The sequence below is a fragment of the Topomyia yanbarensis genome, chromosome 1 (genome assembly GCF_030247195.1).
Source record: "Topomyia yanbarensis strain Yona2022 chromosome 1, ASM3024719v1, whole genome shotgun sequence".
In the NCBI taxonomy this organism is placed as follows: Eukaryota; Metazoa; Arthropoda; class Insecta; order Diptera; family Culicidae; genus Topomyia; species Topomyia yanbarensis.
In genome coordinates this window covers 203,820,387-204,042,394 of record NC_080670.1, presented here as the reverse complement: position 1 = coordinate 204,042,394, position 222,008 = coordinate 203,820,387, and the positions used below count along the sequence as shown (strand labels likewise).

At 40.7% G+C, this 222,008-nt stretch overlaps 8 protein-coding genes across 12 annotated transcripts; 4 read left to right on the top strand and 4 right to left on the bottom strand.

Annotated features, from left to right (window-relative positions):
* Positions 1-6,624: 6,624 nt before the first annotated feature.
* LOC131688900 (homeotic protein female sterile) lies at positions 6,625-9,820 on the top strand. The gene is made up of 4 exons (XM_058973516.1): positions 6,625-7,585; positions 7,641-8,351; positions 8,408-8,879; positions 8,937-9,820. The coding sequence occupies exons 1-4, from the start codon at positions 6,896-6,898 to the stop codon at positions 9,362-9,364; spliced, it is 2,301 nt and encodes a 766-aa protein (XP_058829499.1). The 5' UTR covers positions 6,625-6,895; the 3' UTR covers positions 9,365-9,820.
* Positions 9,821-41,136: 31,316 nt separating this feature from the next.
* On the bottom strand, positions 41,137-142,576 carry LOC131688838 (RNA-binding protein MEX3B). 4 transcript variants are annotated; one of them, XM_058973404.1, is made up of 5 exons: positions 142,034-142,576; positions 94,532-94,561; positions 75,657-76,014; positions 75,009-75,545; positions 41,137-43,271 (listed from the first exon to the last, which is right to left on the bottom strand). In XM_058973404.1, the coding sequence occupies exon 5, from the start codon at positions 43,072-43,074 to the stop codon at positions 41,569-41,571; it is 1,506 nt and encodes a 501-aa protein (XP_058829387.1). In that variant the 5' UTR covers positions 43,075-43,271; positions 75,009-75,545; positions 75,657-76,014; positions 94,532-94,561; positions 142,034-142,576; the 3' UTR covers positions 41,137-41,568. The 4 variants fall into 4 exon arrangements, with proteins under 4 accessions (XP_058829387.1, XP_058829406.1, XP_058829398.1 ...); XM_058973423.1 differs by lacking the exon at positions 94,532-94,561; XM_058973415.1 differs by lacking the exons at positions 94,532-94,561; positions 142,034-142,576 and adding an exon at positions 92,568-93,317.
* An 18,357-nt stretch (positions 142,577-160,933) lies between these two features.
* On the top strand, positions 160,934-162,131 carry LOC131688877 (replication protein A 32 kDa subunit). Its single transcript, XM_058973473.1, has 3 exons — positions 160,934-161,088; positions 161,152-161,806; positions 161,874-162,131. Exons 1-3 carry the CDS (start codon positions 161,076-161,078, stop codon positions 161,953-161,955), a joined length of 750 nt encoding a protein of 249 aa, XP_058829456.1. The 5' UTR covers positions 160,934-161,075; the 3' UTR covers positions 161,956-162,131.
* A 6,396-nt stretch (positions 162,132-168,527) lies between these two features.
* On the bottom strand, positions 168,528-203,201 carry LOC131688819 (DDB1- and CUL4-associated factor 5). 2 transcript variants are annotated; one of them, XM_058973362.1, is made up of 5 exons: positions 203,068-203,201; positions 178,539-179,615; positions 172,488-172,668; positions 170,712-172,426; positions 168,528-170,275 (listed from the first exon to the last, which is right to left on the bottom strand). In XM_058973362.1, the coding sequence occupies exons 2-5, from the start codon at positions 178,756-178,758 to the stop codon at positions 169,359-169,361; spliced, it is 3,033 nt and encodes a 1,010-aa protein (XP_058829345.1). In that variant the 5' UTR covers positions 178,759-179,615; positions 203,068-203,201; the 3' UTR covers positions 168,528-169,358. The 2 variants fall into 2 exon arrangements, with proteins under 2 accessions (XP_058829345.1, XP_058829356.1); XM_058973373.1 differs by lacking the exon at positions 203,068-203,201 and adding an exon at positions 202,713-202,803.
* LOC131676180 (uncharacterized) lies at positions 184,375-189,675 on the bottom strand. Its single transcript, XM_058955300.1, has one exon. It carries the CDS (start codon positions 189,673-189,675, stop codon positions 184,375-184,377), a length of 5,301 nt encoding a protein of 1,766 aa, XP_058811283.1.
* Positions 192,329-195,199, top strand: LOC131676179 (uncharacterized). Its single transcript, XM_058955299.1, has one exon. The coding sequence runs from the start codon at positions 192,329-192,331 to the stop codon at positions 195,197-195,199; it is 2,871 nt and encodes a 956-aa protein (XP_058811282.1).
* Positions 195,374-198,157, top strand: LOC131676177 (uncharacterized). Its single transcript, XM_058955298.1, has one exon. It carries the CDS (start codon positions 195,374-195,376, stop codon positions 198,155-198,157), a length of 2,784 nt encoding a protein of 927 aa, XP_058811281.1.
* Positions 203,202-208,994: 5,793 nt separating the features above from the next.
* On the bottom strand, positions 208,995-219,010 carry LOC131688831 (riboflavin transporter 2). Its single transcript, XM_058973382.1, has 5 exons — positions 218,532-219,010; positions 218,325-218,478; positions 217,076-217,677; positions 209,647-210,832; positions 208,995-209,587 (listed from the first exon to the last, which is right to left on the bottom strand). Exons 3-5 carry the CDS (start codon positions 217,267-217,269, stop codon positions 209,393-209,395), a joined length of 1,575 nt encoding a protein of 524 aa, XP_058829365.1. The 5' UTR covers positions 217,270-217,677; positions 218,325-218,478; positions 218,532-219,010; the 3' UTR covers positions 208,995-209,392.
* Positions 219,011-222,008: the final 2,998 nt, after the last annotated feature.

Genomic DNA, 222,008 nt, shown 5'->3' with positions numbered 1-222,008 from the left:
TTCTGGTTGTTTACGTACGAAAATCCTAAATTTTGGTAGACACATGCTTACCGCCCTGTCATTTAGGGTCTGCCGGGTAGATAAAAGTAGAACCCAAGTGGTGGGCAGCAAACCTCTACTCACACACTGTAAGAAGGTTGGTCATAAGAAGACCTATTGTAAACTACTTTCAAAACAGATTAGGGAAGAAAAGGGGTAGTTTGAACACACCCAAAAGCGTTCAGCTAAACCGAAAGTGGAGTTTGCCCCAGAAGAACTGTGTTCTACCACTACGTTTCAACGAAAGAAGCGCGTTAGCCAAGCAATTATATGATTAAAACACAGACCTTTGCAGAAGCGATAGTTCATCCTGAACGGGTGCAGTAGAAAGCGATGGAGGAGGAGTTGAATTCTCTAGTCAACAACGGACTTGGTAACAGGTCTCATTGACATCAACAGAAAACATTAAGAAAACAATGATATAAGAATTCTCTGGTTTCACGCGGATAAATTGAACCTCGTATGGAACAGAATTGGAGGGAGTGTTTCTCTTATTGCAAAACAGCAGGTATTTCGGGTTCTTTTGAAAATTGCGGCGAAAAAGATGACGTCCCTTATGTAAAGGGTGTCCCACATAAAACTGCATCACGGAAAAAATGCTTTAGAAAATATGGGTTATTTTCTCTTGAAAATTTGGGTAGAAATAGTTTAGAGTGTATTGTTTACACTGTATTGACCATTGTATGAATCGACTTAACCTCACAAATTTGACAAGGGCTGGTCCTTTTGTTTACAGTTGGGACTTAACAAATTTGAATTCCATTGAAATAAGCTTAGTGCTAATAATTAATTACCAAGAAATTTAACCGCAAAACTACTTACCGATTCAGAGAACACTAGAAGTAATTGATAAACAAATAATTAGTTCACTTATTAGATCTTTCATATACATTTTCGCAAAATAGGGAATAACACCATTTAATTCTAAGGCGCTCTACAAAACATTTATACTTCTAAAAACATGATTTCCAATATATTTTAAATGCTTCATTTTGAGAATACGAATAATCTCTAGGTTCAAAATGTAATCAACAGGACCACTACCTGTCACATTTAATGCATGACGTCACTGTGCAGTGACCAATTTAACGACGCTGAATCCCTCTGGATAAAGATTCGACATGTCTATCGTTTGTTTACCATTTATCTGTCAGTGTCATTCCAATCGAGTACAAGACCTGTCAATGGGCCTCGTTCCAGAAGGATTCGAAGCGATTTTCTTCGGATTGAGGGATTTTGACAGGTCTCGTTCTCGATTGGAATGACACAGATGAATAATAAGAATACAGATGAATAATAAGATGGCGAGTTTTTATCCAAAGGGATTCAGCGTCTTTAACTGTATTTTTTTATCGCTGCAGTTTTTCGAAAATTGAAAAAAATGGCGTCACCTGAAAAGCAACGTTGCGAGTTGAATCTGGCAAATCTTCAACTCTTATCGGGACATCGGAAAACAACTCGGAATCGTGAGTCGTTTGATTAAACGTTACTTAAGAACTCCGAGCATCGAACGGAAGAAGGAAAGCGGCCAGAATGGATGTTATATTACTGTTCAGGATCACAAGCGTCTAGTGATAGCGTTTAAGTGGAATCCCGATGATCCAGTTAGGGATGGGGCCAAAAAGTTGAATCTGTCCAAGTGCTTCGTTCAGAGAGCCAAGGACCGGGAGGGACTGCATACGTACAAAGTACAGAAGATTCTAAATCGTGACGAACGGCAAAATACGGTGGGAAAGTTACTGGCCCGGAAACAATACACCCAGATGCTGACGAAGCCTCGTTGTCTCATGGATGATGAGAGTTGCGTCAAGGCGGTTTTCCGGCAGCATCCGGGGCTACTGCACTTCATCACCCAGCACAAGTTTGATGTTCCGGAGGAATATGGTAAACATGGTCGGCAGGGGATAGGGGAATTCCGACAACAACATTGTAATATTGAAAAAAGAGGCTAGCTGACCCAAATACGAAAAGCGATGTAAAGTGTATGAGGAAAGGAGAAAATTTGTGCAGATTTATAGCTCAACCGTCGTTACTTCCTCATTCCTTTTGCTGGGTCCAATGCTTGGCCAGAACACACATCTGCCACTTCCTCCTCCCGGGAACCTTCCGGAAGCTACTTAATGGTAGCGATGCGCCGCCGGCCGGAATTATCAAGTAACTTTTATCTGGGGACAATTTTAGATTATTAATTTACACTTGCTTATGGTCAACCCAGTCACGAATTGGACACTAAACCGATTGAAACTTCCAAATAGCACATCAGTCCAGCCCTTCGCTGACATGAACCGCACTTCACACGATATTCCGATAGACGACGCAAACAGCTGGAAGCAAGTGGCACTATTTACAACCACCCCCCAGTGAGCAAATTTTCTGGCAGAGACCGCTCTGCTAAATTTCTGTAAGTCTTGGTTTGGCAGCCCTGTCAGATTTCTGAGTGTGTCCTGTCGGGTTAGTTAGGCTAGGGCGAACTCGGTTTCGCTCGCGTTTTCTGGCAAATTTTGGCAGGAACCGAGCTAAACCCTGGCATAACTCGGACATAAACTGTGCAAAGATCCTGGCAATTCCTACATGGTAGAATTTAACACGAATCGAGCAAAACATCTGACAAAGATGTGGCAGGAAGCGTGCAGAGATCTTGGCCATACATATCTGGCTCGATTCTGGATAAAAGTGAGCAGCATCGGTTGGTTTAACCGCTTCTGTCAGAAACGGTTGTTGCATTTGAGCGAATTCGTTGCCAGAATTCTCGCACAAATCGCGCAAAATGATCGCAGAAACTCTGCCAGCATCAATTTCGCTTTGCTCAACTTTTGCTAACTTTCTGCTTGCCACGCTGACCGGGCCACCTTGTCTTAGCTGCAGTTCGAAGCGAAACTTTGAGAACTCCACTGTTTGTAATAGGCATCCGTTTCGTCGGTCGCAATTGTGTAGTTAGTGTGCGCGTACCACCACTCACGTTAAGGTTGGACAGAGAATGGGCAAAAATCGAAAACGAAAAAAGCAGTTTTTCTCCACATCGCGTGTTAGATCTTCATAAAAATCAATCAGCTTATGTAGAATGAAGATCTAACACACAATGTAGAAAAAACTGTTTTTTTTTCGTTATCGATTTTTGCGCTTTCTCTGTTCAACCTTAAGCACATCTGCACTCCGCCGGGTCAAAAAACTTCTCCGCACTTACATTTAGCAAACGATGGGTACGTCTACACATCTCCATCTCACACAACTTCTGACCCGCATGTGGTTCTTTCCTTGACAGCTCCAGTGCTGCCATCATCCCGCGACCGAACCCATCGCCCATAGCTAGAGAGGTGAGAGTTTGCCCCTTTGTTGCGACCTCTGGTGATGAATAACCGACACCACATAGTGCTTCCTACGTGTTGCTGCTGCCCTGCCTCCTTTGCTCACCTTTTCCTGTTAGTTGTGGAGGAGAGCAATGCTCGCTCGCCTTGTCCTCCACAGCAAAAGTAGCAGATGCTTTTGTATTCGTGGCACTTAGTCGGGGAAATTAAATACTACACCAGACAAAATTACAGCTTTACTTTAACATAGTATTAAAAAGCGATTAAAGTGCTCCAAAATGCCGAGCAATCATTTTGATTCCAATTTGTGTCTAGTTCCACTCAGAATACACCACCCCCCAGGTCAGTGAAAATCTCCGGGTCAAAGCCTCTCAAGAAGTGGCAACCCTAGATTCCAGCTCAATGGAAACAACCAAATCAGAATCTCCTACGTAGTCCAAACCATCAAAAAGTTTAACATTGGCATTGATTGGGGCTTCCAGCTGAAATCTTATTTATGAAAAGTATTTTTATAACCACCAAATTATATTTCGAAGAAATGTATAAGTCAAACAGTTTTAAATAATTGTAACTTCTGAATAATTGAAAATAAAACCAAATGACTTACTTGTTTCACTCATATTTTAGCACTAGTAAGATTTTTCCGAAAATAAAATTCAGTTTTTGTTGGAAACGACCTAGGATAGGATCCGCCAGCTGGCTTCTTCTTATATTTTACTAATCCCTGTTGAAAACGACATACCCCCACTCGACCAATGTTGCCAAAATATTTGTTTTGTTTCGGTCGTATATTTGTTCTGATTAAAATATTCTATATTATGTACCAATTTCATGGAAAAATCAAAGATTTAGTCTTTATATCCGCATTTAAACGATCATAACGTTTTTTCCATCGGAATACAGCAAAACAAAATAATATATATTCGTTGTTGGACATTACGAAAAATATCTTCACGCCTCTTCATTTTTGTAAGTTGCTTTCTGAGTCAAGCAACCTCTGTCACAAGAATAATTTTCTCTGCTCGGATTTATTTTAAATATTCTAAAACTACTTTTCTGCAAGGTTTAATTTTTGTTTTGGAGGAATGTATAGGTTTTTACATGTGATTGTTTCGGAGAAAACAGCAGTAGAAAATACACTCTCCTATTTACACCGATGATCGATTCAGTTGAAAACTGTACAATTCAACTGTATCGATAATACCAAAGGAAGAACAAGAAGCGACTTCCGGGATAACTTTCTCCCTGTTTGCTCAGTACTTCCAATTTACTCGGTACTGGAACAAAGACAATTTTTACATGATGTTCAAAATATTTTCATACTTACGCTACACAGCCTGTTGATTTCGAAAAGAGGCATTTCCGCATTACTCCGCACACAGAACAGAATCCACGATAACCGCGCTACCGGATCTCTCGGGAATTTCAGTTCTGGATAATATGTTTGATTTCGTCTGCCAAATAATGCCTGCACTTCATAATTACAGACGGATGTTATAGAAAGAAAGCGGTATCTCGAGAAAACAAAAAAATCAACACGGTTAACAATCGTCGTTTTATGTTTGATATCACAATATGACAACACTTCCAAGCAGCCCTTTGGTACTTTTAGTTTCCAAGCCGAAGGTTTGCCTATGTCACTTTCGTCCAATCACGAGCTGGTTCAGAATTGGTTCAAAAACAGAAGACAGAGCTGGCGGATCCTATCCTAGGAAACGACGATCGACGATCATTTGCGAGTGAAGAAAACAAAATGCATTTCTTAGATAGTTCATGAGCTGAATCGCAGGTGTCGCGTGATCAAATTTAGTTTCGCCGCAAAATGCCAATTCGCGATCTAACGCTGGATGTCGACCGTCAGATGGCACGAGAGTGCAATGATGATGTTTTTATTTCCATCTATCAAAACGCATCGAAAACAAAACTTTTAATTATAAAAACTTTTTCAACATTCTAATAATGTTAGTTCTTCTAATGAAAAGTAATTTCACATTCGTGGAGTACCCCATGGAGCGTAAGGGGTACAGATTCGTTGATCGAGAGACTGATACTATCACCATTAGTCGGGATGCCCGATTCATTGAACTCCAGAACAGCACGGGGTAAGAGAGAGACAAACAAAACAGTTCGAATCATCACTCGTGTAACTACCGCTACCGCGTTCAGACCACTCGCTTACTTGACAATAATAACGTGTAAAGTGATTAACCGCGTGTGTGCTTTCTTTATAACTGATCCGAATCCATACGCTGATTTCCCTGGCTGTGCAATCCTGCCGTCAGATAGTTGAGGCTATCCTAGCTACCAAATTTTCTGGCAGGAACCGTTCTGCCAGAATTCTGTCAGTCTTGGTTTAGCAGCATTGTCGGGGCAGCTGAACTAGGGCGAACGCGGTTTCGCTTGCGTTTTCTGACAGGAACCGAGCAAAACCCTGGCACAACTCGGAAATAAATCGTGCAAAGATCCTGGCAATTCCTACCTGGTACAATTTTAGCACGAATCGAGCAAAACATCTGACAAAGTTGTGGCAGAAAGCGTACAGAAATCCTGGCTGGATTCTGGCTGAAAATGTGCAGCATCGGTTAGTTTAACCGCTTCTGTCAGAAATGGTTGTTGTATTAAGGCGAATTCAATGCCAGAATTCTCGCACAAAATGCTGGCAGAAACTCTGTCAGAATCAATTTCGTTTTGCTCAACTTCTGCTAACTTTCTGCTTGGGCACGGTGACTGAGCAGGATTGAGTGGTAAGCTTTTGTTTTGTTTCTGCCGCAATCGGTTCAATTTTTAGTACTTTTCCTATTTTGAGTCACAATAAAAAATGAAAAACAATTAATTTTTAATAATCATATATGATGCAGCACTACCGGACGCAACTGTTATATGTTGGACACGTTTTTTTCGAACAGAACAGTAATGATCACCATGTTATTGAATGTTAGCAGAGGACTAAAATTTAAAAACTTGACACAATGCTGAGTGTGTTATCGGAAAGCCTTATTGATGCTTTTCAAGATCAAAAAACCCATCGTATAAAACTAAAAAAGATTTTTATTATTTTATTATTTTAATCGATAGATACATCATCTAACAAAAAATAGAAGGCATTTTTCAGCATTTTATAAACAATTCAATCTGAAACCTCGCAAGTTGATCATCTGTTTTCTTCACGTTCAATGTGCACATCCGCCTGCCATCTATAGTGGAGCACAGCGCACTCGCAATCGTCACTCGCGAGCGTCACAATCGTCTTTTGAATGAGAGGCGAATCTCACTCCACAGCTCTTCTCCTCTCAAACCTCACCCGAAAACCAGAAAACAGATTCAGCTGTCAAACAATCTCGCGCTGTCAAACACAACCAAAACTACGTTCTTTTTGTTTGTAGTCGGTCGCGGTTGGGACGAAAAATTACGAAAGTTATTTGCAATTTACACCCGTAAACAACCGCCGTTGTTGTGTACCGTACCGGCAAACGTTCGTGCCGGGTCCGTGACTAGATGTATCAGCAGTCGTGCAATCCGGAATCGATAGTAGCAGCAGCAGCACATCCGCGATGAATCCGGTTTCGCTGTACATCACAACCTCACGGCTAGTGTTCCAAAGCGGTTGCGGCGGTATTGGAGACGGTGGCACCGGAACCGATGCCGTTGGCACGGGAGGAAGTGGCACCATCAGCAACAGCAGTGCATTTGCCGATCTGAACCGACTACTGCCGTACCTGAGGAAGAGTCTGAGCTGTGCCGTCTGTTGCCGGTTGCTAATCGAACCGCACACACCGGCCGAGCTGAACTGTCAGCACCATGTCTGCCGGGGGTGCGTCGGTGAGCGAAAAAAACTTAAACCGTCCTGCGCTTCCTGTAAGGACTACAACCGGTATGTGGAGAACACGCAGCTGAGGATGCTGCTGCAGTGCTACAAAAGCATCTGCGAGTACATCAAGACGAAACCGTTTTTTGCGGAAATCCGGAGGCAAGCAACCGGAGTGAATGGAATTTCAGTAACGGTGGTTGGACAAAGCGCTAGCATGAGTGGGATGGGTGCAGGTGGTGGCCAACAGCAGCAGCAGCAGCAACAACATCAGGGCACAATTTCTGTACCCAGCAACCTTTGGGAACTGATCGAGGAAGGGGCTCTGTTTCAGGACAACTATCGGTGCAGTTCGGGACTGACCAAATCGGCTTACTCAATTCTTCCTTGCATTTATCCGGCACCTCCGGTTACAATGAACGTCCCTTCGACACCGGTAAGTGGTTTTTTGTGTTCGGTTTAGCTTGGACTAAATGATTTTCTTTTTTCAGCCCACCTCCGCGACAGGTCCACAGCAGATGATTATCACTTCCAACAGTGGAGGCATCCAGATGCAAGCGAAAATTATACCTGCCACCTCTGGTCTCGAAAGTCAACCGTACACGGTTAGTGCCTGTCCAATCTCCATCCTGGACAAGCAGCATTTGCACCAACAACAACAACCGAATCAGACGCAGATTCAACAGCATCAGCAACTGCACCATCAACAACACCAGCAGCAGCAGCAACAACAACAGCAGAAGGAGATTAAATTTCGCTCGGCACCGATCAAAACCGTCTCCAATGGTTCGACTATGTACTCCGTTCTGTACGCCGGCAATGGAAACAAAATCACTATCAAACGGAAGACAGATCCACCGCACGTCCAGCGACGAGCCACACTGCATACCCTGGACAAAGATGGGCAAATTAAGCTGGCAAAAACTCTGGCGGAGAATTCGGCCACCATTGCCAGCTTCAAGATGCCTCCGACGGCGACTGCCACCCCGATTCCAGTGATCACCACTAGCAATGCCAATGCCAGTAAACAGACCGCAAAGCAGTTGCTGAAAAGACGCGGCTGCCGTTGTGGCAATGCAACGGCCACCCCCGGTAAGCTGACCTGCTGTGGACAACGATGCCCTTGCTATGTGGAATCGAAATCATGCATCGACTGCAAGTGTCGTGGCTGCCGGAATCCGCATCGAGCTGATGGCATGAAGGTTAGCTTAGATACTAAGAGGAAGTTGTTTTCGTTTGCTAATCCCTACACTTTTAGGTTCGTCCCCACATTCCAGAACTGCAGAACATCGAAATCAACCTTCACAACGCAACCGCCAGTGAAAGTCTCAGCACAGCGACAACGACGGTTCTGGCTTCTCAGGTGACCGCTGGTGGAAGTGGAAGTGGGGGAGGTCTTGCCACAATCGCATCCATCAACTCACAGCCGCACGGGTCGGGTCTGAGTGGAGCAACAAGTCTGACACATTACGGTATTCCCGGGACGGCACCTGGTTCGACACTGAAAATCACTCCCACGTCGATAGCGAATGTGTTGACCGGCGGGGGTGATGGGATGGAGCTTGGACCGAGTGGTGGTCTGCTGGATTCTAATGGGTTCAGTTATCTAACACCGGCCGCGGCTAGTCTGGATTCGAGCTCGATGTTGTCGGGGCCAACCGTCAGCGGGGGTACAACGACGCAGTATACCGTTCCCGGTAGTAGTTTGACCAACGGAGGGACAATTCACGGTAAGGATGATGGGTGCATAAAATCATTTTAAAATCTTATCATTATCTTTTTCAAAGTGGTCGGAGTGTATACGACTCACCTCGGAGATGTCAGCTGTAGTCCCACGCTGTCCAATATGATCCGAACGGACAGCGGTCTCAGTAGTCTGCTGACTCACAAACCACCGGATGCGCTGCTGACGCAAACTTCCCTCAATACGCTCAACCTGGGCACACCGACAACGCTGCTGGGGCACTCGCTGTTTAATCCCACCACTACGACGACGATGACAGTGGCCAGCGGGTTGAGCGGGGTTAGTGGGGGTAGCGGTGGTGGTGGTGGTGGCGGTCTTGTTGATCACAGCACGGCCAACAGTAGCATGGATCTGACCGGGATGAGTGACGGCAGTGGAATCGATATCAGCGATCAGCTGGATCTTGGTGGAGCGAATCTAATCACCATCGATGGTCCGTTGGATGATCGGTTGCATGGGGATGATGTCTGAATTGTAGTATGTTGATGTATGTGCGTGTGTGTGTATTTCTGTATGTGTACGATGGTAGGTATGTGTGTATAGGAAAACAGGAATAATCCTACTTTTTCACATTTTAATACGGTATAATCGTATCTTTTTTATAACTACTTGTTTAGAAAGTTTAGTTCGTACCGTTTCTGTTCGGGAACGTCGCAATTGCATTAGGTTTCTCTGCTAATTTGTCGATATCTGTAGGCTAAGTGAAAGGTTATTTGATGTATTATGATTACTCTTATTGGTGTACATTACAGGCAAGGAAAAGTAAAAAAACGTACGATTTGCAGTGTAGTAGTGAGATGTTCGTTTTTAGGTCCCCCACTGAATTAAGTAACACACCGTCGCCTTTCCAAATGATTTAATAGAGGTCTCTCCCGATTGTTGGGAGTAAATATGCATAAATAAAAAGCAAGTCCAATTTTGATCATATGGCATTCCTTTTATTTTAGTGTAAGAATAGGAAAGTTGGTGAAATTCCATGAAGGTCTGGGTACAATCTGGCTCTTGTTCGTGTAGCAGCATTTCTGTCATATTACACAGTCCAAAAGTTTCTAATGTCGTTTTCGCTTGAAGCAGAAACTAACTCAGTTTCGGACCTAACTGCTGTCAAACCGTTTGTTTGAAGCCAGTTTCCAACCTAGGTTATGCGCCACTGAACTGAAAACCGGGTTGGGTTCCAACCTGAAATATATTTCGGGTTCGCTCACACCACCGCTGTTTGGCGAGAACCCAACTCAGTTTCATTAAAAACGTTCTTTTGAAGCAACTAACCTGGGTTAGTTTCTAGGTTCTCAATCGAAAACGACATAAGATAGAGTGTCTACGCCGAGAATAACAATGTTTAATGAGTTTGTTGTTCTTACCAGTCCATTCCACACGTGCTCGTCACTGTCAAAATGTCCACAACGCTGCATTTCATCGTTGACCAAAGCAAGCCTTGCTTGATAACCGTTTGACATTTTCCTAATCTTCAATATACATCGGCTTCCGTCAATGAAACAGCACTTCAGGGTCGACACGGTTCAATGCGTTAGCTTAACTGATCCGTGGATCTTTTAATACTTACAATGTATAAATAAAAGTAGATCGAGTTTAGTTATATTTTCATCAGATCTTTCATCGATTTGTTACTTTGCGTAAAGATCTTCTTTCTTGTGAAGACCCATTAGCTTTTGTGGACTATGTGGGTCAAGTGATCCCCAAGTCCACTTTTTCTCGCTGTTGGTGTTTTATAGGTTTTCACGACTAACTAAAGGGTGTTACGATCAAAAATTTACCAAACAAGAATGTGTGTAAATACAGAAGTTTTGCACAGCCTCCTAAGTCACCTTCCGCGCCACAACGCGTTTGCCAGTGCCGCACTGTGCACTGCTAAGCTTCGCTGATCTGTGTACTGCTACCACGGGCGGGAGGGCAGAGTTTATTCCGTCCACCTGGGACTACCACAGCCGCGTTCACCTTTGGTCGTTGGCTGCTACGGTAGCGGTCCTTAACAACTAACCAGGGAGGTGAGCTTTGCTCCTTTGCCGGCACCTCCCTTGGCCGGTGGTGACGAATCACTGGATTCTTTGCTCCCCGCAATCCCGGAATACACCGCAGTGTTCTTCCCAGGAGAAGCGGTTGCTCTACTTGCTTCCCTCTTCTTGTCTTTTAGCTGTAGAGGAGAGCAAGGCTCGTTCGACGTATCCTCTACAACGAGAGGGGTGGGTGATTTGGATGCTTTGCGGTTAGCCGGGGAAGCAGAACCTCCTTTATAATTAGCTTCCTCCGATGGCGATCCAGCAGCACAAATGCTATGAGTGGCTAAACCACGGGCCGGCACTTGACATCTTGTTTTTACCGTGACTGCGGCTTCTGATGAGAATACGAAAAAGTTGGAGTGAGACGGAAGGCGAGGCCAGTACCTATCCCCCGGACTCCCGCCCCAACTCGGTCGACTAGTTTGGACGCACCTGTGCAGATCTGGGTGTGGTTTGTGAACCGATCTCTCATTTGCTGGTAGGACTTAGCTCGGGCTAGCTATGGGAAGGGTCCAGCGCTAAGTGATCTAAATAAGTTGGTGTTCGTGCACGGGCGACTTTCGTACCAGGGGTGGTCTCGGGTTCTACGAAGACGTGCCAGTTGAGGAAGTTCCGTACCGGTATACTCCCGAGATATGTTTTGGGTGGACTGTAGTAAGGCACAGTCGTTGCCCGATGCCCTCTCCAGATATCTTAAGGCGTATCGGCCCACCGGAAGGGCAGCTGACCGGCCTCGACACAGGCGGACTCCGCTGGGGTGCTTGGGAGTAGATTGGAAGCCAGTCGTATCGTGCTTTTGTACAAAGGAGCCAATACAGTCATGAAACCGTCCCAGTTGTGGCTTGTAATCTCGATTCCATAGTAGATCTTGCTATGAATAAGAGCACCCCCAATGCTAAGGACGGTCTTCCTATTCCAAGTCGGATGCCGGTATCTGATGGTCCAGATTAACCGTTTCCTGCTTTTGCAATCGTTTGAGAGGTCGTAGAGATAGTCCTTTATGAAGTTGCCTTAGTTTTGGTAACTCCCCAGTTAGCAAGCTGTCGGAGAACTTCCTCTTGGCTAGCTTGTTTATATGCTTTGGCGATGTCTAAAATAGCGATGTTTGTGTGTTGGTCGTTGGCTAGGGCTCAACGAAGTATCTCTACAAAAGCACCAAAATGGGATCCGGTTCCCGCTCCTTTGCGGAAGGCAAATTAGCGCTGGTCAAGGTGGTAGTTCTCCTCCAAGAAGGTCATAAGGCGTTTATTGATCATCCGTTCCAGTATCTTCCCGAGGAAGTAGACTTTTGGGGTGGAAGTCGTTCAGGGTTTGGAGACCTCCCCCTTGGGGATAGGAATTATCGAGGCCATTTTCCAAGATGATGGAATATGTTGGCCATCCAAGATACGGTTCAGACATTCCAGTAAAACTTTTCCCGGCTGTTGGACTAAGGGGTATCCGACTTTATCGAGAAATTTTTCCCAGTGGCCGGTGGGAATAATCCCTGCGTTCTACCTCGTTTCTGAAGGCGTGTCAGAAGGGTCGGCGGGAGAACAGCGTCGGCAGACATAGTGCAGAAGTGTCTACCGAGTTCGTCAGCAATTTCCTGCGGTTCAGTCATAGTGTTCCCGTTGACAACGAGTGAGAAGCCATCTTGCCGCTGAGGGCATTGACTCTCCTCCACAGTTCGGATGAAGTCGATTCGGGTGAGATGCCTACTCGAGGTAAGGAGTTTCAGATCTTCTTTTTTGCTTCTATGTTGAACATTTCTGGCGATATAGAAGTTGATTGCTCTGTTCTCTTAGTGGGTGATCTAAAGGTGTCCTTATCAGTGATTTTAGTAGGGCTGTGCGGGGATAGCCACTTTGACCTCTGAATTCCACCAATGTATGGGTCGAGGAGAAGGCTTGCCACTAATTTGATGTACATTCGTGATTCGCTGGTTGGTCGCTTTTTAACTGGACCACTTTTTAGTTGGACATCCGCTAGTTGGACCATTGTCCAACTAAAAAGCATCTGAATGTCACAATTGTTGGAAACGGCAAACAGGTTATGTAGCGGACATCCCGACTAATAAGGTAACACCGGGACTGTCGGAAATCGCGTGATCGAAAGAAAAGAAGCACACGCAGACGATTTGAGAACACGTTTCTTACCGCGTATTATTTAATTCACACTGAAAAGTACTTCACTTCACTCTCAGGCTCGTACACACTAAAGTTAAACTAACAACAAAGTGTATACAGTGTACACTACAAAATCAATGCTGTTCAACAAAAATCTCGTGGCAAATTCGCTTTGACAATCAAACTGACAATAATTAGAGATGTCAGCAGACATTTTCGCTCCAACTAGCGAATCAAATGGATAGAGGGTGTGGCCCAACCAGCGAATCACGACTGTATATTATTTGCGGTCGCTACTGCGAAGATTTCCATTAACTGGTTGGGGTTGTATGGTGAGTCTTACTCTACGGCGTCGGAAACTGCGTCTTCGTATCCGTTCCAGTCTACGCGGTCGTATCCCTGTCAAAAAAATGCGGACGAACATGGTCAGGCGATTTAAACAGTTTGACGTTTGACTCAACTCACCCCCAGTCACCGTGGCAAGCAGAAAGTGAGCAAAAGTTGAGCAAACCGAATTTGATGCTGGCAGAGTTTCTGCGAGCATTTTGCGCGAGTATTCTGGCAAAGAATTCGCTCAAATGCAACAACCGTTTCTGACAGAAGCGGTTAAATCAACCGATGCTGCTCACTTTTATCCAGAATCCAGCCAGAAATGTACGGCCAAGATCTCTGCACGCTTCCTGCAACATCTTTGTCAGATGTTTTGCTCGATTCGTGCTAAATTCTACCCGGTAGGAATTGCCAAGATCTTTGCACGATTTATTTCCGAGTTATGCCAGGGTTTTGCTCGGTTCCTGTCAAAATTTGCCAGAAAACGCGAGCGAAACCGAGTTCGCCCTCCCGCTTGGAAGAAAAACGGGCAGCCAGCAAAAATCCGTCAGGATTCCGGCAGCTGTCAAAATTATCAAAATGGCGCTGCCAGAATTCAGCTATACTCCTTCCAGTTATGGCAGGCAGATTCGCCTCACCGGTTCTGTTTTGTTTATCGTTGTTTCGTTTTCGCCATATTTATATTTTTCCTAGAAGGATGGTTTTGGCAGACGAAAAAATAAGAAGAAACAAAAATTTTGGTTTCAAACAAGGTAAGTAATATGGATTTCATGTCTCCAGACATGTTTTATTATAAATTTACACAAAATTAAGAAAAAATGCAAGCAAAACCTGAAGCGGTACAAAACCGGTCCTGCCGGTGCATGCCTGGCAGAAATCCGGCAGAAAAAACCGTTAATAACCGTAAGGCGAAAAATTCTGCCAGAAACGGTTGTTGCATTTGAGCCGGCCGGCTGGGCAGCGCTCTGCCAGCCAGACCCCCAGAAATTCTGCCAGAGTTTTTATTTCGCTGCCGGCTATCTGGGGGGAATCCGGCCAGGCACGTCCGAGCGGGCTAGCTCAACTAACCCGACCGGATGCGCGCGGAAATCTGACAGGGCTGCCAAACCAAGACTGGCAGAAATCTAGCAGAGCGGTCTCTGCTGGAAAATTTGGTGACTGGGTGGCTTCTTATTTTTGATTTTCTTGCATTTTTTGTGCCCTGCCCCAGTAAAGTTCAGCCAGAAATGAACTGGAATTCTGGCCACTAGCTAAGCTCAGCTGGAAATGAACCGGAATTCAGGCTGGTTCCAGCTCGTATTTCAGCTACAGCGACACAACCGTTTCTAGTTAGAATCGGTTGTGTCACTGGACCTGGAATAATAACTGGAACCGGCCAGAATTCCGGTTCATTCCCGGCTGAGCTTAACTGGGCTAGTGATCGTGGCAGTGCAGTCGTTTTCATATTTAGATATGTTGCTTTAAAATACAATGCCCGTTTTATTAACAAGCATTTTGCCGCAATTTATCCGGTATCAATTAATTCAACATTCTGCAATAATACAACCAGTTTCTAGCAAATTTAGCCAGCATAAAATTATGTCAAAGTGGGTAAAATAAGCGTAAAATATTGCATAGCCGGAAAAATTAAAACATGTTTTATCATATTCTTGGAGTATGTTGACTGTTTCACTAGCGGGATTGAATAAATTAGAATACGGATAGTGTTGCGACCGCAAGAACATAACTAACATTCATAAATACATACAATTCATCTTTCCGCCGTCTTGCCATGTGCACGACTCGTTACAGATCAGTCTGTAGTAGAAAAACTCTAGAAAGAGAACTGCGGAGACTCCATTTTAGATCGATTGGATTCGCGTTTAGCTGTCAAAAACGAATCCAATCGAACATTGCCTATCTTTATAACATTGGACGTATTGCCATACAATGCCGGGGCATACGTTGCCAAGAATGCTGTTTTTCTCTCCGCAGTTCTCTTTCTAGAGTTTTTCTAGTCTACAGATACACACTATTTAACATTAACATAAAAAGTGGGATCACTGGATGATGACTCGACATCTCTATATTCTTTTTATACATAGCTCGGTGACATTCCAACTAAGCACGAGAATAGTCAATGTTCTCTTTCAAATAGAATTAGAAGACATTTCGGGTGAAAAAAAATGTTTTTGCCTTATCGATTATTCTTAGGTTTTCCCGAACAATTACCATCATTATAGCCGAAAATCCGGGTTCGCCGAATGTATTTTAGCTTGATCTCGGGTCACCATGTTCCAGTGTCCTTGAACGAACATATTCCACGACTGCACACACCCAACGAGTGCGATTGCTGCCCCTAGGTCGACAATCTCTTCCATGTTCACTGCTAGTCATAACTTTAGCTGGTCTCTCTTCCGGCATTCTCGCTACATGTCCAACTAACTCTATAGTCTGCCGTATGGTATCATCCTTCCGATGTCAGCATGTTTGTATACTTGGCACAGCTTCTTCAACGTTGGCTTCTCTATCCACTGTACCGCCGAGTTTGTTGAACAGTAGATTAGAAAAGGCATCGCCTTGCTTCAATCTATCTAACGTCAGAAAAGAGTCAGATCGGGCTACTAGGACGCTTGATTTTGACCCACCCAAAGTCATAAGAATCAGATTACTCAGTTTTGTCAGAATGCCAACATCAACCATTCTGTGCCATAGTTTGTTCCTGTTTCACTGAATCGTACGCCACATGGAAATCCTCAAACAGATGGCAAGTCCGCAAGTTGTATTCCCGAAATGCGGTCTGTCGGCGCTTTGGTATTAACCGATAAAGGATTCAGTTAGCGGGCGGTAGACAGAATACGGGAGGGTAGCTGGTAGGAACCATTGAGGATCGTTATTACACACGATTTTGTGGCCCTTCTTGTACATTGTTCATAGGAGTTTGGCAAAGTTTTTATTATTGTGCACCATGAGGTCAAACTATGTCACCATACAGCTCTGATACAGAACTGCTATCCCTTTCCTCCCCGCGGTGCCTACCGGGTTACAGTCAACCTTATGCCGTTTTAGCTTGAACCCGGGACTGAGTCAGGTTCTGCACCCCCCCCTCCTCCAACTGGTGTCAGTTCATACATATGCAAATGTTGACGGGTTGGAGATTGCCACGATTTCGTTTCGAGCGGAAGCAGCATTAGTGAAGATCGATTGAGATCAATGGTCGTAAGGTTAAACTATGTTAGACCGTTCAAAATTATTTCATGCTCTCTTCACGAATAAAATGGATAGTTTTCTTTTGTAAGTTCGGATTGTTTACTAACTTTGGGTAATCTTCTCGAGAATTTTTTTTCCTTTTGTCAATTTTCCTTCTATCATTCGTTCGACCGTCGTTGTGCTACCAGCCAGCATCGGTAGTATCAGAGAGGAATTTTTCGTGCCATGGCCCGTACAAAACAGATAACTCGCAAGTCCACCGGATGGAAAGCTCCCTGAAAGCAGTTAGCCGCGAAGGTCGCCCTGTGAGAAATTCGTAGCTATCAGAAGTCAACGAAGCTACTAGTAATCCGCAAGCTGCCCTTCCAGCGCCTGGTTCATGGGATTGCGCAGGACTTACAAAATCGATCTACGTGGTCCTTTTCAGAATCAATTATATTGTAGTAAGAATATATAACTGAAATTTTCATTTTACATTACAATATAAAACAAACCCTACCCGCCTTTCTCTTCTACCGACTTGAATTATTTTCAATCATGATACTGCATCGCGGCACTGGTTTGCTAGTACATTTGTAATAACACGCTGAAACTATTAAAGTTTGTGTGTTGTCCTCATAAGTTTCTTAGGGTATGTATTATTTTCAAGGAAGTTGTAATTTAATTTAAAAAAATATGCAAATATGGAATATCGAATCAAAGCTCTTCATGCAAATGCAATGGTTGTGCTGAAAAGGCCAAACTTTTTTTCGGTCTACTTTGGCAGCAGAATGGTATGGATGTTAGGCAACACATCATCCTAGACAATGGTCACGGGGGGGGGGGGTCAGAATCTGTTCAGCTCTTCGCCATTTCGAATGACCATCTGCAGCTGACGGAGGATATTCCTGATCTTTTCATTTTTACGGGCTGCGTTTCTTGCCAACTTCAATATTTCGGCGACGAGATATTCCATTACGGCCGCAAAAATAGCCCTTTCTTAGCAGATAGTGGGTTCGATCGACAAGAAAACGAGAGACCAGCACGAAACGAGCGGGATTATGGTTTTCCCTTCACCGTATCTACTTTACCGGAACCAGACATAGCGAGCGTATGTGTGGTTCAGCCAGTACGAATATAACACACGAATGATGCCGCACTCGCATCCGACCTCGGTTTTGTACTTGGTTCAGTTTGCATTCGAAGTTAAAGGGGCTGGCCATCGAATGAAATCAGTTTACTTCCATCGTCAAAGAGGAGGAGCTTCGAACAAAACACTTTCGAGATACCCAGCTCGGTGCATGTAATTAGCGGGAACCAATCAGGAAAGAGCTTCAGTCACATGATTTAAAATCGTGTTTTTCGGTATGTGTCTGTTTATTTCGACCCGTCCGAAATGAAATAAATATTGGTAAAGGAAAAGATGTTCAAATTCAATTTTTGGTTTACGGTTTGATAAGGGCTAATTAGTTTTCCAAAGAAAATTTTCTCTGGGTGGGAGATTATTGTTCCATTTGCCTCTTTTTACTGGCACGGACGGAGCTGCGCCAACTAGAAAAACTGTAAAACGAGAACTGCAGAAACATTTTAGCAACGTATGCCAACGTATGCCAGGGCAATTTGTTGGCTACCGGAGGGTTATTCGTCAACTCGGATGCGTCACTTGCTTCTCAATTTGTTAGCAAATAGGGGGCTATCTCAAATGCATCATTTGGGGGATTTGCTGCTTTCATTTTTTGCCGCCTTACGCGGCCCTTAACCGCCCATGGAACGCGCCATTTAACTTATTTTCAAATTCATTATATGCCCACACAAACCTTTCAGCATACTAGGTAATCATCGCCAAACTATATAAAGATATTTTTTTGTAAAATATGTTTATTTGTCGGTTTTGTTATAGTTAAAATGTTATCACAAAATAAAATGTTTTGGTGTTAATTAAGAATTTGAAACTCGAAGTCCAAATTACTTGCATTCACCCTAACGTCTAGGTTGTTCTGAATGAAGGAGATGTAGCAGTATAAAGATTCAATGGTGAAATTGGTATTAGACACCAAAACTTACCACAATCTGACATTCGTTAACGGCCAATTTCTTCACCTGGATAAAAATCGGTTTTCGTTGAAAACCGGTTTTCGGCTGATTGGTCACCAGCAACCTGAAAACTGGTTTTTAGCGAAAGCCGGTTTTCATCCAGTGAAGTAATTGGCCGTGAGACATTTGGTCAGCGATCTTGTTCTACAGTCGTGATTCGCTGGTTGGGCCACACCTCTGTCCAGCTAACGAATTTGATTCGTTAGTTTGACCGACTGACAGATGTCAAAAACTCCCCAAAGGAGACGATAGTAGTGTAATTGTATCTATTCTAATTTCTAATAATTGTCAGATTGATTGTCAAAGTAAATTTGACATAAGATTTTGACATTCAGATGCTTTTTAGTTGGACAATGGTCCAACTAGCGGAGGTCCAACTAAAAAGCGGTCCAGTTAAAAAATGTCCAACTAGCGAATCACGACTGTACACAGAAAAAAAATATTGGTAAAAGTAAGAGTGTTCCGCTCTTAGCAAAAAACAACCAACGCCAACTATTAGGTTGAAAGTAAAACTTTTAAATCAATCAAGAATAATAATCAAAGTAAAAGTTTTCCTTTTAAGCAAATGAAGAATAGTACTCAAAACAAAAGTTTTATTTTTAAACTAAGAGTATACGTTGGTTGTTTTTTGCTAAGAGTGAAAAATTCTTATTTTTACCAACATTTTTTTTCTGTGTGTATAGCCACAGGATGGCACACCTGAGATCGGAGGCGTGTCCAGGAGTTTACAGAAGATACTCACCCTTATTCTGCTCGACGTGTTATATGGGACGTCAGATATCTCAATAGCTTTATCAACAGCTTTAGCCTACATGAAGTTTGAAAAGTTGACAAATCAGAAAATGAAAGACGGCACAAACGCAAAATCACAAGCTGTATCGAGTTATACTAACCTGCTGACAACTGAGAACTGATAAAACACGACTAGACATTTTCGCTGAATGTACCTGTGCAAATGCAAATCACGCCAGGCAAAGGAACTGTGATATCATTCGAAAACAAAACCTCACTCCCATCGTATCTTTTTTTTCTGCTATAATTTCGTATGAAAGTATTTTCTGTATTTCTTACCTCGAGGAAAATACATAATTTATTCCGTTGTTGTTCTCTGACTGTCACTATACTATCTGAATGGTTTAGCGATCCTAGCAACTGTATGTGTGAGTCTGAGTGGCTGTGTTGTGTCATTTTTTTTTTGTTGTGGTTTTTAATGGTTCGTTCATCTGATGGTGACAGTTTGCACATTTTCTCACCCGCAGGCACACAACAACGCACGCAAAGTTTACAGCTCGGTTTACAAGTACACAACCACCGCAGTAGGCGCAGTGGACTAGTCTTCATAGTGAGAGAAAGAGTGTTTATGTGTATGCAGGTGTAGGTGTATTTGTGTGATGGGTATTCACCTCCTTCTAAGGGGAGTATAGTCTTGTTTTGTTTTTGGATTCTCTCCGTACGGAACAATGCGATTGAGAGTGTGTGTGTGTTTTTGTGTATCTTTGATAATGTATGTTTACGGTCTTAAATGCATTCTTTTTCTTCATTATTATTGTTTGTTTTACTATATTTCTTCATTCTCATCATTATTGGTACAACATAGAAATACGAGACTCTTTTTATACTCTGTATGTATGTAGGGTATGTATGTAGGGTATGTATGTATGTTAGTATGTGTAAGTGTTCGTTTCTTTTTTGGAATCAAATGCTTCTACTGTACTCAAATATCGGGAATATCGCATGTCTCCTAACAGTAGTGAGCGTCGGGCTTTATTTGCTTTTCATTCTCCTGTTTTCGTGTTGACTTTATTGTTTGCTTGTTTTGACATGTGTAGGTTTGAGAAATAGTTTGTTATCTACGTTGCCGTTTTCGTCGTCTCATTTATTTACTGTTGTTTTGGTTTTTTTTGTTCATACTCTCGTTCATCGATTTCCTTTTGTTATCTAAATATAATTTATCTTATTGGGCGCTCTTATTTTTTTTCTTCTTCTATCTGTTCTCTACGAAATGTTTTTAGTGATTGGGACGATGTCTTAATGGATGCTTTCATAGGTATGCAAGTACATGTTTTTTCTGTTTTACTCCTGGGATGACATGAAATACTATAATGGATGAGGTTATGATTTTGCTTTAATCGCAACAAAATAATTCTTTACTTAATTGCCAGTCAGTTTTCTTGTTTTTTGCATAATTAGATTTTTTTCTCTCTATTTATTCCCTTTACTTCAATATAAAAATAACACGTAAATGGTTTTAAGTATTTACCGATCGCATGTGTGCTATATGGGATAAACTCGCTCAATCTCTCGGATGTGGATTTTTTATCCGCTTCTAAATCGGGCATTCATATGGTTCAAAACACGAATTCGAATCAAAAGTTTCTCTGCCTCTGTTTTTTTTATTCTCATTAAATAATCCTTTTAATAATATAGTATATTTTCGTTTAAATATTTTATTTAATATCATATCTGATTTGTTTCCAAATATAAATCTATTATAAATGCTTTTGTTTTTAGTTTAATATCTCTCAATATATCTCTGCTGTGCTGCCCTGTGTGTATGTGTGATTTTATGCATCTCTGTGTGTATGTGTGAGTGTTTATCTGTATCTTTAATCATACTAATTTACTTGCTCTTTTTAGTCTCTGGATCACATTTTATATGTGCATATACACACATTCCGTTTTGGGATAAATATATTTTCGCGATTCAATTTGCTCATCACTGATTATTACTGCGCGTACGGTTTTCAATATTTACGATCAACTAAAACAATGGAACGATCTTTTTTTACCAAAAATAAACGCAAAATTACGAGGATCAATCCAAGATTATGGTTTAATTACCATGAACTTTAAAATGTTGTACTTTTGATAGCCCCTCGTTAATAGGCGTCGAAGATTATTTGAATGCGTCGACAGGTTGCCATGGATACGAATCAAACAATGTTGTGAAAAATCACAGCAACATGTTTACATATTTTCGCAATGCTAACAATCCATCAGCAGAATAGTTGAGCCGTGAGTTGTTTTACTGATCAGGAGAAAAATTAACTTGTACAGCTAGTGAGTTAGCTTATTATCGAAGAATTATTAATCAGAATAACAGATTGCATAAGTATTGTTTTTATGGGAGTAAACAACAGGATCCATACGATGTATGGAACATTCCAGGATGACGACATCGATCGAAAACATGACAGTTCAGCGTGTTTGTTTACATTGCATGTATAACAAATTCGAACCGAGTTAATCGTACTGTGGACGAATAAAAAAAGTCCATGTAAACAAGCTCACTGACCTGTTAAAAGAGTTTAATCATTTTCGAGCAAAGTTCTATTGAATACTTTACGTTGACATCACAAATGAACTCGAGTGTTCATTTTTGACAGTTCGCTTATGCTGTTAACATGGACTGTCATTCGGATAGTAAATCGGGTTCATCGAGGCATCATACTGAACTAATATATGTACATGGAAAATCTCTGACCATTTTATCTTGAGTTTATCTTTGGTATTACTATTGCGAAAAATGTAACAAGCTTTTACCAAAACTGTTTTTTTAAACTGATAATTAAACAATGAAATATTTCTGTGAACAATTTGCAGTCAAACATCGCTTCTGTTCAGTCTGTTTCGATTCGAGTAGAGGGAAAACTTAACTTTTTTTACTTTACGGCGATGATCTTTCAAATGTGCCACGTTGCGAGGAGATGCCGAAAACAAATACCGATCGGTGCCTGTGCCTACTGTGATGATGTGGCACTCAATTTCCTATTATAAGCGAATTGCAGCGTTTGTCCGAAAATGTGTTTCGTTTGGGAACTCTGGGGTTATCATCCAGTCGTGTCGGTGTTGAGAGTGGTACGACGTTTCTGATGCGAAAAGAATGAAGCGATGAGCAAAAACGCGGAGGAGAACCACCCTTGCTTGCTTGGGGTTCTCACGTGATGTTTATTGTAGTATAATGTATAGTTCAATACCTACACGTGGTTGTGTGTGTGTGTTAAATCTTTTGTAATCTCTAAAGCGGCGAAGGTGAGTTTGTGAGTATTTTTCTTTTGGTAATTTGGAATAAGTGTATCATCATTTTCAATAATTACTGTAATTGTTTAATTATAATTTTATTAAAATGGTGTATAATCCTGTCTTCCTACTCGTAGATTTTCTACATTGCAGTTGTTGCTGTTTTTCTTTACCTGGTAGAGAGTTGGATGATCATCTCTATTTTAAATATATCAACCTTCTATGGATCTGGGAGATATTTTTTCTTCTTTTAGTATAAAATTGAGCTCTTAAACGTACGTTTGATAGTGTTAGTGTTATCCGTTTCGGTAGTAAGACTCAATGTATGCTCAAATATGCTTGTGTGTGTATTAGTTTTGGATTTTCGTAAGTATGAGTAGGTTTCGTATGTTTTTGGAAGAAAACTGCGGAATCGCCTACTGAGGGTTAAAAATGTTTCGTCCGGTCTAGAGAGTCTATTGACTAACTGTGACAGTAGGAAGTTGTTGGGCCAATCAGAAGTGCGTTGTTAGTTTGTAATTTTCAATAGATGAAAGATGTTTTGCTGGGCAATCGGAGCTAGATTCATTACGAAAGCTTTTGCGAAATTTATTGGGAAGTGAAAGTAAGAATTGGCAATTAGAAATTTTTCTTTGGCCGGTGAAGTTTGAAAATAACTAATTAACTCATCGTTTTGTGTTGCTTTCCGTCATCTCTATGGCAAGAAATGATAATTGCTCAATTTATTTGCTTCATCGCAACGATTTTAAAGCTTAGATTTGTCTTAGAATTCGCAACGCATGCATTAAAAAGATTCGAAGCTCACCGATTTTTGATGTGAGTATACTGCCACCTGGTGGTGAGTCCACCGGTTAATCGTCAACAAATATGTGTACTATATACAGAAAAAATTGACAGCTCTATCAGTTCGTTTACGGCAGCCATGGTTAAAGCAGCTGAGCAACTACGTTCGATGGTTTGTAAGTACCACCGGCTTCCTGGAGCGAAGAAGTTCTGAAAAATGTTGAGAATATTTGAGGGTTCGGGCTGTTTAGCGTGACTGGAAGGTTCAGCAAACAGCAGGAATTGAAGTCGTCAAAATCGGTCGTGTCGAAAGCGCAAGAAGCGGCCATCCAAAAGCAGCGGCTGAAGGTACTCGTCACGGATGTGTTCTCCGGGAAGCGCAACGAGGTTGTGATTATGGACTACGAGACGTACCTGAAGTTCGACGGCAATGATTGGAAGGGGGCCTGTTATTTGACGTTTCCCAGGCTAGCAGCGACGTAAAAAAAATCTCCCACACGAAGTTCCCGAAGATTGTCCTCTTGTAGCTGACAATCAGTGAGATGGGGATATACAAGACGGTCTTCTTCGCAACGTGTGGTCAACGGGGAGTTGTACAAAGCAACGATGTCATGTTTTGGTCGGATCTAGCCTCGGCTCATTACACAAAGCAGTCGCTGAAGGAGATGAAGCGTTTCAAGATCCCAGTCGTCCTCAAGAACGCTAACCCCCTAACGACGACGAACCTGAAGCTATTTTTTGTTAAGAAAATTGAAATTTAACTGATCAATAAGGCGACCAGAAATTTGAAGATTATGTCAACATCTTTCTTTTCGATGGATGTAGCCAAAGTTTCAGCCAACTATGGCCAATAATTAATACGCGTCTTTTCTTTTTAGTACAAGCATTACAGCGAAGTTTATCTTGGTTGAGTGGCGAACTCCACCGTCGTGGAAAGGAAAAAAAGTAATGGACCACGGCATCGAACAAATTTGTCTGTTTATCGACGCAGTTTCCAAACCCACAGCTACAGTCGAAAAGTAGCGGATTGTAGTTCGATAGGGCATGTGATTCAAGTTGACGTATGCACTCTTTTCCTACAGCTAATTTTCTAGGAGAACGAAGCAAAGGCATACAGAGGCTCCCCTGGGAAGTTCACCGCGACGACTTACGGCGTGTAGGAAGATCCAGTATTACCGTCGTCGCTAGGAATATTCTAGCAAACGAGCCTAGCTCATCTCTCCAACTAAAAGTCAAGGACCGCTGCCATTGTAGCCACTGACACTGACAACATGGCCGTGGAATCCCTGCACTGGTCAGATACGGTAAGAAACCAGCGTATTCTCACAATTGGCCAGGAACATCGCGGACACTGCAGCTGAGGAGAAGCAGAAAAATAAGTAGAATTTGTATTTACATGATCGCGAAAAATCAATTAAAAATCGTTCTGAGGTTTTAAGGGTCGTGGCATCTATTATTCTACATTTAGAAAGTTGGGCGCTATTGATGCATATAATAGAAGAATTATATTCTTCATTCAACGACTCATGTAACGAAATCTGCCAGGAGTAAAATGTGGAATTTTTTACCCAACCGCCCTATTCTACAGACATAACCCCTTAAGAATTGTACTTGTTTCGATTCTTGCTGTCAGCTCTACATCGAAAAGTTGTTCGAATTGTATCGAATCGAAAAATACGAAATGTTTCTATTCGCGGACTGAAAGATTTGAGAATTTGTCTCATTTAATGGGTACACTACGAATCGGCTGCGAAGCCTGTTGAAACCGAAGGCAAACATTTCGCAAACGGATTGAAGTGTCAAGGTTTTGCGTACGCTTTTCCATACAAAATAATACGCAGCCGAAGCGTGGAACGATAGACCATTCACGTCACTTGGTTGGTTAAACATAAGAAACAGAATACGTGAAATATGCTCATTTTTGCATTCCGAACCGAGTCTTCCTCAACTAGCAAGCAGGATTCCCGGACCAACCAACAGAAAGAAAATCAATTCGTATCTGATCACTCCTGAAAAAGTTTCAGCTACAAACGAAAACAAAAATACTCGTCACTACGACCACAAATGGCTTAGTTGCAATAAGAAACCTAAAAAGTTTTTTCAAAATCACCCAAAACAGCACTGGACACTGCTGAAGGATTCGACCAAACAAGGTTTCTCACTAAATTAGTGAAGCGGAGAATTCTCATGACATTGGTAGTCCAGCGCATGGAAACACCTGTCGTTCAAAGACCGAAATTAAAGGACGATATGGTACCCGCTGGTACATTTTCACAGCTAGAAACCGGCGAGAAAGTAGTTTGACAAACTGCTTCTCACAGCCGACCAAGAAGCTACGCGTCCTTTCGCGCTGGGTCGTTGTACCGCACCGGAGCGGATCAACGACCCCGACCCGATCACTTTCATATGTTCAGAACGCAGCCTCGAAAGCATCCTCTATCCAAGCCTTCTCGGTTGGTCGGTCGGTCCATATCTCAAGACATCGACTGATCCTCTGGATAGTGACAACCCGTCCGTCCTCCCCACCCACTGAGACGTCCAAAAATTGTTTCAAAACCGTTCAACGCGGGTCCAACGATGGACGTTTGTTGAACGGTTATTTGGACGTTGTCCAAATTGGTCCAACGAACGTCCTTCATTGGACTATTTTGAAACCAACCGTTCTTAGAGGGCAGTGACGTGCGAAGAAGCCATCCCACACTACTTTTACAAAACAAAACGGCAAGTTACGGCGGGTAGCCCTGAACAAAGTTTCAATAGCCTACTGATCGTCGGTATCTAGTTTACCACGCCTCTAGCCGCCTTTTCTTTTACTGGGATTGGTCTGCAACCACCGCTTTCGAGTAGTTTGTTCTCGGTATTTTGTTTCTACTCGATACCGCAATTTCCAGGGAACCAACATCCCGGTCAGCGTGGCTAGCAGAAATTTAACAGAAGTTGAGCAAAGCGAAATTGATGCTGGCAGAGTTTCTGCGAGCATTTTGTGCGAGAATTCTGGCAACGAATTCGCTCAAATGCAACAAGCGTTCCTGACAGAAGCGGTTAAACCAACCGATGCTGCTCACTTTTATCCAGAATCCAGTCAGAAATGTACGGCCAAGATCTCTGCACGCTTCCTGCCACATTTTTGTCAGATGTTTGGCTCGATTCGTGCTAAATTCTACCAGGTAGGAATTGCCAGGATCTTTGCATCTTTGCTGCCAAACCAAGACTTACAGAAATCTAGCAGAGCGGTCTCTGCCAGAAAATTTGCTCACTGGGTAGAAATGTAACCGAAAAGTGAGACCCTCTTGTATTCCGCCTGTACTTGGCACTGGTCTAATTGCTGACGACGTCAGCTCCACTCTGTGCAAAGTGGATGATCCCGTGGTACAATGGAACAAGGGCGTACGTCAGCTAGCTTATGTAGTAGTTGGTGAAATATAGGTTGACTAATGTTTTGGAGCAGATCGCTCCGCGCATTACTCCGCTTGGTGTCACTGGGATGACCAGATTTCTAGTTTAGTACCTCCTCGTGGCGTACCGTTATGTAGGTCTCGAAAGACTACAACATGGATGTTTGTGAAGTTGACTCCGGGACGAGTACCCTTTTCGCGGACCGCCAACTGTCACTGGTAAAGCAGCCGAAGCCCTTTGAGGTAACTCATCAATCTCCCATTGGCGAATCGCTCCATGGTCATACCGATATTGATGAAACAATATCGAACAGGTCACAGATTGTGAATCTCTCAAATGCGCAGGTTAGCTTTCTGACATTTGGAAAAAAAACCCCTCAAACATTTCGCTCGAACTTGCCTGGCGAAATTCTCCCAAGAAACTCGGTAGTTTTGAAAATTGTTTTCTTGTTAACTTTCGCAAGGCGCTAGCGGCTCTAATTTGCACCAGTTCATTCAATAATCAACATGCCCCTAAAGATACCTGTTGATCGAATGAGACGAAACATTTTGAGATCATCTGTGAAGGAGTCATAAACAATAAATATACGTTATTGATGTAAAGCACAAACATCAATGATCCCTAGTAGCTTCTCTGAGCTATTCTTGACGTTGAAGTAACTGTGGGTGTCTGGCAATCTCCAACGACAACCATATTCTCTACGAACTGTGAGCTATGTTCGAAATAACTGCATAAACTACCGTTCCTTCCAATTGTTTCTATTTTAACGATTGTTAGATCGTGGTTGATTCACTCAAAAGCGGCATAGGTCAGTGTAAATAATATCGGTTTGAGCCAGACATTCCATAGTTCTTGTTGTGAGGATGTTAGTCACGGCAGGTTAGTCGCTGATCAACATTCAGAGGCGATCATCCATTAGGTACTAATTGCATTGAGCCTTAAGGGGTTCCATAATCGCCAGCTCGGCACAGCGTCCAATGAAGATATTACACGATAGTTACCCTTGTCATGAAGGACAAATGATTGGCCAACAGAGGGCTAGTGGGTAGGTAGTTGAAAAAAGAAATAAGGAGGCACTATTGAGAGATCATAAAGAGACGTTGGATGGTACAATTGGGTGATTAGACTGTATTAGGCTGTTTCTCGTAGTGAGCTTGAGAGTAAGTTTACAGTACATTTGATTGCGGCCGTAACTACAACCTGGACCAGAATGAATCAGGCTAAGACCCGTTGAAAAAAATATTTTAGGTTTATAAGAGAAAAAACAGAACAAATAAAGCTTTTTCATCGACATCCTAGAACACCAGGACAGTCAGGTCAAAACCAGTACATGTCCTGGGAAACCAGGACGTATGGTCGCCCTAGTTGAGATTTTTTAAAGAATTGAAAAATGTTGCGTGAGAAAATCTCTGATAGCTTTAGGATCTGAGGATGCTTCTCCAAAGATAGCTGAGCTGATAGTCTGGTTTCAGCGAGGTTCCTTTACTTGATGGCATTTCCATATGTCCAAATTCAAAGCATGACTTAGAACCTGCCCACTTCTATTGTCATGTGCCCGAAACATTCACATTAAAGTTGGTTTACTGACCACCATATACAAATTTAGACTCGAAGTTACAGGAGCCCCGAGTTCTTAACTAGGCCTTGCTATCTGACAAAAAGATAAACTCCTTACACACTCTGACACAGGTGAGTGAGATTTTTCAAATGTTCGGAATATGTTCGTAACTCCTTAGACTTAGACCTCCCAGGTAGGAAGTGCTAGACACTCGACCACGGGAGACAATGTTTCTGTGCCGATAAAGGCACAGGCAAAATGTAGCGTCCATTGAAGGCCCGTTTAACACTGGAAGGAAAAACGACAAGGTTGATATTGATCCTCATTCTAGTCTTCTAAAGGAAAGGTGCCTCGAAGTCCGTTGGATAACAATTTCGAGCGGTTTGACGTATGCGGTCTCGTCGTCACTGTGCGCTAGAGTTACCTAGTGGACAAACCAGGAGAGATACCCTGGAGAAAAGCAGTTGCGTGAGCATTCTTGGCCATTTCAATCAACCCGTCTTCGAAAATTTGTTTCTATTTCAGCCGAAATCTTCCATCTAATCGATTTCGAAATAAGCTCCAGAATATTTCGATTCCGGAACGTTAAATGTATAGCAAGGCAAGCTTATCATTCAGAAATGTCCTCTAAAATAAATGTCTATCGACTTCATTAGGTTGAGTCGTTCCAGCATCTATCCGATCTCGTATATAAATGATGCCGAAATATTTGGTCGATTTTTCAAAGCGTTTTAGTCAAGATTCGATACTATCTGCGAAATAGATTCCACGGAAACCGTGCTTTTCGAGTTCTCAGCTATTCCAATCTTCTTCATCTTCATGCTATAGTTATTTTTCGTCGGCCTATTTCCGCTATGGGGCCAAACACCGACGCCAGACAGGTGACTCCACTATCTGAACTAGATATCGACCCATCAACTCATGGATTTTTTTCACCTCGGTGGCGTCATTCCAATCTTCAATCCAGTCACCGTGGCAAGCAGAAAGTTAGCAAAAGTTGAGCAAAGCGAAGTTTCTGCCAGCATTTTACGCGATTTGTGCGAGAATTCTGGCAAAAAATTCGCACAAATGCAACAACCGTTTCTGACAGAAGCGGTTAAACTAACCAATGCTGCTCACTTTTTAGCCAGAATTCAGCCAGGAATGCATACAACTTTGCCAGATGTTTTTTTCTAAAATTCAACCAGGTAGGAATTGCCAGGATCTTGGCACGGTTTATTTCCGAGTTGTGCCAGAGTTTTGCTCGGTTCCTGTCACAATTTGCAAGAAAACGCGAGCGAAACCGAGTTCGCCCTAGTTCGGCTTACCCGACAGGATGCGCGCAGAGATCTGACAGGGTTGCTAAACCAAGACTGACAGAAATCTGGCAGAACGGTCTCTGCCAGAAAATTTGGTGACTGGGAAGAAGTAAAAAATGTCGAGTTTCCCACTGAGAATCCAAAAAAAATTATTTCGAAATCGTTCAACACGGGTCCAACGATGGATGTCTGTTGAACGTATATTTGGATGTCGTGCAATGTTGATCCAACGAACGTCCTTCATTGGAGGATTTTGAAACCAACCGTTCTAGGGGGTTGTACTGAAAGAAATACGTGGGGAACAATCGGAAAATGGGCGAACAAAATAAACAAAACCGGTTATCCGCTAGGAGGAAAATCCGACAACCGGTAACATTCTGCTATCAAAACAAATCGAACTAGATCTTACCAAACTTGCAATATCCTCCCAAAGGCGAAAAATTGGTTTAAATCCATATTGCTTGTGGCACTAGAAACTGGATTATAACCGCATTGCGCACTTAACATTCTTCTATTAAATTCTTCTCATAGACTGGTTAGTTCGACTGGTCTGTCTATGAAAGTACCATCTCTATCACTTGAAATACATGTGTTTTGACAGCTCGCAGTTTGATCACTCGCACTTTGAAAGTGCGGTGGGTTGGTGGGAAGTGCGCAATATTGTGCGTAAAGGGCACAAAACCTAATTACATAAGTCCACAGCTTTGTGTTCCGACTTCGTCTCTTCAGAACCATGGCACTTGGCTACTGCACCAGGCTGACGCTAGTCCAAAATTGGAAACACTACTTGTGAACACACTGGACAACTCCCAACTTACGAATGTTCGTAAGGGAAGCAGATCTGTTTGCTGAAGAGACATATTGGTGAGGAGATGAAGTCGAAACGCAAACCCCTGGACTTATGGCAGCAAATGTTCAACCAGAAATGAGTAATGAATCTGGACTGCCAGAAATTCTGCTGGACTCTGTCCGTCATCTGGGAGAGAGGATATGGTGGGATTCAGCCATGCGCGTTCAAGCAGCCCAGTAGTCGCAATGGTGAGCTATTGAAACTTTGTTTTAGGCTAACCCGCCGTAGCTTGTACAGTTTACTGGTCACATGTGTGGAATATAACCATAGGGCGAAATTTCGCCAGTGCTGAATGTAGCATTTGGTCAACTAGATTCCTATAATTTGTGTTAGATATTGTCTTTCTCTGGAACCATACCGAGCAGTGAATAAGCAGATATCATTTCCAAAGCGACAGCGAGATCTGGAAATTCGTCGGAATGATTGTGAGGTATACCAGGGTCAAGATAAGGAATGTGTTATGAAGAAAAACCGCTAATTGTGGCATGAATGGGCGAATAAAGAAGAACCCATAAGTAGGGTGACCACATTAGACCAGCTCAAACCCAGGTAGCGCTCTGTCAGAATATAAGCTATTATTGGACAAATCTGCAATCCTCAATTGAGCGAATGAGACGAAATACTTTGCAATCGTCTGCGATAGAGGAGAGGAGTCATCAAGACTAAACCAATGTCATTGATGTAGAACAGATTCATCAACGGTTCCAATTTGCTTTCCTGGGCTACTCCTGACATAGATGTAAAAATGGATGCCTAGCAATCTTTAGCCATGATCTCTAGAGCTAGGATCGAAACAAATGCAACAACTACCGTTAATTCCAAATCTCTGTTTAGCGATTTTCTATTGTGGTTCACTCTATCAAAAGTAGCAGATAGGTCGGTGTAAAACGTAACAGTTTCAGCGTAACGTTGTAGGATGTTGGATACGGTAGGTTAGTCTCTGTTCAACATCGAGATGGTAAAATACCGCTGGCAAGAGTTTCTCGAAAGATCGTGAGGTCCGGATTGAATGACGATTTAAGCCGAGAAGAAGTTCGATTACCAGAGCTCGTTTCATCGGCATCTACTGATGTCGCCTATAGTGTTTGGTCCACAACTACAACCGGTTCGATGTGTTTATATGTTTTTACCTGCCTTTACACTGTTGCGTTGCGGTGAATAAAGCGAAGACCTAATAAAAAATATAGGCTTAGAGGAGAAAACCCAGGACAAATGAAGAATTTTCCTCGTTGTCCCAGAACACTAGGACAAAGTTTTGAAAACCAGGACGTGTGCTAGGAAACCATCTTCAATCTGCTCCAAATGAATTGAATTGGCATGTGTAACAGTAGCAGTCGAAATTACCCTGCTCAAAATTGCTCCGTAAGCAAGTTCAACCTATCTCCAAAAGCCCAGATTGTCAAACGAACACGCAAACATGAATCTCGTTTTGTTTTTTTTTTTGCATTGTTCCAGTGTCAAAGTGTTATATAGCATGAAAACGTTTCTCATCATCGTCCGCGTCGTTATTAGAATGTAATATAAAAATAAATAATTTTTAAATTTATTTCTCTTTGTATTTCTCTCTTATTTTCTTTTTTTTTGCTTCTCCCTCTTTTCGTCCACTTTACTCCGATATAGCACACTATACTTGTTTATACGTCATGCTATATACGGTTACACTTCCGCTTCGATTTCATATTCTTTTCTCCTTTAGATATTGGTTTTTTTTCTTTATTAAATATTTTTCTTTAATGTAACATAATATCAATATTTTACTGTCTAGTTTACTATAATATTTTCACTCTTTTCTTTTCAATATTCATTTATTATTGGGCTCGTGTTTTCCGCTTCTTTTTTAAATTATTTATGCTTACGATTTTTTTTTTTGCTTGCTTTCTACGCTCACCGCCTCGCTCACCCAAATCTAGTTCAGTGTCGAAAAGCGGGCGCGCCCTTTTTCGCTTCTTCTCCTACTCCTTCACATCCTCACATCTAACGGGGCTCTAGCTCTTTCGAATATAAATATTTAGATAAAAATAAACTATATAAAAATAAATTAAACTTTTAAACGGTAAAAATAAAAGCACTAACAAAAATATAATCAATCAGTTTTCAAAGGGTCTTTTGTTTTTTTCACGTTTTTTTTCAATTATTATTTATAGTAATCGTATCCAATAAGTAATGTGTCATGCTCTTGCTAATTAATAATCAATAGGGTAATGCTAAAATCCAATTCAATTTGTCAAAAAACTACTATAGTTTAGCGAATCTGATTAATCTCTGGTTTCCCACTATTTCTTTCTCTCCCTACTTTTCTCTTATCTCTCATCTTGCTTTGTAATAATTAGAGTTAAATATATTTCTAATTCATAGTAATAAAATCAATCTCATACGATATAATATATTAATAATGAACTTACTCTGTCTGTCTTTCTCTTTCCATCATCTCTTATAAGTCGAGGGTTAATCTTTTGTTTTGCTTACTGGTTTTACGTCTGTTTTCTTCCGCTTTATAATTTGTTTCTCACATCTAGTTCGTAGTCTCTTCAAGTTTTGTTTTTTGCTTTTTTTCGCTTCACATTTAAATTTACTTTATTTTTTCTTCCATCTCATCTCTGTTTTACTCCATTGATAATAATTAAATATAATCATATAAATATATATACTTTCATATAAATAATTTTATTCATATCAATAGTTTTCATTAATTATATTTATTACTTTCTGTTACTCTGCGTTTACGTTTTTTTGCGCCATGTTTTTCTTCGTTTTTCTTTTCACGATAAATTCTCTTCACGTACGTACACTTTTGCCCGCCGGCGCTTTCTACCCAAAAAGTTACACACATAATAATAGTTAATTAAGTAGTAATTTTATACCTGTTGCGGAGGAAAAACGGGGGCGCTAAAATTGCTTCTGTCAATCGCTTGATTATCGATTTTAGTTTCTTTTTTTTTGGTTAAATATATTTTCTCTTTACTCCTCCTGTGTTTCTTACAGGAACAGAAAAAAAACTCCTCATCAGGGTTTCAAACAGGGATAAACAAAACCACAAAACTGTATAGATATAACTGTATTAGAGTCTCGAACACTCGGTAGTAACGTAATGAAAACAAATGTTTGCTGACTACTTGCGTAGGTTACTTTTTTTTAGTTGTTGTTACCTAGCGAGATCATACTTGATCACACGTCTCCCTCTCTCGGCAGCCGACTGCCGACTGAATTTGACATTGAGGTTGGTGGTGAAGCTTTTAAAGGAGGTGGAGGACGAAACAGTGCCAGCCGGTGTCAGGTTTCCAGTTATTCATATTGTTTTTTCTTCTGTTCAATTATTTTGGATTAGGATCTCGAATTTTTTTTGGTTATGAAATAGACTATATTTATGCTTTAGCGGGATTTTTCATAGCTAAAAACAAAGATTTTCGCACTAGGTTTTGATGACAATTAAGATTCCCGATCTTAGGTTCTTTACACACTTTCTTACATGTCAATGATTCGATTCAATGATTTCAAGATCAAACAGGCTAATTTGTAATCGTTCAGTTCCGATTCTGTATTTTGCTATTCTAACAGTCACGTCACCTAGTAACTAGAAGGAAATTAAGTTCTAGCCAGTAGGTCACGTGACTGTAAGAATAAGGCCCCAAGTTTAATATTTCATTCCATCCAAAATTGAAAGTCAGTCAGCCCCATGAAAACTGTTTGTTGCTTGAAGCTACCACCAAATGCCAGTAGCGCTAGCTACGTTCCAAATATTTATGGTCTGGTCACATGAACTGTACAACTCTGTTTGAAAGTGGGATTCAGAATTAGTAAATATTAACAATATATGAGAAAGCTCGCTTTTTCTTGCATTGCTTCTTCTCCATAAAATCCGTACGTTTTCATCACCTGAATACCGGTTAAGCACATCAAAATCAAATGCATTCGACAAGTTTCAGGTCGTGTTAACAACATTGGCTCGTAGCAATGTGAATGTTGCTTAAAGCGCGTTCGCTGTCATTTTTGGCAACTATCCGAGCCAGCAAGCCAGCTTATGTTGGCTTCACTCATTTTTCAAAGAAACGTCAAAACATTCACCCTCTTGAAGTCAGTACAAGAACTGACAAAATGTCAAAAAGTAGTCTATTGCCGTTTAAATTATGGCATAATGACTTCCAACAGAATTTAAATTTTTTATTCCATGAAAATAATGAATTCCGATATTTATTTTTCAAAATAGTTTTAATTCTTATTCGGGCTTCCAATGTCGTTTCGAAATACTTCGATTTCTGTTTGGAACGAGCCGCCGGCAGCCAATGAACTTACGGCGAACTAAATGCTGAAAAACATTATCAACTTTGTTCTAATACTAGCCGCTTGGACAGCGCTGCAATCGCCGAAAGGATGCCATCAAACGTCGCTTGACATTTTTTCTCCAAAAGGTGTTCCATTTTCGAAACGGTCCAAGCCACCCAGTAAGAAACGCAGACCAAATTGAGTTCTTTGCGACCGGTCTCACGAACACTAATGAAGTTTCCTGGTTGAAAACAATCCCATTTACTTTTGCCGTCTTTGTTTATTATTTTCCACCAGCTTGTGATGTAGTATTTGTGTCATGTGGCGTGTACGTACATGAGCCGTAGAAAAGTCTATGTGGCAAAAACGGTAGCTATGGGTACCGTATTTGACGCAAATGAAGAATTTTAGTTAGACGGCTTTTGTTTTGGAAAAAAATAAACATTGATATATCTGGGGTGGCTGCAGCACTGTTCAGTGTTTAAGTGACAGGCACGGAAATACTAAAATGTAAGTTTTTTCGCTTCAGGTCTTTTTTAAAATAATCAGTGGGCTGCAACTAGATACGTTACATGTTGCGGTCCTGACAATTTTTTTTGTTTCTCTGCTCTGTTTCCATTATATATCTATTGAGTAGCTTGGATATTGCTTCCGTATTATTAGAAATAACAGCTGCACTGATTTGTAATGTAAAATAACAAATCAAACAGGGACAAAATAGATGTTTGTATTTACACAATTTTTCACCAAGGTAGCAAAATTTTACAGAATTTTCGTCTGAAATTTTCCAGACTAACTGAGCCCAAAGCACCAAAGAAGAGTACTACCATCACATACGTGGATTATTGAAACGACGAAATTTAAGTTAGCGAGACGCCTCCTAGCCACCCTCTTCGATAATTCTCTTTCGCATCTTCATTTGGATACCGAAAACAGGAGACCAGCAAGAGACAGGAGGCCACATGCGTCAGCGCCTTTCACCAGACGAGATAGGAGATTCTTCGCACTTCGAGGGCTGCAAACTAACAACAGCAAGCTTAAACAGCTGATCACTGAGTACGAACCGAGTCTAATAGCACTATAGGAAAGGTGGACAACCGATTGACTCCAGCTTGTTGAGGTGGACAATCCCGTAGTCATTCGACCTATGCGGCGAAACCCCTTCGCGCGCACCTGTCATCAACAACAACAACAATCAGATAGTAGAAAACTTTTATCAAAGAAACACGCGGTTAATAAACAAATGTTCTTTTTCGCTAAGTAATCGATTATTACGTTTCTATTCCGATATCCGAACCATTCCCTTAATAGGTTATGGGTTCCAGTAGTCCCCGGTAACGGAAGTTCGGTCGGAAGTAAAAGTTTTGCGCGTTATGCTACGGTCATGGAGCGAGAGGGCGATCTAGCGCGTGTGCAACTTTTTGATGGCTCGAACTACCCGGCATGGAAGCTCCGAATGCTGGCCTTGCTCGACCAGCACGAGCTGATGGACTGCGTTGAACAAGAGGTGGCGGAAATAGAGGAGCTTGAGATCAAGGCGGAGGAGCGCCAGCAGAAGACAAAAGCCGTGGAGAAAAGGAAGAAGAAGGACAAGCGATGCCGATCATTGTTGATTTCCCGCATCCACGACGGTCAGCTCGAATACATCCATGACAAATCAACCCCGAAGCATCGCGAGTCGTCTGCATCTTAAGAAGCAGCTGATTACCCTTCGGCAGGACGGCGCTACGGTCTGCGGGAACATTTCCTCCGGTTCAACCGGATCGTTCGTGAGTACAAATCCACCGGAGCTGGCATTGATGACCTCGATATCGTCTGTCACCTGCTGTTGACGCTCGATTCAACATATGCGACAGCCATCGAGACGATGCCGGAAGACGCATTGACGCTGGAATTCGTGAAGATGTCGAATCCATTTCGATGAAGCAGAATGCAGCAGCTTTCTCCGGATCACGAGCTCGGAAGCCTCAGCAGAAACAGAAGAAGGTATGGAAGTGTTTTGGTTGCGGCCAAGAGCGACACAGAGTCGCTGAGTGTCCGCAGAAGAAAAAGAATAACGATAGGAAAAAGACGAGTGCGCACTACGGTGCTGAAGAAAAAGGTGTGTGTATCGTCGCGGCGTACACGATACCAAAGAAGCAAAAAGTGACTTGGATAATCGATTCCGGCTCGTCGGAGCATATCGCAAACGACAGTGAACTTTTTAATGAGTTGATTCCGATGAAAAGGCCTATGGAGATCGCTATTGCCAAGCAGGGGCAGTCACCAGCAAGTTCAAGGAATACGAAGCCTACGTGTCGGCGAAGTTCGGAAGCAAGATCTCGCGGTTCCGCTGTGACAATGGCGGCGAATATAGAGCCTGCGCGTTCCAAAAATTTTGCAAGAAGAATGGAATTCAAATCGAATGGATCATCCCTTACACGCCGGAACAGAACGGCGTCAGCGAACCCATGAATAGGACCCGGGTGGAGAAGGCGCGCTCCATGCTGGAGGATTCCGGAATCGACAAGAAGTTCTGGGGTTCGGCGATCCATACTGCGGCGTTCTTGTCCAACCGCAGTCCAGCGAGCGCTCTCAACAGTAAGCAAACTCCGCTCGAAGTATGGGAAGGACGCAAGCCAGATGTGCACAAGCTGCGGGCATTCGGAGTGGATGTCTATGTGCACATTCCAAAGGAGCGCACAGGAAGAAGCTGGATTCGAAATCATGGCGAGGAGTGTTCATTGGCTATTCCCACAATGGCTACCGTGTATGGGATCCGCAAAGAAAGACCGTTGCGGTCGTGCGTGACGTAGTTTTCGTCGAGAACGGGAGAAGTGGAGGTTCTCTGGTTCCGGAGAGGAAGACAAGTTAAGACTATGTGCGTATGCCGGAAATCGAGGACGAAGCTGATGCCGAAAGTGATGTCGAGAACGAGGTAGCTGAGCAAGAAATTGTAGACGAGGAAAACTTCGATAGTTGCGTTGAGAAAACGTTTCGGGAAAATGGTGAAGAAGCCACGGCGGAAAACGAGCAAGATGATGAATGGCGGAAACAGTGCCGTCAAAGCCAGCCATCACAGCGTGCGGAAAGCACTCCGAAAAGCACGACCCGTCCATTGCGAAAACGTCAGCCTTCAGCGCGTGGCAACGGGACTTCGAGATGGACTACAGTGGATTCGCTCTCAGTGCAGCTAGCTTCGTGGAAAATCTTCCGAGTTCGCTGATGGAGATGAAGAAGCGACCCGACTGGCATCAGTGGGAAGTGGCCGTTAAGGAGGGGATGGAAGCGTTGGAGAAGAACAACACTTGGTCCTTGATGAAGATTCCCGAAGGTCCTGTCCCGATTACCTGCAAGTGGGTGTTCCGACTGAAGCGGGACGACGACGGGGCGGTGAGAATCGCTACAAAGCTAGGCTCGTAGCACGCGGATTCACCCAAAGGTATGGTTTTGATTACTCCGAGACTTATTCCCCAGTTGCGAAGATGGCGGTCTATCAAATGGACGTAAAGACCGCCTTCTTGAACGGCACGATTGCTGAGGAGATATATATGATCCAGCCTGAAGGATTCGAGAAAGGTAAGGGTCTGGTATGTCGCTTGAACCGTTCACTGTACGGACTGAAACAGACATCGAGGGCCTGGAACGAGTGGTTCCACGTTTTCACCGAGAAGCTGGGATTCAAGAGAGGAGCGAGTGATCAGTGCCTGTACATGAAGCGAACCAAAACTGGTTTGCTGTTTCTGGTGATTTATGTGGACGACATTTTGATCATCGGTTCGTATCTGAAGGAGATCGAGCCGGTAAAAAGGTCCTTGGCCAGCGAATTCGAGATGAAGGACCTGGGGGAAGTGAAGAGCTTCCTTTGAATGCGGATTAAACGAGTCGTCGAGGAAAGATACCCCCACGAATCAGTCAGCTTGTTTTTCTGGAAGGTCTACAGCGGCGGTTCAATATGCAGGAGTGCAAACCGATTTCCACGCGATTGAGTGTCTCCTCGAATTCCGGATAGGATTCTCTTAACATCTCTCAGAATTTCGAATTGGATTCTCCCAGAATCTCTGATGGGATTCTCCTGGAATACTGGGTGAGATGCTCCCGAAATTTCGCATGAAATATTCTTCTAGAATCCCGGATGGGATTCCATCAGAACCCCGGATGGGAGATGCTCCCAGAATCCTGGAAAAAATGCTTCTAAAAATTCTAATCCCGGATGGAATTCTTCTAATATCCTGGATAGGATGCTCCTAGAATCACGTTTGGGATTTTCAACATTATCTTGGATAGGATACTCAGCAGTCAGTACGCATGGGATTCTCCCAAAATTCTGGATGGAACTTTTCCATAAACCCGGACAGAATTCTCCCATAATCGCACATGGAATTTTACTAGAATCCCGGATGGACTTCCCCCAGTGGCCCGGATGAAATTCTCCAAGAATCCGGATAGAATTCTTCAAAAATTCCCATTGCTCCAGAGCCCTGGGTGAGCTTCTCCTCGAATTCCGGATAGGATTCTCTTAACATACCGGATGGGATCCTCTCAGAATTTCGAATTGGGTTCTCCCAGAATTTCTCTTAGAATACTGGGTGAGAATCTCCCGAAATGTCGTATGAAATATTCTCCTAGAATCCTGGATGGGATTCCATCAGAACCCCGGATGGGAGATTCTCCCAGAATCCTGAAATTCTAAAAATCTCGGATTGGATTCTCCTAGAATCCCGGATGAACATCTTCCAGAACTTCTTCTAGAATCCCGGATAGGTATCTCCTGGAGTTCCAGGTAAAATTCTCCCAAAATGTTTCTGTAATCTCGGATCGTACTCTCCAAAATCCCGGATGAAATTTTCCCAGAATCCTGGATAGGATTCTTCCAAAGTGCCGAATAATTCTTCCAGAATTCAGGATGTGATGGAACTCTCAAAAGAATCTCGGATAAGATTCTTCCTTGGAAGGAATTCTCCCATAATCCCGGATGGAATTCTTCTAATATCTTGGCTAGGATGTTCCTAGAATCACGGATGGGATTCTCAACATTATCTTGGATAGGATACTCAGCAGTCAGTCCGCATGAGATTCTCCCAAAATCCCGGATTCTCCCATAATTCTGGATGGGATTTTTCCATAAACCCGAACAGAATTCTCCCATAATCGCACATGGAATTTTACTAGAATCCCGGATGGACTTCCCCCAGTGTCCCGGATCAAATTCTCCAAGAATCCGGATAGAATTATTCAAAAATCCCGGATGAATTTCTCCCAGGATCTAAGATGGGATTCTTCCAACATTTTGATGCGATTTTTCCATAATCCCGGATGAAATCATTCCAAAATCGTGGATCGGATTCTCGTTTAATCCCGGATTAAATTCTCACATAATCCCGGTTGGGTTCTTCCAAAATCCTTAATGGAACTCTCCTGGTATCCCGGATGAGATCCTCAACAGAATTCCGGATGAGATTTTCAGCTTAATCCCAGATGGGATTCTCCCTAAATCCCGGGATGGTTTATCCCGAAATTCCGGAGAGAATAATCCTAAAACAACTCTTCCAAAATCCCCAATTGGATTCTCCCAGAACCTCGGATGAAATTCTTTCAGAATCTCGGAACGGATTGTTTCAAAATTCCGAATGAAATTCCACCATAATCTCGGAGAGCATTGTTACAAAATCCTGGAAGGGATTCTCTCAAAATCCCCGAACAAGTTCTCTCAAATTTGCGTTTTACTCTCAGAATCCTGGACGGGATTCTCTTGAAATCCCGGAATGAATTCCCACAGAATCCCGGATTATAATCTTCCGAAATCTCGGATTAGATTCTCCCAGTATCCCGCATGGGAATCTCTCAGAATTCTGGATGAAATTCTACCAGGATTCCGGAAGGGATTCTCCTAGAATCCCGGAAGAGATTCTCATAGGAATTCCCGAATTCGATTCTCAATAGAATCTCGGATGGTTCTACCGGTATCCCAGATAGGATTCTCCATAGATCCATAGATTCTCCCAGAATGTTAATCTATTCTTTCATAGATTCCTCTTTGTTTTACGTTTCTATGAGTACATGATTGTTTCCACGATGGACTGCATCTAGACATGTTACACGAAATTTCTATTGTTTCTCTTAGCTCTGTTTTCATTACATAATTGTTGAATAAAATTTATAGTTTTCTTCCCTGGTTATAAAATCCGCAATCGCAATCGATCCGATATTTTTCCTAAAATGAAATTTTGTCAATTTTGCTTCGAACGTCCAATAAGTATGAAACAATATAATATTTGGGAACAACCCTAGCAGTACTGCCACAATAGCTCCACCAAGCATCACCACCTTCCTCTTCCTGTTCAAGGGCTGTTTAACAAATGCAATTGAAAAAGAAAACAATTTTCATTTACCTTCTTTCGTTTAGTATTTACCGTTGATTGTTTTAGAACCTTTACATTTTTGTTCTCTCACTTTTGCATCTCTCTTCTTTTACACCACCTGACCATTTCCGTCGTCATCTTACTGCGCTTATCCTTCCCTCTTGCCATACATGTGTAGTCCTCATCTAGCGTCTACTGATATAAAATTCGTTTAGAGGATTCTAGTTTCGCGCACTGCTGCCACCTGTTTGCTTGCATGGCCATAATAATCCGAGAGAAAATATATAATCATCAAAAAAATATAACTAAAAATAAAAACACATTAAGTCCACTACTAAGTAAATAATGAGGCGATAATAGTAATAATAGGTGATGGTTTTAGGTTACGGGGGGGAAATGTGGGGGGCTCTCATCAACGCACTCGCTTGCACTTCCCAAGCGCTGACCCTGCTTATCGCTGAAAGATGAAATCATCCGGCGAGTAGGACACCGAATTCCGAGACGACGACGGTAGCGTCCAGATGAGAGACGAGTTATCCGTATCCGTCCCAATCCCGGATCCCTGACTTTCGCTCAGATTCTCCCAAATGTTTCGGAAATCCGGAACGGTTTCGATGAGCCCACCGCCGCCGCCACCGCCGTTGCTGCTACTGTTGCTACCACCACCGTTGCCGAGGCCTCCCCCAAGGCCGGATAGATGCGAATGATGATGCTGCTGATGGTGATGTTGCTGCTGCTGTTGATGATGATGCTGATGGTGCTGGTTAGCACCATTGCCACCAGCGGGAGGCGTCGTCGGCGAATTGTACGCCGAGCTCATGTTATTGAAGTACTCCAGCAGGTTGTCGATGATGAACTGATTGGTGTCGAAATCCGCTGGAAGTCCACCGTGATGACCATGCAAACCATGCAGATTAGCACCACCACCGCCGCCTCCGCCACCACCACCGTGATGCTGCAGTAGATCATGATGGCCGTTGGTCAGTGTGCTCTGGGGTGATGTGGTAGGATTGCTACCACCACTGCTGGAACTGCTGCTGCTCGAACTGCTCGAGCTGGAACTGCTGCTGCTGCTTGAACTTGCGCTGGAACTAGTGGCCGACGTTCCGGCCCTAGTCGCAATATGTTCCTCGATTAGCTGTCGTGCCGTGTGCACATTCGTCGGCAAGCCGGTAATCTCGAACACCGACTCCTGGTTTCGCTTTGGAGTTATGATATACGTGTTGGTTTTGAGCTGAATGTTTTTGATGGTTGCACCCTTCGGTCCCACCACCAATCCGACCACCTTCTGCGGTACCCGAATCTGGATCGTTATCTCATCCGGGGTGCTGTACCCCAGCATGTTTCGACTCTCTGCCAGCAGGGCCATCGCCTGCTTCTTCGACGAACGCAACGTACTGAAGTGATCGGCTGCCGATAGAATTTCCTGCTTCGCCCGGGTCACATCCTCCTTCGTGCCGGTAATAACAAAGATCGGTTCCTCCCCACGAATCGGCGTTTTTATGAATGTGTTCGTCTTCGCCCGAAGGGCCTTAATCTTGCACCCCTGTCGACCCACAATCTCCGCCACATGCTCCGAAGATGGTACCGGAACGCACTCCGTGTGTGACTTGTACTTCACCGGTCGTTCCTCGACCTTCGGTGTCAGTCCGTTGATCATCGCTACGAACGTATCGAACACTTTCGAGTTCTGCTGAATCAGTTCATCCACAACGGCGGCCGAGCTTGAATCCACACTGCCTAGGCTCAATGGACCACCACCGCCACCTCCTCCGCCGCCGCCTCCACCTCCTCCACCGGGACTAAGACTGCCACCGCCGACGCCCAGATGCAGATCCTCGAAGTGGGACGTCAGCTGGGCCAGCGTGGTCGTCCCCGGGGGTAGCAGCGTCGCGGTCGCACTCTGTCGGTTATCATCAAATGCAAGAGAGAATTCATCCATACTGGCAGAGGACATTTTTTTGTGCTGTTGTGGGATGTGTGGAATTTTTGGATTTTATTTTTTTTGTTGGTTTGTTGGAAGTGTGTGTTTTCCGAATTGCAGTACGTGGGTTTGTGTAACAAATTTTGATTATCCGATCCGATTTTTTTTATTTCGTTTTTTTTTGGTTGTTATATTATTTTAGCAATAACGATATTTCACTAGAATATACACTAACGGAAAAAAGAAAGAAAAGAAAAAAAATAGAAAAATTAAACTCTGATTGCTGGTGGTTGGTTAAGCGACATATTGCTTAGGGGTTATGTCAATAGTACGAGAATTATATATGGGGAAGTAGGTTGTGATGGAGAATAGAATAATTTAGGCGGTGACAGGAATCTGGATTTGACCGCCGGAAAGCAGTAGTCATGCGAACTAAAGGAGTTACAACTACAATAAAAGCTGGGGAACTTGCAAGAATACAACGGTAAATTATAACAACTACGGTTATGAAATGATGCACATCTACCCATTATCAATACATATAGTCTAATGGCATTTTCGTTTTTGATATTGCGCTACACTGGTGTAGTCGGTAGCGTGGTATTCAAACTGTAACGCCTCGTGTAAGGACCCCTTATAAGTTACCACGTGGAATGAACTGAACGATAAAAACGAGCAACTGACGGTATGTTGTTGTGTTCGAAAAACGTGGTAGGCCGTGGTTAGAGAGATTCAAACATTTTCGCTTCTTATAATTTGGAAAATTTGCGAATTCAGTATTCATACGAACATTACAAATTGGATTTTCATTTATATTGACCTGGCTTTTGGAGGTTCGAATTCTAAGCTAACAGATATCCAACAAAGATTTACTGGATTTCCCACAAAGGAGATAAGCGCAACTCGTGCAGTAGCTAATATATGACAGTATGAAGAAAAGAACATTGGTGATGTTGCTGCATTACGGGATGTGCAGCATTGATTTGAATAGAATTTGAAAACACCTCGCTGGTGTTATTGTGCTTACAACAGAAGATTAGCATGAGGCGGAAACAAAGCAAAAGACCGAATGGATAATAAGGCCTGATACAGCGCAAATGGGGTAGTGGAGGAACGCGCTAATACCTGGGAACCATGGTGGTGGAGGAACGCTATGTGGGAAGCTGAGCTGCAAGCAACCGGGCGGGTCATAGGTGGTGGATAATGCTTAATCGCGATAGCAACTAGTTATGATTCGCGACCAGAACCATGTACCACATGCCCTAAAGCAGCCCTGACAAGGCGAGCCAGCGCCGCCTTTAAATAAGCGCTTAGCTCATATCTCTTTCTTCCCGTGATCCTTCAGCGTTACTGCGAGGTTGGCGCAGGCCTAGCTAGCCGACCATAAAAATAGCATGCTCAGGAAGTTCAACAAGAAATTTCGGACGGACAAAATTGGCACAGACGTACGCAACGGCAACGGACAAGAGACTGGAAACTTGGGACATGGAACTGCAGGTCGCTCAACTTTACCGGGAGCACTCGCATACTTGCCGATATAGTGAAAGACCGCAAATTCGACATTGTGGCGCTGCAGGAGGTGTTTTTTTTTTTTTTTTACAATGGAGAAGACCTTTATGTCCTAGCCCAGTACACGTGCTAACGGTAGGGTCCAATCTACCACACGGGGTGCACTGGGGGCGTGTCGGACTCGAATGGTGACCAGCCATTAATACCGACTAAACTCCATTGGGCTCCGCCATCATTCCTCCCAGGAACTACCTCTCGGTATTACTTCTGGGGGGATGGCTGTACTAAGTGTACTCATTCACTCTCACTCGCGCGATCATACATCCTGTATGAGGCTTACTTGGGTGCTCTCTCAATCACACTTTGATTCGCTCTCAAACACTCCCACATGAGGCTGACTTTTGTGCTCACCTTTTACGTTCCATGCGAGGCTGACTTGTGTGCTCACCTTACTCATTCCTTGCTAGGCTTACTTTTGTGCTCGCCCTACCCATACATGTGAGGCTGACTTGGGTGCTCACCCTATCACCTGATTCACTCTCAATCGTGCCACTCTATTGTACCTTTGTCACTCCCTCTGGCATCCCATGTGGGACATTTTTCTTAGGCCCCACTTCTGACATACCATGCGAGGCTGACTTTTGTGCTCACCTTTTTCATTCCTTGCTTGCTACCAACCTGTGAGGCTGACTTTTATGCTCACCCTTAACATGCAGTGTGAGACTGACTTGGATGCTCACCCTTTCACTCCTCTGCCACGCCATGAGGCATCGATAGCTTAGTTCCAACATACTACGCTACGACCCTCCCGTCTTGGCATGAGGCAGTCCACTTATACGCCTATACACTCACTCTTCTGTCTTGCTTCGGGGTGGCTGGGTTTACCCCTTACGCGGTTGCCATTCGCTGCGCCAACCTACCTCGGCATGAACAGACCATTCACTCTCTTATTTTGCGCTTGGCCTTTTTCGCTCCAGCTAACCAATCACTAGTTAGCCGTGCCCGCCGTCTGTTGCTCGGTTCGCCAGATTACCTGTAGCCTACTGGCAATCTGGATGGTAGCAGCCGAGACTGCGTTCCACTTCTCCACCGTTTGACACATCCGCTGGATAAGGGTATCCGGGGTTGTGTCCCAGCCACAGACGTCAAGCATTGCTCTTCTTTCGACGTCGAACCGATGACATACGAACAGTATGTGTTCGGCAGTTTCATCTACACCTGGGCAGTCCGGGCAGACTGGGACCTCCGCGTGCCCGAACCTGTGGAGGTACTGACGGAAACAGCCATGGCCTGACAGGAATTGTGTCAGGTGGAAGTGAACTTCCCCATGGGGTCTTCCCACCCAGCTCGATATGCTAGGTATCAGCCGGTGGGTCCACCTACCTTTCGAGGAGTTGTCCCACTCACGCTGCCATCTGGCGACCGAGGTCACCCTGGTGCGCTCGCGGGCTCCCCTATTTCCACGTAGCTCAAAGCACTCCTCATCTTCCCGAATGACCAGCCCGATTGGCATCATGCTCGCTATCACGCAGGATGCATCGTGTGATACCGTGCGGTAGGCAGATATCACTCTGAGGCACATCACGCGGTAGGTGCTCTCCAGTTTCTGTAGGTAACTGGTTACCCTCAGTGCTCTTGACCATGACGGGCCGCCGTACCTGAGGATAGATACGGCAACGCCTGCCAGTAACCTACGTCTACTGGCGCACACCTTTGAGCTGTTGGACATCATTCTCGATAGTGCCGCAACAGCAGTCGACGCTCTCTTGCACGTATAGTCGACATGGCTGCCGAAGGTCAGCTTGTCGTCTATAATGACTCCGAGAGACTTCAGACTTCGCTGTGAAGTGATCGCGACTTCTCCCACGTGGATAACTGCATGTTGTGCCGACTTGCGGTTGTTGACGATAACTACCTCCGTCTTATGATGAGCGAGCTCCAGGCCTCTCGCGCTCATCCATTCCTCCACCGTGCTAATCGCGTGTTCTGCGGTTAGTTCTACCTCAGGAATTGACTCCCCGTAGACCTCCAAGGTTACGTCGTCGGCAAAGCCGACGATCTTGACCCCAGGAGGGAACTTCAGTCTCAGAACCCCGTCATACATGAGGTTCCATAGCACCGGGCCTAGGATCGAGCCCTGCGGGACTCCGGCGGTAATCGGAACCCTTTTCTGACCGGCATCGGTCTCGTATAGCAGTACGCGGTTTTGGAAGTAACTTTCCAGGATCCGGTACAGACCCACCGGTAGGCTAAGCCGGTGTAACGAGAGCGCGATGGCATCCCAGCTTGCGCTGTTGAATGCGTTCTTCACGTCAAGTGTCACTAACGCACAGTATCGAATACCTCGCCTTTTTCGTTGGATCGCTATCTCGGCAGTATTTATCACTGAGTTGAGAGCGTCCACTGTGGACTTACCCTTCCGAAAGCCAAACTGGTTGCTTGACAGACCGTCCGTACCTTCCGCGTACGGGGTGAGCCTGTTGAGGATGATCCTCTCAAGCAGTTTGCCAGTCGTGTCTATCAGACAGATTGGTCTGTACGCCGATGGGTCGCCTGGCGGCTTCCCGGGCTTCGGCAACAGCACCAGTTTCTGCCTTTTCCATCTATCGGGGAAACGGCACTCGTCAAGGCATCTCTGCATAGCTAGCCTGAACATGTTCGGGTTCGCTATGATCGCTGCCTTGAGAGCGTTGTTTGGAACTCCATCCGGCCCTGGAGCTTTGTTCATTGCTAGGGATTTAGCCACTGCGAGTAGTTCTTCATTCGTCACTGGAGCCACCATTTCGACCGTGCCCGCACTGTCTCGTAGTGCAGGTGGCCAGGGGCTTGTGGCTCGAGACGGGAAGAGTACTTCGATAATCGTTGCCAACCGGTCCGAAGACCGTTCTGGGGGTGAGGAGCCCCCTTTGGTCTTGGCCATCACAATCCGGTAGGCGTCACCCCACGGATTCGCGTTGGCACTCTCACACAGGTTGTCGAAACACGCTCTCTTGCTGCTTTTAATAGCCTTGTTAAGGGCTAATTTCGCAGCTCGAAACACTTCACGGCGGTTCTCTCTTGCATCCTCGGTGCGAGCTCTTTGCATCCTACGTCTAGCTCTGAGACAGGCTGACCGTAGAGCTGCAATCTCGGCACTCCACCAGTATACCGGGCATCTGCCGTTTCTTGGCAGTGTTTTTCTCGGCATAGTGGCGTCGCACGCGCGTGATAGAACAGCTACCAGCGCATCCCCGCTTAGACTGTCGGTGTTGGCCTCCAGTCCCAGGGCCGCGGTGAAAGCTTCGCTGTCGAAGTGATTGGACTTCCACCCGCGTACCTGACAGGGATCTCCCGCCCTCGGATGCTGCACACCATAGTTGATCTTAAAGCGGATTGCTAAATGATCACTATGGGTGTAGCCTTCGTCTACCCTCCATTCCATGCCTGGAGCCAGACTCGGGCTGGCAAAGGTCAAATCAATCCACGCCTCCACTCCGTTTCTACGGAATGTACTAGCGGAGCCATCATTAGCTAGCACAGTATCGAGTTTCGCAAACGCTTCCATTAGCGCTTGACCCCTGCTATTTGTACAGCGGCTGCCCCACTCCACTGCCCAAGCGTTGAAGTCTCCCGCTATTACTACCGGTTTCCGGCCCACGAGGTCCGACGAGAGCCTGTCGATCATCTGGTAGAACTGTTCTATTGGCCACCTTGGTGGGGCGTAGCAGCTGCAATAGAACACACCATTGATCTTGGCAATCGCCACACCCTCGGCGGAGGGGTGTATTACCTCTTGAACCGGGAACCTTCCCGTTGTACAGATTGCCACCATTCCAGACCCGTCCGACACCCAATTGCCGTTGCCGGCAGGGATGCTGTACGGGTCTGATAAGAGGGCGACATCTGTCCTCGACTCCGAGACCGACTGCCACAGCAGCTGTTGGGCTGCTGCACAATGGTTAAGATTTAGCTGTGTGACTCTCACGGCTTCTTCTTATTTAACTCGCCGAAGGGACACGAAGGTCCGCCCATAGCATGTTTATGGGCTTGCTTCTTAGAGGTGCAGATAAGGCACTTATATGCCTTAGTGCACCCCCGCTCTTTATGCCCCTCCTCGCCGCATCGACGACATAGCTTACTCCTGTCTAGGCCTTTGCATTCGTAAGCTTTATGGCCGGATTCTAGGCACCGATAGCACCTGTCCACTGAAGGCGGCTGGGGTATACTAATAGGGCATACCGACCAGCCGATCTTCAGCTTCCCTTTCTCGGTTACCTTTTTGGCATCCGCATTGAGTAGCCTGAGGTAGGCTACTTGGGTGCCAGAGGGTCCGTCCCTCAATCGCACAGAGGCCCGCTCGATTGTGACGCCGCAGTGCTCCTTGACGGCTGCGACGACGTCTTCTGCGGTCGCGAACTCGTCCAAGTGCTTGCACTGGAGAGTTGTTTCCGCACCTAGCGACCTGATTTGGGCGCCCTCGCCAAGGACCTCTTGAGCCAAGGCCTTATATATTGCACTTGATTGTGCGCCTCGCTTCAGCACCAGGAGCATCTCTCCCGTGTTGGTGCGTCTTACGCTACGCACATCCTGCCCAAGGGCCGAGAGGCTTTCGGCCGCCTTCATCGATTTAAGGACATCGGCGTATTTGTCCTTGTCGGTTTTTAACCTTGGAGGTGTGTTAGAAGGGGTCTACGGTACGGGTCTTTAGCGGGAACCACACCATCTACCAGAGCCGCAGCAATACATACGAGCTGGGAACAGCTTTTATGGTGGTGGGGAAGATGCAAAAGCGCGTGATCGGATGGTGACCGGTCAGCGACAGAATGTGCATGTTAAGGATCAAGAACCGGTTCTTCAACATCAGCATAATTAACGTGCATAGTCCCTACCTCGGGAGTAGCGATGACGACAAGGACGAATTCTACGCGCAGTTGGAGCGTGAATACGATCGCTGCCCAAGACATGATGTCAAGATCGTCATCGGCGACCTTAATGCTCAGTTTGGCCAGGGGGTGGAATACAGACCGGTAATTGGAAGGTTCAGCGCCCACCAGCAGACGAACGAGAACGGCCTGACTAATCGACTAAGCAGCACCTTCTTCCAGCACCGCCTCTTGCACCGATACACCTGGAGATCACCGCAACAAACAGAGACGCATATTGATCATGTTCTGATTGATGGACGGCACTTCTCGGACATTATCGACGTAAGGACCTATCGGGGCGCTAACATCGACTCGGACCACTATCTGGTGATGGTTAAACTGCGTCCCAAACTATCCCAAGTGAACAGTGCAAGATACCGGCGCCCGCCGCGGTATAAGCTGGACCGACTGAGGAAAACTAACGTCGCGACAACGTACGCGCAGCATCTTGAAGCAGCGCTGCCATCGGAGGAGGAGCTCATCGATGCTATCTTTGAGGACTGCTGGACCAGGACAAAAGCAGCCATAAGCAGCACTGCGGAGAGTGTCTTGGGATACGTACAGATAAGTCGACGAAACGATTGGTTCGATGGCGAGTGCCAAGAGATATTGGACAAGAAGAATGCAGCATGCGCAGCGATGTTGCTTCAAGCCACTCGTCAGAACGTGGAGTCATATCTACCGAAGCGAAAACAGCAGACTCATCTTTTGCAGGACAAAAAGCGCTGCCCGGAAGAGTATGAGAGAGAGAGAGGAGATAGAGCTGCTGTATCGCTGTCGGGAAACGCAGGCGTTCCTCAAGAAGCTGAATGACTCTCGCAACGGTAGAGATAAGGAAGGTGGCATCTTGACGGACGAACGTGAGGTGGTCGAAAGGTGGAGGCAGTACTACAATGAACATCTGAATGGTGTGCAGGCGGACAATCGGGCGTTCGAAGAGGACGATTATGTCAGTGTCGCAGCCGACGGGGATGTACCGGCGCCCACTATGAATGAGGTTAACGAGTCTATTCAACAGCTCAAGAACAACAAGGTAGCTGGTAAGGAAGGTCTAGGTGCGGAACTCTTCAAGGTGGGTCCGGAGAAATTGAATAATTGAAAGAATGTGGGACAGAGAACACCTACCGGAGAAGTGGAAGGAAGGGGTCATCACTCCGATATACAAGAAAGGCGACAAATTGGACTGTGAATACTACAGAGTGATCACAGTGACAAATTCCGTTTAAGGTTGCACAGAGAATGCGCGAAATTCGCAAACGAAAAAAGCAGCTTTTTTCCACACCGTATGTCAGATCTTCATAAAAATCAATCAGCAGTACTGTAACAACATTCTACATACGCTGATTGATTTTTATGAAGATCTGACATACGGTGTGGAAAAAAACTGCTTTTTTCGTTTGCGAACTTTGCGCATTCTCTGTGCAACCTTAAAAAAGTGCTATCCCAGATTCTGTTCCGGCGCCTAACACCGCTGGTAAATGGATTTGTCGGGAATTATCAGGCCGGTTTCATCAACGGCAGATCAACAAACAACCAAATCTTTACTATACGGCAAATCCTCCAAAAATGCCCAGGTCCCGACACATCACCTGTTCATCGACTTTAAAGCCGCATGACACGGTGGACCGTGTAGAGCTATGGAAAATGATGGACGAGAACGGCTTCCCTGGGAAGCTGACAAGACTGATTAAGGCGATGGCTATGTGGAGGAGAAGGATGAACCACGAATTTGCGCGACTCTATGGTGAGCCAAGTATCCGGATAGTAGCTCAAGCTGGAAGGGTACGGTGGGCGGGTCATGTTGTGAGGATGCCGGACAACAACCCCACCAAGTTGGTTTTCACCTCCAACCCGGCAGGTACAAGACGGAGAGGAGCGCATCGTTTCCGGTGGCTGGACCAAGTAGAGCAGAACCTGGTGAGTATCCTGAGAGGTTGGAGACAAGCAGCAACTGATTAAATCATGATAATATGATGTATAATCAGGAAATATAATATAGACAGCGCAAATGTACCGGTTGGGTTACAGCCAGTAAGTCCAACCGGAATTTTAGTTAACTCTAGTTAGTATCTAGCTCCAGTGACACAACCGAATTTCAGCATATTTTCCGGCTGGACTTACTAGGCGACCTCGACCCAAACGGCTCAAAAAGGGTCCACTTTTTTCGGCATAACCATGTTCCCGGAATACTTCCTCTAGGAAGGTCAATTTGACCAATAACCCCACAATTACTACCCAATGCATGTTTTTGTTAAATCACGCCATGCAACATACGATTTTTGGAAGTAATCTCCTTTTTCGGAGGAAGCCGGCATTCCGAATATTGGGGAATATTACGATCGAGTGGCCGTTACCGATATCGTCAAGGTCCGGCCAGATGAACTTATGGTATCTGTTAGCGACTTTGAACAGGCAAACAATATGGCTAGCTCCGAGCTTTTTACGGAAAAGCACTGTGTCCACGTACCCGCCCGGAAAGTCGAGATTGATGGGGTAGTAACCGAAATGGGGTTTACTTGCGAAGATTTGCTTAAGTGTAGGGTTGATTCCTTCACAAACCCTTTGCTTAAACCAGTGAAAATTCTGGATTACAAGCAATTGCGTTCTGCAACAATAGCGGAGGAAAATAAATTTCTTATCCTCCATACTGCCTATGATTGCAAATCAGTCCCATAAAGATAGGAAATTTCATAGAAAACGGGAGAAATACGCGATCATGGGTAGCATAATCCTCATTTCGGGTGACTTTTGTCGAGTCTACTCTTCCGAGCATTGGTCTTTTAGGCCGAGAACGTCTACATGCTTGCCTTTTTCTGACGCGGGTCATGCTTTCATTGTAAACAATATGGCCATACATGTCCCGCGCACAAATTGCGCGAAGAAACATTTAACCCTTAAATGCATACTGTTGCCATTTGGCAACACACATAATTTTATGATATAAAGCCTCAACAAGAGGGCTTAGAACCATCGAAAACAACGTTTCGTACGACCTCATGCGAAACATTGATTAAAAGGGCTACGCGTCCACTTTATCCGAAACCATCGAATCAAATCAAGAACTTCTTCCGGGAGAGAGTACAACTTTGTGGTTGACTTGATTCTCGACAACGCGATTCAAGCTCAGACGAAACGAGTACTCGGTGGGCAAAATCGCGAACGGGTTTTGTAGCCCATAGTAAGACAAAAAAATGCTCAGAGCTATAAACGATGAAGTCCCTCACAAACAAAAGCTTTTTAGATGGTGAATCGCCCGATAATTTCAGAAAAAAGCACGATCTTAAAAACAAATAAAAGCTAAATGAAGGTTAAAAAAACGGATCCAATGACGCCGGTTCGTCGAAGTGTTAACGCGAGAAACATCGATGAATACTCCGGATTCTGAGCTGATAAAGAAAAACTCGCGATACGTCCCCTCACGAAATGTGGTAGGCGACGGATAATGTGACGCCAGGTCACACTTAAAGGACTCGCGATCATTCCTATATGTCCCTCATCTACTTTTTATATTAACTATAATTCCTCGTTCTCAAAAGTACTGCCCTCGTGGAGCCGGTCCGTACCAGAGTCCATTATGTGTCCGCCTTTGCCTTCACCACTACGTCAGCATTCATGGAATTGAAAGCGGGAGCAACCTGATTGTTTGGCCACTTTTGACTCGACACAAGAAAAATTCTGCGGCGCTTCTTGCCAGTTCTTGCTGATGCAAGAGGAAGGAATTTGCTCTAAGCAGTAGTGATGCGAATCCTTGCCTCCGGTGATGTTCTAAAGCGGCCATCCGTTTTGTTCTTGGCTTACGACGCAGAGACTCTACGGAAAGAGAGCTTCATTAATACTGCCCCTTTGGGTCTGTTGTTTCGTGTGGCGGGGCTGTCATGGACAGCTCCCCGTATATCTTCCATAGTACCTACAGAGGAAAGCGTGGAAAAAGCCTTATTCTTCGTCATTTCCCAGCGTACGATGCTAAGAGAAGCGTGTTGCTGGTAAGTGCTTCCCTATGGAATCGAGTGACGCCTTGCAGTGAAGGATGCCTTCAGCAACAAGCTTCAAGAAAGCGGTGAATAGGATAAGCAACAAAAAGGGGCCAAAGTGCAAACGATGCCTTCGATATTTGCACAGTGGACATTGCCAGGGAATACCCGATGAAGAATTGGACCAGCAGAGGTTCGGTGTTCAGCAAACAACGGACAGTAGCTGGTAACTGTTTCTTAAATTTTGATTATAGATGTTTTAACCTTAGGGCTATTCGCCTCTTTTCGGGTTATAGAAATCACTTTTGGAAAAATCTCTAACCCTATGTGCGGGATTGGGAATAGAACCCAGGTGATCTGCGTACAAGGCAATTGATTTACCAACTACGCTATGCCCGTCCCAACTGTGTGTTTGGTTCTGGTGCGAGAGATCATTTCACAAAAGATTGAACCATACTCATAATTGACCATGGCTGCCGTTAAAGGCACAATGAATATTGTTACTACTGGTTCCGTGAACTAATTTGCCATTCATTGTCCAGAGAACCCTCCAGTTGATGTACACAATGTTAAGTTAATCCGGAGGATCCAACAATCTACAGTCCGACGTGAAGTGGCGTTTCAAAAACCAAGCCGTTGAAGTAATCGACAAAAACTGCGATGCAACGAGAAGAAGGCGCTATCTCCTGGATCAATGTCAGCAAACTTGGACTTCTGATACAGATGAATAGGAGCCTTTCAATTCAAGGCGAATATTATTTCCTGAAGACAAAATCTATAATCGAGGCTATAGACGCATTCGATCAGCTTTGTGATTCAGCATAGAAGCCAATCTGATCGAAGTTAAAGGTTCTTCGAAGTGGCACCGGTAAGAAATACAAATCGTCCCGAAAGCCATCATTATCGAGGCATGGATCGTACATTAAACGTCAACTGAGTACATACACTCCGAAACAAAATATTCTGGCGGAACAGGTCTATTATGAGCTACCGAAGAGAGTTTTTCGATACATTTATGCCACGCGGAATCGAACTTTTCAGCTAAGAACTTCCCCCAAAATGCCTTGAAAAGTTCATGGGTGTACACTGGGCCGGAGGTAGCGTTACAGGAAGTCAAACTCTGATACTCTCATCATATTTTGCGGTGAAGGCTTCGGATTCACGCAAACAAACTTGCGTAGATTGAAAGTGATTTAAGTTCCAACGAAACAAAATTTGTGGAACTCGCAGAATGTCCAGAACATATCGATGAGATAACAGAAGATACAACCAGTTTTTGAAAATACCCAGGCTGTTTAAGATGGTAAAAAAAGAATACAATCGAACAACGAAGCAAACATATTGAAATTTATTTCTTTGGTGTGCTAACGAACGGAATCCATGCTACCTAACGTACATACAAAGCTATTGCAAAGAGTTAGAATGCATCGATTACGAGAGGCACTAGGAGCTCATCCGGATCAGTCTGAGGAATAGTGTTGGAAGAAGTAGACGGTCAGAACTTAGAATTAACATAGCAACTCAAATTCAGGAAATTCTGCAAGAGATTTCTACAATCTGAAGCTTCAAAATGATCCCGCAAAGTTCCAGAAAATCTTACATGAGTCTTAACAGATTTAAAGAACTGCTACTAAATTCAGAAAATTTGCACGAAATTCACGGAACTAACTCCGTTCGTGATTTCTTTTATGATATGAAGAGAAACTATAAGAACTTTCACAAAATCCTACAATCCTCAAGAAACTTTACGAAACTGAAGGAACTGTTTTGACTCCAACCGATGATGCTGGGAACTATCCTCTAAAATTATAAATCTGTACCAGCGGAACGTCAGTCTCTACCACTCGTTTTAACCGTACGCAAGTGGCAGTAGCAAAAGTGTATTGTACGGTTATAGACTGTATTCAACAACGGAATGAATACCATGTGATCCGAATCAAATAAAACATTTTCAATCGAACTTCCGATTCAGCTGTGATCATCGCGCCAATGTTCTATTCATGCCTAATGTAGGACCACCGATCTCTGGAATCAGTACTTTTCGAATTAATAGACAAAATTGCGACTTCAATTTTAATACTTGCCAGAACTGAAAATTTGTATACATTTGATTGCAAAGTTTAATAGATTAGCAATATCAATTTTCATTTGTAATTTGTAATTTTATTGAGCACGATAACCTGTTAGTACAGACTTTGAATCAGGTCAAGGAAGTTTTCATATTATTATTATCATATTATGATCAATTAAAATCATGTATCAGCTGAGTCGTTCCATCGAACTTGAGGTAACAGAATCGCTGCAAAATTATATCCCGAAAATAGACCGAAAATTTCAACCGTCTAACTGGCTGGAAAGCTTATAAAATTGTACAAAGACCTCCCAAGAAAGGTTGATCATGTGCTCAAGTTTCCCTTACCTGGGTATCTTTATCCTTTTTTACGTTGTAACAATTTATCCAACTCGGCAGCCTTTTCGTTTGATCTGCCTCTTCCTCTGATCGTGCTACAAACGCGTGGTAATCCACCGTGCAAATCTCCTGCAAGTTCTCGAACACCAACGGCAATTTGCCGCTGAGCAAAAAATATATTCCTTGATACTGCCGTTTGACTAGCTGAGGATATCCAACTGATAACTCTCCTTCTCTCTCTCTTTTCTCTTCAGAGCTTCGATATGCTTATTTTATTGCTCTTCTTTGTGCTATTCGACACTGATCTTCACTCGATTTTCGTTAAAAACAACTGCACAACCTATACGGATCAGCCTGGAAAACGACCAAACAACTGTCATGCACCGTGCAACAACAATCTTCAATCCAAGCGTGATTAGGACTCGGAAGCCACCAACTTCTGACGAAACCCACTCGTGTGCCGGTTTACATTCGAAGGAAAAGAGTAACGATGCGCGAACACTTCCTGTTTCGACGTGCGGTTTCACGACGAGTACCGATGATCAAGTTATGGTAGGTAGGAATGGTACTGCGCTACGGCTCAGGACCAAACAGTGCGTCCGTTCGCGATGAAACACATTTTACTTCTGCTGCCGATTTACCGGTCGAGGATCGCAGAAAGGCTTCCTTTCGTCGTCCGTCACTGCACGCAACGAAGGTTTGTGCGAAAAGGATTGCGAGTGAGCGAACGACAGAAAGAGAGGGGAACGTGCGCAGCTGTTTGTGTGCGATCAGTTGAGTGACTCGCTCAACTGAAGCATCTGCCTGCGCTGCATCGCTCATGAGCAGCTGCGCGCCCCGAGAGAGAAATGAAAAAATGGAAAAATACACTCCTATAGTTCAAGATGTTTGAAGCGGAGGTAGGTGATTTCGATGATACGATTCAGATTTCAACGGCTGCAATGAGAAATTTCTTAAGCTTTTATTTTTAAGACCCATCTGAATTTTGTTTTTTATATTGTCGTAACATCATTACAAAAGTTGGGTTTGTGGAGTAAAATTATCCATTTTCTGACGCGGTTTTTCAAATATTAAGTATAAATGAATTGCATATTCAAAAGTCCACTACTACATAGAGTAAATTGCTTATTTTCACCATACTAAGAAAGGTGTCTCACTAATTCGTCAATTTCTCGCCTTACAATCAATGGAATGCGTAAAAATTGACAACAGCTTTGCTTCGTTGATAAGGACCAAGATATTAACACAAATGCACCGAAAACAGTCTCGTGTTTGAGCGCAATCGAATTGAGTGCCCGTATTGCTGCGCTACCATTTGACTCAAAGCGTTAAACAAAGATGGCAGACTGCTCTAACCAACGAAACTCTGGGTTGCATGAACTATAGAAATGTTAACCCATAAAACGTAGGTATCGACTGTCTCATCACAATCAGTGACCGTCGTATAATAAAACACCATATCCAAGAAAAAATGACTTACTACACCCAGGGTTCAGCTGTAACGAAATCGAAATCATGAATCATTATTATTTACTCATTAAATCAAAATACATGTGAAACTCATTGGATTATTGTCCGCTCAGATAATTATGCTTCAAAAATTCAAAATAATTGCAAACATTCTTCTGAGTCAAAACCAATGGGGCTGTTTGAGAAACACTAGAATTTCGGCATCGATCAGAATGTGCACCAAAGCGCAATCTATCCCCCGTTTCTTACGCTAGGCGATATAAACTCGCATTCAGCGGTATAATTCAGTCCTCCAGAATTGCCTGGAGATCCCGCCGCTGATAAAGCAGTTTTCGCAGTTCAAGCATACTACTCAATACTCAAAATATCGTCCGGAAAACCCAATTGCTAAAATTCAGCGCTTGAAAATTAATGTTACCGGTAAGCTAGAACTAGTAACGAAGCTAACGAAGAAGAGTGCCTGGATGCTAACACCGTAGTAAAACGAGTAGAGCAGAAGAAAACTCAGTCAATTGTTGTATCTGTCCGTTCAGAGCATATTTCAATTGAAAATGATAGTGCATCGCAAGATCTACGCTTGCATTACACCCACCCAGATCAGATCGGCCATTCGAACCAAGCGGATTTTTCCAAACGCAGAGGAAACCCGCAGGCATTGGAGAGGTGGTCAACTTAATCCGAAGAGTATGTTAAGCTAAAGTAGATCAAGGTGCACCCAAAAGGCGATGTGAGCTCCATCGCAGACGGTTGAGTCGATTCCATATACAATATACGCTTAGATGCATAGTCTTTTTGAAAGCGGTTCTCCCTTGACCACGAACTAACTAGCTGCGGTTGAGAATAAAGTATGGAACAGATCAGCGAAAGATAGTTCCGATTGTCAAGCTTCCACTTCCACATATTTCGGCATGCGTGACCGTTTGTCCGTAAAACTGAGCCAGTGAAGAATGAGCTAGTCACTCCTTGCCTCGCGAAAGACAGCCAACTTTAGCACTACAGTTGAACAACATAAAATTTGAACCAACAATATAGCTTTTTTGACAAAATATCCAATGCAGGCCCGTGCGCAAGGGGAGGGTTTTTGGGGGTTCAAACCCCTCCCATGATAGTTTTAAATTACTTTTGAAAAGTTCTTAACTTCCTGATCTGGAAAAATAATAATACTGTGAGCCGTTTTGATACACAAAATGTTATTTTGGGTTCGGTCATTCTAGTAACAAGTTTTCGAAGAAACCCTGCGAGGAGAGCAGTAAAAGGATATAAGTTAAGTTGGTCGGCATCTCTGGATCGTTCCACGTCTCGGCATATTTCGATATTAACAACAGTTGAGAGTAGATCAATTACACAGTAAAAGTCGGTCAGCAAGCTAGCAACAGCAGCTAAGGAGGAATAATAACGAGTGGACAACACGAACTCGGAAAAAATCGGGATATCAATGTCTCGAGAAATTCTACCAGAGTGGTTGAGAACTAAATAGGTCACGAAAACGGGCATCGATATCCGGAGAAATTCCGCCGTCGGGAAACTCTCAGCACTAGCTAGTAGATAAACAGGAACGAGTATCGCTAAAAAGAATAACAAACCCTACGAATATGGTTCTCAAGAGATGTAAGTAGTTGTGTTCGGCATCTCTGGATTGGAACGCGTCTCGGCAGAGCACAATTCCTCCTGAAGTAGTACATAACGAGGTCCCAGAAGGATAAGGATTGGGGATAACAAGATATTTAGGTTTAGTCAGTAGGCTTACTACAAACCACCACAGTAAGAATCCGAAAGTACTATGATCTAGCAGGCGGGCGGCGGTGTCTCATCAAGATTTTTTCTCGATAACAGATATTGTCTCAATCTGTTGAGCCGAGTCAACACAAGACTCAGCCTTCCGGATCTCGGAAAAAAATCGTCAACGTTTGAGAGTTTCTATACCGTCCTTATATAAGAAACAAAAAAAATCAAAACCCCTCCCTTGATAATTTTCTGCGCACGGTCCAATGCCAAGATTTTCCAGACTTTTTTTTCTCGAAAGAAGTGTTTAACCTTCTTAGCCAAGTCACTTCCAACGATATATAACCCCCTATAAACTGAAACGGTCGGTACGGTTGTCCTCGTTTCTTCCTCATTCAAGATTCAAATCTATTCGTTAGTTCAATTGTTCATTAAATGTATAAATTAATTGTCCTATATTTTTGAAACACCTTTAAATCAACTCTGTACAGTAGGCCTGGCCGTTTTAAGATTTACAACATATCATAATATGCATTAATATTTGAAGCATTAATAAGAAAAACACTAAAGAATAACTGCGGTGTTTTCCAGGATGCTTATCAATACTGACTGTGTAAATTTAGATTCAAAATACTTTGCAGCGCTGGTTAGAAGATTTATTTATGTACCGAAAAAATCATGCAGTTCCCTACCGTGTGTTTCACACTTAAGGTTAAACAGAGAATGGGCAAAAATCGAAAACAAAAAAAGCAGTTTTTTTCATGCTGTGTATTAGATCATTATAAAAATCAATCAGCAGTACCGTAACAACATTCTACATAAGCAGATTGATTTTTATGAAGATCTAACACACGGTGTGGGAAAAACTGCTGTTTTCGTTTTAAATTTTTGCCCGTTCTCAGTCCAACCTTAAATTTACGCAATATGACAACCAGGTCGCATGCAAATTGAAAACATATTATCTTTTCCAAAACGACGCACTAAAATTTCCAACAGATAAACACATCAATTATATATCAAATATATCAAAATGAAGTGTGTCAGGAATGTACTTTAAACGTCAGCGTCTCTCAAATCAAATGTGTACGAATGTTATACTCATAACAAACAAGAGAAAAGCCTTTTGCAATTGCATTATTATTGAAATTAAATGAAAGTTGGTTGAAATTAGCTGTCAATTCAGTCAAACTCACCCACTAAACGCAATGGTGATAGTAGCGGATCTGGTGGTGATGTCCCAACTACATTGGAATAGGCCTTTAATTTTTAGGCCTTTAATTTCAGCGTCAACTCTGTCCCCGCTTCTTTCGAACCAATCTGGAAACAGCTCGTAATTGGATGAAATTGACATCAACATAGGGTTCGGTTCGAAAATTAAAGGTGCTAAAGGGCTGCTTGAAAGTGCTGTCGTAATTTGGATAACGTTCATCTGTAATTATACTGCGTAGCACGGTTTGTTTAACCCTTTGGTTTGGGCGGGATATTAATGACTTCAACGTTATTACCAGACTTTTATGCTTTCTATCCGGATCACATATATCGGCTGATGAAAAATAAGCTTTCGTTTCCAAAACACTTCTAAAATATCATCAAAAATAGTTTCGACATTTCTATAAAGCCTAAAATAATCTAATTGTAGTATTTAAGCCAATTCTCGCGGTTCATTTAGAATAAATTTTCAATCTAAACAAGTTAAGTGCAGTATAACATTAACATATTTTCAAAAGGGGTTTAACAAAATAAGTTATTTTACTTGGAAAAGGAAGCCAAGTGGGGGATCCGGTTCTAGCTCTGTGGTAGTGTCGTTCTTTCGTCATGTTCGCCTGATTTTGGAAAATAACAAAGACGGTTTTCGAGTCACTTGAAATAAGTGTGTCGATTTTTCCCAGTGTCCTTTTTGGGACCAACAGATCGTTCAGCATTTTTCTATGGGGGTAATGTAAATGTACACGCCACTGAAAATCTACCTAAAATTCAGTACTTTTGACTCAATCTCGTGGTATCGTGCAGGAAGATAAAATTAGGTAAACCGTGTTGAAGGTAGTTTCCATTTAACTACGGCAAAAATTATAACTCAACCCTGAGTTTAATTTACTTAAATTTAAGTTGAATTTACTTAATTTTGAGTATACCCCAAACAACTTAACCCATTATGTCCTAGCGTATGAAATTTCATACGCAGAACTATCAATCGTTCAACGCGTATTTACTGCAGAATTTTGGCATCTAACTGCTTTATTATTGCACTAATGGGATCATTACACCTCATATTTCATTGTGAAACAAGACAACTGCCATTTTCTATAATTTTGTTTACATTTTTGAACCGTGTATAGTTGGGGCAAATGGCGGTTGAAAAGTAAGCAATACATTTAATTGAATTTTATTGTTGGAATTCCTGCTAATAATTCCATTATGTGACAAAACGTTCCTACAGGTGTAAAAGAAGTGTTGTCTATCACAAAATCCGAAGAAATATGTCAAACAACTTAAAATTTGATGTTTTTATTTAAGCGTACGAAATTTTTTGCGCGAGATATTTTCATTCTCAAAACCATTTTAAGCGGTGATTTTATTTTTCCCATAATCTTTGATACATTTTTTGGTGGAATTGAAGATATCACTGCATTTGGCTCACTTTTTGAAACCCCTGGGTTATAATGGGTTAAAAGTACCTTACTGCACGGAAGACCTCGACTGAGTCGAATCTCTCGTTTTGTTTTTGACAACACTAATAAGTGCGAAAGCGACGCATAGCTCAAAAGTACCTAAATTTAAGTTAAAAGAACTTATTCTGTAGGTTATTTTACGGTTGTGTGTATGCTCTCAGCAATTGTTCTTGATATTGTATAGTTTGATCTTTGAAAAAAGAAACTAATTTCTAGTCTATGAGAACTTTATATAAATACTTCTGAAGGATTCTACTGAATCAATTTCAACTAATTCCACTACCTTCTTTTGCGTAGATCTTGGATCTCATGAGTGATTGAGTGAGCCACTCTCTTTCTCTCGATTCGCAATTCGCAGCGTTCGCATCGGGCAAAAGAAATCCATCGAAGCAAACGTTCGCTCTCTCTCTCTGTCTGTCACCGGGCGCGCACACACATGCGCAACCAATGAAGGCAGATGAAAAACGCGCGCGCAACGACCCGGCAAAGCCTCCAAAAGCAAAAGCCCGTTTGGATCCACGTAATAGTGCAATGATGGCTTTCTCGTGTCAGAAGGACGGCTTGTATTTTAATTTTAAGGAATTTTACGACACAGCTTGTTTTTTTAAATTAATTAAAATTGACACGTTTAATACCCGTACGTATAGAAACGATCTATGCACTATGTACGTTTGTTTAAAAAGAACTTATACGAAATCACATTTTCGCGCAATTCCACATCCTTTCCTCGCCTGTTCCCAACTAAACTCAACCGAGCGAACGCCATATCAAAAGAGATCTGCGATCAGAATATGCGGCACACATAAAAGCAACAACAACGACGACAACAGACCACATGTCGATCAGCGAAGCGATTCAGCCGGCATGTTGCGATGTTGTGTGTGGTGTGTGCGGCGGCGCGGCTGATGATTGGAAAAGAGACCGAAAGTGCTGCTGCCTGTTTCCATGTCTGCGCTGTAGGTACCTAACGACACAGCAAATAATAATGGATGTATGTAATGCAAACGACATCGTCCTTCGCATATACACATAGCTTCTTGCGCAACGAACTGAAGAGTGTAGCATGTTGTAGCTCTGCTTAGGTCAAATTTGAAATCATGTCTGTTTCTATTAATTCAAATAAACGAGTAAACAATTATCTTTTCAATTGACTTATATTTAACAATAATATTGAATCTTTGTTGTGCAAAGGAAAAAAAAACAAGAGCAAATTATGTTGCAGATCGGGGCTTTGCCTTCAATCGAAGCATGCCATGGATTTGCAGTCGACCGCATCACCACAAATTTGTTCTTCTTTGCCTTCTCAGAACGGCGGCTACTGCTCAGCATCACGATGCTTCTCCTCAGCCCTGACTGGACGTTGAGGAAGACAAACTTGCCAGACTGTCGCATGGCTGAAACTGAAAACACTATACTATACGTCTCATGGCTCGGATGCATCAGCACATTTGGCTGGGGACGACGGTTTATAAACATTCTGAATTGATGAAGCTAAGACTTTCAACAAGAGGACAATCATGGAAGAGGTCAATGACCGGATATCAAAAATTGGACCGACGTCACAATGTTGCAATTCTTTCGGTTTAAAATGTTTTTCCCAAGCAACATTGAACCAGATAACCAGAAGGAAATAAAGTACTGAAACAGCAAACCTTCCACGGAGGAAGCACCCTCGAATCCAATGTGCCAGTTTAGAAGAAGGACAAAACGTGCAGAAGTCATCGAGTGCAATCTGTTTGTGTCTGGTTGCTGATCTGGTTTGATTTTTCGGATTTTGTTCCACAAGACACTCACACATTCATACATAAACTACGTCTCCCTCTTCGGAGTCGTCTGGCGGTGTAGGGGGTTGCCACCTTGATTCAGTAAAAAAAAGCACGAAACACGAAAGGATAGAAGACAGAAGGGAAAACAGCGAAGCAAAAAAAAACAACTAATGAAAAGCATAAGCTAAAGGACATTGTTAGTGTGCGAGTGTGTGTGAGTCTGTGGACTGGATCCGGTGCGATGATGGAGCATAGTCAGCGAAGAGAAGAAAAAAGGTGAACTGAAACGCAAAGGAAGTACGGAACAGCTGAGTTATTATTGAACCAGAAACTCCGTGGAGCGAATGGAAATTTTACTTTTCGACGAAACATCTGTCAATCAGAGCTCACGCAATTAGGCGACTAGTGGTTGGTAATAAATACAACAATGGCTAGTAGGCCGTGCGAGGAAAATTCTTGTTTCAAAGGATGGTTTGTTTTTATGTTGAAACCTAAAGTTTTAGCAGTCTTATTTTAACATTCAAGCAAACTATTTAGTTCCTACAAAGCAATTACAGCTACAGCTCTTTTCTGGGATAAAACGAGATTATCAGACCTAATTAGTTCTAAAATTACTTAAAAACGGGATATCCAAGGAAAGCCTTCACCTCCTTGCTCTTCCTTGAGTACTATGGCTCTTAATATTTAAAATACTTTGGTTCTCGTTAGACTTTAGCCAAGTCAAAGCTTCCCTTCCAGAACATGTTCGAAAGTAGAAAATGTGAAAATTTGCCGAGAAATTTCTGATCTAGCAGGCGATTTGCGGATGTCGTTAAATTTGCACTCTCTACATCGCTTCTGAAACAATGCATTTTGGGTTCGATTCCCAAGCCCCCGCACATAGGGTTAGAACTTTTTCCAACAAGATTTTTCTAACCCGAAAAAGAGGAGGAGGACCGTAAAATTAAAACCTCTACCTATTATTAAAAAAGGGGTTTCCAGAAACGACTCTTGCAGACTTTATCGCTGTTTTGTCATATGATCTTATACCCTGTTACTATGCTTGAAACGTGTTGGACTGATACGAGACAAACAACGTGAGTTCAATAAATAAAGTTATTTGTTTCACATTTTTTGGAAGGGAAACTGGTAATCATTAACTCACATGTGGAGTACCTCATCCAGAGTCGTAGCGTGCGTAGCGTGGTCCAACGGTAAGGGTGCCAGCCTCAGAGGGGCGCTAAAATAAACAAAGAATAATGTGCCATTTCAGAGTGAACTGAACGCCGATAAAGAAGAGAATGTAAACACCAAAGGGTTGCAAAACTAATGCAGTTTTTGCTCCATGATAAACTGAGTGAAGTTCTAACTCCAACTGCTGTTTCAACTAACTGATCCCCACATGAAGATCACCAGAGTGATACTCTTCCAAAAAAGCACAATGATTTGTCGTGGTGAGTGGTTTTTAGTTTTTTTTTTCTGAAAGAGGGCTTAGATCATCTTTAAGGTGAAGTTGCTAGGCACCGACTCGCTTGTTTACATTAGGAAAAACTGAAATCTGAAGTGAAAATTCAAACGCACAAATGAGAGTTTCGGAACATTTTCCTTTGGTCATCTGCACCACATTGGCAGAAAATTTGAAGTTTTGTTAGTAAAGTAAGTGTTAGTGTTTTTTCAGTGGTGTGTGAAAAAAGTGCATTTGAAAAAGTGCATTGACAACGAGAAGAACAGTGTTTCGAAAAGAAACCCCAAGTGAAGGAGCTACAGATGGCATTCCGTCAAAAACTCGGATTGATTGTATAGGAAAATATTCTAGCTTCCTTAAGTAGCAGTTTCGTGGCGCACCAGCAAGGTTAGTGTGTTGAAAAACGTATTTTTATATTTGCTCATGTCAGATACATGGTTCGGCACTGGAGAGGGGTGTGTGTGGCGTAGGAGCTATGTTGTGGCTCGCATGTATAATGTCCTTAAAGGAAACGCTTTAGATTTCTTGGACCCTAGATCATATGAACTCCCTCATAATAGGCATACCAATTGTTCAGGATTTCCAATGCAACAGTCATCGTCACGATTCTCGGTACAACAGCCAAACAGGCAACACCATAATTCAGCTGATACGAGTTTGAAGGGACGCACAATTTTGTCCTATCCAATGCGATTTTCATGCAAAAACTTTCGCTCAATGAAGCAAAGGGACCTTGTAACAGCCAACCCCGTGCTTCTGTAGATCCACGCATAATTTCGAGTCGGTGACACCCCTTCGATCTCAACTTTGTAAGCGGACATTTAGACGTGGTAGTCTTTCATACAAGCCTTGCCGCCATTAACGTCATTTGCTTGCTTTAGACAGAATATCACAATTCCGAACTCATCTGGACGACCTTCCAGGATATCTGTCACGTCTGCGTTAGTTCTTTCAAAATCTTTACAAATGCTGAGCGGATTTTCTTTGGTCCGAAAGAAACTCAAATATGGTCCAACCGAGTTCAATCATTTTTTTTAAATCGAAATCTGGGCCTTTTCAGAAGAGTTTATTAAACCTTTACATCTGAAAACTTTCTTCAGGGGGATTCATGTTCACATGTTCATGTTTGGCGCATATTCGCTGACAATACTGCAAATGCTTTTGTGAGCACTGCCGTAGGGGAGCGGAGCCATGTACACTCGAAATCATTGTTCGAAAGTCGAACTAAAAAGAATTACAAAATTAACACCACAGGGGCGCAAAACTGAGCCTTCGCCAAGGGCGCCAGAAGGTCACGCTAGGGCTCTGACCTCATCTGTGAACATGTTTCGTTTTCACGCATAGTTGAGACTGATAAAATAGTTTATGAATGGAATTGGAGTGATACTTGGTAAACCTCCGCAGGACAGCTCTTTCGATGTACTTCAACCATCGTAACGTACTCCTTTGCCATGGAGAGTCACTGTAAAACCTTTTAAGGAACGTTGGAAAAAGTTTGTACTGTAATTTCGATATCTTCCGGGTCCAGAATATCTTCCCAATGTAAATATTAGAGCGAACCTAGAGCGACTCGGATCTAAAACCAAGGCCAGCATTAGTTTGTAGGAGAGCGAGTAAAGGCGCTTTAACCTATATTTAATGAGCCAGGGCAAGGTGTAAATACCTCTGTCCCATCCCAAAGGACCAATAGAGTGACATTAACTTTCTTAGCAAAGTCACTCCCAACGTTTTATGCTAACCCCCTACAAACAGAAACGGTCGGTACGGTTGTCCTCGTTTCTTCCTCATTCAAGTTTTAAAACGATTGGTTGGTTGAATTGTTCATTAAATGAATAATTCAATTGCCGTATAATATTGAAACATCTTTAATCCCAACTCTGCACAGTAGGCCTGGCCGTTTTAATATTTGCGACATGTTATGCTATGCTTCAAATAATAATGTTGACAAGAACAACACTAAAGATTAACTGCAGTGTTTTCCAGGATGCTTTTTAATATTGGCTGTGTAAGGGTTAGAATAGAATAGAATATAATGTAAAATAAAACATCAAGGGCTTTTCACGCAACGTAGGATTACAACCGCAGCTCGTCCGTTGTAGTTCTTTAATTCTGAAATTACCATAGTGCAAGCAGAGATCTTTGCGATTCTGTGTGGCGTACAATCGGCACTTCAACAGGGAATTTGCGGTAAAAGAATTTATTTTTGCTTGCACAGTCAGGCTGCCCTGAAAGCACTTAGTTCGACAAGTGGAAATGAATGGGCGAACGAATTGGCTAGAGCGAGCGCTGCGAGTGACTTCGTTGGTTCGGCACCAGTTTCACTACTTTCAATAAGTTGAATAAAGCACAAGATTCGCTCTTGGGCTGAATCCGAACATAGCTTGCAAACTTGTGTTCAAATAAAGACTTTTCTTCCGAAAATGTCAAAGGATTTGCGTATTTCAGTCAGGGCACTGACTGGACATTGTAAACTCAATTATCACATGGCTACCATTCAGCGTGCTGAGTATTATTCGTCTGATCTTTGTGAATCCGACTACGGAACTTCATATGGTTCTCCACACAGAGGGCTGAAACTCAAGGATATGCTATTGTTCCTAGCCCAGTGTGATAAAGAGTTGTAGTTTAAGTCGACTTTGAATGACAGTATCTCTTCGGGGGTGTTGTCGTTCTGTTATCTCAATATCATCTCGAGGGTGTTGATATATCCGCTCACTGTTTAAATAAAAATTCTGAATCCTTCCTGGGCTTGGAATTTTTATTCCTGCTATTGTAGCACCTGCAGATTGTTTAGCATCCTTTCCGGGATGTAGAATGCTCTGTTTTAATTGTTCTCTGTCGTTATTTTCCTTTCCACTTCACCAATCCTTCCCATCAGGAAAATGATGAAAACGCAAATCATGACAAGGCACAAATCTCCGATCAACATGGAGAACGTGCCATTTGAGCCAGTCGCTACTGATTCATGATTCCTAGTACGCAGAGGATCTCAACTCTTATGCAGAGAACAATGTAGTAATCTGAATAGCAGGGATGCCAACGGTACCGATAAACTACATTTTTTTCGATATATTTACATTTGCACAAGCCGTACAGCCCGCTACAGCGACGCATCACTACAGCTCTTGCCAGAACAGTAGTCAAACCGAGTACATTTTGCCGTACAGCAGTAGAATACATTTTTGTTTTGCTGCTGTACTCCGACTGCTCGGTGAGAGTGTGGCGTAGTAAAGTTTGTTCTCTCGCTTTGTACATTTTTCTCTCCATAGTCAAAGGGAGAGTCCCGCGCACGAAAGCGTTGATGCCGGCCGTGGCGTAAATGCGCCGCATTCATTGTAGTCATTTTTGAATAAAAATATTAAAAAGATTGAAAATATTAAAAAATGTAAAATAAGGAAAGCGAAGCTGTACCGCTCGCGTCTGGTGGCTGTACTGGGGACAGTAGTTTTCTGTCATGTTACTGCTTTACACACAGGCAGCCGTACAGCGCTGGGCGTCCTGCACTAGCGAATGACAGCAGCATCGAGAGAGAGAAATGAGAATGTAGGCAGAAAAATTACAGCCGTGGAAAAGGTAGGCATTTTGCATCCTTGCTGAATAGGAAAGCCGGGAACTGAATGGTTCAAAGAATTATTAATTTAATCGACCAAACGAGACTCCGAGCTAACGGCGAAAAATTCGTGAGCAAAAGTAAAATGTACGATAAGCTCAAATCAGCCTCCCACGAAAAGTGTTGCAAGTAGTTAGGTACGAAAATGAGTCCAACAGGCCACACTGTTGAATCGTTTTAAAACATACTTTATAAAATTTACGTAGAGATACATTTCCCAAATTCGACGAGCTGAGTCGAATGGTACATGAGATCTAGCCCTTCGCGACTCGGTTCGAGAGTCGGATTTCAGAACGATTGCGTATCGTTTCTGGCTAAGAAAGGCAAAAATATGTTCAATTTAATATGGGAATATCAAGTGCGATCGCACTTGTTAACTCACAACTCCGGAACTAAAACTCTTATCCAAATGAAATTTGATAGAAATTAGTCTCAATCTGCTTCTTGATCTCGTACAAATCAGAACAAAAAACCCCCCGGCTTGTAAACAGCACGCAAACAAAAATACTATCCGTGACGCTTCGCTATAGCCCGTACGTGTGAACTAAAGGAACAACAAAGTCCCGTTACCTCCAACTGTGCCCAATACGGGAAAATACCATCGCGATTGATTTTTCGCAGACCCGTCTGAGACCTACAAGGTAGAAGGTAAAAATGGGAAATGCTCACAAAAAAAGAATGCTTCGTAGCGAAGAACAACACACAACATGATGTCAAATATTAAAATGTTAAAACCAAGGTTCCCGTGTATATGGACCTTGATCTGACGGAAATTCGCCTACATGATTTGGTACTTCTTACTGGCACGGATTATAACGTAAGATTGTTGTCGAAGTATGGAGAAGTGGAATCCTTATAGAAACCCTTTCCCATGTTCAAGTTCGCGTATATGACGTATATGACGTTACATTGCAATTTTTGGTTGGGTTACTGTGGTTGTTCCCTGGACATGTTTAATTTTTGTTGTTCATACTTTGGGGATTTGTAACATATCAACCTAATCATATCAACTAAAATGATGTTCATGATTTCAGGAGCTTAGTCGCGATTTTCGTAATTTCTCATCACGTTACTGTGATATTTTATTCATGAGTTTAACATCGGATTTTTCTAGTAGTGCAGCACGATTTATGTTCATGATTTCAGGGCACAATTCTATTCGCGTTATCGTGATATTTTAGTCACAAGTAGAGTGATTTGTGTTCATGATTTCAGGGTCATAAACACTATTTTTGATATTTTAGTCACGAGTAGTGTAATTTATGTTCATGATTTCAGGATCCTAGTCACGTTTTTCAATATGATTTGGTTCATAAAAACGTAACTGATTCGCGGTATCTTATTTTGTGAACTACACCACGAACACGATTTGTGGCTCTATAATATTTTTTTAAGCTCAGCGCAGTTTTCGGTTTCTGTCCAGACATCCATTGAACCTAATCGAATCAATAGTTTACGTGAAAATTTCAAGACTATGTGTAGAGTTGTATGCAATTGAAAATGATTACAGATGTCTTCTAAATATCACAAGCACTCAAGATAGATCGTGAATCATGTACTACGAGCCATGAACCAGTTCACGAATCCATGAATAATATTTTATGATTTTGTGAGCTACTTCATGGACACACATATTTAGGTGTGGCTATTATATTAGGAATCATGAATCAGTTCACGTTTCTATGAACAATATTTCATGATTTTGTGAATTATTTCACGAGCACGAATGAGTCGCTAGGAGTCATAAATCAGTTCAGGTATACATGAATAATATTTTTTCGATTTTGTGAACTAGCACAAGCTCGAACAGCGAATCGTGGCCATTTTACTAGGAATAATGAACTGGTTCACGAATACATGAAAATTCCATGTTTTTGTGAACTATTTCATGAGTTTGAATGGTGAGTTGTGACTAATTTTCTAAGAAATCAGTTCACGTATACATGAATAGCATTTTGTGATTTTGGGAGCTATTTCACGAGCACGGACATTGAATCGTGACTTTTTTATAGGAAAACAAGAAATAGTTCACGATGATTGAAAGGATTCATGAATAATATTCCGCGTTTCGTGAAATAGTTCACGAGTAAGTGTTTAGATTTTGTGAACTACTTCATAACCACGGAAACAAGATCATGTTAAAGATATAGCAAATTATGAATCAGTTCACGTCGCATAGTCGGACTCTGAATAATATTCCAAAAGCTATAAATAAAATCACGATTCAGCAATTGGTATTATGAATAATGTTCGTAAAGTTGTGAACTAGTTTACGTACAGAAAATCGATTTAGAAATGGTATGGCGGAAACCGTAACTGAAGATCATAAAAATTTCCACTAATAAAAGTGTTATATTGGCGTTACTGAAGGAAAATGGAACATAATTATAAAACACATGATTTTTGCTCATGGTCCTGTTTTCGTTACGTAAAAACGTGATTGTTCCATAATTCATGGCACATTATTCATGATTTTGGGAACAATTTTTTTCCGTACAATCTCACTTAGTCTGGTCTGACTTAACACCGACCATTTGAGATTAATATTTTTGAAATCGGTTCAATCAACTTTAAATATTTGAAGTTATTTGACATACATACATACACACCCAGATATTTTCCAAATTCGACGAACTGAGCCGAATAGTAAATGAGATTCGGCTCTCCGGGCCTCGGTTACAAAGTCAACTTTCAAAGTGATTACATAATATTTCTAGTCAAATAGGTTTCAATTTGTTTCTTTGAAAATCCTGGAAAATTTCGAAGAACTGAAAATTTAGGGAATTTCAACTTCGGAAAGACCCTGATTATGTAGATGCGTTCAACTCTATATAATACACTTAAAAAACACAAGCTTACAATTCCAGCCGAGGAAAAGCTTGCCTGATTTGTGTGTAGCTACAAATTGCTTGCCAAATGCAAACCCTTCAGTTCTTCGAGTTAACAACTTTCTGATCACTGTCTCTCAAAAATCTGATAAAATGCTATTGTATTCTACGGCACATGAAAAGTAATTACAATGCAATTGAATTACTTCAAAAACTGATTTAAATCGTGCCTTCGGCAATCTTAAAACAAGTTAGGAATTTTACGATTTATGTCAATTTCTTGGACGGAATGAAAAAGCCAAAAAGAATTCATAAACTTGAATAAATACAAGATATCATCGCTCACTCAGGAAAGAAGTAGAGCGAATCGGATTGCATCGAGAATTGGCCTGATTGTGTAAACAACAACAGCACATCTGATAATTCATAATCTGGTAGTTTTGTTGCCGTTCTTTTCAACCCAGCTTCGTATTTGGCAGTTATAGTCAATTTCTGTTAGTTTTGAGCTGGCTCCAAATCCTAAACAAATAGATAAAAGAAACAAAATATAACAAAGTGACAGCCATCTGTCACTTTGTCAGTGAAGACGGCGAAGACGAGTGAGTTTGATAAATCATAAACGTCACTCATCTTGCTGATTTCTAAACAATGCATTTAGCACAGAGAAAGAGATCCCAGCAAACAACGAAAGCTGAACGCACTTTTATAACAAGGTAATAAGCTGAACAAGAACTGTTCAAGCCAAGGGGTGAGTCGCTTAGAACAATGTGCCATACACACTGTATCAGCTACGATAACACGATATAAGATTACGATTCACAGTAATACACGATCATTTCACTCGTTATCGCAATGAGGCACACTTCTGACAACTCAAAAACTGCCAACCAAGTGTAGTTGAATAATCATAGCAACCATTGCTTTTATTTTACTGAACACCACGGCACATCCTGGCACATCGTGGCACAAAGCGGCACAAGCCACTACGCTGTTTGTTTGTGGGCACAATTCGATTTGTGCTAAGCGACTTACCCCTTGGTTCAAGCCAATATACAGCTAAATTGTTTGTTGGGATGTGACAGTTTTCTATTTTTCGCGGCTCCTCTGCGCTTTCTCGCAAAAAAACGATTCAACCAACTGCCGAAGCACATGGTCGTATACCTGGAGCGTGAGCAGATATAGGCCAATTATAAGGACACGATAGGATGAAAACACAAATTAGACCCCCGAAGAAAAAAAAAACGAAAAATGTAAGGACTCGCATCATCCCTGTGAGCGGTCGATTGACTTCCGATCTGCAGCCGGGCCGGGCCAGGCCGTTTCATCAGCGAAAGCGAACGACAGATGAGCGAAAGGTGCAGTTCGTTTCCTTACAATTTTCGGGGTCATTGTTGTGTGTCGTTTGCTTCATTCCTGCTTCGCGTTCATTGAGGTTCTTTTCTGTGTTCCAACCAATAATTCAGTTGGCAGCAGCTGTTTCCAGATATGGGGTCTGCTACAGTCCTTTACGCATGGTAAACCGAATGTTACACTGTGTAGAGTGTATAGGTGGAAGGCGAAAAAAAATGCAGTTCAGCCGTCGAACTTCATCACATGTAACTCGAATTTACAACAATTTCACAGCTCTTGCTGGGTATGGCGCAATTGGGAAGCAGCTGGCGTCGTTGTCCTGGAGACTGTTATTATTGTTTTTTTTGTGGGTCTTAGAGCGAACAACTGCTGGGCAGGTAGCAAAACGGCGAAAGCAGCCGCTCAAAGTGACAGCTGATTGCCCCGCGCCTAAATAAACTGTCGGTTTGACAGCTGATTCAAGTGGCGTACTGCCACCTATTGAAATTTATTGATTAATTAGCTGGTTTGCATATGAAAAGTGAAAAACAAGTAGGTCTTCGAACTTAATTGTTGATACTCTTGGATTATGGCGTTGAATTGTAGTTATTACTTATTTTTTTAATATTTTTGAGCTTTTTGTTTTCATTGAAAAAGAGTTAAATTTCAGTGTATTCTAGACTGCTTTCAAACGAGCTATTCTCAATCTAGTGTGCTTTGATCACTGTCAAAAATGTGAAAACAAACAATTTTCGCCGTCAGAATGTCTACAATTTTTGTAACTGCCAGTAGCGTCAGTTGCAATGGTAAAAAAGTTCAACGTTGTCCTCATTAGCCGCCAAGAATAAACAGCCAATAAAGGAGTGATCATCACAAACCACAAAAAAACTGGGGAGCAATGCAAATATGAACATAAAACTATAATAAACTGTTTCCTATATACACACTTGAAAATTTTGAAGTTGTAAAATTACGGCAGTTAAAATGTGCTTGGCATTATCGCACACTTTTTTCTTTTCTTCTGTCAATGTAACACGGTCGTAGAACTTTGGCACCTTGCTTACCCCGTCTGTCAGCCCGGTGATGAACAGCTGCTCGCGAAGGGTGCGTTTGTGGCCGTAAAGTTCGTTGGAAGAGGGGAAACTAGTCGTTTCTTTTATGTGTTTACCTTATCTCTCTTTTTCCAGTTTCTTGTTCATTACCGTCATGAGGGGGTAACTTTGAACGGAGGGTAGCTACTAACATTCTTACCCTTCTGTTGGTATTGGACTGTTTTAATTTGGAGGAAAACAAAACATTTAGAAGATTTTTAAACGTCGAATATCTCAAATTACACCTAAACAACAGTTCGAAGAAGCCCGTGACGACGGTACGCGTGTGTGGCTTGATTCGACTCCACCAGACAGCGTCAAAGTCAAAGTGATCTCGATTATGGACAAGCGTCAAGCTCACAGACTAAACAGACATACCTAATCAATAAACAAACTGCGTCGATACGCGCGAACCTACAAAATCAATGACATCTACATAGTAGGCCTCCTAGTTTAATCTACCCTTAAGCCGCCATCGACCGTAGTATACAATCCCGCCCTAAAACCAAACCAAATGTCATTGACTCGTGGTTCACATTTATTACAGAAGTTTCTATTCAGTCCGCTCAAACCACCCCACCGGATGCCCCCTCGGGCGAATCGGTTGAGAGAATTCGTTTAAAACATTTTACGCATATGTTTTGATAAACTGGCACAGCGCTCTTTCGCGCGCCGCCCTGACTTTTTGGCCGTCCCCTTGAAAAGTCAACGCATCATCCAAATCCAACCAAACCAAAGCAGGCTGCTGTGCGTTTTCTGCAATACCTGCACCTTTATGCAACCCCGGTTGGTTGGCCGGTCGGCATCTATGAGGAAAACCACGTCGTCGTCGTTTTCCTCATCGAAGTTGGCGGCCGTTGTTTTGTTTGTTCTGTACTGTGCGTGCCGCTGTCCGGATCGTCGCATCGCAACCACAACCACAAGAAGAGTTGCAATTTTCGTTTTTTGCCTAGAAATGTGCTAAATTTAAATTTTTGTCTAAAACTGCGAGCAAATGTCATCTAACTGCATCGTCGTCGTCGTTGGAATCTTTTTTGCGGTGCATTCGATGGCACTGCTATGTGTGTGTATGTTTTTTCACACAAAACTTCAAATTACGTACTCATCAGCTGCTCGTTTTTATGCCCGGAAAGTTTTCGCTGTCAGCCCTGTGACAGTTGGCCAGATTGGCGATAATAAAACGGAAAATCCATGCAACACATATAGCGATAAAAGAGCACACGAACAAATGGTTTTTCACTCACCGTTTCTTCCTCCGTTGATTCTACTAGATTCCGGGGACGAACTCCGACCACTTCCTCCGGCTGCGTACTTCGACACTCGAGGAGAATTCCACTAGATTTAGAAGGGCAAATTGTTTTCCTGTTTTTCTCCGTATTACTGTTTTAATTTAAAGTTGTCTGTCTTGTTGTTTGGAAGCTCTTCCCTCCACTTTCATACGTTTTTTTTTCTCACCGTCTGCCGTGTTTATGTGCGTTACTTTTTTGTTTGTTTATTATTTTTATTTTACGCGAAAAAAATGATATCTAATTCGGTTGGTTTACTGCTTAGCGGTAGGTATTTTGCTTCCTCCATGAAGAAATTTTGGTTTTGTTTTAAATTTGACTAAGTTCGGTTTGAAAATTTTGCCTAAAGATTGAGTTTTTTGATTTTGTTTTATTCGTTACAAAATAGTTGCGCAGTCATGAGAGAGTCCTTGCGACGCGATTGATGTGTGTATTGTTTTTTTTATTCGAAGGGAAAAATGGGTAATTATTCCATGAAAATTGATGGTTTGCGAGCTGTGAAAGAAAAAAAAACATGGTTACTTTGATTGCGGTAAGAATTCGGGTTTTTCTCTGTAGTGTGTAAAGCAACAACAGATTTTGACAGCTGCTTTTCATCAAACTCACCTTAAGATTTACGGTCGAAATTAGCTAATACGAAACTCCTTCCTCTACGTGTCGATTATTTTGATTGGTTTAGTCTAGTGTATGTTTTTGTTATGCTCGCGACGGCTCAATTTTCTACAATGCGCGTCCCCACGGTCTTGTTATAAAACGTTCTGTTTTACTGTTTTTGATACACCTAATATTTTCACTCTATTGCTTAACGGATAGTACGACGTTTACAAATGTCGATGTCGACATGCATTCGACGAACCAGTGCTGTCTGATTCTTCTCTATAGGGGACACAACCGACGCGTTTCGGTGTGTCGGGTGTTTTCATGAAACCTTTTGGGGCGGGTGGGTCCGAAGATTAGAGGAATTCTGTAATTGGAAATGAGAAAGAAAAAAAAAGATAGGTTAGGTTTGTGGTGAATATGTACAATATTAATAGGAATTGTGAATAAAACATTTTTGGTAACACTTTTTTTTTTTTTTTTCATATTTTGATGAAAATTCCCCAAACCAATAGGAAAATTTCGCAACAGCGAGAATTCTTAGTAATTTCTAGATTTTTTCTTCAGTAATATGATTGCAAGAATGGTGAATATCAAAACAAATAGCCGCTTACCCGCCTTTCATTAGTTTGGGACACCATCGTTTGCTAAAGGAAATTGCGATCAAAAATTCGTCAAACAAGAATATGTGCAACTCAGTTAAGGTGAAGATATGTGGAAGCCAGCAACGCACGCTTCCTAGTCAAAAAGGGCAAGTTGCTGGCTAACGGGGGGCTATTTGCCAACTCGGATGCGCTAATTGCCCTTCAATTTGCCAGCAAATTGCTGGCAATTAGGGGGCTATTTCAAATGCAACATTTGGGCGATTTGTCGTCGTCATTTTTTGGCCGCTGTACCCGCCCTTTATTCGCCCCTAAATCGCCCAGGGAACGCGCCATTTAATCGCCCTTAATTGCCTACTATGAAAATTATAAATAATACCTATTTTCGGATTCATTATCTACTCACATAAACTTATCACTACACTAGGTAATCACCACCAAACTATAGGAAGAATCAATGGTGAAATTGGCATTGCAAACCAAAACTTACCACAATCTGACTTTTATTAACAGTTTAGGTCAGAGATCTTGTTCCACTATATTTACACACGATTCCACAATTTCCCACTTTCGTTGGCTAAATGAAGTGCACTAGACAAACAAAGTACAAGCGAGAACACGCCAATTGTTTAAAAAAAACTATTTTAAGCTTAAGCCAAACATGAACCGCCATGTTTGAAAAACGCAAAAACAACCAAGTCCTTTTCAGCCGCCAGAAAATTTGTCTAAGTGTGAAAACGCCTTTAAATCGCATTCGCAAATTGCATTTGTTCCTAGGGGCAATTAGCACAGGCGAGTTGAGTTAAACGTCGTACTGTTTAAATCGCCTGACCATGTTCGTCCGCATTTTTTTTTGACAGGGTTGTTGCTAGGCACCGACGCGCTTGTTTACATTGAGAAAAAATGGAATTCGAAGTGAAAATTCAAACGCACAAATAATAGTTTTCGGACATTTTTCTTCGGTAATCTGCACATTGGCAGCAAATTTGAAGTTTAGTTAGTAAACGATTAAAGTTTCGCGGGTGTTTTTTCAGTGGTGTGTGATTAAAGTGCATTTGAAAAAGTGTTCTGAAAATGAGAAGAAAAATAAAAAAGTTTCGAAGAGAAACCCCAAGTGAAGAGGGGTGATATTTTCGCACAAAATAAGAGCTAATGATGGAATTCCGTCAAAAACTCGGGTTGATTGTATAGGAAAATGTTCTAGCTTCCTCAAGTAGCAGTTTCGTGGTACACCGGCAAGGTTAGTGTATCGAAAAACGTATTTTTATATTTACTCATGTCAGAAACATGGTTAGGCAGGGGAGATGGGAGTGTGCGGCGTAGAAGCTATGTTGTGGCTCGCATTATAATGTCCTTAAACTATTTATTAGTAAATCAACTCATGTCTCTTTTGCAAGTTCACTTCATACAGTATGAGGAAAAAATATTCACTCAATCTTCTTTTTTTGAGAATGCGAATTGCCGGGTGTTTCGTTTGACTTCTGTCATCAAATTGTGCACAGCCTTCTTAGTCACTTTTTTCGTAACGGACCGCCAATTTTCCTTGAACTGCATCTCGCTGACAACTGTTTTTCGTGTCTTCTTGAGATTGCCCAAATTTTTTTATTGAGCTGAGCTCTGGCGTGTTCACGGCATGCCACTCCATGGCCTTTCCCCGTAATAGTAAGATGGCAAATCCGGCCAAAACGGAACGGACCAATTGTGTTGGTTTATAAAAAGCAACATGCGTTTTTCCACGAACAAGTCGAAAGCTGAATGGATCAACGAGGAAGTGGTGCTAAATGGCTCAAAGGAGTTCCGGTGCTAAATAGCACCGAACAGGGAGCCAAAGGGCTCAAGAAGTGCTGAATGGCACAAGGGAGCCAAAGGGCTCAGTAAGTTGTACAACTCTTAGTTTGTGACCCAAATTGTGCTGGAGCACTAATTTTCGACCCACAACTAGTTTTCGTACTGCCATACAGAAATGGCTTACTTTGTGTGAATAATCGAAAATTGGCGGCAAGAATAGTTGATTTAGCGAGTCAGGGTGGCTCTCCAACCCCATTCCCTGAGCTGGTTGTTTTCAGGATCATTGTGGAAAAAGGAGTTCCTTGCGACTTTATCTTTTAAAGGATGGAAAGTTTCGTGATTCGTCATACATAAGTGAAAAGCTAAAATAAATTTTCAAATTCGTTGCTCAGAAACCGACAAAAATACCGTTCTTCAATACGCAGCTTCAAATTGCTTGCCATACCAAATAGTGTTTGGTAATTTCTATCATGAGCACTTTTTCGATAATAAGTAGCGTAAAATGGGTTGTAACATTGCAAATAAACGACATTATAAAGTGGCAAACTGTCATATAGCTTTCTTGTGCAATTTTTGGAAAGGTTTCGCATTATGATCTGGTAGAATTTTCACTTTCTTGACATACTACTACAATAGTTCTGTCATATTCTACGTGTTTCTAGATTCCAATTGGGTCATTAAGTAACATGCTGTTGTTTTATGTTTTCTGATGCAGCTTATGTTAAAGATACGTGATCGAACCTTTTTTCACTATTTTGTACGCAAAATAACAAATAAAAATTATTTTATGAAATTAAATTATTATGACCACACCTTCCATTGAACTACCTTGATCCCTATCATTTTGCTGGGAAACTGCCAACAGTTCTAACCCACGTGGATAAATCCACTTTCAAGGAAGAGTGATAGTGTCAAACGGGAACGTGTTTACATTTTCGTTGAAAATCGATTAAAAATAATTTTTAAGTTTTAAGGGTTGAACATTAGACTGCCCAGAAAAATAATGAATTTTTGAAAACTCAATCGGTCCACCCTGAGTCGATTCCTAGATTCACCAGGAGTACTTCCACCAAATTCGAAGCAAATCGGACAAGTCTAACTACCGGACCAACGTGCCTGAAGTTTGTATGGGATTTTTCAACGATTTACATGGAGAAAACCCACTAGTTCGTATTTTCGCCGCTAGGCGACACTGTATGCATCGTATTATCACCATAGACTAACAGACATAACACTATGAGGGTATTCCCTAAAAAAACATCCGACAATTTTCCCAGAACACTAGCTCCACCTTTTATTCACAGTCCCAAACACTCATTTACTGGTGGGTTACCCCTCAGATTTGGGAACCATTTTTCACTAGTGGTCTATCCCCCATATGCTTGTTCATATGTCAGTGGCGCCATAATTTCAAATGTGGCCACAGTCCCAACTACAAATATATTTAAAATGACCGTTAAAGCGGGCGAAGCTTTGTTTTTGAGTGTTATGTCTGTTAGTCTGTGTTATCACTGTAAGTGAACATAAGAAAGATAATTTAATTGTCTACAACTTTGTCGAAGACTGCTAGTAAATCCGGCTTTGTTAAAAGAAGTCATTCAACTTTTAACGAAGTGATATCTGAGTCAGTTTTGCATGGGGCCTAGCAATGCATGGTTGTGTATCACTACTTGAGTCCCGCGAACTATACATTTTTGTAAAATAATGGTTAGATTTAGCTGAATAGTATGTTTACAAGAATTGTAGTAAATAATACGAGTTATGTTTTGGTTAGAAAATTTTAGTTCTACCTGTGACCGCATAGAGGGCGCCATAGAAGAGAAGATAGAGTATCAATATGTTCGGAAGAAATACTGAAAATGCCTGTTCTATAACTTTGTAGAAGACACCAAATTTCTACCTCTCTCCGTTGAAAAGCTAGTGTTGGCGCCCTCTATGCGATCACAGGTGGAACTAAAATTTTCTAATCAAAGCATGACTCATATTATCTACTATAATTCTTCTGAAAATACAATTGAGCTAAACCTAATGATTATTTCACAAAAATGTACAGTTCGCGGGACTCGAGTACTGATACACAACCATGCACTGCTAGGCCCCATGCAAAACTGACTCAGACATCACTTCGTTAAAAGTTTAATAACTTCTTTTAACAAAGCCGGATTGACTAGCAGTCTTCGACAAAGTTGTAGACAATTAAATTATCTTTCTTATTGTTACTTACAGTGGTAATACGACGCATACAGTGCCACCTAGCGACGAAAATGCGAGCTGGTGGGTTTTCTCCATGTAAATTGTTGAAAAATCTCATACAAACTTCAGGCACATTGGTCCGGGTAGTTAGACTTGTCCGATTTGCTTCAAGTTTGGTGCAAGTACTCCTGGTGCCTGGTGGGACTAGGAATCGACTCAGAGGTGGGCCGATAGGGGTCATTTTTCCTGTCATTCTATCGAACATATAGATTGTTATATTCAGAAAGATGAGCTCTATTGGTTTATGTAATAAAAAAGGAATTTGATTCTTCATATAGTGACCCAATTACGGACAACTTAATCATTATGATAGTAAAATTTTATTTTCGAGCTATCGATGATATAAAAACCTAAGTTTAACGTGTCACGAAAAGTTTGCAAATCGCCTGCCAAACCAATTATGTTTGGGGGATTTTGAAAACTTTTGTTGATTGTATTATTCCTCATTACCATTTGCGTCTTTCGAGGACTGTTCTAAACAAACACTTAGAACATAAACATCTCGCTAAATTCCCCCCGGGGCCGCAAAGATGGTCCATATACCGATCATCAGTATAACCTCTATAAAGAACATCGCACATTCGCCCCATAAGGCCTTTGATCCCGCGCAATTACACGCGGAGAACGATCTTGCGCACATTTCGAATTTCGTCTCGTCGGAGCCGGCCGGCACAGCGCGACTGGCAAAAATAGTAAAACATCCGCAGCAAAAGACCGACACATTAAAGTGTATATAAATCGAGGCAATTTTCAATGGAAGCGACCTCGAGTGTGCGTCACGGCAATTTTTCTGCCTAGCAAATGAGAGATTTTTTCCCATCCTTCGAGGAACCATCATCGATCAACGGGGTTCGGGTCTCGCGAGAGCCACACATCCGAGCAGGCTGTGACTATGAGAATGAAGAAAAAACAGGTATAGATCTCTCGTCGTCGCGGCATGCCCATCACGACGATGCCTCTACTATGTCCAGCGAAGCGCGGTGTTGTTGAGTTCTCGGCCAGCGAAGTTTATAGGTATTTTTCACCATACCACTTACCGGAGACTGAACACTCGAGTGGCCTTGAACATGTGTACCTGCTGACTACGTTTTTGCCTTGCTTTGGCTTGTCGTCGTCCCAAGTCGAGTTCTTCGAGACTCGCTGCTGGGCCACACTGCTGGATGGCTGAGCAAGCGTGCAGAGTTGATTGTACGAGCTGAGGTGATCAAACTTACGTCTTCATTTCGTTTCGTAACTTTATTCTTTCCTCCGTGCATGCCTTTTTTTCTGCTAAACTTCTCAGCTAGGCTCTTGGAAACAGTCGGTTGGGTTTTTTTACTACTATTATTCTACCGGAAGGCATAATAATTTTTGCCCAATAGCTCTATGAAACACGCTGGCTGGCAAGAATCATAGACACCATAGTTTTGCACGGTGTGAGGCTCCACTCGATAGGGGTTGATGCTCGTTTATGCCCCCCTCCTTTTCCTCCTTCCAATCTATATCAGGGGGACCTCTGTTACCTCTGCGTACACCTTCCACCCAATTCCTGATTGTGGTGGCGTTCTGAGCTATGAATAGATCAACGATCGACATCAATCTAAGCAGCCATTGGAATGAATGACCCTTCGTCTGGCCGAAAAAGCGAGTAGTCTCATTTGACATCACTGTAACTAAAGTTTTGGTAATTGTAGCAGGCGGAGTAGTCTCATAAATTACTTTTTATTTTAATTTTTTAATTCTGTTGTTCCAATTTTAGTAATAATTAAAACGAATGAGGTAAAGATTCTCGCTTGATTACCATCCAGCCCCAAAACGATGCCCTCAACAGGAAGTATATCCACTCTACGGATTCTACTGGTAGTGTAATTTGACACTACAATCAGCCGGTGCCTCATGGCACACTGTGGGGTGTTGTGTGTCTTGTTGACATGCTCGGTGACAGATCCCTTCTTTAATGACGAGCGAGAGTTTGGCAGTCGGCTACGGGGTTTTTATTGTTTTTGAAGGGAATGAACGATAAAAAGGACATGCCTAATCGAATTTCATGATGGTGTCACCACAGGAAAAGAGCCTTCTTTGTTGCTTGATCGAGAAAAAAAATCGTGAATCAAAATGATAGAATCGGATTCGTTCATTCAAAAATTATGTGTAAATTTGAATGTTTTTGTTTGAATAAACGATCCCGAAAAATTGTTTGCATAATTGAGTACCATGTGCTGTTTTTAATGTTTTTTTTTCCAGCGAACATTGAGTATACCTTATCTTAAATTTGTTTAACGTAAAATGATCAATAAAATACTGTTTCAATAAATTTATTTGAAAGGTTTCCACCTTCATCAACCTTTGTTGGGTTTCATGTACAATTACGTGGAAGATCAATTAGAAATCGTTCTGAAGTGTTAAGGATTAGAACTATTGTACGATTAAAAAACAATCCCATCAATTAATACAATAAAAGAAGTTTATTCTTCATTTAATTACCCATTTATTTGGTTAGTGTATGTCGATTAGAAGGCGATGACACTTGTATCATACTAGTAGAAATTCTATTCAACTCAATAGTACAATAATGAAGTCTTCTTATTTTCACAAACTGTATTGTTCGAACAAAAACGATTCTATATTACGTTCAATAGATTCTGTAGCAACCTGACGTTGCCGTTCGTGTGAAGATTTTATCTGTTTTCCACCCGAGAATAAAATGAGAAAAAGAATATCAGAAATTGCGCATAAAACGAGAGCCCCCCAATTAGAAAGACGCATGATCCAAAACAACCTTCTCTCGAGACGTATCCCCCAAGGCAAAAGCCTCCAGCCAGATTCAGACGAAGAACCACACCAGCCGGCCTGCGTATGTACCTACCTATGCAGTAGGTACAAAGCTACATAAGAATTGACGCTCATCGCGGTTCACGATTTCTGCCGGCTTTCCGCCAAGCAATAAGTGGTTCTCTTTTGCGTTGCCATTTGTTTATGCCTCGGCATTTCAAGCAATCACTGCCCTGAGCAACACAACTGCTGCTACCTACTTGTGGAAGCTTTTGTTTTCAACCTACCCTCTTCTTCTCGAACACCTACCGTTCGCCATGCATCGCAGCAGATCCACCCCGACCGACCGATGGTTCAAAATTCGAATTACCATCATGCTGATCATGATCGGAATTGTGAAAAAGGCTTTCAAGAAACCAAGGACAACCACCGAAAAGCACCGGCAGACACATCTAGCTACTACCATCATTATCATTATATTGGTCGGGCATTGCTTGGAAGACGACCGATCGACCGACCGATCAACCGACTGACAGCGGAGCGTGGTACCGACAAACTCATGGCCAACTACTACCCCTGACAGTTTTTGGGGTCCACAACGAACGACGGGGTCGACCATTCGCGCTGTTGAAATCATTCGAGAAGGTGACTACTTGATGGGTTTCAAATTTACCACGCGGTTTTTAACTGTATCAATTTGAAGGGCTAAAAAGTCATCATTACAGATTGTTATATTTGAAGTAGACCAATTGGGATGTCGAAAATTTGTTCAATGGAAAGATTTTTTACTCAATATCCTCATTGTAATGATTATGATAATTAACATACATCAAGAAAGCTCAATTTTCTAAATTGTCCAGCTTTCGAAAATACATTACTATAGTTAATTTATTTTCTACAGAAATGTAAACTGACTTGCACTTGACAGCGGTTTTAGCCACAGGGGTTACTTCGTTTGACGGCTAATTCAAGGTAAGATAAGGGCCATGCGATCCAATTTCACACAATAACTAATTTTTAGCATTTTATGTTCAAATCAATCAAAACGAAGTTCGTTTACGTAAGGATTAACGTCAATTAACATCGAAAAGAATCGAAATATAGCACGTGGTTAAATGATTCCATACGACAAATTCTAGTCCAGCAAAATGGCGCGTACGCATGTTGTGTTTCTGTTAATGACTAACCGATCATTAACCTTCCCGAATTGCCTTTGCGAGTAACCACCACCCCCTTGGAACGTTGAAAATTGGTAGCTTTTCAAGCTCCCTTGGAGTGCGGCTGTTGTTTTTGTTGGGCTGTTAACCGGATCTAATGTTGTTATTCAAACTGGATACAGCAATGATCTGCACTTTTTTGTCGGGTGATTGCACTGTAGCGCTTAAGGCAGGGCCTTGGGCGAATAGTTGAAGGTGGCATTTTTAGATCTGTTTAATGGATCTATTCCGGAATATTAAAAAAGCTAGTTGGAAAAACACTGTATTTAAATTAATTATGGGATTTGCGTTTCGACTTCGTCTCATCAGAATCTGACACTAACTTAAAATTACGATAGATTGATTTCCGGCAGTGAGCCCTTTCCAAAAAACTTTGCTCCTCGGAAGGTTTGTCACAATGAGCCGCATACCACTCCTGCACGGGTTTGGAGTAGTAGCATAAAGCAAAATCAGACTAAAACAAATGTTGTTGATCGCACTGTTTCAAAACCATGTTTGGAGGCACTCGATTTCGTAAAGCTCACTGTTTATGGTGTCTTTGGCCACAAATCTTTCACTACATTTGCAACAACTTCATATGGCCTGCCAAATCAGGTGCTTCGAAGCGAATTTTAATAGCTTCATCGATATCAATTATAACGCAGCACTGGTGTTTCTTCAGCAGCGTCGTGAAGTTTTCGTGCCCTTGTTTGGCAACACTGTGCTGGAGTTCATTCCGATTTGGTACCGTTTTCAATCCAAAATATGTCCCCATCGTACACTAATACCGTGAGATATTTCAGTGCATAACTAATAAGCTTGTCATTACACTATACAGAAAGTTGTCTCTCCTCTCAAATTCTCACGGTTTTACGAAGGCGAAGCAATCATTACATATGCCGTATATGAGATTGTTATTTTTTCCAATGTGTGCTACAAGCGCACAATATTTCCCATATAAAGTGCATGTCGCTCCTGAGTGCCCTGTTTACATGTACTTCTGAGTGTCCAGAAGGGGTTGGTAAATAGGACACAACTGACCGCAACTCCACTGTCGTGACTTGTATTTCCTTATGCTGCTTCGTTGTACTGACGAGTTTTTTATTTGATTTCCGTTATTACCGGATAGATTTCTCAAGATGATGACATTTTTTTTCGTCAAGGTCTCGAGACGTGATCGACAAATCTCAGCTCTGATTTAGGTCGACTTTCTGGGTGAAACTTGGATGAAATTTTTTTAGTCAAGTACCGCCGTTCAGATTCGGGTTCCGCTTGAAAAGAGCAATCAGCTACTCCGCGTTGTTCCCGATTTCCATCCAGCTCATGGCTTGTGGACCACTGTCATCCGTTCCTGGAACATATGCAACATCCGGGCGAACGGTTTTGGATAGATCTGTGTCACGTTATCTTCCCGCAGCTATGAGCTCGTCGTTGGTAATGTGTATCCTCTCCTCACCGTCCTGATCACACCGTGTTGGAGGTCAGACAGTTGAAATTTTGCGGGAACATCCTGTCGATGGTCTTTAGGTCTTCGTGGCCCTCTTTCACGTATCAAATTATTATTTTTGGACACACCTATAATTGATTCTCAAACTTCTCTGCGAATAATATGCTGCCGTCATTGGAAAGATCTAGGTGCAGCCAGCGCTACTAGTAATATACGCCCTCTTGGATTGGTGAAGCCAATGTCCCAAACAATTGCGCAAACAGTCAAGTCAAGTTACAAACTTAATTTGCTATTCCGAATCTCAGTTATTTGTTGCATTTTTTGCCGAGATCTCAGCAAACAGTTTTTTTTTGCTGAGATCTCAGTTAAAGAGGCGTTTGTTCGCTGAAATTCGGAATATATTTCGCCGCAAATCAGCAAACAAATGTGACCTGTGATAAAAGTTTCTAAATGTGCGGAAACTACCTAATTGAATTCAGTGTGTTCAAGGATATCATGAGTCGGCTGTAAAGTTAATCAGATATTAGCTTAAAAAGTTGAACTCAACGCATTCAGCTATTAGGGACCCGAAGAGGACAATTTGAGATACGCAATAAAAACTTCTTTGGAGAGATTCCTGGTCAATCTCAAAGACTTCAAAGATCTATACTACCCATCATCGCATATTTGTCCCGCTTTCGATTTGCGATCATGGCAGTATACTAAACTATTAAGAAACTTACACTACAAAATTGCGGTATACGAAAAGAGCTATCCAGCAACCAAATGGACTAGGGAAAGAGAAGTACCATGGTTGATCAAGAAACTTGAGAATGTTCGACACAAAACATCTCTGTCGAATGACCTACAACACAATATCACATGCGCAACGCGGTGTGTTGCCGATCCGCATCTGAGCCGTACTACGAAATCGTCTGGAGGAACCCTTCTGGCTCGAGGAAGACCGCCCGGCGACACGATGCATCCGTTCGAATCTGTAATCCTTACCGTTAATTCCCGAAGCCGGAAACTGAAAGTTATTATCTTACCTCCCCCCCCCCCCCCCCCCGGCAGCTTTGCCCGCCCTCTCTCTCCTGTCTCTGATACACAGATGTAGTACATTAGCCCCCCTCCCCCTCCTCAATTTGAATACCTTCCCAAAATTTATGTGCCCCTTGTCTTCTAGTTTTAGTTGAGCTTTGCAAACATGTTACCTCGTTAAGAAATGCCCAACAGTACCACTACTTAAAAATAGCCCTGATTAATCCCCCCCTAATCTTAAAAAATTGAACCACCCCCTCTAGTTATTTTTAGTTTTAATATGTCTGTAAAATGTTCCGCTTAGTTAATAATTAATTGTTCCAATAATATATATTCTAAAAATCCCAAAGTGCATTACTGTACAAAGACACACAAACTGGGACCCCTAATCTTACGAATATTATATTATCCCCGCTTGTATGTGTATAAGTTAGCCCCAGTTTCAAGAATTTATTGTATTATTATTTCGATTATAGAGGTTTTAACCTTAAGATCATTCGCCTCTTCGGCTTAGAAAAATCTCTTACCCAATGTGCGGGGTTGGGATCCGAACCCAGCCCTAGTAACAATTGAGGTTTTATGGTAGTTTTATAGGCACTCATAAAACTTAGATTGCACTTATAGCATGCTATAAAACTTCAATTGTTACTTGGGCAGGTGAGCTGAGTACAAGACAATCGATTTACCAACTACGCTATGCCCGCCCCCATTTCTAAGAAATTCAAAATGTAAAACAAAGAAGAAATGGCACCTTTAAGCTAACGCAAACGTGCTTTATCAAATAAACGAGTTGAATAAAAAAAAGAAGCTTGAGAAATGTACAGGAGGTCTATGTACAATGAAATTAAATCAGTCAAATACGCAGTAACAAATGATCAACCAAGATCCCTGAGCAAGAGGGCTTTGATCGAGGACAACAAAATCATTAGAAAATTTAAGAGGGAGGTCTGGAAAACTTTGCGAGGAGGTGGAATGCTACTACCGTCGTCATCGAGATGCATGGCGGAGGTAAAAGAAACTGGAGAACATTGTAAAAAAGTATGCACAATATCGCTTTTTATTGACATTGAGGGAAACTTCGACAATACCGCATCCGGGTGACAGCGTTGTTGGACGTAACGTCGAAAATCACTTGAGGTTGTCCTCATAGAGGAGTACTGTCACCCCTTCGGTGGTCCTTGGATATCCCCGACGAACTGGAAGGTTTGGTATTCTAAGTTCTGCTAATATCCTGCTCTTTCTTTAATACCTGGCTATAATTCAATGAAATGCCGCCGTGTTTTTCTTTGTTGATGTGTTTAGGAATCCAGAGAAGAGAGCGATTCATTAGAGTGCAAGGCGATATAATCACACTAATCTGAGGAAGAATATCTGCGCAGTCAAGATTACTAGACGTACCAAATATTAATAAAAATATTTTTAGTGAAAGTGCGGAGAATGTCTAGCATCGGCAAATCAAACAGCACCATGTATCAATCGTTATACGGTGGTAGACTGGTAGGATCCTTCTATAATGAATTTCTCAGAACCTATCGCGCGAAACATCTTCATACGCGTTCCAAGCGGGGTTCGCGTGCGCAGCATACGCTGAGATAATATATTCGTTAATCTACCACAAATGGGTTTCGAACAGAAAACTTTCGTAAAATTAACGAATTTTTCTTACACAAGAATCATTCGCATTTACTTTTATTTTTATTACGGGTTTTTCATGAAATTCACGAAACGACTTTCGTAGGATTATTACGAATTGGTCGATGAAGTATACGAAAGTATTCATGAGCACCTTTCGTAAAATGGACGATTTTTTTTACGAAGAATCCACAAATATATTGATTGAGGTATGAGAGTCGCAGTAAGTAGTTTTTTGGACACCACCGGATGGGTGTCATTACTCAGAACCCGATTCATTCGCATACAGAGGTCAGTTTGCTCCACCAGTATTGGAACACAAAACACAGTTCACCGTTCGACTGGAGCTTTGCAAACATCGTCAACAAAGCCTTAGAATTGGTTCAAAACGTTCTACCTAACTTAATATGGCAACCTCAAGGAAGTCACCTAGGGCCGTTAATTTTCGTTTTATTTATCAACGGCCTCTGTACTCGTATTAAATTGGGAAAACTTTTCGACGTCGTTGATTTAAACATCGATCTATCATATTTGATCTGCCACTCCGGAATGTACGGAACTATATAGCAATCTGAACTGCGATATTATACATGTCACAGAACAAAATTATATTTGTATATACTGATACTCTTCATTCATACAGATACAACAATCAGTATTATAAGCCACGATTACGGATGCTTGAACGAAGAAGTCATCTCACAGAATTCATTTTCTGTATCGATCTCTTTACCTCGAAAAATAAATCGATTTGGTTCAACAGCAGATTAACATATCAATTTCTTTTTAGAAATGCCCATCACTGCGAAAGATGTTCGTAACTTTATAATTGGCTAGTATATATAAATCAAACGACTTGGTTTTGAATTATCCGACGTTTCGACCGTTTTTGGTGACCTTTTTCAAGGAAAATAACTGTCTGTCACTTTTGTTAGGGATGCCTTTCTCCAGCGCTGAGAAGTTATAAATATATTTTTCATATATGTGCTAGACGTTTAGTATTGGCACAAGAAATTTTTCACACTATTTATCACCGTGCATTACTCAGCGTTCGCTTTGAAACGTTAGCCGCGTGTTATTTCAACTGTCAAATAAAGCACATATCACGTTTTCATAGGAAGTTAGGTTACGTGTCCTAATTAACACTCAAGCTCATTTTGTTATATTTTTTAAACTCGAATACACATACGCATACACATTGTTCAGTACAAACTATGTCATGAAGTGCAACAGATTCAAACCCAGAAAGAATAGAACAAACAATCTTTAAATCAACAACGTCGAATAGTTTGCCCAATTTAACACGAGTACAGAGGCCGTTAATAAATAAAACGAAAATTAACGGCCCTAGGTGACTTCCTTGAGGTTGCTATATTAAGCTAGGTAGAACGTGTTAAACCACTTGTAATGAAATCACATCAACCAGGCAGATATGATCCCATATATCGAGCTAACCACGGAAGTAATCATAGTTTGCTGCGGTTTCAACCATTTTTTCGCAAAAAAAAATAAATTTCGTGGGAATCGACTACTGCTTTACATGAGCTGTTAGGCACCATAAGAAATCGACTCAGACATCACTACAATAAATATTACATTAAAAGTCCATTAACTTTTCCCAAGGAAGTTGGATTGATTTGCAGTCTTCAAGAAAGTTGTAGACGATAAAATTATCTTTCTTAATTACATTGATAAAGTAATGTATATAGTGCCATCTAGCAGTGAAACTGTGAGTTATTGGGGTTTCTCCATCTAAATTGATGAAAAATCTTATAAACTGGAACCTCCATTTAGGAACTAAACCGGGGGTTCGTAAATTAAGTTAGTTCGTCAAAAAGTGTTCGTTATTTGGGACTGCGTTCGTATTTTTTTTTTGCTTTTTGCAATCACATTTTAAATACGTTTCGTCAAAGCAGTTCACATAATTTAATAATTATTATATATGAGTATTTTTGGAGCGGGCTAGACCAGTAGATGACCGAAAACGATGAGTGACGTCATTTTGAAGGCCAAGATGACGACTTTCGGTTGAGTAAAACTTTCTATAATCTTATCATCATTATCCCTATATACAGTGAAGTCTCGTTTTTATCGGCTCCTTGGTGAATTTTAGGCTGACAAAACAAGGAAAAAATCGAGACATATTTTTTTCTTTCTTTTTAATAGAACTATATTGTTCAAATATTTCTTTTTACTTCCCTGAGTCTCAAAATCCTGATTATTTAGTATAAATGTCCCTTAGATGATCTTCAGGTGGAAAATTTACAAAAAAACATGTTTATTTTTTCACATTTTGCATATTTGAGATAAGAAAAAATTTGCTCAAGAAAGGATTTACTCGAATTTGGCTTGGTTCGTCTGCTAGAGCCAATCAAACGAAATTTCATATAAGGTTGACAAAATCGGGTCAAAAAGCTGTCAAAATCAGGGACGAAATCGGGGACTGATAAAATCGGATCTTCACTGTACACAATTCCATTCCGAAAATACCCGTATTTATGAGGTTATAGAAATCTTGGATTTCAAAATGGCTCCAAACATCGATTTCCGTCATCTACTCGTTAACCCTATGCAGGATATAGCAATAATTAGCTAATCATAGGATAAATTGCGCAGCTTCATATTTCACTATACGACCTCAAACTTTTTTACAAACTTGGTTTGCGAATTTAGTTCGTAAAAAAGTCACGTAAATCGGATATTACGTAAAAAAGGGTTTATAGATGGAGGTTTCAGTGTACAAACTTAAAATACTTATCTTTTTCACTATTCTTTGTTTCATGTTTTTTGGCGTCAATGGATTTTGAACGATACATCACAAATTTGAATACGATCCGAAAATTGCGCTTGTCCCTTAATTACGTAGCTGTAATGGTCATCCAACTACTTATTACCGGTTTGAGCGGTATTCTTTGGTTCATAGTCTTACTGAAGCTGCCAAACTGAACCAACTCCGTTCCAAGATAAAGAAGCCTCAACAGTAATATGTTCACTTCTATGTTCGAATGTATTGTGACTATTGCTCAGAATTTTGGATTGTTTGATAGTAAGGGCTTTAACCTCGATGGGTCATTCGTCCTTTCAAAATTTTCTGATCTTCGAACGAATCATTTCCACCAAATCCAAGTATTTTACACCTTAAACTCAATTGACACTAGGATATTCTGCCAGTAGAGTTTCTAGATTTCCTACCAACAAGTTTATTCTTCGCAAGCCACCTGTGGAGAGTTCAGGATGACACTGATTGTTTCAGCTGGTGGTTCGAATGTATCCGTAGTGGCAAGTTGTCCTCAACCGCGAAAGTTTTCCAGGGTGTCCAGTCGAATACACGTGGTTTCGAGTTATGACGAACATTAAAACATGTTGTCGGTCTTTCTAGAGCACGAGAGCAATATCTCGCTACGATTATTCCTCTCCACTAATTCCTTTTTCAAAATCTTTTCGACTCCTTTTTCTAAATAAGCTGGCAACATTTTGCTGAGCTGAAAATAGACTTTTAATGCTATTTTCGGCGTTTCTCCTAATTTGAGTATACTTACAATAGTACTTAAAGTGCATTTAAAAAAACGAAATTCTGATCAGATAACGAATGTGGTCCTATTTTAAGTCGCATTGTTTTGATGATACCCCCGTTTAAATGTCAACTCTAACAAAGATAGTAACGCACATTGACACATCAGTGCCAGCGCCCACCGCTAGATGGGATCATCTGAATCATACCCAGGAGCTGGTTGGCGCATAAAGAAATATTAACACCGCAGTGCTTTTTTGTTCATAACAGAAAGTGTTTGGTTTGATAGTTTTGAATGAAAAACAAAAACTCGATTTGTTTACATTTTGCAGTTAGGCCCTTTCCAAATTTTGGTCTCAAATTCTAAGTACTGGAGAATTGCGTGAAATCGAACACACGACCAAACGCGATAAACGTGCTGAAAACAAAATTGGCGAACAAAAGGCGAACAATGAATCAGCAGACGAGACGAGAAGATACAACCAAAACAACATAACTACCACACCAACCACACAGCTACGTATAATATTGAACGTGTATCCAAGCAACGTCGATCGAGAGTGAGAATTCCATGTCGTCCGCATAAAACCATAATTATCATCATCATCATCGGCACCATCGCCGGTCAGTCAGACCTTGGGGTTGTGGCCACCACAGAACCCTGAAAGATCTATTGAGGAACACTACTTCGAAGCCCCCAAAGACCGGATGAAAGCTTACCTCCCTTCAGTCGGTCCCGTCGCTCTTTCTCTCTCCTTCTCTTGCTCAGTCTCTTTCGTCTGCTTCGCCCCGTGGATATTGGTCGTAGCACTGCACAAGCCCCCCTCGGTTCGTTGCCGTAAGGTATGTCTGGCCAGTTACTACACCACTACACTATATGTATACATATGCATATTCACCACCACTGCGATACACACACACCTTCCAACCACCAGCCCTTTTTTCTGCCAATAATAGCTATTATGCTGTTCAGTCGGAGGCTCTGTCTCTCGATCCGGCCAACTTTTGCTCTCGTTTCAGACCGGGGCCGGTTCTTCTTCGCACGAACAAACTACACGGCGAGAACCTTCTACAGGCAACTCGAGCCCCTCTTCCGAACAACACCTTCTCAACTGAACGGAGTCTTTCTTTCCTTTTTTTCTTTTACTTTCGCCAATGCAATTCTCCTCGCACCACTGAACTGACTGTCAAAATCGGGGGGAGACCGGCAGTGTTTTTAATTTCACTGGAATACAATCGACCGCAGAGAATATTGATTTTTTTTCCTTACGGCTAGACGGCGGTTCTTCTGCCCCGAAGACGGACACCAAACCAAACGAATCCGTGGTACGAAACTGTCACACACGTGTGGATACTAATTCAACCGAACTCGCAGTCCCTACGGTTGGCTGGTCCTTGAATAACTGATCACACACCGCTGATAGATGGTTGCTAGCCGGTTGTTCTGTTTCTGCTGCTATTCGTCGTCTTCCAGTCAGCGCACGGAAGGGGGGGGGGGGGGCGGATGTGTGTGTGGGCTCTCAGTCCTTGATGTCTCGTTTGCGATTATGTGCTATGTTCCACCGGCTGACCCGTCGTAATGTGTATGCTGCACTAATGCGTACACGGTACCAGTCCACCAGTACCAGACTACTGCCGCCGCCGGTTCCGATCCGATACGAGCGGATCCCACTGATTGGGTTCTCCACCATCATCGCGCGGTCGGCGAAACGCGAAACTTTCGCTCTTGTGCGCTCTCTTCTCTTTGGTTCTTTGTCGTCTCGCCGTCATTCGTCTTCGCAGCAGCAAGGCGACTCATCGTAGCAAGCGAGGAAATGGGTGGTGATGATAAAAAAATGTTCTCAACGACCGTTATCGGATCTCTCTCTGTGATCCTGTCGGCTCGGTGGGCCTCATGAGCATCCCTATCTGTATAGGGTAGAACATTCGAGGAGGGGTGGTGGATTGATTTCATACTACTCTACCAGTCTACTAATTGAATACAAAAGGTGGACTCTTCTGTTGTTGTTCTCACACCTACGCGGGCGATGAGAGAGAGAGAGAGAGCGATTTATGTTCCCGCTCAGTGCTCACCGGTGTTATGCTCCGATACATAAATGAACTCGGGGTTTGAGGTAGAAAAAAAAACAAAATTGTTTGTGAGTGTGCGTGTGTAGTACGCATTTTGTAAAAATGCCGGTATGCTTCTTTTATGTAAAGGAAGTGGACCACGCGAGAGGAGAGACGGTTTCGTTAGTTTTGGAGCATAAACTGCAGGGTGGTGGTGGCGATTAATTTGAGAAATCGTACACATTCGCGATTTTTCACATTTTGGGGGGTGGTGAGCGGTGAGTTCTGCACACGGTGGGCTGTTGGACTAGTTGTGTGGTTAGAAATACATACGCTGTTGAGGGGGGTATGATGGAATATTGAAACGAAGAAAACATTTCCAAAAGGCAGCGAAAATGCAAACTACCCTAGATTCAAAGGTTAGACATTAGTTGAAATCAAAGCAAGCTGTGTCGAATTTGATGATAAAAAAAATTGGCACTATTTGAAATGGTCCTATTCGGAAGTTACAGCCTCTCTTTGTTTACTTTTTTTGATAATTATAAAACTTTCCAATTTTACAGGGAAAATTAATATTAAAATTGACATTTTTGCTAATATAGTTTATCTTAATTCAAGAATTTATGTCGACTTACCTAGGGAAGCAATCTCCGAAAAATACGAATCTGAAATTTTAATCAAAAAAGGAAAATAGTTGTGTTATTTCGACTAGAGAAGAAAAAGGATTGTGAAATTTTATAATTTTCAACAACTAGGAAACTTTGTGAAAGTTGAACATTCATAGATTTTCTTATTATTCTAGTTTATTTGACAGATGGAAAATTTGAGTAATGCTCTATAGATATCGAAAAAACTACAAAAACTAATTTGAACTTTTTTTTCAAATATTGTAAGTAAGATCGGAACAAAAAATTTATCTCCGATTTGTAAATCGACCGTGCAAAGCCCATTTTGTATCTCGAGTTTTGGATCCCAGGAACGGATTCGGTTTGCATTAGAATTTCTCAAATTAAAAATGTTGGGTCATGCGCGCTGTTTGGTTTAAAAAACAAAATAAAATTATCGTCTTCGTGTGCGGATTTCAATTTATGCGCAACCAAAAACTTATTGGATAAACAAACAATATAAATTCCACTTGAAGCATACGTGAACATAGCGACCCGAAAACGAATTATCGTTCTTTTTATTTTTATTGAGAGTATCGGTTAGATCGAGGCGAGGGGAATTCAAGCCTAACATGCCTTTCAGTAGCAGCACAGTAGCAGTTGATTTTTGGTATTGCAAGATTCGTCCATCTGCTCGTGAAACTAAATATTAATACATAAAACATAAAACATAAAACATAAAACATAAAACATAAAACATAAAACATAAAACATAAAACATAAAACATAAAACATAAAACATAAAACATAAAACATAAAACATAAAACATAAAACATAAAACATAAAACATAAAACATAAAACATAAAACATAAAACATAAAACATAAAACATAAAACATAAAACATAAAACATAAAACATAAAACATAAAACATAAAACATAAAACATAAAACATAAAACATAAAACATAAAACATAAAACATAAAACATAAAACATAAAACATAAAACATAAAACATAAAACATAAAACATAAAACATAAAACATAAAACATAAAACATAAAACATAAAACATAAAACATAAAACATAAAACATAAAACATAAAACATAAAACATAAAACATAAAACATAAAACATAAAACATAAAACATAAAACATAAAACATAAAACATAAAACATAAAACATAAAACATAAAACATAAAACATAAAACATAAAACATAAAACATAAAACATAAAACATAAAACATAAAACATAAAACATAAAACATAAAACATAAAACATAAAACATAAAACATAAAACATAAAACATAAAACATAAAACATAAAACATAAAACATAAAACATAAAACATAAAACATAAAACATAAAACATAAAACATAAAACATAAAACATAAAACATAAAACATAAAACATAAAACATAAAACATAAAACATAAAACATAAAACATAAAACATAAAACATAAAACATAAAACATAAAACATAAAACATAAAACATAAAACATAAAACATAAAACATAAAACATAAAACATAAAACATAAAACATAAAACATAAAACATAAAACATAAAACATAAAACATAAAACATAAAACATAAAACATAAAACATAAAACATAAAACATAAAACATAAAACATAAAACATAAAACATAAAACATAAAACATAAAACATAAAACATAAAACATAAAACATAAAACATAAAACATAAAACATAAAACATAAAACATAAAACATAAAACATAAAACATAAAACATAAAACATAAAACATAAAACATAAAACATAAAACATAAAACATAAAACATAAAACATAAAACATAAAACATAAAACATAAAACATAAAACATAAAACATAAAACATAAAACATAAAACATAAAACATAAAACATAAAACATAAAACATAAAACATAAAACATAAAACATAAAACATAAAACATAAAACATAAAACATAAAACATAAAACATAAAACATAAAACATAAAACATAAAACATAAAACATAAAACATAAAACATAAAACATAAAACATAAAACATAAAACATAAAACATAAAACATAAAACATAAAACATAAAACATAAAACATAAAACATAAAACATAAAACATAAAACATAAAACATAAAACATTAAAACATAAAACATAAAACATAAAACATAAAACATAAAACATAAAACATAAAACATAAAACATAAAACATAAAACATAAAACATAAAACATAAAACATAAAACATAAAACATAAAACATAAAACATAAAACATAAAACATAAAACATAAAACATAAAACATAAAACATAAAACATAAAACATAAAACATAAAACATAAAACATAAAACATAAAACATAAAACATAAAACATAAAACATAAACATAAAACATAAAACATAAAACATAAAACATAAAACATAAAACATAAAACATAAAACATAAAACATAAAACATAAAACATAAAACATAAAACATAAAACATAAAACATAAAACATAAAACATAAAACATAAAACATAAAACATAAAACATAAAACATAAAACATAAAACATAAAACATAAAACATAAAACATAAAACATAAAACATAAAACATAAAACATAAAACATAAAACATAAAACATAAAACATAAAACATAAAACATAAAACATAAAACATAAAACATAAAACATAAAACATAAAACATAAAACATAAAACATAAAACATAAAACATAAAACATAAAACATAAAACATAAAACATAAAACATAAAACATAAAACATAAAACATAAAACATAAAACATAAAACATAAAACATAAAACATAAAACATAAAACATAAAACATAAAACATAAAACATAAAACATAAAACATAAAACATAAAACATAAAACATAAAACATAAAACATAAAACATAAAACATAAAACATAAAACATAAAACATAAAACATAAAACATAAAACATAAAACATAAAACATAAAACATAAAACATAAAACATAAAACATAAAACATAAAACATAAAACATAAAACATAAAACATAAAACATAAAACATAAAACATAAAACATAAAACATAAAACATAAAACATAAAACATAAAACATAAAACATAAAACATAAAACATAAAACATAAAACATAAAACATAAAACATAAAACATAAAACATAAAACATAAAACATAAAACATAAAACATAAAACATAAAACATAAAACATAAAACATAAAACATAAAACATAAAACATAAAACATAAAACATAAAACATAAAACATAAAACATAAAACATAAAACATAAAACATAAAACATAAAACATAAAACATAAAACATAAAACATAAAACATAAAACATAAAACATAAAACATAAAACATAAAACATAAAACATAAAACATAAAACATAAAACATAAAACATAAAACATAAAACATAAAACATAAAACATAAAACATAAAACATAAAACATAAAACATAAAACATAAAACATAAAACATAAAACATAAAACATAAAACATAAAACATAAAACATAAAACATAAAACATAAAACATAAAACATAAAACATAAAACATAAAACATAAAACATAAAACATAAAACATAAAACATAAAACATAAAACATAAAACATAAAACATAAAACATAAAACATAAAACATAAAACATAAAACATAAAACATAAAACATAAAACATAAAACATAAAACATAAAACATAAAACATAAAACATAAAACATAAAACATAAAACATAAAACATAAAACATAAAACATAAAACATAAAACATAAAACATAAAACATAAAACATAAAACATAAAACATAAAACATAAAACATAAAACATAAAACATAAAACATAAAACATAAAACATAAAACATAAAACATAAAACATAAAACATAAAACATAAAACATAAAACATAAAACATAAAACATAAAACATAAAACATAAAACATAAAACATAAAACATAAAACATAAAACATAAAACATAAAACATAAAACATAAAACATAAAACATAAAACATAAAACATAAAACATAAAACATAAAACATAAAACATAAAACATAAAACATAAAACATAAAACATAAAACATAAAACATAAAACATAAAACATAAAACATAAAACATAAAACATAAAACATAAAACATAAAACATAAAACATAAAACATAAAACATAAAACATAAAACATAAAACATAAAACATAAAACATAAAACATAAAACATAAAACATAAAACATAAAACATAAAACATAAAACATAAAACATAAAACATAAAACATAAAACATAAAACATAAAACATAAAACATAAAACATAAAACATAAAACATAAAACATAAAACATAAAACATAAAACATAAAACATAAAACATAAAACATAAAACATAAAACATAAAACATAAAACATAAAACATAAAACATAAAACATAAAACATAAAACATAAAACATAAAACATAAAACATAAAACATAAAACATAAAACATAAAACATAAAACATAAAACATAAAACATAAAACATAAAACATAAAACATAAAACATAAAACATAAAACATAAAACATAAAACATAAAACATAAAACATAAAACATAAAACATAAAACATAAAACATAAAACATAAAACATAAAACATAAAACATAAAACATAAAACATAAAACATAAAACATAAAACATAAAACATAAAACATAAAACATAAAACATAAAACATAAAACATAAAACATAAAACATAAAACATAAAACATAAAACATAAAACATAAAACATAAAACATAAAACATAAAACATAAAACATAAAACATAAAACATAAAACATAAAACATAAAACATAAAACATAAAACATAAAACATAAAACATAAAACATAAAACATAAAACATAAAACATAAAACATAAAACATAAAACATAAAACATAAAACATAAAACATAAAACATAAAACATAAAACATAAAACATAAAACATAAAACATAAAACATAAAACATAAAACATAAAACATAAAACATAAAACATAAAACATAAAACATAAAACATAAAACATAAAACATAAAACATAAAACATAAAACATAAAACATAAAACATAAAACATAAAACATAAAACATAAAACATAAAACATAAAACATAAAACATAAAACATAAAACATAAAACATAAAACATAAAACATAAAACATAAAACATAAAACATAAAACATAAAACATAAAACATAAAACATAAAACATAAAACATAAAACATAAAACATAAAACATAAAACATAAAACATAAAACATAAAACATAAAACATAAAACATAAAACATAAAACATAAAACATAAAACATAAAACATAAAACATAAAACATAAAACATAAAACATAAAACATAAAACATAAAACATAAAACATAAAACATAAAACATAAAACATAAAACATAAAACATAAAACATAAAACATAAAACATAAAACATAAAACATAAAACATAAAACATAAAACATAAAACATAAAACATAAAACATAAAACATAAAACATAAAACATAAAACATAAAACATAAAACATAAAACATAAAACATAAAACATAAAACATAAAACATAAAACATAAAACATAAAACATAAAACATAAAACATAAAACATAAAACATAAAACATAAAACATAAAACATAAAACATAAAACATAAAACATAAAACATAAAACATAAAACATAAAACATAAAACATAAAACATAAAACATAAAACATAAAACATAAAACATAAAACATAAAACATAAAACATAAAACATAAAACATAAAACATAAAACATAAAACATAAAACATAAAACATAAAACATAAAACATAAAACATAAAACATAAAACATAAAACATAAAACATAAAACATAAAACATAAAACATAAAACATAAAACATAAAACATAAAACATAAAACATAAAACATAAAACATAAAACATAAAACATAAAACATAAAACATAAAACATAAAACATAAAACATAAAACATAAAACATAAAACATAAAACATAAAACATAAAACATAAAACATAAAACATAAAACATAAAACATAAAACATAAAACATAAAACATAAAACATAAAACATAAAACATAAAACATAAAACATAAAACATAAAACATAAAACATAAAACATAAAACATAAAACATAAAACATAAAACATAAAACATAAAACATAAAACATAAAACATAAAACATAAAACATAAAACATAAAACATAAAACATAAAACATAAAACATAAAACATAAAACATAAAACATAAAACATAAAACATAAAACATAAAACATAAAACATAAAACATAAAACATAAAACATAAAACATAAAACATAAAACATAAAACATAAAACATAAAACATAAAACATAAAACATAAAACATAAAACATAAAACATAAAACATAAAACATAAAACATAAAACATAAAACATAAAACATAAAACATAAAACATAAAACATAAAACATAAAACATAAAACATAAAACATAAAACATAAAACATAAAACATAAAACATAAAACATAAAACATAAAACATAAAACATAAAACATAAAACATAAAACATAAAACATAAAACATAAAACATAAAACATAAAACATAAAACATAAAACATAAAACATAAAACATAAAACATAAAACATAAAACATAAAACATAAAACATAAAACATAAAACATAAAACATAAAACATAAAACATAAAACATAAAACATAAAACATAAAACATAAAACATAAAACATAAAACATAAAACATAAAACATAAAACATAAAACATAAAACATAAAACATAAAACATAAAACATAAAACATAAAACATAAAACATAAAACATAAAACATAAAACATAAAACATAAAACATAAAACATAAAACATAAAACATAAAACATAAAACATAAAACATAAAACATAAAACATAAAACATAAAACATAAAACATAAAACATAAAACATAAAACATAAAACATAAAACATAAAACATAAAACATAAAACATAAAACATAAAACATAAAACATAAAACATAAAACATAAAACATAAAACATAAAACATAAAACATAAAACATAAAACATAAAACATAAAACATAAAACATAAAACATAAAACATAAAACATAAAACATAAAACATAAAACATAAAACATAAAACATAAAACATAAAACATAAAACATAAAACATAAAACATAAAACATAAAACATAAAACATAAAACATAAAACATAAAACATAAAACATAAAACATAAAACATAAAACATAAAACATAAAACATAAAACATAAAACATAAAACATAAAACATAAAACATAAAACATAAAACATAAAACATAAAACATAAAACATAAAACATAAAACATAAAACATAAAACATAAAACATAAAACATAAAACATAAAACATAAAACATAAAACATAAAACATAAAACATAAAACATAAAACATAAAACATAAAACATAAAACATAAAACATAAAACATAAAACATAAAACATAAAACATAAAACATAAAACATAAAACATAAAACATAAAACATAAAACATAAAACATAAAACATAAAACATAAAACATAAAACATAAAACATAAAACATAAAACATAAAACATAAAACATAAAACATAAAACATAAAACATAAAACATAAAACATAAAACATAAAACATAAAACATAAAACATAAAACATAAAACATAAAACATAAAACATAAAACATAAAACATAAAACATAAAACATAAAACATAAAACATAAAACATAAAACATAAAACATAAAACATAAAACATAAAACATAAAACATAAAACATAAAACATAAAACATAAAACATAAAACATAAAACATAAAACATAAAACATAAAACATAAAACATAAAACATAAAACATAAAACATAAAACATAAAACATAAAACATAAAACATAAAACATAAAACATAAAACATAAAACATAAAACATAAAACATAAAACATAAAACATAAAACATAAAACATAAAACATAAAACATAAAACATAAAACATAAAACATAAAACATAAAACATAAAACATAAAACATAAAACATAAAACATAAAACATAAAACATAAAACATAAAACATAAAACATAAAACATAAAACATAAAACATAAAACATAAAACATAAAACATAAAACATAAAACATAAAACATAAAACATAAAACATAAAACATAAAACATAAAACATAAAACATAAAACATAAAACATAAAACATAAAACATAAAACATAAAACATAAAACATAAAACATAAAACATAAAACATAAAACATAAAACATAAAACATAAAACATAAAACATAAAACATAAAACATAAAACATAAAACATAAAACATAAAACATAAAACATAAAACATAAAACATAAAACATAAAACATAAAACATAAAACATAAAACATAAAACATAAAACATAAAACATAAAACATAAAACATAAAACATAAAACATAAAACATAAAACATAAAACATAAAACATAAAACATAAAACATAAAACATAAAACATAAAACATAAAACATAAAACATAAAACATAAAACATAAAACATAAAACATAAAACATAAAACATAAAACATAAAACATAAAACATAAAACATAAAACATAAAACATAAAACATAAAACATAAAACATAAAACATAAAACATAAAACATAAAACATAAAACATAAAACATAAAACATAAAACATAAAACATAAAACATAAAACATAAAACATAAAACATAAAACATAAAACATAAAACATAAAACATAAAACATAAAACATAAAACATAAAACATAAAACATAAAACATAAAACATAAAACATAAAACATAAAACATAAAACATAAAACATAAAACATAAAACATAAAACATAAAACATAAAACATAAAACATAAAACATAAAACATAAAACATAAAACATAAAACATAAAACATAAAACATAAAACATAAAACATAAAACATAAAACATAAAACATAAAACATAAAACATAAAACATAAAACATAAAACATAAAACATAAAACATAAAACATAAAACATAAAACATAAAACATAAAACATAAAACATAAAACATAAAACATAAAACATAAAACATAAAACATAAAACATAAAACATAAAACATAAAACATAAAACATAAAACATAAAACATAAAACATAAAACATAAAACATAAAACATAAAACATAAAACATAAAACATAAAACATAAAACATAAAACATAAAACATAAAACATAAAACATAAAACATAAAACATAAAACATAAAACATAAAACATAAAACATAAAACATAAAACATAAAACATAAAACATAAAACATAAAACATAAAACATAAAACATAAAACATAAAACATAAAACATAAAACATAAAACATAAAACATAAAACATAAAACATAAAACATAAAACATAAAACATAAAACATAAAACATAAAACATAAAACATAAAACATAAAACATAAAACATAAAACATAAAACATAAAACATAAAACATAAAACATAAAACATAAAACATAAAACATAAAACATAAAACATAAAACATAAAACATAAAACATAAAACATAAAACATAAAACATAAAACATAAAACATAAAACATAAAACATAAAACATAAAACATAAAACATAAAACATAAAACATAAAACATAAAACATAAAACATAAAACATAAAACATAAAACATAAAACATAAAACATAAAACATAAAACATAAAACATAAAACATAAAACATAAAACATAAAACATAAAACATAAAACATAAAACATAAAACATAAAACATAAAACATAAAACATAAAACATAAAACATAAAACATAAAACATAAAACATAAAACATAAAACATAAAACATAAAACATAAAACATAAAACATAAAACATAAAACATAAAACATAAAACATAAAACATAAAACATAAAACATAAAACATAAAACATAAAACATAAAACATAAAACATAAAACATAAAACATAAAACATAAAACATAAAACATAAAACATAAAACATAAAACATAAAACATAAAACATAAAACATAAAACATAAAACATAAAACATAAAACATAAAACATAAAACATAAAACATAAAACATAAAACATAAAACATAAAACATAAAACATAAAACATAAAACATAAAACATAAAACATAAAACATAAAACATAAAACATAAAACATAAAACATAAAACATAAAACATAAAACATAAAACATAAAACATAAAACATAAAACATAAAACATAAAACATAAAACATAAAACATAAAACATAAAACATAAAACATAAAACATAAAACATAAAACATAAAACATAAAACATAAAACATAAAACATAAAACATAAAACATAAAACATAAAACATAAAACATAAAACATAAAACATAAAACATAAAACATAAAACATAAAACATAAAACATAAAACATAAAACATAAAACATAAAACATAAAACATAAAACATAAAACATAAAACATAAAACATAAAACATAAAACATAAAACATAAAACATAAAACATAAAACATAAAACATAAAACATAAAACATAAAACATAAAACATAAAACATAAAACATAAAACATAAAACATAAAACATAAAACATAAAACATAAAACATAAAACATAAAACATAAAACATAAAACATAAAACATAAAACATAAAACATAAAACATAAAACATAAAACATAAAACATAAAACATAAAACATAAAACATAAAACATAAAACATAAAACATAAAACATAAAACATAAAACATAAAACATAAAACATAAAACATAAAACATAAAACATAAAACATAAAACATAAAACATAAAACATAAAACATAAAACATAAAACATAAAACATAAAACATAAAACATAAAACATAAAACATAAAACATAAAACATAAAACATAAAACATAAAACATAAAACATAAAACATAAAACATAAAACATAAAACATAAAACATAAAACATAAAACATAAAACATAAAACATAAAACATAAAACATAAAACATAAAACATAAAACATAAAACATAAAACATAAAACATAAAACATAAAACATAAAACATAAAACATAAAACATAAAACATAAAACATAAAACATAAAACATAAAACATAAAACATAAAACATAAAACATAAAACATAAAACATAAAACATAAAACATAAAACATAAAACATAAAACATAAAACATAAAACATAAAACATAAAACATAAAACATAAAACATAAAACATAAAACATAAAACATAAAACATAAAACATAAAACATAAAACATAAAACATAAAACATAAAACATAAAACATAAAACATAAAACATAAAACATAAAACATAAAACATAAAACATAAAACATAAAACATAAAACATAAAACATAAAACATAAAACATAAAACATAAAACATAAAACATAAAACATAAAACATAAAACATAAAACATAAAACATAAAACATAAAACATAAAACATAAAACATAAAACATAAAACATAAAACATAAAACATAAAACATAAAACATAAAACATAAAACATAAAACATAAAACATAAAACATAAAACATAAAACATAAAACATAAAACATAAAACATAAAACATAAAACATAAAACATAAAACATAAAACATAAAACATAAAACATAAAACATAAAACATAAAACATAAAACATAAAACATAAAACATAAAACATAAAACATAAAACATAAAACATAAAACATAAAACATAAAACATAAAACATAAAACATAAAACATAAAACATAAAACATAAAACATAAAACATAAAACATAAAACATAAAACATAAAACATAAAACATAAAACATAAAACATAAAACATAAAACATAAAACATAAAACATAAAACATAAAACATAAAACATAAAACATAAAACATAAAACATAAAACATAAAACATAAAACATAAAACATAAAACATAAAACATAAAACATAAAACATAAAACATAAAACATAAAACATAAAACATAAAACATAAAACATAAAACATAAAACATAAAACATAAAACATAAAACATAAAACATAAAACATAAAACATAAAACATAAAACATAAAACATAAAACATAAAACATAAAACATAAAACATAAAACATAAAACATAAAACATAAAACATAAAACATAAAACATAAAACATAAAACATAAAACATAAAACATAAAACATAAAACATAAAACATAAAACATAAAACATAAAACATAAAACATAAAACATAAAACATAAAACATAAAACATAAAACATAAAACATAAAACATAAAACATAAAACATAAAACATAAAACATAAAACATAAAACATAAAACATAAAACATAAAACATAAAACATAAAACATAAAACATAAAACATAAAACATAAAACATAAAACATAAAACATAAAACATAAAACATAAAACATAAAACATAAAACATAAAACATAAAACATAAAACATAAAACATAAAACATAAAACATAAAACATAAAACATAAAACATAAAACATAAAACATAAAACATAAAACATAAAACATAAAACATAAAACATAAAACATAAAACATAAAACATAAAACATAAAACATAAAACATAAAACATAAAACATAAAACATAAAACATAAAACATAAAACATAAAACATAAAACATAAAACATAAAACATAAAACATAAAACATAAAACATAAAACATAAAACATAAAACATAAAACATAAAACATAAAACATAAAACATAAAACATAAAACATAAAACATAAAACATAAAACATAAAACATAAAACATAAAACATAAAACATAAAACATAAAACATAAAACATAAAACATAAAACATAAAACATAAAACATAAAACATAAAACATAAAACATAAAACATAAAACATAAAACATAAAACATAAAACATAAAACATAAAACATAAAACATAAAACATAAAACATAAAACATAAAACATAAAACATAAAACATAAAACATAAAACATAAAACATAAAACATAAAACATAAAACATAAAACATAAAACATAAAACATAAAACATAAAACATAAAACATAAAACATAAAACATAAAACATAAAACATAAAACATAAAACATAAAACATAAAACATAAAACATAAAACATAAAACATAAAACATAAAACATAAAACATAAAACATAAAACATAAAACATAAAACATAAAACATAAAACATAAAACATAAAACATAAAACATAAAACATAAAACATAAAACATAAAACATAAAACATAAAACATAAAACATAAAACATAAAACATAAAACATAAAACATAAAACATAAAACATAAAACATAAAACATAAAACATAAAACATAAAACATAAAACATAAAACATAAAACATAAAACATAAAACATAAAACATAAAACATAAAACATAAAACATAAAACATAAAACATAAAACATAAAACATAAAACATAAAACATAAAACATAAAACATAAAACATAAAACATAAAACATAAAACATAAAACATAAAACATAAAACATAAAACATAAAACATAAAACATAAAACATAAAACATAAAACATAAAACATAAAACATAAAACATAAAACATAAAACATAAAACATAAAACATAAAACATAAAACATAAAACATAAAACATAAAACATAAAACATAAAACATAAAACATAAAACATAAAACATAAAACATAAAACATAAAACATAAAACATAAAACATAAAACATAAAACATAAAACATAAAACATAAAACATAAAACATAAAACATAAAACATAAAACATAAAACATAAAACATAAAACATAAAACATAAAACATAAAACATAAAACATAAAACATAAAACATAAAACATAAAACATAAAACATAAAACATAAAACATAAAACATAAAACATAAAACATAAAACATAAAACATAAAACATAAAACATAAAACATAAAACATAAAACATAAAACATAAAACATAAAACATAAAACATAAAACATAAAACATAAAACATAAAACATAAAACATAAAACATAAAACATAAAACATAAAACATAAAACATAAAACATAAAACATAAAACATAAAACATAAAACATAAAACATAAAACATAAAACATAAAACATAAAACATAAAACATAAAACATAAAACATAAAACATAAAACATAAAACATAAAACATAAAACATAAAACATAAAACATAAAACATAAAACATAAAACATAAAACATAAAACATAAAACATAAAACATAAAACATAAAACATAAAACATAAAACATAAAACATAAAACATAAAACATAAAACATAAAACATAAAACATAAAACATAAAACATAAAACATAAAACATAAAACATAAAACATAAAACATAAAACATAAAACATAAAACATAAAACATAAAACATAAAACATAAAACATAAAACATAAAACATAAAACATAAAACATAAAACATAAAACATAAAACATAAAACATAAAACATAAAACATAAAACATAAAACATAAAACATAAAACATAAAACATAAAACATAAAACATAAAACATAAAACATAAAACATAAAACATAAAACATAAAACATAAAACATAAAACATAAAACATAAAACATAAAACATAAAACATAAAACATAAAACATAAAACATAAAACATAAAACATAAAACATAAAACATAAAACATAAAACATAAAACATAAAACATAAAACATAAAACATAAAACATAAAACATAAAACATAAAACATAAAACATAAAACATAAAACATAAAACATAAAACATAAAACATAAAACATAAAACATAAAACATAAAACATAAAACATAAAACATAAAACATAAAACATAAAACATAAAACATAAAACATAAAACATAAAACATAAAACATAAAACATAAAACATAAAACATAAAACATAAAACATAAAACATAAAACATAAAACATAAAACATAAAACATAAAACATAAAACATAAAACATAAAACATAAAACATAAAACATAAAACATAAAACATAAAACATAAAACATAAAACATAAAACATAAAACATAAAACATAAAACATAAAACATAAAACATAAAACATAAAACATAAAACATAAAACATAAAACATAAAACATAAAACATAAAACATAAAACATAAAACATAAAACATAAAACATAAAACATAAAACATAAAACATAAAACATAAAACATAAAACATAAAACATAAAACATAAAACATAAAACATAAAACATAAAACATAAAACATAAAACATAAAACATAAAACATAAAACATAAAACATAAAACATAAAACATAAAACATAAAACATAAAACATAAAACATAAAACATAAAACATAAAACATAAAACATAAAACATAAAACATAAAACATAAAACATAAAACATAAAACATAAAACATAAAACATAAAACATAAAACATAAAACATAAAACATAAAACATAAAACATAAAACATAAAACATAAAACATAAAACATAAAACATAAAACATAAAACATAAAACATAAAACATAAAACATAAAACATAAAACATAAAACATAAAACATAAAACATAAAACATAAAACATAAAACATAAAACATAAAACATAAAACATAAAACATAAAACATAAAACATAAAACATAAAACATAAAACATAAAACATAAAACATAAAACATAAAACATAAAACATAAAACATAAAACATAAAACATAAAACATAAAACATAAAACATAAAACATAAAACATAAAACATAAAACATAAAACATAAAACATAAAACATAAAACATAAAACATAAAACATAAAACATAAAACATAAAACATAAAACATAAAACATAAAACATAAAACATAAAACATAAAACATAAAACATAAAACATAAAACATAAAACATAAAACATAAAACATAAAACATAAAACATAAAACATAAAACATAAAACATAAAACATAAAACATAAAACATAAAACATAAAACATAAAACATAAAACATAAAACATAAAACATAAAACATAAAACATAAAACATAAAACATAAAACATAAAACATAAAACATAAAACATAAAACATAAAACATAAAACATAAAACATAAAACATAAAACATAAAACATAAAACATAAAACATAAAACATAAAACATAAAACATAAAACATAAAACATAAAACATAAAACATAAAACATAAAACATAAAACATAAAACATAAAACATAAAACATAAAACATAAAACATAAAACATAAAACATAAAACATAAAACATAAAACATAAAACATAAAACATAAAACATAAAACATAAAACATAAAACATAAAACATAAAACATAAAACATAAAACATAAAACATAAAACATAAAACATAAAACATAAAACATAAAACATAAAACATAAAACATAAAACATAAAACATAAAACATAAAACATAAAACATAAAACATAAAACATAAAACATAAAACATAAAACATAAAACATAAAACATAAAACATAAAACATAAAACATAAAACATAAAACATAAAACATAAAACATAAAACATAAAACATAAAACATAAAACATAAAACATAAAACATAAAACATAAAACATAAAACATAAAACATAAAACATAAAACATAAAACATAAAACATAAAACATAAAACATAAAACATAAAACATAAAACATAAAACATAAAACATAAAACATAAAACATAAAACATAAAACATAAAACATAAAACATAAAACATAAAACATAAAACATAAAACATAAAACATAAAACATAAAACATAAAACATAAAACATAAAACATAAAACATAAAACATAAAACATAAAACATAAAACATAAAACATAAAACATAAAACATAAAACATAAAACATAAAACATAAAACATAAAACATAAAACATAAAACATAAAACATAAAACATAAAACATAAAACATAAAACATAAAACATAAAACATAAAACAAAGCATAAAACGCATAAAAATTTCATTTTCATTTCATCCATAACCCATGATCTATTTTGACAAACGTCATCTCGTAAGGTTTACAGTATCGGTTGATTCCAAAGACAGTACCCCTCTATCCCTCTATTTGCGGAGAGAAAATCACTCAATTCTTGAGCGTTTTTTCAAAACGTCATATCTGCAATGAGTTACTCTCTTTGTTTACTTTCTCTTCTGTTAATAATTCAGTCACTTTAACATTTATCCCTCTGCTCTTTGCATAATATGCTAGCTAAAACCACCGTCTTTCGATCTGTACTGTAAAATAAGTGAAAAGTGTTATAGTGACGCCGTAAAAATCGAAAGAGAAAGTATTAACAGAGAGTAACTCATTGCAGATATGACGTTTTGAAAAAACGCTCAAGAATTAGAATATGCCTGTTGTTCCATGTTTGAGGTTGTTGCCTGTTTTATTCAGGCAACAACCTCAAACATGGAAATGTGAAATTCAAAATTCCCGTATATGCTGAAGTAAGAAGATGTACTCTTTGTCTTAAAAAGACAAATATGTCAGCCTTTATGCAGACTGCAGTAGAAATGAAACAGATGGTTGAAGTCCACTATTGTCCGGAAAAAGGAGCACATCCAATATATGTGCTGGGGGGGGGGTACTTTTTCTCCTTATTCCTCTGCCACAAACCCAGCCAGCAGTGGGGAAAGGGCAAACGACCCTTTAATTAATTGAAACTGTAATTCCAATGTCTGGTGCATGTCTGTATGCGCAAATTGTTTGGCGTGTGAGTCCTACACCACCGGGTTACCCTGTCTCGATAGACATCGAAGGAGGCTAGGCGAAACATTGAAATGTCATACAACAGTAATATTTATTTATTTCGAATCTCTGGTGTTTTGTAGACGAAAAATCAGAAAGAAGTTTTCAAATTGGAACTCAATATTTCAGGCTACTCAAACTGTGAGGACTAGCATCGACGAGAATCAGGATTCAGGACAAGAAGTTGGATTTACGAAGCGCCTCCAACCTTTCGTTAAAATTAGCGGTCATTACTCCTATGTTCCATGCCAAAATCGAACCCATTGCCTTCCTGTGTGCCCCTGTGCTGAGTTCGAGAATCAAAAACCGTGCAGATTCTACCACATTTAAGTGCAACTGACTGCACGCGGCACCGAGCTGTTAAGCTAACCCACCACAGTCGACCGACTGCCGTATCGGTGCATTTTCTTTGATGCATATCAGAACACAGAAGTTAGGAGGGAAGGAAGAAAGCAAAAACTGCACTGCGTTGTTGTTGTTAGCCCGTAAGAAACCCGTCAAAGAAGAAACCCGACGAGACGACAACGACGATTTAGCGAACCGGCAGACGACTGACTATCGAGTTCTGCGAGGGTAAAAAACAAGCAGCAGCAAATCGAAATAAGAAAAAAAAAAAGCAAACCGTAGAAATACTCCTCTCGTCTGACAGAAGCTGCACATATGCAGCCGAGCCGGCATCGTCGAATATATTGCATCGGGAGAGAAGGGTCTCAACTATGTACCTATACCCGACCGGTGGTGATGCAGTTTTGCAGCACTCGATCTGATTCTGAAACTGCGAGAGCGAAACCCGCTCCGAATTAGATGCTTTTTGCTCCTGGTGCTGCCTGCATCCCGGTCGCTCGGTGTAGTTGTATGGTCCCACACTCTGTTTCTCCGGTTCTATGTTTGTAAGTTCTGGTACCGTGATGATTTAAAATTCGACCGGTTTCTAATTCCGGTTCCGGACACCATAACGATATTTTACGTTAATTAATAATTAAATTTTCTTATAAATCTTTGCTGTTGTATGTATTACGTAATGTCCGCGGCTTATGGTAATTTAATTTTTGTTTGTACCATGAAACACCTAACCTTAAAAGGTTTTCGCAGGGCATAAGGTTTTGCTTTTATCACGAACAAATTCGGCAGAAAGCAACTATTTTCCGCATGCAATTAATGGAAGACATCACCTCAAGTGACCAGATTTCGAGACAGCACGGTAGTTGGTATAGTTTGGCAGCAGTAGGGGATCCTTCCGATTTTTTCAGAACTTTTTCTACGTCGTCGTTGCGTTCGAGCTAGATGTAATTTTCTTGGTGTAAAGTCTGGTCCTCTTACCGCGGGCGAACTTCGTCTGTCTGAGACTTTTTGCAAGTGGCAATTTTTAGTTTGGGTTTTATGTTGATGGAATGATTTATTTGAAAGTTTTTACCTGAGTTAAGTTTACGATACGGTTGCTCAACTAGAAGTACTATTATCATAATTTATCTGTCATAAGTACGATGGTTTCGGAAAATATATAGAAGTAGTGATGATCACGGAGAAAACGTAACGCAGTAGGCTTCTTAATGTTGAAAAAGCAGTTCTCAAAATGTCTGCTTTGTACGTTAATACACACTAAAAAAATATTAACACAAGATCCGATTTTTATATGCCCTCCAGTTTATCTACCCCCGAATTTATCAGAAATGTCCTGCCCGAAGCGAAAGGAATAAAATAACATCCGGAAACAAGCCTCTACACCGAACCAAGCCGGAAACAAGCAACAGGAAGTGCCAGTATTTGGCAAACCATCAATTTCCCCGATCTGGCTGGCCATGGAGGCCAGGAACTGCGACCCCTCCAATTGGATCTCCTGTCAATCGTTTGGGGGGCCCTACCACTCAACTCGGAGCTTCCACCGTTCGCCCGGGTCAGTCTTCAACTCGACTCTGGGCTCCCATGAAATTAGCTCTCCAGCAATGAACATTGTTTTCAGCTAAGCAGCTAATGGGCATCGTTACCGTGTAACCCGTCAGGGTAACAATTTAGCACTGGGTGGAACGATACCATTTTTTTGGGTATACGCTCCGTAGAGTGTATTTGTTGACAAATAAAATTATGCTCACCGCTGTTCGGTACCGTTCACTTTTTGTAAATTTTTATATAGTTTCGCGTTTGTGAACGATTTTTTATCGTGCAGATAGGTGTAGTAATTTTTGTTTGACAATTGTGAATTAATAACATAGGGTTTAGTTAGGTAACCACTCTCCTCTCGCTGCAAAAGTGTGCGGACTATGCTGTACCATAACGATGACAGCTATGCGGAGTGTGCGTTTTACGGTGTTTGTTTTGGTGGAGTGAAAAAAGGCGGCCATCGTGAAAGATCAGTGAGTGACGAACCACGGTTGTTGTCAGACTCCCCAAATTATCAAATCCTTTCAGCGCGGACAATTTTCCGCCACTATTTCAGGGAAGTAAAGTGCGCGCGTGTGATGGTCAGTAATCTGTTCGGGCACACGTAAAAACGGTGTCGATTCGCCATTAAGGGGTAAGCTAAACGTCAAGGAGTGTTTTCGCTATCCCGGCTAAACATTAAGGAATCGAATCACCGACCGTTCTCGCTGTAGAGGATAAGTCAAACGAGCCAAGCTCTCCTCTACAGCTAATCGTCAAGGAGAACGAAGCAGGGCGGACAAAGTTTCCCACTGTGAAGTGCACTGCGGTGACTTCCGGGATCGTTTACGGTGAGTAGACGATCCGGTGATTCGTCGCAAACGTCGCTAGCGGGGTTCCAACAAAGGAGCAAAGCTTACCTCCCTAGCTAAAAGCCAAGGACCGCTGCCGGAGCAGCCAACGACATTCCGTTGCAGTCCCGGCCGGTCGGAAGAAACCACCCGTCTTCCCGCCAACGGTATCAGCAGATCGACGATGTCCAGCAGTACACAGTGTAGCAGAGGAGAAATAAAGTCGGTAAACTTATTAATTTATTTTGTTTGTTTATCTTTTTTTGTTGTGAAACGAAATTCTGTAGAAGCACCTAGGCCGCCCTGAAAAGAAGGGTCCGCTGGGCAAACAAGAACCCGAGTAGTGGGCTAACCGCTACTTACAATCGAAATGTGTGGCAAGCTACAACAGTGCCGTACTCGCCGAGACCAGATGTACGATCTGGGGCTGTTGGTAATTCGTTAGAGCTCTGTCTGATGGATTGGAACGCTCACTTTATCCGAGTAGAACAGATTGAACTGGTAGATTTTATCAAAGACATCGCTGTATCATAACTGAAACATAAAGGGCGAACACGAAATTATTGCGACACCGAAAATGTCATGCTAGTTTTCCTATAATGTTTAAAATCAAACCAAAATTTTAGGGTAGTTTTATACATATATTTACTTCAAAAATCAAAAGAAAAGTTAATCGATGGAGCCTTGAGTGTAAAATTGAACGTATTTTCGCTTGATACCCTCCAAGGCTCACTCCTCAGTCCGCAAGAGCAGATGGCCTGCCAAATGAGATATTTGGAGGCGAACTTCGACATTTTCTTCTTCTTAAATTTGTCGTCCACATAGAACTTGCTCTTGCCGGTGAAAAACTCCAACCCCGGAATTTGCTTAAAATCGGCTTTTATATATGTTTCGTCGTCCATCACACAGCAGCCATATTTTGTCAGCATCTTCTCGTAGAGCTTCCGTGCCCGAGTTTTAGCCGTCGATTGTTGCCGCTCATCGCGGTTTGGGAAGTTCTGTACCTTGTATGTATGCAGTCCAGCTCTCTTCTTTGCATTCTGGACGTAGCTCTGCGACATGCCGATCTTTTTAGCCAAATCATGGCTTGAGACGTTGGGATTTGTTTTAATCATCCGCTTCACCTTTACCTTCGTCTTTTTGTTCTCCGGTCCCGGTTTTCTTCCAGCTCCTTTGCCGTGGCCCAACGTCAACCGCTCCTGGAACCGCTTCAACACTCTGGAGACGGTTGCATGGTGAATGTTCAACATTTTTCCCAACTGCCGGTGCGACAGGTCAGAAAATTCCAGGTGTTTGGAAAGAATTTGTTCTCTCGATTCGCGTTGGTTCACCTCCATTTTCGTTGAATCGAAAAACACGACTTCGAGTTTGACAGCATGTAAACAATACACATCAATGAGAAAGTGTGCAAAATTTGGTTGATTTTTACCCAACGGTAAAAAAGTTATGCCCTGTTGAATGTGTCGCAATAATTTAGTGTTCACCCTTTACTGTGCGAAAAAAAATATACGCTGAATTTTTTTTGTTTAATTTCTTACAAAGACAAAAATGTATGCTAAATTTTATAATGCAAAAAAAACCATTTTTTTTTATATAATGCAAGCAAAAACATCTACGTCCTTTTGAAAAATTGTTCTTGTATCAAAATGTTGCAATTACCAGAAAAAATCATGTAACTAAAACTGCAAAGTTTTGGTCGATGGTCATATTTTGTGGTCGGCCGGTTTCTCATGGAATTCCTCTCCTGTGGCAAGAAAATCAGCATTTTTGTGAAGGATAAGACTAAGAACTCGGAAGTATATTAAAACGGTGTGCCGCAACAAACGGATTTTACTTTTCAATAAGTCCCATTATGCTCAAGTTACGCTATGGTCAGATTTAGCCAGCAGCCATATTGTTTAAAGTCGGTACTGGTTTCTTCAAGAGAACATAGATAGAAACCGAATCAAAAGTGCCTTTGGTAACCACGAACATTGAAGCCGAACAATTTCCATACATAGGACGGCCGATACGAGTTGTGATCGGAGGCAGATTCTGTGGGGCAATGTTACCCTCAAGAAACTTGTAAAATAGATTGAGCAGCCGAAATTTGGTGGAATCTGGCAGATTCTTCGACAAGTTGAATTTGCGCTTGAAAAACGATAGATACAGATGAGAACACCAACATCAAGAACAATGTTTCGTTCGTAACTGAGACGTCACGCGGTAGGTCTTGTGTTCTAGCGACGAATTCGGAGAAACCTTCTGTGGCGAAATTTAATATCCAATGGTTTAAATATTCCGCGTGTTCGCTAGTACTGTTTCGGTTTCGCATTTGTCGGGCGGTGCCCCAAAGAGTGCTCAGTGATGTTTCTCTTGTTAACCTTGTAACGAACCGGCGCCAATTATTGCGTTTTTTTTCGGTTTTCATCAGTCTTTACCGTCAATTTCAAAATTGATGAGTGACGACTTCAATAGCTGGTGTCGAGGAAAAGTTAATTCGATTTTTGATCTCCAAAAGCACTCCTAAGTAGGAATCCTCTCGATCCAAGTAAATGATATAAGCGTAGTGGAAGTTGCGGTCTGTTTCTGAAGTAAGCCATGCGTAACAGTTCAAATTATTTGTTAACATTTTGAAAGAATCGATTATCGGTAAGATACTTCCGCAATTCTATTGTAGAATAGTTATCAGATCCGTTACCTCGATCAATAAATTAGCCATCGAAGAATACACACTTAATTTTTTCTGCCGAATCTCAGCTATTTTGCACCTTTTTCCGAAATCTCAGAAAACAATTGTTTTTGCTGAGATTTCAGTAAAAGTGACGTTTGCTGGCTGAGACTCGGAAAAAATTTCACCGAAAATCAGAAAACAAATCTCACTTTACTGAGATATCAGTTTCTAAATTAGCTGACTGCGCGGCTGTTGAGAAATTGCCAAACCGAAGTGAGTGTGTACGATCGAAGCAAGGAGAGACCATTGGGCAGTCAACTGCTTCAAAGAGCAGTCAACTACTTCAAATATGTTCTCATATAAGGAGAATAGTCGTCAGAAGGTTTTTAAGAGGATCCGTAACATTGAAAGCTGTGAAAATTTTGTCCACGATGTTAGAAAGTTTCATTATTTCAGTACTGGTTTTTGATGTCCCTGGAAGAGCTGGGTACTCTTTCTTGGAATTCAAATTACCTAGTCCAGGAGCAACTAGCCAGTACAGTCGCTGAGGAGCATACTTTTGGGTCGTTACGAGGCAGTCTAGGAGAGTGAATATTTCTCCACTTCCAGGAAGCCGCCGGAAAAATATAAGATGTTCTTTCTTTCCACCCAGCTTGCACGCAAGACACGATGTAAATTCATGAGGACTTTTCTCACAGTAAATATACTTTTCGGTAGCCTTCCCAAGCAACAATGGAAGCACGCTACAAGTGTAATCTAAGTTTTATGAGTGGCTATAAAACTATCATAAAACCACAATTGCTACTAGGGTTGCTACAAAAATTATTCTGATGCTCCTCAAACTACACCGTGGTTTATTGCTACACTGGTTGGCCGTATGAACAAGCTGTTTGCAGTTGAGGCTGTTTGTGATGTGCGATACGTTTGTACCCAACAAACAACGAAAGCTGAACAAGCTTTTGATCAGAAAGAATAAGCTGAACTGTTTAATCCATTATCCAGCTAAATTGTTGGTTGGGAAGCGTACAGGTAGACAAAGCCTTCCCATTGTAAGCTGGCTAGGTAGAGGTGGTCCAACGAAGGTTATCCGAAGGGAGCTCGACTTGACGTATTCGTTTTTGCCGTCTTTTAGTACGGCAAAATGTGATTGCTTGCAATCCAGCGGAAACGACGCCATCTACCTCCACGTCACGCGTTGGGACGTAGATCCTATAATCCGTCGTGAAGCTACTGTCGCAGAAAATCGCGTTTGTTTGCTTCAGGCTATCAACAACAATGCGCAAGCCGAGACGTTTCATCAAACAGGGATGTGTCATCTTCAGTCGGTGCTGGAGAGGTTCACATTACCACGGGATGAGGGTGGATAAGGTTTAGTCGACATCCAGGGACTATGCAAAGCGCAGGTGCGGCGGATACGAGAATACTTTGTGGAAAGCGTTAACCGATGCTTGACCTAGAGCAAGTGAAATACAACCTTGAGCGCAATCTACAGACTGTGGAGGAGAATGGAAGTAGAAATCTGTGCACGAGGCCCACCAACTGGAGCAACCGCTGCCGATGCCTGGGACTCAAGCGAGGTGAACGTCTGATACTGAATGTTTGGGAAAGCTAGGACAATCCGAGTCTATTGTTTTGAGTTTACTTCTTCACTAATTAGTGTGTTTTCAGGTCGTTCAACAAATTGGTTACTTGTTGGAGTCCGAACGTGCTTCAGAAGGGAAGTAGCAGAGTATTGGACTCAATCAAACAAAAATTCTTAACTGAATAACCAATACTGATAACCTGAAAGCTTAGAATGAAAATTTTGCTAGCCAACAAGGAGATATTACGCGATGACACTCCTGATCAGTCGTATATCAAAAACAATCAATACAGCCTCGAGAAAACAGCTGAAATTGCGCATGATTTTTTGAGACCAGCTGTACTATGCACTATGAAAAAATCACCGTGGATTCTCGGATGTCTTCGACGACCAGGAGTGCCACCTCTTCGAAATGTTTGTGATGACCATGATTTCGAAGAGCTTGCCAAATTAAAATGGTTCGGCGAATACGAGCGGCGGAAGGTCTATTCCAGCGGAGAGATGGAAAGAGCGACAAGTCAGTATAAAATATGGTTCGACATGATCAGAGAAGATGAACCACCTGCGACAGCATTGTCGACTGCTGCAAGCAAAGCGAAAGCAAGCTGGCGACTAGAAAAAGAATCTGGAAGGTCCGGAGCAACATATCAAGAAGGCTGACAACTATGTACAGAATCTGAAGACAGTAACAAGACATCTTCCGGGTAAATGTAATACTACTTCTACATAATCCACTTTTCATTGAGCACCCTACCTTCGTGCAATAAAGGCGTTTTGGCCTTTATCGCATCTCATTTGCATAAAAAAGGAAAATGAAGTCAGTCTCCTTGATATGTATCCTTCGTCCGAAGGCTAATCAGGAAACGTTTGTCTGTGTATCGGAAGGTGCCATACAGTTAACCTCACTTTTCTTGATAGTTCACTTGTACTGTTCACATGGACTTAGAACTAGACATGGACTTAGGACGACTAGATTCGCTGGAAGGAAAGCGTAAAGAATTTACATGGAAACAGTACAAGCGAACTGTCAAAAATGAACACTCAGTTCATTTGCGACGTCTGCGTAAAGTATTCTATTGGAAACGTCGCAGCGGTTGATACTGTACAAAGTGAACAGCTAGTGGCATAACATACAAGTACTTAGTAGAATGTCTTCAGCCTTTTGGACATAAGAAACAATCGTTTCCTGAAATTCGCCTACTTACCTCTATACTTCGAGTAATATTTCTCTAACGATTTATGTAGTTTTGCTTTAACCACATTCTATTATACTAATGAATAATTAAACCACGTGTTTCTCTTATCTGTCATTTGAGATGCCAGGTACTTTTTTCAAATGTCTGCAATAATAATTTTAAAAGTCTGGGAAGTACAAAAAATGTGCGGCAAGCTAGTGTAACCAAAAGCCTTTATATTCAAAAATCTGCAAATATCTGCAACCAAACTAAAAAATCTGCAAATATCTGCAACCAAACGGAAAAATCTGCAAATATCTGCGTCATCGAAAAAATCTGCAGCTTAAATTAAAAGTCTGCGAATTTGCAGACTTGTCTGCAAATCTGGCATCTCTGCATTTGACAGTAGTCGCCACACTGAAAAAAAAACAGACGCATTTATTAAACACTGAGAAAATATAAATTACACAATTCAATTGTAAACTGGACCGGAAACTGTCTCAGGGTATCCGGAAGGTTTACCAAGCCTCTCCAGGACGACTTTTGGGTGTGGATGTGGCCAACAAACGCGGGCCTGTTTGCAGTACAGTTCGAAACTTGGGCAGGTTTCTTCAAGTATCGGGCTACTACGATCGGAATGATACTGCAAATAATAATGCAAATTTGAAGGAGGAGCAGTTCGATTTTCAAATCAAAGTTCGGTAATTTCTAATTAGTATGTAAACTGTTGTTTTACCAAACAACCAGTGTTAATATTTCATCGAGGCTGAACGCAGTTGCGTCCATAAATAGATATTTTGAATAGAACATTCATTTGAATGGATCCAAAATTATTAGATTTTCAGCACGACCCAGTTTCAACCTCTTTGGAGGAGATTTAATGATTTTTCATTCTACATCAAATTAGATAACTAAGAGCAAACTTTTTTTTCCGAGAACTTGACATTAGCGTAGTTCCTGTACAGAGTTACAACTTTGCTGTTGCCGTCTAATTTTATATTTGAAACAGTTTGAAGGACATTCGTCTGTCCCTGGCGAACTCCCGGCAGTTTTTTTTTCTTTCGCCAGAATCCCCTGTTTGTTTCATTGCCACGAGATGAATACGAACAAAAAAACTGCATTCACAAGATGCTGAAGCCCGTTCGTCGTCGTCGTCGTCTGCAGCGAATTGAGATGCATTCTTTTTATCCTTCTTCGGTTGTTTCCCTATGCAGGCAGGCACGGGTGATCAAAATTCAGGTAGACTTCCCATTCAATCGTTGTTTTTTTTCTTTCTTCACCTTCACCAACTGCCGATGCATAGAGCGGAAGGTAAGGGCAGAGAATCCGAAAAAGTTCAGCTGCCAAATTTTGACTGAGGCCGATTCGACGATAAGAGGAGCAAGAAGTGCCCTATACACTTATTGTGTACCAACTTCGAGGTCCCTGAAATGGAAAATTATCCCGCCATAAGGTCGATTCCGTTAAAATTCAAATGTGCGACAATAATTATGATCGTCGTCGTCGGGCCCCGTCGTTGTCGTCGAAACTTCAGGGGACCAGTCAGCCTAGGAAAGGAAAATTTTACCGCGACATGTCGAAGTAGTGAGGGGATATATTTGTTTCAACGGGTGCAGTGTGGTGTTCAAGGTTCACACTATTCCCCACCACACCTGGTCTGGCCATGCGGCAAGTCAAACTCGAGCGCACTATACAGGACAAAATTGTGACCTGCTGGGTTGAGGACCGTTTACAACAACCAACGGTTGGGGACAGGAAGGATACGAATATCGGCGGACACCCTAATTTGCTGTGCGAGTTTCAACCGAAATTTTAATTGAATTTAACTTTTCACAACTATCTACAGGACTTCGTAAATTGCGTAGTTTTTTTTCGAGATTGATCAAATGAGGTAGTTCTTTGTCAAAATCAAAGCAGGCGGCGTAAAAATCAGGTGACAGTTACAGAATAGGCAACCGAAAATTTAGCTTACTTGCCATTCACTGTAAGTGTGGTATTAGGCTTTTAGTCAGGAAATCTGTGAAATGTTATATTTATTTTTTAGTGAAAATTTTGTACAATTTAATTTTACCTTCAGTGTTAGAAAACAGCAAAAAAAACATCTGCAAAATACACAGTTGAGAAGAATTGGAAAGTCTTTTATTGCAGGTAAACTCCAGGCACTCTGTGATAAATCAATTTCAATTGACAGTGACAGTTTTCATTCCAGATACAAAGGCTGAAAATCATTCTTATCCACCCATTTCCCGACGAAGAGCCATCCAGAACCGGATAGACTGACAACCAGAGGCCGCAAACGGAATGATATAGTTCTGCGACAGTTCGAAAAAATAGACGAAGCAAAAAAATTGCATACTATTTCCAGACAAACTTACATACCGAAAAGGGTAAAAATACATGCGCTTTGAGTGCATCCTCCGGCCGGGACTATACAAAAAAAGGTTACCGCATGCTGCACACACTCAGCCAATTTGCAGTCTGTGTTGTACCTATCTCTCTATCTATCTGCCTGCACACCGGACTGTTCCGGTAGGAACTCAACTCGCTGAGGGCACTCGTGAATCGCTCTCAATTTCGGCTCGACTGACTGTTCTCCCGTCGGACCGTATACGTGTAGGTACCTATAGTAGAGTGTTCTGATTCAGAACCATGTAGCAGCTCTCTCTCTCTCAGAAGGTGCGGGGTGTGTGTGATAAGGACTGCAGCTTCCTTCCTCTTATAATCGATCGGTTGCAGAAAGCAAAAATGCAGCTGCTGGTGCTGCAACAGCAGCAGCACTGGAATCGGTTACCGGCTAGGGGAGATGGACTTGTTTTTGAATCGGGGAGGAAGGTCTCTTGAATACAAGCGGCGTGTCGGCGTCCTGCCGGAAAATGAACCGAAATTTCGGTTGTCTTCTGCCGAGACTCCGGTTCCAATGACAGCCGATTACAAGCTTGAATTGAAGCGGCCTTTCCGAATTGATATTCGGATGAGTGTACCTACGATATCATAGGAGTCTTTTGACGTTTCACATAGATTTTGGGCTTCACTGTATGCTCTAAACACAGAAATTGCAAAAAAACTTACAAAAAGTTGTGATCAAATAAAACAGTTCAGGATGCATCCTTTTAGGTTAATATATAATATTCTAATCCTTTTAGGTTATTATAATGTTCTAATTGAACCATAACACTCCAATCAATTTTAACAATCCACTCTTGTTAGCTTGCCGCTTGGACAGCGCTGCAATCGCAAAAAAGTTTCCTATATCCATCTAGAGAAAATTTTCAATAGGACGTAAGTAACAATGAGAGATTCTCTTTGAGGTCTTTCTCTTCTGTTCATTACTTGGCCATTTCAACATTTATTACTCTGCTCTTTGCATAATATTGTAGTAAAAACCATCGGCTTTCGATATGTACTGGAAAATTAGTACAGTGTTGTAATGACGTCGTAATAAACGAAAGAGAAAGTAAACAAAGAGAGGCTCTCAATGTTACTTACGTCCTATTAAAAAATTTCTCTAGAATAATTCATGGTGATGTGGACATCCCCACAGCGCAAACAAAACAAACGAAACGGATGACGGATGATCATTATTTCGTTTTGGCCTGGTTTCCCGCTCGTATAGCATTCGCATCAGCAAAAGTACTACGTGTAGAATTGGCATGGGATATGGAAATGCCTCATCCTCCTCCTTTCCTATCGTGTGGTGTTTTTTGTTCCCTCTTGAGGCGGCCTAAGGATTTGTTTGTTCCCCCCCGTACGCCTATGTGTAAGCGTTTGTATGTGTGTGTGTGTCTGTTAGCGGGAAGCGGTAGGCATATTGTTTCCCACTCGGCCCGGTCAAAGTGCCAGTGACCCTCGGCTGCTGTGCGCACTTTCATTGTGTAAACTGGTGTATATTTATATCGGTTGTACTAGGAGGAGAGTATTGTATTCGGGCTAAGAACTGTAACCGATACTATCAGTACAATCAGTGGAGCGAAGGGACGGTAATCAATATCTTTTTTTTCGCTTTTAGGCATAAATTTCACACCGGGTGGGGTTCAATTCTGATGGTTGGGTTGAAGCAAGGATACATGTAAGCCCGCTGGAAGGTATCGATGCCTGTGTGGCCAACCATCATACCGTATCATATCATCGGATCCGGGAAGGACGTCTCAGCAGAGTAGGAATAAAAATACCTATTTGTTATACTCTTGTTTCAATTATAACTTTGGGATCGTTCGTCTCTTTGTTCGGGTTTAAGAAATGTCCCGGGTTGGGAATCGAACCCAGGAGAGTTGCGTGCAAGGCAATTAACTTTCCAATCACACTATATTCGTCCCCTGCTCGTTGTACTGTTGGATACAAAACAATAAATATGACACATATTTGACGTTTCTATTCACAAGGTTCAGCAATATTTGTAGCTAATCTATTTTCGGCTACTGGACCATTCGATTTTTTTCAGAAATGGCTTCATCTATTTGTTTAACCCTCCGGAAGTCGCCGGAAATGGCTCACTGAACGAGCAGCCGCAGCTGCTCTAAGACGATTTCGCTAGATTTTCAGAGCAGCGTGCACTCAGTGCACCAGCGCGACTTCTGGAAGCTTAATTTGGAAACAAGCTGCTGGAGTTAAGATTATTTTTGTTGTCGGACCCCCCCCCCTCCGATTCGCGCTCACCTATCCATAACATACCCTGGTCATCACCCAGTACCGCATCCAAGCGCAGGAGGAAAGCCCACTGGGCTAACAATCTGACGGGTAGGTACCTGTCACGCGTGGTGAGAAGAAGAAAGGAAATGGTCAGGAGTCCACGAGTTTAAAATTACGAACACAAAGTTAAGGGTACAACATTGAAAACACACGATTGGCGAGGTAAAATAACACAATTTACGGAGTTTTACAATACACGCAATTAAAATCAACACTTTAAAATAATTGCGCACTGCCCGATCGAGAATCAGTGTCTTAACCTAAAATTTGCACGTGACTGCGTTCCGAAAAGGTGAGAATAGAACAAAAATAGTATATTTTCAGAATACCTAAAATTAAATACTAACTATAGGAATTCTTCTGTGACCAATATATACATACACGAATTGCTGGCTAAAGATCCGGTTACAAACACATTAAAAGGAACTAAACGTAAGTCACAATGTTACAATTCTGATGATGCCCTTATGCATATCTATATCTAAAACTATACCTAAATGTCATATACAATTAAAATTTATGAATTCACAATGTTAAAACTTTCGGTCCTATATAGGAAAATTACAATCTATCTCTCTATATCGAAACCATACGTTGTCAACAATCTTATTCTCGTTATGCGGCAGGCATAAAACCTCCTCTACTTTTGGCCTCAACAGATTACCACCTGCAGGCTAGCACATGATAAGGAATAACGGAATAGTCCGGTATTGGTATGATTCGAGAGATTTATAAGATCCCTGCGTGGAAATTTACGAAGAAAGAATGAATTGATTTGATCGTTCCGACCGTTCAGAAGAAAAGAACCACCCATTAACCATCTGTAGCAGTAGCAAACCGGCGAGATTCAGCAGTGTAGCATAGGGGAATTGGAGGAAAATAAAACGATGAATGTTTATATTGATTTGTTCGTTTACGCTTCTTGTTTGCACAAGAAATTCCGAAATTCTTGTAGAAGCTCCTAAGCCGCCCTGACATCGAGGGTCTGCCGGGCAGGTGAGATAAAAATCCATGTAGGGGGCAAACCTCTACTTACAGAGTAAAATTGCCTTCAAATAGCTTACTACAAAATTTGGATCGTTGAGGTAGAGTAAATTTTTACAAACTTTTCCCGAACGATCAAATGTGACTCTAGCACATCCAGATACTAGCCGCAGAATCTGAACCTGTCAGGCTTAGTAACTATTATTTCACGTCTAGTCTTATTGAAGGCGGCGGAGAAGTCGATGTAGATATCAATCGTTCTGCCTGTATTCAGGTGCATCCGCTGTATGGCGAAGTTCTTCCGGATTGCCTTTGAGCCGAAACACCTTTGTCGAAATTAGTAAATAGGGTCAGAAAAGTAAAAAGTGACAGCATGAACCGCATTTGGAGTGATGAATCGATGCCCGCCTCATGGAAGGAAGCTCTAGTAATTCCTGTTCTAAAGCGATGCCAGGGGAACAGAACGCCGGATGACTTCCGCCCAATCAGCCTGCTCCCCTGCCTCGCTAAGACGATGGAGCGAATGGTCAACAGACGGCTGATGGACCTACTGGAGGAGCGTAAACTCTTGGATCAACGACAGTTTGCATTCCGACGTGGAGCAGGAACAGGTGCGTATCTCGCCAGCTTTGGAGAGGTGGTGCGTCAATCCTTAACTGATGGCCTGCACGCCGATATTGCCATACTCGACGTGGCGAAGGCTTATAATACCGTGTGGCATCACGGAGTACTGCAACAACTGGCCAACTGGAGCATCACTGGAAACATGGGTCTAACCGCACCTTTCGGGTGGGAATCGGAGGTGCCCAATCCGACACCTTTCCGGAGAACAACGGGGCTCCCCAGGGATCAGTCCCCGCCGTCACACTGTTCCTGGTATCCATGAACTCTTTATTTGCCGGCCTACCGGCGGGGATCTACGTGTTCGTGTACGCTGATGACATCGTGCTGGTCGCGACGGGAAGGACCACCATACGCACCCGCCGCAAACTTCAAGCCGCCGTAAGTCCGGTGAGCCGATGGGCTGCATCAGTCGGCTTTAACATGTCTCCCACTAAAAGCATGATTACGCACTGCTGCAACACAAACCATATCGCGACAGGGAGGCCGATTCTGCTGGACGAGGTGATTGTTCCCTACCGCAAAGAACCGAAGATTCTGGGGATAACCATAGACCGTCGTCTTACCTTAAACGGATCAAAGCGAAGTGCCGGAGCCGACTGCGGCTAATTAAAACAATCAGTTCCCGCCACAAGCGCTGCAACCGTCGCACTGCGCTGAATATTAGCCAGGCACTCATCCACAGCAAGATATTTTACGGGTTGGAGCTGACGTCCCGTAATATGGAAGGCTTTATTAACATTTTAAGCCCTCTACATCACGGGCCAATCCGCGCTGTTTCTGGCTTGCTTCCCAGCACGCCTGCTGAAGCGGCTTGCGTGCAGTCCGGGATGCTACCCTTTTGCTGGGCGGCTGCACTCACCATCGCCAAAAGAGTACTGAGATTTTTGGAGCGGACAGCCGGAGAAGACTGCTTTCTGTTACGGACGGTCAGCGACATTCATCGCGAATATACAGATGTCGACCTGCCACCAATCGCCCGTCTACATAGGGTTCGTGACCGGGCCTGGCACGACCGCGGACCCAATCTTGACTCAAGCTTGTCTATAGAGCTGGGGGCCGGCGCTGCCATTAGTAAGGCCAGAGCCAAATATAACCGACTGATGGCTACAAAGTATATAAATCACGTGCGGATATTCACCGATGGTTCCAAGAGCGGTGATGAGGTTGGAATAGGAGTGAGTGGAATAGGGGACGGACTCTTCTTCCGCCTACCGGCGCCATGTTCGGTGTTTTCTGCCGAAGCGTCGGCTATCGCGCTTGCCTTGGTTCTGAAACTGGAAGATAGACCCGTCGTTGTACTGTCTGACTCTCTGGCGGCTATATCCGCCCTCGAGTCGGGGAAATTCCGCCACCCCTTCATCCAGGCCATCGAGGCCGAGTATGTCCCACTCACCACAATTTGTTGGGTGCCCGGTCACTGCAGCCGACCTACGGCAGCACCACAACCTACCGCTCTCCATTAAAGAGATCCTTGCAAACGACCCCGCCCGAGAAGAAGTGGTACTGGCCTTTTTGAAGGACGCGGGATTACTCGACCAGCCGTAAAGGTGCCACGGATTCTATACTTGTGCTACAAACCATGAACAATATTATAATGTGATGTAAATTATCGAAATTTCCAAGGCGGATGACCCAATAGGTTAAAACCTTTAATCAAATAAATAAGTAAAAATAATAAGTGAGAAATGTTATAGATATATCAAAAATACTATAACATCGTCAATAATTATTAGAAGGTCTTAAAAATACTATAAAATAACCAATCCATAAAAAATATCAGAAAAATATTATCACCAGTATAAACTCGCCTGTACCGTACATCAACGATGGTTTGATGCGTCTTTAAGCTGACACGAAACATCTATGTCGACTGAGCCAACAGACACGAGACCTACATCACACGCGCAACGCGGTGTGTTGCCGATCCGCATCTAAGCCGTACTACAAAATCGTCTGGAAGAACCCCTACCGGCTAGAGGAGAACCACCCGGCGTCCCAATACATGATGCTTCCTGCTGAAGACCGTCCGAATCTAATCCTTATCGTTGATTTCACGATGCCGTTAATTTGTTTTCTCCCCCTGTCAGCTTTGTCCACCCCCTCTACCGTGTCTCTGATACCAAGACGTAGGAATTCACGACTGCCCCTGAATATCTTCCCAAAACTTATTTACCCCCTGTATTTTCAAGTTTTAGTTGTTCAATATATTATCTCGTTAATAAATGCCCAACAGTACTACTAATCGTAAAAATAGCCTTCAATAACCGCCCCAAATCTTAATAAAATCGAATCAATCCCTCTAGTTACTCATAATTTTAATATGGTTGTAAAATGTTCCGCTTGGATGATATTAACTTGCTCCAATAATCTGCCTGTTAAAAATCCTAAAATGTAATTTCTTTAGTCATTATAAAAAAATAATTAAATGTATAATCCCCTAGTTTTAAGAACTTCAAAATGCAAAACATAAAAATATCAAATAAACGAATTGAATAAAAAAAACAAAACCAAAAATAAAAAAGAGAAACAAAACCGACACCAAACCAAAATAAAAACGAAATCGAAAACGACAATGAAAAACTACAACGAAGACAACGACAACGACGACGACAACAACAACAACAACAACAACGAAAACAAAAACGATAACGATAACATAACAATAACAAAAAAGTCATTTCGATCATGAATCGACCAAAGGGCCGAAGTCGCAATGATATCGAATCGAGAAAAATAGCTTTGAAAATTCGGTTCAGAAAATTAAATCGTATTTTAACAGTGTTTGCATACTGCGCCTTCAAATGTATTGAAACACTTTGAAACAATACTAGTTTTCGGAAGCATAACTAAAATGTTTTATATAATAACGTTTTCGTTGATAAAATTGAAAACAGATTATTTCGCCGAGTGTTGTTATGAAATGTTGATTAGGCCATTTTTGAGTCGCCCTCTTGTTTTGACGACTCTCAATTTCGCCCTGCAGTGTCGCCAAAAAACAAAAATCAAATGTGGCTTTCGCCGTGCTCGCTGGAGGGGAAAATTTGTTATCCTTCCTGGGCGTAACAAGCACTTGGTTTTTGTTTAGGGCGATTCTGTTTACGGACCTTGTAAACAATGATGCTGTCAATTTCGCCTGTATACACTACCTTAGAAATGCAGAGGCGTAACCCGCCTGGCTTTTTGTTTACAGTCGAAAGTCGGATCCGCCGTTTTGTTTTTTATTGATTTTCATGAAGTGTGAAATATTTATAAAAGAGTTTTCATATTTTTACATTTCTTATAAAAGAAATGTATAGAATTCGCTCAAACTTTCAAGATTTTTTCCGAGGCCCGGAGGGCCGAGTCTTATATACCAATCGACTCAGCTCGACGATTTGGGACAATGTCTGTGTGTGTGTGTGTGTGTCTGTGTGTGTGTGTATGTAACGGACAAATTCTCATTCGTGTTTCTCAGCAATGGCTGAACCGATCTTATCCAAACCAATTTTAAATGAAAGAACTAAAAAACAGTATGAACGCTATTAATTTGTTTTTGATTCTGATGTTTAGTTTTTAAGATATAAATGTTTGAATGCGTAAAAATGGCGTTTTTTGCAGTTTTTCTAAATTATCTGCAGAAATTGACAATATAGATTACCAATTTATATGTTTTTAGACAGCTTTAACGAATACCTTTCGAACAAGCTATAGATTGTTGAAATCGGACTATTATCAAAAGAGATATTTAACATTAAATGCGGACGAAAGATTTTTATCATTTCCCATTGCCAGAAATATGACCAAAAACATGTAATCTATTATTAACGCCAAAACGGCTTATTTTAGGTCAATTGTATCTTCGGAGAATTTAATGGAGGTAATATGCCCTTTCTTTTGGTATTATGCTTTTGCTGATTAATCCCCCTATGAGTGAGATATTTTCTCAAATTTTCTTGGAAGTGATTATAACGAAATGATGCCTTCAGCAAATTTGTAGCTCTTACTTTTGCGAATAACTTTACTGAAGACTTCAAATATCTATTTTGAATACTTTAAAAGTTATGGCTTGTTGTTTGTGGATTACTCTTCGTCGCCTATTTATTGTTCAATATAGTAATAATCCATTGAAATAAGCCAAACATTATTTCGATAAATCGAATTTTGTATTTCATTTTTCTATCTACAACCACTAGAAATAATCACCGAACACTTCCAAGTTGTCTGGAAGGAACTTGATAACTTATCAGTGCAAAAATGTACATTTATGCTAACCTTCTGACTGCAATTTTTCTAACTTATGACCATCGGATAGATCTGAAACCTTTCGGAAAATGAAAAGCGAAATAAATAACTCCAAGCAACGGCGTAGCCAAAAGAAGGTTTTGGGGTTTAACACCATACAGCCCCCCCCCCCCCCACACCAAAAAAAAATATTGGATTGGAGTTGAAAATTTATTGATGCAGACTGATTCAATTCAATATTACAATAACATTATCTGATCCGTAGATTGATATTCTGTTGTTGTAAACATCATGAGGACTTTTGATAAATTGTCGGAATGGGGTCCTGATATGTAACTGATCTATTGATCTTGATTTCACAGTTGTCTAATAGCATCAATATCAAATTCCTGCCTGAAAACATTCCAATAGAAAATTCCAGAGTTCTGTAATCAATCATAATCCTCAGATTTATTTTCAAATTTTCAGCTTTTTTCCTACACAATATTACGAAAGCTTATTAAACAATTTTTCCTAATAAGTTTGTGAAAATTATAAACTATTTGAAATTTTTTAATAGTTTTATTTTTTATTCAACCGTGATTTTTTAATAAATAGTGACCATCGCTTCACAACGTAGTCTATTTTTCATGGCTTGCGGTGAGCACGATCTCTCGAATTGCTGAACTGAAAAGTATGGAATAGAAATTAATATTTAGTATTCTTTACAGACCCGCTGGTGCCCTAAGACGATTTCGCTAGATTTTTAAAGCACTGTGCACTAGGCTGCCCAGAAAAATGATGAATTTTTGAAAACTCAATCGGCCCACCCCTGAGTCGATTCCTAGTCCCACCAGGAGTACTTGTACCAAATTTGAAGCAAATCGGACAAGTCTAACTACCGGACCAACGTGCCTGAAGTTTATATTGGATTTTTCAACAATTTACATGAAGAAAACTCACTAGATCGTATTTTCGCCGCTAGGGGGCACTGTATACATTGTATTATCACTGTAAGTGAAAATAAGAAAGATATTTTAATTATCTACAACTTAGTCGAAGACTGCTAGTAAATCCGGCTATGTTAAAAGAAGTTATTAAACTTTTAACGAAGTGATGTCTGAGTCAGTTTTGCATGGGGCCTAGCAGTGCATGGTTGTGTATCAGTACTCGAGTCCCGCGAACTATATATTTTTGTGAAATGATGGTTAGATTTAGCGGAATAGTACGTTTCCAAGAATTATAGTAAATAATACGAGTTATGTTTTGGTTAGAAAATTTTAGTTCCACCTGTGACCGCATAGAGGGCGCCACTACTAACTTTTCATAGAAGAGAGATAGAGTATCAAGATGTTCAGAAGAAATACTGAAAAATGCCTGTTCTATAACTTTGTAGAAGACACCAAATTTCTATCTCTCTCCGTTGAAAAGTTAGTGTTGGCGCCCTCTATGCGGTAACAGGTGGAACTAAAATTTTCTAATCAAAGCATGACTCGTATTATTTACTATAATTCTTCTGAACATACCATTGAGCTAAACCCAACGATTATTTCACAAAAATGTTTAGTTCGTGTGAATCGAGTACTGATACACAACCACGCACTATCAGGCCCCATGCAAAACTGACTCAGACATCACTTCATTAAAAGTTTAATAACTTCTTTTAACAAAGTCGGATTTACTTGCAGTCTTCGACTAAGTTGTAGACAATTCAATTATCCTTCTTATTTTCACTTACAGTGATAATACGATGTATACAGTGCCACCTAGCGGCGAAAATGTGTGCTGGTGGGTTTTCTCTATGTAAATTATTGAAAATTCCCATACAAACTTCAGGCCCGTTGGTGCGGTAGTTGGACTTGTCCGATTTGCTTCAAATTTGGTGCAAGTACTCCTGGTGGGACTAGGAATCGACGCAGAGGTGGGCCGATAGGGGTCATTTTTTCCTGTCACCCTACTGTGCACCCAGTGCATTAACGCAAGTGACGGAAGGTTATCGAAAAGTTTCGTGAAAATGAAAATTCCACTAATGATGATGATTTTCCCAAACGGTTCGTTTTCGTGTGGTTTTTATTTGTTCTTTTGCATTAGGATTAGCGATAATAATTCAAATCAAGAATTCTACTGGGAAGTCACCTTTAGAAAAAGTCGATGTCGAAGTAAAATTTGAAACTATGCACGCATGTACTTCAGAGATAGCGTGATATCAGGAGCTGCGATTTCATTTCAACGCTTTTTTTGTGAAAAGGGCGATACTTACAAATGTAAACATAGATACATGCGAATGAGGGCTTTGAAACGCAACAAATTAACCTAAAAGTTTGGATTCTACGATACTGCTTTCTTAAACTACAGCAAAAAATACAACGGGCGAAACTGTATTTTTGTTTGTTTATTTAAAGTTTCGCCCTCCACGCTCCATGCAAACAAACAGGGCGATACTTTTTTTGCTAGCAGTTTAGAGGCGAAACTGTTATTTTCGTATTTTTTAGGATTATCAAACTGATACCAGCTGTAAATAGTAACAATGATCTCTATTGAAAAAACCCGGACGAAATCGGTTGTGTAAAACGGTAGTTATTGTAAAAAACGTAAGGGCGATACTTCAATGCTGATAGATGGGACCGAAAAAGTAAACAATCGCCAAAGGGGCGATACTATCATTTTGTCAATTTCAATAGCAAAAACAAATTTTAATTTAATAATTTCAAATACTTTATGAAGTTTTGGGTTTCGATCACTGAATCATGCAATCTAGAATGTAAAAAAATACAATAGTTCTTAAATAGGAAATAAAACCAAGTCTGGAAATATACACTGTTGATTTTCTTTGAATGGTATCACTGCTAGTATCGCCCTTTTCAAGAAAAAGCGTTGATTTCTTAGTTCTCAGTCGCGTTGGAAATTTGAGTAAAATATAAACTTCAAATCGATTCAAAAAAATTCGTTTTTTTTTGTTTCAGTACAATATATAACCCCTTTAGGAAAATACAGTTTTCCCACCACAATATAGATATTTTATTAACAGAGCATTAACAATAATTCGTTGGTATGTCTATTTTATGGGCCATTTTTTCGCTTTCCCATTGATTTGCTTTGAGATTCCTAGCACTGATGTTGTCCTGTGCTGATTTGAGCGATTCTCTGAGTCCTGCCACTATCCCATGTAGTATGTGTTATCAAAAACATCGCGAAGCATCAAGTTCTAAATGCTCTCAAACGATATAATATCCGAAGAGTGATAAGAGTTATAAGAAATGTCTCATCACACTGTTAGGTGGATTAAACACGTTTTTATAAAGTATTTTTACTCCTCTTTCAGATATTAAACAAATCTCTGTTTGTGTACATTTGTTAGTTTCGCCCATTTGTCGGTTCACGATCGATTTCGATTTTGTTGCATTATGTTGCCTCAGTTCTGCACTAAGCAGCATTTCTGGTAGAAAGGTCACGTTTTTTGATTTCAAATTTTTAAGACCAAGAGCTGTTTGCTTCGGCTTTCTGTCAGAGGTTCCTCGAGTTGTTATGTTTGGTGGTCTCTAAAGAAAAATGTTAAGCCTCTATAAGGAATCTCATCCGCCTGTAGTTTTTAGGAGCAATAAAAGAAGTTCCCATATAAGGATCGTCTGAGTTGCATTCTTCCTGCACCAAGAGAACATAATGATTTGTCGTGGTGAGTGATGAAGCCATTTATTAGTATTTCTGCAAGAGTGTCTAAAGCGTCTTTTAAGAGAACGCTTCAGTTTTTTTGGGCGCTGTTAGCACGCTGCACATTTAGGTCATTTTGAGTCTCACCACAATAGAAACATTTTTCAGCATTCTCAATGCAACAGAAATCCTCATGATTCTCTGCGCAATAGAGATCTTTAGGGGTATGCGGGTTACGGAATTTTCCGATGCAGATTAGTACCAAATACAAATTAAATACGCCAAGGTCCCATACAAGTTGCTCTTCGTTTTTTGGCTCATGAATCAGCCAACTTCGACTACCCAATTCGTCTGCTTAGTTGTCATAAGTAACATTCACCGCAAAAGAAATCAACTGGCAACAAACTCTGATCAAAGTGAGCTTTGACCTTGTATTTTCCCTCTCTGTGTTTGTTTATGTTTTCATAATAAAAAATTTGTTTCCTTATATATGAGTATTTTTTCCTATAAAGAAATGCAAGATTAAAACATAATTTCGCGATGCACCTGGCGAACTACTCTGCATTCAAAGTGAACTGGACCACGTCGTATTTCGGATGATGGTTGTTTAGGTCTGAACAAACAGAGATTCTCAAGTTAAAACTCTTGATGGCTGAGTGAACAAGCGACTAAGAGGTGGACTCAAAGAGTGATAAAATATTATCTTTAAAGCGCACCGAAAATATGCCGATTTTTTCAGTTATAGTAGTTATTGCACTATTCTGCAATAAATTTTTACAAAAAATCACTATTTTGCATGCCACAATGGTCAATTAATTTGTGCTAATTGAAGCAGAAAGTTATTATGTATACTATAGTATTTGATGCTAGCTTGGCGAAATTAAGATTTCGACCAAATACAAATTACGCTCTGGGAGGATGAAAGCCACTAGGAGAGCATCTTGGTAACCAACACTATTGCCGATTTCGGTTTTAGATCAGAGTCGCCCTAGGTTCGCTCTAATATTTACAAAATCCATACAAAAGTGACAGCTCAGAGCGAACCTAGAGCGACTCCGCTCTTAAAACGAAATCAGCATATGAATTCAAACAAGTAGTCTGATTCTACAATACAACGGATTGGTCTTACAAAAGAACGTGGTTCAATCGTATCCGACTCTCGTTTCAATTTTCTGTCGATACTAAGAATGCAAAGCTCATTGGTTCGAAGAAGTGATCTCTCATAATGCTGTATAAGGCAAAAGTTATGACACGAGTTGCTCCTAACTTAATCTGTTTGTGAACCACAACATGCGGAAGCTGAAATATTCTTATAATATTTCCATGTTCAAACGAGAGAGCGCTCATGTTGGATATAGTTCAGCCAATCTATCAATATATTCAATCCCGGTAATGACATAATGACACGGTGTTCAAGACGTTTTTTTTTTGTATAGTAACGCAGAAAATCCGAAATATGTTAGAATTCACCAACTTGCCACCTCACCTAGGATTGTTACGATTTTCAGCTTCTACACCAGGCATGTTATACATTGCTGTTTCGAGCAATTTCAAAATGAATCTTTATGTATTTCTTGGAATACAAACATAGAGATCATTTTTTGTCCATTCCATATTCTCCTATATGCATGTCCAAATGCATGTCGAACAATATACCTATGAAAATAATAATTAATAATTGAAGCTTTATTAATGAGCAAATATTATCGATTACATGAAATGTATGAGTGAATTCCGACCATCTTATATTCGAAAAAAATCAAGTTCATTATTAGTATAATGGCCTACTGCCCAGTTAAACTCATTCCGGAACCGGTTCGAATTTCTGAATGGAGACAGTATGGATTCCAACTCAAATGCAGCAACTGATTCCGACTCAATCCGTTTCAGAATCGGTTGTTGCATTTGAGTTGGAATCTATACTGACCCCATTCAGGATTCCGAATCAAATTCCGAATGTCAAACCATTCGAGGGGGAGATCAGAACTTTGGTAGAGAAAACTTCACAAAACGTTCTCACATCGCCCTGAAAAAAATGCAGGCATTCCGATACTTCTGATCTATTGATTCGAGCAACACTTCCGCTTGTTGCTTTTTGACATCAATTGCCTAACTTTAAGAAATCCGCGCATTTCATGCGGGTCGATGAACCTTTCCAGTAAGTCCAGCCCGTAAATGATTAAGCTTTCTCACTGGCTACAGCAATAATTTATTCCGACTGACTTATGTTCCGTGAAGATTGAAGAAACATTCGTCCTTGCAGAGTTGATGCCGATATTACGCATTCGATCGAACCTAGAGCCAGAATACTAGGACGGAATGGACATGTTGGTCTATATGATTTTCAAAAATCACGACCTCCTCAACGTAAACCGCGTACAAGAGTTGCTTTTCTGGTGACTGATGAACAAATTTTTGGTGAGGAGGCAAGGGGAACTTTTTATATACTGCCGGAAAGGATTCGAAACTGAAATTGCTTCAATATATGCTGAATGTATCAAACAATTGAATTTTGATAATTCGTGCTTTTCCAATCGGCGGCTGGTATGATTTTCCTGGAAAGACGAGTCGTGATTAATAAAATATCTATCTAGTAGCAAAATTATATTAAAACAATAACAATAACGGCAACAATTTTTATATAAAACCTATTAGTAAATCCTGCAAAATCCCTCAAAGTTACATTTCAACGAAAACAACGTTCCACCATGTATAACAATTTCCTTTTTTCTGTTTAGAAACCATAGAAACATCTATGGTAACGTTACGATCAATTATTTTTGTATTCAGCGTTGCCAGTTTTCGGAAGTATCCGTTAAAGTACACTGTCATTTTGACACTGTACCTTTCCAGGTACAGGGTAGCTTAAAACGAGTCCACGAAAAATCATCAGAGCATTCCGTATTAACATATTTGTATTTGTTAGTACCGTGAGTTAATATCTCAATCCATTTTCTGTTTTTAAGACTGAAACTATTAAAAAACTTGCTGCTATAATGGCCAATTTGCTTGAATTAAGAGCAATACAGCGAAGAATATCTACGCAAGACAAACTGGAATCGGTGACCACACCGTTGATCTCAACTTTGCGAATGAGTATATAGACGCGATATAGTCCCTAATAAAAGACATATTGCCAATAACGTGATTTGTTTACTTTAGACAGAGTATAATAATTCTGAGCTTATCTAGGCGAACTTTCAAGATATCTGAATTGATCAGATAAGGTCTGACCGAGTACAATGTGTATAATTTTAAACAGGAGGGAGGAATCTGATGACGTAGCAATTGTTCGACATCCATTTTACCATCAGCTGGGTCTATTCAAGAGAGTTCATTTATGCACGGGGATAAAGAACGGCGCACAGTGAAAATTTTAAGAATTCGAAAGACGGAAATTACGGGAGATATTGAAGCCGGAATTACATCGCTACGGAATCAATCTGCCTAATCGCTCACCTTCCGAAATAAATGGCTTAAGCGCCACCTCTTACGAGGACCACTTATCGTGCTCTAGGGTTGCCCGACAAGAAACCCAGGACGGGTCGATATAGTGAAGAGAAACGACGTAGCAGACGTAACTGAATCGAAAGGTACTCATTTTATACCCGAGTAAACCCAGAGAAGTTCGCGTGCCTATCCCGAGATACCTAAGAATACCGCTCGTTATGTAACATCACTGGAAGCATACTTAACCCATTCATGCCCATGTTGTTTGTGGACAACAACGTTTTTCAACAGCTATAACTTGTCATTGGGGCTAGATTAGCTCACAATAACAAGTAAGACTAATAAATGTGACTGTTGCCTATCATTTGAGCATTAACAGTTACCAGGATCAGCTCTAGAACCGAAGTTATTGCAATTAGTCTGATTGGATTCCGATGGAGCAGTGCTGCCAGGGACAGTTTACGTTGATGATGGAAAATGAATTTTTCATATATCTTCGGTATGGTGCAATATTATTGAAAACTGATAAAGCTTATCAATTTGGGCTGTCTTTGGCTATGTTTTGCACGCAATTGGACTGTTGTAAATATTCTTGGAGAATTGTATTGAGCATTAAAAGGTAAAAATTGAGCAGCTTCTAGCACTGCAAGGGAAGCACCTATCTTTATGAAAAAAGGCTTTTCGTGTTTCTTGAGCCCACCGTTTTCAAGGAAAAATAGTTTTAAAACCCTACATGCACTAGAAAAAAGTTGGGCATGAAAGGGTTAAAAAACCAAATAACTAAACCGAAAAAGAGTCCATAATCGCGTAGCCCTTTTCTAGAACTTTCCCGAAAACATCTTTCTACGTTACCAAACTTTTGAGATGTATCATAATCTATAATATGCTAAAAGCTGGTACGCTCACTAGCGCCACATGATGGAAGTATCCCAAACTAATCTATCACCATTTGGAAGTTTTTATTTCTCGAGTAACTTTCCTGTCTTCAGCAAACCCCTCTAAATATTCTTTTTTCTGGGATAAAGAATGATTTAACCATTAGTTGAATATTTGCATTCGCACTAGCGCCGCCTGGTGGAACAAATTCAAGTTATTTCCACCATCCAGAAGCTATTGACTTCCTGAACAAATTTTCCTGAAACACCGTCTTTCAAAACAATCAGTATTTCGATATATTTCATGTTAAACCCCTTTAATAATAGCCGACCCGCCGTCGGAAGGAAGCAGCAAACCTGCAATTCACACGTTTACTTGTCTTACCCAAACGTAGAGCACAGACTTAACACTATGAGGGAATTCCCCTCCAAAAACATCGATCCGACAATTTCCCCAGAACACTAGCTCCACCTTTTATTCACGGTCCCAAACACTCATTTGCTGGTGAATATTACCACTCAGGTTTGGGAACAATTTTAGACTAGTGGTCTATCCCCCATATGCTTGCTCATATGTCAGTGGCGCCATAACTGCAAATGTGGCCATTACAAATATATTTAAAATGACCGATAAGGCGAGCGAAGCAATGTTTTCCAGTGGTATGTCTGTTAGTCTGCGCATCCCCAGTTTAAGTCCAAGAGAGCACTCGTAAAAAGCGATGTGGCAAATTGGCACAAGCAAAATCACAAATGAACACTACGGATGAACCTATTGTCATTTGACATTCCTACGAATCCCTGTCAAAAAAAATGCGGACGAACATGGTCAGGCGATTTAAACAGTTTGACGTTTAACTCAACTCGCCTGTGCTAATTGCCCCTAGGAACAAATGCAATTTGTGAATGCGATTTAAAGGCAATTTCAACAAATTTTCTGGCGGCTAAAAAGGACTTGGTTGTATTTGCGTTTTTTAAACATGGCGGTTCATGTTTGGCTTAAGCTTAAAATAGTTTTTTTTAACGATTGGCGTGTTCTCGCTTGTATTTTGTTTGTCTAGTGCACTTCATTTAGCCAACGAATGTGAGAAATTGTGGAATCGTGTCTAAATATAGTGGAACAAGATATCTGACCCAAACTCTTAATAAAAGTCAGATTGTGGTAAGTTTTGGTGTGCAATGCCAATTTAACCATTGATTCTTCCTATAATTTGGTGGTGATTACCCAGTGTAGTGATAAGTTTATGTGAGTAGATAATGAATCCGAAAATAAGTAATATTTGTAATTTTCATATTAGGCAATTAAGGGCGATTAAATGGCGCGTTCCCTGGGCGTTTTGGGGGTGATTTAAGGGCAGGTAGAGCGGCTAAAAAATGACGGCGGCAAATCGCCCAAATGTTGCATTTGAAATAGCCCCCTAATTGCCAGCAATTTGCTGGCAAATTGAAGGGCAATTAGCACATCCGAGTTGGCAAATAGCCCACCGTTAGCCAGCAACTTGCCCTTTTTGACTGGGATGTTTTATTCAAGTCAATAATTGAATTAGGCTCTTTACGGACAGAGTTAACCTCACTTACGTGAAATTTTGTGGACGACTAGATTCGCTCGAAGCAATTCGCAATGAGTCCATGTTCAATTCTTCACAGTGACGTTATCGCCCATATTATTAGCTCGAATCAAAACTCGTCGAAATGTCAATTGACGATAGATTCATCCGTAGGGTTTATTTGTCTTTAGTTGTGATTCGTACTCCGGCTCCAGTGACACAACCGATTCTTATTAGAATCGGTTGTGTCACTGTAGCCGGAATACGAATTAGAACCAGCCAGCATTCCTGCTGAGCAAACTATCAAGTTTCCTAAAAATTAACCAGAGAAATAAAAATTTGCTGGCAACGCTCCAGCACCTCGTTGAACTCTAACGAACTTAACTATCAAGTTTCCTAAAAATTAACCAGAGAAATAATTTGCATTTGCTGGCAACGCTCCAGCACCCCGTTGAACTCTAACGATTTCGTTACCTGGGCGCTAGTTTGACGCTACGGAATGAACTTTGTTTACTTTCGACATGTTTTGATTCGAGCCAACAACATCCAGCCGTGACGTTACGAATGAACTCGAGTGTTCATTAGGTTTGCTCCAGAACACGGAAGTCGGTCGGTCCGGAGCAAACAGGAGCAAAAATACTTGCTCCCTTTTACTCCGGTTTGCTATCAGAAGAAGACAAAAGAGAAGAAGGGAACAAGTACAGAGTATTGAATACTCTACGGTGACGTTACAAATGACTCGAGTGTTAATTTTTGACAGTTCGATTGAACTGTTTACATGAGCTTAGAAAAATTATTTGTGATTTGCTTCGCGCGAATCTAGTCGTCGACAATTTTTTCGAAGTTCATGTAAACAGTACTAGTGAACTGTCAAGAAAAGTGAGGTTAACTGTATCAGTAAAGAACCTGTTAGGGGCCCCGGTGTTAGCTGACAGTGAGATTAGCCACATGGGTTAGCTTCTTTGACAACCAACCCACCAAAAAGGAAGGCGTCAAATAATTTGCATTTTTATCGTTTTAACCCTCCGGAAGTCGCGCTTATGTCCCACTAAACGAGCAGCCGCTGCTGCCCCAAGACTATTTCGCTAGATTTTCGGAGAAGCGTGCAATCAGTGCACTAGCGCGAGTGCCGGAAGGTTAATTACAACAACACAAGTATGACTACGCATCGTAAACGTCAGCTGCATCGCAAAAAAAAACAATCCAAAACACTTTCGACCTAACATTTTGAACATCCCAACCCCAGACGAACATAGAATATATCTGCCGCATATAAATACATACGGGGGAGCAGCAGTAGCAGCAACACCAAAACACAAGAACCGTACCACTTTCTGAGGGTTGTTTCCGCCGCTGCTGCTGCTACTCCTGCTGCTGGATCATCGCTCAGCCAGCAGAACAAAACTTTTGCCCCTACTAGGCGGAACTCGACACAGTGTCGGAGGTGGTAGCGGTTAGTGGTGTTGGTGGTGGTGGAAAATCGATATTTCGAGACGACAGCGAGCGACGTTCGAGTTTTCACGTTGGGTTCGGGCGGAGGGGGATTTTACCACCGACGAAAACGGGAAGAAAATGAGCGCAGCAATGTGAGCTTTTCAGTTCCGGGTAAAACCCCGGTATAAACATTTTTCCATCGTCGGCGGTGGTGGATGGCGGCGGTCGCTGTTACGTCATAGCATGATACCTGACCTACTGTTGGTGGGGGGTTTTGCCCGCCTTGGGACCCTTAACGGCGATTGATGGGGGTCCCAGCGGGATTAATGTAAGATTCACTAGATTTTTGAATGACATTTTAGGCAGTGTGGGAAAGCTCTCACCTGGGTTGCTGCGATGACGTGCTTCGCACGAAACAGGGTTGGGCCAGCCGCAGTTGTTGAAATTCTTCGGCCTGCGGCAATTTTTCACCCGAGCTCAAAACTGAACCTCCGCCGTTATTTTTTCTCAAAATGGTTAGATTTTGCAGTCCAGATTTAGATGAAGTTGTAAGAGAATTGAGGAATTTCGATACCCAAGCACTAGAACACACCGAGCAATCGAAAATCTTGCGGTTTGATTCAACTTCCGGTTAAGCAGAACACTACAAAGGTTGTTACTCGCGGCACGGTGAAACTTGCTTTGCTTCTATTGCTTCTTCGGCACTCGGAAGTGGATTCCGAATCTTTGCTCACTCACTACGAATTTCTTCGACCCGCTGCACTACCGTATATTTCTTTTCTTTTTCGTCTGCACTGTAACAATTATGAAGAACTGAAAAGTTGATATACAGAGAGGAAAATTTTGGTGTTTTATTGCGAAAGAGCGGTGTGCTTTTGTTCTGTTTGTTCGGTCGCTGAAGTTACGATAGTGGACTGAAATGGAACCGCCAATCCGACACACCAAAGTCCCAAGTCCGTCAGCAGAGTCGGGATCGTGGTCGCACAAATACAGACACCGAAGCAAGCAGAAGTAATGCAGAGCAAAAAGGACCCACTTCACTGTTTATATGAACGCCCCAAATCAATGTATGGTGTGCGGTTTGCTATACACCTATCAGTTTGGGGGAGAGAAGTGTTGCCGTTATGACGGATAAAATGAAAATTTATAAATAATAAATATTATTATAGGTTTGATTAACCAGAACAACATTAAATACAGTGTTTTGATTTGTTACTTGTTGAAAATTGCCAAATTGAACATTTAAAAAACAATTACAACTCCAACACTGCCCCCGTCAGCGCAATCAGAACCGTATACATTCCGAAGCATGGAATGGCACACTTTGGTGGCACCAATATAGACAACGCCGGTTCTCACATCGCTGTCGGAACGGAACAAGGATAATAAATACTGTCAGAGTAGGCGCGCATGCGGGTTGCCATGCGCACCGCCCGGCTCCCGGCTATTTTGGGTGTGTATTGCGTGCGCTATGTACATGGTCTGTGTTTTGTCTACTCCAGAGTCTGCTCGATCGTGGCCTGCACCCGCACGCACGTCCTTTCGGGCCGTCTTCTGCTCTGCCTCGGTGGTAGACGTGTTCTGACGAGCTACGTGCTTCAGTTGAAGCAAAAGCTTACCGTTTTTTCCGCACCTCGTGCTATATGCTTGCAGCCGCCGGAAAGGTGGAGACGCTCGGTTTTTCCCAGTAAGAGTAGAATGCATTTGTGAAGTACGTAACGTCACTAAATTTAGAACTCTACTCGCATACAATAGGTAGCCTTGGTTTACTTAGTCACTCTAGTTCCTTCAAGGACCAGAAACAATCACTGTTGTTTCAATTGATAAGCCCTTCAAAAACTTTGCTACGATAATACTCCGTCAAGCTTTCGGACACCTTTCCCATCCTTGTAAATCAACCACCACCCAGCCCAGACAAACCACCCCACATCGTAAAAGCGGCGAATATTGTGCGGTTTTTCTGAGTGAGAAATAAACGCACAACCAACAGCCCCACATTTCCGCGCATGTGTTTGTGCATGTTCCCTTTTCCGATAATAGTAGCAATCGGAGGAATCGGAGCTGTCATCGTGTGAGTGTGTTTATAGTGTTCCCACTGCACATCATATACGTGCTGCGCTAGATGCATAAAACGGGGGGTCATTGCACATATAAGAAGCTTTTACCGTGCGCCCTGTGCCTCTGTGCCGCAATCCCGCGCCCGCCTTCAATCGGAAAGGATCGCAGGCTCGTGCCTTGTGTGGAGGAACAGCACAGGAATAACAAAAACTGCAACTGGTTTGGGACGTGGTCACTGCAGCAGTTTACCTATATTTAGATATGGTTCGTACGTATTTGATGAGGAAGGAAAACTTTGCTTCTAGGGTCGTTTGAGTCTCAACGAAAATTTCAGTGCAATATGATGTTTATTGAATGGTTTGTAATAACGATTAAAATATTCTATTTCTCTATTCGATTTTTCTTCATTTCGAGCTTGATTTTATTTTTCCAATGTGTTTGATTGAGTAAAACTCATGATCGTGTTAGCCATGATTGCGGTTGCATGGAAAATGCAAAAAAAAATGCAGTTACATGGCAACACTGGCGAAATAGTGAATTTTCCCCCAAACTAAAGTTTGCATTAAAAAGAGCCAATTTTCAGAAGGATCAGCAAAACGAAAGATGTCAAATCAACACAAATTTTTATTGATTCCTGTATTTCATGAATTTAAACATATATCTCCACTCTGGTCGGCCTTACGGCAGTTGGCCGAATATTCGGCCATAGTCGTCGGAAAGAGAAATTCTTCAACTCTGGTCGTCTTATTGATCAGTTCCTTGTCGGGTTTCGGCTAGAAATTTTTAGTTGGCACATTCCATCTCCTCCAGTGACCGCTTCGCATAATGCGCCGAGGCCAGATCCAGTCAGAACACGACAGGGTCGCTACTTTCGGTAAGTACTCGACACATTCCAATTGACAGCAAGTTTCGAAGAAACTTCTCGCTGATTGTCAGTCACAAGCGGACCTTCTTTGAAAGCTTTGTGTGGAAGATGTACTTTAATTCGCTGCTTAACTTCTTTCTGGGGCCTTGAAATATCCGGTCTTCTGCCAGTCATTGCTGTAGTGTCACAACCACGTTGCGCTTCGCAGGGAAGACAGCTCGTTGACGAGCTCCTTTAGCCGCTGCTTTTGGATGTCCATACACGCTTCAGACGCGACTGGCCTCGACTTCCACCTTCTCATGGCGATGTCCATATTGCCCAAATACTGTTTGATGATCTACGACCTTCCCGCCGAATGCGCTACCTTCCGCTTCAGCGGTGGCCACGCAAATCCGTCGAACCACAGAGAACAGACATCCATTATCGAACAAAAATATTCAAAAAAATGTGTGTAAACATTTGAATTAATATACGATAAACTAGCGCCGCCACCTCAACCTATCCCAACTATTTGTCAAATCCATTCCGGAACCGGTTCGAAATTATTAATGGATTCAGTATGGAATCTTGCTCAAAGAAAACAACCGATTCCGTCTCTATCGGTTGATGCCTTTCAGCTGGAATTCATACTGGAAGTCCGAACCGGTTCCGGACTAGTTTGACTGGGTAGAGGAATAACCGCTGTCAATTCAGTCGAACTCAGCCACAAAAAAAACATGACGACAGTAGCGCACCTAGTTTAGACATCCCAACTACCTTCGAAACCGTTGGGGATTTTTGCACAAGTTGAATTCTGAAGATGGACGTCTGTTCTCTGTGGTCGAATGGTCGGAACCCGGTTTTCGCTCGATGCTCTCATCTCTCTTCAGAAACGCTGAGATCTTGTATACGGTGTAAGTAGGGATTTCCTCACTACTTGGGTTCTGGTTTGAATTTGCCCGGCAGACCCTTTTGACAGGGCGGTCAAGATACCTCTACCGGTGTTTGGGATTTTCGTATGTAAACAAAAAGGTAAACAAATATAAATTTAAATTTACCGACTGTTATTCTCCTGCACGGGTGCTGATTCTGAATGCTCTGCTGTCACTGGCGGAAGGGCGGATGATCTTTGCTGCGTCCTACCGGCCGGTAATACAACGACCGAGTTCTAATTCTAATTTTAGATGACTTCTCCGGCAGCGGTCCTTCACAATTAGCCAGGGAGGCAAGCTTTGTTCTTTTGTTAGAACCTCCATTGCAATGGAGCGAATAATCGCCGGGACCACTCACTCCCCGTGAATGACAGAGATAGGCACCGCAGTGACCAACCACCAACCACATCGTCGCATAGCTGTCATCGCCGATGCGTAGCATAATCGACATACTTTTCACGGCAAGAGAAGAGTGGTAACCTATCTAAATCCTATGTTAATCACACAAATCGCGCAACAAAATTTATCTAACCTATCTGCACGAACAAAACCGTTCACAAACGCGAAATTTTACAAAAAATTACAAATTATACGTTAACGGTACAACATAGCGATCAGACTAATGTTACGTAAACAAATACACTTCACGGAGCGTATAGTCAAAATAAGGGTGCTAAATTGTTACCCTGACGGGTTACAACGGGGCGCTCGGACTTCTCCGCTCCGGGGTGGAGCCAGCGGTAATTACAACGCATCGTTGTTGCTTCCCTGTTTTCGCTCTGATTGCCGTCAACGAATTGATAGAGCTGTTATTTTTCTGTATAGAGTTCTATGCAAATCATATCACACACACTAATTGGGGGTTTGTTTTCCTCCAGCTGTCATATATAAAACTGTCAGCTAATTTGAACATTTGAAATAGCTTGCCTAAAGTATTTATAATGGTTTTGAAATACTCTATGACACTGTAAAACTTATTCCGGACATGCACAATACCGGTTGGTCAGGTTCCATGATGAAAATAATCCGACCGAAAAGCTATTTTCGATTTGTTTTCCTCCACCTATGACAGGTGGAGGAAAACAAATCGTTTAACCCACTAATACAGTTACAGATTGTCAAGTACTCTATAGCCTACTTATACTTATTGACGATTCACGGGTAAACCCACCACCAGGTGGCAGTATAATCACTTGAAAAATGAACTTTATCTCGTTTGGCTAGGGCCGCTTTTAAACGCGAGATAGTGCTTAGTAAGTCCACCCGATCCAAGGAACTGTGCAGAAAAATAGACGCTAACTCCTGGGGAAACGCTTTTCGTCTCGTGATGTCCAAGATGAATGGTCTAACAACGCCGGCTGAAATGTGCACAGACAAATTGAAAATTATCGTGGAGGGCCATTGCCAGAAGCATGACCCAACCGTATTGCTGCCTGCACCGTACGTTGATGCAGACGGTGGCTATGCTGGTGACAATCGAGTTTCCAACGATGAACTACGAATAGTGGCAAAAGAGCTGAAAGCTCCGGGACCAGGCGGTATCCCCAATGTGGTACTGAAGATCGCGATCTTGGCGTTTCCGGACATGTTCAGTACAGTTCTACAGAAATTCCGTCGACGAAGGCTTCTTTCCGGACAGATGGAAAATCCAGAAGCTGGTGTTGCTGCCAAAACCAGGGATGCCACCAGGAGATCCAGCATCGTATCGGCCTATGTGTCTGCTGGATACTTTTGGTAAACTTCTGGAAAGGGTCATCCTCAACAGGCTGATGAACTACGCTGAAAGTGAGAACGTACTATCGCAAAGGATTCCGGAAGGGAATCTAGACGGTGGACGCCATCCGCACAGTCATCGGGAGCGTGGAGAAAGCATTGAAGCAAAAGAGACAATGTTCTTTATTTACCTTTAGAACCGAGGGCTGGTCTACGAGACGAATATGAAGCAGTAGTCGATTAGGGTCACGGCGGGAGTACCTCAGGGCTCCATACTCGGTCCAACAATCTGAAATCTAATGTACAACGGAGTGCTCAGGGGAGTCGAGATCGTCGGCTTTGTAGCTAACGTTGTCCTAACGATAACCACCAAGACCCTCGAAGAAGTGGAGGTGTTGATGATAGAGACTATAGGCATTGTGGAAACCTGGATGGATGATTCCCATCTGCATCTCTGCCTGAGGACGTGTGGCTGCATAGGAAGTATGACGGGGTTAACTTCCCTTTGACGCAGCTTTTTGTCCGGACTCGAAAGCTTCCGGAAGTATCTGTATCGGTTTGGACACGCTTCGTCACCCCTTTGCCCGGAATGTGTGAACGTGGTACACGTGGTTTTCGATATATCGTCGAAGAGATGTGTCACGACGAGCATATCTGGGATGCTGTCAACAGAGTGGTTACGAGTATACTCTCTAAGTTGCGGAGAAAAGAGCGAAGGGACTAAAAAAGTAGCATCGACGGCTAGAAAGCCGATGTGAAACCACAAATCAGGTTTCGGGAGAAATTCCGTCGCCTGGGAACTCTCCGTCAGTGTAGACTAGGTTCAACGCCAGGGACCAGTCCAGTAGTACACGACGTAGCACCCGGTTCAGGTCGTCGGGGTGCCAATGAACCGGACGTCAAGTTTCACCGGAATCGTCGGACCAACCTCGACATCCTACCAGGTAGCTCGTGAGAAGACTAGATCCACCGCCGAGGATTAGGGCGAGTAGACCGCGCCGAACAGCTAGCAGTGGGTCGTTGGGGGTGCCAGTGAAGCGGAAGCTACGCTCCAGAATAACTGGACAGACCTCAGCACCGACTGACTAACCCGTTGAGTCGGGTAGGTCCACCGCCAGGAACTAAATCGAGTAGATCGGGACGTGACGGCGAGACAAATGCCATCAGTATCGGGAGAAATCTACCGCCGGGCAATTCACAGTAGGGTACATTTACCGCCGTGGATTATCCGATTATATCGTGACAAAAATAGGAGCTAATTAGCTCAGGTAATAGACATCGGTATCAAGAGAAATTCCGCTGCCAGAGAACTCTCCGACGGAGTGGGGTAGCTCACCGCCGGATAATATCCGAGTAGATCTCGATAAAACTGGAAGCTAAATGGCTCAAGGAAGCGGGTATCGGTGTCGGGAGAAATTCCACTGTCGGGGAACTCTCAGTCGGAGTAGGGTAAATTCATCGCCGTGGCCTATCCGAGACCGTCCGACAAGACTGGGAGCTGAATTGCTCACGAAAACAGGAGCTACATGGCTCATGGAATCAGCATCTAAACGACTCACTGATCACTTCACACCCATATGCATCAAGCTCACATTCATAGGCACGTGCTGTTGTCTGAGCGTAAAGCGTGTCAAAGCCAAATATAATAACCGACGGGATTGGGCGGACCATGCATATTCGCACAACTTTAGCTCCATTGTTAGACCATTTTTTAATTGCAAAAATAGCTACCAACACCGATTAGCTCACTACAGATCACGATCAACTACACTGCTTTAAACTACCAATATCTTTCTGAACTCTCATCAAATTGCATCAAGAAAAAAACGCTGTGGAAAATTACCTAGTTGCCCGATGGGCCTTAGCTCCGGTGCGTTGGGGTGCGTTCTACTTAGGGTGAAATATAGCATAGAAGCAGACGCTTCGGCAGACACTCCTTGAGGTAGATCTCCTCGTTTACATTCCCGAAGGTCATGAGCGGCGCACTCCGTTTGCCACATGAGCAGATCCCTTGCCAAATCATGTATTTATTGGCAAACTTTGAAAGTTTCTGCTTCCTTACTTACTCCGGAACATCAAACTTGTGCTGGGCGGTGAAGAACAGTAGCCCCGGAAGCAGCCGGAAGTTCGCCGTGACGTAAGTCTCATCATCCAAGATGAGACAATGAGGCTCAGCATCTGGGTGTACAGTTTCCGGGCCCGTAACTTTCCCACCGAATTTTGCCGTTCGTCACGATTTGGAGCCTTCTGCGCTTCGTACGTATGCAGTCCCTCCCGGTCCATGGCTCTCTGAACGAAAGACTTGGACAGAGTCAACTTTTTGGCCACATCCCTGACTGAAGCATTGGGATTCCGCTTAAGCATTTTCACTATACGCTTGTAATCCTGATCACTAATAGAACATCCATTCTGACCGCATTTTTCCTTCCATTCAATGCTCAGATTTTGGTAGTAACGTTTGATCACACGACTTACCTTTGACTTCACGATTCCGAGTTGTTATCCGATGTCCCGAGGAGAGAGTTGCGGATTTTCCAGGGGTTTGCGCAAAATCAATTCGCGACGTTGCTTTTCGGGTGACGCTATTTTTTTCTAATTTTCGAAAATCTGACAGTGACAAAAGTACACTCTAAACTCCTTCTACCCAAATTTTCAAGAGAGAATACCCAATGGGTTTTTTTCAACAGCGTTTTTTTCCGTGACGCAATTTGATGTGGAACACCCTTTATTTCAATACACATTAGAAATCAAGTTTCCATTGGTCGCACTAGCTTGCTAAAACAGTATGAAACGTCTACTTGAGAACAAAAACACGAGATTTCCGTTCGCAACTTCAAGTCTCTTGCCACATCATGAGTTTCTGAAACAATATGCTAAAGACAACGAATCGTTAAAAGTGAGTCTTGATTTATAATTAAGCTTCTTTTGGGAAATTTCATAAAAATATACCTTATGGTAATTTTTCTTAGGAGGAAATTAAGCGTTTTTAAACCAATATAAACCTGTTTTGATCCACCTAGTAGTGCAACAGTGCTTTTCCCTTTTCACAAAACCACATTCCATGGCTGGTAATGTTCAATATAATGGTGGAAATGTATATTATATATTCAGTACATTTGCCACTTATATACAATGGATCGACACCCAAGAACATTTGAAACCAGGGGCGGATCCAGGGTAGGATCCTGGGGGTCCGGACACTCCATAAAATTTTCAATTTGTTAACACATTTTAAATTAGTTTCAAACTTAAAAAAGAAACAAGTATAATATTTAATTAGTTTAATCAGCTTAACTCTCTAACTTTCTCTCTGACCGCACGCTTCAACTCGTATCTCTGAAACCGGAACTCAGATCGACAAAACATTCAACAGCAGCCGATGGGAAGGTGTTACACCCTGAATTTTTTCTGCCGAATCTCAGCTTTTTTCTCGCATCTTTTGCCGAAATTTCAACAGTAAACATTTTTTGTGCTCAGATCTCAGTATAAGTGACGTTTCATAGTTAAGACTCGGAAAATATTTCACTGAAAATCAGCAAACAAATCTCACTTTACTGAGATATCAGTTTCTAAATTTATTGACTACACGGCTGTGGGGAAATCACCGAACCGAATTGAGTGTGTACCTTCAATTTGAGACTAAGTTTGTGCAAATCGGTCGAGCTATGAGTCACATAATAGAATACATACAGACATTTGCCGATCTCGACGACCCGAGTCGAATGGTATATGATCCACAGTCTACCGGGTCGGGATTAGGTTGACGATTTTTAGAGTAATTGCAGTCCCAAAAAGTCGTTTATTTTAGTCAAAACAATAATTTACATTACAGCAAAACTCGACAAACTTCATTTTAAAGACATTTGTCATCAAAAATACGAACTCGATTTCTGAAATTTCATGTTCCGGCTTATATGGGAATTTCATATGTGACCGGACAATTCAGTCTAACTATGTAACCGATCCCTACACAATTTTGTGGCAATCTATAGGAATAACAACCCTTTCATTTGAGACTAATTTTATGAAAATCGGCGCAATCTCAGAAAAACTGATGTGAGTTTGGTAATGTTGAAAGATGGCTATTTTTCCCGCCCCGGTCTCTTTTATGGTGGTCAATGTGGCAAACAAGATTTCGAAAGGGGTTGCGGGAGAGGAGGAGTGATGGCGCGTGCAACCAATCGAATTTTATACCTTCCGTTTGATACTTGGTTTGTGAAAATCGGCTCAGTCATCACCGAATAAATTATATGACTTTAAATTGTGGAAAATGGCGGAAGCCCGGGACTTCCGGATATGTCGATAGTGGACTTCCAAGAATCTCTGATTGCTCATCAGTAATCTAGATCTCCAAATAGAAGTAATTTGATGTCCATTTCGATAGATTTTGAACCTCCGAGGTATTACGATTGTAGCGGTTTATATGGGAAATTCCTGTGTGACCATATTATCCAACTTATAACTCCGGAACGAAAAGTCAGATCTTAGGAAAATTCAATAGCAGTCAATAAGTGTTATATCTTTCAAGATTTGTAGAAATCGGTCAAAATTCGTTGGTCCAGCATCAAATGAGTAGGATTATTTATCTTCCAGGGAGAGATGTGTGGAAAGAAATGTAGACAAAATGGCAACCTTCAAATCCATTTTTAAAATATAGCAGTGCTCTCAAAAAAGAAAGATTGGCTCGGCTGGCTCAAGAATTTGACAGGTTTAAGCCAAATTTACAGTTTTCCGATTCGTTTCAGTGCCGTTTCAGTTCCGTGCACGGACGCCAATATTATTTCATACTATTCAAATGTCCGGAACTGAAACGGATCGGATAGGTATAAATAGTGCTTTACTGGCTCAAAATCGCGCTTCTGAACTCCCTGGAGGACAACTAAGTAGGAACAAGGAAATTCCGTTCGTCGGAGATTTTTTTCTTTTCGCGAAATTAAGGAGTCAAGAAAAACACGGCAGAAAAACAAATGAATTAACAAACTGAACTGAATATTGTCAAACAAAAAGTACCGCGAAATGCCTAACTTTTCCACAGTATTCATCATAAGAGCCACGCCCATTTACGTCTACCGTCTACTCGTTAGAACATTATCCATTATAATAACCCATCGATCCCATCAATCATTCAAAGCGTTTAGGTCAACTTACACGTCTGCATGGCCAAGGTTTCTTGTCTGACCCAGGAAGGTTTTTGTTTTTTTTTCGCTGCCATTAACTTCACGCTTCAAGTAAAAGTGCAACAAAGTTCTCGGCATTACTCACCCCAATTGCACACAACCTGCAGTACCGCACCGGTATGGAATGGCTGTAAAAATCTACCAGCAATTTCCCCCATAACTATGTATATATATACAGCTACAGCTACAGCTCCCCTCACGCAGTAAATCTTACACGAGAACGGAAGCAGGAAGTAGCACACGCTCGTATCCCTTAATTACCCCACCAAAACGTATAGGTACCGGCGGTCGCTCTCACCCTGCACCCGACACGTTGTGTAACTATATTACGTTCCAGTTCCGGGGTGAGCTACACCCACCCATTCAGCCTTTGTCGTCGTTATGCGAGTATAACACTATAGCACCTCGTTTCGGTATACATATATGTATGTATTTCCCAAGCGCATCCGATGCAGTTGGGGCTGGTTCCGAACAAAGTGCCTCCACCTTTAAGCAGCAGCTGAAACCCTAGAGAGAGAGAAACAGTAGTGGAAAAGTGCATCACCGGAACACTCACTCTCCTTATGCCGCTTCCCTTGGTGGTGGTGGTTTCTTACTATACATAGGAATACAACCCCGTCCTAACACCAGTTCCCTATTTTCTGATTATGCTACGTTTCGAATTTTTTTTCTTTCGGTGTTCTTTTTGCGCGATTTCACCCCCTTTCCGTCTTATGTATACCTACCGCTAAGAATCACTGTCAAACAGGAAGTAAGAATCTGCTGCTTCGTGGTGAACATTGTTACACACTAAACATTGCGAATGTAATTTCGTTAGAAAAGTTGAAATAATAGTTAGCATTTTATATTGTATGAATTTCATGGACATTTATTAAATGTGAAATGAGATAGAATCGCTTCTTTGTTTTTCAAAACTGCAATATTTCATAGTTGTGGATGTTATCCGACACTGGATGAGCGACTTTTAAAAGTTCGAACTTTTGTTCATCTGTGGAACTAAAAGGCACTATTCACTTTTCATTTTCAGATTTTTACCAAAACAATAGCGCATTTCTTGAGCGTTTTTTCAAAACGTCATATCTGCAATGAGTTACTCTCTGTTTATACTTTCTCTTTCGATTTTTACGGCGTCACTATAACACTTTTCACTTATTTTACAGTACAGATCGAAAGACGGTGGTTTTAGCTAGCATATTATGCAAAGAGCTGAGGGATAAATGTTAAAGTGACCGAATTATTAACAGAAGAGAAAGTAAACAAAGAGAGTAACTCATAGCAGATATGACGTTTTGAAAAAACGCTCAAGATTTGTCCGAAATTCCATTTTGCCATCTCAAAGTACCCACACTATTTTTACAGTCAATAGCAAGTTACGGCCGGTAGCCTGAAACAAAGTGTCAATAGCCTTCCGCTCACCAATATCTATTCAAATACGCCTACTCGCCTTTTCATTCACTGGGAAACGGCCGCGTTTTCATGAAACATCGCACTGAAGCGATGATATTTTATATACACCCAGGTTTTTTTTTACGCGGGGGATACGTGCCGCGTAAAAAACCGCGTTAATTGGAAAATCCGCGTAAAAAAAACTAAGCAAAAGACTAAGAATATTTTTGGAAGTTTTTTTTTTTGCACGGATTTCGCAATTAACCGTTTTGCATCCGACGCGGTACCCGGGCACCTTTTTAGGTTTCAATTAATGAAATTCCTATGTTTTATCTATAGCTGGAAATTGAAACTTTATGACATCTTAGAACTTCACTAAATCAAGCTTTTGGGTTAATAATATTGTTGATATAGTAAGTGGGGGAGTTAGGAGGGGGCTCCTGAATTTTTTTACTACGCAACAGGCCGACGTGGGTACCCGGGTACCCACAAAAATGGAATGCCAATAACTAAGGTAATTTCCAACCGATTTTGATGCTTTTGGGTGTTTTGGATTCAGGAACTCATCCGATTTTGGACTTGGTAAAAACAAATCGGGTTACTTCGTTCGGTTCCCGGGAATCCGGATTTCCGGAAGCAGGTTCCAGTACTGGGTTACTACTTGTGAACTTCAATGGAATACTAGCAATATGGATATCAAAATTCTTGGAATTTCATCAGTAGGCTGTATCTCGTGGTTTTGGAACCATTTGATGATTTGACCCCGGAACAGACATTCCGGAGCAGGTTCCCGTGGGGCCGTGAGTAGCCATTCCATTCCGATTCCATTTTTTAAATGGCCATAGGGTCCCGTAACAATAAATAACAGAATTCAGAATAAGAAGAGTTTCGATACTCACATTGCTAGGACATTATTAAAATTTACAAATCATACCCTAGTACTGGAATATTACCCCGGAAAATCCGGATTACCAAGCACCAGATCCATTCATCCGGTTCAATTTTACAAATCGAAAAGTGGACGAATTCCTGAATTTAAAAAATCTAAAAGTATCCAAATCGGATAAAGGAAACCATAGTTATGAGCATTTCGATTTGTGGGTACCCGGGTGTTTTTTTGTTGGACACATAACAGTTAATGCGGTTTTTGCAAAAATATTCTTAGTCCTTTTGAATGCAGAAGACTTAGAAGATTTTCGGAAAGATGGAAGAGACGGGTCTGGAAGACTCCTTTTGACCCGCACCTCTACAATATGGGTATTTTCGGAATGGAAGAGTAGGTGCCAGAAATTGATTTTTGACGCTATTTTGAAATCAAAGATGGCTACTTCCGGTTTACCGAAATTCCCGCATAAAAAAATCTGGGCAATCTTCCAAAACACCCTCATGTAAGATCTAATCATAAACCAGCAAAATGCAAAATATTTTTGTGTTCATCCAGAGTGCAGTGAGAATGGAAGAGAGAGAAGAAAGAGACGTATGTGGTGTGAGTTGGGGGTTTGAATTTATTCAAATTAAACATATTGCTTAAATTTAAACAAATTCAACTGTTTAAAACTATTTGTACTACAACTTCACCTTCCAAAAATACCCATATTGATTGGGTTATAGCGAATTTCGCTAAATCGGAAATCGCCATCTTGGATTTCGAAATGGCGTCAAAAATCAATTTTTGGAACCTACTCGTTAAGATCATTCCGAAAGCACTCATATTGACTGGGTTATAGTGAATGTGACTAAACCGGGAAGTCGCCATCGTGGAATTCAAAATGGCATCAAATATCGACCTTTGTCTCCTACTCGTCAAGACCATTCCGAAAATACCTATATTCATTGGGTTATTGCGAATTTCGCTAAACCGGAGTCGCCACCTTGGATATAAAAATGGCGTCAAACAAAAATTTCTGACACATACTCGTCAAGACCATTCCGATAATACCCTCATTGCATGGGTTGTAGAGAATTTCCGCTAAACCTGAAGTCGCCATCTTAGATTTCAAAATGGTGTCAAACATAAATTTCTGACACCTACTCGTCCACACCATTCCGAAAATACCCATATTGATTAATTATTGGAATCCGCGTAAAAAAACCGCGTAAAGAAAAAAAAGCGTTAATTTGAAAATCCGCGTAAAAAAAACTCGTAAAAAACCGCTCAAAAAAACCTGAGTGTAAATATTTACATACCAACATTATGGTAAATGGAATGATAAATAATGTTACATGAGGACGTTTTGATCCACGTTCAGCACTGACATACGAGTTTTCATGCGATTTATCACGGCATCTACGCTTTTTATTTCTAGGGATTATTGACGATCTGGAGCATTCCAATGGCACTGGAATAGGGATCTTTAGGGGTGTGCGGGTTAAGGCATTATCTGATGCAGATTTTTTTTTTAAATAGCCCACCTCTTACCCCCACACCAAAAAGCTCACAAACGGAGCCCCCTGGTAGTGGACACATCAGTTCTCAGCGTACAAAAAAAAGGTCAGCACAACAAAACAAAGTTACGAATCGCGGAAACGCTGAGAACAAAAAAAAACAATACGAGACCGACAAACACAAAATTTGACAAGAAGCTACGGCGAGTACCCAGCGGAAAAGAATCCTTTTAAGGGTCCCATCGTAGCTTTGCAGGAAGCTCATAATAATTTAAATTTATTTATTACTAATTGCTATAAAAAATGCATTTATCAATTGTTTTTATTGAAAAAATGTTAACCAATTATAGCTAAAGGAATAAGCTCGATTGGTGGTGAACGAAGTTTAAATTAAAAATTCTCCTATTTTATTTTTTAAAATTAGTTTCAATTTTGCTTGGAAACGAGTGCGACATGTTATTTGCTTTAAATCAGTAGGAAGCTGGTTGAATAACTTAGGTCCGATGAAAGAAATGCGTCTTTGACCAAGGTTCGTGGATACTCTGGAGTATAATAAATGATTGGCTTGTCTAGTGCTGTGAGCTCGAATGCCTGGTGTAAATTCTAGATTGTTATGAGCAATAGTATTATGCAAAGCATTGTGGATGTATATTATTGTTTGGTAGTTAGTCAACCCAAGCAAAGGTAAAATGTTATGGGCATTATTATTGTATAACAAAATAGTAGGGTACATAAATGGTTTTTTATAAATAATTTTAAGACATCTGTTTTGAAGCGTTTGTAGCTTTTTCAGATTCGAGATACTGGCACGGCCCCACACAGATACAAGGTAGTTCAGCAATGAGTGGATGTGCGCATAATAAAATTTTAGAAGTACATGCTGGGGAACAAAAGAGCATACTTTACGCATAGCCCCACATAACGATGCAACTTTTCTCTCTATAGATGTTATATGCTCAATCCAGGAGAGTGTGGGGTCTAAGTGAAGTCCTAAATATTTGAAGCAGTTAGTTTCCTGAATTACAGACTGTCCCATTCTTGGGTCTGGATGCACGCCTATAGCTCTTCTAGATGAACGAAACAGCATATATTTAGTTTTTGATAGGTTCAAGGAAAGAAGGTTTTCGTTGAAATACGTCGTTAGTGTTTTTAAATCCGATTCAATGTCGCGTACAATATCCAGGCAGTTGTTGTTCGGGTAGAACAACGCTGTGTCATCCGCGAAAAGACGAGGAGTCCCTTTTAACCCGAGTCTACCTAGGTCATTGATATACAATAAAAATAACAGTGGCCCAATATTACTGCCTTGGGGCACTCCTATTTCTATTGGTCTATAAGAGCTACACGAGTCTCCAATAGATACGAATTGGTTCCTATACGACAGATAGCTACGAATAATATGATTTGCTACTCCCCTGATACCATAGCATTCTAACTTCTTAAGCAGGATTGAGTGATCCAGAGTATCGAATGCTTTTTTTAGGTCCAGAAAAAGGGCACCAACAATTCTTTTGCTATCAATTTGACTAATGATGGAGTCAATTAGTTCGGTCATTGCAATTAAAGTGCTGCAGCCCTGCCTGAACCCATACTGGTAGTTGTAAATTATGTTGTGTTTGTTCAAAAACTCGAGTAGTCGAGTGATGAGCAATTTCTCAAGAATTTTATTGAAAACGCACAATGTTGAAATTGGTCTATAGTTGCAAGGTTGGTTTGGATGACCAGCTTTGAAAATTGGAATTACTCGGGCTATTTTTAAACAGTCTGGGTACCTGCCGGTTTGAATTATTAAATTAAAAGCTTTGGTTAGGGTGTTTGCAAAAGCGGTACAGTTACTCTTAAGAACACTAGCGGGGATCTTATCAGGACCACAACTGTTATTTTTTTCGAGGTCTTTAATCAAAAGGATCACTTCGTTTATGGTTGCAGGACGCAAGAAGATTGTTTCTTGGACGTGTTGTATATTTGTAATAGGATTTGAGTTGGGACTCGTGGGAATATTGTCAGCCAAATTTTTGCCAATGCTAGAGAAATACTCGTTGAAAACATTACATACTTCTTTAGTCTCAGTGACTCTGATATCGTTGCAAATTAGGCTGATGGGAACATCCGACTTTGAACGACCAAAAATGGTATTAATATTCTTCTAAAGTTTTGAATGAGTTGTGTTGGATAGAAGGTTTTCAAAGTAGGCCTTTTTGCACCGCTTTTTCATTACATTAACTTTTTTAGTTATGTGTTGCAGAAGAGCTTTGAGGTTTTCATCATTGGGGTTATTTTTTACTCGTTTCAGATAAGATTAGTACCGTGAGTTAATATCTCAGGTCTTTTTAAATTTTTTGGCCCGAAACTATTGAAAAAAACATTTTTTAGTTTGTTTCCTTTTAGGACAATAACACATCCAAACCCATGCGACTTGCACGACCCTATAGGTTGCCTTATCAGATCTACCATAGTTTGCAGATGAAACTTGGGATGGCAGGTTGCTAGCGGATTGACAAAGTACCAGATCATGCTGTGTGGGGTGCTGTCCCGGTTAACAATGAGGCGAACGAGATATTTGCAGATACGTCATTTAGTAGGACAACTGTCAGTTTGCTGGTTGAGTTTAATTTGGGTTTTCAAATTTAAAAATCATAAAAGAATAATTAAGGTTTAAGAATGATATGAGTGTACTCGTAAGGACACCCGCTACCAAAACATATGAAAAACTGGCACAATTTTTTCAAATTAAAGATCCCTATTGTACTACAAAGAACCTCGAGATGGTTTTCGGAACAATTTAACATGACGCTCCAACTGTGATCCGGCTCCTGCATACAACAGAACTAACTTGCAAAAAATTGAAAAGCGATCCAGATTCATTAGTCAAACATTCTGAAGTATACTGACGAGTTGGCTTATGGAGATAGCAGCTTCATCAACTTGGATGAAGTTTCATTTGACTCCAGCGATATGCTTCGGAATCATGGTTATAGTGTCAAAGGACAAAAAATCCAATACCGTGGAGAATTCAATCGATGACCACGCGAATCCTACCTTTCCTTTCTAGGTCAATCAGTGATGTTGGAGTTTTTTTCGGACCAAGGGTACCTTTACCCGTAAAAAGTTTTTGAATGTATTATTAAATATGCTGCTGACAAACAGAAAGTAGAACCGTTTGCTGGACATCTTTCCGTATGGGTTATGGATGATGCCCGTTATATAATGTTCAAGAACTATTCGTGTAGTCAGGATATTTCCGGGGGTAATTTCGTTCCAAACATCGGTTTGAACCAATCCATAAACGATGTATTTAATGTGATGGATTTAATGTGACGAGTGTTACATTGGAAGAGAGGTTGTCAACAGGTTGTTTTGCGCAATTGTTGATCCTTGGCGTGTACATTTCTGCTGTGGATAGAAACCAAAATATTCCTGTCATTTCAGCCGGTGGTTCTTGTTTCTTCAGTTCTGCTTGAAAGTACGCTGAGGAGGCATGATTTTCAGCATGAGAGCCTTCCTCCATTAGCTTTCGAATTAGACATTCAAAATAATATTTCTGGGAGCTTATTTTCAGCTGGTTGCAGAAGACACTTTTTATTTTCAGCTGGTTGCAGAAGACACATTCATTTCGACTAGCATCTATGCTAACTAAATGCGAATAACCAAATAAAATATAACTCCATATCTTTCCTCACTAGCTCTTCATATTCTTTCCTTCTCCAAGCTGATCGATTTCGTCTTCTCATTGTCTTGCAATGTCGCCGCGGATATTAGATTTTTGCAGACTAAGACACTTTGACATCATCCGCTTTACTGACTTCTTTTTCGCCTAAATGCAATTCCAAAGGGAGTTCAAAACTTGCGAGAGAGTATTTCCAAATGGAAAAATCAAAGTTGCTATTGCCCACTGATATCTTTGTCATATATGTGTTCATAGATAGACAATCGCCATTGTCTCTCGTTCACATGCTTTTTGATTCTTTTGTGTAATTCAAAATATACCTTTATTTAGTTAATCATGTTCTTCCAATACGATAATTTATTTCGAAAATCAGTTTTCGCATGTTTTTAATAATGCCAATAAGGACCATTATAGATCACAGCAGTAGACGAAAATGAGAGCATTTCTCTTTCATAACCTGTTAACATCTGTAGTCGGTGAGTAACAATTTGTCAGGAATTTTCTCTCAAAGTGAATTTTGACAGTATGCTTACTGGCCCTTTTAAAAAAGCAATTGAATACTTTACGCTGACGTCACAAATGAACTGAATGTTCATTTTCGACAGTTCGCTTGTACTGTTTACATAGACTTAGAAACATTCTTTACGATTTTCTTCGAGCGGATCTAGTCGTCCACAAATTTTTCTAAGTCCATGTAAACAGTACCAGCGAACTGTCAAGAAAAGTGAGGTTAACTGTGTCAGTAAAGTACCTAATAGTTTTTTCCCCGGTACAGCTATGTTCCGAACACTGGATGGCGCTGCAGGCGAAGTCAAATATTCGTTACCTGCGCATTTTATACAACTTTGATTTGATGTATATGATAAGGTACAGAACTCGATAATGTCCTTAATAGGAATAATATATTATCAAGAAAAACAAAAATCACCTAATAAGCAAAATAAACGCAAAAGGACCTTTTAAATAGATGCTGCCGAGCAATAGTTCATTGGAAACTTAACAAATTTGTTCCGAGATATTCGTCGTAACTTTCAGTTTACTAGCAAAAATTGATCGGCTGGTACATTATATGCAATTTTACCTTAACGGAAGAGGCTAAACATTTCGCGCGCTGTCAATCTGAAACTATAAACAAAAAGCGGTCTCGCTCGTAGTAGTTCACGGTGGTAGACGATTACAAGAAATTTCCTGTTTTCCCTGTATATAAAACTAAAACCACCCGAAACACAGTTCGCTAGTTTGCTGCACAATCCAACCGGAATAATGAACGATAGCTGTAAGTACAATATTCGAAATACATTCGATTATGACGGGAACTGAAATCCATTCTCATTCCCAGTCGGTGCAGGAGGATTCAACGCGACCGGTGGTGGTGGTGGCGCCGTGCAGGAAAATAAAGCAGAAGGTGTACTACCACTTACCATTCGTCACATCCAGGAATCGTCGGACAATGGACTGCAACTGTTCGGCATTCAGTACAGTATGGTGACGTTCATTGCGATTGTGCGAAACATTGACCACTCGTCGACAAAGATCACCTACCGGCTGGAGGATCACACCGGCCAGGTCGATGCACATCTTTGGCTAGAGGAGGGCGATACGACACAGGTGCCGGGGATTGTGATGCATGGTTACGCTCGGATTGTGGGATCGGTACGGAATCAGGGCGGCAGTAAGGCGGTGATGATCTTTAAGATCGATCAGGTTTCGTCGCCCAATGAGATTACTACCCATCTGCTGGAGGTGTTGAATGCACGGTACAAGGGTGAGGAATACGCTAAGGCTGTAGCTGGCGGTTCTGGATATGCGGGGGCTGGTGATAAAGGGTCCACTGCGTCCAGTGGAGGATTCATGGAAACCGATGGTAACACTATGGGACTCACTGGAAAGCAGCTGCTGGTGTACAAAGCTATTAAGGGACACATTTCCGATATCGGAATCAGCCGAAAGGAATTGCAGCAAAAGTTTCAGCATATTAGCGGCTCGGAGATGCAGTGGGTGTCGATTTTAGCAGATAAATTATTTATTGTATTGGTTTAACGATTATTTGTATTCTTCCAGGAACATTACCGATTATATGACTCAGGAAGGCATCATCTATACCAGCGTTGATTCTGATCACTTCCTCTGTGTGGATTCGTAATTTCGATTCGTCAGCTACATGTTATGAGTTAAATAGATTTTTAGTGCTACTGTTTAATTCCCATGATCCGTTAACAAGATGCTGATATTGGTTAATATTAGGAAGCCCTAAAATATCGCACTTTTACAATTCAAAAATTATTTTCAAATCAAAGCTTTTTGTTCGTTGCCACTGAGTATGATTGTTGTTTGTGAAAACTTAATCAAATTGATGACAAGGTCCTTCTGATCAATCTGGAGGCGTGGATTTGTTTACGGAGGATTCGAATTTGGCAGCCAATTGACATTTTGTAAACAAGACGTTCGAAAGGCTTCAATGTATCATTAACGTCTACAAGGTGGGTAGTACTTACTGAGGAATGCATGTTCGTGTCGGAACGGCCCAAATCGGATTGTATCGACTAAATCGAGGAGTTCAAAAATCATTCGCTGCGCCTAAGATTGCTGTGTGACATGGAGGACTAAGACATGTTAATCTACAGATCTTAAAGAAATTACCACAGATTACCAATGGAATCCAGTCCCAATTGAAGGAACCGCTAGCATGTAGGTGAAACATGCACGTGATTCGTTCTCGATTGGCGAAACCTAGTACTTGAGCTAGTACACTCCGATCTTTGAGGACCACTACTTCTGTCACAAGAAATGTTTGTATCAAACGCACCGTAGCTACTACCTGTTTGCAGCTCTAGGTCATCTACCGCGCGTCACCGTCGAAGGGGATACGAATCATTCCCACTAACCTTCAGTCGGCACAACTCCGCTAGTGAATGACGGATCTCAATAGTAGCATGTCTGTAATAATATACGTACCTGGAACTATTGAGAACCAGAGCTACAGGTCCAAAGCCCTGATAAAGTAGGATGGTTGTAATGATCTGGGCCGCGGTAACCACGTAAAGCAAGATAGGTCATAACCCCAATTCCAAGGCGTGAAGCGACCCGTGGCGAGGGATGAGTGATCGAGGGGGTGAAAAAGATGCTCGATCGTTAGCGGAGCCTGTGGGGTACCTGGGCAACCCCCACAGTAAGCGTCCCTTACCACGCTACTGCGGAGCACTGGCGTGACGGACGTTTATTCTCGCGCTACTCGTGGGTTCAAACATGGAGATAAACAAAAATAAACAAACAGGGGTGCCAAACCCCTTTGCTAGAGGTGGTTTGGCGAGGTTTCCCCCCCCCCCCCCCCCGTGGGGAGAGTAGTGGAGCGACGAGTGCTGCATCTGATAGCACCAGTGACCCCCAGTAGTGGTAGGATATAGCCCTACCAACGCACTGGACGGGCCACTATCCGCGATGCGCAAAGTGGTGGAGCAGCTCGATTCAATAATCGAGTTCACTAGCGCAAAGCAAAACATAAGCAAGGAGTTAAAGCAGAGCCTCCTGGAGCTCCGGAGAACTGTTCGTGTCGCAAGACAGAAACAGCAGGCTTATGCCAAGAGGGTGGAATGTCGGGAGAAGTCCAACAGAGAAACCCAGACAGTGGCCGCCAAGAGGGAGGGAAGAGAGAAGGTCGATACAGACACTCAGACAGTGGCCTTCACCTTCTATGGAGCAGTCATGTCGCTCGAAGCGGCGGCCGAGTTCCCCTCGAAGGGAAAAGGCAAGGGCAATCGTAAGACGGCGCCGAACGCGAAGCGCCCTAGGAAGTCGCCAGGCGAGGGTGAAAAAACCAACACCACACGGCGTGCAACCGTTAAGGCCAGACGCCGTTTGGTCGAAGTAAGCGAGGGCGAGAGTGACCTCGCTGAGCAGAGCGTTGGTACCAGCAACCCGGTGCAACCGGGGCAGGGGGGCGTTAACCCCTGGACGCTGGTCACCAGGAAGAAGCCGGCGCCGACACCGGAGGTACCGCGGCCCGCGAAGAAGGACAGAGGCGAGGCCTTGTGGTTAAAAACCGACAAGGACAAATACGCCGACGTCCCAAAGTCGATGAAGGCGGCTGAAAGCCTTTCGGCCCTTGGGCAAGATGTGCGTAGCGTGAGACGCACCAACACGGGAGAAATGCTTCTGGTGCTGAAGCGAGGCGCACAACCTCGCGCGGTGTACAAGGCCTTGGCCCAAGAGGTTCTTGGTGAAGGCGCCCAGGTCAGGTCGCTAGGGGCGGAAATGACTCTCCAGTGCAAGCATCTGGACGAGTTCACGACCGCAGAAGATGTCGTCGCAGCCGTTAAGGAGCAATGCGACGTCACAATCGAGCGGTCCTCTGTGCGCTTTAGAGAGGGACCCTCTGGCACCCAAGTAGCCTACCTCAGGCTACTGAAGGCGGATGCCAAAAAGGTAACCGAGAAAGGTAAGCTGAAGATCGGCTGGTCGGTATGTCCAGTTAGCATACCCCAGCCGCCTTCAGTGGATAGATGCTATCGGTGCCTTGAGTCCGGCCATAAAACGTACGAATGCAAAAGTACAGACAGGAGCAAATCATGTGGTCGCTGCGGCGAGGAGGATCATAAAGGGCGGGGCTGCACTAAGGCGCATAAATGCCTTAACTGCACCGCCAAGAAGCAAGCCCGTAATCATGCTATGAGTGGACCTTCGTGTCCCTTCGGTGAGGCAAATAAGAAGCCGTGAACGTCACACAGCTGAATCTTAACCACGGTGCAGCTGCTCAACAGCTGCTGTGGCAGTCGGTCTCGGAGTCGAGGACAGATGTTGCCCTCCTATCCGACCCGTACAACATCCCTGCCGGCAATTGGTTGTCGGACGGGTCTGGAATGGCGGCAATCTGTATAACCGGACGGTTCCCGGTTCAAGAGGTAATACACTCCTCCGCCGAGGGTGTTGCTATTGCCAAGATCAATGGTGTGTTCTATTGTAGCTGCTACGCTCCACCAAGGTGGCCCATAGAACAGTTCAACCAGATGATCGACAGGCTCTCGACAGACCTAGTGAACCGGAAACCGGTAGTTATAGCGGGAGACTTTAACGCTTGGGCAGTAGAGTGGGGCAGCCGCTGTACAAATAGCAGGGGCCAAGCGCTACTGGAGGCGGTTGCGAAACGACGCAGTGCTAATCAATGATGGTTCCACTAGCACATTCCGTAGAAACGGGGTAGAGGCGTGGATTGACGTAACATTTGCCAGCCCGAGTCTGGTTCCAGGCATGGAATGGAGGGTAGACGACGGCTACACCCATAGCGATCATATAGCAATTCGCTTTAGGATCAACTATGGTGTGCAGCATCCAAGGGTGGGAGATCCCTGTCAGGTACGCGGGTGGAAGTCCAACCACTTCGACATCGAAGCTTTCACCGCGGCCCTGGAGCTGGAGGCCAACAGTCGACAGTCTAAGCGGGGATGCGCTGGTAGCAGTTCTACCACGCGCGTGCGACGCCACTATGCCGAGGAGAACCCTGCCAAGAAACGGTATACGCGTGGTATACTGGTGGAGTGCCGAGATTGCAGCTCTGCGATCAGCCTGCCTCAGAGCTAGACGTAGGATGCAAAGAGCCCGCACCGAGGATGCAAGAGCGGACCACCGTGAAGTGTTTCGAGCTGCGAAATTGGCCCTTATCAAGGCCATTAAAAGCAGCAAGAGAGCGTGTTTCAACAACCTGTGCGAGGGTTCCAAATGCGAATCCGTGGGGTGACGCCTACAGGATCGTAATGGCTAAGACCAAAGGGGGCTCTTCACCCCTCGAATGGTCACCGGGCCGGATGGAGTTCCAAACAGCGCTCTCAAGGCAGTGATCATAGCGAACCCGAACATGTTCAGGCTAGCTATGCAGAGATGCCTTGACGAGTGCCGTACTATTGCCGATGCCCGGGAACCCGCGGCGGACTAGCCCCGTACTCAGAAGGCACGGACGGCTTGTCAAGCAATCAGTTTTCAAAAGGGTAAGTCCACGGTGGACGCTATCAACTCAGTGGTAAAAACCGCCGAGATAGCGATCCAACGGAAAAGGCGAGGTATTCGATACTGTGCGTTAGTGACACTTGATGTGACGAACGCATTCAACAGCAGCGCAAGCTGGGATGCCATCGCGCTCTCGTTACGCCGGCTTAGCCTACCGGTGGGTCTGTATCGGATCTTGGAAAGCTACTTCCAGAACCGTGTATTACTATACGAGACCGATGCTGGTCAGAGAAGCGTTCCTAGTACCGCAGGAGTCCCGTAAGGCTCGATTCTGAGCCCGGTATTATGGAACCTTATGTATGACGGTTCTGAGGTTCTGAGACTAAAGTTCCCTCCTGGTGTCAAGATCTTCGGCTTCGTCGATGATGTTACCTTGAAGGTCTACGGGGAGTCAATCCCCGAAGTAGAACTGACTGCAGCACACGCGATCAGAACTGTGGCGGAATGGATGAGCGCGAGAGGTCTGGAGCTCGCTCAACATAAGACGGAGGTGGTTATCGTCAACAACCGCAAGTCGGTACAACATGCAGTTATTCAAGTGGGAGAAGTCGTGATCACTTCAAAGTGGAGTCTGAAGATTCTTGGGGTCATCATAGATGACAAGATGACCTAAGGCAGCCATGTCGGCTATGGGTGCATGAGGGCTTCGACGGCTGTTGTGGCATTATCGAGGATGATGTCCAACAGCGTGCGCAAGTAGGCATAGGCCACTGGCAGGCGTTGCCGTATCTATCCTTAGGTACGGCGGCCCGTCCTGGGCGAAAGCACTGAGGGTAACCAGTTACCTTCGGAAGCTGGAGAGCTGCCTACCGAACGGTATCACACAATGCATCCTGCGTAGCGAGCATGATGCCAATCGGGCTGGTCATACGGGAAGACGAGGAGTGTTTTGAGCTGTGTGGCACTAGAGGAGTCCGCGAGCGTACCACGGTGGCTTCGGTCGCCAGTTGGCAGCGCGAGTGGGATAACTCCTCGAAAGGCAGGTGGACCCACCGGCTGATACCTAACATATCGAGCAGGGTGGGTAGACCCCATGGGGAAGTTCACTTCCATCTGACACAATTCATGTCAGGCTATGGCTACTTCCGACAGTACCTCCACAGGCATGGGCACGTGGAGGCCCCCGTCTGCCCTTACTGCCCAGGTGTTGACGAAACAGCGGAGCACATACTGTTCGTATGTCCTCGTTTCGACGTCGAAAGAAGAGCAATGCTTGACGTCTGTGGCTGGGACACAACCCCTGATACCCTTATTCAGCGGATGTGTCAATCGGTGGAGAAGTGGAACGCAGTCTCGGCTGCAACCACTCAGATTGCAGAGAATCTGGCGCGCACGGGCAGCAGACGACAAGCATGACTAACTTGTGATTGGTTAGTTAGAGCGGAAAGGGCTGAGCGCGGAGAAGTGAGCGAATGGTCTGCTCATGTTGAGGCAAGTGTGGCGCAGCAGGTGGCAATCGCGGTAGTCACACCGAAGCATGGCAGAAGAGTTAGTGAATGTATGGACTGCCCATGCCGAGATGGGAAGGTCGTAGCGTAGAATGTTGGTACCTATCGCTAGTGATACCTCGTGGCTTGGCAGAGGAATGTAGGGTGAGCATCCAAGTCAGCCTCACATGGTGTGACAGGGGTGAGCACCCAAATAAGCCTCATACTGGATGTGTGCGTGCGTAAGCGAGTGTGAGTGAGTACATTCACCCTTATTCTTGTTTACGACGAATGCGAGATTCGTTCGAAAGCGATTCGAAGGAATAGTATGCCCATTTGATTTTGCTGTCGTAAACGGGAATACAAACCTCTTTCGAACGAATCTTGCATTCGTCGTAAACAAGAATAAGGGTGATAAGTACTGCCATCCCCCCCAGAAGTAATGCCGGGAGATAGTTCCTGGGGGAAAGATGGTGGAGCCCAATGGAGTTTAGTTGGTATTACCCGTTAGGTAGTTTAGTCCTGGTCAAGCCCGACACTCCAGTATACTTCCGTGTGGTAGCTTGGCAACTAGTAAGCACGTGTACTGGATCAGTTCGTAAATGCATTCTCAATTGTAAAAAAATGGGCGGTGATGGAAATACCCACCACACAATGAGGGGCAACTCAGATATCAATTTGAGAGGCATTGAATACTTAAGCAGATCAAATCTCAATGCACTTAATGTAGGAAATCTTCCACCATTTGCACGATCTGGCAGGGAAGGTGTTAGATGTAACTCTCTGTTCTGACAGCATTATGCATGAGTTGACAAGCTGGTTCGTTAGACAATTGGTATTGTCCGAGGGAACATTCGTCCATGTCTTAATTGTAGAATCTGCAGATCGCGGTTCAATACACTTGTAGTACCCAGGGCTAGCTCTTGTAGACGTACCTCTATTTTATCGTCGTCCAAAGACACGGGGATCCTGGTCCGGATACCGACACTTATGGAGACTTGTACCCTGCTAAGCAAAATATAATTATAATTTCTTGCTAGAAAAATAAACTAACAAATTACCTGTGTACTCAAACCTCCTCATAATCCATTGATGTCAATTCGGAGTCCCCGTTGATCGTTTACATGCTACCCAAATATTGTGGGAACAGTCTTCAACCTACGTTGCACGTTCCGTTAATCATTGGCATGTAATTTCGTGAAATATCGCAAAAGGAATTCTTTCAGATTCCAGCGTTTCTCGAACTCAACAATTTAACCCAAGAAAGTAGAAAAAACCTAGCTAGGTGATAAATCGTAAAGTAAGTTTATTCAATCGCTTCCTTATGTGGGCTTTATATCAGGACTGCCTGCCTGCCTTCTTGTTACCTACGTGGGTATGCTTTGCGTGAGCTAGTGTATTTACTACACCTACCACTCACTTCCGCCTTAACACGCAAATACAAAACCGCACATGTCCGCATAACGGTATAAAGTTTGATCTTACATCTGATGGATACAATCTATAGTGTATGGGTTTAGTATATATTTAATAGTAATATTATGATTAGTAAATCACGGTTTTTTTCCTCTTAACATTCTAATTAGTATCAGTAATATGTAGTGTGTTAGGTGAGTACCAACTGTATCCACATACTTGAATATGTAGCTGTTTCTATCGTAAAACTGCCCATTTCTCTTCTATTTGGGTACGAGCAGCTCAGGAGACACGACAAAAATGTTGGTGATTGTGCTGTTACGGGCCTACTTGTACGGTTAGCTCAAATTGCTTCCTCGCTCATACAAACTACTACAAAGACAATCATAGTAGAAGACTATCACTAACACAACAATTAAGGTTCGCTGATTTTGTCGCCTGCCGAAGAATCGGTGTAATAAGAATTTTATTCTTGTACATCTTCGAAACTACATTTTCCATCCACATCGTAGACTGAGACTTGAACTCATACCAAAAACTTACTGAATAGAATCTATCGTATCTTTATGTTCGCTTCCATAAGCATTTCTAGTCACTTTATTAGTTCGACACAGTTCTTTAACCATACTCTGCGCTGTACTTCAAACGAATGCTCCTTCAGTGATTAGATAGGGTACTCCGGAACAGCCGTAGCCACAACCCTAGTTCACTCGCTATCCGAGTCATCACAGAAGTGCTTGCGATAGTTTTTCCGCACCCGGGCCACCTTTTGCTGGAACAGTTTCGAACCAAGATCGACCCCATTACTACTACTGCCGTTTGCCATCGGACCACTTCCGCCAACACCACCACCACCACCGATAGTGCTACTTAATCCACTAGTTCCGGGTGTAGCTTCCAGATAGTTCCCGTTGCTATTGCTGTTCAGGGAAGTGCGGGATTTGACACTGGACGGGAAACCGTTGGTGGACACGGAACTGCACGGACCGGTGGCGATTCCACTGTCCGGAGTGTAGTTTAGCAGTTCCCGGTTATAGTCCGGCTGTTGTGGTTTCCGTGTTGATGCGCCGGTTGAAGAGGAACATCCCGGTTGCTGCTGATCGATTGATGCTAACAATTTCTTTTTGTTGTTGAAATAGTCCACGAAACTGTCGTTGCTGGAGGAACAATCGTAATCGTAGCTGCTGGACAGCCTCGAGTTTGACCGACTGGAGTAGGTATGGTCGTAAACCTGGTTGTACGACGAGGATGACTCATTGTTGTCGTTTGCTGCTGAGAGCATCTGCTTCTGGCTGCTACCGTTCTGGATTGAATTGCTGTTAAGGTTAAGGATGCTGCTGTTGGCTCTACTGATATTGTTATTGTTGTTGTTACTATTATTGCTAGAATTGTTATTGTGATTCACGTAGCTACTGTTGTTGTTGCTGTGGTCTAGAATGTTGTTGTCGTTATGATCGACCGCTAGGAGGTCGCTGGAGGAATTCGGCGGGAGTTCGAAGTGATTAATCGGTGATGTGATAACCCGAAGCAGATTGTCCGGTGAGGCCGGATGTTCCGGAATCGACGGGTCGTCGTCGGAATCATCGTCGTCATTGGTGGTCGATGCTATGTGGAACAATAAATCTGTAAAAAAAGAAATGATAATGTAATTTTCAACTTTAACCGGTTTATATCAACTTGGCATGCACTAAACTTTGACTATCGCTTAAAATATTAGAACAATCAACTTCTAATTTGTGGACGAACGTTGTTACATTACCAGCACAGAAACTTCTTCGACCTACACCAAACTCCAGTTGGTGTTTGCAGTTACGTTTTAAGATGGATAATGGGGCTGAAGCTGGTGAAACGATCTATAAACATCCTAGGTCGAAGGAAATACCAGACGAGAAGAATCCAAACTAGGCTGCTGTGTGCTGCTACCCATAAACGAATTTTCTTTTCAAGTTTATTCCTATTTTCCTGGGTTGAAGTTCCTCTGCACAAAACGTTCTGGCCACAATGCCCAAAACAGCACTACCAGCACCGAAATCATTCAGATAATATAAAAAATACTCACTTCTCCCATTCCCGGTCAGCCCGGTACTGGTGCTAGGCGTATCCATGCTAACATATGTACTGCTTCTGCTTCCCCCGGCACCGTTCCCCGAGGCACCCGTTCGCACTGCATTGCACAACCCACTCGGACCGGCTCCATTATTGTAGATATTGCTGCCTGTACTACTACCGCCCGGGAAACCTCTGGAGGTCGAAGGAAAATTACCCAAACTGTCACAGCTCAGTTTGAGCTTCTTCGCAGCCGATGGCTGCGGTTGCTCACTATCGTTGTCCGCATCGTCATCATCGGAGCTGGATTCCTCGACCCGGGTGCTAGTGTTGGAAGATGATGGTGTTCCTTTGGATTTCCGCCGGTACGTTCGATACACTGCTAAATTCAGATTGGTGGTTTGCATACGACGCTTCTTGGTCGATTTTGAAACCTCCGAATCACTTGTCTGCTCGTGTGAAACTGGACGCTTACTGTACTTACTAGTACTAAGCCGTCGATTCCGTTTACCGATACCCTTTCGTGTGGTTCGAAGTGCCCCCAATCCGGGACGTTTTGGCTGATTGCGCAACCCGTACTTTGTCTTCGTTATCGTCCGCCGATTAGTGGCTCGGGCATTGGCAGTCTTCAGAGCGAGTCGCTTCAATCGATTTCGCTTGGTGGCAATTAGATATGCAATCCGATTCCGGTATTTCGTTCGCTGAGCTACATCTCCTCGACGACTTTGCTGCTGTCCGCGCAGTGGGATATAGTTCTGAACGGATTCCGTATCCGAAGTCTGAGTCGTGTCCGGTCGGGAAGATTCGTTCTCATCCGAACTGTGCTCCGATGTTTGATCCGACGTTTCACTGTTCCAACCTTCAATCTCCTGCTGAACAAGATAGTCGAAGAATGCCATCATTCGCGGGTCCTCCGTGGTCGATTGATGACTATAATCGTGAGTCATGTTCAGTGAAATGTACTCCTCATTGGTGAACACTTCTCTCGGATTTTCCGGACCCGTTGCTTCCTCCACCAAACTTCCACGCCACGATTCCAGCTCGAACGGAGTCCAAAGCTTCACGATCTTTTCCACTCCGGATGAAGCTATTAAACACTTTTGCGGATTGTATCTAACCTGATTGACGATCGACCGATGTCCGTAAAGAACCATCTGATTTCGATCGACCCACTGATCGGTATCGTTCACATCTGCATCGGTCACGCGCCACACGTACAGATTAAAATCATCCGAACCGGACAGCACAAATTGATCCCTCTCGCCAGCAAAGCAGCAACTTTTCATCGTACACGAATTGTAGTAATCCGGATGGTAAAACTGGCAGATCGGTTCCGGTGAAGCCGTCGAGAACAGAATCGGCGGTAGACGTCTTCTCAGTGCCAGCACCTGTGTACCCAAACTGTTGAACCGAATGCTCATACAGCTTTGGGCAGCATTCTCTCCACCGTACCGAATCGTTGGCATCTTCGGAGCTCTAAGATCCCACAGGGCGGCACCCTCCTTTGCATTGGCCGTTACGATGAACCCGGCATCGTACGGATGATACATCACGGCATGGTACGGTGAACGGCACCGTGAAACGCACATCACATCCGAACCATCCCGCATGTCAAAAATCAGAATCTTTCCATCTTCGCCGGCCGTCGCGAATAGGTCATTATTGGAAGGATCGATCGATAGACCGTACACGGGTTTACTGTGCAGGAATACGTCCACCGATTCTCGTCTGAAAATAAAATTAGAATTAGAGAATGGTCTCAATCTAAGCAGGCCACATTCTAACTCACGTTTGAACATCGTGAACAATGACGACATCGTCGTTTCCGCCGGAGAAAACGCGAGCGTTCCGCGAGTCCATACCGAGACAGAAGATGTTGCTCAGGTGCTGCTTCTGCATCGAGGCCGGTGATTCCTTCTCCTGGATGGATTTGTCCACGTGCCACAGGAGAACTCGGCGATCGTCTCCACCTGTTGGGTAAGGGTAAAAACATAAGTATGCTTGAACTGTAGACAGATGAATTGATGTAAAAATTTATATATTTCAAGTGTGGCCCAAAATATCTGAATATGAATAATCAAGTGCCGGATCTTTGATGATATAAGATATTTGTCTATAGTGTCTGAGTTTCTGCTAATTTTGCACACTATCATAAAATAGAGGAACTAAAGTGTGTTTTATTTGGAGATTAGTTTACTTAAAAAAGGGCGAAAGGTGTTAAATGATAAATATCTCATTTAAAGGAGGCCGTCCCATGTTTTGGACGACGCGATCGCTATCTCGAATTAGTTTTTCGAGTAGTCCCGAAATATAATCCAAATGTTACTTCTATTCTCGTCGTGGTGATCCGTCGAGATGAGTGAATTTTAGAAGCAAAAAGTGAAGATCTAACCAAATACGGCGGCCGTTGACTAGATTCGCATTAGATCAAGTGTCTGTGAGGAAAAATGTTTACAGAAGGTGCAAATGGAGCTTAGACCAAAAGACGTCGTCGTTATTCAATTCCATGGCGGAAAGATACCCGTCAAAAGTGCCGGCCAGTGATTTGAGCGATCACAACGCTTGCAATAAAAAAGAGACCAACTTCACGAATCCAAAGAAATCCGTCATCGTGGCGCACTTCGTGTAGGCCGGATAAAGCGGACCGCCCATATACAATATTCGGACACTTCTGAAAAAGGGTAAGTGCATCAAGTGCTAACCGGGTTCCGGTTCTGACGGTTTTGCGAGAGCTGATGGTAAAGCAAGCGCTAAAGTAGCAGACAGGAAAGCAAGGAGACAAAATCCTTCCGCACCTTGGGCCAGGAGGTCGATGCGACCACCCAGACGAGTAATAGGCATTTGGCCAACATAAACATCGTCATGAGAAAGCGGAAGTCGAGCAAGCGGCCACACAAAAGGAGCAGCTGAAAGTGCTCGTCAAGGATGTCGTCCCTGTGAAGCGCAGCCAGGTTGTGATCACGGACGACATGACGTATCTCACGCTCGACGGTTACGACTGACCAATTATTTCACGTTCCCTAGGAAGGAAATGAGCAGCGATGTAAAGCACGTCTCCCAAAGAAGGTTTTCTTGTGGCTGACAATCAATGAGAAGAGGATTTCAAAGCCGGTCTTCTTTTCTTCACAACTTTCTGTCAACGGAGAGGTGTGCAGCACAAAAGGGTTAACGAAAGTTGCATTCTTCATTAAGAAATACCACCCAAAAGACGATCCCGTATTCTGGCCCGATATGGCCACGGTGCATTACGCGTAGCAGTTGAAGTAGGAGACGAAGCGTTTGAAGATCCCAGTCGTCCACATAAAACCCTCCAACTGAAGCGTTCCCTTCAGGGACGTTCTAAGCGATCTTTTGCAGAAATGCTAAAGATAGCTACGTCACCGGTTTCTACAAATATCTATAGTAATTTGTCTAGTGACGAATGTAACTCTGATGACTCCCAGGAGGGAACATTTGCTGTACCTAGAAGTAATAGAAAAAAGAGGAATATATCCTCTCCTAAGCTTCGTTGTAAAATCCAGAAGATGTCAAGGACCTCCTAACATAACTACTCGAGAAAGGTCTGGTGCAAAACCAAAGCAATTGTATCAATGTTTCGTATGACCTCATGCGAAATAAAAAGGGGTGATTTCAACTCCCACGGAACGGCAAGGGGTTGCCTACATGACAATAATCGATCTATCTCACTCCTCGAGCTTTGTGCCTCAATATGACCATTTTGAAGACGGGTTCAATAACACGGATTCAGGCTGCATCAAAGCACTAGATCGCCTTAGACTTGTGACGCGAAGAGTACTGCGACAGCCGCCCCGATGGGGCATTCATGGAACTCTCAGAGCTTTCATTCAAAATCACCTAAAAGACAGGCGATTCCAGGTATACATCGGCGGCGAACTCTCCGACGAATTCTGGGAGACCAACGGAGTCCCACAAGGATCAGTGCTTGCAACATTCGCTTCACTACCCAACGCAATCTACGTGGTCGTCTACGCGGAAGACATCATCCTAGTCGCCTTGTGAAAAACGATCCCCCATATCCCGATCTCCCTACCAGCCGCCGTCAACGCGGTCGAACGATGGGCTCAAACTACCGGCTCTAACATCGCTCACTGCTGCGGATCCATTCACCCCGCCAACGCCAGGTCGGTCTCACGTAACGGGCTTCAGATATGCTTCCGGAAAGAGCCGAAAGTGGTCGGCAGCTACCAAGCACATCTGCCAGACCCGCAGATACAGAATTCAAGTGATGTCACGGATTCTTGAAAAAAAAAACATCGAGAGACGAGTAGTTCGCTCTTTCCATAGCCACGGACCAACAAGTGCGCAAGCGATTCCCTACGGCCCATCGACGCGAGCCACAACATCGACTACAGCCTATCCCTGGTCGTCAACACAGGCAACTCCCTAACCGCATCGGAGCCCACCATCAGTCACTAGTCAACAGAAAATAATCAGGCCGAATATTCACCGATGGATCCAAGGCCATTAATGAGGTGGAGGCGGGGATCAGTGGCTTGGAGGACGGGTTCTTCTTCCGCCTGCCCTCCTCCGCTTCTCCGTAGACAGCTGTACAGGCAGTAACAAAGGATAAAATACCAACCGACTCCCCGACGGTTATCTTCAATGACTCGCTCTCCGTGTTAAAGAGCGGGACATCGATGCACCCTTTCGTACAGGCCATTGCAGCCTACCGCGACCCACTTTTGTCCATCTGCTGGATACCAGGTCACAGCGGAATAGAATGGAATGTCGACGCAGATCGATTAGCCTCCCTCGGTGGGTGGACTCGCGCCCTGGTCTCGGTGGAAACAGCAACAATCGACAAGAGAAAATAAAAAGATCCCTCAACGTATGCACCAACCGCAACAACCAGAGAGAGAGAGAGCAGAAGATCCTCCCCCGGCTTCGCGTCGGCCACACCAGATTGACCCACGCGCACTGTATAGCCAACAACCCCATCCCCAAATGCACCCCTTGCAACACGCGCCTGATTGTCAAGCACATCCTATGCAACTGTAAGCAACTCGAAAATCTACGACAACAATACGCCATGCTGCGATCGATCAGAGACATCCTTTCGAACGAGCATGTCCAGGAGCAAATGTCGATATTCATATTAGTCAATAATGCGGGACTATACGGCGACATCTGATAGATGCGGATCCTCCACCACACTCCGTCGAGTTGTGGGGAGGTTTCCCGTGGTCCATTGATCTACCAACCCTGCGCAAAGATCATGATCATTTCGGATGGAACATCTATAAACAAAAACAAACACAATTTCATTACAAATCAAAAGTATTGTACTTTTATATCCAATTATCAGCGAATGACCCGCCGTGGTTAAAGCTGCAATTAATGTGCGCGCTGGCTTTATTCTCGACACCGCGATTCAAGCTCAGACCAAACTCGTACCAGACGCGAACTCTCGTGGACGGTCTCTCACTCAACCCATAGTGGGACAGGACAAGATCTTGAGACCGCTGCATACAAGATCTTCCGAAACGTTGGGCTACCCGCTAGCTATCACCAGTACACGACGCTAGAAACACGTATGAAGAGTGTGATGAAAGCCAATAAAAGTAGTTACTGCCACCGGTTCGTTGGCGGACTAACGCGAGAAACATCGATGAGCACTCCTTGGGCCACGGCCCCGTACGTATGCGAAACCGAAGTACCTATGAGAGCGTGGAATATTCAAAACCGTTGCATTTTCGAATTCGTCAAGAATGTTTATCCGGATTTCGCCCCGACACAAAATCGCGCCGCCTTCCCTCACGGTTGCGCGAACCAAGACTTTTTTCGACGGTGCAGTTCCCACTTGCTCTCTAACCATGTAACATTACAGTCCCAGGGCCAGACAGAATCAAACTCAACTTGTTGAAGAATCTGCCAGACTCTGCCAAAAAAACGCTTGTTAAATTTATTTAATAAGGTTGGAGACAAGTATCATCGCCAACCAGAAAAATTTGCCTCCGATCACAACTCGTATCGGCCGGTTACGATGCTGTATCCGGAAGATGTTCGAGAAAATGATACTGTTCCGTTTCGATAATTGGGTCTAAGAAAAAGGCTCACTGTCAGATACACCATTTGGTTTCCGCGAAGGCAAAGGGACACACGATTGCCTTGCGTTGTTATGAACAGAAATTCAAATAGCCTATGCTAGTAAGGAGTAAATGGCATCAGATTTCTTGGATTTTAATGGCACTGTTTTTCAGTTGCTATTAACATTCTTTCTGAGAACCTGTAGCAGCTTGGATTTTCACCGACATTAAAAAAAATTTTGCTAAGCTTTTCTGGAAAGGACATCCATTTTTTGTATGGCGATTTGTTAACGTGGAAATTCAGCTACATATGGTCTTCCTCAGGACTCATGTCTACGCCACTTTCCATACAATTCGTGGTCAATGATATTGCTCCGAACGAACCTGCCCGGCGGTAGTTAGCTATTTTCTTCCGTATCTCTTATAACCCCTTTTTCCGATCTCGATCTTATTTTAATGCTAATAATAAGCAAACTTCATTTTATTATATTCAGAATTGCCCATATTTTGGCGCATGTAATTTTAAATGTTCTTTGATTTGATGACATTTTAAGGGAACACGTATACGCTGGTTGAAATCAATCGAGCTGACATTTCTTTGGAATAGCCCAGGGAAGCTACTTGGGACCGTTGATATTTATACTTTACTTCCATGGCGTGCATTTAGTGATTCTTGTCGGTCCTTCGCAGATGATTAAAAAAAATTCGTGTTATCCAGTCAATTGAGGATTGCCGATCGCTTCAACAACGAAGATTTCAGCTGATTGTTGTGTTGCAAGAACTGCGTGTGCGTAAATCCAAAAAAGTGCGAGCTGATCGAATTATCACGAAAGAAATTCTAGCGATAGCCTGCCTGGCAGACCCGAAGGAAGAGTTGCACCAGGTAGGTTTGAGCGCTGGGTTTCGACTGGTATGGTCACGCTACCTAATCAATTTTCCAAATCAATCTGTAGTCATATTACAATTTACAACATTAAATATATTCAATTTTTTACGTAATTACATCATAACATGATATTTTCGACGCCTGGTTAGTAGATAAATTTACAAGCCACAAAAGGCTCTAAATTTTGAATATTTGATTTGGTGAGAGGTTAAAACTTCTTTGAGATGGAGAAAAGCTTAGAGCAGAACAGCGTTTCCGTTTTCGTTAAACAAAAGACGAATATCTGCAAAACTCGCAGTTTTTTTCCAGCAAATTTTTATGTGAAAATGCGTAAACAATGTTTTTTTATTGCTGAAAAGAATTTTTTCCGACAACCTACAGTACATAGTTTTCTTTACTGTCCCGCTGGAGATCTTGAAAACCATAATAATATTGGCACAAATCTGTCTAGAACATTAAATTGATTTTTTCCTGATAAACAGAATAAACCGTATCGAATGCAAACCCAAGAAATGTCATCCACATTCGTTCGTGTATTTTTTTTCTTTTCATTTTTACTATTACTCTGCTCGCCTGCTATCGTTTATTTTTGTTTTCGCTTTAGCAGCCCATCCTTGGTCGTGATGGTGCAGCAGCAGTGTCAGCAGTCACCATCACCACGGACGGCCGATGGCACACACAGGGGCGAAGAACGTGATTATTATCCCCCTTGCTGCCTTGGCCCGGTCTGGTTGTTGCGTATATGAGTACAGGCCATTTTGTTCAGCGATGACCCCCCTGTGTGTGCTGCCAAAAAAAAAATAGAAACTTTTCGAGACAAATAAAATCCCGAACTGGCAGAAAATTAAACACCTTTCGAAACATGCAAATACAAAACACGGTCTACGGTTCATATAATGACACTCACCTGAAACTAGCAGCTCCCCCTCCTTGCTGAACTCGATGGCATTAACGCAGCCATAGTGCGATACCAGATCCTTTTTGTAGAGGTTCTTGGCGATCCTCAACCGCTGGTGGAACAGATTGTTGCGGAACTGTTTCACATTATCACCAAGCTGGCGACTGACCAGATGGCCCAGCACATTCGGCTGGAGCTGCTTCGGTCGCCGTTGATGGTGGTGGACCATTCTGACGGCTCACCCCCACCTTCCGGGTCCGGGTTGATTATCCGGTTTTTCACTCGCTGCTCTGTACGGGCTATTCAATTACTTAATACGTAGCAGATTCGATTGATTACCCTGTGCTATCTAGTGACGTTTTTTTATTTACTACAAGGTTTTTTTTAACAATCGATTTCAATTTCTTCGTTTTACTGAGGAACAATTTTATCTATCAAGAAGGGATAGTCTGCGTTCGCTCTCGCCCCGACCGTCGTTACTTTCTTGCACTGTTGCCTTCTCTTCACTTTAGACCATGGACCCTTTTACACATCTCCGCCTGACTCACTACACTTTCATCGATTCACCCTCTCTTCCAGCGAAGAATGTCTACCAGTCACTACAGTCAGTCTGTCTGTCAGTAACAACGACTCCCCATTAATATTCACTATCTGACATTAAAAAAAAGTCTTCATTCATCATCACGACTATATTAAAATGTACTATGTCTCAGGTTCCCCGAAAGGGTTCGGTTTCCTTCGGTACACTACCGACACTGATCAGACTAAATCCTAGTGTCACTTCCACCCTATCGAACACCCGCTGGCTGGAACAAGTACTATTTTCCGGATTATGCACCGATTTTCACTATACGACTGGCCAAACCAAAACTGCACCGAACCAGCGACTGAAAACTACTCGTTTTTGACACTTTTTCTTGCGTTGCCATTTTTTCGTCGTTTATAAAATCGTCTCTATCACTGTTCGCCTTTCCTCGGTTGCTGCCAGCGATCTGTTTGCTGCTGCTGCTGCTGAATGGAATGGATGCCTTGATCCAATACATATGTACGTAGGTGGCAATCATATACAAAAATGTACTGAAACGACTGAAACAACAACACAACAGGAGAGAAAATAATGCTCTGTGTAAGTGTAAGCAGGTATATAAAAAGTCGAACGAATTCGGCTGAAGTGCTGAAAAAGTAGTTATGTGCAATGGGAAAATGCGCCCTACCGGATAGGGGAGATTGAGTTAGAAATGGTTGTGAATGGGATGTTTTTGCTTTGGGGGAGAAATTCTATTGAAATTAACAATTAATTACGTTCGATTATTGAGGTGTTCTCATCATCGTAGCGATCATAATAGTTGATCTTATTGAGCTGCATCCATCGAGTCATTAAACTGGTACCCATTTTAATAAGTTTGAAATCTGAGTGACTGTAGTACCGTTGTCCAAACTTGGAAATGTACCGTTTACCGAAATTCAAAAATTAAATGTTTTCAGACATGTTTAGTAACCCTAGAACGTTGCACTTGCGTTTTCCACCTTAGAACGTTGCACTGGGTAAAAATGTACCCCACGCGCTTGATCGCAATTTTCGCAGGTAAAATTGCAAACAAACGAAATCATTTTCTTCGGTTTTTTAATGGCGAAAACAGCTGTGTAAGTGAAAGTACAGAATTTATTGAATCACTGATACATAAATTAGTTTGGATAAAATAAAAAAATGATTAAATCGCGGTTTTGACTTTTTTCGTAAACATTACCATAACTTTGCGAATTTTCAACCGATTTGAAAAAAAATCAAATTATTCTAAAAGTCGAAAGAATGGTCTTAAAACGCTATTAAATGGAATTTCGACATTTTAAAAAAAAAGTGTAATTATTTAGAAGAGTGAAAGTTTAAAAATCGGCTTTTGGAAAATACCACGAAATTGGGTGGAAATTGAAATGAAAAAAATATTTCTGGCCAGTAACACATTGATAACACGCAACGTTACTGTTACAGCAGTAACTGTGCGCAAATTATACTTGCGAGTCATTGCTTTGAAAACCTATAAAAAATAAACAATACAACAATAGAAATCAGCAAAAATGAGAATGATTTTTTGTTCCGCTTCAAAATTAATTTAAATTAATTGAATAAATGATTACAAAAGATTATATAATACTCATTGTTAGTTATGCAGTAAAACAATCAGTATTTAAACTGGTATTGTCACGAATCACATTTCCACTGACAGTTCGAAACCAGACGAAACACTAACAGCAACCGTACACTGGGGTACAAATGTACCCCACGCCAACTTTGACACCTGCTTCTATGAAGGCTATAAGCAAACTGGCTATACCACCTTTTCCTACTCTTACTAGGAACTCTAAACTGAATTATGGTTATGGTCCCAGACAAGGTCCCAGATCGGAAAATGCCGAATTCTCGTCTTTACGTGGCTCCAAAGAAGGCCTGGGGTACATTTATACCTCAGTGCAACGTTCTAGGGTTAAAATCATTCTGTAACTCCCAAAACAATTTATGCATAAGGTGCACAACACTAACTTGGGACAAGTTAGACGATAAATTTGTACTAGACGCAATAGTTTTAGTGTATTGATTGGGATCAGCCCAGGAAATGTCTTATGAGAGCCTCATAAGTCACTAACTACAAGGGCCATGCCATGATTTGGTTTCATCATAGAAACACTCCAATTTCCACGATTCTCGAGAATTGATAAAAAATATTGTGTGTTCTATTCACAAACTGGCGGATTTGTGAGGGTTTGAAGTCGTTTGACACCAGTTTAGTCGTAACGCGGGTGGTGTCATGAAAAATGTCGAATATGAGTTGATAACAGTTTCAAATGTATATGTTATTTGTTTTATAAATACATATACATGGTTGCAGACATGTAAATATGCTCTTTCAGTGATTTTGACTTGTCAGTAATTCGTTTTGTCATAGGCGGACATAAGATCGATGTGTACGGTTTTGTTTCAGGTTTGAGTGGTACTATTATTTTGATATAATAAAATTCTGAGTCTTTGGCATAGGGGTTGGTGCTCCATTTTCAAAACTTCACGCTCGGATCGGGTTTCTCAAATTTAAAATTTTCGGGTTTTACAATTTAAAAATTCTTGTAAATTAGTCAGACTCAGTTCAGGGCCCGAATTCAAAAAAAAAATAATACCGCATTTTTCTACTGCATAACATCAGAGCTGCCACATTCAAGTCTGTCTTCATATGATGATGTAATGTATTCATGATGTATTAGAGTGGCGCAAAAAACGTATTTTGATAATAAAGCAAAAATATATTGAAGCTTTTCCTTTCATTATAATTCCAACCGAAACCACTGGGTGGCAAAGCTGTATCAGTGTGCAATCTAAGGCCACACATTTGATACAGAATTCCTGTTCTTTACATCTCCACAGTGCTAACCGGGGTAAAACTGCTAGTGTTTCCATCATACTAGCTTTCGATAAAGTTAAAGCTTATGTTAGGCTGCCCAAAAATATTTCATAATCTCTTCGGCGTCGGTTTGTTTACCACCCTCGATTATTTTTTCACAAGTTTAAAAGCTAAATCAATCTGTTTTAAAACGTAATCTAAAAAAATCTGAAAATTATTGACGTTATTGACTAAAAGTATTAAAAATAAGCAACACTCCCGATGACTCCCGGCTGTCCGAAGTGCAAGTTGCTCGATAAAAATTATCGGAAAGCATTCACGAAAGTCTTACATATTGCTAAGATCGTAACGTCTGCCAAGACGTACCTCTTGTTCTGTTCCCTTTCCCTACTAATACAATTCGTTTCCTGCCAAGCTCGTGGAAATGCAGAGGTAGTCTCGGTCTCTATCAACAGCGAGTATAGAACTAACATTCTTTTACTTCCCCGGTAGAGCAATATCGTAACACGAAGCGTTCATGGTGAGGCACCTACCTTGACTATAGCTGTCGAAGGCACAATCAATCCGAACAAGTCCCTGTCATTGATGAAGACTAGATAGATCCGCACATTCACGTACCAAGACAGCAGATTTGATAAAAACTAGCAGCGACCAACGTTTCGTCGATGGCCATCTCTTGTTTAGATGCTACATTTTCAGGAAGCACCTAAAACTGTCGTCGAAAATCCACCGAAGGAGATTGTAATCACCTACAACAAGTGCATTACCTCGTCTGCCAGTTATCGCCAGGATCGCTGTTTGGCCTCAGATAGATGCAGCAAACATACAGCTATCGACCTGGTAGTGAAAATGGCAATCGCATCCATAAATTGCGTAGTTCGTCGTAAAATCGGAGTTTAATATATCATCGTGTAGCCAAGCTTCGGTAAGGACAATAAAGTCAATTGTTTCAAGAGGTGAAAACCAGGAAGCAGGTATGAGTTTTTGTTCTCATTCTACGAACGTTCTGATAGTAGGTGGACAGAAAATCATGCTATGAATCATCTTCAAGTTACCAGTGGACCACCATAGATACAATAAAATTAATCATCCCTGTCATTTTCAGTTGCCGTTCATTCGATTACCCAGATCTTCTCAAAATGACGCAGCCCAACCGTTAGTATGTTAAAACGAGAGAAGGGTTTAAGCATTATGGCGCGCCCTCTAGTTCGACTAATCCTATGGAAAATCTACAGCAATATCCGAATGTGACATAGAATCAATGCGTTCTTTCGTGGACAATGGGAACTCTTTGGTCCCGAATAATGTAAATTTATCTCGCGTTCCCAACACTCGAAATATGCTTCCTTTTTGATGGCGATACCGCCTGTTGCTCGAATGAAACGTGGTTTGATTCAATTACAAAAATTGTGCCACATTTCGACTATGCTTACACCGTTTACCGTACGGTCCGAAGTATAGAGTGGCATCGTTTTTACCAAGCACACTGCCTTAGGTCAACTAGCTAAAACTACTTGGTTTCTAGCATACCATCGGGCATGCCTGTGATACTGATGGTTTACTGATGTAGGTACTATCAAAGCTTTAGAGGGCTAAGAACGAAAATAAAGGACGCGTATTTGGCTGCTACTGGCGGCGACTACAATATTTATGTTTTAACAGAAACTTGGCTTGATGCTAGAACTACATCAAGTGGTCACAATCCTAAAAGCCCGCCGAACTGCACTGCGTGCACTCCAGAGAACATCCCATTTTGGGTGAATCGGTCGTCTGAATACCGACGTCTCAGGAACATGGCGAAAAAGGCCGCTGAAGAAACCAAAGCCGCTAATTGGACCAAATTTATCGATGGTTCCGATTCTCGAACAGATATGTTGTGGAATTTAGTTAACCCCTTAACCGGAAAACGTCTGCAAACAGGCTGATCGCGCACAATTTTCCCTACGTTGTGACTTTTGCGTAACGTTTCACCAACGACGAAAGAAATCTCCTTACTCGACGATGGAAGCGAAAATACCACGGCAGCGGGATGGACTAAATGCACTAACAGCAGTTTGGATCACACAAAAAGGTAAGATTTTATTTCACTGCACTTTAATTCCAATTTTCCTTTAGGCGATGTTCACTGTTCGACGGTCAAGAACTACTGAATTTTATTTCTTCGTTTCAAAAACCAACTACCTAGGAAACAGCTGATCCGTACAACACTGTACATGCGGAACAGCGGAAAATGAACCTAACTTTTGGTAGCAACATAACAGCGTACTAGATGCCTACAGTGACACTTCGCTTATCTACTTCAACATCACCGTCTCCTTGAAATAACACATTTCAAAACAAAACAAAACAATTTCGGTAATTCTACATGCTTCACATTACAACTATTTACTAATATTTTCTTTTTCTTTTACAGCAAATCATCCAGATTGGGCCGGTTGTGGGTTGGTGGCCAGCAGCTAATTGTCGTCGTCGTCTCCTGATGCAGCAGCGAAATCCGGCAGCAAACAGATTTTAGTGATCGGACGGCTGATTGTACCACGAGCAGTGCGCAGCAGTACAACTCTTGCTAGCCCATCCGGGCCCGGGGAAGTTGACTCAATTCGAGCAAGTGGCCAACGGATTGGTGGTTGCAGTTCATCTACGACGATGACCATACGCCCAGGCAAAATTTGTTCGTTCCGCAAATGCTTGGTGGTATCCTTTTGCAGTTCCTGCAAATATTCTGAGCGCCAGTGTTTCCAACATTTTTGAACGTGCAACTGCAGCTGCTGATAATGATCCAGTCGGTTGACCGGAATGTTGTGGTGATCTGGGTCGGGCAAGGCGAGGATGCTGGTGCCGATAAGAAAATGGGCCGGCGTGAGAGCAGCAAGATCGTTCGGATCATCAGACATTGGCAGTAAAGGACGTGAATTCATCATTGATTCAACCTGCGTGAGCACTGTGCTGATATCCTCAAACGATAGGCGCGATGGACCCAACTGCCGAAATAGATGCTTCTTGGCCACTTTGACTGCTGCTTCCCATAATCCGCCGAAATGAGGTGCCTTCGGTGGATTTAGATGCCAAGTGATTCCTTCCTCTGCACAATACGATGAGATTTTGTCGATTTCGTTCTGGTTTTTGAGCATAGCAAATAATTTTCCCATTTCATTTTTAGCCCCTTCAAAGTTTTTGCCGTTGTCCGAATGAATGTGCGCTGGACGTCCTCTTCTGGCTATGAACCGACGGAGTGCACATAAGAAAGCCTGCGTTGTCAAATCACTCACGAGCTCTAGATGAACAGCTTTGGTGGCAAAGCAGACGAACACGGAAATGTAGGCCTTCGTCGGAGAGGCACGTTTGTGGATTGGTTTGAGATAGAGCGGGCCAGCATAATCTACACCGGTGATACTAAATGGACGGCTTGGAATGATTCGATGGACGGGTAGCTGACCAATTTGCTGCTGCGCAGGTACAGGATTGAGTCGAGTGCATCGAAAGCAGTTTCGTACGGTATTGTGCGCCAATCTGCGTCCGTGCAGTGGCCAAAATTCCTCGCGTACTGTTGATAATAAAAGGCGCCCACCGGCGTGTAGCATTCGGCGGTGATAATATTCCATTAGTAGACAGGAAAGCGGGTGGAAGCTAGGCAGTAGGGCAGGATGTTTTGATTGGTAGGGCAGTTGGGATAACTTTAATCGACCTCCGACTCTCAAAACTTTCTCTTGATCCAGAAATGGGCTCATTTGACGGACGTGCGAACGCTTTGGAACCGAATTCCCTTTTTCCAGCTCTCTGATTTCCGGGGCGAAGGCTTCTTGTTGTGCAAGTCGAACTATTAACGTTTTGGCTTTCGATAACTCTTCCACAGATAATGTTCTCGCTGGATTCGATGTAAGGGGAGGCTGAGTTCTGGTTCTTGTACGTGTATTGACTATAAAACGGATACAGTATCCAATGACGTGAAGCAGGCGAGTGAACGATGACCAGCGAAGAAATAACGGATTGACCGATGTGTTCAATTGCACAGCTGCTACGACGTGTCGCACTTCGAGTACATCATCAGCAACAATTGGCGGGGTACGAGTTTTCCATTCTCCTTCGGTCAGTGACAACCAGCGGGGGCCTTGGTCCCACAACGTACTTTTCAGAAAATCTTCTACCGACATTCCACGGGATACTAGGTCAGCCGGATTTTCGCATCCAGATATGTGCATCCACTGGCAGCCATGGGTATAATGCTGCACCTCAGAGACTCTATTCCCTACGAACGTTTGCCAAGTGTTTGGAGGTGATCGAATCCACTGCAGCGTGACGGCGGAGTCCGACCAGAAGTACGAGGCAGAAACTTCAACATCTATGGCCTGCTTGATGCGATCATGCAGATGCGAAGCCAAAACAGCAGCGCAAAGTTCAAGACGGGCAAGGGTGAGACGCTTTAGTGGGGCGACTCGTGACTTGGCGGCGAGAAGCTGAATTCTTACGTTTCCCATTTCGTCTTTACAGCGGGCGTACGTGCATGCACCGTATGCCGATTCGGATGCATCTGCAAATGTATGCAACTGGATGGTTGATTGTGGAAGGAATACATAGCGGGTTACTCGATAGGCAGAAATTTTGGGCAGCTCCTGATGATATTTATTCCACTTATGACAAACGTTTTCAGGAACTGGCTCATCCCAACCAGTCGATAATAACCACATATCTTGCATTAGAATTTTGGCTCTAACTATGACCGGAGCAATGAGGCCAAGTGGGTCGAATAATTTCGCAATATCCGATAAAATGGAACGTTTGGTAGGTGCTTCATCGCGATGCTGCACATGCGAATCGAACCGTAGAAAATCTCCTTCCGGCTCCCAGTTAATTCCAAGCGCCTTTATTGTTTCATGGGGGGTGAATTGTAATGTAGATTGGGTGCCAATTTGATCGTCGTTCAATCCCTGCAGAACATCAAGCCGATTTGATGTCCACTTACGAAGTTCAAATCCTCCCTTCTCGAGTAATTCGCTAAGCTCTGTGCGGAGGTGAATGGCTTCGTCTACCGACTTTGCCCCGCCGATGAAGTCGTCGACGTAGAAATTTTTTCGTAAAGCCTTGCTGCCAAATCGATACGATCCTCCTTCGTCGTTTGCCAATTGCTGAAGCGTGCGTGTTGCGAGAAAGGAGGACGGAGCTAGACCGTAGGTCACAGTACGCAATTCGTACGTTTGAATAGGCGATTCTGGAGAGAACCGCCATAAAATGCGCTGCAATGGAGTATCGTCGGGGTGCACTAGAACTTGTCGGTACATTTTTGCCACGTCTCCGACGAGGGCGATCGGGTATGTACGGAAGCGAAGAATCATGGCGAGTAGGTCATCCTGAACCACTGGTCCGACGCAAAGAGCATCGTTGAGCGAAAATCCAGTGGAAGTTTTTGCTGAGCCGTCAAATACGACGCGAACCTTTGTCGTCGTGCTGGATTCTTTAACTACTGGGTGATGGGGTAAGTAGTATTCTATACCACAGCTAGTATCTTCGGGTTTGACCAGCTGCATGTGCCCAAGCTGAAGGTACTCCTGCATGAATTGGTGGTACTCCTGCTTCAAACTGGAGTCTCGTTCCAAACGTCTCTCTAGAAATTCGAATCGGCGCAATGCGTTTGTTTTAGACTGGCCTAGCATAACGGCGAAGTCTTGCTTTCTGGGTAAACGAACCATATATCGTCCTTCGGAATTTCTCGCAACCGTTGACTGGTAAAAGGACTCACAATGACGTTCTTCGGTGGAATAGTTGTCCTTGGTAGTTAGTTCCTCCATTTGCCAGAATCGTTCTAGACTTTCCTCCAAAGAGACCATCGATACAGCTACTACACTGCAAGAGTTGGAGGTACATGTCAAGCTTGGTATAGAGAAAGCTGAACCCGCAGAGCCTGCCACAATCCATCCGAAAACGCTATCTACTAATAACGGAAGATTGCCGTGCAGCTGTATTCGAGACGCGGTTGGGAAGAAAGAGTAAAAGTGTTTAGCGCCGATGACCATATCGATTGGCTGGCTTTTGTTAAATGCTGGGTCCGCCAGGAACAGGTCCTTTGGAATATTCCACATCTTTGTATCGATGGTTTGTGCAGGTAGGTCGGCGGTGACCTTATCCATCACAAGAAAGTTAACGCCGCACGAAAAATTCTCTTTTCTTGAAGTGATCTGGGCGTATACCGATTCACGTATCGCCTTGGATAGCTGACCGGCACCTTGAACAGTAATGTTAACGGGACTCCTTTTCATACGAAGAATTCGTGCGACACGCTCTGAAATTAGATTCGGCTGCGATGCACTGTCCAACAATGCTCGCGCTGGATGTGCATGTCCGAATGCATCGATCACGTTTACGATGACTGTAAGCAAAAATACGTTCTCGCGTGGTTGTTGGAGAGAAGCACTCGTTTCAATCGAAAGAGGCATTTCCGTCGCCGCAACGGTTGTTTGCCCACGATTGTCGATGGAATTGGTTGGAATCGGTTGCCTAGAATCCGGGTGGCGCGAAATATTCTCATTGTTGGGCTTTCTAGGACCGTTGGATTGATCGAAATGCAAAAGAGTGTGGTGACGCTGGTTGCATTTTCTGCAGTTCAGATCACAGGGACAGTTGCGAACGAAATGGTTCTCTTTCAGACAATTGTGGCACAGTCGCCTCGAGTTGACTGCCCGCTGTCGCTCAGCCATCGAAAACTGAATGAATTTCTCGCACCTCGACAAAGAATGGGCCTGGTTGCACACCGGGCATTTAAGAGAAGAACCAGTGGTAGAAGCACAAGCAGATAAACGGAATTGGGAGTGCCTCTTGAAGTGGTGGGAAGATGCAATGTCGCTACTGGAACCGGGGTTGGAAGCAGGCTGGTGATTGACGGATATCGACTCTAGAACTCGTGTTCTCCTCTGCAGAAAATCTATCAAACAAGTGTAGTTTGGGTTATCTACTGTAGATGCGTGGTCTTCCCAGGCCTTGAGGGAATCATCGTGGAGGCGCGTACACAGCAGGTGCTCAAGAAGGGTACTCCATGCGTCGGTCGGTTCCCCCAATTGGTGCAGAATTTTTGTGTGGCGCTCGAATTCATCTACCAAGCTATGTAGCGTTGCAGCAGTCTCCTTCTTCATGTGCGGAATGTCGAAGAGTGCCTGCAGATGTCGCTTTTTCAAAAGATAATCATTGGAATATCTACCTTCAAGTGCTCCCCATGCTAGTGAGTAGTTAGCAGAACATATAGCAATGGACTCGATTAGCTGGGCAGCCTCTCCCTTAACGGCAGCCTTCAAGTAGTGGAATTTTTGAATAGGCGGAACATCAGCATTATTGTGAATCAGAGCCAAAAACGTATCGTGGAAGGTAAGCCATTGTTGGTAATCCCCATCGAATTCGGGTAGCGAAATCGTCGGGAGTTTGATGCCAGAAAGAGCGGAATTAGCATGCAGAGAGTGAGGGATACTAGCGTCAGGAAGTTGAGGCAATTTAGTAAGCAAAGAAGCTTTTATTGTAAAAAGCCGAGGTTCAAAGTTGGCACGAATTGATGCATGGTGTGCCCTACCTTCATCATCTATCGCTTCAGCTTCCAGTTCAGCTTGCACTTCCTCCAGCGTAGTCCACATCGTGTCCAGGTACTCCAACCTCAACTGTACTTGCGCCTGATCTCTTTCAGCAATATAGTCCTCTAAAAAAGCCTCTGCCCGACCCAAAGCCTCGACCACTGTATTTCTCCTCGTTGTCAGCTGGTAGATTCGCTGGTCATCGGCCATCTTGAATGGCAATGATAAATGTGGGTGGTGCGATCCGCAAAATACGTAGATCTGTTGAAATAAAGACCACGGTAGACCCGACGGATAAAATGAATCTACTTGGAAAGGTACTCACCTTTTCCAAGGCAAGAAAAGCCTTGGATTTTTAATACAACAGGAACAGGTTACACTGCACGTGATGGACGTCAGCAGTTTGATTTCTATCGAACGATAAGTGCAGTAAGCGGCTTAATTCCGGAACGAAAGGAAGCGTTCTCCTCAAGTTATTACAGCGATGGCCGCAGGCGACGTTAACAAGATGGCGTCGGATGTGTAAGGCGATGGACCTCAAGCCCACCGGATACGGCGCAAGGGCCGGCAAAGTAATCCGAAGAATGGCGCAGGGGCCGGCGTATGAATTGAGCATAGAACCTGGCTGCCTACCTCTTTGCTGATGAAGCTGATTCACCAAGATCGTCCTTCTTGACACGACAGTCGAAGTTGCCGAAAACTCGAGAAAAATGCAATGCAGAAGAAAGAAACGGGTATCTAGAGCGCACCAGAAAGCACCAAAAAAGGATTAGACAGAAACTAACCTTCTGCCTGAAGGTATCAGGCCTTGTACGAATATTTCCCAACAGCTTGTATCCAGAACTTGCGATGGCGGTCTTCGGGTATTCAGCAAGAATAGACGGCGTCTACAAATGGCGATTTGGCGAACGTTCAGGGTGTTTTCCAGCAGCGCAATGGCGTTTTCCAGCGAATCGACGATGGTGGAACCGATCGTTTGCAGATGGCGATCCTGGTCACGGCACCAAATATGATCGCGCACAATTTTCCCTACGTTGTGACTTTTGCGTAACGTTTCACCAACGACGAAAGAAATCTCCTTACTCGACGATGGAAGCGAAAATACCACGGCAGCGGGATGGACTAAATGCACTAACAGCAGTTTGGATCACACAAAAAGGTAAGATTTTATTTCACTGCACTTTAATTCCAATTTTCCTTTAGGCGATGTTCACTGTTCGACGGTCAAGAACTACTGAATTTTATTTCTTCGTTTCAAAAACCAACTACCTAGGAAACAGCTGATCCGTACAACACTGTACATGCGGAACAGCGGAAAATGAACCTAACTTTTGGTAGCAACATAACAGCGTACTAGATGCCTACAGTGACACTTCGCTTATCTACTTCAACACAGGCTTTACACTCACAACCCATGGAGGTACCATCATGGAGCCTAGCAATCGCTCCCACCTGCTTTCATTAGACGCTAGACTGCATCTCCTACAAGGTTCTCACCGAACTCGAGTCAATAATACAATTCTCTGGTACGATTACACTCCAGCTCTTGGTTCTAGTCAAGGGAAGTCAGGTCTTATGTTAAGGCACCTTCCACCAAGCGGTAAGAGTGCAGTACTTCACCGCTTCAATAGAATCTGGAAAGGTGGATCCTTCCCAGATAACTAGCGTTAGGCTCTTATTTTGCCAATCCCAGAAAAGAAACGACGCATAATAGCAAGTGTTAATAGCGCCATACAGTTCAGCGAGCCCCTCGGCGCCCATACAGCAAATCAACATCAACAAACCGCGCCCTTCGCCTTCTCGAGGGATTGGCACGAATATCGGTCACGGACAAGACAGTCAGATAGGAAGAAAGAAAAAAAGTCAAGTCATTCGGTAAAAAGTAGCGTAAGCTAGAACACATTTTCACAATTGTTATAAATTAACCCAATTCTCAAGTTAAATAATTGTTCCCATTTCTAACTAAATCTACCCTAACTGTACTGTGGTAAGTTTAATTATATTAGATGTTTATAAATACCTAAAATTGAACCTAACAGGAATTAAAGCTACGGTACGGACAGAGTTAGTGCGGGTAGGAAACAGTACGGATACAATTTATACGGAGAAACAGTACGGATCGAAGACTGTGCGAACAATACCATTAGGAGCACATTTAAATTACAATTTAAATAGACTTCGAAACCGAACAGGTCATTAAGGTTAGTAGTCCAACCTAGCTTATTTGATTACCGTGAATCTCTAATACTATTATACTTAAATGCTAGGACACAGACTGATTACTGTACGGGTACGATTTAGACAGCTCTGTACGGCAGCGAAAACATTAACAGTAAGAATTTGTATTTATACTCTAAAACTTAATCCTAACACAATATTATCCTCCATGCAGGAATTTATAATCCAACCTTGATTCACAACGAATAAAGAAGATTCATAGATTTGCTAGTTTTCACTGCTGTCCGGCAACATCTTATAAATTCTGTTACGAGAATTGCTTCACGGAGGAAGGATGTCATCCAGGAAAGCCAAATCCGGATCCAGCAAGAAGACGGTCGATAAGGTCACCCCAGGTGGTGATGCGGCAGTTGACAGTCACAACGTCCAAGCGACTACGACTGAGCTGCAGAAGGACGGAACGAACGCTAAGGATTCGGCGATTAAAGTGTTTGTCCATCCTCCCCCCAGCGAACAGGTAAATGATAAAGTTACCAATGAATCCAACCGGCGGGGAGCAAATCCTAAGGAAAAGGATACCGCCGAGAAAAATAAAACGAACGTAGTCAAACGTAATCCGTTCCTCCGCGTACGAAAGAATCGGGTCGGTCATTGTCAAGTGTGTGATGAGCGTGATAATAGTCGAATGGTTCAGTGTGACGGTTGCAATGAGTGGTATCATTTCTCGTGTGTAGAAGTGTCAGAAGGGATTGCTGACGTGAGCTGGATCTGCATGAACTGCGAACACGCAAAGGATCTAACCCCTTCCCCTCTGCATACCCCCAACGTAAGCAGTACCACATCCACTGTACGGTCAAAGAGCAAGGCAAGCAGCATCGGAAGTCAGGCCAAACGGAGACAAGCTTTGGAACTACAATGGTTAGAGGAGGAAAAGGAGTTGGAACGACGATATTTAGAACTCAAGTACAAGATTCTGTTAGAGGGCGGTAGCGACTGCTCGTCGATTGTTAGTGAACCCCAATCAGTATCAATGTCGAAGGTGAAGAAGTGGATAGACGACACGGATGGATACGGCGAGAAGGTTGACTGCGGATCTGAAGCCGAGGAACTAGAGAAACGTCCACCGAGGAACTCGACTGCGTCTATAGAGCACCATGCTCCAGTTCCAGATCAGCAGCGTGCGACTCAAGTTAATATCCAACTCCGACGACCCCCACAACGTGTTTCCGGCCAACAAGAGACTCGGCCAATCTTCGGCAGCTCCCATATGCGACAATCAGTCGCTCTCGCACCGGAGGCTGGATCATGGGTCGAAGCGAATGCGTTTGTACCAGGTCAGCGTTCCACCCCCGTTGGACGACCATCCCTCCCAGCGCATGGGCTCAGTGACGACACGGCTTGTGTGTTGAATCGAAGTCAAATCGCCGCACGCCAGGCAGTTTCGAAGGATTTGCCGGACTTCAGTGGTAATCCGGAAGATTGGCCGCTGTTCTTCTCGATGTTTAACTCGTCGACTCAGATGTGCGGATTCTCCAATGAGGAAAATATGTTACGGTTGCGTAAGTGCTTGAAAGGAAGAGCATTGGAAGCAGTAAGATGTCGCCTGCTCCACCCATCGAACGTTGCGGGAGTCCTTTCAACTCTCAAGATGCTCTATGGACGCCCGGAAGCAATCGTGCAGGCGGTTATCAAGAAGATACGATCATTGCCGTCACCGAGCATAGAGAAGTTGGAGACAGTGGTGAACTTCGCGCTGACAGTTGAGAATTTGGTCGCTACCATTCAAGCGTGTGAGGTTAGTGACTTCGTCTACAATGCATCGCTGCGATACGAGTTAGTAGGGAGGTTGCCACCAACGTTGAAGCTGAGCTGGGCCAGGTTCTCAAGGAACAACCCCACTCCGAACCTATTGGATTTCAGTACGTGGCTGTACGAGACAGCAGAGGATGCAAGTGCGGTCGTAGATACCGTATTCAGCGATCAACGGTTTCGCGGTACTAAGCGGGATGGTTTCTTGAATGTTCACTCGGAAATAGACTCTAAGGATTCGAAATCAGCCAACTCTCCACAGAAACCAACCATCGTTGACACCAAGAAGTGCGTGGCGTGCAAAGGGGATTGTACGATGCTGGCCAAGTGCAAACAGTTCGTAGACCTAAGCTACGATTCGAAGTGGGCGACAGTAAGAGCTTACAAACTTTGTCGCAAATGCCTGCGTAAACACAACGGGTCATGTAGACAAGAAAAACCATGCGGAACGAATGGCTGTACATATCTGCACCATCCTCTGCTTCACGGTTACGGAAACCCTCGATCTGGTGAATCTCCTACAGCAGCCGCTGTTTACGAGAAGAGTTGCAACGTGCACCAAGTGCAGTCGGAGATCTTGTTCAGAGTAGTTCCGGTCATTTTATACGGCCCATCGAAGGCAATTCGAACCTACGCATTCCTGGACGACGGCTCAGAACTCACGCTTCTAGAACAGAGTTTAGCAGACGAGCTCGGGTTAAGGGGACCAAAGAATCCACTGTGCCTGAAGTGGACAGGCGAAACCACCAAGATCGAAAACAGATCACAAAACGTTAGTCTTCAAATCTCCAGTGTAACGAACCCGATCAAGAGGTATGATCTCTCCAGTGTACGAACGATCAGAAATTTGCAGATCCGACCACAGACTCTCCTTACCTCGGAGTTGCAACAGAGATACCAGCACCTCATGGGACTACCGATTGAGTCGTATAACGAGGCCAATCCGCGAATCCTAATCGGCTTGGATAATGCCACTCTCGGATATGCAATGAAGAGTCGCGAAGGACAGTCAAATGAGCCGATTGCAATCAAAACACGGCTCGGCTGGATTGTTTTCGGCAGTTGTGTGGGAGAGAAGAATGCTGGGCACTACGTAAACTATCATGCGCTACAGATTTGCCAGTGCAACAGAGAGACCAGTGAAGATCTTCACGAACTCGTCAAAGGTTATTTTGCCCTCGACAGCTTGGGCATCTCTAAGCAAAGTAAACTACTTCTGTCACACGAGGACCAACGAGCACAGTCAATGCTGGAATCACTCACTCGGCCCGTAGACAGCCGTTTTGAATCCGGGCTTCTATGGAAGTACGATTCGGTCCGACTTCCGGATAGTGCAGCGATGGCACTGCGAAGATGGCGATGCCTAGATAACCGCATGAAGAAGGATCCACTTCTGGCGGGCGAATTGAACGCGAAAATTCAGGATCATATCAACAAAGGCTACATTCGCAAGTTGTCCGCGGAAGAGCTGGAAGTAAACCACCCACGAGTTTGGTACCTTCCGATATTTCCAATCGTCAATCCGAACAAGCCGGGCAAAACGAGACTCGTATGGGATGCAGCTGCCACCGCCTTTGGAGTTTCACTCAACTCAGTTCTGTTAAAAGGCCCAGACCAACTGACATCTCTTCTATCTGTTCTGATCCAGTTCCGGGAGTTTCGGACAGCGGTATGCGGCGACATCCGTGAGATGTACCACCAAGTAAGGATGCGGGAGGACGACCAACATTGCCAACGCTTCTTCTAGAAGGCCTGCGAGACAGATATCGACCCTAGCGTCTACGTAGTGCAGGTAATGACGTTCGGCGCATGCTGCTCGCCGAGTACGGCACAATACGTAAAAAATTACAATGCAAAGAGATTCGAACAAGAACACCCAGAAGCAGTTCACGCAATCGTAAAGCAACACTACGTTGACGATATGCTTCTGAGTGTGGAATCTGAGGAGGAAGCAATACAAGTGGTTCGAGAAGTACAGACAGTGCACAGGTCAGCAGGCTTCGAAATGCGGAACTGGATCTCCAACTCACCCAGAGTTGTGGCAGCTATGAGCGAAACAGGCTCCGATGAGAAAAGCCTCAGTATCGGCGACAAACACGTGTCAGAACGGGTTCTCGGAATGTGGTGGAACACCTCAACAGACTGCTTCACATATAAAATGTCACCGCGGTACGAGCAGCTACTGATCAGTGGGCAGCGTCGACCGACAAAACGCGAAGTGCTTCGTACATTAATGATGATATTCGATCCCTTAGGACTCATAGCACACTTCCTACTGCAACTAAAATCCTTGCTGCAAGAAATCTGGAGAACTTCAGTCGGCTGGGATGACCCCATCGATGAGTCGTTGTTTCAAAAGTGGTTGGCATGGCTGACAGTGTTGCCGCAGGTATCGTCTATCGAAATACCTCGATGCTACCGAACACTCACATCCGCGACGGACGGAACGGTGGTACAACTGCACACGTTCGTCGACGCAAGCGAGAACGGTTTCGCAGCTGCAGTGTATTTGCGTTTTCAGGAAGGAGAAACCATCGAATGCAGACTGGCCGGAGCAAAGACGAGAGTCGCGCCGTTAAAGTTTCTCTCCATTCCGAAGTCCGAACTGCAAGCCGCTGTGATAGGTGTGAGATTAGCGGGAACCATTGCCCAATCGCTATCCGTCAAAATCAATCAACGTTTCTTCTGGACTGACTCCAGAGATGTCCTCTGCTGGCTCAACTCGGATCACCGTCGGTATAGCCAATTCGTGGCCTTCCGTGTTAGCGAGATCCTGGAAACGACGAACGTCAACGAATGGCAGTGGGTGCCAACGAAGCTGAACGTGGCAGACGAGGGAACCAAATGGACACGAGCTCCAGATATGACTGCCTCCAGTCGATGGTTTTGCAGTCCCAATTTTCTCTGGCAACCGAAGAAAGCATGGCCTGTTTCCCCGCACTCATCGACTAAAGAGGAGTTACGGCCTCATCTTCTGCTTCATACCATGCCGTTGGACCCAGTGGTTCAGCCACATGATTTCTCGGAATGGTCTTCTCTACTGCGCCGAATGGCTTATGTGACCCGTTTCGTGGACAACCTGAGGCAAGCTAAGATGAAAAAACCAAGGCAGAGTGGCCCTCTGACTCGTGACGAGCTAAGAAAAGCGGAAAATTACCTGTTTCGTCTTGCACAGCGCAGTGCGTATCCCGATGAGATAGCAGTCCTGAATGAACCGTTATCAACCACCCAGCAACGCAAGTTTATAAAAAACAACAGTTCGCTAAGCAAGATGTGCGCATTTCTTGACAAGAACGGCGTTCTAAGGGCCCGCGGCCGAACCCAAGAATGTAAATTCACAGATTACGACGCCGCTAATCCGGTTATTCTTCCACGGAATCACCACATCACTAGGCTTATCGTGTCCAACGCACACAAGCAGTTTAACCACCAGAACCATGAGACGATCATCAACGAGCTTCGCCAGCGATTCCGCAGTCCACGTCTGAAGGCAACGTACCGTGCGATCCGGAAAGAGTGCCAACAGTGTAAAAATAACCAGGCTGCCCCGCAACCACCTACGATGGCCGATCTACCACTCGCTCGCCTGGCTGCCTTTGCTCGACCATTTACGTACATGGGGATAGACTATTTTGGCCCAATGACGGTATCCGTCGGACGACGCACAGAGAAACGTTGGGGGGTACTGGCAACATGTCTTACCATTCGCGCCGTACACTTAGAACTCGCTCACACACTGACGACAGATTCCTGTATGATGGCTATACGGAACATCTTTGCTAGAAGGGGAGTTCCGGCAGTGATCTACAGCGACCGTGGCACAAACTTCCAGGGCGCCAGTAAGGAGCTGCAGCTAGCGCTACAGGAACTCGACGACGACCGGCTGATGCGGGAGTTCACTACGGCTCGAACGGAATGGACTTTCAATCCGCCAGCCTCTCCCCACATGGGGGGAGCTTGGGAGCGTCTGGTTCAGTCCGTGAAACGGAACCTAACTGTTCTGCAATCGAATGCTACGCCAACTCACGAGGTGCTCCAGAACGCGTTGGTGGAAGTTGAGAACGTTCTCAACTCGCGGCCACTCACTAGCGTCCCGCTGGAGGATGACGAATCTCCAGTGCTGACGCCCAACCACTTTCTGCTGGGTAGTCAAAATGGCCTACAACCGTGGGTGCCGTTCGATGACAGCTCTGCAGCTCTACGAAACAGCTGGCAACGTTCGCAGACCATGGCTAACCGGTTCTGGAAGCTGTGGGTTAGAGACTATCTTCCAACACTAACTCGGAAACCGAAGTGGCTCACACCAGTAAAACCCATTGCAGTCGGCGACGTCGTCGTCATCGTGGACCCAAACCTACGGCGGAACTGCTGGCCGAAGAGTCGAGTTATCTGTGTCAAACCTGGTGCAGATGGACAAGTGAGATGGGCGACGGTGCAGACAGCCAACGGAATCTACGAGAGACCTGCCGTTAAACTCGCTGTCCTGGACGTAGGCGTTGAGAAGAATGCTCTTCAGGAAGACCCTAACCGCATTCCGGGGGGAGTGTTAATAGCGCCATACAGTTCAGCGAGCCCCTCGGCGCCCATACAGCAAATCAACATCAACAAACCGCGCCCTTCGCCTTCTCGAGGGATTGGCACGAATATCGGTCACGGACAAGACAGTCAGATAGGAAGAAAGAAAAAAAGTCAAGTCATTCGGTAAAAAGTAGCGTAAGCTAGAACACATTTTCACAATTGTTATAAATTAACCCAATTCTCAAGTTAAATAATTGTTCCCATTTCTAACTAAATCTACCCTAACTGTACTGTGGTAAGTTTAATTATATTAGATGTTTATAAATACCTAAAACTGAACCTAACAGGAATTAAAGCTACGGTACGGACAGAGTTAGTGCGGGTAGGAAACAGTACGGATACAATTTATACGGAGAAACAGTACGGATCGAAGACTGTGCGAACAATACCATTAGGAGCACATTTAAATTACAATTTAAATAGACTTCGAAACCGAACAGGTCATTAAGGTTAGTAGTCCAACCTAGCTTATTTGATTACCGTGAATCTCTAATACTATTATACTTAAATGCTAGGACACAGACTGATTACTGTACGGGTACGATTTAGACAGCTCTGTACGGCAGCGAAAACATTAACAGTAAGAATTTGTATTTATACTCTAAAACTTAATCCTAACACAATATTATCCTCCATGCAGGAATTTATAATCCAACCTTGATTCACAACGAATAAAGAAGATTCATAGATTTGCTAGTTTTCACTGCTGTCCGGCAACAGCAAGTGACTTCGCCCAATACGTCTTCTCGCGTGCACATCTAAGGTGATGAAAAGGATGGCCAATCGAAGACTTACCATACTTCTGGAGGATCTCAGACAATTTGCCGCGGCGCCGGAGTCTATTTGGGATCCTTCGGTGAAGTGGTAACTCAGACCTTGAACGACGGTCACCATACCGACATCGCTATTCTAGATCTATCCAAAGCCTACAACACTACGCGAAGGTGTCCTCCGGCAACTCAAACAATGGGGCTTTGAAGGTAACTCAGTCCTGTTCGTGCAGCAATTCGTGGGTAACAGACGTTTTCAGAGTGGTATAGGCGGAAGTCGATCTAGCCCTTTCCATGAATGAACCTCAAGATGCTGCCCGGGCGGTGACGCTCTTCATCATCAGGATGTAGTCACTGTTCGCCACTTTACCAAAGGACGTTTTGGTGTGATAACAACCCTTAGCCCACTATACTACGGAGCGATTTGTTTTGCATTCAACCTCCTACCCAGCCCACCAGCAGAAGCAGCATGTATTTAGGCCGGTATACTCCCATTCAAATGGACCACAACAGTGACAACTCCGAAGCAGACCCTTAGATTCCTAGAAAAAACAATCGGCACTAACTGCTTCTTGCGGCGGATGGCTGAAGAAATTTATTCCGCCCCAACAAACTCCCTCATGCCGCAAATCGCCCAACTAAAAAGCACTGGAAACCAGTTTGGTGACTTGCCTTCTGAAGGCGGGGTGTATCTCCCAACATTGTCTGAGCCAAGTTTCCACAACATGTTGATAGAAGGTACTCAAATCACTTGAAGATATTTAACGACGGATCGAAGTTAAACGGAAAGGTAGGGGTCAAGGTGAGTGGAGCTGGAGGTGGTTGTGTACTCCGTCTTACCCTGCCATGGTCCATCTTCTCAGCTAAAACCTGCTGCCATCGCTTTTGCTATCACAAAGAAACCCGAAGATGTTCCAGTAGTTATCGTTTCCGACTCCTTATCTGTTATAGCTTCTGGAAACTCGAGACACCCATATGTGCAGCTATAGAACAATCTTACGACTTGATTGCCTCCATCTACTGGGTCCCTGAAAACAATGCCATCCGCGATAATGAGCATGCAGACCGCCTGGCATGCCTCGAACGGATAACAGATTCGAACGGAGGGCTCTGTCCGGTTCTTTTTGAAATCCGGGAAACTAAATTATCTTATGATACAGGACTCAGCGCTTTGCCTTCAGTTGTTCTAAAAAAAGTTCTCTTATTTTAGCGATTCTTGCATATTTGATTAATATATCACACACAGTCGTGATTCGCTGGTTGGTCACTTTTTAACTGGACCGCTTTCTAATTGGACCTTCACTAGTTCGGCCATTGTCCAACTAAAAGGCATCTTAATGTCAAAAATCATATGTCAAATTCACTTTGACAATCAAACAATTATTAGAGATGTTAACAGATACATTTACACCGCTAACGTCTCCTTTGGAGACTTTTTGACGTCCTTCAGTCGGTCCAACTAACGAATCAAATTCGTTAGTTGGACAGAGACTGTGGCTCAACCAGCGGATCACGATTGTAATGGCAAGATTTTGTTGAAAATTCGAAGTGTTCGATGATGGTCCCAGTATACAAGAAAGGTGACAAATGTAACATAGGGAATTACCATGGCCCACTTCATTAATAGTAAAGTAAAAAATATTCGAATCGCTCATGAACGAGGTACTATTTTCAAAGCTACACTTGTTTGCACGGTTTCTTCTCGGGTTGATCGGTTAAGATGAATGTTGTCAGTTTCTAACCTGTTTGTATAAAACAAATGATTAAAAAACATCAGATGGACACGATCTACACAGATCTTGAGACTGCTAGATTCTACCATTGGCTTTGATCTTACCTATCTTGTACACCCTGATGTCGTTATTCAAATTGGAGATAATGTATTCGAATCCTTTTCTAATCATTCCGTAGTTCCTTAAGGTAGGACACTAGGCCCTCTGTTATTTTCATTCTTCGTGAATGATGTGGTTTTCGTTCTAATGAATGGAGGGAAGCTGTTTTTTTCCGAAGACTTGAAAATATTTTTTGTTATAAAGAAAGAAGCCGGCTGCCGTGAACTACAATATTTCGTGGATACCTTTTACGACTGATGTAAAAGAAACATGGTTGCATCGAACTTCTAGCACAAATTGATTTTTACACACTAACCTGTTTTATTCGCCCCAGAACATCTAAAGTAAATATTTAATTTATTTTTCTCTCGGTTTGATTAAAATTATCTCAAAATTTTGAAATAATCGGATTAAAAATGAATTTTTAACATGTCGATGTCGCGAATTTCTGTCCAATTTAATTCATAAGAATCGTTCGTACCTTCAAACTTCAATAGGCGATATCTCAAGAACTACAAGGCCGATTTGAGTAGTTTTGAGTTCTTTAGAAAGATGAACAAATGTGCTAATCTTTAGGTGTGAGCTTTTTATGAAGAAATCATTTAGTTTTTTTTTGCATCAAGAAAAAAGCAATTGAGAAATCGAATGTCATATCAGTAAATCATCTTTATACGTCTTACAATTTTTGAGGTAGTCTCCCATGAGACACTTGTCATGAATCTGACTCAAAATTTAGTGTAGTCAGGATATATAGGCCAAGTTTTCATATCTATGTTTTGAAAATACCCATATGGAGATGCCCTGTAACTCATACATCTTCTTACAAATAGGTTGCCTAAACAACATCATATTACTAAAAAAATAGTGATTTTTACTAGTTTTGTCAACCATTTCTCCTAAAGAGACTAAAGTAACAATGAGACGACATGTTCGGTTTGGAATTGGAATTCAGCTATAAGCTTCTACAGCTGAATTGGAATGCCACACGAAACATGCCGTCTCTTTGTTATTCCAGTCTCTTTAATTTCTCCTGTCCGACGTGATTGGATACTATTATTAACCTGTATAGTAACCCATTAACGACCAACGCCTTGAAATGGGTTTACATAAAAAATGGTCGAAAAAACGAACTATGGAATGGAACTAACGGCAAAAATAGATTCAGCGATCCAAAATTAGTTAAAAACCCAATTTTAGCCACATAAACCAATTTGTACAATCTTGTCACAACTTTGTATGGAGGGTGCCTCTGAGCGTCGTTTTTTCCGACATCCTTTTCATAATTGCCGGGCAATCAATGAACTAGAGCGAGGCACTTACTAATGAGATGAATAAGGGACTGCCTACCCTTAATGTTGAAATTGTAATTTAAAGGAAATTATAAAAATAATTCATTATCTCCACCATCTCGTACACCGCAATTTACCTTTAGGTGTACCAACCAATACAGCAAAACCTATAATCGGACAACCGAGACTTTTCGTATTACACAAGAGTATGAATGTGTTATATACAATAAACATCGGCAACTGAGAAGTACTCATCCACTTTTAATGTATGTGTTTTAATCGAAATGTTTGCTGAATTAGAGCGGACGAGATAGTATGTGGAAATATTCGAATGATGTTCTTCATCTATTGCATATTCGTTTATGAACTTACTACGAAAATGTAATTTCTTCCTATTTGCTACTAGACCTAAGATGGCACTCAAACACAATAAAGCATGTATATTTTTATTGAAAAGCTCTGGTTCAAATTATGTATTAATATGGCAAAAATATAGTTGTAATTTATCTAATCATCCTTGTTGTAAACCTTTTCGATCAAACGTTTGTTGGTAATTTTCCTGAAGGTACAAAATATATCGTATATTTGACCAGATACCCTAGTTGTTAATATTAAAAATCAATCATTAGTTTCTCTTTACACATACCATAACAGCGTATATTACAAATAAATTTTAATTATTTACTTCGAAATAAATTGACAAATGAAACAACAAACCAATGATAATCGACCTAAACTATTTATTTTTCTTTATGGGGGAATTTCAGTATATATTTTATCAAAATACTTACCAATTCCATCCAATATAAGCGTAACGCACTTGAACTAATTTTACATACTTTTGCTAAATCATAGAATAATCTATGAACCTCTTTATTTACTAAAAGAACGAAATAGTAAAAATGACAGAATCGGATCTAGTACATAGTTATCAACAATTATTTTTATTAATCAACTTCGTCTAACCTGTGCAGGTAGTTGTGAAGACTGAAAGCACCCAGCCTTCAAACTGGATCCAGAACAAAAGCAAAATTGAAATTGCACGCAATATTGTCTGCAACCCTCAACATAAGTAAACAAATCATTGATATCATCCTCGATCAACATAAAAACGCCTATACTCGCCGGCTTTTGTTTCTCACTTACGCGTACCAACCAAGTCCACCCTCCGAGCCCAATCGATTACTATATGCACACACGATATCACACTACCGAATCAAACCTTTCCGTAAACAGTAGTACTACGGCTTTATACGACGCAGTTGACAGCTTGCTCGACGACAATTGGTTCGCATACGCACACACACGCATACCGCCTAGCGACAATGTCTGCGCCATGCGCGCACCCATACTCAGCGCTCAGCTGTCGTGTGTATATGCGCCGCATACCACTAACCAAGAATCAGCTGTTTTTGACATTCGGCAACACGAACACCAAAGCAACGTTGGAAATTCTTTCACGTGAGTTCATCGGCTTTTGTTTTTGTTCTAGTACTGCGCACGGCTGACGCGTTGTCAGATTTGGGTGAATTGCGAACCGAGTTGATGAATTCATCAGATCAGTGAGTGAGCAGGTTAGGGGAGTGTAGTCTACAAGCACAATGTTCACAGGTTTGCTTTATTGCGCTTGCATGTATCGTTTGTATATTATATGGTTGGAAAAATATAAAATTTCTGTTCCGAATAACTTTTTGGGGTCAAATTGGATCCTAGAATAAGTGCAAAATTTAAGTTGTAACAGTTAAACCACGCATTTGCGTTTTTAACGACATTCAATTAGCAAGAGGCCGGAAAATGAAGTATATTTTTCAATATTAAGAGCCTTAGTACTCAAGGGAGTTGAAGAAAGAAATTTTAGAAAAGCGTGGAAAAGGTCATATGAGCAAGCTTAGAGCTTACCGGCGACTCAACCCTTTATCTGCTACCGCAGGAGTCGGGATCTTTTGGCATTAGAAATGCGAATCACCTTTTGCACCCGCGGTATAAAGGCTACTGTATACACCTCGGGAACTTGATCACGGAATTTTAGGCTAGTTTACAGTTCGGAAAACGTGTCACGGGATTTGGGTCCCTGTGTATTTTAAACGGAGCTCGGGATTTCAAATCCCGTGACGGGAAATAAGTCTACACAAAAATGACAGTTTTCATGTAGTGTAAACCCAACCGCGGGAAACATCACACGTTTTTAAAACTCTCCACACAGAAATCCGGCCGGGAACAATTCAACACAAATTGTTTCCGACGGGGAAAATTGTGTTTTATTAGGTTTAAAATTCAGTGCTATTTTGATACTGTTGGCGTTTTTAGAAGCGGCAGAACTTTTGTTTTGACAGTTTGGAGAGATTTCGGCGGAAAATATTGCCTAATCAAATTCCGACACAAATCCTGTGACCCATTTCCTGAACTGTAAAATTTTCCGCCATTATCTCTCCAAACTGTCTGAATAAAACTTCTGATGCTTCTAAAAATTACCAGTTGTTTCTGGATAGCACAGATTTGCAAACGTAATAAAAACATAATTTTTCTCGTCGGAAACAATTCATGTCGAATTGTTTCCGGCCGGATTTTTGGTGTGGAGAATTTTAAAAATTCATGACGCTTTTCAGAATTGGGTTCACACTTCAGGAATCTTGATTTTTTTGCGTAGACTTTTTTTTTCGACACGGAAAATAAAAAACAATCCATCTCCAACTGAAATACGCCTATTGTTTGAATTTCTTATGGTAGGGTGACCAGATGTGGTATTCCAGCACATGTCTTGGTTTTAAAGGCTACTGTACACCTCGGGAACTTGATCGCGGGATTTGGGCTGGGATTTTGTAACGGATTTTTAGCACGGAAAACTTTCCACCGCTATCTCTCCAAACTGTCAAAATTAAACTTCTGCTGCTTCTAAAAATATCAGTTGTTTCAAAACAGGACAAATTTTTAAACGCAATGAAAACATCATTTTTCCCCGGGGAAACAATTGATGTTGAATTGTTTCCACCCGGATTCTGTGGAGAATTTTGAAAACTTTTTGAATTTTGGATCTGTGCAGAATTTTGAAAATCCGTGATATTTTCCAGATTTGGGTTTACGTTTCGGGAATGTTTATTTTTCCGAATAGACTTTTTTTGGTACGGAAAGTCGAAAATCCATCTCCCATTTGACATGGCTGGGGAACAAAATCCCGGGATCAAATTTCCAAGGTGTAAATAGCCTTAAGGCTACACCTCGAAAAAAAAGAAAAAGTCTGCCCCAAAAAATCATTATTCCTGAACTGTTAACCAAACCGCGGAAACGTCATTCAATTCATTTATTTAGTTCAACATCAATTTCATGATAACACTAAATCAACAATTTGCCTCCACAGTACTCAATTTGTAGCTGCAGCTCTCCAACGTCGGTTACGCCCAACACTCACCAAATCATGTTCCACCTGGTCCGCCCATCGTGCTCTCAGCGCTCCTCGCCTTCTTGTACCAACCGGATCATTAGCGAACACCAGTGTTGCAGGATTGTCATTCCGGCATTCTTGCAACATGCCCTGCCCACCGTATCCTTCCAGCTTTGGCTACCTTTTGGATACAGTCGTGATTCACTGGTTGGACACTTTTAACTGCACCGCTTTTTAGTTGGACCTCCGCTAGTTGGACCATTGTCCACCTAAAAAGCATCTGAAAGCCAAAATTTCATGTCAAATTTACTTTGACAATCAATCTGACAATATTTAGAGATGTGAACAGATACATTTACACTGCAAACATCTCCTTTGGAGAATTTTTGACATTTGTCAGTCGGTCCAACTAGCGAATCAAATTCGTTAGTTGGACAAGGCTGTGGCCCAACCAACGAATCACGACTGTACTGGGTTCGCCATCGAGTGCAGCGAGCTCGTGGTTCATCCTTCGCCGCCGCACACCGTTTTCCTGCACACCGCTGAAGACCGTCCTTAGCATCCGTCGCTCGAAAACTCCTAGCGCTTGCAGGTCCTCCTCGAGTATTGTCCAAGTCTCGTGCCCGTAGAGAACCACCGGTCTTATAAGCGTTTGCGGGGGTGAATCTTTCTTGACCGCAGTTTCTTCTGGAGGCCATAGTAGGCCCGACTTCCACTGATGATGCGTATTCGGATTTCACGGCTCACGTTATTGTCAGCCCTTAATAAGGATCCTAGGTACATAAAATCCTCCACTACCTCGAAGGTATCCCCGTCGATCGTAACGCTGTTTCCTAGCCGGATGCTGTCGTTTTCGGTTCCGCCTACCAGCATATAGTTTGTTTTGGACGCATTTACCACCAGTCCGACCTCCGCTGCTTTGCGTTTCAGGCGGGTGTTCAGGTCTGCCACCGTCCTTAGCACCCGTCGCTCGAAAACTCCTAGCGCTTGCAGGTCCTCCTCGAGCATGGTCCAAGTCTCGTGCCCGTAGCGAACCACCGGTCTTATAAGCGTTTTGTACATGGTGCATTTGGTGCGGGGGTGAATCTTTCTTGAACGCTGTTTCTTCTGGAGCCCATAATAGGCCCGACTTCCACTGATGATGCGTCTTCGGATTTCACGGCTCACGTTGTCAGCCCTTAATAGGAATCCTAGGTAGATAAAATCCTCCACTACCTCGAAGGCATCCCCGTCGATCGTAACGCTGTTTCCTAGCCGGATCTTGTCGTTTTCGGTTCCGCCTTCCAGCATATACTTTGTTTTGGACGCATTTACCACCAGTCCGACCTTCGCTGCTTTGCGTTTCAGGCGGGTGTAGAGGTCTGCCACCGTTCCAAATGTTCGGGCGATAATGTCCATGTCGTCCGCGTGAAGCCGGATTTCGTGAAGATCGTTCCCCGGCTGTTGAGCCCGACTCGTCGCATCACACCTTCCAGAGCGATGTCGAATAGTCGACACGAGAGTCCATCACCTTGTCTCAGTCCCCGTCGAGATTCGAATGGACTGGAAAGTTCACGCGAAATCCTTACGCTGTTTCGTACACCGTCCATCGTTGCTTTGATCAGTCAAGTCAGCTTCCCGGGAAAGGTGTTTTCGTTCATGATTTTCCATAGCTCTACGCGGTCGATACTGTCGTATGCCGGCTTGAAGTCGATGAACAGGTGATGCGTTGGGACCTGGTATTCACGGTAATTCTGGAGGATTTGTCGTACGCTGAAGATCTGGTCCCTTGTCGACCGGCCATCGATGAAGTAGGGTTGATAATTTCCCACGAACTCATTTACTTTAGGTGATAGACGACGGAAGAAGTTCTCACACTCCAAATGGTCGCCTTTCTTGTGAATGGGGCAGATCAACCCTTCTTTCCACTCCTCCGGTAACTGTTCGGTTTCCCAGCTCCTGACTATTAACCGGGGCAGACAAGTGGCCAACTTTTCCGCGCCCAAGTTCTGCTGCGATACCATCTTTGCCAGCTGCTTTGTTGTTCTTGAGCTGTTGGATGGCATCCTTAACTTCCCTCAACGTGGGAGTTGGTTCATACCCGTCCTCAACTGCACTGACGTAGTCAAATCCTCCGTTACCTTGGGCATCTGTATCTACATTCTCCTCGCCGTTCAGGTGCTCGTCGAAGTGCTGCTTTCACCTTTCGATCACCTCACGGTTGTCCGTTAGCAGGCTCCCGTCCTTACTCCTGCATATTGAGCTTCTGGTAGAACTTCCGTGTATCTTGAGAACGGCACAGCACTCCGCTTCTTCCAGGCGGCGTTTTTTTTTTCTCCCGGAAGAGGTGTGTCTGCTGCCTCCGTTTCTGTTTGTATCGTTCCATATTCTGTCGCGTTCCATGCTGCAGAATGACCGCTCGCGCTGCATTCTTCTCCTCCAAAACCGCTCTGCACTCCTCGTCGAACCAATCGTTCCGTCGTCTCCGTTCCTCGTACCCGACAATGTCCTCAGCTACGTTGTTGATGGCTGCTTTGAAAAACGTCACGGATTTTAAAACCTCTCCACAACCAATGGAAAAAAATGTTGTTTTCATTAGGTTCAATATTATGTACCATTTAATAAAAGTGCTTATTTTTTAAAAGCAGCAGAATTTTTGGTTTGACAGTGTGGAGAGATTTCGGCGGAAAATTTTCCGTGATCAATGTCCGACTCAAAAGGCCGGCCCAAATCCTGCGTTAAAATTCCCGAGGTGTACAGCAGCCTTCAAAATAACTGTACCGAGACTTCGATGAAAATGCTTGATTTGTCCCGGTGTTTCTCCTTCAAGCCATAAGAAAAAAAGCTGAGTCTATGCTTGATTCATTCCGGTCGCAACGTGTACAAATCGAACTGGTTCTGGGCGCTCGCGATGTTGATGAAACGTTAATTACCAAGGCTTTTTCTTGGTTAAAATTCGTCTTTCAATTCTGGACCCAGCGCAGATTTCCTCCGCAACTTTTTAAAAGCCACATCGACGTTTTGGTGCCTCCGCTTGTTCCCATCTCTCGAGTATCTCTTGTCTTGTCAATGGCATATTTCCATCTAGCTGAAAATTCGCGGACATGATTCCTGTTCATAAAAAGGGAAATAAGCTATCGTGAACTAACTTTACTCAGTGCTGTCTCCAAGCTTTTCGAGCTGGTTATTTTGGAATCTTTCAGCAATATCTTTATGACGATTCACATGCCTTCACGGCTGGACGTTTAACAGCGACTAGCCTTCTGTTTCTAACATCCTACAATAGTCTCCACAATAGACAGTCTGGAATGTCGCGATCAATTTGATGTTATTTGCACCAACCAATCTGCCGCTTTTGATAAATTGAACCACGCTAAAATACAGATATTTGGAATCAATAACAATTTTTGTAGTCATTTCAATCCAGCGGTTCGAGGGATAGACTTTTATTTCAACGCCAGCAAATACTCCAAGGAAGGTACCTGGTACTGTTGATGTTTCCGCTGTACTTCAATGATGTACATCTGATGCTGAAGACTTCACGACTGCCCTTACGACTGTCCTGGGTTTTTACTCGTCTGATATGGTCACTTATGGGTGAAATTGAATTTCACAAGTAGGCACGTAACGCGTTTGTTTCTGGCATTACTCAGCTCTAGTTTTGCTTTAGGTTTTTTTTTTGCTACTTCGGATATAATAAAAAATAAACAAAATGTGTGTAAGTCTCTATACTTTCAGATAAAATTGTATAAAGAAGTGAAATAACTCAAACATCATCTATCAAACTAGGAGTATTACACCAATAATAATGAATTTGTTCATGACAATTTTAGGAAAATTAGTAGTAGATTCATTAGATTTACGCTTTTCGTCTTTCCCAAGTTTAATTTAAATTTCGTTTCTTCTTGATAAACCTCACATCGATCATCCAAATAAAAATTGTACTGAGCCTATCATATTAAATGCAGTTGTGGGCCAATGTTTGGCAGCCTCACTACGATCAGGAACTCCATCCGTACCTGACGCAACATTCTAAGCTATTTAGGTAAAAAATACTAACAATCAGTCTACAGCTAAGTTCTAAGACCGCTAAAATCGTGCAGTAACCCTTGATCAGCACGGATAGTACTGCTGAAATAGGTCGGTAAAATTAACCAGCGTAAACGATAAGATCGAACCAACCAGGGAACCAATCTGAGTGACGGCTCCCACCCACACCAGCGACCGGCCACCCTGGTAGCGAAACACGGTGGTAATCGAAAGGCGCACGTAACTCACCAACCCGATCAGGATGGTCCAGGTGATGATCTGAAAGTAGTACAGATTAGTAAAAAATAACTTCCGATAATGATTCCCCGCAAACTTACCACCAGAGCTTCCCCCGAAACCAAACCAACCAGCGGCGGGATAGGACTCATAAACACCGTCGCCAGTGCGTACACTGCAAACACAGCGGCCACCAGGGAAATCGAGCTGATCGCTCGGATCGACGTGTGCGGTAGAAACAGTGCCATGAAGCAAGCCACCGGATTGGCCATCGTGCTCAGCGTCACCGTCAGATGGTACGCCACATTTCCGTACGGGAGGCACGAGTAGGACTGAACGCTGGGAAAGATACCGTTGCCGAAGGTGCACAGTACACCAAGCAGCACCATGAGATACGTGTAGTTGCGATTCGAAAGCACTTTTGTCTCCTCAAGCTCACCCTTCGATTTACCCATCGACGAAGATGACACCTTCCGTTGGTCCGATTCGTAGGTGTAATCGTTACCGTTGTTGATGACGACGGCAGCGTACTCCTTGCGACATCGCTTGTGTTTATCCAGTACGGTAAAAGCCACTGTACTGATGACAAAGATTACGAAAACAAAGATAAAATATTCCATTGAGCCGAAACGTGGCGGTGGGGTGTAACTGATAAACTCCGGAGTGCTCGGATCCGTTGAATTGTTTGGTAGGCATTCTGCATTTCCGCCGACCCCTTGAATCAACGCCACGATACTCGGTACGAAACCGCTGAGTCCTTCACCGATCAAATAGGTTATCAGATAAATGTCCCGGAAACGACCCATGTAGGGCATAAAAAGAACCGAACTGGTACAGCCGACCAGTGCTAGTGCAAAAACACACACCAGCATAGCAACAGACCGTTCGGCGCCAAACACGTATGCCGTCGTTTCGTAAAGGAATGCCATACAGATGGCCCCGACGCATCCAATCACGAGTAGCACGTATATTATGTACGAATCCTTCGATCCTTTCCATTTCTGCAGCCCGGTGTACAGCAGTGGTCCCACGTTGCCTATTTGGGTCACAATCACCATGTAGGACGGTAGGTTCCATCCCTCCGGTGCATTCGTCACCAGCAGCGGCAGCTGGACGAAGCTGGAATTCACTCCGATCCAGGCACTGATACCGAACAGGATCGCAAGCAGATCAACCAGTACGCTACGGTTTCGGCATGCTTCCCGAAGGCGGCCTCCCGCTTTGTGCTTCATCACGGTCGGTTTCTGCAGCAGGTAGTAACTTTCGGTTAGCACGGATGACGACGGACTGCAATCAGAGAGAGAAAATGTTAGACAAAGGAGTCACCGGTTAGATCGATGTTCCCTCTAGCGCGCAGGCAATAAACGATTACCCAGTTGGGCAGATTAGATAAGGCGAGAGTGGTCTGGTTTGAATTGCTCCTATTAAATGGTGTATGGCCTAAAACGTGTATGGCTGCGGCATTCCGATTGTTTCATTAGAATTGCATCAGCCATGGGATTTGATTCGAGACGGAAAGGTATGTCGATTGGGTTATTGACTAATGAGCGAATGTTTTCTTTTATCCAAGTAGTTTTCAATGTGTGTAAAAAATAAAACTGTTGTTTTGAAATTCTTCACGGATCCAACTATGCAACTATTTAACGGTCTCCAAGGGGTTCACGGACCCCAAGATGAAAATCGTTGTTCTAGTTCATGGTTTTTTCAAGTTTAAATTTTTTGCGACATTCAACTAACAGGATTACAGTTTCCATCCAACCATCTGGACCGCTATCTTTTCACTGGGGTAACTGTCCAGGAAACTAGGGGCACATCACTCTAGGAACGTATAGCAAATTTGCATCAAATTAGAAAAAATGCATTTAATTTCCATTTTTGCATCAACTTTGCACTCCCTCGCAGAAAAGATCGTCAATCGTCCTACGCTGATCCACTTTGTTCGATGTTTCGTTAAATGTAAGGCTTTTTTTTTCTAGGGTGTTGACGTCTTACACGCAACGCAAAATGCATCACGAATTTCTATTTTGATGGAAAGAAATGCATTTAATTTCGCTGATTTTTTCAAAATGCATCACAAGTGATCTGCCCCTAGCCAGGAAACCAATCCATGTATCTGAAACTGATAGTAAGATCGTGCCAAAAAATTCGTTGAAATAAATTACAATTGTGTCCAAACTTTAAGGATTGGAAAATGCATTACTTCGTTTAGGAAGTTGCGCTCTATCGTTGGCACAATGTTGCAAATAATCTTATCAACTGCACTCTGCCGATTGCTACTGAAAAGTGCCATTCATTCGGGGTGAAGCCGGTGAAACCCAGGGATCAAAAGTCAATAAGTTTGATGTTATTTTGTAAACATTCAATCATTGGATCGTTAGCGAACAAATTGACCGATACATTACCTATCTCGCTGGTTACTTTTGTTTGATGTTTTTATTGCACCCGTACAGGAAGCGAAATGTTACATGTTTTGGTTTTAATTGCCGATTATAACCGGCAGAGTAAATAAACATTGCATGCTTATAAATATTTCAAACAATTGTTAACACATTTAGAACCACGATTTTGTAAGAGAAATTAGAAAGTTAAAATGTTGTAATAATTTTGGGTGGTATCTAACGGGGAAAATAGAACGAAATTTTGAGTTAAACGAAAGCAAATATGTGAAAAAAAAATTCTCCCCAGGAGGCAGGATTCGAACCTGCAACCCTTGGGACTCCGGTCCAATGCACAAATAAAAATAATAAAAAAATCGGCCTTGGTATCCAGCGGGAAAATTAAATCGATGGAATTGCATTGGTTCAGAGTTCCAATGGTTGCAGGTTCGAATCATGCTTCTTAAAGTTTTAAATAAGGTATTGGCACTTACGTCAAAACCAAACAAAAAAATTAATTGCCTTTTACAAACTGATTACAAACTAAGAAAGTTAATTCAATGGTTTTAATGTTGCTTTTTAGTAAAGTAAATGTGTTATAGTTGTAGATGTGCGTTGTTCGAGTATCAGGGACACTCTCGAGTCCCTTTGAATCTCGAAGAGGGTTACGAGGGCAAGGTGATGGTTTATCTTGCCTGCTGTTCATCGTTGCGTTAGAAGAAGGTGTAATAAGGAGTGCGGGGATAGACACGAGTGGTACGATCTTCAGGAAGTCCGTCCAGCTTCTTGGCTTCGCCGACGACATTGACATAATGGCACGGAACTTTGAGGCGATGCCTCCGGAAACGTACATTAGACTGAAAGCTGAAGCCATCAGGATTGGACTTGCCATCAACGTTTCGAAGACAAAATACATGGAAGGAAGAGGGTCTAGAGACGAAAATGTGAACCTCCCATCCCGAGTTCAACAGTTCAGGGTAACAATTTAGCACTGGGTGGAAATATACCATTTATTGGGTATACACTCCGTAGAGTGTATTTGTGTGTACATGTAAAATTATGCTCACCGCTGTTCGGTACCGTTCACTTTTTCTTGTAAATTTTGTTCATTTTCGCGTGAACGGTTTTGTTCCTGCAGCTAGGTTAGATAATTTTTGTTTTATGTTTGTGAATAAGTAACATAGGGATTAGATAGGCCACCGCTCGCTTTTTGCTGAAAAATGTGTGCTGATAATGCTACGGTTCGGCGGTGACAGCTATGCGGCGCGGTGGTTGGTGTTTGTTTTGGTCGTGCAAAATGCGGCCATCGTAAAAATTTTAGAGAGTTAGAAACCCGGTTAGTGTCAGACGCCCGAACTATAAAATCCTTTTCGGGACAGTTTTCCGCCACTATTGCAGTGAAGTAAAGTGGGCGCGTGTGACGGTCAGTTAAATCCGTCGAAGAGTGCCGGCCCGTGGTTCGGGCACACGCCAAACGGTGTCGATTCGCCATTAAGGGGTAAGCTAAACGTCAAGGAGTGTTTTCGCTACACCGGCTAAACATTCCTTAATGTTTAGCCGGTGTAGCGAAAACACTCTTTGACGTTTAGCTTACCCCTTAATGGCGAATCGACACCATTTTGCGTGTATCACCGACCGTTCTCACTGTGGAGGATAAGTCGAACGAGCCTAGCTCTCCTCCACAGTTAATCACCAAGGAGAACGAAGCAGGGCGGACAAAGGTTCCCGCTGGGAAGTGCACTGCGGTGACTTCCGGGATCGCTTGCGGCGAGCAAGTCGATCTGGCGATAATTCGCCAACGTCGCTAGGGAGGTTCCAACAAAGGAGCCAAGCTCACCTCCCTAGCTAATTGTCAAGGACCACTGCCAGAGCAGCCAACGACCCAAGGAGAACGCGGCCGTTGTTGTCCCGGCCAGTCGGAAGAAACCGCCCGCCTTTCCGCCCGCAAAATTGAAACAGCAGCAGTTACGTGGAGAGTTGGAGGACAATAAAAGTCGGTAAATTTAGTAAATTACTTGTTTGTTTACTTTTGTTATTTGTTGTTACGAAAATCCGAAATTCCGGTAGAGGCAACTAGGCCGCCCCGAAAAGAAGGGTCCGCCGGGCAAATAAGAACCCGAGTAGTGGGAAAACCCCTACTTACAGGGCTCACTGGTAACCGCCGACAATGATATCAGAAGAAAAATTCAGAGACGGATCTTGGCGGAAAATTGTGCCTACTTTGGACTCCGGAGGATGCTCCGATCGAACAAAATTCGCCGCCGCACGAAATTGATTATCTACAAGACGCTGATTAGACCGGGGGTCCTCTACAGCCACGAGACCTGGACTATGCTCGTGGAGGACCAACGCGCCCTTGGAGTTTTCGAAGGAAATGTGTTGCGTACCATCTATGGTGGCATGCAGATGGAAGACGGAACGTGGCGCAGGCGAGTGAACAATGAGTTGTATCAGCTGCTGGAAGAACCATCGCGCATACCGAAGTTTGCGGTGGGCTGGACACGTCGTAAGAATGTCGGACGACGACCCGGTTGAAGATGGTTCTTGAGGGCGACCCTACAGAAACAAGAGAACGGGGCGCACAGTGAGCACGGTGGATCGACCAGATAGAGGACGACCTGCGGACCCTTCGAAGACTGCGAGGCTGGCGACAAGCAGCAATGGACCGAGTGGAGTGGAGACGGCTTCTGGAATAAGGCTCTAGCCTTCTACTCTTCTATTCTCCTAACACTTTAAATTCATTGCTTTTGGGAACACTACTTGTGCTGCCGTTCGCCTTCGCGTCTAGTGTAGAATAGACCGGTCGCGGAAAAACGTGGTTTTAGCGTTGACAATTCTATAACATATCTCAACGGACGCCTATCACCTATTGACGCGACGCTTCATTGCCACCGTGGTGCTTTGGGCACTGACGGATTGACCTTGCAAGGTAGCGCTGTAAATTCGACGGTTTTTGCATTGACAGTCTCCACCGGGTGTAATCCGAAGTCCTCCGGACCTCCACTCTCCTTGACGTTGAGTAAAACCGGTCTTCTTACCTACCTTCACGATCGCTCGTCGGCTTCGCGAGCATCACCAGGTATCAGTGATGACACCTGGATTTGTTGCCAGGAATCTCCCAGCAATTGTCAACTATCTGGTTTATTGGACAGTTTCTTTTTCATATTCTTGTCGTTTGTTTCGTCCCGTTTGAACTTAACAAGAAGCGATTCGGGAAGAGGGCGTCGGTTTCCTAACTCCCCGGCGGCAGATGCGTAAGAGGCCCTGAATTGACTACGTTTTGAGCCTCAACGACCAACGTCTACAACTCCTCGTTGTTCAGCTTCCCCTCGGAATACGCCTCCGTCATTGCAGATACAGATTTAGCGGACTGTAGTAAGCATCCCCAGGTTCAACCCGCGTGTGGCGCTCCTGGTGGTATGAAGTTCAATTTCGTGTTGGCACTGTTGACATTGCGGTCAGTCCCTGGCTTATCAAGGGCTGCAGTACTCGATCAGTTCCCTCGGCACTCCGCACTCGGCAAGAGATCCGTGCTCACCCAGCAAATGCAGGACGCATTTGCAAACCTCGTAGCAAACCTTTCTCGTCCAGTTTCGACATCACTTGGTAAATGGAGCTATTTTTCTCGATGGCTTTCTGACCGATTCTCGTCGGGTGCTTTGTTGCAGCCTCATCCGGGCAGTGTTCACGTTGCACCAACTTGAAGATTATTTCTTCAGCGGTCTTCAGCACCGCCTTTTGCCTGTTTTTTTGAACCGTTGCGTTAAAAACGCTGTCGCATGTTCTAACCTGTCCCAAAACGAGAGTCGGTTGAAATCAATTGTTACTTCAATTGAACCGTGATTTATTCCGTGGTAATAAACTATGGTTCTTTGGGACGGACCCAGCCTATTTCTGGGTGGTTCAGAAAGTGCGGTCCTTGCAACCACTTAATGCCATGGTTGAAATACGCTCCGCTACCCAATTTCATTGCGTTGTCCGCCAGATTGGACTGTAGAGCACCCTTCAATATTCACTTACCGACGTACTTAACGAGAATGAAGGAGATTGGATCTCGTTTCAATGTCGATGGAAGGCAACTCTAAATCTGCCTCTAAGGATTGTCTATGTATAGTTCGCTTCACTACTTTTGGCACTGCGAAAGGAAGTTATCTCGCGCCAGTTGTATTTCGCCTCTATTTTAATGACGTCGATATCAAATTACAGGGGCCTTTCCTTCGCTAAACTCTTTCGAAGGATACCAGAGAGATATCGAATTTCTACGGATTAACTGGACAGCTTCAGTACGTGGTGGTGTGATGTAATCAGAATAGGTATAAGCCCGAACGAATGCTTAATTGTCAAGTTCGTTCGGCAACAGCATCCGGACCAGTTCAACTATCATTTGTTGGACTCGAGCATTCCAAAACACTCTTACGTGAAGGATTCTGTCATCTTGGATGCGTTACTATCGTTCAAAACCCAAAATACATAGTTCAGCACTAGAATATTGTTCTGCTGCTTGGAATCCATACTACCAGAACGGCGATGAAATAGATTACTATTGAGCTATGAAAACCGTTCTCAGTACTTGTGAACTAACATCGATACAAATATAAATCAAGCATTCCGAGCAAACATTCAAAATATCACTTCTGTTAATGCCGGCATTGAAAAACGGAACTATCGATCGAAATCTATAACAGCTTGTTGAAAAGCAATAACTCACAATCGAATATAATAAGCTGGAATCAGCAATGCAGTTTTAACAAATACAACAGGTACAGCCTAGCAACAGTGTTGCTTATCTTATCTCCGGTAGTAGAGAGGCCTATTTATTTCGTTAATAAGGGTACTCCATTGTGGACTATACAAACGTGATTATCACATGTATCTAAGCCTAGTTCGCAGGCCTGTGTGACACTATCAGGTACCAACAGTTGATTGTGTAAATCCGTGGGTGGCATGCTGTGGTTGAGAAATTCAAAAGATAGGACGCTACTAATTTAGCAGATGTTTTCCATCTCAACGTGGTGTAATTTAAATTTTCTAAAGATCCTGGGCTGGATGGATTTCGCATCAATCACCGAATTAGCAGAAATTCTGAGCAACGCTAACATAACATAGTGTAACTTCGATATTTTGACTCAATACAGATACTAAATTTACAACTTACCTCGCTACGAAACAATCACCGTCGCTTGCGGTGGGAACGACAATTTGACTGATATCTGCACCTCTCGAACGCCGCGGTTCGACTGACGAAACATCGGCAGTGGAGGAAATCCTGTCGTAGACGGCAGTCGAACTCGACTGCAGATCGCTACCAACCCCCGAAGTTCTATCGCCCGGCGCCTTGTTCTTCGGCATTTTTGTTTACAACTTAGGATGATACCTTACTTCCGCTGTTATCAGTGCACTTTTTTGTTCGCTGGTGGGATGAATTATTTGTTTTTTTTCTAGTCTCGCGGTTACTATATGCGTTTCGGTATTGCGGTGGTTGAGATTCGAGATTACAATTCTCTGATTCAGTGACGTATAGCAGACGATCGGGTTGAGAAAAGCACTGATAAGACGTTCGTCTCCGAGACGATGCTTTCTTCTCCGGCTTGTAGTTAGTTACTGAAATCGATCTGTTTGGTGTTATATTCATATGCAAATGCACTCCTTACTACAGCAGTTATTGGATGTCTTGCCTGCATATGTATAGTTCCATTAGTTGAAAGAAGAACAACACTAGTAACATTCAAAGAATTCTTCCAACGCTACGTTATAGACCTGTTTGAAAAGGAGAAGACAATATATAAACAAACGTTCACTAGAAATTGCCGGCTTCGGCTATATAAATGTTCTGATTGGCTGTCTGACAGTTAATTGTTGCTTTATGAGTTAAATAACATATAACTGGATCTGAAATAGCTACATGAAAGCAGTATTGGTTGAGTAACTAAGCGACGACATCATTTGTCTAATGACCTGGCCAATCATTAGCTTGAATTCTGTTATTGTTCAGCATGGCTAGAACCCAATAAAATAGGAAGAGTCTATGCTGCATATTCGGTAGTAGAATTAAAGATCAAGATAAAAGAGGGAATAACGCATGGAGCAAAAAAACTTATAAATTGGCGACTATTCCAACACTGAAACAACTTAATTGGGCCGTATTCGGCCACATGAAATAGAAACTGCCACTCTAGTCAGGGCACTTAATCGAAACACGGCGAATAACAATTATCCAACGCAACTCCAACACAACTCAAATGAAATAGGTGCTTCTTCCCGTACTTTGACATCGGCGAATGTAATCGCACATTGCTGACACATGCATTACACAATATTTTACAAGCACATCGTGACGATGACGTTGCATTATTTATTACAGTATCAAACGGAGCACTGACGATGTGGAATTTGGATGTACTTACGTAGATACTTAGCGTTCTATTATTTCTACGAACAGTAGATTCTGCATTATTTGTCCAGAATCTTGCTAGTACCGTTTCATCATCTTCTGTATGTGTTACATCACTCGCAAACTAACGGAATGCCCCAACTTGCACCTATCGTTCTAAGCAACAACTGAAAGATAAATTTGTCCATTAGATACAGATAAGCATCCTTATTCAGCCAACCTTTGTAAACTCCGGCCGCATACGGTTATGCAACACTCTGCTATCAACCTAACAGACGCCTCCTTCGGAGATCTAGCATTGAATGTTCCGAGCGCACCAACTTTAACTGACAGGAATTCTGCGAAGTGATCCCTCCAGGAACTATACCTTAACCAGCTGTGATTGACCGTGCACTGTTCCGTTTCTCTGTTGATTGGATCTAATCGAACCGAACTGATTGGTAGGTAACACGAATGAGTTGAAAGTTGACCTTTCCGTCACGATTCACTGCATATGCAACTCAACTAGTAGTACATAGTTCTCAAAACCAAAACAGTCACAAGCCCGGTCTGGCGTTATCAAACATAAATATATTAATAGTAAATAAATAATAATAACCTAACAATATACTAGAAGCAGTATAGCTGATAACGAACTATTCCTGCTAGTACTATTTACAGGTTCCATGCGTTTCATGCTCAAGCTGCGACTTTTATGCGAGGCGAGTAGTGTCAGTCTCATGGTTCATCAAACTCTCACACGAAATCTGGTGCGCGAGATGAATCAGAGTGTTCATTTCAGATGGTCGAAATGGAAATGCACAGTAACAAAATCATGATTTTTACTGTCTCTGTACAGCATTTTACAATTATCTACAGTAAAGTGTAATGTAATGTAATTTTTCAAAGACCTAATAATATTTTTAAACAAACTTTTGTTTCGTTGATTATTTCTCTTAATTTGCTATAATACCAACGCAGAAAGCATTTGTTTGTACGAAAGGCGAAGATGTGGTTTAACGTATTTTTTTCGTGAAACTCGGCGGAATAATGAGCGAAACAAGTTCGTTTCAGAGTCGGAAAATGTTTTTTTCATTTGCCAAAATCAGGCGAAACTGACGAAAGAATGAAGCTTCTTGCCGTGCAACTAGCACTGCGAAATCGAAAATGAGACAACGGCCTAGGACAAAGTATGCATGTAGCAGAGCGTTTTCTTTATTCCCTCCGCACACTCGTTTTCGCTTTGAGATTCAGAATGATATTGGTAGCTTCGATATTGAACTTACTGCTAGGGAAACGAAAATACACTAGCAATGTTATTTATTTATCGCTGCTCGATTCTGCAGATTTGCGAGCTAGCGATTGTATTGTAAGACGGAAGCCTGATAGATGTGCATATTTCTCGTTTTAACTATGGTCTAGTTATATTTTTTGATGCACATAGCTTTAATTTCATTTTATGGATGAGCATCGAAAATTACTAAGCATACATCAAAACGAAATTGAAACTTCGGATTGTCATAGGAAAACGAAAGTCGCTACTTCTGCTACTCGTTTTCGTAGAATCGAGTTTACTGTACTGTTTTCTTTTTATGCTTTTAGCGACGAAGTAGGCAGCGAAAAGACGAAGATGAATTCTTTGAATTTCATCGTTCATTGAATAGGTATGAGAATTTTAGGTTCTGGTTTGTTTACAAAAATCATTTTAGCCCTTCTGAAGAATTAATATTGATTTAACAAATGGATTTTTCCATATTTTTTTAGGTTTTTTTTCTCAGTCCTATAGTCTTGTTAATTTACTGTATAAGCATTTGCTGCGGTATCAGCACAACTGACGATTATTTTGCTGAAAGTTGGAAAATATTTCGCTAAAAATTGGTCACTTTACTAAGATACCAGTTGGAAATTTTCACCGATTTTTCGGTTGTTCGGAAATTACCGGTTTGAAATGAGCGTTTAGCCTCTGGATTGTACTGTTTTTGCGGTAAAACTAATTTTTTTTCTTAAATGATGCTACTGATCACATTTTTCTAGCTCTTACAATGGAATTAAAATTCGTTTTAAATCAGCTAACATTTTTGTTTGTTCCTTCTAACATTTCTTGGGTGAGTTCAGAACGACCAGTTTGTTTTTTAATTGCTTGGCTCATTAAAAGTTTTAACGGCAGTTATCGGCAGGCAGTATTTTTTTCCAAAAACGTAGTTTTGACATAGCATTGCAAAATAATGAAACACAGAAAAGGCAAATGATGCATTGAAGAAATCAAAGAATTATCTCTTAATTATTGGACCATTCACAGACCTCCTGTCACCAACGAGATTTCATCCAAACCCGAATGAATGTGCAAGCTGTGCCCAAAATAAGTAAAAATCTGTAGTTTTTCGGAAACTCAAAATCGGGTTCGCCTACCAACAAAATCATCTACTAAAAAACTCAGAGTAAGGAATCTGTGGGCTGACCAACTGTATTTTAGGAAATGTATGGTCCGACATTGTATAGCACGACGTCCAATGTTACCAGGATATAGGAAGATGTACGATTGGATCAGTTTTTAGCCGCGAAAATGAACTTAAACTTTCCAAAATTGAGTCTCCGCATTTCTCTTTCTGAGAGTTTCCCTAACCAAAACAAGCTCTTTAAACATGAAAAGTTAGATTTTCATGCAATGCTCTATTAGAAGTGGTATTTAGTTTATTCTTGACTTAGTGGAACGCTGAGTTAGAACATTTGCGGAAGGCAAGGAACCGATATTTTCAAAAACTCGTAGCATAAAGCACTACTTACCTCTCTCTAATCCGTTTAGTGACGGTTCAGTACCATTCTAAAGGTGTCCCAAAAACGATTGTTTTGAAATGACGCGATCGCTACTGTCAATCTGAGGTATTTTTTGTTCCATGTGGCCCGTCGGCGCTTGTCCAGCAAGGCATCGTTCCGGATAAGTGTGAATGCTCGCATTTGAACTGTATTAAAGAATATTGGCGTCCGTGCACGGTTCTGAAACGTCACGGAATCGAATGAGAAAAGTATTAATTTTGCTTAAAGCTGAGTCACGTGAAATTTTGCGCCTCTGTACATGTGACTTGCTTCGTAATTACGTGCAACGTATCGAAAGCAACATCAAAAGTGACCCAAAATCCTTATGGAACTATATTGTCAATCGCAAAAATTCGAATGGAATACCCGGAAACTGTGCAGCCTCTCTTGCGTCCCCCAATACCATCGTCTTTAACCGACCGCTCAACGACTTTGTTTTTCCGAGTGCGTGCAAAACTATGATGTAAGTAATGGGTTATTGCCCTAGTTCCCTGAGGAAGTCATTTGAGCCTGCTGCTATTTGTTAACGACCTCTTCGGAGCGATAAAGTCTCATAAGCTGTTATACACCGATGATTGAAATATTTTTCACTGCATAGAATCTCTCCTGGATTCCTGTGCAATTCAGTTTGACATTGATACGATGCCTCTAACGGTTAATTTGTGGTTCAATTTGGATTCGCCAGTAACTCACGGGCCCTCGAAATGTCAAATCCATTAATGACGTTTTGCTGACACGGGCACTTTTTTCTATCGATCAACCAATAGTATCTATAGGCAAAAAACAACAACCGAGTCAAAAAATACGTTCTCAACTACAAACGGCTGCCCCGTCGGACACGCCCGACATAGAGGCCTTGTTGGGACTCGCCAGACACGCGCTCATTGATGGTGTAGAATTTCCT

Bases quoted from the DNA above. Each gene is read 5' to 3' on its own strand.
- LOC131688900 (XM_058973516.1), top strand. From the start codon at position 6,896: ATGAATCCGGTTTCGCTGTACATCACAACCTCACGGCTAGTGTTCCAA. The intron at 8,352-8,407 runs GTTAGCTTAGAT...CTACACTTTTAG, and splicing joins ATCGAGCTGATGGCATGAAG to GTTCGTCCCCACATTCCAGA. The intron at 8,880-8,936 runs GTAAGGATGATG...TCTTTTTCAAAG, and splicing joins CAACGGAGGGACAATTCACG to TGGTCGGAGTGTATACGACT.
- LOC131676177 (XM_058955298.1), top strand. From the start codon at position 195,374: ATGCTTCTGAGTGTGGAATCTGAGGAGGAAGCAATACAAGTGGTTCGA.
- LOC131676179 (XM_058955299.1), top strand. From the start codon at position 192,329: ATGGTTCAGTGTGACGGTTGCAATGAGTGGTATCATTTCTCGTGTGTA.
- LOC131676180 (XM_058955300.1), bottom strand. From the start codon at position 189,675: ATGGCCGATGACCAGCGAATCTACCAGCTGACAACGAGGAGAAATACA.
- LOC131688831 (XM_058973382.1), bottom strand. From the start codon at position 217,269: ATGCCGAAGAACAAGGCGCCGGGCGATAGAACTTCGGGGGTTGGTAGC. The intron at 210,833-217,075 runs GTAAGTTGTAAA...CTCTGATTGCAG, and splicing joins GGTGATTGTTTCGTAGCGAG to TCCGTCGTCATCCGTGCTAA. The intron at 209,588-209,646 runs GTAAGTTTGCGG...TACTACTTTCAG, and splicing joins TTTCGGGGGAAGCTCTGGTG to ATCATCACCTGGACCATCCT.
- LOC131688819 (XM_058973362.1), bottom strand. From the start codon at position 178,758: ATGGTCCACCACCATCAACGGCGACCGAAGCAGCTCCAGCCGAATGTG. The intron at 172,669-178,538 runs GTGAGTGTCATT...CTTACCCAACAG, and splicing joins GGGGGAGCTGCTAGTTTCAG to GTGGAGACGATCGCCGAGTT. The intron at 170,276-170,711 runs GTGAGTATTTTT...CTTTTTTTACAG, and splicing joins GCTGACCGGGAATGGGAGAA to ATTTATTGTTCCACATAGCA.
- LOC131688877 (XM_058973473.1), top strand. The intron at 161,807-161,873 runs GTGGGTGTCGAT...GTATTCTTCCAG, and splicing joins ATTAGCGGCTCGGAGATGCA to GAACATTACCGATTATATGA.
- LOC131688838 (XM_058973404.1), bottom strand. From the start codon at position 43,074: ATGTCCTCTGCCAGTATGGATGAATTCTCTCTTGCATTTGATGATAAC.